General features: G+C 40.8%; 13 protein-coding genes across 17 annotated transcripts; 6 read left to right on the top strand and 7 right to left on the bottom strand.

Moving 5' to 3' along the window:
• Positions 1-34,770: 34,770 nt before the first annotated feature.
• On the top strand, positions 34,771-89,093 carry ntng2b (netrin g2b; the record flags this gene model as incomplete). Its single annotated transcript, XM_080047249.1, has 7 exons — positions 34,771-34,992; positions 46,355-46,998; positions 64,084-64,256; positions 65,832-65,861; positions 84,743-84,910; positions 86,833-86,967; positions 88,687-89,093. 7 exons carry the CDS (start codon positions 34,771-34,773, stop codon positions 88,908-88,910), a joined length of 1,596 nt encoding a protein of 531 aa, XP_079903375.1. The 3' UTR covers positions 88,911-89,093.
• Positions 89,094-121,978: 32,885 nt separating this feature from the next.
• On the bottom strand, positions 121,979-127,046 carry dolpp1 (dolichyldiphosphatase 1). The gene is made up of 8 exons (XM_080046810.1): positions 126,930-127,046; positions 126,107-126,207; positions 125,821-125,905; positions 124,873-124,972; positions 124,617-124,715; positions 124,361-124,489; positions 124,138-124,227; positions 121,979-123,371 (listed from the first exon to the last, which is right to left on the bottom strand). Exons 1-8 carry the CDS (start codon positions 127,003-127,005, stop codon positions 123,335-123,337), a joined length of 717 nt encoding a protein of 238 aa, XP_079902936.1. The 5' UTR covers positions 127,006-127,046; the 3' UTR covers positions 121,979-123,334.
• A 1,755-nt stretch (positions 127,047-128,801) lies between these two features.
• Positions 128,802-139,551, bottom strand: miga2 (mitoguardin 2). The gene is made up of 16 exons (XM_080047089.1): positions 139,494-139,551; positions 138,061-138,336; positions 137,748-137,958; positions 137,180-137,295; positions 136,950-137,070; positions 136,167-136,297; positions 135,838-135,955; positions 135,525-135,631; positions 135,030-135,142; positions 134,628-134,700; positions 134,299-134,385; positions 134,051-134,149; positions 133,176-133,310; positions 133,027-133,080; positions 132,793-132,909; positions 128,802-132,356 (listed from the first exon to the last, which is right to left on the bottom strand). Exons 2-16 carry the CDS (start codon positions 138,154-138,156, stop codon positions 132,153-132,155), a joined length of 1,782 nt encoding a protein of 593 aa, XP_079903215.1. The 5' UTR covers positions 138,157-138,336; positions 139,494-139,551; the 3' UTR covers positions 128,802-132,152.
• A 1,429-nt stretch (positions 139,552-140,980) lies between these two features.
• Positions 140,981-149,730, top strand: st6galnac4 (ST6 (alpha-N-acetyl-neuraminyl-2,3-beta-galactosyl-1,3)-N-acetylgalactosaminide alpha-2,6-sialyltransferase 4). 3 transcript variants are annotated; one of them, XM_080046808.1, is made up of 6 exons: positions 140,981-141,003; positions 141,103-141,315; positions 142,381-142,530; positions 144,004-144,416; positions 145,133-145,240; positions 148,111-149,730. In XM_080046808.1, exons 2-6 carry the CDS (start codon positions 141,304-141,306, stop codon positions 148,295-148,297), a joined length of 870 nt encoding a protein of 289 aa, XP_079902934.1. In that variant the 5' UTR covers positions 140,981-141,003; positions 141,103-141,303; the 3' UTR covers positions 148,298-149,730. The 3 variants fall into 3 exon arrangements, with proteins under 3 accessions (XP_079902934.1, XP_079902935.1, XP_079902933.1); XM_080046809.1 differs by having other exon boundaries at positions 140,983-141,315; positions 144,007-144,416; XM_080046807.1 differs by having other exon boundaries at positions 140,983-141,315.
• A 331-nt stretch (positions 149,731-150,061) lies between these two features.
• On the top strand, positions 150,062-155,874 carry st6galnac6 (ST6 (alpha-N-acetyl-neuraminyl-2,3-beta-galactosyl-1,3)-N-acetylgalactosaminide alpha-2,6-sialyltransferase 6). Of its 2 annotated transcripts, none has more exons than XM_080046360.1 (6): positions 150,062-150,123; positions 150,593-150,665; positions 152,641-152,835; positions 153,340-153,752; positions 153,844-153,951; positions 154,084-155,874. In XM_080046360.1, the coding sequence occupies exons 2-6, from the start codon at positions 150,648-150,650 to the stop codon at positions 154,268-154,270; spliced, it is 921 nt and encodes a 306-aa protein (XP_079902486.1). In that variant the 5' UTR covers positions 150,062-150,123; positions 150,593-150,647; the 3' UTR covers positions 154,271-155,874. The 2 variants fall into 2 exon arrangements, with proteins under 2 accessions (XP_079902486.1, XP_079902487.1); XM_080046361.1 differs by having other exon boundaries at positions 150,068-150,236.
• Positions 155,875-156,590: 716 nt separating this feature from the next.
• spout1 (SPOUT domain containing methyltransferase 1) lies at positions 156,591-160,606 on the bottom strand. Its single transcript, XM_080046202.1, has 12 exons — positions 160,545-160,606; positions 160,423-160,462; positions 159,569-159,685; positions 159,317-159,476; positions 159,128-159,217; positions 158,999-159,048; positions 158,347-158,477; positions 157,978-158,050; positions 157,743-157,841; positions 157,477-157,579; positions 157,058-157,205; positions 156,591-156,909 (listed from the first exon to the last, which is right to left on the bottom strand). The coding sequence occupies exons 1-12, from the start codon at positions 160,590-160,592 to the stop codon at positions 156,823-156,825; spliced, it is 1,146 nt and encodes a 381-aa protein (XP_079902328.1). The 5' UTR covers positions 160,593-160,606; the 3' UTR covers positions 156,591-156,822.
• Positions 160,607-161,291: 685 nt separating this feature from the next.
• On the bottom strand, positions 161,292-166,942 carry kyat1 (kynurenine aminotransferase 1). Its single transcript, XM_080046201.1, has 13 exons — positions 166,731-166,942; positions 166,596-166,654; positions 164,094-164,241; positions 163,837-163,986; positions 163,544-163,630; positions 163,314-163,439; positions 163,093-163,213; positions 162,931-163,007; positions 162,758-162,847; positions 162,186-162,372; positions 161,994-162,070; positions 161,731-161,817; positions 161,292-161,643 (listed from the first exon to the last, which is right to left on the bottom strand). The coding sequence occupies exons 1-13, from the start codon at positions 166,800-166,802 to the stop codon at positions 161,584-161,586; spliced, it is 1,341 nt and encodes a 446-aa protein (XP_079902327.1). The 5' UTR covers positions 166,803-166,942; the 3' UTR covers positions 161,292-161,583.
• A 725-nt stretch (positions 166,943-167,667) lies between these two features.
• On the bottom strand, positions 167,668-170,419 carry surf6 (surfeit 6). The gene is made up of 4 exons (XM_080046238.1): positions 170,229-170,419; positions 169,549-169,773; positions 169,337-169,419; positions 167,668-168,883 (listed from the first exon to the last, which is right to left on the bottom strand). Exons 1-4 carry the CDS (start codon positions 170,317-170,319, stop codon positions 168,203-168,205), a joined length of 1,080 nt encoding a protein of 359 aa, XP_079902364.1. The 5' UTR covers positions 170,320-170,419; the 3' UTR covers positions 167,668-168,202.
• A 68-nt stretch (positions 170,420-170,487) lies between these two features.
• On the top strand, positions 170,488-173,797 carry surf1 (SURF1 cytochrome c oxidase assembly factor). Its single transcript, XM_080047301.1, has 9 exons — positions 170,488-170,612; positions 170,740-170,806; positions 171,557-171,681; positions 171,770-171,852; positions 172,220-172,411; positions 172,509-172,581; positions 173,106-173,268; positions 173,403-173,484; positions 173,598-173,797. The coding sequence occupies exons 1-9, from the start codon at positions 170,553-170,555 to the stop codon at positions 173,662-173,664; spliced, it is 912 nt and encodes a 303-aa protein (XP_079903427.1). The 5' UTR covers positions 170,488-170,552; the 3' UTR covers positions 173,665-173,797.
• A 792-nt stretch (positions 173,798-174,589) lies between these two features.
• Positions 174,590-177,938, bottom strand: rpl7a (ribosomal protein L7a). Its single transcript, XM_080046177.1, has 8 exons — positions 177,915-177,938; positions 176,785-176,905; positions 176,445-176,594; positions 176,052-176,192; positions 175,628-175,707; positions 175,232-175,362; positions 174,825-174,894; positions 174,590-174,724 (listed from the first exon to the last, which is right to left on the bottom strand). Exons 1-8 carry the CDS (start codon positions 177,915-177,917, stop codon positions 174,620-174,622), a joined length of 801 nt encoding a protein of 266 aa, XP_079902303.1. The 5' UTR covers positions 177,918-177,938; the 3' UTR covers positions 174,590-174,619.
• A 1,502-nt stretch (positions 177,939-179,440) lies between these two features.
• usp20 (ubiquitin specific peptidase 20) lies at positions 179,441-194,004 on the top strand. Its single transcript, XM_080046154.1, has 25 exons — positions 179,441-179,529; positions 179,696-179,809; positions 180,291-180,344; positions 180,764-180,826; positions 180,966-181,106; positions 181,253-181,358; positions 181,698-181,767; positions 181,865-181,978; positions 182,069-182,168; positions 183,606-184,146; positions 184,579-184,728; positions 185,162-185,274; positions 185,715-185,887; positions 187,317-187,411; positions 187,518-187,551; positions 187,659-187,704; positions 187,835-188,015; positions 188,102-188,228; positions 188,325-188,494; positions 189,481-189,562; positions 189,707-189,815; positions 189,919-190,021; positions 190,110-190,178; positions 190,264-190,432; positions 190,780-194,004. Exons 2-24 carry the CDS (start codon positions 179,732-179,734, stop codon positions 190,419-190,421), a joined length of 2,877 nt encoding a protein of 958 aa, XP_079902280.1. The 5' UTR covers positions 179,441-179,529; positions 179,696-179,731; the 3' UTR covers positions 190,422-190,432; positions 190,780-194,004.
• Positions 194,005-202,911: 8,907 nt separating this feature from the next.
• ptges (prostaglandin E synthase) lies at positions 202,912-207,370 on the top strand. The gene is made up of 3 exons (XM_080046364.1): positions 202,912-203,098; positions 203,228-203,310; positions 204,866-207,370. The coding sequence occupies exons 1-3, from the start codon at positions 202,982-202,984 to the stop codon at positions 205,113-205,115; spliced, it is 450 nt and encodes a 149-aa protein (XP_079902490.1). The 5' UTR covers positions 202,912-202,981; the 3' UTR covers positions 205,116-207,370.
• Positions 207,371-213,959: 6,589 nt separating this feature from the next.
• On the bottom strand, positions 213,960-282,651 carry garnl3 (GTPase activating Rap/RanGAP domain like 3). Of its 2 annotated transcripts, XM_080046338.1 has the most exons (31): positions 282,528-282,651; positions 261,776-261,845; positions 247,122-247,196; positions 246,204-246,303; positions 244,456-244,574; positions 242,570-242,634; positions 241,396-241,459; positions 240,901-240,927; positions 240,349-240,424; positions 239,648-239,746; positions 239,426-239,529; positions 237,240-237,348; positions 237,020-237,065; positions 236,756-236,862; positions 236,545-236,660; positions 235,615-235,719; positions 232,288-232,362; positions 231,905-232,019; positions 231,717-231,743; positions 231,202-231,306; positions 230,031-230,147; positions 228,825-228,991; positions 227,839-227,997; positions 227,060-227,126; positions 226,087-226,194; positions 224,862-224,980; positions 224,453-224,588; positions 222,025-222,084; positions 218,985-219,203; positions 217,909-218,029; positions 213,960-217,806 (listed from the first exon to the last, which is right to left on the bottom strand). In XM_080046338.1, the coding sequence occupies exons 1-31, from the start codon at positions 282,626-282,628 to the stop codon at positions 217,641-217,643; spliced, it is 3,144 nt and encodes a 1,047-aa protein (XP_079902464.1). In that variant the 5' UTR covers positions 282,629-282,651; the 3' UTR covers positions 213,960-217,640. The 2 variants fall into 2 exon arrangements, with proteins under 2 accessions (XP_079902464.1, XP_079902465.1); XM_080046339.1 differs by lacking the exon at positions 222,025-222,084.
• Positions 282,652-288,358: the final 5,707 nt, after the last annotated feature.

Here is a 288,358-nt window from a genome sequence, read left to right as displayed (position 1 = left end):
CCCTCAATATGGGATGTGGGTTTGTAATACGCCACTCTGTATGGGCGTATGTGTTTGTGTGTGCATGTAAGTGTATGTGCCCGTGTTGTTGCTTATGTGAGAAAACTAAAGTGCGAATACGTTTTCCCCATGTGTCTGCCTGTGACGACTGACGAGTGTTCACCAACTGCAGTGCAAGTTTGATTTGGAACTGTATTAGTGGCCTCAGCACACGGTTGAAGTATTGCAAATATGCAACCTTTAATTTGTGGTAATAGATTAACAGGACCAATATAGTAGAGCCAATAACCTGATATAGCTGAACATTATTTTAACAGATGTACATGAATAATCAGCTGCAGCTAGCTAGCTAACTGATAACTTGGTTGAAAACATTATTCTCAGCTGAGTTGTAAATGTGTTGATGGCTAACACTTGATGAACCACATAGAATTTTGGCAAACAAAATGCTAATTATTGGCTTTGTAAATTACGGGTTTGCTACAGTAGGCTACTGTAGGCAGTGAGCTATTGTTCAGACATGCTGATGTTTGCAGTCTATTTTAAAGCAGACAAACACATATATTATGTAGGCCCACTATATTTTTAGTCATGGCAAAACTGCACACCTGAAATGTTGGCAATTATCCCTCATCGCACAACAAATATACACAACAGTTTAGGTCATTTTAGAGTGTACCTTAGTTTTTTTCATATAAATATTTTTTTGGCTAGCCTAAACGATGTCTGCTTCATTCTTGTTCCATTTTACTTGGTTGGCCAAGCCTATTCAAATCTGTCCCAAGTTGTAGGAAACCAGAACAATCTTTTAATAATAAATAATGGATTGGATTTATATAGCACTTTTCAAGGCACTCAAAGACGCTTTACAGGGTTCCAGGTTCCATTCATTCACACACAGTCATACTGGTGGTGGTAAACTACCATAGTAGCCACAGCTGCCCTGGGGCAGACTGACGGAAGCGTGGCAGCCATTCAGCGCCTACGGCCCCTCCGGCCACCACCTCAAACATACAGCAGTCATACACATTCTTTTCCTCTCACATATCTGGTCCAACACAATCACCTCCCAAATCCCTTCCTTGTCTCCTTTTCCCTTCCATCTCTTCATTCACCCTCATCCTCTTTGACAGGTGTCATGGCCCTCTCCCTCCTCCACCTCCCTTGCCGCACCCCTTTGCCCTCAGTCCCAAAGGCCTCCTGATAACAGGGTCAGTGTAGGCCTAATCCCGCCATACTTAATCTCCGGCTTAATCCTTTGCAATCACCCACGATTAAACAGAAAAAATATGTCCGAACAAGAGCTGGAAAAACGAAAGCCCCATTGCGCAATGGGCTCTGCGGTGGCTTTGGGAGCAGAGTATAGCGGTGAGGAAGAGGGGAGAAACGGTAACAAAACAAGGATTTTTATCTTGAGGGGTTCATTCAGAAACCTGTAAACAAGTGCATCTGCTTCAACCTGTGTGTAAACACCTTGTATCTGCATGTCCACATAATTGGGGATGGTATGAGTTGCGAGTATTGTCGAGGCAACAGAGGGACAGCCTAGGTAATGGGATTGAATGGGAAACAGCATGTCTGGGTATTCATGCAGAGGAGAACGAGGTACCGTGAGGTTAAAAATGCAGAGATCTTCCCCATCACTCACCCGTCTTTCATCTCTCTATCCCTTTAACCTCCCTCACTGCCTAAGGAGGCAGCGCAAAAAATATGTTCATCATGACATTCCCTGTTCAACATCCTCATTGTTATTTGTATAAAAGACCTCCATGTTGTAAAAAAGAACAACCAGAGGTGCGCAGACAGAATACAAATATTCATCTTCAAACTCCAAATATTGCCCATAGTAATGGCATTCCGTCTAATTAATATTCCAAAAATGTATACTATAAACGGGCTGTAGGCAGTAACTGATAATCTGATGCAAATGAAACAAGATGTAATCCGGTTAAAAAATGCATCTCTCATCCAAAATAAACTGCGCATGACATCATCATAGCGTATAATAATTAGCTCAATCAAAGGGAACGTCAGGCCTATAAATAGTCAGCATTACACAATTGTATTTTTACTTGTTGAACTATAGATAAATGTAATATATAAATAGCAAATTATGAATTTTACAAACACAAACATGAATAAATAAATTATTTATCCTATATTTATGCAGTGTGGCTCTCACACCCTCTCCACAACTTTTTTTTTGTTGCTGAAAGTATAGTGACAGAAAAGCTCCCTAATGCGAGGGCCTTCTGTCATCGCGCAATTATAAACAACAAGGTCATAAAATGCATCGGCGTGAATACACACAAACACACACACTGTCACACACAGTCAGACTCAGCCACAGTAGTCATGTGTGCTCCCGCTGCTGCTGCTGCTGTAGAGATGGCATTGGGCCGACCACATGTGTTCTGGAGCTGGGTGGATCTCTGGACCCCAAAGGGAAGCCGGGGCCATGTGACGTGCTCCTGTTAGGAACGCCTGGATTCCCTGCTGACAGGGGCACAGCCCAACCGACCCGAAAACGCCGGATCGATTCCCTCAAGGACAAAGCAGCTGCTTTTAGAGGCAGATGAAAACAACCTCCGTGATTGGCCCACCGGTGACTTCTCACCACGCTGCTGGGGAGAGAGGTGACCTTTTTTTAAGGCTGTGGATTCCAGCAGAGGCTCCGGTCTTTGTGATATTTTTTCCGCCTCCAACCCGATACAATAGATGTGAATGGATCTTTTTTTGTGTGTGCTTCAGGCCACATAAATAAATTAAATTTGACTTGTGGGACATCGTGACAAACCAGGAGTATCGTATACATATTACATTGGGGTTTTTAAAACAAATTTTAAAAACTATATATAGATACAATCCACTTGAAATAAACTGCAGATCATCCTTCTGAGCAAAGTTCCAAGGCTGAATTTGTGGTACTATGCATTACACATACAATTCTAAAAGAGGTTTTTATTAATTAAACATGGAGGTTTTAACCCCCTTCTCTACTAAGGACATGCGGTTTTGGTCTTTTCCTGGGTATCTTGTAAACAACAAGAAAATATTGTAGGAGAGGACGGGGGAATGTGAGACATCGGGTAATGTGAGACACCCCCTGTATCTAGGACACGGAACACATTTTTGGTCATGTGAGATATATGTTTTCAAGCCCCTCTCATTTCCCCTTGGCCATAAAAGAGAGGACCTCATGGTGATGTTGTAAGCATGTCTTTTTTTCACAAAAAATTATTTTTTGTATGTAAAAGTACATTTTCTTGCTGTCAACTTAAATCGATTGTTGTGCCTAATCAAATTGATTCAGGTAGAAAAACTTATATGATGAACTACCAACATATGAAGATTAGCCTGAATTGCTGAGAGAGGTAGTTTTTTCTGAACTTGTGGCAGTGGGGTAAAGTGAGACAGTGTCTGTGCCCTCTTTTAATGAATCCATTATATTTGAGGTAGCAAGGAGACTAGTTTAAAAATACAAAAGACAATGTGGGTTGGAGGTGGGGGTTGATGGTTGAAGGGGTGTCAGCAAGGGCATGGTTTGGCACGTATGTATGTGGGGACGGGAGAGTGACCTTTAACATCAATAGACTCTAAGAAATATGTCTTTATTCAATGAATGATCCCAATGAAACAAATGCAGAAAAAAATACTCAAAAGATGGAAAATGACAGCTGGGTCTAGTCCTGTTCTGAGTCCCAGACTGTTCTGGTTTGATTGTCCTTTGCTCTGACCCCCAGACATTAGCTGGCTCTAAGGGTCCTGTGTTCTGACCCCCAGACTGTGTTTTAATCTAACTGGTTGAATATGAATTATATGTTGTATTTGATCAGTTACTTTCAATTGTTTAGAAAATTGTTTTGCTTAATTGACTAAACTCCATTATTCTGTTACTAGTCCGACATTAGTTTTGTAATATTTGGTTTTCAAGCTAGCTGTCAGGATTCTAACTGTTACAATTTGTGTTGTTATGGTAGTTTCAGAGTGTAAAAAGTATGTGGTTCAGTTTACCCCCTTGATTTTTCTGGTCTGTCTCAGTTTACCCCACAGCTGGGGTAAAGTGAGACACATGACAACTTTTTTTAAAACAATCATATTTTCACTGCCCTTTGTCTTGAAAAAAATCTACTAATGCCCATTTCTAGGAAACATCCTGAATTAATGGGAAATGTGTAAATTTGAGTGATAAATAATTTTAGCTCGCTTAGAGCGGAGCAAATGTAAAAAGTGTCTCAGATTACCCCATTCACCCCTACATAGAATATAGCAGCATTAAACCTTCAATTCACCCAACTGAGTGAGAACTGCTTTCTCAGGGACTATTTTTCTTCAAAGTAAGATGTCCTCCTACTGTACATTATCCAGAATAAGAGGGACATTTGTTTATGGAAGGTGATACTTTTTTCGAATGCTGTGAGAAATTAAGCAACCATTTGACTTATCACACCGACAAACACATTGAACGCACATGTAGGAAAGTATACTGAAGCTGTTAATTAAGGTGTTAAAAGCGGTATAATTAAAAAAAAGACAATCTTTCACCCCATCCCTGTCACCACACTGTTTCAAATACAGCCCACATACCTTTCAGAAAATACCGAACAAACATCGCGCGATTTTAAGGTTACCGTTTCACTCTGTGGACATAGAGAAACTTAAGCCAGGCGGCAGATGACAAACTGTAAGGCTTCCGCTTCTCTTCTTACACACACTTATGAGAATCCGATACGACTGGAGCAACACTGGCCTTCTCCCCATCCTCTGCTCAGCACTCATGCATTGGGTTGAGAAGAAATACAGAGATGGTGAGGGCGAGAGAGAAGAAAAGTGTGGTTGCGTGTGTCCGTACTTGTAAAGGTATCTTTGTGAGGACCAGTTTAAACTTTTAACAATCGGAGTAAGGACATTTTTGGAAAGTGAGGACATTTTGTGAGCGGTCCTCACTTCTTCAAAGGCCTGTTTGAGGGTTAAGACCTGGTTTTAGGGTTCATGTTAGAATTAGGTTTAGGTTAGGGTTAGCGATTTCTGATGTTGATGGTAAGGGGCTATGCATTATGTCACCGGGTGTCCCCACAAAATATAGAAGTTCAAGAATGTGCGTGTGTGTGAGATGAGAAGATGAGTTTAAAAGAGTGAAAGAGAGGAGCGGAGGAAAGTCGGAGGAGAAAGAGAAAACAGCTGGCTTAAGAGGAATGCGGCGGAGAAGGAGAAAAACCCCCTCATGTGAAGACGAACCTGCATTATTCATGTTCTGCTCCTTTTAGAAACAGCAGCTTCATCAGGACAGGGCTGCTTGACTGTAGCAATGCAGTGTGTGTGTGTGTGTGTGTGTGTGTGTGTGTGGTGCGTTGAATTCTGCTTGTAGTGGCATGTTTGTTAGTTGTGCGCTTTCTCTGTGGTTGTACTTTTCACTGTGCTGGTGTAACAGTGTGTCCAGGCACACAGATGTTAACGTGCACGAGTGTGTGTGTATGTGTATGTGTGTTTAACTGGAAGTGGAGCTGTGCGCCTTCACCTTGCTCTGCTCTTCACCCTCACTCTCCCTGACTGCACTCTACAAGGCCATTAGAGCTCCCTCAGGCCCGCGGAGGCTTCTCGTCTCTGTGTCTGCTTTCATGTGTCAGTGAGTGGGCTCAAATGTGTGTGTGTGTGTGTGTGTGTGTGTGTGTGTGTGTGTGTCAACTTCACACACAGAGTGCACGGTAAAGTTGAAATGTAGTATTTTTTTCTTCTCTCAAGCCACTGTAAATGGACGTATTTGGGAGTGCAGGCCATGTGTGCCTTCATGTGTGCCTTTTGCTTTCATTATCAGAATGTGGACAAAGACATTTTTATGTTGCTGTTTGAGCAATGTTAATGCACAGGTGTGTGTGAACTGTGAAAGCATACAGTATGAAGCCCTGTGTGTAAAGGACTACTCCAGCATCAGCAGCAGCAGCAGCAGCTTGTGCATACAGTGGGTGCAGCTGCAAAACAAGCCCGGGTACGGTTGCAAAGGGACTCAGCAGGCAACGCTGGTCTGATCAAAAGATCCGCGGGTCTCTGAAATACACAACTCGGGCTTTACCACCGTTGACTGCTAGATTAGCATGCTGAGAACAAACATCGCCATACAAATAGACGGCTAAGAAAAAAAAAACATTTCTTAAGAAGTCGGCGCTCCCACCCACTCTCCTCACAACTAATATGTTAAAATGTGACAACGTTGTTACAGCTATGCACAGAGAGACAAAAGGGAGAAACAAATTGAAAAGGAAAAAAAAGAGGGAGAGAAAAAGATAAATATATTTTTTCCCCCGGGTAGAGCTATGTTTTAGTCACAGCAGTTATCTCAGACACACAACAAATATCAGAGGGGAATATTGGGCAATAGTTTTCAGTTTTATGAACTGATTGAAGCAGCATAACCTCCTCTAATCTGCACTTAATACACACCATAATACACACACAGATAATGTGTTTTTGTTATATATAATTGAAACTCCAACCAATTTACGCATTAAAAGTTGTTTACGAGTCGCCATTAGTCCTATTCGGGCCGCTAAAACTGTTGCATCATTTCTTCTCTGGCACTAAATGGGGCTTTACCAATGTGAGAAAAAAATAACTACTGTAATAATGGTGATATTATCAGAGGTATTTGGTTATAAATTTGCTATATTTTTTTATTTATTTTAACCATTCGTATTGGAAATGGTTCTCCAATGAGCCCACCAACTATTTAACGTTTTAAAACGTTTAGTAGGTAATTACAAACATCCTATTATCAAAGTATTGAAACATGGTTTTTAAAGAAAAGTGAATGACATATGTTAGAAGTCATAACCCAAAGTATTCCTCATTATTAATTTGTAGCATATTGGCTTTGAGGAGATCCTTTCTTAGTGCAATTCCAGTGTTCAAGTTCTGCTGAAGATCATTTGAATAAGTCAGATCAAGTGTTTATTTTCCATTCTTTAAATTCCCTCTTCTTTTTATGGCCAGTATGGAAAGAAAGAACAATAGAACAACTCTAAAATGACTGTTAAAGGAATTCTTTTATTAAACAACCCAAGTGTTTTCAATAAAGAGAATCTGAGTCAAGGCTTCTTCAAAAGCAGGTGGAGTTTTTACTTGCAACAGCAAATGCAAGGGAATCAACATGCATCACAAGTGTAGCTTACATGATTGAGACAACGAAATGAACAGTGTACAGAGATTATATGTAGTGAAGATGGTGTGTGTGCGCACACACCAAGTTCGTGTGTCCTAAATTAACCAAAGGCAGATGTTTACAGTTCGTACAATGTCCAGGAAAGAATGTGGAGGAGTGTATACTCCCCTTTCTCCCATGGTTGGAAAGTTGGGGAGCTCTCCCACAGCTGAACTTTTAACCATTGAAGACACATATATCTTCTTACGTGTAGGGAACCATAAATTCGTAGGCTCCTAAAGTTACTAGAACAAAGGTCACAAGCAGGAGAAGATGTAATGTAATGCATTAAATATTATAATACTATAATGAAACAAAGTTTCGTTGACAATGACCGTATTAGCATATGAGCGCAAGAAACCACAATCAAGTATTAGGTTAGATTTCCTTCAGCATAGCCATGTGCTAAAGCTTACCCCAGGGTTTTTGAAGACGTATTCTGAAGGTTGTTTGGGCTTTAATGTTATTCAACACAGACAGTGACTCTATGGGGGCGAGTGTTTGTGGGATCCCTTTTCCTATTAATCAGGATTATGGCTGGTCCAAATGCTTTCATTAGGCTGGACCTTTGAGTTTTGATCTGTACATGGATTATAGGATATTTACCAGTGTAGCCCTATGACCTCTGTAACATCCCTTTGTGCTTTCATGCTGGAATGAGTGCAGCAGAGGTCATGGGAGAACACAGCGGAAGGCACCCCTCCGAGTGCGTATGCAAAGATGAACTTACTGTAAGTCCCCCACTAAACAAGCAGCTTTTATTTTTTTTATTTTCACTAATTATGAAATGGTTAAACATTCCATTCGTGTTTCTCTCCTCCTGTGCTTCGAGTTGAGCCACCCGTACAAGCCGCACTGTCTTCCACCACCGGCCCCTCAGCTGAGGCTCGTCAATTAGAGCACGGGCCGAAGCGCGGCATGTTAATTTTGCGGTAAAATATTCCTCCTCAAGCGCTAATTAGGTGCTAGCTGTGGTCGAGGAGCGCCGTTCGCCGAGCGAGAGCAGTCTGTGCTGCATAGCAGTCCCCCGGTATCATTTGGCTGACCAAAGCAGCCGCGGTAACAGGGAATTATTTTAATTAACCGGTGCCGCCTTCTGCAGCTAACGAGCCTGGTTAAAACGAAGCCGACATCTTGCTGCAGCATGCATGTTCCCTGGCTCCACACCCGGGGAGCATATACTAAAAAATAACTAAATGTGGGGATAAATAAATTACAAGGTGAACAAATAGGAAGAGCGCATGCATGGATACACATGTACTTTAAATACGGTGTCGTGTTGTTGGTGCACAAGGCTTGAGAGTCTCGGGAATGTCAAACAGTACAAGTGTATTTGTGTGCAAGATAAAAGTGAGGATGGTTTGAGGGACGATGACCCAGACATGCCGAGAATGACACCGCTCTGAGCAGGGGAAACAATAGTCCTTCGCTCCTGGAATCTTTTCAGTCGACATACAGAGAACAGAATGATGAATTTCCTGTGTAAATGTGGGAGAAGGACACTTTTCTCTCTCCCTCCCTCTCTCTTCTCTTTCCTTCAGTCTGAGTCACAGTGAGAAAAGAGGAGGCTTTGAAACTCGGCCCAGTCTCCTGCACAGAGCAGCGGAAAAAGAAAAAGTTGGCCCTCGTCGCAGTTATTACTCTTCAGTTGTGTAACGGCGACATTTGCCCCAATCTGAAGCACATTCATCTCTTTCCTCCAAACCACCTGCATTCTCAGAACTGCTGGCTATATGGATATCGTGTCTTCACCTACCAAAATATCTCAGTCACACGCAGGTGACACCCGTTTTATTAGCCTGGACGTACAGTACGTACTGCATATGGATATGGGGTAGGCAAAGATGTGTAACAAAGCTGCCGAGCTGGCAGGAGCTGAGACCTGCAGTATCGCACTGTCACAGCATGTTTTTTTTTAGTGTCTATGCATGCATTCGGTGAGGTGACACGTGCAAATGCTGCTTTGTAATCCCATATGTCTAGGGGGATGAGGCCTATATGCTGCATACTGGGGGAGCTGACACAGAAGACCATGGCTGATGAGGTAATCACCACCAGAAGACCCAAGAAGCGGTGAACCACAGCATTAACTAACAGCTCGGAGACAACCTGCACCACCCTTCACGTTCTTGCGCACACACACAAACACACTACAGATGTCTGCGCTCAAATCAGCGTCCCTGGCCTGTGGTGAACGGCTGCTTTAAGCGGTGGCAGGCCCTCATTACCTTCACGTGGGAGCTGAACTTTAAATGAGTCTGCATGGCACATTCATTAGCCCGCTTAAAATGTACCTCTTGGAAAAGCCGCTAATGTGCAGCACGGCGCTTCATCTGCACATCACAGAACCAGCTATCATACTTAGCCTCTCATCTAAAACCAAGCAATGCCGGCGGCGGCAAGCAAAGCAGTCAAGGTCATTTGATGAGAGCTGGAGGTGTATATGTGATGTGAATTCACTCACCAGATTGATTCCTCCTGTACATTCCTAATGATCAAACCCTGGTGGATTTTGTAGAGGATAGTCAGGCCCTCTTCATGAGAGTGTGGAGGATGCTGGTGCACGGGGGAAATGAGATACTTTAGGTACACACTGTTACAGCAGAGAGAGGACCAAATGAGAGGCTGTTTCATGGTTTAGGCTGCAGATCATGTTCGCAGTGAGAGAGGAATAGCCCGGCTCATCTTATTAATATGAATCTGACAAGCTCGCAGCAGAATGTACAGTAACAGCTTTCTGTTTTTCAAGACACTGTAATTGTTGGATAAGCTTTTTTTCCCCCTACATATTTGAAAGGAGGTGGTGAGAAGAAGTGGTGGGAAAACAAAGTAGATAACCAGCAGTGATGCTGAACTACCTTAAAATTAAAGCTAAGATTTTTCTTTTGGTAACAGGTTTCAGGTTGTAACAGAAATGTAAGAATAACTAAATCCACAGTGAGCCGTTACTAAAATAACAGAAAAGTAATGGGAAATAATGAGAATGGCAAAGGAGAGGAAAACAAACCGAACAGTCTCCAAACATAAAAAATGGAGGGGACTGAGACCAAGGTCCGTGGTATTTCGTAGGTCGCACCCCCCATAAATCAGACTTTGTAGCCAGAAACTCATTTTGGATTTAAACAGGTCCTTGCTCGCTATGATTGAGCAAGTGGACCCGTGTGTGTGACAGTGCAACACGGCACTAATGAGTTCCCAAACCAGCACCAAGCGACGCTGGAATTAGTGCCTTTCACACCCTCCTCCTCTTCCCCCTCCCCCTCCCCCTCCTCCCACGTCCAACCAACAGCCCTCTAATTCTCCCAACCCTTCCACTGGCTTTATTAAAACCTGGACATGAGGCAGAATTGAAAAATGAGCTGAACTCAATCTCGGCTTCCGATGGATGCAGTCAGGGCACTGTTTTCTGGAGGAGCGAAGGGAAATTACCTATATAATACAGCCTTGTGTTTAAATACAACACAGTTACACACACACACACACACACACAAAGCGCGCGCACACACACACACACACACACACACACACACGCGCACACACACACACACACACACACAAATGCACATGCCAAGCATCACAGCAATTATGTGATCAGTGTTCAATGTAAGAAATGGAGGCGGACACTGTGCAATGTTTAATAACCAAGTCTTTGCCTGAGTCTTAGCGGTGCTGAGAAAATGCTCTGATTCACCGGATTACAACTGAGTAAACAGTCAACCACACACAATAATGAAAAGAGGTATGAAAATGATACAATTTTAAATAAGGTAAATCAACACAGTCTCTCGCCAACTCACACAGTGGGCATACCAGATGACAGGCTCAGAGAAGTAAAGCAAACACTGTGTTGCATCCTATCAAAGGGCTCCTGCCGACTCTGACTGGTTTTAATGAGGAATTAGCAGTAAAAGATAAACAAACAAAGTCTGATTTTACTATTCGCCCCGCTCCTCGTCCCCCCCACCCAACACCCCCTTTCCCCTGCCCATCAAAGCCCGGAGCAGATCTGAGTGATGGGAGCTTTCTTTGCGCAGCGCCAGAGCTGTGAAATCTTATTGGCTTGTCGCATTTCATGCTTTGCTGTTTTCCCGATGATTTATTCTTTTTTGTTTTTACAATACTTTCTGTGTTTGACTGACCAACTTATTAGCTGTGGCTCACAGAACAGCAGGGAGTATGTGTTCCTTGTCATTAAGGTGCTTTGCTGGGTCATTAGCAGTAGAGCCGGAACTGCAGCACAAGGGGGAACGATGCATAAAGACTCGCACACACACACACACACAGAATAAGCGTGGGTGGGTCACCACTGACTTCTGCCCATGGCCTCGCTCCACAGTCCACAGATGATTAAAGCCAGCAGTGACAGGGAGAGACATGCGTGTGTGTGTGTGTGTGTGTGTGTGTGTGTGTGTGTGTGTGTGTGTGTGTGTGTGTGTGTGTGTGTGTGTGTGCGCAAATGCAGAAACGAACATACAAGTGAACACACACACACACACACACACACACACACAGTTGAAATCTGCACACTGGTGGCGCAATACACACAGGGGAGTAAACATCTTTTGATCAGCCTTCAGGAGAAAGCTAGTCGCTGGTCCACAAAGAAGCCTCGCATAGCCTACAGCAACAGTGGGCAGAACATGTTGTGCTGCTTAGTAACACAGAACAATCATTGGTGCTTTGCCACAAACTGTACAACACCGAGGTCAACTTTGGACAACATGATTAACATTTTAAATCCAAATATGAAGCTAATCTGCCAGCTGCTTTTTGCCCTCTTACTGTCTTTCTCCCTCTCATTAGTCGGCCACATTAGCTTTCACGCAACTCTTACAGGCAAAGAAAGGAAGAGAGAGCCTGCGGCAAAGTGACCTTCTGGGGATGGGAGGGAGGCCAGGGGGAATTCTCTGACACCACTGATCTCAACCAAGTTCAGTCCCGGCTCAGACAAAACTCTGATCTGATGCAGCCATCGCTGATTGACGACGGAGATGGAGTGAATTTTAAACACTGCTTTCTGTGCGAGGGTTGATCATTTGACTAGCGACTGACATGTCGGGTGATGTGCTGTTGGCAAATTAACCCTTGAAGAAATGTCAAGACGAAGAGAGATCTGAGGTGAAGAAGGATCTTACGTTTGATTAAAGAGTGAAGATGTAAGCGGGAGATGGTAGATCAAAAAACTTCTGGCTTCTGGTTCCCCCCGTAGAATTAACCTGATAATTTAACAACTCGAAAGTCTTGTGTACAAAATGATGAGATTTAGCGACCCAGAGACTCTGAGAAAGGAGCCTGGGCCAGCATAATTAAAGGTTGCTGTTTGTGTTTTTTCTTCATCCTCACCACTGCAGCTATATCAAATTATGTGGCCATAGCTCTCGGCGACCCTCCAGAGACCTCTAGTGCCCCGGTATCACCGCTATACTAGACCCTGTCACTGTCAGCGCTTCTGCACAGAGCCCTGCTCAGCATGTCATATAACCTGCAGTTCACCAATTTTGTTTGGTGCCGTCTCACACATCTGCGCAAAACCAAAAGTAAAAACAAAAGGAGATGGATGAATAAATGGATAGATGTCTGAAGCCAAAATAATGACCGATTAAGCAATATTTTTTTTTACAGTAAGTGAATGTTGTAATCATTTTTTATTTATTTTTATTAGCCAATATCACCCCCCTGCAAGTATATTAAGGAAATTCTCATAGCACCTTTAACAGGGTAAAGTAAAGTGAAACTCTCCCCGGAACAGAGATTTAACACATTTGTTGTGTCCGTCTTTTACAACTTCTCTTAACAAGACTATCAGAATTAAAGGAACAGTTTACCATTTGGGGAATTATGCTTATTTGTTTACATACTGAGATAGATAGTAGATTGGTATCACTCTTATGTATGTGCTTTAACTAAGGCTACAGCCATCAAACCCTTGAAAACAAAAGGGAAACAGCTAGTCTGGCTCCGTCCAGAGATAAAAATAAATCTGCATTTCAGTTCACGTCTGATTACACCCAACCATGCCAATTAGTGATTCTGCATGATGGTGAAATAGACTTGAAATATTTAAACAGAGACATTAAAAACACTGCTTCTCAGCTTGATACTCATGTCACTTTTTTTTTTAAATTTTGAACTAGTCCTTAAGCACAATCAATAAAATGAGTAGCCCATATCTTAGACTTCAACACACTTCTTTGTCTATTCTCAGAAAGAGCTTATTGTCATCCAATATCCATATCTTTTAAATTGTAGAAAAACACCAATTGTAAAGTAGATATGATTTAATTTTGAACTTTATTCATGGTTATCTTTCAAATATCTTGTCAGGTAAAGCTACCAGCCTCCACATTCCATCAATTCTTTGCAGCCCAGACACCAGATGCTACCACAGACTCACTGGCCTTGCAAGACATTAAGACCTACACTGAGGGGTTGGAATGCTGATGATATGCTGGCTGAAAAGTGAAAAATCCTGTGATACATGGTGGTATTCAATTTAAAACAGGACTATGGACAAATAGATAGATGTAGATAAAAATCTGATGCAAAAAACAAACTGCAGTCAATAAGTGATTTATGTGTCAAAAATATAATGTGAGTGTTATTGTCGAAATAATGTAAAACCAGATCCAACAAACCAGGCAAACGGTTGTAGAGAAAAAAAATCCTGCGATACTTGGTGGTGAGTGCAGTGTGCATTTCTTAATGTGATTTTATGATCCAATACACTAGTCTGCTGTGCACTCACTGGTCACAGTCTGGCTAAACCAGATTGGGAGATAAACTGAATACTCTCAATTAAGGCTGAGTGATAAAGGAGAAACAATAATTGTCACAATATCATTTTCCACGTTAGAAATTTTAACAAATGTTCGATAAAAGTTCAATATAATCAATACACCTGGAGAGGGGGGCACCTCTACCGCTAGATGCTATAGGTCAACTTCAGCTGGATATAATTGGGCATTTTACCATCCAACACAAAAGAGCAGTGTGCACTACAAACTGTGCCGAAGACACGTGGCAGCTAAGAGGATGAGGAATATGAGATAAACACGTTACATGAATCTTTTCATGAACCTAACACATTGAGAATCTTGCATATGTACACAAATAGGTGATTGTGGGTGAATATGCAGGGTGGTTGTAAAGCCTTTTGTGGCTCCAGAGGTAGCTGAGTGAGTAGATTAGACCCCCTGAAGTGATGTCACTTGAGTCAGCATTGGTTGGGGCTGAAGACTTCAAATTTGAAATGAAAAATGGAAAAGGAAAGAATTGAACTTCAGGCCTCAGTAGTCTGCTCTTGATCTCTGATTGAGGCTACATTAGCAGTTGTTAGCAAAACACAACTAAATATCCATACAGATGAGTTGCATTGTGGGTCATGTAGGCACCAGTGTGGAATGAAAAATATTGTGTCTCTGCAACCCTGCACAGATTTTGAGTCTTACGGAGTGGAGTGCTATTTTTGGGAAAGGCATACTACAAGACTTAATTGCAATGGCCTCTTCAAACTCAAGTCATGGTTGATACTCTGTTGAGGCCAAACTCTTGTCATAGACTCCCTTATTTCATCACCTTTGAGTAAGTCACACATGGACCTGGAGTCTCCCTTATTGACTGGATATTTTCTTGTATACTGATTAGGCAACATACATTTTTTATTATTGGAACATAAAAAAGAGACACATAAGGCAACACAGTATGTTACCATTTTATCTAAGTTTGGCCATATGTATAAAATAAATAAACAGTAAAAAATGATGTCAAGAAAACAGGCTGAAAATATAATTATTACCAAATTATAGATCCTGCAGAGATTAAGACAAGCTGCTATAGTCCGCACCAACAACGGCACTGAATACATGCCAGTACTATTCCCTCTCTCCCACCCAACACTCCCTTTCTTTTGACTCCACCACTTCCCTAGTTTCCATTCCTTAAAACACACAGCCAGACTCCACAAGACAAAGACACTGTGATCTGAAGTCTGCTGGTCTCGTCAAAGGATCTGTGACGGAAAGAGGCAGAACAGAGCTGGCCATAGATCTGACTAATGGTGCATTTAGGGGTTTTAACAACACTTCGGTTCCGGCAAAACTCGGCCAGCAGTCGTGGTCATGTTTGGAAAGATGGTGCAGAGTAGACACAGGTGGGATATGGGCCTCTTGGTTGGCAGATTTTCAGCTTGATATACATTGTTCAGGCATAGAGGCTCTGCGTGCTGTGTGTGTGTGTGTGTGTGTGTGTGTGTGTGTGTGTGTGTGTGTGTGTGTGTGTGTATGCCAGTGTGTGAAGGAGAAGGGGAGAAGCGGGTGGGGTGTAGGGGTGTGCTTGATGTCTTTATTCTGCCGTCTCACGGGGGGGAGGGGTGGGGCGGGTAAAGCAGGTGCTTACACGGCTCAGTACTTCCCTATGACTGTGCCAGCGCCGGGAGCAACCACACATCTAGCGTTAATCACCGTGTTCCCTGCCATTTCACTCACAGGCGCGCACACTCACAGACACTTGGGGCACCCAAACTGCCTGCAGGGAAACAGGGGGCTAATCCGACAGTGATCTAGTGACTCTGGAGAGAAACCACATGCACAGAGGAATGTCACTGGCACAGTGAGGAAGGGAGTGTGTGTGTGTGTGTGTGTGTGTGTGTGTGTGTGTGTGTGTGTGTGTGTGTCTATCGCTGCAGTCGGGGAAAATGTTTTGGACTTGAAACCAGATGATTGAGAAAATTAAGCCTCACTGCAGGTAAAATAATATCATTGTTTGGGAATTGTTATGGTAGGGTTTGGAGTCAGGCATGTTTAATGGGTAGATTAAGATGAAAATAATTACAAAAGTATTTTAATTCATTTCAAAACCAGAGTTTAAGGTGCTTATCAAAATACCATACTAGGTACAGCTGAGGGTGATGGGAAATGTCATTAGTTTCTCAGGTGTACAAAAATGCAACCTGATTGATAACGCTATAGATTTAAAGTGAATGCCTTGACAAAATGTTGTGCCAATCCAGTAGATGTCAAGATTTTTTACTGAATAAGTTAAAACTTTGACCTTCAAGTTGCACTACAGGAAAAGTAATTACAATTTATCATTTTCAATGTCTGTAGCAAACTTTATGGCAATAGTTGTCAAAATATTTCACTCAAAACCCCAAATGTCAGAGGTGCTAAAGGAGAAGTCAGGGGATCACCAAAGTCATATAGGATGTATTTTTTGGGGACCATCAATGTCTGTACACAAATGAATGTAGTAGTAACATAGTAGATGTAAATAGTTGTAAATGTATTTTAATCTGGACCGAAGTGGTGGAGCAACACACTGACCTACCATAATAACTACCATCCCGGGAAATGACTCCACATCTCTGCTTCAGGTTTGAGCCTTTTCAGGTTCTTTAAACTTCATGCAAGTTAAGGGGGCGCCCTTAGCTCAGTTGGTAGGGCGTCCCCTCCATGGGCCTCGGCCAGCAGCGGACCCGGGTTCGATTCCAGCCCGCGGTCGTTCTCTGCATGTCACTCCCCTCTCAGCCCCATTTCAAGTCTGTCTCTACACTATCAATAAAGCATAAAAATGCAAAGAAAATATCTTTAAAAAAAAAAAACTTCATGCAAGTTATCTAGGAAGGCAGGCATGTAATAACACTTTTTTCAACACTCCATCCTAAAATCAGCCTTGTCTGATGTGCAAGTAAGTCAATGCTCATTATTTTGCTAGTGTGGGTGTGTTTCTGTACACACTCCACTCACCTAGTTACAGGCGAACTGCAATAACAGGAGGTGGAAGAAAGAAAAAGCTAAATCAAACAGAATAGAAATAGGAGAAGATTATAGAGATTAACCAGATTTAGAAAAATAAGAAGGTTGGCAAGAGAGAGGCAAGGATGGCAAGAAGGATGAAGCAGATAGACAGAGAGAGTTGAAGCAAACAAACAGTTTGGACTCTCCTGGGAGGGATCTGTTCATCCCACACATATCGAGGGATGAAGGAGAACAAATGTTCCTGGGCCCATACGTCACATAATAAAAGATCGGACCGTGCCACTGCTCTATCAGATCCCTCCGAGATTTCTATTGTTAGAGTGCAATCCCCACAAGACATCGTCACAAGGACGAGCACGGATAAGCAGCTCAACCTGTAGAAAAGTATGTCCCAGGCTGACTCAGAGGTTGGGGCAAGATGCTGTTTGACTGGAGTCCAGACCTACAGCAGATATTTTCACTTATTTGTTCAAGTAAGCCATGCTTTTTTAGCCAGAAGGGTTAATAGTCCTTGGAACTGTCAATTTCTAAATGGGCTGCAGCCTTATAAAGCTATTGGTTTCAGTTCATTTCAGATTCCTGGTAAAAGCAAATAGCAGAAACTCGAAACTTGCCTGAGAATAGTAATCCATCACAGAAAACCATTTAATCACTGATGTTATCTCCAACGGTGATGCTCGAGACGTATAATCATTCCCACACATTATGCATACACACAGATTCTTAGATAAACTATTATCATTATGTAAAAGCCAAGTTGAAGCTGTAAGACAAGAGCCTGTTTCCACATGGTGTTGCGATGCGTTTGGGCACTGGAGGAACGAGACAATGACTATACCAATTGTTATCTAAATTGGCCATGCTCCACTGGTAATGCTATTGTGTTTAAAGACCTGGCATAGCCACACAGTTATTTTTAACACTCAAACATCACTACCGGACACATAAAAATAAAACTCTGGCATTTTTTGTTTTATTTAAATTTCCGTGTATGTGTGGACATGGCCTCAATTTGTAGTATAGCAAATTGTGTACAGAGTCATGTCATGTAAAGAACACTACAGGTGTAACAAATTACATTAACAACAGCTCTGTTTCATTTAGGTGTGACAATGCAGTGCAGCATGAAAGGAAGCAAACAGGCACCGCACAGTATCAGGGACCTGGAGCTGCAGTGTTTATCATTTACACCTGTATTTGAGACGTTGAAATGTGTCATGAAGGTGTATTAGCACACATCCACAAGTGTTTTCACAAAATGGTTAACCTCTTCTAACCACAGTGTAGGCATGTATAAATGTGACATCTCTATAGCCTGGAGCTGCAAATAAGTTTTGACTTTTATATTTTGAACATGTGCCTTTTAATTATTCAAAACTGTTCCCAAATACTCCTCAAATTTTTAAAACGTTTAATCTTGGTTTATTGGTAGCTGTATCATGCCGAATCTGTGGTTGTGTTTCTATAGGTGTAGGTGTAGCCAAATCAGGCTTTCAAGCAGCAGATCACAGCTGATTAGGCCTGTGTCACAGGTGTGAAGGAGAGGGGAGCACGCAGAGGCCACCTGGTGGACAGGTGAAGATTGGCCATAATGTCAAAGTGCAGACAGCAAAATCAGAAGCCACAGGGAATAAGACGGGGGAGGAGGACGGACCAGCTGCGACCATGCCGATCACATAGCTGCAATTCATTCAGCCTACAGTATTGATTACATTTGTTTGACAGAACAAATAAAGCATACAAACACTACATTATTAATAAGGTTGGCAAGATGTTCCTTGCAATAGAACAAGAACAAGCAATAGATGCACTCAACCAATATATTCTTCAAAGAAACAATAACTGAGCTAACTAAGTAGCTTTTTTTTTGCCGACAGAATGGTAATACTGGCAGAATAAACAGGCACAAAACTGGCACACTGTATGAATAATATGGCAACCTGACCTTGCTGAGGATTTAAGGTTCAAAAGCGGGAATTTCTCTGGGTAGAAAGCCTGTGAACTTGAGCGCAGAGCTACTGAAGTGACACAACAATGAAAAATGCTTATCAAATATGAATTTCGGTCTCCCTTGACGACCAAAAACCATGCCATTAAAATGCTCCAAACTCATCGGGGTGAGGGGTTATCAGAGATGCGTGCAAGTCAGAGACGGCAGAGACGAATAGCAGAGCTGATGCAGACTGAGAGGAAATGAGAGAAAGAGGGACAGACAATAATTTATACAATAAAACGATGAACAACCAGATGTGTTAAGATGGGTTTTCACGGGACTAAACAGAAACCCATCAGAGGATTGGGTAATTGCAAAATGATCACACAGTAGAAAAAAAACCTTGGCACAGGATCGGTTGTAACTTCACTAAAAGCTTTCTGAGACTTTTCTAAAGCCAGGAGTTTGGTTTTCCACCTGCGACCACCTTGCTAGCTGTTTGGGCCCCGAAAAATCCAATTTGGTTTGGTAAAACCTTAAAAATAAAGAATGGCGAAGAACTAAAAAAGGTTAGGACATTTAACTTCTGAACAATCTAGCTCCCCCACAGATGCAAAAACCAATTCAACTAGCTAAAAAGACAGCTACTAGCTAAAAGACCACTGACCTCGCACTAACATCTTCATATAACATAAATTGACCCCTCCTTTTACGTGAAAACCCTTTAATAGCTCAAGCATAAACGCTAGAATAGATGGAATTAAGAGGCTACTGGCTATTTAGCAATTAGCACAATGTAAGGGTAAGCACTTCAGAGGTCACTAACGAGCTGGTGTGAAACCAAAACATATGTTCCAGAGGTAAGAAACCTCATTCAAAATCCCCCTGACAGTAAGTCCAGCATCGGATCAAAGCTTTACTGAACAGCATGTTGTGTGATTCACTCCATATGTTAATGGTCGGGTTATACAATGAAGCCAATATTTCTGTTTTAAGCTGCCCTTAGCGAACACCATTAATTATAAGCCCCAAAAGAGGTAAGAGTTGATGGGCCACGGATGGTTCAGACAGCTGGACAGAGAAACTGAACAGTCGTTTTGAGACAGCAGGGACAACAAAAAAGTTGGACTTCCCTAAAGTTTCCATTTCTATCAGTAGGTGCTGCAAAGGAAGCCGATTTGTTTTACTTGAAGTCATGACTTCGGATAGCTAGCTATATTTTCAAACATTTCTTTATAGATGATAATATTCAAATACATTAGAAAATGATTGTAAGATATTTAAGACAAATGTATTTATGTTAAGAACTTCATTGTTTCAAAGAAAAGGTTTTTCTCTTCACAGTCTTGCGTTTCTTCAAACTAGCATCTAGCTGCTATTAGGGGAACTGGACATTGTGTACCTCCGTAAGGCTTACAAATTCTGCTATAATGGTTGCTGCTTGGGAGCCAAGCAGTCGCTTAAAGACTTTCAAATATAATTTTTTCGACACCCAAAGTTTACAATAAAGTACAGTAAGTACACAAGAAGGGCATTGAGATGGGAAGGCTTATAGAAAAGGCAGTGAGAATGAGGCAAGATCCTGACCTCATGGTCCCGTGGCTTCAATCTCTCCTTTTAGTTGTGCAGGTCTCACAACAAACATATTGATCGTGTTTACATTACCGGCTACGTGAGGAGCTGCAGAGGCGAGGCTGGCCCTGCCTTTGCTGCAGTCCTGGGATCACTCACGCAGAGGAGGACTAATCTCGGGCCAGACCTCCACCCACCACCTGCTTCATTCCCACCCAGAGTAAACGAGAGAGGTACCACCCACCACCTCCGCCCCGTCACCCCAAGTCTGCAAGCTGTGGGAAAATACTCCAAATACCGAAAAAAATACATTCTCTGACCGAAAAGAGAAAAGTGAAGATAATCGCATATCATGCTATACGAAGGGAGGAAACGTGCACGTACACCTTAACGCACGGGGAAACACAGCACAGACTCTGACAAGCCGTGACCGCGGTAGACAGACCTAAAAGCATCAAGTATAGCGGTGGAGCGGAGAAAATAATTGCATGAGAATCAATGCTCTTTGTCTGGGTCTAATAAGGGAGATATCAGAGACTGGCAGGAGAAACACTTTTAAATCCTGCAAACCTTTTGGTCTGTGCTGAAGACATATCACTGAACCGTGGCCTTGTTCAGCTACTGTATGGGGGCGCTGGATGGGATGATAATTAGCAGAAGTTCCAGAGCAGACTGTCACTGCTGGCACTGGTTGATGTATGTTCACAGGGATGTTTAAAGGTGTTTGATGTAGGAAGAAAAGAGGTGACAAAACACTGCATGGTAGGGCCAGGATGCAGAAAACATCCAACAAAAGAACTGCATGTGTATCAAATCAAATAGAAAGATTGCATTGCCGATTGATGTATGATACTAAGGTTCAGGGTCCAAATCCTATTTATTTAATTATCATAATCCATTTATAAACTCTATTTTCTGCCTATGAGAACCTCCTTTCACGCAGTAATTTGACCCAAAAAAAATTATAAGTAGAGTCCCAAATCGAATACATTTGTGATTTTACAGTATATATTTTATTTTCAGTATGAAACTAAATCTTGAAAATGTTTAATATTTAGTGTTGCTCAAATGGCTGTATTCAGGTCAAACAGATCCAAGTAAAAAAAAATTAAAAAGGATGTACTGTACTTACACTCTCCATAAGCAATTAAACAAATAGATCAATTCGTGATTAATTGAGCTGTCCATCAAGAGCCCAAACAGCAGGGGAGGGCCATCATGTTGATTTAGCTGATGGAGTGCATTATGTGTTTTAATAATGGGAGATAAAAGTGTTCTTACTAATGTAAGTTGTATTATTTATATGTAATTAAGTGTATGACTATGTCAATCAGATGATCATCATGCTATGGAGGAGGAAAGGCCAATAAGAAAACAGCAGTGACATTGGCAGAAAGTGACACTTTTGGAGCCATAAGAGCTGATAAAGTCTGACTGTGGGCTTTAGCAGACCTGCTTGGAGGGAAGAACAGCAGTCAGACAAAGGGTTGTTTACTGTACATTTCATTTTTGCTCCTCTTATTTTTCTTAATTGACGCCACCATAAAGTCACAGATCTCAGGTTTGGAAATGGTTTGTTTTTTAAAATTGTTTCTTGAGTAAACCTTATACTGTCAATTAAAACATGACAACAAAGGGTTCTTATTATCCTGTATTCCCTGCGTAGTTTTTGTATACAGTATGAGCCTGAAACCTCATGAACAAAACCCACCATTAGTTTTACTATTGTGAAATTTAGTTGACTTGTTTCTGTGAAACGTTTATGTTTTGTGAAATGTTGTTTCATGCATTCATGGTGATAACGGGGATAATGGGCCTGGATCCTATTACAGAATATAAAACACACATGCACAGACCCATGCACATTGAAATATAATATAATATAAATAGATTCCGCGTAACTCATATCCATTTCCCCTGTATCTCTGAATTTGACCCATGACCTGTTGGATGTAGACCTTCCAAAGACACAAGCCTCATTACCCAGGCTCCTCTATGGCAGAGCGGGGTCTTATTTACCCCCGAGGAAGGACAAAAATAAACAAAGATCAGCGCTGGTCGAGAGATGGAAACAAAACACCGCTGCAGTGAAAAGGTCAGAGTAGCCGTCATCCTGTTCACTGGCTTTCAATCATAAAAAAAGTCACAGCTATAAGCTCACTTCTGGCATTGTCGCAATAATGATAGAAATGTCAAAGCAACACAGTATTTACACGTCAGTTATATGATATTTAACTGTTCAGTTTGAAATTAGTATTATCAACAGTCATTTTGGCAAAATTTGAACATTGGAAATACCTGTGTCAATAAAACAGAAGAAAAATAACAGCATTCGTTTTTTGAATAAAAGCCCAGAAACGACAAAAGTTGGAAGTAGAGCTTTTTTTTATTGACAAGAGGCAATTACTAAATAAAAATATAACTACCTAAACAAAAACGGAAAAATTAAGTGCCATTTCTATCGACAAATAGTGACAAAACAACTCGGGAGATTGTAAATTGGTTTTACGTTGTAAGCCCTGAATTTGAAATGGAATGGGCCCCACAAAAGATAGGAGTCGAACACGGCAACCCAGTCCTAAAGGATGATGGGCAATCAGCTACTTCCAATGATCAAATATTCAGATGTATTTCTCGCTTGAGAAAAGTTGTCAAAACACATTTCTGACATCTTTGTGTGACCATGGCAACTACTGACAACAACAATTTGCTCTGGGAAAAAAAACTTTCTCGGAATTGAAAAAGAACCATCTTATTGTTGAGTTATCAAGGCAACGTCCTTGTTATGTGTTTAAACTCTGAAACGCTGTTGGTTATATAGCATATGGTTTCATATTACTGCGTTCATCTTTCTCTTCAGTTAACTGGCGAGTTGGTTTTTGGAAAAACGATCGGAGTGAGCGCTCTTGTCAGTGGTATTTCTGTACCGAACATTTTGTAACAACTAACAGACTTCAGACATATCACATGAATTCACTGTATCAAGATTGTGAACATAAAGGACAAGGTTCTCTCTAGAAATTTTATAAAAACATTATCACACAACGATATATGCTCTTTTTAGCTCATAATTCCCACTAAAACAGGCATTCATGGCAGCCATTAAAAGCACAGAAGAGCTGCCGCTAATAGGCTCATCTCATGTCACGTGATACGGGCTCAATGTCCACTAGTTCATATGCACGTTCATATGTTACGTTTTCGGCCAATAAACTTTCAAATGCCTACGTATCCCTCGCTTGCAGAAGAGTTCCCTGGCAACGTTTTTCTCTGGCATCTGGGTATTTTTACATTATGTGTCATACAATACATACATTGGTTCACTGCTATGTGAAGTGCCAACATGTTACAAATCCTGCTAAGGGCCTCCAAAAAGATCTAAAGGACAGCCCTGGAGGAAAGTAGACGTTTCAATAAATCTACATAGTCCACACAGAGGTAGGGAGGTAAAGACCACTGCTTGTCTCCCTGTTACAGACAGCAAGTATTGGTTTCTTTTTAACCATGACCGTACACGTTCCCACACCTTACCCAGCCTTATTGTAACCATTATAATGGACTTACCTTCACCCAAATGAATTAGTTGACCCCAATGGTGTTTCCCTAAAAAATGTGTCTTGGTGCCTGTAGGCTACCTAACTTGGAGGACTCACTGGGTTTCCCATCCTGATCTCAGGTGCTTTGGTAAAGAGCTTTTGACTTTCAGAAATATCAACTGCATTGTCCGTACATACAAAACACACAAAGAAGATCAAACTTCAACAATCACTGGTTGACCTGTAACATCATCATCATGACATCATAGGACCTCTGAGAGCTGCTCCCTACTGCACAATGTCAGCGTCTCCCCCTCTGTGAAATGGATAGGTGCTATATGTAGATGGGCCGATGTAATGTATGGCGTCCACAGGTGACGGAGAGAGGGGTCAGCGTGGCGGAAGAACCTCTGGGTGGGACGAGGGCGAGGTTGCATGAGCAAATCGATGAGCCGAAAAGCTGCTATCGATCCCTGCTGGATTTATAACCCCCCACACAATGTCAACACAGAGCGTCAGTCTGAGGAGGAGACCGTACCCTGTTTGCCCCGAGAGCAGCCGGATAAATCTCATTCTCTCCTCTACAGCTCATTTAATGAAGGATATAATAGTGTGAGTAGGCCCGTACGACTGTTAGCAGACCATTCTGGTGAATAGACAGTAAATCTTTTATCCTCCTCTCTAGGTCTGGCTTTAATTTGCCGCTAAGCCCGAGTTATAAATCTGAAATGGCGTGTAAGTGGCCATGCTAGCGAAAGAGCAAATAATGTGTTACATGTGATTCAATATTTCCAATGCAATTACATTCAAGCTTAATAGGAAACCACTTAATTTTATGCCGATGTAATGACTGCTAAAATAAATCAATAAACACCAGCATTAAATAGGAAAGAGTCAATAAAAGCTGAAGGTGTTAAATCAAACCCTCTCTCGCCTGAAATCCCATTTTGAGCTCCTTCCAACTTCCATATTTTATCTTCAAGAACAAGGACAGAGGGAATAACACAATATAGTATGCCAAACCCAATGAATCCATTTCTAATTCAAAAATGCATCAAATAAACATCAGTTTATCAGCGGATTATGTTTTATTATGACCTGGTATGTATATCAAAAGTTGAGAAACCTGCATTAAAAAGGGGCGCTCCACTAATTTTACATGTAAAACTTCCTACTAATGAGAAATACAAAAAAAATCTTAAACCTCAATACTTTAAAAAAAAATTACTTTTACTTGATGTTGTGGCATCACGTAGAATGAATCATGGCCCCTACTATAGACTAAAGGTCATGATATTTCCGCTTCTACTATGTACATTTTTTGTCCATTCTTCTTTTCTTTCCTCAAACTTTATGGTATTTTAGTTCTAAATCGTTAAAATCGGGAGTTCTCTTGTGGATGAAGGTTGGAATATGCATTGTCTTAACTAAGCTTTCCATTTGAGTTAACTAAAAATAACTCTGTAAGTAATAGGTTACAATAGTTTGTTTTGTCAACGGAGAAAGGCCATTCACCTTTCTGGTGAAGTGTCAGAGAGCAAGAGAGTGAGCAGATGACAAACGACATAAAGTGATAGACAGTATTTCCCCATGATGCGCTGCACAAAGGAAATGGGGGAGCTCCTCACAGCTGGAAAAGAAAATCTAATGAGTTGTGGAGGATGGTGAAACAGCTCCAGGAAACCACCACGAGAGAAAAAAACAGCTAGAATATCTTCCTTGTTGAAAAATATGACAGTAAGAAGTCGCAGCCTGACTGACATGCACTGGTTTGCATACTTTCCTGTCAGTATAAGATGGTTAAAAAAGTATATGATTTACTTAGGGATTAGCAAATTAGTGATTGAAAGAGTGAAGCAGCATGAGAGGAAAGTGAATGAATGAGGGAGAGATGGTGGAAAGTGAGTGTGTGCATGGGCTGACATTGACACACACCTTCACAGTATCTGTACAACTGCAGTACAAATACAGCACATACATCACCAGACGCTATCAGGGACCCCTTGTAGACAGCAGCACAGCAGTACACAAACAGTAAAGACCACCTCAGTAAGACAACCAACCACATGTGTAAACCAGACCTGAAATCCCACAGCGATTGACTAATGAGAGAGTGAGTGTCACACTGAGTCAGTCAGTGAACAATGAGCTCACTCATTCACTCAACGCATGAATGGACAATGACGTTTACCGGTTGTAAACTGGTAGTCATTGAGTGCAACTTTACATGGCGATGTGATAGATGAGTGAGCAATTGAATGAGTGAAGAGGAGTGAGGAAGCGAATGAATAAAATATTGATCCATTGAGTAAGAGGGTGAGTAGGGGGTTGGGTTTGTTACCGTAACCTTCAGTGTGCGACAGACACTTTACAGTGTTGAAGTGTGTGTGTGTGTGTGTGTGCGTGTGTGTGTGCGCGTGTGTGAAAGGCACCTCCAGAGGTTTGCATCGATCACTGGATCACACGGGGACACCTAGGAGTTTCAGTCATGCCGCGGAAAAAAGGCCACTACTACAAAAATAGTGCACATGGATTCACCTTCCACACCCCTGCTGTATGGCATACACACACACACACACACACACACACACAAAATAAAACAGAAAATAAACAATGCCTCCTTTGTATGCTCATTCCCTCTCATACATACACACAAACACACACACACACACACACGCACTCCATGGCAGATTAGTGTTCCTGCTGCTGGCCCAGTGTGGGACAGGACACACACTGAGCCCTCTGCTGTAAAATCTCAGAGTCGACGGCTTGTCATTCGTTCCTTATAAAGTGAATGATATGTGATGCAGAATCCCCTCAGGTGTTACGTCTTCTGCTAATTACAGCTCACTCTTTTTTTTTGGGGGGGGGGGGTCCTTAACCACCTCATCCTCTTCCACCCACCAAAGCTCTAAGGACGGGACCAACCAGAGAGGTGAACACAAAACTCTATTAATGTCGGGTTAGGATCGGATGGGGAAAAAACAAGCCAAACTAACACAAACGACACAAACAGTCGGGGGAATACAAAGAAAGGAAGAGTGCTTTTGGTTTTCACATTTTACTTTTGGAGGGGGTAAAATAGGTAAAAGGGTTTAGATGTGTAATGTGTGAACGAGGTGAACTGCGTCTGCATTTCAGGGTCATTCCAAGGTTATTTCTGGTTTCCCTGGTGGGCAAACACCTGATGTAAGTGAAAAGAGCACCACTCCCAAGGTAGGACCACTAACTAGGAGTTGCTAGGAGACCACGATGAGAGAGAAAGAGAGAGAGTGAGTGTGTGTGTGTGTGTGTGCAGTATGTGTGAGTGTGTGTCTATTTTCTTTTCTGGAGGACCCATCTGGTTGTTTAAAGAACATCATATGATCATAGTGACAGGTGTTCTGTAGTCTGCAGGCACATAGAAGGCTTCTGTCCAAAACAAGTTGGAAATAAACCAATATAACTTTTAAAAAGTATTCCTCGGTGAAATCCTTCACACACACTTTCATTTGAGTGTTAACTACATATTTTAATTGCATCAAATAAAATCTGGGATCAAATTTGAGAAAAACCTTCAAATTGACTTTTCTAAGACGGATGTATCTATCTATGTGTGTCTGTGCGTGCACGTGCTCTAACAGCCTGGCCATCTGGTCATAGCTCTTCACTATAGATAGATATACATTATTTCTGATCATGCAACACTTCTTTTGGGGCGTTCCCACAGTTCCCGACTGATTTATGCGCGAGTGTGACTCCAGCACAAGTTGACTTTTGCGTCATCCTTTTTGTGCAAATAGAGAGGGAGAGAGAAAGAAATAGAGCGACAGAGAGAGACAGAGAGAGAGAGAAAGAGAGAGAGAGAGAGAGAGAGAGGTAGAGATGATGCCTGTCCTGAACCTTGTTCCAAACTCTGCAGGCTGCAATGATGAAGGGTATATTTTTTTTTATCAAGGTCTGCCAGCTACTCTGACAGTTCAATCCTCTGCCAAATGACAAACAGAGAGAGAGGGAGAGAGAGTATTAAGAAAGATGGAGAGTGACCAAACAAAAATATATAATAGAATGGCAGTAAGTCCTGTCATTTTTATTTTTGACACACACTGACACTCAGTGGTTTACACAACTTCTGCAAGCACGCTCCAGGGGGGTAGAATGATTCACAGAGCAGCTTTCTACAATAAACCATTGAACACATCTTTTTCATTCACATGCATTAAGTCTAATGTCTAATTTTTACTCAGCATGGTCAAGTCGCTAACATCATTGCAGGAAATGAATGCTGCAAAGCCCTGTTGTGCTGTGTATACAGGTCTATTAGCCAGGACAGGCTGTTCTATTGTTATTGATGCTCTTATTTAGTTGGACATAATTGAACTCCAAAATACAATATCACTCATTCATCATGCTGAGGGGCTGACATTTCTATCCGGTTATTGATGCACATTCAAGTGAATTCAGTAAAGTGTTAAAGCATATATAGACGTAGAAAATGTGTGCTCGGCTAAATATTTTTTTTGCTCGGAGCCCAGAGCAGTCAATCATAGGCCTGCATTTAGCTTCACTGCCTACACATGTAATCCTGATCCATTTGTGAAATAATATTTGGAGCTTAATCACTCTAAGTCATATTGCAAACCCAGCTGACTCTCTTTGAAAAGCGCAGAAAAAAAAATGTGTTTGTTGCACAAGGTCTCAAATTCCAACCAGCGGATTCAGAAAAGATTTCTTGAAAGTCTAATACTGAAGGTGGAATATTGGCTGCTGCTACAAGTTTTTTTTTTCTCAACCTTTAACACATGCCATGTAGTTTGTGTTTCATCTTTGACTCAGAAGCTCAACATAATATTTCTGATGCTCTATTGATCCCTGAGGTGGCACTGTTGAAAGAAGGGGAGGGGGGGGTCCACTCTCACAACAATGGTTACGTCTTATCTCAAAGATGCTGTATTAAAAAATAAATAAAAAAAGGAGGGAAGGCCCTGCAAGGACAAAGTATTGATCCTATCCTGCGAATAGTACCAGTGTTTCATACAGAGGTTAATCATTCTTTCTGAATCGTACATCTCTTTTTCTCACTACCCCCTTTGGCTTTTGGCCTCTCTCTCCTTCTAGTGCCCTAAAATGTGAGCAGAGGTGTGGTTTATGTAAACCCCAATCTGGGTTTCATTCACCTCTGAAGTGTGAACTATAGTATCACGCTGCACAATGAGCCGATCACACACACACACACACACACACACACACACACACACACACACACACACACACACACACACACACACACACACACACACACACACACACACACACACACACACACACACACACACACACACACACACACACACACACACACACACACACACACATCTGTTCCTATGTTGGCAGTACAATGGTGTTACTTACTTCACTGGTTTCCATAATAAGGTGCGGGGACCTTTGGGGTTCTTGAGGAAATTCACGTTTCTTTCACTTTAGCTGCCACAGAGAGAGAGCGTTTTGAGAACTGGCTATGTGTCCACCAATTGCCCGTGAGGCTTGTGACCCCTTGAAAGGCATACTTGTGATCTCTTGTCACCGGCTCCATCATTGTCAAATGGAAAGTGATTTGTTGATATAGCTTTATTTTAATATTTATACGAGGCCTAAATAAGACAAATTACGCAGCAATTAAAGAAGAAACCCAAAATTGAAAAGGTATTTCAGCGACTGATTATTGCACTTCCATATTGTTGGGGTACTCGCAACAAGCACTTTTAAAGGTGCGAACACACCAAACGCGTTGGGTGCGGTGGCCAAAGCGCCCAACGCACCTGATCTGGCGCTTGGTCATTTTGTGTCAAAAAATGGTTCAACGCGCCCAACGCTACGCAGCTAGTCTCCCCCGATATATTTATTCCCCTAATCAACCATGGCTGCGATCAGACCCGACCCGACACAACAGCGTTCATGTCCACACAAAAAGAACAACAACACGGCCAACAATTGTGCCAAAAGACAAATAAACAGCAACTGAACGGAACAAATAGCCTTAAAACAGCATTGCAGATTCACGCCACTCGGAAATGAACACAAACAGCAAGGCAGCACCATACCAAACACATTTACAGCAGCATTGTGCACAGGGCAGTAGGCAAGTAGCCTACATTACCCTAACTGGCTGTGACGGGACCGTGGCTGGCGTAGATATAGGCATAAACACCGGTGCTTCGCTGTACACATTGTGAAAGTTCCCCGGACTTAGCCGTTATGTTTGGGTTCATTATGGAGGTGGTGGCCGCACACAACCGGGTGAGTTAACTAACGCTATCCGACCGGTGCTAACTTGGTTTATCGGCTAAAGCACAGCCGCTATATTCACTGAATTAACCAGGAAGCCCATTCTCCTGGCTCACTTTCCCCACGTCTTCTAACCCAACCCCGAGCGGCTTCATATCACCAGCCAGCCACATTTCCTACTCGGTGTTTCTCAGCCTCTGTGCTTCGGCAATCTCCGCTCCCTCCGCCTGTGCATCGGCCATCTCCGCTACCCCCCCCCCCCCCCCTCCCCCCCCTCCTGCAAACCCCACTCCGTTGTGATTGGTTACCTTCCTTCCGGAACACTTTCAGTGGCGGGAAGCGCGAGCATGGACCTATAAGGGCGCGAGGCAGACGCGAGGCAGACGCGAACAGGGAAGTGTCAGCATTACCATACATGGAAACATCTGCGTGGTGACTTCACAAAGTTACATGCGACGTCACAAAGTTACAAAGGGTAGACCGCTTTGAAGACGTGACTTCTCGACTGGCTAGAATAGTGTTTAGTGCTCGGCACAGACACCCCAGACGGTCAGCAGGGAATACGTTGAAATGCATGTAAGTCATTATTTGATAATTTAGTATGGTTAAGCATGACTATGAATCATCATAACAACGTTTATAGGTCATAAAAGTCAAAAAGCATCATAGGTCCTCTTTAAGAGTAAAGCAGCCTTATGTGGAAAGCTTCTAGCCTGTTTTACCTATTTAGCCACAACCAACAGTGATGTCACAGTGCACTGACACATGCTGGTGTATATTTTAACAACATTACAACAAGGTGAGATGTTAAACCACAGGGGGGCAGCAAAAACAAGATGAATGTATGTGAAGTCGCTCTTGAAAAATAAAATAAATCGAACCAGCGCGATATTCTGACTTTTAAGTCGTAGTGTTGGTCCAGCTCCAACAATTCTTCTGTCGGCCGGCGACATAGGTGTGCAGGAGCTCAGGCGTACAGGAAGTGACACGTTGTTCGCAGGACAGGACTGAAAAGGACAACAACAGCGTTCTGCTTTGGAGATGGAGAAGACTGACGCAACAGGTGAAGGCTGAAAAAGGATGAAGTGTTGTTGTAATTACTCAGAATTCCTTGTGGAGGCGACAGATGTTACACACTATAGCTTTAAGGGACCATATATACAGTATAAACAAATATAAACATTACGTAGCGGAACATGAAGAATGGGTTGTTTTTCTGATAACAGTGAAGTATTCATATTGATGACAATGAAAATCAATAGTGCTCATACAAATAGAATAATATGTGTTAAAAAAGAACAACATATTTAAAGTCTAATTAGCTATGATGAATACATAAAATATTGCAACAGATACAATAGTGTGTGTGTGTGTGTGTGTGTGTGTGTGTGTGTGTGTGTGTGTGTGTGTGTGTGTGTGTGTGTGTGTGTGTGTGTGTGTGTGTGTGTCCTTTGCATGCAAGTCCACATCAGCACCACGGACAGCGCATTGCTCTGCTTCAGGAGGGAACAATTACACAGCACTAAAGCTACATACAGTGTGTGTATGAGTCATATAGGTAAGGCAAGATCCACTGATTACCCGTAGTAATAATCGTACAGATAATTAATATTGCATATAGCTTACTGCAGGCTATATTAATGTATTATTATTTGTTCATTAATAGTTTTACAAGCAGTGAAGATGCACGGAAAGTCCCATAAGAAGTGTTGGAAATAAAAGTATATGTTGACATGAGGACAACTGTCAGTATACCTTCCAAATAATCAGCGTGTGCATCATTTATTCATTTGACACATCTGGACAGATTAAGGGGCGAGAGTCCTATAAAGTAACAGCAAGGGGCTCACGTTTTCCCTCTGGTCCTTTAAGGCTAACTAGGGTGCAGACCGGACCCGATGCATGGGGAACAGTTTTGGGGCAGGAGCGGGGAAGTTGCACCGCCCCGTTCAGGCGGTAGCAGGAGCAGATGAAAGCTCAGATAGTGATTGAAAGTGATGGTAAAAGGATTTAGCCTGGGCATTAACTGAGAGAGGGAGAGCGAGAGAGAGAGAGGTGGAGAAGGAGGGAGGGTGATATTTTCCATAAAGCCTCTCTCTCTCTCTCTCTCTCTCTGCTCTCTCTCTCTCGCTCTGCTCTCTCTCTCTCGCTCTCTCTCTCTCTCTCTCTCTCTGCCCTTGAGCATCCCGGGTAAACCCGAGCTTGTAAAAGTGGGAAGAGGAGGAGGAGAGAGGGGGTGAAGAAGGGCGGGCACAAGTCTTTTCCTCAAAGTCAATATTTTATACTTTTGATACTCCTTTACGCTGGATTTGAGCCCTCTTTCCCCCGTCGTTCCTAGATGTAGGACACCGATGTTCCGGGCGCGATTTAGAAGAAAAAAAGTATCCGGCAGCAGGCGAAAACAAACGAGCGAGCCGGGCAGTCGGATAACGGGAGTACAGTGAGGACCGCGGAGGGAACGAGTACAGTGGATGATCTGGGGGGATCTTTCTTTCTTTTTTTGGGCCACAGAAGGGGGAACTCGTATACTCCAACCCAAGGAAAGGAGTGCGGAGCCTTCTCGCGGGACAGGTTAGAAGTAAGTGCTTAATTTGATGTAATCTCGCAAACAGGATGCTTTTTGATTTATTTTTAGCTCTTTGAAGTCTGCACCTAGAAAATGCTGCTTGGAGTTACAGATCACCTCACCACTCCAGGATATCCATGAGTGGCGAGGGAGACTTTTTTATTGCTTTATTTTGCACTATTTCAGACCAAACGAATTGAATGCATGATGCATCATTTGAGATCGTGCAGTAGCGTACATATAGTGTGAGCGATGCTGCATGGTTGGATGCACTATACTGTAGAAAAACTGACTGACACACCCCTGCACGACTGTTAGTGCCGGGGAATAGCTTTTAGCGACTTCACTTGACAACTGAACTAAAGTCACAGTCCACATACAGGGATGTGTGGGATAGGTGGTGCAAGCACCTGGCTCAGTGTGGGATGACGGACTATGTTTAATGAACACACTGCAAAATGTCCACCAATAATTATTCATGTACTCTCTTCCAAATCGAATTAAAATAAAATGAAGTTGATAAATCCGACAATAACTCTATCCACTACGTGAAGTTTGTCGTTACATGAATGCATGAAGTGAAATAGAAGAATGAAAAGGCTTATCTTTCATAAACTACAAAGAAATTGTCACGTGAGTCAAGAACAATCTAAAAATAAGTTGATTTGTGAGTTATTGTTCTGTCACATTTTTGCATATTAAATAAAATGGTGATATAAGCTATTACAGTGATTGCAGTGCAGTTATTAAAAACAAACATCTGTACCTACTCTCCTCCTCCAGCATTGGAGAACTACGGGAGCAATTACAACTCTTGCACGCACCAGGCGGCACCCGGCAGCAGCACGTGTCTCTGTTACGCACAAGGTTATCCACACAGTGCAGCGCTTTTTAAGTGCTTTTTTTAATGTGCAACTCTTCGTATTAAATATCTCTGAATACACTGCAGCAGCAGAGGAGGGGTTTTAAACAAACGTGCCACCGTTTTTACATACGTGCTGTGGCACACATTCACTTAAACGTTCTCCTGTACACAGGCTGGAGACGAATGGGATGGGACTTCTTTTTTCTTCACTTTCTAAAACTAAATTACCGCCAATTACTACAGAATAATTAAGTTAATTATTATACGGTAATAAGAACGTGCATATTTCAAAGACTAAAGCTTTTATTGATGCAAAAGAGACGCAGGGAGAATTCTAATCTAAAGTTGAGCTCCGAAAAAATATCCCTTATGTGTCTCCTTGTATTTGCAGTAAGATTAAGGATGAGATGAGTTGAATAGGATATATACTAACTCCCCACTTTCTCTGTCATTTGTCCTCATTTCGCACCCCTCCCCTTCCCCAGGACAATCAGAGGCGCTCCTTGTCCGGGGCAAAACGTCCAATGGATCTACCTGAAGACGCAGCGAGTTCTCCTCCTCCATACTCCACGACCAGCGCCACTGATTCCCCGCAGGACACCGCTCACTGACACATGCATAGGCGTTAACATCTCCCCAACCGCCCCTGAACTCAACATCCCAGCAACACTATGGTTAAAGTGTATGCCGAGATTAATCTCTGTAACATTATCCGCCTCTCCAACCACCACCGCCGCCCATCTCCGTCAGAAAGTCAGCCGTCAAAACAAGAAAGCGTCCCTCTCTCGGCTCTCTGGGGGCCGTCGATATTGTTCAAGAGACACTGAGCGAAAAGTTGCCAACACAGCGTTCTCCTGTCATTTAAAGGATTTTATAAGCCTGCAGGCAGAGTTGTGTCAATTTCAACTGCACCTCTTCATTCACACAGTATAGGCTTATACAGCAGTATGGTGGTAGGGGTGTCCACTATTTCCTTATGATCCCCGCTCCATGCGCGTCACCTCTCCACTGAGCTCCGTGGCCCCCTCACCCAGCTGTGCGCCGGACCCGGCTCCAAACACCACCCCCCACCCCCCAGCCTGCCATGCTCCTCCAGGCCGTGTTACTGCTGCTGCTGCTGCACTGCTTGGCCTCCACTCTGGGCCAGTACGACATGTGCAAGTCTCTGGTGAGCACGGATGAGGGCTCGGTGTGGGAGCATTACGCGTGCCAGCCCAAAGCCGCGTCCATGAAAGACCACATGCGCATCAAGGTGGATCCGTCCGGAATCACGTGTGGAAACCCGCCAGAGAGGTTCTGCACTCTGGTGAGTTCATATTAATTTTTTTTTTTTACACAATGCAAAAAAAGGTGTTCCACAATTGCAGCAAACCACTGGTTCGAGTTCATAAAGTCTAAAGTATTGTTATAGTTGTAAAAAAGTTTCAAACTAATTGTGTTGGAATTTAGCAAGATCAAATGGCCATGGCTTTAAGCTGAGTAGTGATAGCAGTGAAAAGTGTAAAAAAAAGAAAAAAGGTCTAATTACAGTCAGAGCAGGATTCACACTTAAAAATCTATAGGGATCTAAAAGGGATGACATAAGTGCAATGACTTGGCATGGCTGATGTCTCACCTCCCTCAGAGAGGTCCGGAGGTGTTGTTTACATTATTATGGCCTTGGCATCAGCCTCCTATCCGGTTTGGTTTGAACTCCTATAGAGAATACCTCTCATCATTTCCTCTGTTAAAATGCATATACGCGCGGATCTTTTTAGTTCCAAGGACACTGAAGGGTGAGCTGGAGGGAAAAACTCGTTAAAATGTCTGCTACAGCAATATTTAACACACTTTGGCCCGCAGGCTATACTTCCCTCCATGGCTTAATTTAAGTGTAACAATTTGAAATAAGGGTTATAAAATCGTTGTAATCACAAGAAGACTGCAATTAAGCTGTTTAGTGGAAAGTTTTATATTTAGAGGTTGAACTCATGAGATTTGACTCTCCATGTGTTTTGGTGTGTGTGTGTGTGTGTGTGTGTGTGTGTGTGTGTGTGTGTGTGTGTGTGTGTGTGTGTGTGTGTGTGTGTGTGTGTGTGTGTGTGTGTGTGTGTGTGTGTGTGTGTGTGTGTGTGTGTGCGTGTGTGTGTCTGAGTGTGTGAGAGAGAGAGAGAGAGAGAGAGAGAGAGAGAGAGAGAAAGAGAGAGACAACAAGTTGTTCTCAAAGATCGCCCCGTTGCCACAGAAAGTGTCCACTCATAGTTGGCCAGTATTGAAGTTGCTAAACCCGTCTCAATAGCAATGAGTCAAAATCTTTACTAAAACTCCAATTATGCCATAATGCTGTTACTCAGGTATTTGTATCCTGTTTGACTGGAGATTTGTCACTGTAAGACGGATTTTTGCTGGGAGTCTCCCTCCTTTTCCCTCACTGAGGTTAATGTAAAGACGGTTCAACAGGCACAGGAGAGGAGACTGTGCTGCTTGGATACCTAATGGTTAATGATTTGTTTAATGTAGAAGTAGCGGAAACCACTGTCGTCTTGAGAAAGGCCTAGTCTCCGATGACTTTTGCTGACACGGGAGACGGACAGAGAGGTGGGGTGGAGGGGTCAAAGAGAGATGCTCGCTGCCATAACGTATTGACGTCTGCCCCCTAATGGCCCCGGCCTGGAAACTTCTAGAACTCTGTTTCTGAGTGAGCAATGATGAAATATTGATGGGCTCCTTAATGGGCTTCTTTACAAGGGGTTGGCCACGCGTCACTCCATCCCAAAGATCCAGAGTGCGCCGTTAGGCCGACTATAGGGGTGGGGGGGGGGGGGGACAGGAAAGAGTCTGGTCGTATAGTCAGCACTTTTTGTAGGATGGGGTCTTTTACAGTTTAGAAGTTGTGGTTCTTCCCAGGTCATCTTTGTCTTCTGGGATTGAACCAGGCCCTCCTAGGCCCCTATAGTGCACCAGCTTTGGGGATTTGGAGAGTGTGGAAGCGGTGAGATGAAAGTTTACTTAACTTAACAAACTCCCACATAAGGGAGCACAGTAGATTTAACACTGTAACTAGATCATTATTTGACTAACGCTCTTGCTATTTAGAGAGAAAAAAGATTGCTGTTCTGGTGTGCAATAATCCACATTTTTGCATCTATCCAAAAGAAAATCCCTGCCTTTTGGGTTAAGAATCGCTGAACATCAGCATACATCTACTCCTAACAGAGGTTTAATCCATCTACGCACACTTCAGCAGGGAATCAAGGCCATTACATATTATTCATCTGTCGTTCTTTTGGACCCACCATCAGAGTATTAGTTGAGGGTTTGTTGGTATACAGAATAGATCATTTATTTTCAGACAAGCGGCATCCCCCACTACCCCCCCCCCCTTTCCTCCTCCCGGCCCCCCGGATTTGGCAGCTTTACAGAAAAGCCAGTTTTCTTTTCTAATTGGTGTAAATTTACATTCACTCATTCAGCAATCCCACAAGTCAAGGGAAAGTCAGGGCACTGCAAAAAAAAAAAAAAAGACTGCATCACCCAATGCGCAGAGCTGCTCATCCTTAATAAGACTTGAGACATACTGCGGAAGATGCAAAATAATTGTTTCTCCCCTTTCTCTTACTCAATGCGTGCTACATTGCAAAACTATTGGAAAAAATCTTTTTTTTATGGGGGTGGGGGGGGGAGAGGGGGGTTAGATGTTGAGGCGTACTGTAGCTTTGCAGTTAACTGTAGTTTTTTGTCCCTCTGTCTCCACAGGGATGCATTTTTTCCCACTATGTGTATCTCTCTTGTTTTCTGGGAATGCAGCATCCTTTCTCCTCAGCCAAACAGGCCAGCATGTTGGATTCTTTCAACATGACGGGCTTCCAGCACTTTGACAAAGATGCTACTGTCACTACTGCTGAGTTTGGGAGCTTCAGTAGTTTCTTTGTAGTTTCTCTGTATGATAGCAGCGACTAGTGCGTCCCAGCATGCAGTTGGGGATGATGGTGGAAAGAGGTTTGGGGTGGGGTGGGGGGGTTTAGAGGCAGTGTGTTGCAGAGGGGGGATAGCTAATGATGAGGGAGAGGTGAGGAAGATCCAAGCTTAGTTAAGATGAAAGATGAAATCAGACCACAGTTCCACAGTAGAACACACAGTTTCGATATATATACATATATATATATATATATATATATATATATATATACATATATATATATATATATATATATATATATATATATATATATACATATATATATATATATATATATATATATATATATTAAAAAAATGCGCCACTCAAAAAGGTCTCACTGTGCTGTTTGTTATTTTGTTATTTTTTTTGTTTCTGAACCGAAACCTTCAATCAACCGTCTCCCTCGGGGCGGAGAACAGAGAGCGAGGCGAATGCAAATGCGATGTGTGCATGTGTACAGGAATGTACAGTGTAGCCTGTGACGTTAATGGGCACCAGCAGGGGTGTGTGTGAAGCGTGTGCACGAGTTGGCCGACAGTGCACAATGGTAGTATGTCTAAGAAAGAACAAAAAAAAAGCCTTCCTGGTTCCACAACACGTTTGCCCGTTTTAGAAGGTAGAAATCAGCCAGCTCTAAAAATAGACATGAGAAGAGAGAGAGAGAGAAGCCGCGCAGCAGCGGAAGGGGAGCATGCAGGATGGCGAGGAAAGATGGCAGCTGGTATAGTGTGGATCAGTGCTTTCCCAGACTGGGCCTTTAGCCATATACTTCATGTTCCCAGCCCAGTGTAGCCCTCCCCAGCCCCGGCCCGGCTCTCCTGCCCTGCCTAGCAGTGGGTCACAAAGCCCATGGCAATAGGGTCACCCACACCTAGCAATAGGTCACCCCGGATGTAACCTCCTTAAGGGTAGAAGCTATAGGCCAGGTGGCCAGTTTTCTAATAATACACCTTTGGAGGTGAATTTGGGCGCAGCGTGAGCAGGTTCGACAGCGCAGGCCGTAATTAACGAAGGGAGCAGAGAGAAATAAAGGAGACAGCTGAGAAAGAAAGAGAGAGAGAGCGACGGAAAGAGTGACTATACAAACAAGGGAAGTGGGGGAGGGAGAAGTGATGTAATGCCATGGCTTGCTTCCCCATTAGGAGACAGTTGAAAGTGATAAGAGCGTGTTTAGATGTGTTGGCAGAACGGGAGGATAGTTATAAGTGAGATTTATCCCTCACTGAGGTGATACTAAGAGGGATTGTCCGCAGGGCTTGGACAGCCTGAGCTGAACTTAACAAACCCCCCCTCCCTTGTTTCATCAATCATAATCTCAGGACTGATGGTTGTTTGCAAAGGAGAGACCATATGTACGGGAACTACAGAGCCACTGTTTGTACATACGGGAAGATAAACTGGCCACAACATCTGAAGGGATAATTCAAAGGAAATATTGTCAACCTGTTTTCATATGTGTCTCTTTGACACAATATTTTTCGAGAGACAACATTTCCCTTACCACCTCCGCTGTATACATTTGGGTAATACAGACAGAGATGTTTTGATGTCCACCAAAACTTCAATGCAACAGAATCCATCTCAGAGAGAAAGAAAGTAGTCGCCAGGGAATGCCTCTCGTCAAGTATTAAAAGATGATTTCTGTTAAATAACCCTATTAATAACAAGCAGGTTGAAAAATATCCCTTTAAATTGCCACTCAAATGTCGACTCAAAGACAAGTGTTAGATTTATGTTGGTTATAAAAAACTTTCTTTAGAAGTGGTGAGCAAAAATGTTCTCATTACAGAGGGACACAAAGATGATAACTCCCAGAGCTGACAAATCCCAGAATTTTCTCTTTATCCAACACAGATCCTTGATTAAAGGAGAAGGATGCTGATTTTACACGTACTGTACTACTGCATGTGTGAAAAAAGTTGTATTCAACTTTTGTGGCTCCAGAGGTTGTTGTCTGAAAGATTTCCAGAAATGAAGTCTCATGAGTAAGTGTGACTAGAACTTAGAACGAGAAATAAAATTTGGAGGTGTGGAGTTAGAAAATAAACAACATTATTAGAACTCTGTGGCCTGCTACTCATCTCTGCTTGGGGTTAGCAGCTTGAGGCTACGCTACTAGCAATAACACACCACTCCGATTAAACTGTTGGTGGTCGAATTGCATTGTGGTTAATGAAGGTGTCAGGTATTGATAAGTAAAGAAAAAAGAATGGATTGAAAAAGTTGATATATCTGGTCCTGCTGCATCTTGATCTCGGAAGGATTAAAATGGCTTCAAGGAACTTTCTGTTTCTGTTGATTCTAGTGGCAAAGCATTAATGTTTTGATGATACCAGAGCCTCGGACCAGAGCAAAGGGATTAATAATAACCATATAAAAGTAGTGTTCTTTTTGGTGAAGGTCTCGTTTGCTGTTACAAGTCGTTTATGATCAATAGCGGAAAAAATTAGACAGTTTCATAAACATTTCAACGTTCCTTGTAGGGACTGTAAGAGTCAGCAGATCTTGATGAAGGATGAGCAATGCTAAATCTATGGAGCACTATCTCAAAAGCACCGGAGGTAAAATAAAAATAAATAATATGTAAAAAGATCTCTGTTGCAAAATCCACATCCGACTTTGTCTCAAAGCTTAAAATCTTCTTTCAGGCTCATCTGCCGCCTTTTATCTACATCTCTTCCTTTTTTTGATTGGTCTGGATTTAATAACAAACATCAATAAAGAAGATAATAACGTTTGCCTGAATTGACCTCATCAGTGCATGTCATGAAAAAAAACAGCAACCCTCCCTGATGTTTTGCTCTTTCAGTGCACTGTGTAGTTTCTGCTTCTAACTGCTACCTGAATCCTAAAATCAGATCCTAATATAAACCGGTATAAAGTCCTCGTCCGTGATCTGAGCATGGTGTCCCTGCTCTGTCCTTCTTCTCTCCTCCTCTAGCACAATAACACAGTCAACATTTACCTTTGCTCACCACACACACAGACAGACACACACACACACACACAGACACACACAAACACACACACACACACACACACACACACACACACACACACACACACACACACTTTAAGAACACTCTTCCATGAAAACACACACTTAAGACACATTTGCACTCACATCTCAGCAAGCGAATAATCACTGTGTCGGGTAATTAAAGAAATAGGCAGATATATAATAGAATATAATTTTGTAATTCTCCACTTCACTTCACCTCTACACATACACACTCATGTACAGTATATACACTTTTTTTTCAAGGCAACACAAACACACACACACACACGGACAGAAAGACACACACAAGCCGTCTTCACTCAGCGTAACCAGAATCTCCTGTATGATGGAAAAACCTTCCGACAAAATGAAAGATTAATGTTATAAGTGAAAAAGCAATATCCTTTTCTCTTCCCCTCCGTGGCCTTTTTAATGGGAGGGTCATTTCATTTGATGTTTTCTCCAAAACAAAATAAATTGTGTTTTCTGACTGTGTGTCCCTACCTTTATTCCCCTTGCTGGCAATATAAGTTAGAAACTTCTATAAGTGGAGGAAGAAATAAAGAGGAGAGAGGGGGAGCAGCAGTGACGGAGAACATTTTGAGGAGGGGCGTGGGGGGGGGGGGGGGGCAGAAAATGGTTTCTTCCACACTTTATTTACTGCTGCTTGCTATTTCTGCTGTAATTCAAACACTTAAATTACTCACTTCTAAACTGATGTTTGTGTAACATCTATTTTTATTTCAGGAAGTCAGAGAGCTCACTCACTTTTTTTTCCAGGCCTCGTAACAGTAGTGCGATGCAATCTTTAGCACTTTAAAGAGTTATTAACAAGGGTTTTTACGATCACATTGTCATCCGTGCAAAGTGAAAACAAGGAAGTCAGTCATAGTGGCGGCATCATGGCGACTTGTTGTCGTGGAGACAGGATCCCAGCGAGGATAATTGCTGGAGGGGCTTAGCAGTGCGGGCCACCTGCCGCAGCAGTTGGCCGGGATCTGTGTCTGTGTGTATGTACGTGTGTGTTTGTGTCTATGTGTGTGTGTGTGTGTGTGTGTGTGTGTGTGTGTGTGTGTGTGTGTGTGTGTGTGTGTGTGTGTGTGTGTGTGTGTGTGTGTGTGTGTGTGTGTGAGAGGGAGTTTGTGGGTGTGTGTGTGTCCTGGCATAGATACACTGGGCCGGGGCAGGAGGCAGAGTGGGATAAGGAGGACAGGGCACACAAAGGGCTTAAACATAACCTCCTGCGTAAGTCTCTCGCATGGGGGGATAAAAAAATAAATAAACCTTCCAGCCTATATCACAGTACACACCACCTCTATACTGTAGCTAATCCTAATGGTGCTTGGAGAGAGGTCAGAGCAGACCGGCGAACCGCTATGTGCTGCTTTTTGACCCCCCATGCTCAAATCCGATAGAAAGAGACAACAAGACGTAGGCAAATACTGTAATGATCATTGTGGCTGGTGTAGTTAGTGGATTGGCCCACAAACGCACACACCTCTTTCACTTTGTCGTCATCAACACACTTCAGGAGCTAACCTACATGGTGTGGTCGTATCTGGGACAGTGTGACAGTGAGATCATTTCCGATAGGATTTGTAGGTCGAGGGGTCATCCCCAGAACAAAAGCCTACTAATCCTGTCCCGTGTGTGTAAATGTGCGTCTGGACTGGAGTGAGACACTAATGGAGTGCTATACAAAGGCAGTGGGGCCGCTACAGCACTGAGTGGCTTTTTCCCCACAACAAAAAGTACAAAGAGTCTGACTTTCACTGCAACCCCCTTCATCTAATTCTAATTACCTTTTCCGGTTGCAGTTGTTTATGGAAGATTATCATCCTAAGTGTGTTTGCGCTGACAGTGATCTCTATCTGAGTCAGTGTGAGGGAGATAATTGGGTTATCAGATAGAGAACAATGCCACTGTGTTGTCCCAGCGCGGAGAGGGATAGATAATCTACAGTTTATTTATTTTTTTCTTTGTAAACAGATACTGTACTTTTACTGCTGTGTCTTCACATGCATTATGCTCCTATACAGTGTCTCCTGTGGCGTACAGCATCCCTCAGCACCGGGGCTCAGCAGCGTTTGCTTATGGTTGGAGTTTTCCCACTTTGCGTTGTCACCATAAATCAGATGATTTATAATCTCGGCCTCTCAGGATTGTAACTTTTGCTTTTGTTATTAGACCAGTAGAGTGGGTTTGACTGACTGCTCACTTTCCCCGCGGTAAAGTCCAATGACTTGATTCAAAAGGCAGAACCGACGACAGATGCTGCTTCTTGGCAATGGGCGTGAAAGAAAGTGAGCGCCTGAAAAAGAAGCGGTGACACACAATCCGTACATCGATATTATGCAGCATTGCTTTCACGTTAGAGCTGCCATCATAAAGAAGAAAGTGCTGTTTAAAGGGATACTACACCCAAAATCGTTTGAGTATTGAACAATCAGCCTTTGCGGGCTTGAGAGATGGCTGTGGAAAGTTTGCTCAACTTGAATTTGTCTTAGTTTCAATGGACTCTGATGTGAAGTGTTAAAAAAAGGCATGTTAAAGCGCCTCATGTTGACTACAGCTGCCATTTTCCATCAAGGGATGAAACTACACAATCTTTCCAGACAAATTTGAAAGTTTACTGGTTATGTGTGTTTGACACTTGATCTGGGGTTAATATTACTCAAAGTAATTATGCAAATTCAGTTCTGCTGTGTTTAACTTAAAACATGGCGTTATATTAGTGCTTCATCAGTTTGTCTTCTCAGTTTATTCACTTCAGTCATAGCTGTAATTTGATGAATAATCATTTTGTGAATTAATCTCTGCATCACTCTGATCAGAGTAAGCATGAATCATTCTGCCTACAGCATTTCATTTCTTTATTTCCCCGATTTTCACCCATTCAGACGTAGTTTTTTTTCCTGAAGTTTCCTGTTAGATATGGTTTAGGGAAGAAAAGCGGCACATCGCTCAAGTGTATCATCATCAGGGCCTGTATTTATCAAACTGTTAAATATGAAATTTGAGAATGAATTCAAAGATAAAAAAGCGACTTTATGAACTTTTTGAATAACAGCTATCAAACCTCTCAAGACTTTAAAATAGGAGGGATCCAGAGGTCTCTGAAATTGGTAAAGATAGATTCTGGAAGGCCACATTATAGGCAATGGCATACATCTTCTACGACCTGTTTTTAAACGCTTGTATGAAATATATCGGGTCAAGGTGAATAGAATGTTATCTGAGGTGCGGTGTGTAATTCACAATCGGGATATGTAAGCCAAATATTAGCGTTTTATTTGAACATTTGATATAATGTTACATGTACCTGCTCTTTTTTTCCATTTCAGCCAATTTACCATTATTCAATCCCTTATTATTACACAATAAAAAGCTAAGATTGTGCATAGAGTAAAATCTTAGGCTCAGGTGTAAGGTAAAATCCTTGTCTCTGATTGGCTGTTCCTGCTCTGAGCAGACATGTGATGCCCTGAAGGTCACAGAGTTGCATTATAAATGTGTCCTATTATTTACAACAACTTTCTAACTTCTGAATTGGCATTCTTGAGGTTAAACAAGTCAAAATTGTAAATGATTTGACTAATAGTAAAAGAGATGGCAATGAATAGTATGATTTGCAAATACGCTGTTGTTTATTCCTGTGTGTGTATTGCTCAGATAATGTTTAATGATGCTGAAGCTTAGATTTGAGTCTTACTGCCCTCTTACTTTTAATTTGTTCTTTACCACACTGTACATATTTACTGTAAATCCAAAATGAATTATTGAAGCACATCTGTCTTTTTCTGTATTTGTTAAGTTTTATTGCATCTCCAAACAACAGCTCAGAACAGAACACTATGATCAGAAGTAGCAATAACGAATATACAGTAACCACACATAAAAGGAGCAAAGAAGAAAGGGGAGGAAGAGGAGATGGAGGTGGAAGAAAAAAGGAGGATATTTTAAGAAGTTCTCTACACTCCCATCAAGACATTGTTAAGCAGATGCGATCAAATTCAAACGGACTGTTGGATTTCTAATAATTAAAAGATTGACAACATGGGCAATAATATTGAATAAGTTACTACAAGTGTAGGAAACAGGACAGGAGGTCAGAATCACAATCAAGAGTGAAACTTCACAGGCATCGGCAGCCAATTCATGACCTGTGTATTTTGTAGAAAATAAAATTAATCAACAGCACAACTTTGTAATGGCAAAAATGGAAATTACACTTTTGGCACAGTAATGTTTAATGAAATAAGCCTAAATTAAGTACTTGGAATGAATGACTACATATGAGCAAAAAAACTAACGGCCATGAACGTCAAACAATCCAAACAGCTACATTTAGCAAATTAAGCACCAGGAGAGATGCCTGTGAGGATCTATGGATTTATGGAGTAAATATTACACTTCTGCAGTCATGGGGATGTCGGACAAGTGGCTTAAAAACCGTAAGCTACATAAATTCTTTACTGAAATGTCTGCAAACGTGTCAATATGAAAAACAGCAACTGTGGAATTAGGGATTGTGGGAAGAGAAACTTTATAATGTTATCTGCAGTTTGGTGGAGGGTTATGAGAACTCTCCATATAGGTCACTGCAGGTACAGACCCTGACATTTTTTGAAACATTGAAATATAGGAATGCGAATGAGCAGAGAATTTATTTCTCCTCTCTGTTGAAAAGGCCAATGAGATCTCCGAACGGAATTTCTTAGTGCAGTTAGAAGGATGCGATAGTGGTCTGCGAGCAGGTGAATTATCCTGATGACGTCTCCGTGGCTTGAAAGTCTTGGCAATCGCTAGAAGGGATGGATCAATTCGCTGGAGTTTAAAGTGCAGCAGCACCCTGCTGTCTATGCAAACACAGTGATGGTGCTTGATCCTCTTGACCTTCACACTTCCTGTTTTGGTATTTTGCAAGTTTACTTTTAAGCTCTCTGTCCCTCTTTGCCTTGACGCGGGGTCGTAGGCGTGCCTCATTAAGATACACACTTTCCTTTGTGGGGAACAATATGGATGTTTTTTTATGGAGATTGCAGAGAAGGTACACACTTTTTAAATCAGGACTGATATATGATCACATAAATCCATACTTTATCGGGAAGGAGATTTTAGGGGAAAGACTGTCCGTATCTCAAGATACTTTTCACTCTCCTTAAAAGGTGCTCCAAGGAACTGACAAAGGCATTAAGAAAAACTGTATAAAAATAGGATTTGTTGCACTGATGGTCTCATTTACATGTTATTTATTATCATCAGAGGAAAAATTAGACCGTTTCAGAAATATTTAAAAGTTCCTCGTAGCACCTTTAAATAAGGCATTGAGCTTAAAAGATAAAATCAAATAAAACTGCCAGACGTTAGGGTTTCTAATTAATTGAGACATTCATAGCAATTAGATTCATTGTAAACTGAAATAAGTGAGGCTTTAAGACGGCTCCTGATTTCTAACCAATCTTCAGGCTCTGCGTCAAAATGTAGCTTTGCACCTTCATTATATCTGTTGACATTATGTTTATAGTGCTCATAATTAAAACTAACTAACCAACAACAAGCCAACCTGGGGTCAATTATTCTGGCATTGGTTAGAATACTTATTGGTTTCTGGGACTCTGGGCAAAGTATAATGAAACTTTTTCTTTAAAAAGGTATTATCATCTAAAAGATTTATTCCCAAACCCTGACTGATGTATTACTGCTCTGTCTTCATCTCTCTATTAGGAGAACCCATACATGTGCAGTGACGAGTGTGATGCTTCTAACCCAGACTTGGCCCACCCTCCTCAGCTGATGCAGGACCGTGAACGTACCGGCCTGATCACCTACTGGCAGACAGTCACATGGAGAAGCCACCCCGAGCCCCTGCTGGCCAACATCAGCTTGTCCTGGAACAAGAGCCTGGAGCTCTCAGACGACATCCTGATCACCTTTGAGTACGGCCGTCCTACTATCATGGTATTGGATAAGTCCATGGACCACGGACGCTCCTGGCAGCCCTACCAGTACTACGCTGACGACTGCTTAGATGCCTTCAACATGCCACCCAAACGCGTTCAAGACCTTTCGCCCGCCAACATCACAAAGATCATCTGCACCGAGCAGTACTCGCGCTGGGTCGGCTCCAAGAACGAGAAGAATGTGAAGTTTGAGGTGCGGGCGCGGTTCTCTGTGTTCGCAGGACCACGGCTACAGAACATGGACAGCCTGTACACTCGTATGGAAAGTATGAAGGGATTGAGGGACTTCTTCACCTTCACCAACCTTAGGTTGAGGCTTCTCAAGCCCGCCCTCGGAGGCACCTACGTCCAGAGAGACAACCTGCTCAAGTACTTCTATGCCATCTCCAACATCGAGGTACCTGCCAGGTGAGGGTCAATGCTGACATTAATAGGGATGCATGTTTTGACATGAATGCCTTGATGTTCATGCCTTTTAACTAGGGCTTCCAAAATTAACTCGTTAAAGCAGGGTGATTAATTTCTGGAATCAATGCGTTAATTTTTTTCACGAGTAGGAGCCGCCCCTTGAGTTGGAAATTACTATTGATCGTGGCCAGACCCTCTATCGTTCAAGATATCAGGGTCTGGATTTCCAGGCTACATACCTGTGTGATTTTCAAAAATATATTTATATACACATCTGAGTTTGCTACTCAGAGTTTGCTAATCACTTCCTACTTTTGTGATGATCATTAAATATTATCTACAGATGAATTACCTTCTCTAATATTGTATTAGAGAAAAAGCTTTTCTTGTCACAAATATGACTTTCTATGACCAGTGCAATAATCAATGCAGCCTGCATTTCAACACAATATGGAAGTATGTGAAAACTAAACCAATTCAGTGTAATTTTATTTCTACTCTTGTGAATCATGTTTCTATAGGATTTCTATTCTATTATTTTCTATGTAATTTGAACACGTTGTGCAAAAAGTATGGCTTGGAATTCAGGTCTCATACAAAAACGTAAACAGACACAAAGCCAGTGCAAGGCATATGGGTTTGCTGCTCTCAGCCCTTTTGTCGCACTTTTAACAACTTGCACTTGTGTGGTGTGCATGCGCAGTGGCGCAGGAAATACTAATATTAAATACTAGTAAAAAAAATATATATATTTTTTTAAATCGATTATTAACTTTTATGAATCGATTCGGAATCGTTCGAGAGAGAATCGCGAAGCATCGGAGAATCGATTATTTTTCCCACCCCTAATGTGTACCAACCGACCAATCCCAATACTATATGAATTGATGCAAAATACACTGGAAGGAGTCACACAGTCTCATTTAGTGAACACAAAAGATGAAATCTGCAGCGTGACAAATGAACATTGCATCTGGGGTTGAAACGTATTCCTATTCTTCACATTCATAGTCCTCGATTGCATACCAGAAAATAATGAAGTTGCCATCCATCACACTATCTGGCATGCCTCGAATTGATTTCCTACAGATTGCGACAAATAGTTTATTAGACCCGTGAGTATGACATGCAGTAAACCTACAAGATCATTGCTGTGTAAGTCCAAAGGCGCCTTAAAACCAACACAAGTCGAAAGTGTCAATAAAATAAAAGGTTCCCCACTTTAGGGCTTATGCTGGTGCAGAAGTTAAAGGCTTTTCACATTGCTTACTTCTTCAGCAGGGAGTTTTTTTAAGGGAAAACTAATGTTTCCAAGTGTCATTTTTCAGAGCTTTGAGGGACAAAAAATCTCATTCACTTCAGTTTTATTGTTGTAGAAGCAGAAATCAGTATAATCAGCAGATGGAGTGAAACTAGCTGCATGGCCAAAGTTGGTACCTACTAAGTTTAAGCCGAAAACTTTTTTTATTTTTTTTATTGGATGAACTGGCCCTCAACAAATCTCCCATAAAAAGATAACGATTTACATTTAAAAGACAAAGTACTACCAAATTGTTCAAATCGATGAGAAAATACATGTTTAGCCGATCATACTTGTACCAAGTATTCGCTCATGCTCAAACATGTCATATTTAAGGAAAACCACGCTGTCATGAACATACCCTCAGCGCTGACATTCAAGCGCTCAGACAGACACCTCACCACTTTGATCTGAGGGAGTTTAAAATGACCCCATCTCTCAGAACATGAATCCCAGTCTGCCTGTCACCGGCCCTCGAGGACAATGATTAATGATGAAAACACACGGCCTCGGTGGTCCAACGTAAACCGCCGTGTGCATTCTGCCCGGGGAGCCAGGAACCCTTACATGGCAACTTTTGTGACAGTGAAGGATGCTCTGGCCCACCACACGCCTGCTTAGCACCAACAAGCCATCTCTCCTACCTTTCAGAATTATCATTCCAATCAATACAGCAGGCTGACATTTGAATGGTATTTAACATCCTTGTTCGGATGCCGTGGAATCAGAGGAAAGAGGTATGTGTGTGTGTGCATGATATGGCTGGTGCGTGAGAAGGGGAAAGTAAAAATCAGCAACGGTTTGAAAGGGGCGTTGGCTGATGTGGGCGTCTTATGTGTATGTGCGTGTGGAGTCGAGGTATGGGGATGTTTGATGAAGTCCTGAGTGGATGCTGACACAGCACACACACAAACACACACACACACACACACACACACACACACACACACACACACACACACACACACACACACACACACACACACACACACACACACACACACACACACACACACACACACACACACACACACACACACACACACACACACACACACACACACACACACACACACACACACACACACACACACACACACAGCCCTCTGGCACTGTTGAAAGGGCCTGCAGATATTGATCACAGTCACTTTTCAGGCTCAGCACAGAATCAGAAAGAGAGAGGGAGAGATCAGCCCAGAACCCGGGGGCTTGAAACAGTCCATCATCACGGCAGAACCTCCAACATAACCAGCTAATTTAATAATCAACCATCCATGTTTTGAAATATTTGTGCTCATACCTTTATTTAGTAGTCCACAAGTGCATCACATCCAAGATTTTATCATGCGCATCCTATCGCCTGCTGTGCTGCATTGCATAAACCACTAAAAAATATTTATCTTGGTCATTTATACTTCCACAACACTTTCTAAAAGTCTGTCCTCGTTCAGAGAGCAAGGGCTGGTGGCAGGTGGCGATAGTGTCAGTATGTGCTGGATCTGGTATCGGAGGGACCCAAATTTAGCCCTGTGCAGATGACTGAGGCCAGTCCTTCTTCCGCCCGGGCCACCCACACCTCCCGTAACATAATCACTAATCAATAAGTTATTCTGGGCAGCCAGCAGGAGTATTTGGTGATAGTGGGTGGGGGGTCTTCAACAGTACAGTACAATCAGGAGTGTCTGATGCTTACGGCTGGGAAATTGATTTTGGGGAGCGAGACGATTAGTCAATGTTCCCTGGACAAAAGGCTAAGCTATTTCATCTCATCTCATCTGGCCTTAGTAACACATTGGGATTTCCAATGCTTAAAATTTGAATAATGAATATTCCACTCTGCTGGTGCTCCGGCAGGGACGGCAGACTGAAATGGGTTTTATATGATCAAGACTGAGTGGCAGTGTAACATAGGTCGCCACGGTAATGAGATATGCCTGTGTTATCGATGGAGAGAGGGTTGTAGGCACTTCCTGGCCGTATTGTATGTCCCCGGGCCTGAAGCTGCGGCTCCTCTGGCTGAACCCAGTTTAAAGTAATTATTATTACTTAACTCTTCTTCATGACCTGAGTTCAGGATGGACAGAGACAGAGCAAAACAAGCTTCCTTTCCCATCAACCAGTGTAAGACATTATACCTCTATGGGACATGTCTCTTTTATCTGACGCTGCACTGTCGGAGTGATTGGCCGGCCTCTAAAGAGCTTGCGCAGGTATGCGGGAAGCCAGGTACTCAGGGCTAAATAGTGCTGCTTTATCAATAAATGCGTAACTTGATAGGGCAGTAAGTGCAAACGCAGGGAAGCTAGCTTTGATGAGAGGGAGGTTGTAAATTTAGATTTGTGGACGCGATGAAAACACTCTGCCAGCTGGATCTGGAGCAAGATGTGAGACGGGGTTTAGGGTGGAGGGCAGCCAGAGGTGGGGCAAGGATTTAGAAGTGGGCAGATAGGGGGCAAGGTCAAACAGAGGGAGCATAGTTAAAGTCAAATTGGAGTCGATAGAATATTATTGTATGATTCAGCATCACTCACTTTTTGTTGCAAAGTTCTCCCAAGGTTAACTGTAATGAGCTGACAGTTACTGACTACAATACAGTATACACTCTAAGCCAAGGTGTTTTTGGATTGAGAAAGCCTCAGGCTCTATGCTCATTTTACAGGCTACATTCAACCCTTAGATGTGGCCATTTCCATATCACTGATGGGCCATGTGGAAGCCATCTCCAACCATCAAAGATAGAGTAGCAGAGCCTCAACTCTATCATCATTTACATCAGGGAAATCATATTCACCGGGAAGCTTCACTCATAAAGCGGAGCTCTCAAATTCCCCCCTCATTCATTGGATCTCCATCTCTCAGTGCCCCGTTCCCTCTATCCTATCTGTCAGCCGTCCTGCTGGATTGGCGTGGACTGTCGCGGGCCGTGGCTAGCTTGTAGTCTGCATTATGGATTAGTAGTGGGGTCATGGATTGCGTTTTCTTTTTATGAAATAAGCAGCAGGTCATACGGTGGGTCTTTATAATGGAATAAAGGAAAGGCTGTAAGCTCAGGAAGAGCCAACTAAGTGGATTAGGGCCAAGGCGGGGAGAAGGAGATGGAGCAGGATGAGGTGGAAGACGAGGTCTGCATAGTTTTTCTCTCCTCGCTGGCAATCGCTACAGTATCAGGTCCTCTTTTCTCCCCGACCTCTCAATATGATTGGATCAGCTGATGGAGTAAAGAATGACGTTTAAGAGAAGCCAAGTATGCCATCCGACTGTGTCTTACGTCAGTCAGATAGGGTGAGCTGATAGAAGGAAAAAGTTGAGCACAAAAAGAACATATCAGCATGTGTTAGTGTCACATTGGGGGAAAAGTGAACCATGCCAAAATGCATGTTTAGATTGGCTTATTAACACAGAGTACAGCCGAGGCTAACATGTAATTGGTTTTGCTGGTATTCTCTAGTAAACCAAAGCTCAAATGCTCAGATTGTGTAATTTAATATGATTATGACAGAACTGTTTCCCATAAGAAACGCAAATGTCAACCTCATGGTGGCGCTATAGGCAAGGTCAGGAGATTGCAAAAGCCATTAGGGTTGATCATCTGGAAAGTATAAATCTCTGCACCAATTTTCAAGTAGACTTTGAGATATTTTAACCAAGACCGACATTGCCGCCCCTACAGCTGCTAGCCTAGCTAAACACCTAGGATGAGTGTTAACAATAGTAACACCATCACCACTACCATTACAACTACTTGCAGTACGAAACAATGCTTTTGTTTGGTTTGGTGGGGTTTAACCCATAATTACACATTTGATAGGCCCAGTCTTGTCTGAAGGCCGTATCTCTTTCCAACAACTAATTATTTTCCAGGAGTGAAAATTAGTGAAGAGCAGACCTGCCAAAAAAAACAAGCCATATGAATGCTAATGATATTCAGAGTGTTTTTTCATGGTCATGTTGTTTCATGCCTGCTTGGCTCATTTATCCATCGTGTGTCTGTGTTTCTCTCTGTGCCATCCTGGCCCCCTGCTGACAGAGCTAATGTGCTGAGAGGTTTAAGCTCTCCATCTCCTCACAGACTGGAACACACTGGCACAGAAAACTTGACTGCTGTCTAAATAACGTGTTGCAGAGAGTAGAGAAAGTCAAAACAGTTTTCTATTTTTTTCGTTTTACATGTTCCTCCGTTGGTGTTCTTATTCATCCGTTTGTGTTATACCATGACGATTGGAGCAGCAGAAGTCTTTTGTATTACTACTACTACTTAACAGTAGTCATGAATATTATCTAAAATTATATCTATTTTCACATTTAGACAATAAAAACTTTGTAGTAGTAAAAGTAAATGTATACAATTATTCATAAAAGATGAGCAGCATGTCTCTTGAATCTTTCTGTTAAGTTAAAGTTGCATATTTCATTGTTATGTGTCTGATTTACATCTGGTATTAACATGATCATATCTGAATATATTATCAGGGTAATGACATTTGATCTAAGGGCTTATGCATTTACACTCGGTATTCAGAAGCGTTCCTCGTTATCTAAATTTTGCCAGCATTGTGATCAGATCTCAGTATGCAAATGATATAGGTGGGAACTTGCGACAAACACGGTGCATCTCAGGTCGAGGGTAGAAATGTCATGGACCGGTGTCTTTCATTTTTCCCTTTTTCAATTAAAGACTTGGCTAGCTGCTGCTGCTGCTACTTGCAGCTTCTGTTGGCCCTGACCAACCGAGCAGGAAGAGTCAGAGTTAAGTTATCTTTCATCCTAGTGGTTGGAGGTTTATTATTGAGATTGTGGTCATTTGTTTTATGCGAGTATATCAGTGCATTCATCTATCAGATACTAATCCAACTGCTTGTTTGCGTTGTATGTGTCTTTGAGAATGTATTGATGAATCGACGGCCAATTCTGGATAAGAAGATGCCACTGAAAAATTAAAAAATTACATGTGATCTGGATCCATTATCTGGATAATGATTTGCAGGCGTTTGCGTTCACACTTAAAGTTCCAGTTATCACAACGATACCTGTATTTTGATCGAACATCAGTATGCTAATTCATGTTAATGTTAAACCAATCTCATCACATTCCAATGAAAATGCATGTACACTCTTCATTGCATGCATTATTCCTTATCCAGATTATAATGTAAATGGGTTAAAAGAGTCAGAAGTTATCAGAATATTTTAAGCTCTACAAGTTGAATGAAAACATTTGAGGAGTCTAAGAATTGAAACTGTTATCCTGTGTGTGAGCCTACAAACTGTTGTGCAGTATTTCGGCGTCTGATAAGCCGTTAAATGCATTAATCTGTTACTCCAGCTTGACCTCCTGGATCTAATTTCATTGTCTCACCGGAACCTTTAACAACATGCTCCGGCCAACGCAGCTGTTTTCAGTCTGAGTCCCCACTTAAGTGGTGCATTGTGGGTAATGTAGGTGACAGCAGGTTTTTTAAAAAGGAAAGAAGAATGTGCAGAATATTAAGGAAAATATCTCTGGTTCTGCTGCATCGATTTTGATCCTTTTTTAACTTTCCATCGTGAATCTGAGTCAAGTAGAGTACAATGTCCGTATACGTACATTATATCATTTAAAGTGTCACTGCAATGTGCTGATTTGAACTTGGAAAATCAAAAACCTTCAGTAACCCTGATCATTTCATTTGCAGTCACTCTGCCTCCTGAGGGATGGACTAATTAGAGAATTTCTTACGGTGTCTGTTACAAAGGTTTATCGTTGAATGAATGAGGATGACAGGAGCAGATAGTGAGGAATCTTTGTGGCCTCCAGGCTTGTCCGTCTTCTCAACGCGAGAACATGGAAGAGCACACGCTTCTCCTCTACTCCTTTTTTTCCCCCAAGCCTCAAGTCATTCCGTGTCTTTTATCATTCGCGTATAGGGTGACTTTGACGTTCGGAAACTGTCACCACTATTTTTGAAATACACCAAAGTTTTCCGTTGTGTCCTTTTGTAGAGTGAAGGTGAGTGGATGGGAGGTATAAGCCTGGATCAGGGGGGAGAGGGAGAAAAGGAAAGAGGGAGGCAGATGATGGATTAACTCCTAGTTTCATGGGACTAGCTGGGGTGTGTGATTTTGTGATGAATGATGTGAGGTGTGATGCTCTCTAAATATTATTCTCCAGTTCACACGGCCACCACAGAGCAGAGAAACAAAGTACCCACACACACACTCTCCATATTTTACACACTCGGGCCCAAACTTCCCCATGTCAATTCCGTTTCATGAGGAAACCGCATCACAATTGAAACACTGCCACCCTTTTCACTCATGAATGAAATATACGATCCATGCTTGATGTGTGATGAGGATAACATAGCAGCAGCCTCGTGTGTTACCAAACCAAAGACAGGATACCTCCATGCGTGGACCGTCCCACCCCGTTAGGACTCCGCCCCTCTGAGCCATCTCCCTTTCGAGGCAGCCGAGGCTCGGAAACAGATCACTTTTTAAATCATTCATGAGCACTCCCCAGAAAAGAAAGGCATGCAGAAAGCTGAGGGGCCACAATGAGGAATGTGTCATTGTTCCTCTCATATGCGATGATTTATGACACAATGGTTGTAACTGATTTGATAATCACAGTTTATTCCCCCCCTCCCCCCTCAGAAGGGAAGAAAGTTAAAGTCAGCAATTTAGCCTGTTTTCCTTTCATTCCCCATCTTTTGTTTCACTTTCCTCCACCTCCGATAGATTTATTTTCTTCCTCCAACTCCCCCCTTCCCCCTTCCTTTACTCATCACATAAATATCCTTTTAAATTATCAAATACAATAAAGAATTCTCCCCACTAGCGCCTGCACAGCGCCTCTCCCAGCATCTGGTGAGAGGGGAATCTCTTGATACCACAAGCGTGCTTTAAAGCTGAAAAGCATGCTGGGAATTGTAAGTGGGAGAACATGAGGTAGAGGGAGGGTGTCCTTGGAAAGATGGTTTGTTCTCAGTCAGCCACATTAATTAGCATAGCATTATTACAGGCATGGTGTGTTCAAATAACACATCAGCGTCTTTGCTGCGGGACTGTCGCTGTCATTACCGGCATGTAGATGTGCACGGATAAACAACTCATCAATTGGAGTCTGAAAGTGAGGGACAAAAGAAAGAGCCATGCATCTGTCGATGAAACCCACCGGCTCATGCTGTGATCAGTCACAAGACTTTCACTTTTAAACACAGTGTCGTCCCGACGCAGAGCGCAGAAGGTCGAGAGGGTACAACTTTTCAATCCAGTTAAAAAAGACAGCAGGTGGTGATTTCAGGGTGAACAATGTTTAGTTCAGAAAGACTTTCCAATAAGACAGGAAGCAAAGCAGGAACTACTAATTAATGAATAGCTCAAGAGTAGAGAAAAATCCTCAAAGGAATAAATAGTATTGATTTGTGACTTGAGGACTCACCAATATACAACAGTGCTGTAAATGACGAAAATCATTTAGCTCAAGGTCCAATAACTTGCTTGTTTGAATCACAAGGTCATCATCATTGGTGTACTTGGAGCTGCAGATGTTCAGCTTCTAAAACAGAATGTAGTTGGCAGGAGATTTGCTCAAGATGTGTTAAATAATATATTGAACTACAATCGAGGAAAGAATGGGTGAGACCGCCACTGCTTTGTGTTTAAGAGTTGAAGTTTGATTTTCAGTCATGTGTTTCATGTCATTACTTTATCACCAGTCAACATTTGCCAGACTTGAAAAATCTGATATAATGCTGTTATTATAGTTTCATTTCTGCCATCCTCATGCATTTGGACTGGTTAGATCAGTAAATCCGCCTATTATAGTCTTAGAATGAGTCCAGCTCTTGGGACACATTTGAATACCTTTTCTTTTATTATCAGTGGTTTTGCTTGCCACCGCAGTCATCACATTCATTTTAGTTTATTAGAGATACTGTGCTCAGTAACTACAGCTCTCTATTAAATCTGCACAGACCGGGGATCATTTAATTAATTGCTAAATAACACTGGGCCTTTGCAATACAATGGTATAATTATGTGGTCTGATACAAATACGATTTCACTGAAAGTACTTTTTTTTTATGAATTATTTAGCAAAATGTCATAATTACTAATACAGCTCAGAGCACCGGTAAACACTGTCCTTTCTGTTGTTTTTTAGGTTTTCATTATTTATTTTTTTAGCAAAGACCCCCAAGTTTTAGTCCATGTACTAATTGTCTTGCTAAGTGCAGTAGTGTGTTTTGAAGCTCTCCTTCCCTCCGTTCCTACTCTCCTCACCTCCTCTCCCTGTCTGGCCCCGCGGCTCGGAGCGGCTCTCTTCTCGCTATGACTAATGATGTTCTTTCAGTCTCAAGGTTTTAGTGGGATAATTATATTAACCCCTGTCCTCTGGCTGATCTCAGCTCAGCTTCTCTTCCCCCGGCTTCCTCCTCTTCCAGGTCTGACCGGAATTAGATACATAGTTACACACACACACACACACACACTAGAGTTCGTATGTGGTTTTGTATGTGCGAGTGTAGGTGCTTTTGTGTTAGTTAAGCTGACTTTCTGTGAATGAAAATTTGAGAAAATATGTAAAGTAGTTGTGTGTTGTGCAAAAAGAATTAGGTTGCACGGGTGAAGATGGGTGCGAGTGCAGGTTTTGCAAATTTGTCAGTGTGCCCATTGCAAATAACATGCCTATACACATGAGAAGTTCAAAAGTGTTTATCGTAAAGTTCATGTGGCGGGCATTTGTCTAAGAGGGGAGTGTATTCTTTACTCCACTCTAAAGAGAGAGACACACACGCACATACAAACACACACACACACACACACACACACACACGACCCACAAAGATCCTATAGATCTATATCGCCCCTAGGGGTCCAAAGACTCTGCACAACAGGAAGAACCTCCCACCAAAACCCTCATGTTCTCACAGAGTTTCTGTCTTGTCATCACTTTTCCAGTCCTCCGAACTCCCTTTACTTCTCCTTCCTAGTTCATATATTAAATAAGAAGAGGATGTATTAGTATAATAACCCCCCCACATCCTCCTCCTCCACCCACTCAAGCCCAATTTCACCTCTCCCCAGGTTTTACTCTTCGCTGTAGTGTTCATTAAAACATATTCAGCCGCAGTATAAAGGACTCTGCAGGGAGACGACATTCTAATATCCAGCACAGTATCACGGTGATCTCAGGAACAGAGGGGCAAAAAGGCCTTAAGATACAGTGACATGACTGCTTCACAAAGTTATAAAAAAATTAAATAAAAAATGTCAGCCATTCTGCATCATTCATGGTGCAGCTCATGCTGCATGATTATTACAATGCTCGGCGTGCAGTGTCTTAAAATTGCACCCGCCAAATGCCAGTAATATATGTCTTGTGTGGACGAATTAATAAGGGTCACCCATCACAGTGGCCAGTGACTTTCTATTCATGGGTGATAACATTCGGCATATGTTATGCATGGGAGAATAACGTTCCATTAGTATCATGTGTACAGGCAGAGAGAACAAGGTGAAATTGCTGATCATAGGCTTTCATACACTATCTCTACACAGATATGCACATCAATGCATAGTAGTAGGCATGTCCTACTGGGATTTGATTTTATACTCAATGCGATTTTGTTTAACAAAATCTAAAGAATATCTTTTAAATTCCTCCATATAAATACGTAATCCTGATGAACTGACATGGACTCTCCATAACAAAAACAGTCAACTTAACACAGCTGGTATGTAACCCACACCTGAACCGTTCTATTATATAGCTCACTCTCTCACACACACACACACACACACACTGCTGTGCACATGAGAACGGTCCTCTGAGGTCTGGCCCTGAGAACAGGATGTGCCGAGGCTCCATTATTTAGTTATTTGGTCCTGTGAATACAGTACATATTTCAGTGGAGCAGGTAGCTCAAAGTGGGCCTGACACCGCCTGCTGGTCCTGAAGCGACCCAAAACAGACCAATCAGAGACAAGCTCTCAGGTCTGTGCGCCGGCTATGCACGCACGCAAAAGCCATTTACTGTATCCCGTTTAAATAATTCACTCATACGCTTAGTCACACACAATATCTCTCTCTCTCTCTCTCGGTATGTCCCTCCATATCTGCATTCATCCCTCTATCTACGGCAAAATCCCAAACTAAAATACTTTTTAACTCGGAGCAAATTGTGCTAATATAATGAATCATCCCACATACACACCAGGGAGGTCATCCCCGCACACTGTATAGTACACACACACACAAACACAAGGCAAACACACACAGGGTGTGGATTGCAAAGGCAAGCAAGGTCATTGCTGTGCTCTGAATAATTTAAGGTTTCTTTTTGCTGGACATTTCACTCATCGTTCTTTTTTAAGAGGCCAAAAACAAACTATGACCTCTGAACATTGCCCTTATTTAGCAGTGCATACACTGTATGCAAGTACAGTAAGTGTGTGTGTGTGTGTGTGTGTGTGTGTGTGTGTGTGTGTGTGTGTGTGTGTGTGTATCCCATAAACTGGGAGTTTGAGATATGCACCTCCCCCCAGAACATTTTTAATCTGAGAAACTAGAAAGAGATGGAGGAAGTGTGAATGACAGAAGGAGATGATCGGGATGATGGCAGGAAATGTATCAACAACAGTCGAGGTCTTTGGCCGTCAACAACTTTTATTAGAAAATGACAAATATTGAGCTTGGCTGGGATGATTTGTTAAGGGAAAATGTCACCAGCTCTGTTATTACAGAGAGGAGAGTGACAGGGGTTGATTGAAATGTGTGAAAGAACTATTGTGGTTAGGAAAAAGAGGGGCGGCGTAATTCCTGTTCACCACACAATCGCAGGGGAGGTCAGTTATGGATTACCTGTTTAGTCTAGTGGGAGGGAGGGAGAAGGAGCACTCACACATGTGAGAGAAAAAAGGATGGATGGTCGAGAGGAGAGAGAACCTTTGAAGAGACTCACGCTGCTGCCCCTGCTACGGGAGGCTACACTCGGAGGAAAATCGATCCTCTCCCTTCAGAGAAAGAAATTTATGAAGCTGGAACATAAATGCAGTCATGTCCAATTAGCTGCTCTGAATTTACGAGGCGAGGCTAAGGGGAGGGGAGGAAGTGGGAGGGGGGACGCGGTGATAAAGACTTCAGAGAGAAGCCAATAAGGCGTGCTGCTGATCAATGATCCAGGCTTCACGCAAACTCCCACTCCTCGCTCAGTCGCCTCCCCGCTATGCTTGGGATTCACCGCAATGGAGGGCTGCGCTTGTCCACCATCTGCAAATTTATAGACAGATATATATATATATATATATATATATATATATATATATATATAAATCTATATGCACTATTAAATAATAATTCATGTCTAAAAAGCAGTTCAATGGCCTTGTTAAAGTGAGATCTACGGCTTCTCGCCCATTGAAAAATCCTAAATCTATGAATATGTATATGTTGTTCACTTCAAAAGTGCTCGACACAAGTTGTCTTCCACTTCACAACAAAGTCCATTTTCAGTGTTCAAGCGGTTTCAAGTTTCCTGGTCACACTTTTGGCTCCACACTTAAAATATTTTGTGACAGAAACTCAGATTTAAAGTGACACAGACATCATAGTGAAATAACAAAAAGTAAAACATTTTTGACTGGAGGGGTTGGGATCGGGTTAGACCTCACATTTCTTTTTAAGAAATGCATCTACTTAACGGTTGCAAGAACATTTAAGCCGTTTTAAATGGAATCTGTCCAATACAAAGTAAAACCTCAGAAGTTGAATCAATCCTCTGTCTAACACAAATCAGATATAATACACTTTACAAAGGTGTGGCTGACTGTAGGGCTGTATTAGATTGTATCATAGTGTAATTTCCTGTCCATTTTCCTGATTTTCTTTTATCCATTCCCTTGCGTATCCACACATGCCATCAGTCGGCCCTGGTTTGGGTGTTAAGCATTCCTCTCTCAGACACTCATCGCCCGTTAGGCTCTACTATTTCCCTAGCAAGTTGTGTAGCTGGTTGTGTATTTTGCGGCATGGAGAAAGTCAGCTGAGTGGGGCCTTCTTGGTGACAGCTGATCGAACACAGAGTCGAAGTAGGAGGGAGATCTCCTGCTGGGTTAGAGCCGCATCGATGCGGTCTGTCATCGCAGGTTAGAGCACGTCAATGCGGACCCTCGCCCCCTGCTCCTCCTAAAGAGTCTCAGCGCTGTAGTTCGGGGAAGCAGATGGACTGTCAGGGCTTTGACACAACTGCCCTACTCACTGCCGTATACGTCAGACTGCAGAATGCATCGTCTATACACTCATATTTTCTCCTCCGTCCAACTCCTCTCACACACACGTCTGCCACCCAATTTACCCGATGCGCTCCTCAGTGAGCACTGGAGCTAAAAGGGGGAAGGCTGCGTAAGACAGGACAGAAGGGGGGAAAAGAATGAAAGAGAAAGAGAGGGAGGAGAAAATGGGGAAATCAGAGGACAAGCGCAAAGAAAGACTTCAGGACTGGAACGGTTACGGTGGATGGAATTCGGGAGCAAAAGTTTAAAAGAAAAAATACATTGGGAGGAGTGTGCAAAACTGTACAATAAAAGAGAGGCAGTGATAGCTGTGTCCCTGGAGGAAAATAGAGGAATAGGCGTTGACTACAGTAAAGAGACAGAGAAAGCCCCATTAACTGCCGCTTCCAGCTGCTCTCCCTGGTTCCGCCACCACATGACTCCCCCCTTGATGTTTGTTTATCTTTCTTATTATTTATTCCCCTAATTGCTGCGTCTCCGCCATCTAAAAACAGGCACTCCTCATATCATTAAATACTCAGGGGCCGACGTGACTTCACAGAGACAGACTGTAAAGAGGAATGGACGGGAGATAACGCACAGATAACAGAGAGGCCGACAATTATTTTATCAATCACATAATTGGATACAAAACATGGCGTAAGCGTGCAGATACGTAGATAACACACGTCTCTAACTGGCAGAGATCTTTCTTGATGTTTATATATCCTAATAAATGGTTTTGACTTATATGTTTGGATGTATGAATTCTTGAATGGATTACAGTCACTGGCAAAAAAAAGAATTCCGTCTGCAAAGTGCAACTTCTTGTACCACAGAGAGGTTGCAGGGTGGTGGGCGGGGTGGGCGCAGAACCTTGACAGCACATGGTGCGGTTAAGGTTACAAAAATACTTTGACAGGGATAGATCATGGTTACCAGAGGGCTTTGTCTCTGTAGCTTGACCGTGAACATAAGTTGTTTTTGCCCATGTGTTAAAACGACCAATACTCTCGTTTTTCTTGGGCGGATAGTCTCCAACAGAAGTATCGACTCTTAATTATACCCGCTACCATCTTCTGTGTGTGTGGTTTCTGATGTAGACTGGAATACATTTGAATACTTATTTCCTTCTGATCATAGAATCTATTTCTTACCTGGCTTTCTCTCGCCTATCTTTGTCTTTTCCTCCACTCACGTTTTCTCATTTCATCTCCCATCTCTCTCTCAAAGTAAATAGACAGGGGGATGTGATGGATCCAGCTGTCCCGTCTTAACTTCCTCAGAGCAGCAACTCCCACTTTGATGACTTTGCACTGAAGGCAGACATCTTGCACATTAACATACGATTGCGCCCATGTATTATTCGTGTGCGGAGGGACTTGAAGAAAGGGATCGGGATAAAGCCCAGTGCAAGCTGTCATCCAAGAGAGAGAGAAAGCTTGAGAGCTTGAGATGTCGGGCGTGTCACATCATTCATGCGGAAGGAGAGAAAAGCTTAGGAGGTACTCCTAGTCTTCCTGGGCTTCGCTGCATGGCGGGAGTCAAGGTTGTCCACAGAGATTTTGACCTACAGGTCCTTGAGACTCAAAATGTTGCTTTGGTTATTAGATTAGAAGTGGATATCGGTAATACCAGGAAACCAGTGACATTCCATCCGGGCGCATAAACTCATTCAGACTTTGACCTCAAGGTCTGTCTACTGTCCAGATAATTGAAAAGAGGGAGGCCATTTCCTGTAGCAAGCCGCAGCCATTAGGCCTGCAAGACTCATCACTGCGCAAGAGCTTATACCTAGAAAATCACTGTCCTTGAGTATTGATTTTAAAACTACAACTTTTAGATCCTGCACTCAGTGGCGCTTCCACTTTTAACATGAGGCAGATGAGATTTATCACAGAAGAAGCAGGAGATGAGAAGCAGTGATATGTCTGGCGCTGTCAGTCACTCAATGCAGGCATTAGTCACTGCGGCTTTGCTTCTCTGATCTGTTGTCTGTCATCGTCAGACGAATGCATCACAATCACACACACAAAGCGGAAACACACACAAAGCGGAAACACACACCTGTCTCATTTCACACACGCTCACTCTCTCTCTCTATTATCTCCATGAAAAAGAGATGTTCAATTTTCCTCTCCGCTAAGTGGACAGCTTGTGTCCTTCGGAGAGGAAACAAGGCCTTGTCGGTGGATGGATTCTCCCTGGCATGTCCTGTCAGCTCGTCCAGGTGATCAGAGAAAAATGTTGGTAATTTATAGGACTGAAGGCAACAGTGTGATATGAGACACAACTTACCATGATCGACCGTCTCCCCTCTTGTCCCCTGAAGCTTACTTTGTTTATTAGTATCAGTCAGTCAGTCAGTCATCATTTGGCTATATGTAAAATAATGTGAACAAGGGGGTTGAGTTTTGGTAGGCAGCCAGGAAAAACAAAATAAAAAAATAAAACTGATGAGAAAGTGCAGATCAGTGTGAGAAAAGGAAGATTGAAATAGTCATCTCTCCAGAATACACGAGCCATTCTTTGAATATTTGATGCAGACGGATAGCTGCTCACTCCAGTGGAACAAACTGGATTGGAGTCCAGTCGCTCATCTGGAAAAGGCTGTAATTTGAAGTCGTGGCTGCAGAGTGTCCTTAAGAACCTCATTTCCTTCCCCAGAAGAACTTCAACCCCACCTGGGCCCTGCCCTCTGCTGAGGTCGAGCCGTGCTCACCGCGTACACACACACACACACATTATGTAGATGCACACACAAACTTGGACACACAAGTACACGCACACACACACTTTGATTTCACAGGCAGTAATGGCAAACAACAATTTGTTCCCAAATTGATGTCTTGGATAGAGTGGGTAAATAGATCCCCCACAATCTTCGGCCTATAGTATTTCACCGTCAACTTTAGAGGGTATATTCATTTTTTCAGTTTTATATCCTGCTGTTTGTTTTGCTTTGCCGCAGAAGTATTGAGAAAGAGTGAAAGCAAGACGTGATATTCATGCCATTTAATAATTATTTCCATATGAAAATTTAATGACTTTCATGGCAAAAATACTTATATACAAGTTATATTAAACACAACAAAGCTGGGGGCACCCTTAGCTTAGTTGGTAGGGCGTCTCCCCCCCCCATGGGCCTCGGCCAGCAGCGGACCCGGGTTCGATTCCAGCCCGCTGTCCTTCTCTGCATGTCACTCCCCTCTCTGCCCCATTTCAACTCTGTTTCTACACTGTCAATAAAGCATAAAAATGCCAAAAAAAATAATAATAATCATAACAAACCTTAGAATCTTGAAAATATAAAAATTCAGTTAGATTTTCAGGTAAAATCCTCAAATTACATTTGTTTAATTCTACTCACTGTACCTTTAAGGCTTTCCCCCCATCAGATATTTTTTTTCTTGGTGTAAAAATGCTTACCTAGCTTCATTAACGCCACACTTACAACTTGTGATTACAACTTTCACTTGTTGCCTTGTGTCAGCACCTTCATCCTCTGTGTGTTCTCCTTTCCTTTTTTAAAGGTGTAAGTGTAACCTCCATGCCTCCCAGTGCCTGCTGCAGGATGGGAACCTCCAGTGCCAGTGTGAACACAACACCACGGGCCAAGACTGCCAGCGCTGCAAGAAGGGCTTCAAAGCCAAGTCCTGGAAGGCTGGTTCCTACCTGCCAACACCCAATGGATCCCCCAACACCTGTACGTACCTCAACATGTTTACCTGTTTCCTAATGTGTTCATCATCTCATCAATCACAAACACAGTTAGGTAAAACCTGCCGACTCCTTCAATATTCTTTAGCTGTGGATCTTTGCCAGCTTGCTTGACCTTACAATGTTCTTCTAACTAATCTAAAAATAGAGAGTGAAGAATGGAAATAAAAGGGGCGCCCTTAGCTCAGTTGGTAGGGCGTCCCCCCCATGGGCCTCGGCCAGCAGCAGACCCGGGTTCGATTCCAGCCCGCGGTCGTTCTCTGCATGTCACTCCCCTCTCTGCCCCATTTCAACTATGGCTCTACTCTATCAATAAAAGCATAAAAAAATGCCAAAAAATATCTTAAAAAAATAAATAAAATGGAAATGGAAATAAATCCTACTTTAACCACTGCACATGGCCAGTAAACTGGACCAATAAACTGGTCTGAGGGAAACATGAAAGATGTTTCTACCCCCAATGGGAAATCTGATTTTCACAGTGAAAATGCTATTTCTTAGATGTTTGCTTTTTTATTCCCTTCTCATTTTTGCTGCTCTAATGATACAAGATTTTCCCGTGGCAGATCATTTTTTAAATCAAGAGTTCAAGAATCATGACATTATTTTTCTTCTTTAAATTTTTTTTTTTTTTTAAATGCATGTAGTTACTTTTAATTCATTCTCCAGCATTCTAAATATCTGAATATATAGGGTTTCACTGAATGAAAAGTAGGATCCAGGGAGCAAGGTGAAAAGAAAGGACAAGTGAAGAGAAAGTGATGGGAGAATGAGATCTCCGAGTTGTGTCACATCGGTGCAGAGAGAACGTGGGAGTGCGTGGGGGGAAATCCTCTTGGAGAATGTAGCCGGCTACAGTAGCTAGCTGTGATAAAATAATAATCTAGGGCAGCCCCCCCCGGTTTTCTCCTTTCGACCAAACAGGCACACTTGCATGCAGCAAAAGAGAAACTCAGGCAGATCCACACTCACCTGTACCTGCACACACTCTGCAGAGAATGAAAGCTTTTGTTTTCAAGCCATCTCTAATGTTACTGTCACACACCTTGAGAGAACATTAACCGTCCTTTTAAAAACATGAATCCCATTAGTGGAATTTAAAAATGTATTTGTTTGCAACTTGCTTTGGCTGAAATGCCAGTTAGAATGGCCGTGGCCCATGAAACAGTTTGGTCTCGACAGATTGCATTATGCATGCCAAGCTAACTATAAACACTATTTTAGAAAATATGCAAGAAAGGCAAAAAGTTGTCATTCAAGCGCAGCAATCTAGCAGCACTCTCTTAAAACATACATATATGACGAGGACCTCCGAATGCGAGGGGCTTGTGGAAGAGTAACAGGTTGAATTAGTGAGGATGCGGGAGGCGGCACAGGCCCAGTAAATACTCCAGGACGTTGAGATGTGGTCTCCAACAAGCCCTGTTTTTTTGCAGAAAGGCTCTTAAGATTTCTCCGCCACCTGAGTCTGATAAATGAGGCACAGTCGAGTCTTTAGGCAAATTGAATGCATAAATAAACAAGTTCTCATTTTCTCTTCCTTGTTCTTATTCTCTTTCAGGTACAATTGCTGGTTCACCCTCCGGTTCTAGTAAGTAATAATGCGAAGAAAGAGAGGTGGTATTCCACTCTCTACTCTTGCATCGTCTCCACCCCGTTTGTTTCATTGTTTTGTTGACATTTAAAGCCCCTGTAAACCCAAATCCACGAAATTCTTCTAACTGTAATTTTGGGCGTTAGTTGCAAGATAGTAGGCATCTGAAAAGAGTTAGGCATATTCATCAATGATAATGAGTGGGCTATGCTCTGGTTATTATGACACAGTAAGTATTTTGAACCAATCAAGGCAATTCACTGCCCGAACATTCTATAGAAACAATGACTGTTGCCATCAAGACCATTCGATAAGGCCACACCCACACAGTCCTGTGAAACTGTCTAGACAGCCAACTTAACTGCATTTTATAATATTTATGAACATTTATTTTCATATACATATATACACGTGATTTTTGCTATTTTAGACCAGGTTTCCAGAGGCTTTAAGTTTTCAACCGCCTTCTGTACATCTCCTTAAAACTCTGCCTCTGTCCTGTGATGTTCAGCATGGCTCTCTGTTCAGTCATTTCTCTGCAGCTCTGTGCCCTGTGTTCTTCATTATTAATAGGCCTCTCTGTCGCCATGTCCTTTCATCACAGCACATCACACTAACCTGCACAGGAGGAATTCTTCCACAGTTCTGCTTTTCCTATTTAGACTAAAGACGGTGCTGTTGATGTATTCTAGATAAGGTTGGGGGCTGGGAGTGTCGGGTGAGAACGGGTGATCTGATAGAGAAAAAGAGACGGAAAGATGGAGAAAGAATGTTGGCATATGTTATTGTGTTGTAATGCAGTGTGATTCTGGGTGAGGAGCTCGGGGATGCAGGAATAAAAGGGAATTTGATTAGGGATTCTCTCTGTGGAGAGGCTCTCAGCCTCCGAGCTGTTAGACAAAAACGATCGGCAAAGTGGCTACATCAACCCTGACAGCACTGGGCTTTTCTCCACATGGCCGGACAGTAAAAGGCTGATGCATGGATGGACTGAACAATCGGACTGCACTGCAGAGGTCTGCTTTTAAAAAATGGTCCCCCTCTCGCAATTACATACAATTGTGCGGTTATTTGGGAAAAAAGTGGGTTTAATGTAGACAAGCAAAGAATGACAATTGCTAATGAACTGATAATGAGTTCAGATTCATGTCCCCACATAGCCAGTCTACTAAATAACAGTCTATTTGTTAATTAAGATTTGGAACCTGTGTTCGCTTAATAGCCTCAATATGAACCTCAGCTATGACATTTACAGATTGGAATAAAGTAGGAGGCGAGAGAGAAAGTGAAGGTGAGGGTGAGGTCGGACCCAAGGGGCGAAGCAGAGAGCACTACAAACATCCCAGAAGCTGATGGGTCCCTGGCATGTACCCATGAGGCCTTCGGAGCCTCTGGGGAAGTTATGGACAAGTACATTAGACATAGCCATAAATTGAATAGCAACATAGTAGATTAACTCAGTAGCAGACTAGCAGTGTGACAATTCAGATGTTTTACTCTGACATATTTTGTATTCATTTAATAAGCCGTAGTTACTTTGTCGATGCATTTGTTACAAACTGAACACACACTGCAGAAATCGTCATCTTACCATGTCAGTTTTGCCCTTTACCGAGTCCTTAAAGTGTTATTTTCTTAAAATAATAATTATTATTACTGTGGCAATCATTCAAATATATATTTTTTAAATGTTTGGTAAGAAACAAATAAAAAAAAAATGTCATTGCATCACAGATAGTACACATCTATATTCAGAGACAATTAAACAAAAAGTAACTACTTTTTTTTGTGGGGGGGGGGGGTACAGTGAAAAAGCCAAGCCTTCAGCCATGGTGAAAGGTTTAGGATTCAGGAATGACTGGAAACATGCAGCGCCCCGTTGAGGCAATTCAAAATAAATCAGGAAATTAATACATTGGGGAGCCCGACAGTTTTTGCAAATTACTCGTAGGGAGATTCAGGTAATGGATATTCCATTGATTAGCATTGTTTTTTTGATCAAGATTCATGATAAAATATTTTATCCTTCCATCAAATAATTTTGACTTGCATAAAGGATTTAAATAAATGTCCCACCAACGGCCACAGTTGATCAAATGATCCAGTAGCAGCTAAGCGAAGTGGAGACTGTCAGTGCCTATGGATGTACTTAGATGTGACAAGCAGTGTTGTTTGTGTCTTTGTGTATACATTTCATAAATAATTAATCCCACAATTTACTGGAGGGCTTAAGATGTTCATTGGCTGTTTCCCCGGCTCTATGTCTCGCTGACGTTTATGTCAGACGTGGGTTGTCCCAGTCTTGAGTGCAGGGTCGTCAAACTATATGGACGTTTAGATTTTATTTGTTCTGACTGGCTGGCTTTAAGCAGACCCTGGACGGATGTGAACAAATTCTGTCAGCTGGTTGAATGTACAGTAAAGTGGTCCTCAAACTCCAGGCTATATTTAAACCTGCCATCTTGGTGGGCAGCAGGCCTCTCATGTTCCACCAGAAAAGCACTTAGGATGTGGGAGGAGTAGGGATTTCGGCAACACTGCGATGTCGTCAGACCTTTCTTCTTTCTTTTTTTTTTGTCAGAAGGAAATCCATTAAGTGCGTTGGTTGAACAGCACAGCACTTTTGTTGTTCTGCTGACTTCAGAAGGGAACTCAATGAATTCAATGATTAGCTGTGGTTTAAGAGAGGTTGACAGGAGCTTTAACGTTGCATAAAAAAAGACTTACGGTAACTTTGTTAAGTTTTTTAAAAGCGCACATGAGGACACAAACATCGGAGGACATGTAGTAATGTTTAGGGAAATTCAAATCCATAATGTGGGCTGCAATTCACACTTTTTTTATAAATTAATCTAAAGATCATTACTTTGGTGTGAAAAATGGAAAAACATACCCATTATAGCTTTTTATTTTGTGTCATCCAACAAAGATATTCAATGCCGCTTTAATCCATAATGGAAAATTAAAGGTGGTATGCGGATATTGGGTGTACTCTTTTTGCAGGACAACTATCAACTTCATTTAATTGATGGTATCACTTACTTTGATTATATTATATGAATGCACCAAATATATGATTAGGTCATGTAATTTGCCTAACCCTAAACCTTACAGATTTATCAACTGCACATCCGGGACACCAGAGATGAAGAGATTATACAATCTTAGAGTCTGCCTGTCTTTTTTTTATCTCAGGTCTAGAGAAGTGTATTTAGCTTGAACGTGACCCTGATATATGCAAACACTTCTTTTTTTTATCTCTGTGTCTGTGTGAGTGTGTGCGTGCGTGCGTGCGTGCGTGCGTGCGTGTGTGCGTGTGTAGATTTATGGCGGGCATATGGTGCAGTTCAGTGAAAGACATAAATCATCTTCATCCCTTCCTTTTCCTCCCGGGGATCTGAGGTCTTAGGTTCGATTTTCACAGAGCAGCCGCTACTACTATTTATACACGCACACATACACACACATGCACACTCACACACAGGTTTTATCGTAATATGTGGCTGAAGGTCCTGTGACATGTATAACTAGGTCACACTACAATATAAGTTGTATTGAATAATATAATCTGTTATCTGACTCACTCACTACTCTATTCAAAGATACATTCAAACTTTGATCTTTATATAAGTAAAAGCAACAGACATAGTTGGCCTTATCTGTGAACGTTGTGGAGAAGTTTTGAAGCAGCCTGGGATTTTATTTAGGAATATTTCATCCACATAAAAGTTGTATGAATCATATTTTCAGTATTATTACTTTTTCCAGGAATTTAGAAATACAAATCCCCTTTTATTTATGTCTTTGACAGTAAGATCAATGATACATTTTTGACTGCAGTCTGTGCTGCAGGAGCAAATATATCCTTATAAACCTTACAACGGATTTTAAGGTTGGACAATGCGTTATAGTAGTTGAACCCTTTGTCATCATACCCCTGCCCCAGTTATGTCACGGAGCATGCTCAGATGAGGATTAGCAATCTATTGGCAAGAGAGTCTGATCCACAGAGGCTGCAGCCCATTGGTCAGTTGGACAGATGGGCGTTAAGCGAAGGGGGAGGGGGAATAAAAACCAAATCCTAAAAGCCATATACAAACATCTACCAGCCACCATGACCCCACATGACCCTAATTCACTTTAATATTCAAAATCAGAACCCTGAATCTGAACACAATACAAGCAGATACACTCTATCTACTTCCCCCCCAACCACAATCCTCTCTGCCCACCGTCCCCATCTATTGAAAGACTTGCATTTTTTATGAAAGACTGAACTTGCCCTTGAACTGAGAGCGACTAGATCATGTCTGGACAATCATGTGACTTATTAATAACATCCATGCTGTCACTCAGTCCGCTGCCATTAGGTGTTCCCGTGAAACGTTAACTGGTCCTGAATCCCGATGGCTTCATTAGTGTTGGAGCTAAATCAACGTCTAGCACTGTGGTAATAAATGATGAGAATGCTGAGACTGACAGGTGGCATTAAACATTATTTTTACCATTTCTCAGGCTTCATTAATGCAAGTGACAAATGATCTCATTATATGCAAACGCATTTGTGTGGAAGACACTTAAAAATGTGTCCGATTGGGGCCGAGTAGGGGCAACACACGAGCCAACACTGTTTGACGAGCCGAAGTTTGTGTTTGTGTGTGTGTGTGTGTGTTTGTGTGTGTGTGTGTGTGTCTGTATACACCAAAGAACGTGCCATGGGACATCTGTACAGACAGATAGATAGGCACGTGTCACAGGATTATATAATGAATAAGCTTAGACAGTAGATTCATTGCGTGAGAGAGTGATGACGCTGTTGCAGGGCTGAAAATGACTGAAGTTGTGTTTTTTTACCTTTTGCTTTCACATGCAGAGCCCATTGCCTCCAGTGCTTCTGTATTTGGGGTCAGAAACTCACATTTCATCTCTCTAACCCCTCATCATTTTGATCTAAGTGAAGGTAGGAACTTGCAAACTAGGTAGTGTGAGACTAGTTTTAACGTAATTAAGTCATGATTGCTGTGTGAATAGAGTGGAATGAATTAGTACAATGGTTAAAGGTGATGTCAAACTCCTGCTTTTATTAATGATGTAGAGCTTACTCAAACCCTGGACCTCAAACCACCACCCCCCCCCCCCCCCACTAGACTGTGATTATAGCCAGCCTAGTGTGGCTGGACGGGTTTCGTCAGCGTCTATCGTGCTCCTGTCGGTTACCAACGTAAACTCCTCCCCTTCCTGTTGCTGGCTTTCCCATATTGTGCTCCCCCTTCCCGTCTGTGAGGGCAGCGCTCTGACACACACACACACACACACACACACACACAACTGTAGACAGAATTAAAGTGTGGAGATACGCTCAGACTTCAAAATAATAATATCGGCCGCGATCCGGACGCAGCCTAGCTTAGCCTAGCCTTTCCACTTTATTTAATAACTTCCCCCAGGCAGAAATACACTCATAAATTCTGGAAAATGAAGCGTGGGGGTTTAGATTGAGCAGCGGACCTTATAACCAATCGCGTTACTTTTCTTTGGTGATTTCTACGAGACATCCAGCCGCCGTGGTTAATGTTACCAGAGTAAACACTGCGTGACTAGTTCATTCCTCCTGTGAGCTCCCCGAGGGCTAAAGTGTATGGTGTTTTGACATCCTGGTGAGAAACAACAAACTATGTTTGTTCCTTTTGCCTATGAAAGTTACCTCATCTTTAATATTTTTTTATGGCGTTTGCGGATGGGTTAGGCATTTCTCTGACAGCCTCTGAACCTGCAGACGTTCCATCAAAACAATTTTCCCCCCGGCACTTTTTTTTCACGGACACCGCTGCTGCTTCCCGGGCTTAGCCCTGCATTAGACGATTGTGATTGGTTTAAATAAATAATTACAGGCGAGCCCAGTTTCCGCCCCGGATAAACGGCTCTAAATAGCGTGGTTCCAGACCATACTACTTGCTGTAGTTTGGTCTTGCTTTGCGAGACTATAGCCAGCCAGATCCCTCTTTTTCCCATCCCTTTTTGACGCTTGCTCTATCTTTGCTTTCCCACTGTCAAATTTAATAAAGAATATATATATTACCATGAAAGTAGACAACCCACTATCCTATAGGGAACAGAATGATTTCTGCTCAATTTCTACATAGTGGTTTGGATATGGAGGGAGTTTTATGACAACACCAGTATGTTACAAGGCGGCTTGGTTGCATCGTATTTTTTAAGTAACAATAGTGGGTCAGTGACCAGAAAAAAATAGAGAACTAAATGTCAAAAATAGTGCTGTCAGTTCAACGCGTTATTAACGGCGTTAACGCAAACCCATTTTAACAGCGATAATTTTTTTATCGCGCGATTAAATGCTCGTCATGGCCTAGCAAACGTTGTGGTTTTTTCACAAGCTGTTGAATCAACTAGTAATGTTTGAACAACTGAAACACCACAAACTATACATATGGCTCACAGTTAAGTTACTGTTAATTCAAAATGTAATCATTTAAAGAGGACCTATGATGCTTTTTGACTTTTATGACCTATAAACGTTGTTATGATGATTCATAGTCATGCTTAACCATACTAAATTATCAAATAATGACTTACATGCATTTCGAAGAATTCCCTGCTGACCGTCTGGGGTGTCTGTGCCGAGCACTAAACACTATTCTAGCCAGTCGAGAAGTCACGTCTTCAAAGCGGTCTACCCTTTGTAACTTTGTGACGTCGCATTTAACTTTGTGAAGTCACCACGCGGATGTTTCCATGTATGGTAATGCTGTCACTTCCCTGTTCGCGTCTGCCTCGCGTCTGCCTCGCGTCTGCCTCGCGTCTGCCTCGCGTCTGCCTCGCGTCTGCCTCGCGTCTGCCTCGCGTCTGCCTCGCGTCCTTATAGGTCCATGCTCGCGCTTCCCGCCACTGAAAGTGTTCCGGAAGGAAGGTAACCAATCACAACGGAGTGGGGTTTGCAGGAGGGGGGGAGGGTAGCGGAGATGGCCGATGCACAGGCGGAGGGAGCGGAGATTGCCGAAGCACACACACTCAAGTGTTGACAGGACGTGCTGGATCGCCAAAATAAGAGAAAGAGCTTCCCGAAAATTTACATAGTTTTTTGTGATGTGATTCGTGTCAGGTTGCTCTATAGCAGTGTAAAACAAGAAATTAAGACCAGAAAAGTAGTATAATAGGTCCTCTTTAACTGGCAAAACTGCTAAACATCTACATTGTGGGCTATTTGCACTGAATTGCAAATTATAATATTTTAGAAGAAATACACTGAATTACAAGGGTGTAGAGAATGGGTGTGATTAGAGCATTAAAATTAGAAAAAATAATGGGACAAAAAGAAATCAAGGGACATTTATGCTAGAATAGATTAAAATGCGATTAATCGCAAGTTACCTATGACATTAATGCGATTAATCGCGATTAAATATTTTAATCGTTTGACAGCACTAGTCAAAAACAAATCTGACAGTCTGATACTTGTAGTAACTGACTGAAAATCTTAAGCAATTACTACCACATCAGTGGATGAAATAATACTGCAAAAAAATGTTTTTAAAATTTAAATAAATTTCATGATTCTTCCTACTTAATACTGTCCAAAACACTTGTGTTCAGTGCATGAATAACCTCATAAAAAACAGTCTGAATGTCTAGAAATTACGTTATTTCCACTCATGAACCAACTTAAAGAGACTGCGAGGAACTCTTAGTTCAGCAAACAGTCTCACTTTTACACTGATGCATCATGTCGTGTCTCTTTAACTCGCTTCCTAAACAAACTAGTGCAGTGCCCGTAGGAAGCAGGTAAACAAAGAAACATATTAAACAGTACATTTGGCTGCTATCATTGATGGCAAATTTTACACTGTTAAAGGTTATTATCAGTAAGTTACTTTGTAGAAGTTGGCTATAGAGTAGGGCAAGATTCCTTAGTGTATTGTGTAAAGATAACCACAAGCTAATTCCATGTGTTTTGTAAAGTGAAATGAAACAGAAAATGTGTTAATTAATTAAGCGTTGAAGCCTAAAGAAGAATGGAGCTGTACAGGTGTTACCTATACAATCATCGAGCTGTACAGGTGTTACCTATACAATCTGATATTATGGTACCCTGCAAACTGCCATCCATACTGCACAATGCACTCAAACTTACAATCAGTTGCCTATGTAGTAAATGGCTGCACTGTGTATAAGGAGTATATGCTGCACGCCATGACAACATTGTCAACCCCATTACCATTACTGTTAGGTATTTGAAAGATAAGACAGAGTTTGGATGACTGTCAATTAACGTTAGCCTACTGTGTCAGTAGCAGTCAGCTGTGTGTGTGTGGGGGGGGAGGGGGGAGGGGGACTTGCGTGCGCGCACGCGCGCTCGGTGTGTGGGAGCGGACTTGTGTGCGCGCGGTCGCGCTCGGGCTTTCAGTTCAGATTTTAAACGGATATAAAACATTTTGTGGAAGCATCCGAGACCGTGCTGTATTATTACAGTGAAAATAGCGTGAAGTGCAGTCTTTACCACTAAAGCGGACAGGTGGAGCAGGTGAGGAGTTGTTGAGGAAGTAAGGCTGTGTCGGTCTGCTGTGTGTGTGTGTCCCGCTCGTCAGAGGGAGGCGGGGTTTAGTCGGCTCTGTGCGCACGTAAGCTACTATTCGCCAGCATGATATAAATATGATAACTTCAAAATGAAGGATGAAGGATGCACACCTTCGTGCTGTGCGCAAGCAATATCCGGAAGCTCATGCCGATCTGACCAAAACTCAGAGAGATATGCGAGCCACAGACACACAGACAGACGTTTCTTGCTTTATAGATAGATAGATGTACAAGCCGCCAGCATGCGCTAGCAAAAACCTTAAGCACAGCAGGCGCTGGCATTGTAAAACCACTACTGCTTTCGGACAAAAAGGGTACTAGTATCAAAAAAATAAAAAAGTTCCTCTTAGTCACTTTAAATAAATTGTGGCCACTAAATCCTTTTGAGAATCACATTAGTGGAAACTAGCGTCATAATAAGCCAGAAGATCAGTTTAAACAAGGAACACACACAAGTAGTTTTATATATTCAGATTATGTTGCAGTCAGTATATTCTACCAATACTATATTTACTGATCAGTCATTGATACATTTTCTGTTCAGTTTCAGGGAAGACAAAATTGAGTGTGTGCAAACATCCATACGTCACCTTCTTACTTGTAAAACAGAGGGATACTCATCCACAAACAGTGGATGATTTATTTTTACAAGCATATTAACCATAATCACACATTTAACAATGTCTGTGCTCTGCAAAAAACGAGAAAACACAAACGCAATTCTTCAGCACTGAAAGGGTTGTGGAGCAGCTTTCGAGTTTAGCCTATCTCAGCAGTGTGAAATCACACTTCCATTGTGTTTTTTCTCACTTCTGTGGGTACGAGCGCGCACGCCTGGGTTTGTATACGTGAGCGAGGCTTTCTTTGGAGAAACAATCTGAGGCAGCATCTCCTATGCTAATGTCTTAGCCCGCTCATTCCTCATCACATTAACATTCTCCCTTGTCCTCATGCCACTGATGCAACAGACGCCCAAGCTCCACCAGCGGGAACCAGAGTTGCAGAGAGCTCAACTTGGAGAACAGACAATGTGTTAACCACCAACCCTTTGTCGGAACCTCCGCTGGCACCCATGGGAGAATCTGACACACTTCCCGTCACAGCAGAGGTGCTCCTTCTTTCAGCATCCGTTCTGTCAGAGGGGCACATAGTTTCCCTGACACCACAGGAGTTCACACCTTCAGAAACAATCCCACAACTCTCACATCTGTCTCAGCCAGTCCCAAAGGAGCCCACAAATCATGCCCTTGTTGAGAATCATCACCGTTCAATGACAACAGAGTCAATCGTCCGCATTCACCGCCATACAAACCCGTTAGAAACGGAAGAAAAACCACCAGAGCCAAGGCTCACTGAGAAAGGAGGTAAGGGCACACCCATAGCTTCACATGACTGTAGATTTAGAGTAGAGTAGAACCTGCCAGAAAATAGAGTCATCTAATTTAGAATCAGGAGATAATTTTCATTTCCAGGCGGTGAGACAGTTTTTTTTAACGGTGTGGAATGCCTCAAGAATGGGCATTTATCAGGAGGTGAAAGTCACTAAACGCTTATATATGCAGGAAAAAATTATCTTAAGTTGTTCAGCATCATATGGCAAATCAGAGAAGCGTTCTCAATTGATTCAATGGCAGTGAAATCTATTTAATGCGTGTAAGTGACCGGCAGAGAAAGACAAAAATAAGAGGTTGTATGAGGACACACACTGGAAGGTTTGTGAAAGTCTGGGTTCATTTGACTTTGTCTTTGCATCATTCAGAGTAATCAGGGATCAGAGTGACGTAATGATGAGAAGAGGTAACAGGACTAAGCCTAAAACGTCCCTCAACGCTGACCTCAATTTACTGCAGCAGATTACAACAAAAAAGTCATAAAGGGTCAAGATAGGATCACGTGGTCTCATTCCAGTCAGTCTTCAGTAAAGTGGTAACCCCGAATGCTCTGGACACTGGTGTCTGATGTCGGTATAGCTTCAGGCTGAGCTGATTGAGATTAATGCTCCTGCCCCTAAGGCAGCATGGGTTACCCAGATTAAATGCATTTATGCTCACTGCTGTGCTACACCAGCCTTTGAAACAACCGCGATTTAGAATCCTGCGCTCCCACAAGAGTATTTTTCCCCCTTTTTTTCCAGTGTGCATGTTTAGCCATGACAGATGTGATAGAGAGTAGGTCTATTGGGGCCAGAGATGGACATGGGTAGAGGTAGGCAGGGGTTACTTTGATGAGATGCAATGATGGCATGATGCCAGTTGTGTGAAATGGTCCAGGGTGCTGTGAGAACAGCTGCTGGCGTCCAATCCCACTGGAGCCCCAGGGAGGGGGAGGGATGAAGGGGGGAGTGAGTGAGTATGTGGGCGGGAGATAGCCTGGAGGGGGAGGCTCGGCAGGGGAGCAGGATGCTTGCGGGATGCCCCCTTTGTGAAGAAGAAGAACAACTGGAGACGTACATATCGCCTGCACAAAACACCTCAGGGGGAAATACAGATGGAAGTGTGCGGCCTTGTATTCTCAAGCGGTCCAGTGATCATTAGTCCCACAATGATGTGCACCATGTGGTCGCGCTATGTGATTGGTTATCAGTATTTTAAGACCTTATCGTCTCTGTGAGAAGGACTGTGGTGTTTTGGGTTTACTGAATTGTGTGTGTGTCACAGAATGGGAAAAAAGGTAAAAGACAGAGGAGGCTTGATCCACAAAGTGAACTAGTTACACTTTTCACTTCTTCAGTTTGAGCTCACTGTAGCCCCTAACAACTCGAAGCAAAGGATCCTGGGAATGGCAGAAAGCCCTCTGGGAAAGTGAAACATACAGAGAAAAGGGGAAAGAAATGGAAAACTTGAGCTGGAGACAATTAAAAATGCAGTGAAAGTGGGATGTGTATGTGTCTCTAGAACCTATATTGAATCGAGATGTTTTGCAAGAAAGTTGCAACAGAGAGAACATTAAATCTCAACATAAGGAATAACACCCATGAGAAAATGTTTCTGTGATGCAAAACAGTGTATAGTTTCCTAATTATATTCATACTTTGGGTAAATACAGGAACAAAAATAATAGCAGTCTATATTCTATTACAGACCGGTCTACTTTACATTACGTCGTGGGACAAAGAAATGAGCACATACACGAGTTAGAACAAGTACCAGTCAAAAGATATCATGACATTCAGATAAAAGGAGGTGCGTGGCATTTCTTCACACGGAGTGAAAGTGTAGTGATGAAGGGGTTTCTCAAGCCTCACAGACTCTCACAGCTTTTTCCCAAGCCCAGGGCGGAGGCCCCTGATGGGGAAAATCCACTATCTGACAGACAATCAGGAAGAGAAGAGGAAAACAAGGTCTCAGAGGAAGACAGAGAGGGAGGCAGATGATATCAGTAATCTTTACCGTTGCAGTAGCAGCCCAATTATAAAGTTCTGACTATTCAGGTTGCTGAATAAGATCACATGATGTTGTTTGTTGTTGTTATGTTCCTAACAATTACGGTGTGTCAGTCTCCCACAAGTCTGAGGAACAAGGACGAGAGAGTCACAAAACAATATCATTCAAACACGGAGAGACAAGGCAGGTGGAAATACAAAAAATTACTCAAAAGACAGGTATTCGTTTAAGCATAGTGTTGACAATGCAAGATTCATATACTGTAGCTTGCTTTTCGTGCAGTAGATAAACAATCATTATGAGCTCGAATTGAAAAGTGGACCCCCAAAAAAGGTAAAACAGCAGAAACGTATATTAATTTTATTTCCTCACCGATATGATATCCTGTCAGTTAACGTAAGCAACACAGCTAAATCTTAATATTGGCACTGATGTGATGTCATTTTATCTGCAACTATGGTTGCGTTCCGAATCGCATACTTTCTACTATATAGTATGTAGAAAAAAGATTTAGGATGTCCCGATTCTTGTGGCCAGATTTAGGATGGTTAGAAGTACCCGGATGTCCTACTTCATGCGGCCAAGATTGTTAGTGTTGAAAAGTGCATCCTATTTGGGCGATTCTGACCCACAATCCAGTGCGCACGTGAAGTGACGTAACATCGACGAAGCCTCCATATGAAAACAAACGGGGATGCGACGGATATAAAAGCAAGAGGCAAGATCAAGGCGCAATGTTATGATGAAATAAGAGAGAATATGTCCCAATAGTATGCCTACTGCATCCTAACTAGATTCTTTTTATCGTCGGATGTAGTATGTAGAATAGAAAAAAGAAAGAGTATGCGATTCGGAACGCAACCATTGACTGAAACTAAAGAGCTAAATGGGTAGGGTCAAGTAAAAAGGATAGCCAATTTATTTGCTGTTCTGGGTATGGAGCTGAGACAAAAAACATCAAATCGATACCAGTAGATGCTCATCACTAACAGTTGGTCAGTAGGGGAGAACGGGGTAATTTGTCACACGGGTAGGTTGTCACAATCGTTATATCTCGGAACCAGAAGGCGCTGTCTGTTCAATTTTGGTATGTAAATATCCACAACTGGGATCAGAGGTCACCTACATAGTCTTCCTTGGAGTTAGACTGCTGCATTTGGGGTGAGAGGACTGTTAGTGTTTTTCATGTCAAATTGAAAATATTTAGCTCCTCAGTATTTTTCTTCTAGGCTTTTACACAATGGGTTTATAACAAAACACTTGTTACCCTAAAAAAGTGTGAAGGGTAAGCTATAGTTTAGATTGTTTTTAGCAAGCTAATTAGTTGTCAGATGGTTGTTGGCCTTGATGCTAGCAATAAATTCCAGTTGGGATTGGTCGTCACATTTTTTGGGGGGTTGGTTGTCACATGTTATCCAAAGGGTGCAGCCAGGAAAGGAACCCAATAACAAAAGAAAATGTCAAGCTGTATCCTCACTGAGAAGGAGAGAATTGAGCAGGAAAGGCAGCTAGCATGCAAAAGACAAAAAGGGCAACAAAATCAAAACGACCCAGTGCATCCCAAACTAGACCAGTTGCCAAGGCTACTGCACCCCAGTGCACTCCACCCCAGCTGGGGAAGAATAAACAGAAGAGAAAGAGAGGAGGAGGAATCTTCATCAGATGAAGAGGATAGTTTGTGTTTGGTTTGTATGGAAACGCTCTCCAGCACCCATTCAGGGGAGGTAAGGGAGAAGTGTTGTATGTGCAACCAGTGGGCACACACTCTCTGCTTAGTTAGAGTGAGCAGACCCTACATTTGCCATCACTGTAACTCAGATAGTGAATGTGTGTATCCTAGTTGAGTAGGCAATTATTGTTAGACCTATTTGTTTTGTTCTTTATGTTGTTACATACAGTAGGTTGGTCTTAATATGGATTTCCTTTTTGTTAATTCCTTGCTCATTTTGTGTTAAGATGCATAAAGTTATGTAGGCCTATTTTTCAACTTGGACAATGAAATTAAACTTTCAAATGTAGTTCTGCTTTCTTGCCTTCTTTTTAAGATTTTTCCCATAAAGATAACATTGTGAAAAACAACCCCATAGTGTGTGACAACCATCCCCCACAATGTGTTTTTGATGGTAAATTTCTTCTTTATTACAATAAGTTAGAAAAAGTGAGGCGTTCACATTTCAAGCCAACACCTTAAGCTTCAATTTAATGTAGGAATGACTATTGAAAGATGTTTAGGTGATGAGCAATTCCCACTAGAGTAAAAAGTGTGCCTACTTACCCCGGTCTCCCCTATCCCACAAGTTCAAGGTTCCTGGCCACAAAACAACAACGTCATCTGAGCACTGGGAACAAAGGGTGGAGGGGGGAAATGCTGAAAGGACAGGTATCAAGGTTCTAGATTTACATTCTGTAGGTTACTTGTGGTGCAGTAGATACACTGTCTTTACAGCCTAAACTTAACAACTTCCAGTGAAAAATTGGCAAGTTAATAAAGCTTGTGGTGTATCAATTCTCCACATGATTGATGGACACGTACATGAAAGTTATGGCCACTAAACTACTACCTCATCTAAAAACAGGGAAGGAACTTTAATCGTGTCTTGAACTTAGCAAATCTGCCTCTGAAAACTGTAATACAGCAGAATTGTATGTAAATCTTTCTCTTTGGTAAATCGGTTTCCATCCAGCTGTTTTAAACACATTTTTATTTGGTTTTGACTGGCACTCTTAATTACATCATCCCCACGCACTTACTCCTTCTGCAATGGTTTAACGGTACCTGACTTGAGAATTAGCACCAGCTGTTTAAATCAATTCCCAACTGTAAATATTCACATAAAAGTAGTGGACGGAAATGCTCACTGCTTTTACTTCTACCAATGATGATTGTGTTGTTTCAGTCTAGGGTATTATCTACAAGAGAGTATATAAATCTACTAACAAATATGTGGATTTATATACTGTAGTTTACATGTACAGTAGAGCAGAATTTAGCTTGACCACTCATTGCAAAACATGGTCCCTAAAACACTGGTAAACAGAAAAAATATGAGCTAGATTTAGCTTGTTATTGAAACGACATTTGTGTTGTTGCAGTCTCCACACGCATAGAGATACTTTTTCTAGATTTATAAGAAAAAGAGCATATCAAATGTTATGTCAACGATACTTGTGGTGTTTCAGTCTCCCACAAGACTGAGGAACACGTACACGAGAGTAATGGCCACAAAACAACGACCTCATCTGAGTACAGGGAAGAGGAGAACATAGAAAGAACATCTGAGAGGAGAGGTTTATCTTTTATGCGAAGTGGTTTTCTTGTAGATTTACGGCAGCTATATACGATAGATTACTTGTGCTGGTGCAGTAAATATGGAGTAGATAAACTCTCACTCTGCAGCTCGCAGTGAAAAATGTTAAGTGGAAACAACATGTGCATCTAAATTTATCTCTTACCTACATGATAGCCTGTCAGTCAACATGCGCTATGGGGCTAAATCCTCATTTGGTGTCAACTGTAGCGCTGTATGAGACGATTGGCGTATAATTTTTTTTTTTTAAACAGACAGACAGACAGAAGAAGTTAGTGTAAAAAATGTGTAGACTAGGAAAAGATTAATTGTACATTGTGAATGCTCATGAAATAGGAACACCATTTTTTTTGTCTTCACAATAATGTGAAAATTTTTTAATTACCCTTATGCCAATTTGGATCAACTGTTCACAGATAGTTAAAGCATTTAGTTTTATGGCATTTGGATGCCTCTAACAAAATCTTTCACGTTCTAAATACCAATAAGCATCCAGCTGTATTGTTTTCATCAACAATAGATGTTTACAGGATCTATGTTAGCAAAGATTGTCTTGTCAGTAGTCATTTGGGAAAACACTCTGAGATCATCTGTGCTGTGTCAATACAGATTGATTTTTCGAGTTATTGCTCCTTTGTAGTGCACCAAGTCATTGAAAATCCCGAGAGGGAAAGAGGCGGTGACGAGACTCCAGAGCTCACTTCGGGAGAGGAGGATGAAGAAAGAGAAGAGAACAGAAGAATGAAAAGGAAAGGTAGAATTCGAAAGTGTGGTATAAGAGCGCAGTGATTCATAACTGGTTGCCAATGGGACCCCAAACATTTATCATGATGAGGTTAATAGGTGACAGTCTTGCATTTATAGCTCCATTAAATGTGGTGATTTTAATCATTTGCGCCCATTGTTGGGTCATAATTTTCTTGGTTTTCTTATTCACTTTGGCTACAAAGTTTAATAGGGTCTTAAAAAGTAGTATCCAATCGAAGTATCAGTAACAGTTTTAAATTTAGTTTTTCATATCTCCCTTTTCTGGATTTGGCATAATAATTGCACCACAGGTTAGATTATTAGTTATCGGGAGCTTTCAATTAAATCACGTGATGTTCTTAAAGAAAAGAAGTTTGCATTTTGTCGTGGTAAAGACTGGTTTGAGCACTTCAAAGGGTTTCTCGATATCGGCCTGAAAAATTGAGGTTGAGATTAAATTCTTGACATTCGATTTTGGCATACTTTTTTTTTTAAATCTCCAACACCATCATGACTTCTCGTTGGAAGATCATATGAGATGATCAAAAACTCAATCTAATCTCTACTAATCTCACCAGAATAGAGTTTGTGGTGGGATTGTTTGCCAACAGCAGTTTCCAAGGTCAATAACTCATTTTCTATTTCACCTTTATGCTACAAAGACACGCCCCGTCAGTTTGCCAGTCCACCCCAGGTATTACAAACTGTCAAATATAAAAAAAATCAGATTTGAATTGAATACCTTTGAGTTGGGCGCAGCATAACAGTAGGTCTTCTCAAAGAGACCGTCCTAAAATCTTGAAGATGCCTTTTTGGGTTCTGTCCAACCAGTTAAGAAACATTGCACTAGGTGAGGATAATGTCAGCTTTATAGAACATAGTCTTTATAGTAGAATCTAGTGGGATTCCTCTACCTAATCTATACGACCCCTCTGTAGCAGTAGCACCGATAGTAACCGATAGGCTACACCTGCTATGGTGTTGTGCTCTAGATTGACTGTAGCACAGCGGATGATATGGTAGACGAATCTTAAACAAAGATTCCTTCATCCCTCAAGGGCTCCTGCAACTCTTGATCTCAGGAAAGCCCCAGGCCAGACAGTTGTTTGGGATCATATACGATGATTTCAAAGGTAAGAGATAGAGACAGGAGACTGTTTGGTCGGTTCAGATCAGTGGACTGGAATCTCTTTCTGTTATTTGGATTCTGTTTTTCAAGTAGAAAACTCTGTGGAAAAATGTCTTTCATTGCATGTTTCAGGTTTTTCATTTTACTCATTATTTTCCTATGCATCTCCCTTGTGCTCGTGTTTACATGTGCATGATCAAGGTAAGTATTTTAAATTCATATTAAAACATCAAACAATTGACTACATTGACCTTTTTATTGATTTGGATGGATTGTGAGCTAAATATAGTATTATTCTTCCAACCTCACACTCTTTATACAAGCCCCTGTTTCTTTCTCTCAATGTAACTGTCTTTCACCGTGAACAATTCACAATTGATAAACACCAATAAAGCAGCATCTTGACTCGTAATGTTAATTTGTGGAACAATGTCCCATTGCCTCTCTAGTCTATGGAGTAATTGGCCATTTATATTTAATTAGGCAGTTCTTCCCCCACCGCTAGCGTGGCTCCCTCAGTGCTGAGAGAGGCACTTTATGGCGCTCCTCGAGCTGGCTTCCTTTAAACCAGCTCATTAATATTTCAGCTGGCATCATCAACCAAACAATAATAAAATAATAATGTGACGGCTGATTAAACAGCTAAACTCAGACTTTTTAATGTGCATTTAAATGTGTATTTGCATAAACATGCCTGGTAAACGCCTCTTTAGAGGACAGAGGATGCCTTGCAGCACACTATTGCAGCCAACTTCTGAAGCTTAATAAAACCTTAATTAGGTACCAGCCTCAGCCAAGATAATCGTACCGAGAATGTAGAGCAACAGCCCTACACCTCTCGCTGCTCCCATCTGAAAAATGCAGATTCCTGTGGTAAATTATAGCAGGTTTTCATTTCTCTCTCTGTGGAAATTGATAAAAAACGGTGTAACTAACACCATTATTCACAGCATATTTTTTATTTGTTTTTTTTAGCTTTGGTTTTAGGGTATACAATTTGGAAGACGTCTTAATGTATCAAGCATGTAGCGTAAAACCTGCCACATCATCCTGTTAGATTATTCATCGGTTTACAAAGAGAAATTTTAATCAAGAGCTCTTTATGAAAGAGAATCGAAGACGCTGGAAAATACAGAGCGAACAGAAAAGAGCTGAGAGGCAAGGGATGTGTTCAGGTTAACCAGGGTCAGAATGATTACATAGTGTCAGGTGCAGAAAACACCTATGCTGTATCACTCACTTCAAACCCCCTTGGTTATGATTCTTTATCTTATAATCTACTCATCCAGTCATGCAATAAAATTCCCAGACACAATTAACATGCATTTAACTCACATGCCTGCACACAGATACACAAACAGGCATGTACACACACACACACGAGTGGAATTCCCATCAGTAATCAGTGCAGCCCAGTGAAGCAGACTCAGCAAACCTGTGAGTGTAGAAATGGAGAGGGAGTGGTTTGTCTTCATTGAACCAGTATAGTCAGAAAGGAGTCATAAACCCCACTCGGAGTCATTTGTTACCTCACTGACATTTGAGAGTAAAACCGTCACACACCTCTTTCAGTGAAAGTCATTTATCAATTCCTACTGTCACTGAAGAATCTTATGAGAAAACTTAAAGCCGATGCGATCCAAAGTTTGAAGTATTGACTTCAACGCTAACTATCCTCCTCTAGTAAAACAGACTTAAATCTGTCTCTTTTTCTTTCAGACTGTGAGTGCTACGGCCACTCCAACCGCTGCAGCTACATCGACTACCTGAACATCGTGACATGCGTCAGCTGTAAGCACAACACCAGGGGCCAGAACTGCCAACACTGCAGACTGGGATACTTCCGCAACGCCTCAGCCGAACTGGACGACGAGGGCGTCTGCATCGGTAAGTGTGTGAGAGGGGGCAGAGAGAGTGCACTGAGGGGGACAGGGTGTGTGTGAGGATAATAGAGGAATCCAAGAAGGAGATGCTATTGTTACCATTTAGAAACAAATTAAGTGACTACACTTTTTTAAAGTGAGTATTACCACATTAAGACATTCTAGGGGGGTCATTTTAAAATATATGTATTTAAGTTGTTTTTGCTTTGTACTTTGCAATTAGGATTTGGTTTGCACATAAAAACCCTTTAAGTGTTTAGGCTTACTATCTTGCTGCATTGTCCCTAAACAAGATCATTTAGAAGTCCAACATTGTTCACTTAATACTGATGCAAACAGCACCAAGCCCCTTAAAGCTGAAAGTCAACACTTAAACCTTGTTCAAAATCAAATGTGCAGAACTATAGAGCCTAAACAATGAAAACACACAAGACTGTTCTACTATTTCCAACTGCACTGCAGATACCCTTGAGTCTCCATGGACAGTGATTTATACTGTTTATATTTACTCTTCTTTAATTAAGGGCATGTCCTAATAATAAGAGGTCACTCTGCTTGCATAGCTGTGGAGCGAAAATCTGGTGTTGATTTGGATCCATCTGTAGGTGGACTGCAGGGGGTTGGAGGGTAAGCTCGGCGCTGTAGGTGCACACACAGGGCCAGGACTTGGAGTCAGCACAAATAAGGCCCCATTAGCTCATCTGCCAGCACGCTGGCACACCAAGCAAGGCAACAGAAATCAGTTCACACCAGCGTCTCTAGAGCGAGGACAGTGCGTTCCCAAACACTAATGCGTTTGCACAAACATTTTACACAGCTGCGCATTCTCCACACACATTGACTCTTAGTGGCTCACATGCAGTCCCAGCGTGAGCACACATGACCCACAAACACGCAATACCAACCGCATTGTTTAATCTGGTCCTAATGGCTTGTTTTGCTTTGATTAATATTTTAATGTTTTTAGAGTGAATTATTTTTATTTTGAGTTTAGGCAAAAAGTAATCTATGGGCTTAGATCAATCATGAAAGAAAAGTTGTCTCATCATCAACTGACTGTCAAACGAGATAGAAAAATGCAGCTCTGCAGTTCTGTACCATCTCTGATCTGCTACCAACTATCACTAATCTGGATATCATTCAGCTTCTATACATTTATGTATTTGTAATGATAATGACTTGCAGAAATGAACTTTGTTTATGTAAAACAAAACAAAAAATCTTGTGTTAAAAAGGTCAACGCTTGAGAGGTAAATCTGTCTGGTATGACATGAAGCTTACAGAGTTAGTATTTCAATACAAGAATAATAAAAAGATGTGTTTCTCTGAGAGTAAATATGAGTTTGCAGTGTTTGATAGACATTCAAATTGTAAGATTATCAACCATCAACAATTTGTTTAATTATACTTTTTGACACAGGGCATCTGTTATTTTCTTTATCTCCTTGGATAAGAGAGTAGCCACAAAGTAATCTTTTCTCAGTCTGATAGGCTCTATAATATGTGTTGTTTTTAGGAAATTGATGTCAAGGACTACGTTAAACTCTTGGAGACCTTAGGACAGTTTATGTTCTTTTGAGATGAGATCACAACATGATATATTATCTGAGTTGAAGGTATTAAAAACACTTTTCGCCAAGAATGTAAAAGATGGGTAAAACATAAAAATAATTCAACATACTGTACGAAAGGGTTGAATGTTCAGGTCTGAATCTCTGCAGCACCTTGGGACGTGTCTTTCCTCTGGAGAAACTATATGTACAGAACTGGAGCTCTGAAGGGCTTCAGTACCAAGGATAGTTGTCAAATTCACACATTTCTGGCTGAACTTAATTCAATTCTAGATCAAATCCAAAAAAATTACAATCGGGAATTTGTAAATGACTCCATCTCGACTCTTTTTCCTCCACCACTATTCTCTTTCAGAGTGTAACTGCAACCAGATGGGTTCTGTTCATGACCGGTGTAACGGCACGGGCTATTGCCAGTGTAAAGACGGTGCCACGGGGGCCAAGTGTGATGACTGTCTGCCCGGATATTACTGGAAACAAGGCTGCTACTGTGAGTATAAGGGTTCATGTCTAATGCCTCGTTTCCACCGAGTAGAGCAGGTCGGAGCGGCTCAGAGCGGGACAGCTCACTTTTAAGAATCTCGGTGGTGTTTCCACCGCCGACCCTACCCTTACTGGTAGGGCAGGGTTTAGGCTGGACTGCGATAGCCGCCGCCAGAATATGGGTCAAACTATCGGGCTGTGGAACAACTGTGGTCAAGCCAGCGGTCTCTCGTTTTGGCTTGGTCAAACCAGCGGCTTCTTTATTTATTCCCCCCGTGTTGTTGTGAGCACAGAGACGGCTCCGTGCAACTGATAGAGACAGTGAGCGAACAGCGCTGGCTGCGGCAGCTACGTGACATAGCAGTGGGACACAGTGTAGCCAACTGATTCATTTAATGACGAGGAAAAACACCACACAATAAACAGTGCTGCGCTCACATGTTCGCCAAAACATTACACTCTTCACTCTAGCCGAGGTGACTACACACGGCGGAAATGATTCTTTCGACCAATAAACGGACGTCATGTGTAGCTCCGCCTTTTCGGCACCGTTTCAGGCGGCTGGTACCCCAACGGAGGAGTACCGAAATTAGGAGCGGCTTAGAGCGGTTAGGTGCGCTTAAACCGTACCGTACCCAACCTTTGGCAAATGAAAAGCCAAACTACCCGGACCGAACCGCTCCGATCCGACTCGCTCTACTTGGTGGAAACGAGGCATAAAACAATGCAGGGGTGAACAATTGCCTTACAGGACCTTTGCGATTGCACTGTGCCACTTAGTTTATGCATCTCCCAATGTTTTCTTTACTACCATGGGAATAGATCATGTAGCTCATTAGCAGCATCAGCCGATCCTTTAATTGATGACCCCGTCACTCCTTAACCCCATTACAGGGAATGGCCTTCCTCTACCATCTACCATCTAGTTAGGGGCCCCTGTCTCACATAGACGACCCCCCACCCCCACACACGTGAAATCTCCATAGGGATGCATCCATTTTGACTGTGGGTTTATTATTACTATATTGGACATATTGAGGTAAATATTAGCTCAGTATGTTTCAGATCTAACATCTTACTCCAAATACTACAAAGACAATTATCTTTGGTGTGACAGAATAAGGTTAACTCATGTAATTATGTCTTGTCATAGAAATCTAATACTCTCTAGTTTTCTCTCAGTACATTTTAGGTCAAGTATCTTGTGCAGTACAACTACCTCTGTGCTTTTCCTAATGTCTTTTATAGCATTTTAATTATGCAATTATTTCCTCCAGTCATTACTTGACAAATACACACTATGCAGTGTATTTTCCTGCTGGAATTGAGACAGTGATTTTAACATGACCCTGATAAAGTGCAGGCTCAATAAAAACAGACAAGAGAAAAGGGCTGCAAAAACAAAAAAGGCAGGTGTTACCTGTAGGTGTCCCTTAGGCAAAGACTGGAGAATTTATCTTGCCTCTCTCCTTCCTCCCGTATTCTTTTTTACTTTGTTATTTCTGCCCTGGATTCTCCTCCTCCCCCGTATCTCTGTTTTCTATCGTGCTTTTTCAAACATTACCCCTCCTCATCTACCCCCATCTGTCTCTCTTTGCCATTCATCTTTCATTCGTCTTTCTTCACTCGCCCACTATCCTGTAACTGTCACTGTGCTGTGCCCTCTTAATTCCTGACTCCTCTCTCTTGCTTCTCTGTGTTTCCTCCTCCGTCACTCTGCTCACAGCTAACGTTTGCGACGAGGAAATGCTCCTGTGCCAGAACGGAGGAACGTGCTACGGGAACCAGAAGTGCATCTGTCCTCAAGAGTTCAAGGGGCTTCTGTGCCAACAGTCCCGCTGCGAGGCGGGCCAGGACTGCAGCGCCGCCTCTTCCCTGCACCTCTCCATGGTTACCCTGCTGCTCTGCACTCTGCTAGCCCACACGCTGGCTATGTTAACTCCCCACTGAGCCACCAAAACCCCCTCGGACTAAGGAATGTGTGTGTATGTGTGTGTGTACGTGAGGTGGGTGGTGACCCACAATGGGTCGAGGCCTGCCTGAGTCGTGGACCCGACGAACACACACCGCCGCACTCTCATTAGAGCACACACTCACAACACTGACTAGCCCCAATCTCGTTTCAAACACACACACACACACACAAACACACACCTCACAGTTAAGATACTGAGCGCGTGCTCAGGTGTGAGAAGGACAAACAAAGATGCAGACAAAAAAAGGGGGGGGGATCATACCAACCACTGTTCCCTTTATTCCTGAGCTGGAGCAATGTGCATCAAACCAAAAAGCATTAGAGAAAACACTTAAATCACCACTGTTTCACTACAAAGGGAATGGCTGTTGTAACCACAAGGACCTTTGCTTTTTTTTTTTTCTTGAGTTACGGATCTCGCCTCCGCTGGACTGATGGCCAACATGTGTGTGGACAGACGGGAGACATGATGTCGGCACGACGGACAGGGTCGGGAGGCGAGATGCACGTTTGAATCCTGCTGCTGAGGCCTACATAGTATATTAACCAGGTTTCATTTCTTCTCAAAAGATGAGACTTGTTTTGACTTTTATTCTATTTCTGCTGCGTTTTTTTATCATTATATCTTCAGTCATTGAATCTTACGTGCCCACTAACAGTCGCTGAGATTATACATATTATATAATATCCAAGGGGGTTACAAAATATAAAAAAACTAGTCACTATTATGGTTGTTATAGGAATGAGTGATTGTTGCCACACTTAGCGAGATTTATTCTTCACAGAGTATTCAGGAAGCAGAATTTAACTTATCAAAAGTATAAAAGAGAGAGAAAAGATATCAACCACGTATCAATATTATATGACATTATTTGAATATTTTTTGTAGAAATTATTTTTGTTTGGAGTTACAATAAATTATAAAAAAAATGACATTTACAAGTATTCAAAATGAGCATTTTATTACACTGAGTGTAAACCTTGCAGTAAATATGACTGTTATTTGCCTTCTTGCTTGTACTTTTTTTCATTCAATCAAGTGTCCACAGTTACATGATGTTAAAATGTTCTTCTTTTCAGTGGGGTATAGAAAAACAAAAAAGCTAAGTAAGTCTAGACGAAAAAAACAAAAAAAACATCACTTCACCTTTTATCATTCACTTTGGACATGGTGTGGAATGCTTTTTATTACAAACAAATGATTCAAGTTTGAAATCCAACAGTCTGTCTGACAATCACAAAGAACTGCTTTACTGTCAATAGAATATAAATTATTTTATTCTGATAAAAGTTGCAAAGAGCTTTTCTATCTGAAAATGTCACTTGAAGAGTGTCTGGGCTAATACAAAATAGTTTCCATTATACACAAAGTGGAGATACAGTATACTGATTTTCGACAGACCTGAGTGATATAGCGACTTACTTCAGGGTCAGTTTTTCTCATCTTTAACTTCCGGCAATCGCTTATTACAGTACAAGGCTGTTTCAGCAACATGTTCTGTTTTGCCAAAAATTTCCTTCAAGGTTTTCTTTACCCTGTAGCAAAGCCACAACATAATTTCACTAATAAATGTTGGACTGCTGAGTCAGACCAGGTACACAGTGGATAAAGAGCCATGGATTCTGCATTATAACAGGATATAGAGTACCTCAAAGATATAAGCAAGACTTTGAGGAATGACAAGCAAAGGACTATGGTATAACTCCTCTGTTTCTGAGCTGGTGGTAGTTGTATTAGCTATTCTGTGTATAGGGCTCATCCCCTCGGAGCCTGAATGGTGTCAAGAACTCAGACTAGGGAGAGAATAATTTATGAATGTAGAACATTGAAAAATTGTGTTAAGGTACAGAAGAAAATGTGTTGCAGGACATTGATTGCAAATTACTATTTGGATAGAGTGCAAACATATCACTTCTGACCAAAGAGAATTAAATTAAGTTTGGATGATTATATATTATCCAATACATGAAATATTACAGAAGTAGATGGACTCAACATTCATCCATGGTTCCCCCTTTAAAAATATTTAGTGGCTTTGTGTACAAATTTATCATTGAACAAATTAGGCATATTCATTTAAAAGTTTTTTTTTTCTTAAGACAAAAGGCATGCTGCTATTTAATTCCACCATACAAGACTTGAACTGCCACACAATGCCTTTATTCAAGACAAAACATTTATCATTAGGGTTTACTACACCAATACATTAATAATCAGTTCAACCCACCTAATATAATTATACATGGAGCAACACTGAGATATATACAAATGAATGAGAGTGAAGTCTCTGACCAAGCCTCTTCTCTTATTTCACTTCTGAATAGCTGAACAATGAGTGCAAAAGAAGCTTAATGGTCATTACATTTTATCTTTTGGATCCGTTTACAGCGACAGAGTGGGTGTCATAAATACATCTCAAAGCGGTCCGTGAGACGAGCCAACCACATTTATTAGCATTAAGCGATGAGAGATGGAGACCAGGACAAAGTACATACTGTCACAGCCATACATTGAATGTTACACAAACACTCATCTATGATCTCGTAAACGGACCAATACAAATTTAGACGGTATAGCACCTGCCAATGCTGGAGTGTGTGTGTGTGTATGTATGTGTGTGTGCGTTTCCTGAACGTGACTCACAGTTTAGTGAAAGATGTCTCTATCTCTGTACTGTTTTCCCAGCTGTACCACTGCCTCCTGTTTGGATTATTTTCGACTGTAGATTTCACATGGACCCTTGAGGCTTCCTCGTCTTGATTGCCCTAAATTTTCCTTTTGCAGACATCCTGTGTTTCCATAATACGCATGGCAGTACATACATGCAGTCATACATTCTACAGCCCGCCGTTTAAGTATGGTCAAATAACGTATTTTGGCCTTTAATTTGGAGGACTTGTTGGTTCAACTGGTCTAGTATATGTTGCCGATTACCTGTGTTTTATACAGATGTTTTTTTAAATCATGCACATTCCAATTAACATTTTGCACTGTTTCAATCACTTACAACTTACACTTTTGCACCCTTCATCTGTTCCCTTGTCTTGACAGACACAGGATTTAATGATAATGTCCTTTTTGCCCTGGACCTCAGCTATGGTTCACTCCTCTATTCTGGAGGCAAAATCACAACTGCCAGCCAGAATTATACATCAATAACGGATTAGAAATGTGTATTACAGGCATCTTTGTACAAATAAATGAGAGGCGACCGTACATGGAACTAGTCTGTGCCATATAATTCTGTGGTTATACCTCTAAAATCTGATCTCCTGTGGCTGCTGTACTTCAACGTCACTGAAAACAAACCAAGGAGCTAAATAAATAAATACAAATGCTTCCAAAATATAAATTATATATTTATTTTAAATAAATTATATATTTATTTTAAAACAATATTCAAGGACACCATTACAGACATTCTACTACCTAAACAATATGGGAAAGATTTATAGGCCAAATGTACTGTATTTACACACAAGTATTTTCCCACCATATTGCCATTTAACATGTGAAAATGTAGGTTTGGGCTGGTTTCATGTCATGTTCATATGTATTTAATAATAATCAGTATGCTGGCACACGGGTTGTTAGACACATATGGTTATATCACATAGCATATATAACATACATCGTGCAAACCTAGAAAAGCTGATAAAAACTAGTAAGCTGATTAAAACTAATGACAGGAAATAAATATTTTCATCTAAATGAAATAGTCTTGTGCCAACATGTATTAGCCTATCCGGTCAGCTGTCAATGTGGAGAAAATCCTTTCCACAAATTCAAATTTTGAAAAGCAATTACCTGTGTGCTCTTTTCCATTACAGGGAATAATAAAGCACTACAGCTAATAAAACCACTAAATAACTTCACATCCAGCATTCAAATTAGTGAATTTAGTATGACTGGAATAACTGCAACTACATTTTAAAATAACTTTGATAAAAAAAAACTCCAACTGTTTCCACCAGTAAAGCTGGTGAGGTATCACGGAATAAAACTGCATTAATATGCATGAATAATTTATGTTTCGGCAGGCCATCACCTAGTATGTGAATGCAACAGTTGGCATTGAGGTCTGACATCAACTTGTGTATAGTGGAGACATTGCAAATGAGCACACACTGATCAGATGAAGGTGCTCCTAGGACTTACATTAACAATAATGCGATTTACAAATGGAAATTGAACGCATATTATCATTAAATTAAATACACATTGTGCATCTTTGAGTCAGCAGAGTGTAATCCCACTCTGGTGAAGTTGCTGTCACTCATCCTGATGAGGTGTCTACCTGAGGCATCTAGCCTGAGGCTGAGCTAAAGAAATTTGTAAAGACACCCAGAGGCGTTGCCAAACATAAAAAAATGCTGGGGCACAAGGCCCTAGCACGCACTTCCCTAAAGAGCAAGTTTAAATCCATGGAAAGGATGGGTTAGGCATCTTTGCGGTGAATACAAATAACTGCAGGTGAAGAATTGAACTTAACAATTGCATATTCAGTACTCTGCAGCTTTGTGGAGAAGGTTAATTAAATAATGGACACAATATTGCTAGAAATAAGCTATCTACCAAGAGAAATAGAGTAAAGCAGACTACAGAGTGCAGTTTGGCTGCAAAGATGACATTGCCGTAGTAGTTTGGTTTGTCATCTGTGGATAAAGGCACGACAAACACCTGGGGCTATGACTGAGTGAGTGAATGAATATGAAAGCAAGTTACCCTCTAAATGTAGAGTCCAAAAGGTTTAGCATTTTATTAACAAAGAATAAGAAAAATCCTTGTGCTTTTAGTCGGTGAGTGGAGGAAGTTAGAAATGGGTTGGGCTTCTTTTTTTTTAAGACAAAACTCTGCCCTCTGGCTGTTTTGCCTGTTCAACTAATGCCATCAGAATATGCCGTTAATGAGCACTCTGCCTCACTCACATTATTGCTGAATAATTGCATGCTTTATAGTGCGTGTCAGCAAGGGCCGGGAGACTCCAGTCTGCAGTGTAGTTCAATACTGATAAACAACAGGATTTCATCGAATAAGTTTCAGTTTCAGCCGTCTGCCGGCTCCCTGTCCCTTTATCGCCCACTCATGATTTCTCTCTTTCCATCTTTACTGTTGTTTTTTCTCTGTAGTTTTTTTTCTCTGACTCGACATTATCTGACCGATGTCCAACGCTGATTGAGAGGACAGTCAGCTGATGCATGATGATACATTTAGTTAGACACCCAACCCACAATCTGAATGGAGTATTACAGAAGATAAGGGTGTATGTCTATTCTCTTCAATCCTTTGTCCTTATATTCTATCAATCACCACAACGTCTCCATCACTATAGCGGAGTGGCTAAGTGCTTATTTGTGTCAGAATCTTTCAGTTGATGATACAAGCGTGAAAATTGGAATGAGCAGTCTCCATGGGTCACTTGTCAAGGAAATTCTCAGAGACATTTAAATTTTAAAATTTCTCATATAGGGGAGAACGGGGTACTTTTTACATTTGCTCCCCTCTAAGCGAGCTAAAATGATTTATCACTCAAATTTACACATTTCCCATTAATTCAGGATGTTTCCTAGAAATGGGCATTAGCAGAATTTTTTCAAGACAAAGGGCAGTGAAAATATGATTGTTTTAAAAAAAGTTGTGATGTGGCTCACTTTACCCCAGCTGTGGGGTAAACTGATCCACTTTCTTTTTCCACTCTGAAACTACCATAACAACACATATTGTAACAGTAAGAATCCTGAAAGCTAGCCACACATTCCAGAACTAATGTTCTAGTAAAAGAATGATGGGTAAAAGAATGATGGGGTTTGGTCAATTAAGCAAAGCAAATTTTCTAAACACTTGAAAGTAATTCTGAACAAAATACAAAATCAAATACAACATATTATAATTCAAAAGGTTTTAATAAGATTCAAATTAAAGATAGAACCAGTTAGATTAGAACACAGTCTGGGGGTCAGAACACAGGACCCTTAGAGCCAGCTAGTGTCTGGGGGTCAAAGCATAGGAAAATCAGAACCAGCGAGAACAGCCTGGGACTCAGAACACGGGAGAAGACCCAACTGGATTATAACATCAGCCTGTCATACTCTACAACTAGGCCTACTCTACATTCCAGCCCTGAAGGTTACAGGGAAAGATGAGATGGTGCTCTTTCTGTGTTGTTGCCCCAAGTCGTCTTCCTGGTGTATTTCCTTGGCATGATGGCTTTTCTACAATGTGTATGACATTAAAATAAAACATATGACATGTAATATTACATTAAAATATGTTTAAGACTAAACTTAACTTGTGCCTTACGGTGGGGGAAAGTGAGACAGTAGCCCCTTTTACACAGAGATTGCGGCATATTTACGGAACAACATCACTCCAAAATGCCGGCTTTGCTTGCTTCTGTGTTATTTACACAGAACCAAGCAACGCCGGCCTGCTGGCGCATCAGTAGCTCCTTTTACACAGCGCTCCGGAATGAAAGAGGTGCTTGTAAACAGCGTCAGGTGTGACGTAAACATTTAGCGCCGCGCCGGTCAGCTGCTTTACAACAACAATACTGGCCGGTGAATTGAGAGCAGAAGTGCTGGAGCTTGCAGTAAGAGGGCCGTATTTTACTGTCCCCACGATGTGCCAGTTGATCTCGCTACGCGCTGAGTCCAACATCTCTGGGACTGTTAACCAAACTGACAAAAATCACTCCGCTGCTCACTGCTTCACCTCTGTGTGTGTGTGTGTGTGTGTGTGTGTGTGTGTGTGTGTGTGTGTGTGTGTGTGTGTGTGTGTGTGTGTGTGTGTGTGTTTGTGTTTGTGTGACAGGTTGGTTGTGAGACAGACATAAACATACACACAGTGGCCCTCATTTATCAAACTTGCGTGGAAACTGGTGCAGATTCTGGCGCAAATACCTCCCTACGCCAGGTATCGCGTGGGATTTATCAAACAGTCGTATCTCGCCAATCTCGGCGTACGCCACGCAATTATTGATAAATGCAGCGGCTGAAAACAATCGTACCACGCCCCTATATTTTCTCAGTTTAGAGGCCTCGCCCAAAGGTTTTGCGACATGGATATGCGCAATACGGCACTTCCCTGAAGTAGAAATTGACAGAATAACAGCGAAAGTAGAAAAAAAAGAGTTTCATTTCGGAGCATTAGCCTACAAGCAGCATCAAATAACGACAGAAGGCAGCAGTTAGGAAGGAAATAACTGCTGCGGTCAACAGCGTTGGTGTTGACTCAAAATCGCCACTAAAAAAAGCGTGTTGCTGTTCTGAAATGCAACCAACTGGGGGTGCGGGGCTGCGGGCATAATATAAGTGGTGGAGGAGAAAAAGACGCACCAACTGTCCGATAATGGTCCCCATAAAATAAATAGAGGTCTGCAGAGATTTGAATGATTAGAATGTATTGGCCCTTTTAGATAGCACTACTCAAAAGGGTTTTAAAAACTAAAAATAACACATTTAGCGTTTTACTGTATGACAGCATGCGCTTGGCACGAGTGGTCAGCCCGGCCGTCAGCTGCACAAGCCGACCCGGCAGCGATCAGCTGTGAGAGCGCCCCCTGTCCTGCTGAGCTGCTCCACCAGCAGATCGGAAAAACGTGCCGGTTAAGGTGGAAATAAATCGCTCGCTTTAGCATCAATGACACATTAAAAGAGGAACTAACATCTACAAAGTGCGTCAAATAAATAAAATGTTAAGCTGATTGTTGTGCCGTGTATTTTTTTGTATCATAAAGAGCAGTGTAGGCCTACTACATATTTAATACTTAGGCTAACATTTTGAATGAATGCAGCCCCCGTGCCTCAGTGTCCCCCCAGCTGCTCCAAAACGGAGACAACTGCCCTTACGTGTGCGCACTATTGAATCAGCTCTCCTACTCAGTTGCACACCATAAGCTGCTCATTTTTAAGTGATTAATATCTTTATTTCGGTCTTATTTGCACTGCATTTGTATTATCTTCTAATAATTGTCCAACAAAGTCATCGGCTACCCGGCACAGCCTGCACTGCGAGTCTAAGCTGTTTTCAAATTTGCGTACACGAGCTGAGAGCTGGCGTGGGATTTGAGCGTACCCTACGCTCACGTCCATATTGATAAATGCCGAGATTTGCGTGGAGATGTACGTACACCCATTTTTCTGGTCTACGCAAGATTGATAAATGAGGGCCAGTGTGTGAAGTCACGTTACTGTAGGCAGAAATAAAGTGTGGATATACGCTCAGACTTAGGATAATAATAGCGGCGGCGGAATCCAGTCAAGACGATGTGAGTACGTTTGGACGCATATTGACAGTTAGACAGTAACTTCAGGCTGCAGCCCGCAATGTAAACGTTCCGCAGTAATTTTCTCCATGAATTGTGTTATTTATGTTGGGGGATAATGCTTTGTTAGCTAGATGGAACTCTTGTTAAACATATTGGCCGATTAGAATTATTATTTGTAGAGTGTGCGAGTCTTGAGTTGTGTTAGCAAAACAGTAGCTCTGTGGCTAACTGCTGAGCCCGAGCCTTCAGTCAGCTGAAGCAGACAGTCTAGCGGGGCGAGCAGACTATTCCACCGTTCCTTGGTCGTTCCTATTTACTGGCGTACTGAACTACGTTTTAGTTACATAAGAACCTAGAGCAAGAGCCCTACGCTGCGCGTCGGGCTCCTGCTTCAGCTTGTCGGTCTTTATTTCTAGCAAGTGACCCGTTCGCTATACTTTATCCCTTACTTAGCCTAGCCTAGCTTTCCCATTGTACAACTTCTCCTGGGCAGAAATAGACTCATACACTCTGCAAAATGAAGCGCGGGGGTTTGGATTGAGCAACGGACCTTATGATCAGCTAGATTATACGCGCCGTTCCTTTTATTTGGTGATTTTTACGGGACATCAGGCCGCCGTGGTTAATGTTAAACACACGTCCTTCAACTGCTAACATGGTCGCATGTTTAGAACGTAGACTATGGAACGTCAAACGCCCCCCAGTTCCACATCAACAAGCTGGAGCATTTAAACAGAGGCGGAACTGATCGTGTCGGGAATCTTACTACCCCCCGAGGTAGTAAAATTCCCGGAACGATCACTCGCACCTTTCTTCCCTCGTTCCGCAACTGTCGCATTTATACAGCTGGGGGGAGGGCCGAAAGGCCGGCATATTCCCGGCTTTCACTGGCTGTGTAAAAGGGGCTAGTGGCTCACTTTCCCCCCACAGCATTTGGCTCACTTTCCCCCACCACCACAATTTGAGAAAAAAACTACCTCTCTTAGCATTTCAGGCTAATCTTCAGTTATCAGCATCACATGGTTTCATGTTGGTAGTTCATCAACACGTATGATATAAGTTTTTCTACGTGAATACATTTGATTTGGCACAACAGTTGATTAAGTTGACAGCAAGAAAATTTACTTTTACATGCAAAATACCTATTTTGGTGAAAAAAAACATGCTTACCACAGCACCATGAGGTCCTCTCTTTCAGGGCCAAGGGGAAATGAGAGGGGCTTGAAAACATATATCTCACATGACCACAAATGTTTTCCGTTGCCTAGATACAGGGGGTGGCTCACATTACCCGAAGCCTCAGATTCCCCCGTTCTCCCCTATGTATTGGCTTTTTTCATATATATATATATTATTTTTTTTGTCTCTGACAATTTTCTTGTCAAGTGACCCATGGAGACTCCTCATGCCAATTTTCACGCTTGTATCACAAATTTAAAGATTGTAGCACTTAGCCGCTCCTCTACTAGGGAGCATTAACATTTCCGAAGTCAGATCAGACCCAAATTGCACGGTCTAATCGGGTCTGATAGGGTCTGGTATGTCCAATATAAAAGTGGATCTAAATTGATCGGGGCGTAATGTATCAGCTCTGATCGAGTGTCCCTGCCACCAGCCTATGTAATAGATTAATTATTTGGGAATTTGATTGACAAATTGGTAAAAAAAAAAATAATTAACATCCGTCTACCTGTCACCCAGCTGGCTACATATTGTGTTATTGTTGATGCAGGACGTTCATATGACTTTCAATTATATATAATCTAGTGTCTGAAGCATGTAATAATTATCTTTGGACTGACTTACCATTTGTATTAGGACAATTATTATATTATGTCGCTCTTCTGGACCGTGGTTGTTTGTCATGCTGCTGCTGGTGTTGGTATTCTCTCTCCATTAGGGGTTTGTCCTACATTTTGGATCAAGTCCAATTACTCTTAGGTCTGTGCAGGTCGGGTCTGGCTTCACTATGGTCCCCTAAAGATCAGGTCTCTGTTTTTGAAAAATTAATTGTGGTGTTCCTGTAGATCTTGTGGTGTTCAGTACAACTGCTGTACACAACAAGCAAACTCAAGTCTACTTGAGTAAAATGGGCCTCTTTGGGCAGAGAAAACAAATTGTGTGAAAGAGAACCGAACCTGTAAAAAAAAATAACCAATGTATCATTCTCCAATCTGGTGCGAACCCGAGGAAGCAAACTATCAGGTGTGAAACTCCCCTGGGAAGGAGCTTTTGGTTGCAGTCACTCTTTGGTGTAGGTTACAATTTGCCACATTTATATATTTGCTCTAAAGGGTTTTTCATATAATGTGTACTGTTCTGCCTGGTTGTTAAATCCTGCTGGAGGCGTCAAGGTGACAGTTATGCGCTTCCAAAGTTTGGAGGTTGCTTGTGTGTTGAATAATCAAGTGTAGACTGCTCACAATAGGCCTTAGTTTTGCTGTCTTCCATTGCCTTTGCGATGTAACATGTCCATCTTAAGTATCAGTGTGTCATATTTTAAACATGTTGGTACATGTTTTAGAAATGGCTGCCTCTGTTCAGAATGTACCTCTCAAAAAGCTTGTGCTTCAGGCAAAAAATTTAAATCTTTGTCATTTCAGTAAGCTGTCAGGCTAAGGGTACCAGGGGGGCTGACAACAGAAGTTTGAAAGCTGTAAAACAGGGATGGGATGGGATGTCTGCCCTCTCCGATGCTCTTGCAGACATACAGCAGATAGTGTGGAGATGCCTGTGGCTTCAAGCTCACAAATCTGACTTGTAACAATGTTTGGTAGAAGCGATTTTCATGTTGTTGTTTTTTCCCCCCTTATACACTTTGATAGTTTCTCAGTCAAATTTCTTTGAATTTTTAACAACTATTGTGACAGATGGTGTGTGCATGCCGTGAGAAGGATGTTTTGGTCAAATTCTGCAATGCTTTTTGAGATGTCGCAGACTTTCAAGTGGTAATTTAAGTCTGTTTTGGAGTAGTACCCCCGTCATCTATTCTGTCTCAGAGGGGTCTTGAGTAAATTCACAGCAGCACTTATTTCCACAGTCTTTTGACAGGACTCATGTATGGAACCACTGTAGCTACTTCTACTTTCAGTGGTGGTTCCAACTTTTGATCACAGGCCCGACCTTTATGAAAAAAAGTTTTGCCTTAAAATAACTGAAGTTATTAGTGTGGTCAGGTGTGTTACTTTAGGTTCAGGTTAAGACATGAAACATAATCTTTGGAAATGTATCACGGTTGCAATTATTTTATGTTTTCTAGCAACAATCGTGAGGATATTAGGAGAATTCACGTCACATAATAATTACCAAAAATGTGCGTAATGAATTGCCCACTGCAACGCCTTGCTAGATGAAGTTGCAGTCTGCCAAAAGTTGAGCTAGATTCAAGTTTTCACCTACACCTTTTATCGTGGGCCATACCGACCTCCTTCAAGTAAAAGTGGGGGCTTTGTGTTTCACACAGGGCTCAAGCGCTCTAAATGCTGCCTTACAAAAGCAGAGCAGCACCAAAGCAACCGGGTGGCCTGACATGGTGTTGGAAGGACTGGGAGACCACCAACTGCCACAAAATATTAAGCAGCCAAGAGCAGCTAATCTGTACACTAGCAAAGGGAATGGCCCTTCAGTAGTTAAGCTTGTCATTTTCGGATAATAGAGGTCAGACTGGGGGTAAATGTTATTTTAGCGGGGTCATTTAAATGAACTGAAACCAAAAGCTCATTTTAGCAGATACATGTTTCAGAAGCCAAGTCAAACATGTTATCTAAAGGGGTGTTAAATAGGATAGGATGTGTAATTTAACCAAAGTTAACAAGTTCCAATTTGTTGAACTGGACCATTGTGGCAAACTTAAATAAGTAAAATTTCCAAATCGCTTATACACCACAGACCCAGTAGCAGTAATCATAGATAGCCTACATAACAGCCCTCAGGACACATATGCTATGTGTTTTATTAGTGTAAAAAAATAAAAAATCCTGGCACAGATCTGGGTTGTCGTAGATGCAGCGAGCCCAGTTCACTGCATTTTACATGTCTTCACCCTGTCAAGAGATAAAAGACACACAATTCCTGCATTACAAATCATTCATATAGACATGAATAATGCTGGTGAGGAATGAACAGTGCTAGTTTTTTCAATCATATTTTACAATATGTAAGCAGTAGATTAGCTGCCCCACAAAGCCAGCTACAGCTCCTTCCTGATTGAGTCTGAACCAGGTGAATTTTTCCAGCCATTGTGGGTCAAAAACTCTCACGCTGTGTTCATTAGATCTGGGAAGATGAATAAAATGGTGATGTTAAAATCATGTAAAATTCGGCTTTGCTTTAATACACAACTAACAAACAATAACAAATAAAAAAAATTTGATCTGAACTAATAGCACTGCAGCTGTATCTATTCTTCGACATGACTCCTCCTCGTATTGCTAGCTGCACTCAGCTCCTCTCTACCAACGGCCCGTCCGTTACTTGAGGCTGAGCAGCAACACTTTCAAACGGGATACTTAAAACCAAATTACCGAATGTTGTCTGTAACATGAGTGATAACTTTTGTCGGGCATCGCATCGGGCCATAAAATGCCGGTTACTGTGATAAGCGTATATCGCAGCATACATGTCGCGAGCAATATGTTTAATTAACTGCCCAGAATGATCAACACGACTGTCCTCTTAGGGAACTCTTTTTAAGCAATAACTGATTTTACGAGCCATACCTGCCAAACTGTATACAATTACACTGATAGGATGCAATGTTCATTTAAGCAACCCCCTTAAGAAATGCAAAAGAAACAATAATCACCTGCTCAGGTATCAGGGCATCGCCTGACGCCGACGACTTCTTGGAGGAGGAAATGTCATCATAGAAAAAAGTGAAGTTTATATTTCCCTCCACTGTTTCCATTTCGGGGATGCAGACATAATGTCAGGCACCACAACAGTGCCTCGATGGACAACTATGGTCATTGCATCTTAATAAGAAAATGTGCTGGAGTATTAAACGATTATAGAATGTTAGTTTTCGCAGACATTTAATTAATTTTAAGTGGTTGCGGCCTCGAAATCGGTGTTGGCGGCCGCCCTCCAAAATCAATATGCAGGAAAAACCCTAAAAACACACTTCAATACTAAACTGTGATCCAGGTCAGAATCAGAATGAGAAAATATCAACACAAAGCATGTAAAGATGAATTAAATGTTTGTTCACACATTGATGCATGTATCAAATACACACTCTTATTCACATCTTCAGCTACTGTACAAAAAAATTGAGCCATATATAAAAAATAGAGCCATATAAATAAGCCATATATTCCAAAGCTTATCATTATGCATCTTAAAAACACAAAAAACAAGTAGAAATTGTCTCACACAATCACACAACCAACAGACCTTCTGCACAGACACAAACTATCTGATGAATGATCAAAAAAGATCTTATTAATTCAAGCAAGTAGGCTACAGTAAGCCTGGTTAAAGACACACAACTGCCATGGTGACATTTAACCATCAGGAAATCAAGCAGAAACACAGAGACAGAGACAGACAGAGGCTAATTTGAATCGGACTTACCTTATTAATCGTTGTAAAGGTCCGTTCACCAGGGGCCTATTGCATAAAACTAGGATAAGAGATTAACCTAGGATTTTTCGGTTATCCTGGCTTGCGTTAGCCATGATCCGGTTGCATAAAAGCGGAGGGATATAAGTTACCCTGGAGATTTATCCATTACGTTTAGCCTGGTCCCGACCAGGCTAAACGTAAAGGATAAACTTATTCTGTTGCCTGACTGGCTCAGTCAGCTGTCACTCCGATCTGAAGGTGTTTAACAGTTATTCCATGATCTTCTGTGTAATGCTTAAGTTTCAATAACCTGTTTTAAAGTGCCATATAAAAGACTGCATTGTCATTTAGTTAAATAGTTATTTTTTTATTATTTAACCTGAACCATTTATAATTAACTTAATTATAATTACATTAAGATGAAATTATATAAATTATAATAATTTATGTGATAGTCTGTTCATATTGCGGGCTATATTTATACAATTGATTATCGATGGTAGATGACGTTGCAAATGTGGGTCAAATAAATTCACTTTGTACTTATAACTATATCGAGGTGCATCTAAAACAAAATTAAATATCAATGAAAGTTTCCTTTTTTCTGTAATTTAATTCAAAAAGTGAAACTTAAATATGTTCCAGATTCATTACACATTAAGTGAAATTAATCTAGAATAAACATACTTTTCAGAAGGTCGACATTTCTGATTGGTTGTATGCAATATTCTAATATTTTGAGATACTTATTCTATGATCAATCAATCATCCAAAAAGAAGGCCTGACATATTTCACTTTGTGTAATGAAAGTTTAATTTTTTGAATGGACTTTCCATGATATTCTATTTTTTAAATGCACCTGCAGACTGCTCACTGTCAACTATTTTATCATAAAACAATGCAGGGACATCAAGATTAGTCGGCAGAGATGACATCCCCTGTATAAAATGAACTGCCCCCTGATTTACGGTTTAAACTAGCAAGGCATTGTGGGAAAATGGGCCGTCTTTTACATTTTTACATCAGTAAATCTGTGTTCGATCTCTGGGTCTACTTCTGAAAGCTGTGGGCTGGCTCTTAACAGATTAGGCTCGTTCGACCTGTCGCCGTCTTGCTAAGACCTGCGCAATTATGACGCTCGTCTTGCTGAGCGCACTGCATTATGGTTAGACTTTTTGTCCCACTTGCACCCGTGGCTGGCTGCGGCCGGCTGCGGCTCGGCTGCTTGAGACTTTGAAGTCCCGCGGTATCAAGACGGACACAGACACTGGAGCAAGTCGCTGCAGTTGCTCCCCACGGGCTGCGGGAGCGAAATGTCTGATGGGAAACGTCTTGCTGACAGGCGGAGCTGAGCGCTAATTGGGAGTTTAAACCTCGTGCCTTTGATGCGTTTCCCCAATTGGTTAGGCAAAAGTCTGACATCACCGCTCAAAATTAAATTACGATCCATTCTTTTTGATTTTAATTTATGTTTAATCATTAGGCCGCCACAATATGCATTTAAGCAGAAATGTACTTAATCAGAGTTAAACCTCTGAACCCTTGACATAGAAATAATTTGGATGTGTAACTCTCCTGTATAGATATATTTAAAAGTGAACACAAACTTGAGTCACATAAGATCTTGGTGAAGTGATTTTTATACCATTAAGATTAAATCATAGGCTTATTTCAAGTGATCTAAATGGTCTGGGAATTGTATTTTACATGTAGTGTCGCAAAGCCAGACCAAAACTACAACAAGTAGTTTGTTTGTTACACATCATAATACAGTTCATCATATCCATCCCTACAATAATAATAAGGGATCTTTTCTTAGACCTTCTTTATTTAGGCCGATCATATTCGTTATGTGAAGGGAGAAATACTAAACCTCCTTTATTTGGATTTGTAAATTATTCTTGTAAATTATTATTTATCACTTAAAAGTAGGTGTTCTAGTAAAGTAACAAGAAAGATAAAGATGTGTGGGGAATGGGGATATTAGCTTATATCTCGTTTCTTGTTTTGAAAATGCCCCTCGCTTTTAAAGTGTTTACTCGTCTTTGTGTTGTGTTCTGCTTCTAATCGGTTGTAGCATGTGTGACTCTCCTGCGAATATGTTTCTAATAGGCCTTCAAAATAAAACTAGAAAACGAACTGCATCCGCAACAAGGACGCTACTTCCGACTCGGAGCTGTCCGGCTTCAGTCAGGCATTTTCGTCACTCCCCCGACTGCACTCGGCTACTCTCGTCTACTTTCCAGACGAGCTGAAAGTTAGGTCGAACGAGCCTAATGACTTACACTTGGCTTGACAAAGCGGCCCCTTTACATCCTGGATTGGCGTTTATGCAACTGACTAATCCAAAGTGCCCAGGCTAGACTTTGTCAAGGCTGGCTTTATCAATCATCCTGGATATCTTAATACTACTTTTATGCAATAGGCCCCTGGAAGCTAATTCACGACTCGTCTTGTAAACAAGCTATAACTCGCGGTTGTTTTATCAAAATGAAAACTTTCTGTTGGAGCATATGCTTTGAGGCCAAAGTAGGGCCTACTGGCTTCATAATTCACCCCAGGGTTTATCTCCAGAGAGCCTGGCCTCACGTGTTTGTTTCATATTTAACGGCTTCTTCCTCTTTCTTTAATTCATCAAAATTTGGCACCTGCTGCACCTGTGAGCGTCTTCCAGTAGTCTGCACTGCACGCAACGGCCTATAATATAAAGCGTGCAGTACCATCTTTCACCACAGTAAACGGGAGACGTTAACCAGCCGTTACCACCCAGAGGGGCGCTGTTGAACTCATTTGATAAAACTGAATGCAGACCGGTGAAGAAAAGTTTACCAGATGAAACGAGAGATACTGTGAATAAAGATGTTACCAATGGCTACTGTATAGTTCTACTTAAGTATATTTTTATAGTAAGCGTCTTGTATGTTACTTTAAGTTTGATGCTACGTTATAGGCTACTTCTGCTCCACTAGCCTACATTTCAGAAGCAAATGTTGTATTTTTTAAAATGTACTCCTACTAATATATTAATTGAATATTTTTTCAATATAAAACACTTCTTAAATTGAATGCATCTATAATAATGATACAACTGTTCATTTCTAATGACAGCTATTCTGAATTAAAATAGTTTTTTATAATTGAAATATATTTCAAAATTGCAACAAAAAGAAATTGCTTTGACTTAGGTAATAGTTTTGAGTGAAGTATACTTCAAATGGAGTATTCTTGTGGTGTAGTACTGCTAAATGTGCGCGTGTGCATGTCCTTGTGTGAGTGTGTGCACAGACTGATCCTTGTTCTGCCACTTTCAACTGCATCTTGCCAGAGGGGCCTCAGTGACTGCAGACTCATGGCTCATGGTTGAGACGATGTCAAAGCTTGTCTTGATTAGCCTCAAGGGCTCACACATCAAACGGTTCACCTCTCAGTAACAAGTGGTTGGCAAAACACCAGAGAGAGAGAGAGAGAGAGAGAGAGAGAGAGAGAGGCTACGATACAGATAATCCTCTCCCATAGATTCCAGTTCTCCTTATCAAGCCTCTAATGTAGCCACCGAGTTGTTATTTTGCTCCTTCAGATTTAACCGCTAATACAAATCAAAGGTTCATTAAAGAAGTGTCAAATTGCTTCATGTTGTTATTTTGGCAAATGCAAATGAACAATGCATGCAAAAATAAGTCGTTAGTAAAACGTGGAACAAACGTAAAACGCTGAATAACAAAAACAATTGGTTTAATAGCTTAACATTTACTATTATTGATCTGTAATAATGGAGGAGAAGACTTCTAATTCTTTAAATTCACCAGAGCAGCCTATTGTTTGGCAAATTTATTATACACATTGTACATATTATTAGTGTAAAGTATTGCATTTACAGTACGTGGTTGTATGCCAAAATAGAACAATAGATAAGACAATATATACCAATATAATATATAAATATATTGCTCCAGCATTCAAACTAATAAGTAGCTGTTTAGAACTCGGCAGTGTGATGACAAGACACATCTTCCAAATCACAAGAGTAAATGTCAGTTTTTTTGTATGGAAAGTTGGGCATGCATATTTTTGCATACTCATCATTGATACATCTGGTGTGTGTTTTTGGCAATGATATGCCAAAACCACAGGTGACACAGAAGCGTTCATCTGAAGGTTGGACACTTTTTATTCATATGAAAAAAACTTAAGCCACTAAGGACACTGGGGACCTGACCGTCATTCTTCAGTCATAAGGGAAAATCAAGGTCCATGTACCTCCAGATGGCTTTGTCTGAAAAAACAAACTTGGGCGTAAAGTAGTAACTGTCAAAAAAGACAGACTGAAAGACGAGACATTGCTTTTTAAAAACGGGGGAGAAGCTTTAAGTTTTGAGGTAAATATACTGTCCTTTGTATGAAATTTGTTCAAATACATTTTGGGACTAATCTAGAATGTTGGTCAACACAGTGACAGCTGTTCAATTCGAGCAGCAGGAGAGAATTCACAGATAATTCAAGCCTGTCTGACTGTGCTAATTAAAAACCAGATCTGAGAGAAACACATACACTCTGCGATATGGAGGTCAAGAGAAACTAGAGCAAAAAATAAAATGAAATCAGATACAAAAGAAACATTTGGTAACTATAGTGACACAGGGGAAGGAATGGGTTCACCAACAAAGAAGAAAATATGGCTCTATGGTGTAAACAGCATCTCCAGCAGTGACATATCTGTAAGTTTAAGTCACCTAGAGACGGATATGTTTCACTCAGATGGTAGCACAGCTCAGTCTCAGAGAGAATGAACTGAGAAACAGACTTCTTATCGGGCTATCGCATACAAAAAGGTAGTAAAAGTAATTTGCACACTTATTGTATACTGAACAGTGTACACACTTAAACAATATGAGCAATCATTACATTAATATTCCTGCTCACCATTTTATAAGTATGATGTAAAGCGACTAAATCATGATGAAGCGTAGCCAGCAATTATTATGCGAATTTTCGGCTTTTGTTCCAGTCTGACTAATATCTCTTTTTGTCAGGGTATGAGGTACCTTTATTTAGCAACTCTACAGCACCTGCTTCCATTTCTCACACAAAAGATAACATTTTCCTCCTTGTGATATCCATCCTCCCCAAGTTGCTTTGTTTATATTTCCACCTCTGTTCTTGAGTGTCCTTTTCAAACAATCTCACTCTCACAGCGATCCCATTCCTGCAGTTTCTTCATGGATGGCAGAGCACTGTGTCAGTTACTGTCAGACGTCTCCACGTTCAAGTGAAGGCTTTGGTTATGTATTTACTGTAAACTGAAGGAGAAAAAAACAACATTTGGGTATTTTTCCCAAAAGGTTTTACAAAAACCCACCTCACAACGTGACCCAGACTGTGGTTGTCCCGGGCAACATCCAGGTGTGAAACTTCCCTGGATAAATAACGGTGTATCTCATGATGGATTGGGAGGAACAGTGGCATCACCAGGGAACCAATAAAATCTGTAATAAAAATGTGTGCAAATCCCATCTGGTAAATGTTGAGACAGGATTCACAGGATAAGTAAACACATTGGGCTGCTAGTGGTTATAGAGAAACAGTCAAAGGATAGCCATGAAGGTCATTGCATATTTATGGCAATCTATACTTAAACTGTTGAGGTATTTAATTGTGGCAAAAACTAACAGGCCATTTACCGTCCATATAGCCTGCCGTGGTTTCAAAAATATAAAAAAGATAAACAGGCAACACTTTTTAAATGTGTACAGTCCACTGATGAGTTTACACAGGGCTAGATTGTATTTACTTTTTCTGTCAAATTGGGCTTAGGGGGTCATATCATGCTCTCAAACCCTGTCAAGACTAAAGAAACTGTCGGGGCACAGAACAGCGGGTAATCTTCAAATTTCTGATTGATTGGTGAGCTTTGCGATGTTGCTAAAGAGATGCGAGGCCTTGGGGAGATCTGCCATAAGCCTTCTTTTTTAGATGTAACGTCTAGCTTTAATGAGATCTGCCAAGAGCACTTCATCACAAGAAAGAGATAGAGATGGAGTCAATAGGGTCAATTTGGAAAGGACAAGAAAAGTGAAGCTGTTCAGAATCTCACTGCTGACCGCGGGACACGAAGTAACACCATGGAGTGCAATGATCTGTTTCACGAATGGGCATCAGCATAGTTTACACTAACAATTACCCTAAAACAATAATTTACTTCATCTTGAAGAAGGAAAACAATGCTCTATCAATATCCCATTGGGTCATTTCCAAAATCTGAAGAAAAAACTATTTAATTTGACTAGTTTTTGGGAAGTATGCCATGAGAGTTTAGTTTGACTTTTTTCAGTACACTATCACTATTTATCAGGACACTCAAAACAAGTCTTCTTTACTGCAGTCACACCCCCTTTGCTGTAAACAGACATCCACAAGCAAAATACAAATTGTTAAAAAATCATCTGTCTAACTAAGCATATGAAGAAGTCTGCCAGATATCAGTGATGTTACAAATATCAAATCACCTGGTGGAGGTGTTTTATCAGAGTTTCTAAGGTGGAAGCGGAGGAAAACAGTGTTTCTTGTGTAAGGTGTGTGTCCTGTCAGCGGGCAGCCTCTGGGGCGCCTAAGTGTGCCATCTGTGACCAGGTCTGCCATGCCATCATAGCCTGTACCATTGCCATGATGACGAGGAAACATGCAAGAGCACATAACTTCTGCTGTCGCTGCCAGAGAGCAGCAGAGAGGGAGCCAACAGGAAGCACGGTCCCTGTGTTTGCTTTACGGTGACACAGTTCTGTTTGATGTAAACAATAAACCACGATCATAATGAACATGTGTTATTGAGCACAAAGGAGACAGCTCTCAACAGAGCTACTCTAACATATCCTCATATCCTGCTCACTAACACCTTGTGTGCAAAGTGAAGCCGGATACACAACATATCTTTGTACTGAATGTGCAGCGATGAAATTGTTATTGATCTTCTTGTGTAAATCTGTTTAAGACAGCGGAGTAGTGTGTTCACGTGATCTAATCGTGTAGTGTGAGTGCAGATAATCTATATATTTTCCATGTACGTAATGCAGAGCACATTAACAGTAATATTGGTTGGGATTTTTGCCTAACACCCAGGCAGTTTTTTTCTTTCTCAGCATGTTTTTGCCACACAGGACCATGCAGATTGCAGACCTGCCAAGCCTCTGGCATCCATTTGCTTAATTCCTCAGTCCAACAAAGGTAATTAATACTGAAGTCATCTGTGGCACTGCAAGAAGATATGCTGCAAAAAGCTCAACCTAGAATCAAACATGTACGTATCGGTTACAGATAAGATTTGTTTGACTTACCTCAGAGCTACTATTGTATTCTACTTTTGTATGATGTATTGCTTTATTCTATTATTTAAAATAGTTAACCCATTTATGCATTTTCTGTTTGCAAGCTGGACAGGGGCAACAACTGCATTTTATTATGCAATTCTATATTGTATACTGCGAACTGACAACACGTGTAAAACTTGAACCAGTAAGATCGTAAAAGCCATATCAGATAGTAAAGAAAAAGTTTGGTTAATTTTCAAAGTTGAATTATATAAAGTCTACCATTTACATATCTTTTTTTCCCCTTTTTTTTAGACTGCCACTGGGCCATGGTATTGATGAAGCAGTGCCAAGAGCTTCCCTAAGGGCAGATGAGCTAAAGCTCTGCCAAATGTTATTAGATCTGCAATGCAGTGTGCAAACTGCAAGACATATATTAATAATCCAAATACCATTTCCAACAATAATTTACATTGTTAATGGGTAAATAAAATTGATTAAACTTCCCTGTTGAATACCAATGTGGCAAACATTATGAAACGCCCTCCAAGTCGGCCCAATTTGTTGTAAAACGTGCCCTCCAGAGCTCCCTCCCAGTAAAGGAAATTAAATGCAATGGCATTGGTACCCCAATGCATGCAGCTGGTGCTCCTTTTTCAAACAGCCTAAGCCCACCCCTGGGTGTAACGTAACCAATAACACACGGACCAAAATGTATTCACCATAAATACTGCAATGTGGAGCAACCCATGGGTGTCTTGTGTTCCACTTTTCTTTAATTTCCCAGATCATGTGTTGTGATTGGCAGGTTCCTCAGGTGGGATTTAACACTTCTTGGTTTTCAGCATTTTCTACACAGTCTTTGTTTCACTGCTTTTGGATAATTGACATGTGGCACAACTTCGTAGACAGGAACTCTGTTTTTAAGGGGCTTTCCAAAAGCTTTCCAAACACACCTGAAGCACCAAAATGTTTTCAAGTGTTGTGAATCCCAAACTGGTTGGAGATGAGGGCAGACAGCTGGACAAGCAGCTGTTATTTAGTTGATCATGTCAAATCTTATTGCATTCATACAGTTTTTCCAGTGGAGACGGTGACAGTGAGTGCATCTTTTGTCTATCTGTGTCCACTTTCCTTACTTGCTGTCAAACATGTTTTCCTCTCTTTGCTTAAGAAAAACCTTCAAAATACTGCTAAATTATTTGTTATATACCATTTTTTACAGCAAACATTGACTTTGCAAAAACTAGCTTTAAAGCCATAGTGCAAAACTTTTTTCATATAAATGAATGTTGGTTGACACATCGCCAAACGAGTTGAGAGAACATAAGCATAAGAAGCGCCCAAGAAATGTTTTAGTTGTTAAAGCTGGGGTGGAGGATTTGGGGAGAAAATGGCAGTTGGGATAGAGATTCGAATCCAAATACCTCAACCGCTCCACTTGTTCTCTTTGGTCCCTCCCCTATGGTCCCTCCCTGACACCAACAAAGTCGTGCCAAAGTGAATGGACAGTCCCAACAGTCAATAAGAACAGAGAATCGGAGCCTCGCTCTGATTGGTCAAAGTGTACAGCTCATGTTAACTTTGACAAATCAGAAATCATATACCCCAGCTTTAATTCTACTGCTAAGAAAGTACCTGGAAGTACAACAGAAGGTATAAAATCCTTGCATGATCAACAAAAGGCTTACTTCATGTAGATGCGCCGACAGCGTTGTTGTGATTACTCAGAATTCCTAATAGGGACAAAAGAAGTGAAGCACAATAGCTTTGGCTAATCACCAATGATACTTTACATTTCATTGAGCTGTGCCACTTCTTCGATTATAATCTGTAATACTGTTGTCATACTGTTGGGGTTACAGCATTTTAATGAGAGTCAGGAAACATTCAAAATGGAAACAAAAAAATGTCAACTCAGTGAGGGGTGTCAGTTTGGGCAAAATATTCATGACGCTGTCAGGAAGCTCAGAAAATCAGAAAGCATGTGGACTAAGCTCCCTGCAGCTCTGAGATGGATCAGTGCTGTCCATCACTGCACACTTGATGACACGTTCCATCAGCTAAACACAAAGTATGACAAAGAACTCCTCGGGAACAACATACTGTCCATGTAGTGTTCAGAAGTGCTGAACAAAAGGAAAGGAAACAGTGTCCCGCAGCAAATACATCATCTCTATCTACAGCACAGCACAGGTCATAAACTGTGTTTTGCATTAACTGTGTTCTGATTCAATTTTTCTGAATTCAAAATCCATTTTACATTTCCTGGAAAAAGACCTGAAAGCTTCTGGATAATATCAAAGTGGGCCAGAGGTAAAGCTTCCTTCCCAGGGTCAGATGTCCGAACACAAATCAAGCGACAGGCAACAATGGACCCCCAGTCGCGAAGGTGACTGAGATCCAAGGACCTGTCCGACTAAACCACAGTGTTCCTTGGCTGCTACAAGAGGATTTTCTGGAAAGACAACACTCAGTGCAGCACTTCACAAATCTGGACTGTGTGGGAGAGTGGCCAGATGGCAGGAGACAGCAGCATGGAGTTTGCAAAGAGCCAGTGAAAGATTTGAAGTGCATAACGCAAAAAAATAATAATGTGGACAGATCAAATGTACACTGTGTGTGTGTGTGTGTGTGTGTGTGTGTGTGTGTGTGTGTGTGTGTGTGTGTGTGTGTGTGTGTGTGTGTGTGTGTGTGTGTGTGTGTGTGTGTGTGTGTGTGTGTGTGTGTGTGTGTGTGTGTGTGTGTGTGTGTGTGTGTGTGTGTGTGTGTGTAAAGTAAGGCATCAGCATCACACAGGTGAAGTCTTATATAGTTGCAGCACACTGTTCAGCAGTGCGCACAGGTGAACTTGCAAGGAAGCTCCCACAGAGAACCACAAGTGGAGTCTTGTTCTGACATGGAAATCGTGCATGAAGACAAATTAATAAAAAGAATATTAACATGGAGATTAAACCGTCCCGAAAGACACCAGAGTCAAATACTTTATGACTAAAATATCAACAACCACCTTGAAACCAAATGATTTTTGGGGTAGCAAGAACCAGCTGTATATAAAACATTGACATAGTATCTATCACCTTATGAATGTAAAATATCCGACAAGGTCACAATCGTTCATTTTGAGCGGTGTTTCCAGCAACCTGGTAAATGTATTTAGAGTTCAGGGTACTTCGAGGATCAATTGCTTTGGATACTTTTAATTCTTCAGAACTTTTGAAATCATTCAAACAGAGCAGGGAAAAACACAGGCAGCAGAAAGATGCAACTAATGACAAAGACGTCCAAAGTATTTCTGTATTCCAATGGAGTCAAAAGACAAAAAAGATTGGGAGCCACTGCACTGACTGACATTGTTTAATTTAACCTGACTTGCATATTGCCATGGCGTAAGTTAATTGCCTCTGCTTGTCCATTCAGTTCTGTAACAAAAATTACACGAATTGTGTCTCTGATCAAATTTTATATTATGCTCGCACTGCAGCGGTTCATTTGCTTAGACCTTTAGACATGAATTCACAATTTCAGGCATTTAAACAAAAACCCAATTTATATTATAATCACTTTTGCATCAACGGGACCCGGGACTTAATCAGTGGAATAATATCAAGTTATAGGCCTATAGGAGGTAACGTCAACATCCCTGTTAAGACAGAGCAGACTTAAAAGCAGGTGACAATAGACAGAGACATGAGGGAGGATCACACGTGACGCTATCCATTCACACCGTGAGGATAATGAAGATGAGGGAGTCCCAGGAACACCAGCAGCTCTAGACTGGGATCCATGAACTGAATCTGTTCTATAGTTTAGTTTATTTGAGTCGAGTTGAGGTGAGTTCAGTCAGACAAACAAACAAAAACCTGCTAAATTGATATTACAAGCACATACCTCCAAAGCAGGAAAAGGAAGAAAACATATTTAAACCATTATAAAAAAGAAAAGAAAAATAGGTATAATGTTTGCAATATCCACCGTCTTAATTTAGCATCCTTACATTTGCTTGTTATCGAGATAAACGCTAATGTCAGCATGCTAACATGCTCACAATTACAATGCAAACATAATTTTGATGTCTTGCTGGTATAGTGTTCAAACATTCACACATACTCACTTTGAGTTAATTATTCATGTGGGATATGCATGTACAAATATGGCAATACATCTAGTTGTTGTGGAGACATTTCACTAAAAATATAAAATGTTTAGTTGCTGCCGGCGTTGGAGAATGTAGGATATCACCACAGTCAATGGGATTCATCCTGTGGTGATTATACATGTTTGTACAAACTTTAATGGCAATCCATCGTAAAATGTGGACATAATTTAGTTGATTGACCAAAGTGGTGGACGATCCAACCGGCTGACTTACACACAGTGTCACACAGTGTCTGTCCTGGCTTAAGCACTGTGTGCATGCATGTGTTTGTGTGGGCAGGTTTGTTCATCAAGAAGGTATTAAGTCTGTATTTATATTCATAGGGGGATTTACATCTGTTGCAATATGAATGTAATCATTTATCACATGGGATCCTCCACCTGAGAGAAAATTGATATGGCTTGTATGGTGGTTGGGTGTTATTATCACTTGCATTATATATACGTATATTTCGCAAATAGGATCAGAAGCAAAAGCTAAAGACATTATTTGTTATGTGGCTATTTATATAACACCTTATTTCTGCCCTGTGGCAAAACGCAAAAGGGGTTCTTTAAAAGAAAGTATACATAACCTGAAACAGTTACTGGCTGCTGTGGAAACCAGGAGAGAGTGCAGAGCAGCAGACAAAAGGCCTGGTTGTGAAATGGAGAGAGAGAGAAAGCTGAGGGAAATAAAAGGTTAGGTGGTAGGGGAAAGTGACGGCCTCGGGCTGCAGCCAGGGATGTGTGTGGTTGAAGAAAAACAGCTGCAAATAATTGGTAAAAGGGCTTGACAGAGCGAGAATAAGAAGGCTAAAAATCTATAATAAAAAATTATAATACATGAGATAAGAATGAGTAATAAAAAATAAATGTTGGCAGGACAGTAAGCACAACAGCCACACTCAAATTTCCCAATTATTTTTATTTTCTTCATTTTTTTATAAAGGGATTTGCAACAGTTATCAACATTTGACAACCAATTGTAATGCACAATAATATCTGCTGGTTTGCTCACAATGCAGATTTCGCCCACATCTGCAGCGTAAAGAGTCCAACTGATCTTTCTTTTGGTTGACATATTTAAATTTAAATAAACTAAAATATTAAAATGACAACTTGTGGATATAAATCCACTCTGAAGCTAAATGAGACACCAAGGCAGGGTTTCAGATGTTGTGGTTCATTGCTACAGTATTTGGTATGAATAGTACCAGGTCACAGCCGTTTAAACCTCTGCAATGTTAAAGTTAGTGCAATATAAGCTCCATATTGTTTCAAAATAGGAACACCGATTCAACAGCTGGTCGATATGAAGTATAATCCTTTCTGTATCAGTACTACAACAACATGTTCTTACTGTAGTCAAGACTTAAATCAGCCTTCAAACATGTCAGTTGTAAGGACAGGACATCTTTTTAGTAACTCTATTTAATACTAATACTAGACTAATACTGCACAATAGATACATACAAACAGAACTGTTATCACAGATTGAATCGCAGTAATGTTTGTCCTCTAAATCACTGTTTTGTCCTTGAACCATCTCATGTTACAGGGGAACTTCTATCTTCAATAACAGACTCCAGCTCAGTGTGTGTTGCCCCCTAGTGGAGAGACTGAGGAAAAACAAAGAGGCACAACAGTGAAGTTCAGGCAATAAAGGGTTTTGACATTTTCATGAAAATAATTTGACAGTTTAAGTGAATATTATTTATATATTTACATCAAAGATTGATCAAACTTGATACAGTAGTGGGGCGGGGGGGAGGGGAGGAGGTAAACTTTAAGTTTACTCAAGTACTTAAGGGAATGTTTGAGGTACTTACTTTACTTTACAGCTCATTGTACTTTATATTTCTACTCACCAATATTTGAGAAGGAAATATTTTTCCTTTCACACTGAAACATTTATCTCAGGAGATTTACTATTGGTAAGACTTATACAAATAAAAAAATTATGTTTGATAACTGCAAAATAGTCCTGAAGACTTGTTCTTCTCAATACATGTAAAAAATTTATACTAAAATATCCCCCAGACCAATTAAAAAGTTCGGCCTGTTTTGTATTGTTTTTCCTAGAACTAGTTTTGTTTTACCTAATTTTGGTGCAGCAGTGCTTCTCTGTTACTATCAGGTTGAAACTGAAAAAAAAAAAAAAAAAAAAAGCAGTGGTAAAGTCTCTGAAATTCAATTTTCATTATGAATGTGTAAGGATAATGACAGGGTTAACTGAAGCGAATCACTGAGTTTGAATCTGATGTTTTTAATTGGTCCGTTCTGAAAAGCAAGACTTTGTGAATTCATATGGAGTTCTGTTTTGCAGAGCAGGGCTATGCATCTCTAAAAAGGAAATTGTGTAGCACCTTGAACCATGAACAGTAATTTGTGAAAATAATAGTGAAAGTAAATATTCAGATTTGTACCTTATTCAAGTACTGCTCGTGATTACAGCTCAGCTTATAAAGACTGCTGTTCACATTTACTATCAGAGCCTTGTTTCCCTTTATGAGTCCCTTCCACACATAGAAAGGGAGCGTGGTTCAGGCTGGGTAGGCCCTGCTGCTTACTCGGGTGAGAAGGACAGAAATCGATAGTGACATTTCTCATGAGCCTTGATAATGAACAGGAATACAGTTGACACCTGAAAGATGTGCATGTTACAGAGGATGTAATGCAATACAAAGAATGGCTTCGTCTCAACTGATTTGAATTGGACACATAACTGAAGGGAAATGAAGGAAAGTGAATTTTTCCTCTTTTTTTCTCGTAAAATTCAGTTAGTCAAAATGCTCAGTGAGCTGGATAAGGATTTTGCATCAGATAAAGACAACCATTTACTCCCCAAAGATTAAAAATATGTCCCCCACCTAAAAAAGTACTCTCTAAAGGATGAGAACACCAGCGGGGACTTGAATTAATGTGTTGCCGTTGCTCAAACATTTGTTTAAACACAGTTGTAGTTCAATGAGGCAGGTTGTTTGTGCTATTTTGTGTCCTATCCAAGTGACAGAAAAAGAAATGTGAGGGCGGCAGTCTCTGAACGCGCCTTATGCCACTGTTCGTACATTTGTTACCAAAAAAAAGGAGATCTCAGCGGAGGACATAGTGGGCTCTTCATCCATTAATTATCACACACGCTTCTCTGTTTCAAGATAAGTTGGCAGAGTAGATATAAAACCATCTTTTCCATGAATTATTTTTCTTAATTTTTTTCCTAACCTATTTCTCTGACATTTATATATTTTTTTATTATCGTTTCTTTTAGTCAAATTGCCAGTTTTCTAGTATAGATTTACCAGTCAGCTTGAAAACGTTAGAATAATACAGTACATCGGTAATCTGTAATGTGATGATAATGTGTGAAAAGTTTGAAATGAAATGAGAATATTATAGTTTTTTTCTTTTCCTTTTTGCCTAATTTATTTGGGATCTTTTTAATGTTTGTAACATACTTGAAATACTGTATATGTTTTGAATCTTATAAGACACTGTCTTTTGGCTAAGTTCACTTTCAACAATTCCTTATAATTTAAGGGTCATTCTCACAAAAATACTTTGTACAAAGTTTAGCTGGCTTATTAGAAATAAACATATTACATTAGATAACAATAAGTTGAATATATATCATCAAAATCTGACAAAATTGTGTAATAATCACATTTTTATGTGCACTTTTAAAAATCTGCTTGATTCCCCACCTATTATATTAAAAAAAGTTATGGGAAAGATTAACATTACCCTTATCATATTGACAATAGTATACAATTAGAGAAAAAACATTGCATCGTGTGGTGGTTGTTGTTGGTTTGAGTTACATTAAGCATGCACTACTGTATATTGAGGTGTGATGGGTGCTGAACTACTATGTGCTAATGTTGGTCCAGTTCTTACTGTACAGTAAATGTCAGCTGGGTGCCATCTAGTGGTGCTGGTTCAACGGTAGAGGCACTGGCTGTAAAACATGCAAACGTATAGGCTACAGTGGAGTAATTGGTCAATGAGTTGACATATTTGTGAGAAGATCTGAGCTGATTTTATGTGATTTATTCTTGTTTATCCTTATTTTAGAACAGTTGTTTTACCCCAAATGATACATTTTCGATAAATAATTTCAGCTGTAATTAATGTTATGATTTTCATATCCTACATTCTCAATAAAACTGTCTGGCAATTTTCTTATTTCTCTTACAAACAGTGTATGCACTTTCAACAGTATAACTCTGCTTGCACATACAGAAAAACTGAGATTTTCTATCGTCTCACAGTAAATTTACTGACATTATATTCAAGCAAAGACGTTTTTAAAAACGAACACGCTCAAAGATGCTGCTGAAATCCTGTGAGATTTCACTCTGAAATTCTTGCCAATGTTTGCTGGCAGGAATGGGACTTTTAAGGCATAAAAATCTGACAGAAATTCCAAATGAGAAAGACAGTAGTTTTCAGTACATTTCAAGGACATGAAAACAGTATTGTTCCGGCAGGTTTTGCTGCACCAAACCAAGGGACCCAACAAATACAAAAAAACAAGTTGTTTACTTCATTAACATAAAAATGTAAAAAAGAATGAATACAACACAATTTAATATGCCATTATTTTTGCACTGTTGTTGCTGTAACAAAGCTCACTTTGTTTGCACTAGCATCATTTTGGTAACAACAAGCACAAACCGTAACTGAAACGCACATATGTCGTTATATTTTATTACAAAACAAAGTTAAATTGCAAAGCTTTAAGTTGGTCTGTTACATTTGTACAGTATATATTTGCTGAACATTAACTGATAAACATGGTACACAAGATTCAAATAAACAGGTCTAATATGGAAGCATTGCAGACAGCAGCTTGTTCAATCAAACTTGGGCTGCGGTTTGATAAGCAATTTAATTGCTTCCCCAGGGATCATTATTAGGTAGGTTAAAATGTGCATCTAAAATAGAAAATGTCCCCCAGGGATAAGGCTGATGCAATTCTATACTTTCATTTTTTTTGTCAAGAAATCTCATGAAAAGAAGAATATTTTAGTCCCTTGTCTGTTTGAGACAGTCAAACCAATAACCCACTGTCCCTAATGAAAACGTAAATCTTTAAAAACGTAGTATCTCTTTTTTTCAGTTTTTAGCATACAGGAAAAGGGGTCTATTTTTCAGCATTGGATTAATAATACATATTTTGCATGTACGCATTCACAGTAGCAGGATTGGGGTACGTGGAATGGACCTAAAAAAAACTATATTGCCCAAATTCATGGTAATGAAGGACCATGACAGCCAGGTTTATGAAAGTTATCCACCTTTTGTCTAGTTCCCTTGATGCCTTTATTGTTATTATTTCACCCCCCACTTAAAGCTATAACGCGTAACTTCTGTTTCCCCCATGACAAATTCTGAGGTATTACAACAGAGCATCTACATGAGGTAAGCCTTCTGTGATTGCGCATGGATTTGATATTTTCTGCTGTAGTATGTCTAGGTTTTTTTCTTAGCAGTAGAATCAAAAACTGAAACATTTCTTGGGCGCTTCTTGGGATTTTTCTGAGCTCCTGCATCAGGTTAAAGGGGTGATTTGTAAACGCTGTCATACTTGGAACTACAGAGAGAGTTTTGTGGAGCTGATTGGCTTAAATGTAACCAACATTCATTTATTCTAAAACATTATACCAAGCTAGGCCTTTACATACAGAATATCTTACAATACACTGAACTATCTCATACTCTCCTTCCCACATCACAAAGCCTCCACCACCATCTGCTCTTCACTACTTTTGCATTTCAAACAGTTTTTGTACCATTTACTTTTACAAATAAAATGTTTATGATCTTTTACTATTTCTTATTTAACTATAATAGAAGCACATTCAAAGTGGTACAAGCTGTTGACTAATATTATGACCGCTTTAGCTGGCTGCCTTGCATTTAGCTTTGTGACGTGAGCACAACATTGTAATAACAGGCTCCATCCAGTGGATGTCAGTCCTCCTATGTTTTAAATGTCAGTGGGGCTTGCTGATATGGGACAGCTCGGTATTAAAGTGTGTAATATATCCACATGTATAATGACCAAGCTGACAATGGCCTTTAACTTTTTATAAGACAGACCATATTAGAGACAAGAATTAAACATATGCTCAGTGGAGTACTGTCAGACTCAATTCAGAAAAGATATATCTTAAAAAAAATTGTATGCAGTAAAAGGCCTCACTGCTCAACCAAACTGTGCAGGTCAGAGAAAATAGCTTGGCGAAAACAGAAATAGGTCGAGGTCTTCATCATTTTTTATCTAGGCTATGCACCGTTCCCGACGGGTGTTTGGGGATAGCCTGAGGTTGGGCCTGAAAAGTGAATCCAAAATGGAATGGGTCGTTTAAATAGGGCAGATGTTGCTTTTGCGCTCTGCAAGTCACATTAAGGATGGATGTATTTTTCACCAGCAGTGTTCAGCTGTCATCACATTGGGGAATAGAGCGGAGCAGGGAGAGGAAAAGTGCATGATGCTACCTCCACAATACAAAGAGCGTGTTCATTGTTTGAACAGAACAGAGGGCTATTTTTCATTTGTCACCTACACTAGCCCATTTGGGCTCCAAATACACATGCTCCCGTCTGACTTAAAGAAAAAGAAAATATTTTTAATTCATTGCAACACATTTTCCTCAACAATTTGTCTCTTTGGGAAGAAAGGAGTTGTGCAATGTCACTGCAAGCCTTACAATGATTGGTGGCTGCCTCGGTTCACATTACATACTGTATTTACTGCACACATTATCATTATGTAGCCTAAAGTTAGATTCTAGCCATTCTAGCAGCATAGCTCTATGGATGGCAATGTCCATCTGTCACTCAGTCTGTCAGTCCATGACTCTGGTCTAGAAATACCACAACTATTGTTTGATGGATGGCCAGGAAATTATGTGCAGACAATCATGGTGCTAATAGAAAAATAATCTTAATGATTTGAGTGATCCTCTGACTTTTTAGCCTTTAGTGACAATTTTAGTTGTGTGACATTGGATGATTTTACATGAAATTTGGTGAACACACTTACGCCCCTTTCAGGATGCATGCTAATATGGATTATTTTTAGCAGCAGTATAAGGTCATAATACAGTTTGATTGCTTTAGTGTTGGTGCTTTTATCAAACAACATGCTAGCAAACAAATATAAGATAGTACACATGGTAAACATTATAGATGCTTGCCTACTTAGCATTTGTTTGTTAGAATGATGAAATTAGCATTTACCTCAAAATTCCACTATTCCAAAGAAAGCCTTAGAGTGCTGTAATCATATTTTTCATTGTATGTTGAAAACTGTGCTCTACAATTTAATTGAAACCATGAGAATGAGTAAGTTTGCCTTCTCAGGTATACAATAAGGCATAAAATGAATTATGTACAATGGTCAGCAGTTTATCGTTTAAACTATATTCTACTTGCACTGCAATATTCCTAAGAATTTGTGGTGTCCACACAATATCCAATGCATAATCATCCCAGGTGCCTAATGCAAATCTTTTTCATCAATACTTCTATATTTGATATCCCTTCTCAGTTTAACAGTTGTCAATGGATCAGGACAAATAATCTGAGGAAAGAGCTATTAAAAGCTATTCACCACCATCAGACAGACATTACACTGACTGATGCAGTAAAGCAGACTCAGATCAAGTGCCACATTTGCTCAGCAGCAAACACAATACAAAGTAAAGCGGCATTTTGAATGCAAAAGACGCCGGTCTTTCAAAGCATGACACTTTGACGATCTCTTGTACATAAAGACATTTTTATTCAGCCTGATATAGGTTACACATGGAAAAAAACAACTCATAGTCTAAGAGAACTACTTCCCTTTGTGGAGCTAACGATATGACAGTTTTAAACCGGCTTCAGAATTCCTCCCACCTGATGGCTTTCAACAAGAGCTGCCGTAGGCTGTGAGGAATTAAGCATAATCACATGCTACGACTGACCTGAGGCTTTTTTTACTTCCTTTCTTCAAATATAATACAAAAAAGAAAACATATCCCCCTCAGCAGTCTTTATGTATGTTTTCGCACTAAATGATATGGAATGTTTTCTTGGAAATGCAGGTAAAAAGGAAAAATTGTTCTCTGCAACAGCAGAAGTCTAGATAACAAGTGAATAAAATTAAAAAACTGATCCCAGAATTTGGTTCCCAGGCTGCTACCGTGTGTGAGGCATTAAGGAAGAACACAAACCTCAGTCCACAGTGTTTTTCAACGACAAAAAAAACTGAAACCTAATGCAGTAATTCAGTCTCAAAATCCTCTAAAGTGGATATGAACAGTAACCATAACCTTGACGCTCAATAGTACAGAAGATACGTTAAATTTACACTGCTCGCAGATCAGCTTTGGAGTCTAATATATTAGGACTGACAGTCATAGATACAAAGCAAAGACTGATAAGGGAAAAAATAAGGAGAGGGTCCTAACATTTTAACTAGTGTTAGTCGTTTTTTTTTCTCTTGTAAATTTCACAAAGTGCAAATTCTTGTTTATATTACATCATAACCAATTTTTTTTTTCTTTTTTAGAAATTGTTCATTTTATATTATATAACAATGAAAAAATGAAAAACCTAGCCATAACCAACCCCCCTCCCCACCAGCTATCCATCAGAATATTGTTGTTAAAAAAAAAGGAATCACTAAATACATGCTGCAATGACACCCACCAATTTGTTTTAAACTTGACCAAAGCCTCCTTTTTTGAGGCTCCGTGAATCTCTTACAGTACACTGTTTACTGTCAGCGTGCGTTTATAGTTAAAATATATATATTAATCTATCATTAAATAGTATGCCTCTTGCACAGTCTTGCATGCGTTGAAGAGCATTTTTGGGGCAAGCTGTACAAGAAGGAGAGGCGTGTGGACGGACTTGCTCAGGGCTGTAGGCTCCGGGCCAGGTCCAGGCACTCAGTCGCCACCTGTAAACGGTTTTCTGCCCTTTACTCCTTTCAACCACATCAGTCCAAAGGATGGTTCTCCAGTGTGTTTTTGTCGAGTGAGCATTTGTCTGAATGTTTGTGTTCATGAGTGTGCGCGTGTGTGAGGTGTGTGTGTGGTCTTAAACTCAGTTTCACAAAGAAAATGTGCAGATCACTGAAGTTTTGTTCCAAGCTTTCGCTGTCTGTTCCTAGAAGAAAAAAACAAAACAAAAAGACACATTTTTCAAGAAAGTATCTCAGACGAACTAAAGGCCTGGTCACACCCAATTTTAAACACTTCAGCATTCAAAACGGGGAAGAACTAAGTCCACAAAAATCTTTTGAGTTTAACTTTGACCTACAATTGTACCATTGAACAACAACAAGCCATCCTCATAGTGCTGACATTTGAGGATGAATCAAGAATGGATAAAGCTACTGCAGCTTGGTATTTCACTACAACTTCTATTTAACATCCCTTGTCAAAGTATCAATTTATCCTATAAGTATTGGCAAGGCAAGTTTATTTCTAAAGCACATTTCGGACACAAGGCCATTCAAGGTGCTTTACAGATGCAAGAACAAAATACATCAAGTATAGAGTACACATTTAAAAAAAAGCGAATGAGAAACATGAATATAAATAAAACATAAAATAATTAAAACATTTAAAAAGAACAAAAATAAATAAAAATGTAAAATTACAGGTTAAAACGGAAGCAGTTAAGTCTTCAGACCTGATTTAAAAGAGCCGAGTGTCGAAGCGGACCTCAAGTCCCCTGGAAGTTTATTCCAGAGCTTGGGTGCATTAAAACTGAAGGCTGCCTCTCCCTGTCTAGTCCTTACTCTGGGGACTGTCAATAGCCCACATACTTTAAAAAGACATCAGGATGTGTAGGTAAAACTTCAGTGTGCTTCTTTTCAATGTGACTAAGTGGTGGGTGTCATGTAGTTGCATCCCAGACAGCAGCTTACCTGGCCTCTGATCTGGTCACTGTGTACTCAAACCATAAGATGTTCGGGATCAGGCTTGTGTCTCGCACAAGGAAGTACTCTGATATCGGCCTATCAAAAGTGAAAGAACAAAAAAAAAATGTATAAGAGCGGCCATTACAGACCGGTTTATTCAGGCTGAGAATGAATCGTCTTCCCCTGTGACACAGGAGGAAGGAAGCAGAGAAATGAGAGCGCTACTTACCACGCGGCTATTTTGGGGAATAATGGTGTCAGCACCTCCTGTGTGAAAAAGAACCAGACAATGCCAATGGTACAACCGGCCACTCCGCCATAGAAAACCTGGCTCCAGGTATGATACAACAGGTAGACCCTGAGAATTAGGAGAGTGAAAGAAAATGCTAATTGAGGCTAGAGTCAATACACAGAATGGAAATAAGATAATTTTATGGATGTTAAGTACGTCCTCCTCTTCTACATTCACTTTTGTCTAGCCCTACCTGCTGTATGAGACCGATAAGGCCACGCCCAACAGGATTATGGACAGTATGTGTCTCCACAGCAGGTCCACACATCGGGCATTGTTCGTTTGATGCATTCTGAAAAGAGAGATGGGCATTCATTCACAACAGGACATCTACGTCATGTAAAAGCATCAAACCAAAGATTAACAAAAACATTTGTAGAATAACAAAAAACGTGCCCTGTAATAAACCATGTACATAAGGTTTTCTCTTCTCAAAAACAAGCTCTCACCTTAAATAAAGGAAAAGAAAGAAGTAAACAACAAAGAACCAGGTGAGCTGGGAATGGCTGGAGGGCATCCCATACTCATTGTGAAGGGTTGTGTGAGCCCCTGCAAAGAACGACAGAGAAACCGGATATAAATATACATTAACATTATAGAGGACATCGTTACGTAAATACAGAGCCACTTCTTTCATAAGGATAATAAAAATTTTGAAAACTAAAATGAGCATATCTCATAGAATATATATAAATAACACAATATAATCTATTTTAAGTTTTTTTTTTTCTATAGTTTTTTTATGCAAATCAGTGAAAAATATTTATTTAACCAGGGACATCCTCAAATTAATCGTTTCTCTGAAAACCCAAAGATATTCAATTCTCATGATTCATCAAAGAGAAACATATTATATCCCTACTTTTCAGATGCTGTATTAAGCAAATATTTGGTAAAAAATTACTTGAATCTTTAATTTTCAAAATATGTTATAACAAGTGGTTGCAGCTCCAATATATACCCAACAATATAGTGCTAAAGAAGTGCAAGTGAGGATTTTACTCATAACACCCACCATAATATTTTGCTACTATATCTTTAAATCATACATTGTATTTAGAGTTTGTTGCAGGTTCTGCTTTAGCCTCAGTAACCCTTTCTATTCAAAATGTATCCCATGCATGCTGTATAAATGTTTAATTACAGGTGAATTACCACCCAAGTTATTTTTATGTTTTTAACTTGGTTATTATTTCAGGCTCAGCTTTTACTTGAGTATTTATAGTACATAGAAATCCCAGCTCGTGATCATTACATAATCTGATTTGATGAAAATAAACTAGACAACTGAAATACCAGAGCAAATAATGTGATTGATATCAGAAAGAAAAAATTGTATTGTGATGTTATTGCAATGTTGCCCAATCCTGCTGACAGCTTGTTGTTGCCTCACTCACCTGCACATGGGCGCGGCTCTCTGAGAATGTGCTTCAGCACCCAGTTCACCCCTTCATTCAGGATGAGCCCACCAAAGAAGGAAATCTGGAAAGACAACACAAGAAACAGGTCAACACACGATGAGCCCAGTAAAAGAATGTGTGTGTGTGTGTGGGGGGGGGGGGGTATGGGTCCTGTCGCCACTGTTCAGGCTCCTGTGAGAGTTAACAGCTTAAACCAGAGCTTACTTTTAAAGTGCTTGTGATTCTGTAAAGAAGTGCATTTGCAGTGTGCACTTGTACTCACCGTGTGCAGCTCACGTTTAAACACTATGAGTGTGACAAAGCCCACGAGAATTGCTATGGGGAGGAGGCTGGTGTAGGCCAGCACCTGTCCCGTCAGATCACCTGGAACATAAGTGACACATTGCACAAGTTAAGGAATTTCACAAACCCCCATATGAGGTCACCTAGCAGCAGTGGTGGGAGAGACACTGCGAGGCACTCAGTGAACCCGGATGGTTGAAATGTTTAACTGTTAGTACAGGAAAGATGCTGCTGTGGTGCAAAGTAGAGAAGACATACTTCATTGTAACTAACAGACAGCGATATTTGGTTTAGTTAAGTGGGTCACCTCGGTGCAATGTGGTTTATGCTAGTTGTACGAATCAGTGTCAGGCAAATGAGCTAGCTGCTACGTTAGCTATAGCCCTAGCTACCACCTATGAGGTGAAATATCTAGATATTTCCACCAGTCATGCATTATATTTTTCCGTAAAAAAAAGCTTAAATTTTTTCGATTAACTCCTGCGGGGTACGGCCCATTAGTTTATTCCCAAGAGAGCATATCAAAGCCGATATTAAGACAGCTAACAGGCTAGCTAACTAGCCTTCATTGTGAACATTGTCGCCTACTGCGCATGCGGCGCCGTCTCACAATTTGGCAGTGCAGGTTACAGTCCCTGCTGCGCTCGGTTTTCAGAGAATCTCACAATTTGGCAGCATCGCCAACCGCGTCCGCTTCCATTCAGAATGCAAGCAAACGCACGCAACGTCTCTGAAAATAACGAAGCGGCTGGTTGTTTAACATAGCTTCAGTAGTTCAATAGACATATGTTGACTTTACGTACCTTCAGCGAACTCTACATGTGTGAGAGATATGGACCGCCACCGAGGTGGTGCCGAGCACTGCTCTTCCAACGCCATCTTACCCGGACACAGCCGGGCCGTCCCAGTGCAACGCCCCAGACACGTGTCTAACCAATGGTGAACGGTGCGCCGTGAAGAAGTGGGGCCCCGGCAGCGGTGCAGCCGTCCAATCCCCGCCGAACACCCGAGAGCAGATATTTAGCCCATAGAGAAAAATTATTGAATGAACAAAAAAAAAACACACGCATACAAAGAAAGTGTAGCACTCTACATTAAACCAGCGAAATTTATTAATTTCTTCATTCAAAAAATGTTAGCCTTTACTTTTTCATACTAAAACAATCTTGATTTTTGATTATTATGATCACTTACTGAAACAATAACATTACCATTTGTGGATTAATCGTGTAATTAGGCTACTTATTACTTTCACATTTCTACTAAGTCACTGTTATAACTATAATTAACAATGCTTCATAGATCACTTACAAGCCCTTATCATAAACACAAGTAGAGCTGCAAATATAGCCTACCGTCTATTTTTATCATCAATAATTTTTCTAGATTAAGTGAAAAAATAATTAACTATTTAAAATGTATAAAAATAGTGGACGAATGTTCCTTTAAATTTCCCCGAGGCCAAAGTGACATCTTCAATTTGCCTGTATGTTAGTTGTTGTTTCTGGGAAAAGCCACCCCAAAACCAATATTGTGTAGCCTAAGTGTCAATATCTCAAAACAAGCAAACCGCCTCTTCTCACAAGGATTTTAGGAATAGGACTTTTTTCGGAGTTGAACTTATTGACACTGAATTCAGGTTAGACATACAGCCCTCTTCCATCCTTGTGTAAACTTAGACATCCACATAAATGTGTTGACATTACTGAGCTTCCAAAAGAATAATATAGAATAGAACATAAACGTGCAGACACCAACATCATCAGACAGGTCCGAACACCAGAGAAGTGGACCAAAGATGGAATGAGTTATGCAAACTGCCTGACGGATAAAAGTGCATGTAGCAATATGAAGAATGGGTAGTTGAATTAGAAACTGTGACACAATATTAATAAGTGCATAGGAAGTATCCTGAAAGTTTCTTAGACATAAGTTAAGAACATACATGTAGCAGACAGACTCAACTGCTTTTCCCACCTCACATAAAGTCAGTCATCAAAGACCGGCACAACAGGAAATGCAAAGTAAACAAGGGTAAACTAACTCTCATTTCTCCATAAATTAAATACTCCATAAAGAGGCTGAGTACCTCCAACTGTGAAGCAAAATAATAGAGTAAGCCCATTGACGAATTGTACAGAGATGTGTGACCTTTATACTCTCAAAACATTTATTTCAATGTCACCGCAAACCATAGTTTCAATGCCTTCAAATCTCTTCCATACAACTCAGTTTGAAAACCTAATGTGTGCATTGCACTAGAAGACAAAGGTTTCTGTACTTGTTCCAAAATTACAATTAAAAGTGTCTTGCACCCTCCACTGGCCTTACATTGAATCACTGCCTGTGTCTCTCCAACGGACTCTACTTACTTTATCTAAGGCAAATAGCTATCAAATTCATACTAAATGTTAAGAACACAACACCTGCAGTGTTACAAAGACAGATTTATGGAAACAGATTTAACATGGCTTTTGTCAACAATGGAATTACTTCATGAATTGTGCTTTTACTATTGGAAACACTAAGAGTAGTTGTTTTTGTTAAAAGTCCCCCTTTTCATCAATTATAAAAAATTTTTTTTTTATCTCTCTAGCACAGCAACACAAATATTTTGTGTTTTATGAAAGTTTGATTCCTGGTGGAGAATGAAAGACAATGAGCCGTCATTGATTGGGAAAAGGCGTAATAAACATATTGTTTAATAACAAAAAAACAACATTTAATATGGAGAATCCAAAAAAATCAATGTAAAGTTTGTGCTGGCATTGTCATTTAACAATAGAAAAAGACAAAAAGGCATGAATAGGACACTTGAAATGTACAGCAGTGACTTTCAAAAGAAAAAACTACTAATTCTTTCAACATGTTGGCCATCTGATATCCTTAAAAAACTCTATAATCTATTCAATATATGACTGGATTTGACTTTAAAAACAATTATAGGTTCCTAAACATTTCCTATTATGTTATTATTTCTAATTGGAATTCTTTCAAAACGAACAACTAGAGCTGAGTCTGGGTCTAAATGTTGCGGGGGATCGATGCAGTTCAGGCAATCTACACTGTTAACATGCAAAGGCTGTTTGGAGGAATTCATCTTGGAAAAAGCAGAGCAGCATGTGAACACAACACCTCACATTTTTTTCCATTAGTGCATTGGCCTGCATGATGTTGCAAATATACTTTATACTCTAGTCTACTATAACATTATTAAAACATGGGAGACATTTTTCTTCTTATTTTGGAGAATTTCAAAAGACGGGACACTAAAACCAAGACCTTTGATGGTACCCAAAAACAAAACATTTCCATCGTATAGTTTTTTAGGAAAGATAATTTCTCTACTCTACATCACATTTCTCTCTCTTATCAATATGTCAGTTTTATGATGTAATAAATAATTCAAAATGTTTGTACAGTTAATCTCTCAAAATGATTATTCAGAAAAGGATTATTGGACATTCCTGCATCTTTCTGCTTTACCGATAAAGTGCAAAACACGCTTAAACACACAAAGCTGCACAATTAAAACTATTTTCCATAAAAGCTCCATTTACAGTGGGAAGTTTCTGGCCGATGGAACAGAAATAATCCTATTGCATTGAACCATGTGAGAGCCCAAAGACACATTTCTGAGCTCCAAATTTCAGAGGCATGCTGCAACACGAGCAGGGTTCGAAGTTATTGAGACCATGAAAAACGCACATTTATACCACCAAGAGCTGACCTCTGCTTATTTGTGTGATAAACTTATTTAAATCAAAATACAACTATGCCATTCCAAAATTATTCGACAAAAATATAATAATTTTTTTTTTCATTCACGCACTTGCAGGCAACTATGAGCATACATTTAGTGCTTCTTCTGCCGTTATAATGAATAACTTTTTCATCATGTTTGATTAACACAATTCAGTATTTGACTGTTTTTTCCCCCTAAAAATAAAATACAGTCTGCATAACACTTATCTGCTTCTACAGTAGAGGAGTTATTATCCATGTTAGCATCGCAGAAGAACAAACTCAGTTTTACTTGGCATCTTAGCGCCCCATTAGTGTCTCTGTGCTGCAACATTATATATATAATATATATATATATTTTTTTTACAGTATTGGGGAAAACAAAGTGATAGTCAGGGGATATCTTCAGTGCACGTGTTATGTACTCTCTGGCTGTACAATGCCTTGAAGTTCTTCATGGAATCAGACACAAAGCATCTATATCCTTGCTATAACTGAAGGATGGCACCATTTCATTTAAAGCCTGTATCAAATTCAATTATGAATATTGATGGAAAATATGTTTGTATGGGGTTTCGAATGAATTTTAACACAATGGTGCTTTCTGTTTTTAACCACGTCTCTGAAGGTGTTTTAGTTTTTCTTTTCTCATGTCACAACAGGAAAAGCACAGGTGTATATAATAAAAAGTAAAGTTGGCTGAAATCAGTTTATTTTGCATGCTGACTGACTCTCTGTCATACCATAATGGAGCCATTGTTGCTGTTATACATTAACACCTGTGGTTCTCCTTGGATGAAGAAAAAAAAAAAGTGTAGCGTACCTAGTGAGCGCATGGAACCTTTCAGATTACAAGGACCACCACGTTCAGGAAGTACCTTTGTACCAAGTTTGTTTTACATTGAAAACACTGATTTGTCACTGTACATAACTCGTATTTGGATACTTTTCCCCCCCAAAAAACGGTCAGTATTTTTTATAATATTTTTTCTGGGAAGTAAAGCTAAGCAAGTTTTAGGCTCATTTTTTGGAAGCAATTCAAGTGTCATGCCCAATTATTAAATACATTAATGATTGGGAAAAAAAAATAGAGCTCGTTAATAAATAAGAAACTGATTCTATTTCTAATTATTGATTTCAAGTTTAAATGTTACTTTCTTCCTCCTCGACGACACTGAGGTTTTATGGGGATTGTTTTTTTCTGTTACACCTTCAAAACTGGCAAATAACTGTCTGTGTGTTGGGATTCAGACACTTGGTACTGTGTCATTTGTTGTGTGAAATTTCTTCTTCATTACAGGATACAATTCGAGCTGTTACTGTGATTGGAAAGGAAAATGTAATCGTTTTTATATCGTACTGTAGCTTGATCACTCCTATGTCCACTTTGTTGCTCTCTCTATCTCTATCTCTCTCTCTCTCTCTGCAAAGAAACTCTGAAAAACTGGCCTGGAGTCAAAATATAGTGCACTAATGCCCTACAGTAAACAGTGGGTTGGTTATGTGGCATGATAGCCTGCTCGATAAAACCTAATGGGAATAGATGCTTCTTCAGATATTAGAGGATTGAAGAACAGTCAGTGAAGAGACAAATCCATTACATCCTTCATCAGGAATTATCAAGTTTTTTTTTAAAACATGTCTTTCCCCCCTTTAATGTAAAATGTACAAAATGCACAATATCCACTCTCACACTGTTTTTTTTTCTCTCACGCATAAATACAGACTATGATATATCCCACCAGCCAGATGAATGGAAGGTTTTACAATGCAACAGCCCAATCTCCCCCAGAGACTCCATCTGTGTATAGCAATGACGACGTGAAAGGCCCAGTCTTTGAGCTATTCTGTCAGGTGTCTGTCTGTTTCTAAGAAGTTTCCATGTCACCCAACAATGCAATAGACAAGTCCTCACACGTCTGAGATTACATGACTACAGTAGGCATTTGTCTTCATACACAACACAGCAGCTGATTAAACAAGGGAGAGGTGGAATCAAGATGATCCAATTGGCTCTGCCTCATTGGTACAAGGACCGGTGACACTGTCGATCTGGTGGAAGAAATACATCCTCTTACAGTGGTTGTGTTGGATGAAAACACAGATGAAATGAACCAATAATGTTGGTTCTAAGTGTGTCACAGACAGGAGCACGCTTGGATCCAGTCTTGATGGAGAAACAGAATAACCGTTGAGTACGTTGCATTTCTCTACTGGTCCGCCCGCTGAAGTCGGCCCCCGTAGGAACCCAAGGTAAAAACCCCTCCATGACTGCTAGTTGTCTAAATTTGGGGCCCCTGAGTGCACTCTGTGTCTCTGGGCAGGGCACCGTTCAGCTCCACAGGGCTGTTTATTCCCAGGTAACCCAGTAAAATCTCACTCCGGCGGTGGGAGAGGTTCAGGATGTCCTCTGCCAAACACTGGGCGGAGGTGAAGCGGACCTTGTCGTGATCAAACATATCCTTAAGGTACTGCACGATTTGTTGCTGCGGATGAAAATAGGAGAGAAATGAATGACAGAAACTACATTTTTGTATATGTTCAATGACGTTTGTCGCCCTTGGTGAGCTGAAAAAACATCAGCTTGACTTAAGAGTACAAATATAAAGCAAAAAGCCTCTGTTACCGAATCTGGTCTAACAAAAGATTCTAGCGAGTTGCATTGTGGGAAATGTACGATCCAGCATTTTTAGAGCTAGACCCATAACAGCGATTACAAAATTTGAGGTCTCGAGCAAGGTGACATAATCTTGATGACATTTCCTTCTTCTCCACAAGCCACAGAAGATTTCTCATCACTGTTTCGCAGACTGCACAGTCCCCCCTCATGTATAATTGTTGTAATGCCACTTTAAATGACACCACAAACAGTCACTTGCTTTCCAAAATGATGACGAGCCTCTTAACTGTGTAAGCTCTCACCTTGAAGATGGTGCACACTTCACTTAGGTGCTGCCTGGGTCCCAAAAACCCAAAAGCTAAAACTGGGCTCACGTGTTCTGATATGGCATAGAAGTGGGAGATAAAACCATCGGGAACCTACAGACAATATGAAGAGAATGAGTTAGTAAGATAATCAAAGACATATAATGATACTTAGGGTTAAAACAAAGATGAAATGAAAGGCACTGTGTTTTCAAATTGACTGAGACTAACCATCAGGAGACGCCTTTTCGCTTTAAGGACCGACCAACAAGCTGTCGCCAAAGCCTAACAGAAAAAATGCAATTCAGTTATTAGAGTTACTTGTGAGAGAACCTGTCGGAGGCATAACTCAGGTGTGAGTGCGCGTGTAGAAAGCTCACCGTCTCCTTAAAGCTGTCGGAGAGCCAGCGGTTCCTCAGCACAGCCACCACAGAGGAGGGCGGGCTCTCCAGGTCTTCAAACGCGTCCATCAAGATGAAGTCCAACACGACGTCAAAGAAGTTCATACAAACCACCTACAAAAGATCATGACAGGAGAACCCAGAACCTGATTAATTAAGAGTGACTTTACTTTTTAAACAGAAATACAATTTTCACCAGTAATAACATATAAATGCCATACATTTGAAAAGATTCCCTATTAGGTACAAAGTAGAAGCACTACTGTATGTAACAATGTTTGGTTTTTTTAAACATCAAAATTACAATTAATTACGAATGAAATTACTAAGTAGATAATGATTAAACTGAAAATGATCTGTATTACAGATCTTTCAGGAGATCGGATGTGCATCACACCAAATGTATTATTTATACAAACAAGGATTGTTTGCAAGTCATACAACCAACCAGAGCATGACCCCATGAAAGGAAGCTTCTCACTTTCTCACACACACACACACACACACACACACACACACACACACACACACACACACACACACACACACACACACACACACACACACACACACACACACACACACACACACACACACACACACACACACACACACACACACACACACACACACACACCTGACTGTTGGACATAGTTAAAGTTTAATTTGGGTTAGTCACATAACAGGATATCAGGTTCATTGTAGACTGATGCCCATTTCAAGTTGTGTCAAACGTTAAAAACGTATAACAGCCTGAACACATTCACAACAGCACACACAGGGTCTAACCTACATGTGGTTAAATTAAAAGGCTGACCAAAAAGAAGAGAGGAAGATTTGTTCATATTCCTCACCCCTCTGCCCTCCAGCTCCATCTTAGTGACGGACCATGTTTCCTCCCTCTGAGTGTAAAGCAGCATGTCCTCATAGCTCTCCAGGAAACCTTTGGGACTCTGCGATAAACCAATAACCACAAGGCAGGAACTGATTAGCTACAGCGCGCAGCAGGGTAAATATGTCCAACAGGAGAAGAAGCTTGTGCTGTTTTAATCCAAAAAAGGACCAAGTTAAAAAGTGAGGATATAAATGAGTGTTGGTTTACCTTGTTCGCCTTCACCATTAACCCCGTAATCATTTGCTTCCCGGTCTCCATGAAAAATGTGCGGTGAGTTTCATCCAACAACAGGACCTGGAAAAGGAAAAAAGAAGAGAAAAGAATAATTGGCTTATTTTTATAATATTTTGGTCCATTTCTATGTTCTGACTTATTTCCAAGTCTTGGCAACAAAGTGTTAAGTCGCAGTGCTCCAAATGATTGCTTTATAAACACTAACAAATGGTGTGAAAGAAAAGCAAGCAAACTAAATAATTGGCCATCATCCAATCAAATGTAATATGGTTCAAGTCATGCGAGTTTGAGACAAAACAGACCTGGAATGCTTGTCTCACACAGTGAAGCTTGGCGAGGAAGTCTTGGTCACCGAAACATTCAAGTAATTCAGTCCTGGTAGGGGTAGGGGGAGGGGGAGGGGGAGAGAGAGAGAGAGAGAGAGAGAGAATAGGTATGTGAAGCTCAATCAGACCGTATTCTTATGTTAACCACTGGACATATAAAGTATAAAACATTTTTGGGGGCGGGGGGGGGTGGCAGCTTGGGAGAAGCCGAACAAGCTATAAAAAAAGATAACTGATGTATTAAAAATCAAATAAAAAGGTGATACAGTGATGGTGAAAGCCAATTATTGTACTCATGTCATTGAATCGACCCTTACATATTAGAAATAATGATTAGTGCAGCTTTAAGTATTTATGACCACATACTTTGACACTTACCTCACAGACCTATAGGCCACTTTGCTCTCCCGGACCAGACACAGGGCTTCGTCATAGAGAGCTGCCGGCTTAAGTGTTGGGTAGACCTCGTCTAGAGACAAGGCATCAAACAGCTGCACAGAACAAAACACACACACACACACACACACACACACACACACACACACACACACACACACACACACACACACACACACACACACACACACACACACACACACACACACACACACACACACACACACACACACACACACACACACACACACACACACACACACACACACACACACACACACACACACACACACACACACACACACGCACGCACACACGCACACCTCAGTCCAGTATAGTCCATGTCTGTTTAAAGTAGCAGACGTGAATGCATCTGCAACATGTTGGCAACGTGATTTTGATACAAATATTATGATACTAAATCATCGATTGCCATAATGTGTCTAGTTTGAGAGCAGAAGAAGTAGAGGAACAGACCTCTGCAGCAGAGAAGAAGGAGTCGTCTGAGGTGACAGTGTTGGCGTCTTCATCTTGCAGTCGGTGGTAACTCTCCACTTGAGGCAAGATAAGAGTTCCTTCACTCTCTGCCAAAGTAACAACACATCAAAACAGGGATGTTCTTATGAAATATTCACAATGTGTGTCCCCACAGGAATTCTACTAATACTGAATAGTCTAGCAGTAGTAAGAAAGTTTCAAACGTGAGCCTGTGATCCAAATGGGTTCTCCTTGATGAACAACATTTCTAACTTTCTTTTCTATTATTTAAGAAAAACAACATGATTCATACCAAAGTCTGCCAGCACGCTGTCTGGTGGGATGCTGCTGCCAAAATCCTCTTGTAGGTGGTACGCCCTGTGCAACAGTGTCTCCAACTTGTCAGCAAACCCTTTGTTACGGGATTCAACCTATAACGAAGAAGAGGAAAAAAACATAAATCAGGTCCAATGTTAATTTAATAGGAATTAATAAAAACATAAACACAACAACTTTGCAAGTATAGTAGGTGAAATCACAACTGCACCATTAAAAACAACACTGTGCTTGGATTGGAAACTAATTCAACCACATTCAAGAGTTTCTAGCAGCCTGAGAGGTTAATGATTGCATGGCGGTTACCAGTGAAAAGTCTGCACACGCTGCGCCCTGCAGAGCTAGGCTGTTGTTGCTAGACGAGGTCGAGTGCGGGTGGTGGCGAATATTCAAGGCCTGTTCCCACTTTTGGAGGGCTTCCTCAAACAGCTCCATCCCTGGCAAGGAAAAAGGACGATCAAAACATTGAGCTAAAGGTGTCACAGAAGCGAAGAGTTCTGTGTGGTTTTTGTTATTTTTATAACTGGTTTCAGCACTGGGACAATTCTTACTTTATTGGAAATATTACTTAATGTTTTTATAGTTTCAAAATTGGGGTCAGACAAAAAGACAATGTTCACAATTCAAATAGTTGCACAATAATCCAAATGCCAAACCGCAGCAGGCTAAATCCAAGAGTTCAACGTTCACCTGATTATATCCTAGAATTTCTCCACTTGGTCTACAGCAGAGGATTAATGCTGCTTTCCAACAATGAGAGGAATGCTGGATTATGTTACGACTACCATACCATGGTAAAAACTTCCATGATACTACAAATGCAAATATTCAAAACTAAATGCCAAACCAAATCCATGTGTGAATATTTTCCCTCCTCATTCTGCCAATGCGGCATTTGTTTTTTACAGTAGTCACCAAAACTGATGCTTTTTATTTCACTGTATTTTCTGACTTAAAAGTATTAAACAAATCCTAAGAAGCAAAGTAGAGCTTATCACTCTCTACATCACACTATAATGCAGGTAAAAAAAAAGTGCTACTGTTTTAGTCACATTGTTAATAAAACCAGAGGTAACCGTAAACACCTACCCAATAGATAGAGATTCTCTGCATTCGCATCTTCTACTGCCCCCGACTCTTCGGCCACAGGCTCTGCTTCCCAGGGGGTGGATGGGTTGGCGGACTGATTGGGAGAACTTGGGACGCGCATCTATACCAGAAACATACGCACATATCAGACTCATGAGGAAAATGTGGAATAAGAGGACATGGTAAGCAAAAACATAACATAAAATTTGCTGTAACATTGTCATACTAACAGATGCCAGGCTGTGTGAGGAACTTGAGTGTTTACTGGGGGCCAGGGAAGAGATGCCACTCATGGTGTCATTGCTGCGAGTGCTGGGACTCATCATCTGTCGGCCAGTAAACTGACCTGTGTGGAGGAAAGAAATCATTCTTTAGTATGTGTATTTCTCTGTAGCCGTTCATTCATACAAGGCAACATTATAATTTCAAACTCTCCAGAGTAGACTTTCTAAAAGAAAAATTAACCTCCAAGCATTAGATTATTTTTTTTCTTTTAAAAAGGGACAGTGCACATTAAATCAACATGAGCACCAGAGTCTTTCATGTAAATGTGTCAGATTTAGCCATTTAGGCTAATAAGTCCCTGGCAGGTTGATAGCTTGAAAGAAAACATTAAAAAACTACAAAAATACAACACGTAATCACAAAACAAAAACACTTGAGCATGGACAAATAAAATGACACAAGCACTATTCCAGACCATAACAGCTGACAGGTTGTTGGCGTGTGAAAACCCAAAACAAGTAGCATAAAAGACACAAATAAAAGTGCATAAACAAATAGCACAGCCATGCCCACCTCTCTTTAACGACGAGGGTCTCCCTGTCTTCAGCAGCGCATCAGGTATTCCCACAGTCTTCTGTCCATCCTTCCCTTGTGTCACCTGCTTCCTTTTCCTCCCGCGACGCTTCAGCTGATGTGCGGTGAGAGCCAGGGCCACGCTGCCCAGCGCCGTGGCAAACAGCACCTTCTTCAAGCTCGGGGTGAGCTTCAGCTGAGAAAATACAGACTGGAAGCAGGGGAGGCAAACATATTTTCACTTAACTGAAACGCCACACAGGAAAAGCTGTTTGAGATGCAAAACTTAACTGCACATGCAAAGGTGGTTTACCTGCCCAAATGTGGAGTAGAGAAACACAGGTATCTCTGCTACAGTCATGGCCAAAGCCTGGGCGATGGACATCCCGTCTGTTTGTCTGAGTGACATCTCAGAAAACGGGCAAAAAAAATGCCTCCAGGCCACCGCTCTCCGAAGCTCCCTCACATTCACCCTGAACGAGGTGTCCTCTCTGGTCTGAGATCAGCCAGCTCCGGGCTTACCGAGGAACCGCCTGTCGTCATCCACTACACACTGGTCCGGTGTCTGTTTGACAGTCGATTTATTACCCTGCAACAGATAAGACATGCCTTTTGCAAATGATCTGAATGTAACCAGCTTCTTCCTTAAAAGCTGCATTGCATATCACAGGCCTTAACAATGGTTCAATCATGGCATCAGTTAAAACAGGGCTGTTGATTCCAGGCCAAAATACACTTGAGAGGCTCAGACAGAGCAGGAACCCAAGACTGATCAAGTTGAGATAGTCCGTTAGGCAACAGAGCAGTTTGACTTCCTGCCAGGGACTTACCTAGTATACCACACTGTCTGGTGTGTGTATACGCCAGTGGAGTAGCCTACAATACACTGACTGTACGTGACTAACAGCAGGTGTAGCTCCAACATGAGCATGTTTGTTTCTCTTTCAGAGAGCCTACAGCTTAAGGCAAGTTAGATTTAAGACATTTAAATGCCACTTGGAAAGAAATTAAAGACTTTCAAAAGATTGATTCAAGACATTTTAACAAGAATCAAGGCCTTACTCTTAGATTAATTAAATTAATTGCATTTTTAAATCTAATTTTTGAAATGGAAGCTGTATACTGGTTGTTGTACGATATGTTGGATCTTGTATGACATGAATGAATTCAATGCCTATTAAGACTTTTGACAGATTGATTTCAAGCATATTAATGCCAAATAAGGCCTCATTTTTAGAATAATTAATTCAATGCTTTTTAGACTTTTGAAAGACATGTAGGAACCAACAGGCTCTTTGGTGCAAAACTGACAAATACGATAAAACATTCACTGATATGCAACATAAACAATCTGTTTCCAGTCAGTATTGGTAAAAGAGAGACTGTTAGCTGAAAGGCACTTGGCTGTAAGGTGAAAACTGAATAGCCAGCTAGGCAGCTGACAACAAGAATCTAATCTGAAGTATTTACGTGAAATAACGTTCCTAGAAAGTGTGAGTTGTGTCTGAAATATGTTTCAATGACACTAGCGAGCAGGCAACAGCACCGACCAAGAGGCAAGCATGCTAATGTTAGCCTAGCCTAGCTCATCCTTATCTGTCAAGTCCACACCACAGCATCACCCTGACACTTTCATTCACCGGGCTTTAAACTGACACCTCGGAGGCTTCAGCGGCTCCTTGAACATCTCACCAGCCAGACAACTAATAACATAATCCGCCTCACACACACAGGTACTGTACATACCGTGGGCATCCGAAGCGGCGGCGGTAGGGAAGGACATTCCTGTGTCACAGTCCACAGTCAGTGAAAGCCGCACACTAGCTTTTTTTCTCGGCCTTGGAAAACTGACGTTAGCTCTAGCCAATGGAAAGACAAGTACGGAAGGAGGATTTTTTTCTCGACCAATCGGATGGAAGGTTAGTCGGGCAAGAGATTTCAACATCCAATCAGCTTGTAGATCAAAAAGCGTCACTCCTGCGTGGGGCAAAAACTGAAAGCTATCAGAAAAAAAAGTTTCCTTAGGCGAATATTTTTGTGTCACTGAAATAACATAAAACACATACAAATGAGTTGTGTTTGGTGTAATCTGATAAACTAATAATTAGCACATGCATACAACCTTTCAATTAAACCAGGCTCTTTCGCTCATTGACATACAATTAAATTATAGCAATGATTTTTTTCTAACAATTAATTAACATCCTGTTCGTAAAAGCCTTTTTGAACTATCGCAAAAAAATATAATTATTTCATCATTAATTTAAATTCTGCTGCATGCCTTGCTTTTTTGAGTAGTCTGTAGTAATATCTGCGACCTCGTATGGTGGAAAGGTAAGTTTCCGAGTGGCATTTGAAGGCGCCACAGGTGCGTTAAGCTCTGTTTCCGGTTTCGCTTTTACATTTCAGAATAAAAGCGCAAAAGGAAAAGGCACAGAGATTGACTGAGAGGGAAGGCATTGATCTTTATCTATTCTCAAAACCAATTGTACACTAGTTTTTTTATTATAATTTACAATTTAATATATGTATATTTTTCTTTCGTCCAGACTTTCTACAGTTCAAGGAAAGTTAGATTCACTTTTTAAGATTGTTCTAATGCCACTACCAATTTTACAAAAAAAAAAAAAAAAAGAGAAAAACTAGGGCCTACATCAATTACTTTTTGCTGGGGAGAACTTTTAATACAACACGACTTATTTGATCCAGTGAGAAAGTAAGATGATCTAGGCTACTTCGAATTATGGAAAATATGTTTTTTTTTTCATTTGGTAGCCTATTTATTGTTTAAGCTAAAATAAACAACTATTAAGCCCAAAATAATGTCTCACTTAGATATTGCATCATCCCTGACCTAATTGGATCATCATGTCATGCTGATCTGTTGATCATTCATGTTAGAAGCCTTTGTAAATGTTTTTTATAAATAGATGCTACAAATTATTTTGAGATTTTAAATTGCAACATCAGAAAAAAAACCGATTGATAAAATCCTACTCCTACTGATTAAGACATTTTAATAGGCCTAATATTTTTAGATGAATTAATTCAATGCCTTTTTTAAAGATCTGTAGCGACCCTGTTTTTCCTGCCTGAGTATTTTTGTGTTAACATGTTCAGATCGTAGACTCGATGGTTCAGGTGAGACTTTTGTTGAGGGGAAAAAATCAGACCCGGAAGTCTTGTTCTGAAAATCGGAACAAAGTGTGGTAACAGAAATCATTAAAGCTAATCTATCAACAACACACCGGGCACGGTAAGATAACAGTAGGCAACTGAGCATATTTTAGAAGATAATTCATTCAAACAATCTGCTGATTAGACTAGTACAGTTGAATTATCTTTCATCATGCAGTGAAAGTAAAGTTACACCGTCAAGAAGCGGATCCACGGTGTGGGAACAATCAACAGAGTTGACCGAGGGGCAGCCATTAAAATGAATCCTGTTGATAGTGCTTCGTCCATGCCTGGGCTTGTCTGTCTCGCCGCTCCTGCCTCGCGGTAAGAAGCTGGGGAAAATGACTCGTGCCCGTTGGCCTTTCCCAAACACCTTGATATGAAATGTCTGGTAAGTAGAATAAAGAGCCGGCTATTTAATGCAATGTGTAGGCCTACTGGTCTATTGAATGCCTGGATGTATGGCGCTTTTCCACTGCATGGTATCAGCTCAACTCGACTTGACTCAACTCGCATATTTGGCGTTTCCACCGCGAAAACATGGTCCCTGCAGCGGCTGCTTTTTTTGTTAACGCCTCGCTCTAGGTTCCAAGCCTCCAAGCCATGGACCCGATGCTAAAAAGTGACGTCGGCAGACAGCCGGCCGCTGATTGGCCAGACGGTAGTCTCTGGCCAATCAGTGGCCGGCCGTCTGCCGACGCTTCTGATTGGCCAGAGACTACCGGCTTGTTTATGTATTTAAGCCGCGTGTAGCCTTCTCTGGCTCTCATTCATTTGATTTGCATCACAGATCCGAATTTTTTTCCATATTCGCTAAGCTCACCCAGTTGTGTTGGTTGTTGGGGAAGTTACTTTAAACATACGAGAGGAGACATGTAGGGCAGCTAGCAGCTATAGGCTATAGCCTATATAGCCAGCTGGGACAGACATGATAGCGAGCGAATACAATAAGCCTCGGACTGAACTGATTACCTCAATAAAATATTCAGGCTGAGACACGGCTTGCATTTGAAAACATGTATCCTGAAACAAGCACTAAACAGTCAACTTTTATCATGCCCGTGTTTACGTGCATAGGGGATGTACGTGACGCATCCCTACAGCTGATTGTGTGGCAGAGTTACACATCGGGACACCAACCCTCCCTTTTAATGGCCCGTCACAATATTCTTCTACTACTTTTAGCAAACAGATACAAGGGGGGTATTTCTTAAACATTTTTCATCTGTGTTTTTGGCGGTTGGTTCAGTTAATAGTGTAACAACTGCTCGTAATTTCTGCTTTGCTACTTTGCTCCGGAGTTGGCTTTCAGCCCCTTTAAACTATTTGCAGTGGAAAACGACCCGTGCTGCTACCAAACCAAGTTGAACTGAGTTGAGTTGACTCGAGTCGAGCTACATGTGCGATGGAAAAGCGCCATAAAGGTCAATGTCTGGGTGTCTTTGCCCCACTGCAGCTTCACCACTGGCTCTGCCTGATCAGCCTGAGCCTGCCTCTGTTGTTTTGGTTTGGGTATGTGATCAGACGGGACGATCCCACGCCCGCTGCCCTGCTAAGCTCCGAACTCAGAGGCTACATGAGGATCAAGCCCGGCAGGAGGGACCAGGTGAGAAGCACCTTCAGCTGTCAGAGGGTTGGGAGAAAGAAAGAAAGAAAGAAAGAAAGAAAGAAAGAAAGAAAGAAAGAAAGAAAGAAAGAAAGAAAGAAAGAAAGAATGTATCAGTCCTAGATAGATAGATAGATAGATAGATAGATAGATAGATAGATAGATAGATAGATAGATAGATAGATAGATAGATAGATATAATGTATCAGTCGTGGTTGAATAGTAGTCTGTGGGATCAGGCCTGCCCAGACAAATGACTGGGCCCCTGAAAAGGTCCAGTCATTGGGCCCCCTTTACTCATACGGAACTTGTATCAGTGCATGATGCGCTTATTCCTACATAACACATCTGTACACAGGGCCGGTTCTAGCCAGTTAGATTAGGGTGGGCTACTGGAAATAATATTGGGCAAAGATACCAACGATGCGAGCGCGCGCAGTGCAGTATAACAACCATCTGCCACCTTCGTTTAAAGGCTAAATATTTAATTTTCTAATGTTCTTAGAAAATAATAGATAAAATATACAGAATAATTTGAAGAACACCCTCACATAGACACCTCAAAACTTCTGCTGGCAGAAATACTGATATTAAGGAATTTTCTGGGGGTCTAAAGCCCTTGAAAGTTCCGTCTTTTTTTTCCTTTCCTTTCTGGTACCCTGATTTATGTCCAGGTCCTGGCATCACTGAACTTGCTAGGTTAGCTTGCTCATCATCAATACATAGCTAACACTTGTTTTGGTTGAAAAACGACCAATGATATTTTTAGTTTTTCAATATAGAATGTGATATATTTTACCCAAGCAACAATGAATAAAATGTTTTCTTTCATTATAGAAAGTTATCTTGCGAATATAGCGTTCATAATAAAGGTTGGCTAAGTTAGGTCATCTGCAAAAAAAAAAGAAAAAAAGGGATTTTTTTTTTTTTTTCTCTGGGTCCCCCCTGGTGGCTGGGCCCTAGAAAGCTTTCCCACTTTCTACCCCTTATGGGCGGCCCTGTGTGGGATAGTGCAATTCTGATTATGAAGTGATACAATGCCTACAAGAGTGCAGACAAGCAGATGAGAAAAATTCAAGCAATTAAAAATCTCAATGTGACCTTTTGCTTTGCGCAAAAAACATAGCATGGAAATGTCCCATCAGGGCCCCCTTCATATGGAAAAAAGTAGGGGTTCAAACAAATGCTTAATTTTTGCCCTGAGGTCACATCATAGGGGAACCTAAACCGCTCAATTGCGCCTGGTACGACCTCACGACAGGTTAAATATACTGGTTTGAATGAGGAATCAAAATTGGGCACACAGAACAAAAGGGGAAAATGCAGTTTATTTTCTTTATAGGTCCACAAGTTTCCCCCTACACATCTTTCTTTGCATACCACTGGATTAAACAATACATTTCCTGTATGTGCACAAGGCGAAACATATTACAGCCTTTTCTTATCCTGCCCTCTCTTTTCTCTCTCTCTCAGCAGTTCCTGGACAAGCGCTGCAGCCAGTGTGCCTTGGTCTCCAGCTCGGGTCAGATGCTGGGAGCCGGTGTGGGAGAAGAGATAGACAAGATTGGTTGTGTGATCCGCATGAACAACGCCCCCACCCAGGGCTTTGAGAGAGACGTAGGGGGCCGCACCAGTGTACGTGTGGTGTCTCACACCAGCGTCCCCCTGCTGGTGAAAAACGAGCACTACTACTTCCAGCAGTCTGCAAACACCACATACGTGTTCTGGGGCCCGGACAGGAATATGAGGCAAGACGGGCAGGGACGCGTGTTCAACATTCTCCTGAAAATAGCAAAGAAGTATCCGGACGTACGAATCTACGCCGTGACCAGAGAGAAGATTCAGTACTGCGATAGTGTGTTCCAGAATGAAACAGGAAAAAACAGGTACAATATAGGAGAGGTTGACAAGAAAGTAAACATACAAGTAACTACTAACTCTGTTGGACCATTTATCTGTTACATTAATAAATAATAACTAGATGCATGAAACCTCAAATAACACTTTTTTTTTTTTGTATGTCAATTACAAAATTGTCACTGAGCTCCCTCCCAAATATGATACTTACATGGGTGCATTAAAAATATAAATGAAAGCCATGACACAAAACACGCCCACACGCAAATAGTTAGTTACAAACCACAGTATGTATTTAGCAGCAGTGGTGGTAGAAGTATTCAAATCTTGAAGTAAAAGTTCTGCACGCATAAGCATAAAAATGCACTTAGAGTATCACAAAAAAAGTGTCTCATTATGTCAAAAGGTCCATTTCAGAATCATAAATATTTTATTACTGGATGGTAATTATTGATGTATTAATGTCTACATCACTTAAATGTTGCTTCTGTTAACTGTGGAGCAACATTAAATCAATTTGTATACTGTATCAATAATAATGCATAATTTATTTGCTGGTAACATTATTAATTATTAATATGCTCTTGTTTTATTTTCCAATAAAGACCCCTTGCATTAAATTTAGTTTAATAGAATTGAATGGTCCCAGTTTTAGTTTATTTTAATAATTATGGTCATGAACGAATATTTAATACCTTTTTTTTATGACATACGCTTGGTGTCTCTCTCTCTCTCTCTCTCTCAGAATGAAGACAGGGGCGTATCTCAGCACGGGATTCTTCACCATGATCCTGGCTATAGAAATGTGTGACAACATCCATGTTTACGGAATGATCGAAGATAACTACTGCAGGTGAGACCCTCTACACAACCACCCACACTTTGTGATAAATTATTTCTTCTTACATAGTGACAAAGGGCCGGTTTCACAGACAAGGCACTCAAATACCTGTTTGAGCTGGATTAATTCAAAGCTACTTGCACAGACTCAGTTTAAAATAGTCCTAGATTAAAGCTATTCTGGATCAAACAAAGCCAATTGCAAGACGGACGACTAGAGCTACTCTAGGTCTACATTTGAGTTTAAATTAATCCTCCAAAGAGGCAGGTTTAACTTCAGTTTAGTGGTGTTTGTGAGAGAGCATGGACTATTTGGAATATCTAAATGAAGACCAACTCCCACTGCAGAGGCCAGCCAGAAGAGTTCTTGTGGATAGGTCTTATCCAAAACATTTATTTGATGAACTTACATTTCGAGACCGCTTTCAATATGGAAAATGCACTGAATATAACAACTTTGCTTGAGCTTATTAGATGGATGCATTTAAATTGAAGATGTATTCAGCATAATAAAATGAGTGTCTAAAACAATTCTGTTTTCAAATGTGGTTGTTGTGATTTAAAATACTGACACACATGAATAACAAAATGACAAAACACAACATGAACACCTTTTATTTTCTCCTTATATCTTCAGTGTGATTAGTAATCACAATTGTCTCAGTACTGTATCTTGTTTGAATCATAGCTCTCTCTTCCAACTTCATGTCCAATTCCACATGTAGAATTTTCATTTTCATGTCATACTTCCTTCAGATATTGCATTTTCTCAGGCTAACTTTCATGCAACGTCATCTTTTTTGTCCTTTGTTGAAAGGTTGTGGCAAGCTCTTCTTTAAAGCGAGATTCGGGTTCTTCCACAGAGTCTATCAGTGCAGATATCATTAAATATAATGTCAAAATTATAAATGAGAAAGTTGTGAAATACCGATAATGAAGATAACCTGAAGATAAATAAAAGTTAAATGAAAAAAAAAAAATGAAAAATTTGCTCAGTCCCAGCAGTATGGCTTTTAGATTCAATAACCGGATGGTTTCAAACTATTTATTTTAAGAGATTTTTTTCAAATTCATTAAAGTTTATTGATGGGATTTTTTTAGCCTCTGCCATTGTTTTTTCTCACAAGCAATGGTGTTTCTGCTCCACTCCGGGTTTTTATGATCAGCGTTGGACCAGCAGCATGTGCTCATGGCCAGGTGTTAACAATCAGGCTTACTTACCTTACTCCAGGGGCCTATCCGAAAAGTCCAATCTCCTAACCTATAAGCCTCCTTTCCTATACCTTAACCCCTAAACGTCATCGGGGTTAAGGAGAGATGAAAGGTGCTTCCTATCGAACATAGGAAAGGACAGCGCTGTTTCAAATGAATTCGACTCCACTTTTCCTAACCGACGTCATTGCGCGACGGCGAGTATTGCTGACGTGAGTCACTAGCGTGAAACTACACTATTCTCCGAAAATGGACCACAACAAGCGCTCGTTTGATCCATGCGTTCTTTTCATATTGATTTTAATCAGGTTGTCGCCAACAGAGTGAGAATCACTCCCATATATCCCAATTCACATGTGGAATAAAAAGAGGCTACACTTGTGTTGATGTTGAAATTAACTGCCCCCAGTAACTTCATTAAATGTGAAGTTGGTATTTTATTTTCTTATGGTGTAAATTATGTGCTACGAAAATAACTATTATGATGTTGGTCTTTTATGAGTTCTTTATTATCTTTAGCCTGTGTGTGTGTGTGTGTGTGTGTGGGGGGGGGGGGGTATTTTGTTTTAGCCGAGTTAAATCTTCCTCTCTTCTCCTCTCCTCTCTTCTGTTTTACCTCTCGTTCGTATTCGTGTAGAGTCGGTAAACTCCGGCGGTGGCCTGTTGCTTTAAATCTTGCCGCCGTAAAGGATTATGGGATACCACTAGGGTTGCAAAGGGGTGGAAAGTTTCCGGTAAATTACCGGAAACTTTCCGGAAACTTTCCATGGGAACTTTCGCTCAGGAATTTTGGGAATATTCGATTTTTGGGAATTGACTTGAAATTGGGGGAAATTTAATGGACTATCATATTCAAACTTAAATGTAGTTCAAATGTTCAAATGTGTATCTTCAAAAGTTTTGTGCTCTGGGCTTAATGTAGCCTCAATGCTCCAGGGTTCTAGAAATCATCTGTGCATGTGATGGAGGAATGCACAGTGCATGTAGGGGGCGTGGCCTCAATACCCCTGCAGTAAGCAGTGTGCTGTGTGCATGTGATTGAGGAAAAGCACATATTCTCAAGTGTGAAAGCATGAAAGCTGGTTTATTTAGTCAAGAATATGCTAAATATACATTTCCCCCGACTATATTTAAAATCACTGTTAAGGTCAAACCTTAAATTTGTTAAATTTTTGGTTTATTCCCGTTAATTCCCATTAATTCCCAAAATTCCCGTTAATTCCCGTTAATTCCCTTGGAAAGTTTCCAACTTTGAAAATTCCCGGAATTTTGCAACCCTAGATACCACTATCTCCTTTCCTTTAGCATAGGTTGGTCAGGAGTAACCTATGCTAAAGGAGGGTTAAAGGATGAATCGAGGCTCCTTTCCTATGCCTTTCCTAAGCATTTGGAGAATTCGGATCACCTATCCGCCGAGTACTTCCGGTTCATCTCGATAGGAAAGGAAATTTCCTATGCAAAAAAAAGTTTTCGGATAGGCCCCTGGACTTCATAGTCTCAGACTAACTAAGCCAAACTTAAGCCATATCCATGAAAGTGACTTAAACGTCCCAGTTTAACTAGTCCACATTGAGGCCTAGTCCTGGCTTAATCTAGGCCCTGTCTGTGAAACCGGCCCATAGTATGTTAAGTCACCTCTACTCTCCTCTTGCTCTTTACTCTGCCCGACAGCCGAGCTAATCACAGCGTGGTTTCGTACCACTACTATGAGAAGAACCACGTTGACGAGTGCAGGATGTACAGGGTCCACGAGCACACGCAGCGTGGCGGCCATCGCTTCATCACAGAGAAGGCCATCTATGCCAAGTGGGCAACACGGCACAAGATGGAGTTCAAACACCCCTCCTGGAGCCTCTGAAGAAGGAGATGTTCCATTGAACATACAGTGGGATTCACTTTGCTGACGATTTAAATGTTGCCGGGGGTTTGATCATGTTACTAGCTCTGACTGTTATTCTCAGTTTTCTCAGGGTAGAAAATAGCCTCATTTCACACCAGCTCATAGTGTATACAATTATCTGCCACCATAGATATTAAAAACACATTTTGTATTAAAACATTTTTATAGACATACCAGCATTTATCGGGTAAAAGGTGGTCAAGCACTAGCCTCAGTGTTACTGAATACACCCATTATGTATAGCCAGCCATTTTGGTTTCTTTATAAGTGTGCCTTGACTTTCGGTTTTATTTTGCACCATGTTATAGTTTATGTGGTAGTCTGGGCTGCGGCTACACACAACGCACTTTTGTCCTTAAAAAAATGAATTACATTGGTTAAGGCTGCAACTTGAAATTATTATTTTACAGAGATTATTCTTGCATTTATTTCAAAACATTTGTCTAGAAATTGCTAGGAAAAAAATGTGAATCACAGTTTCCAAGTGAACGTATTTAGATAATTGTTTTTGTTTTTGTTGTTTGGACCTATACTAAAATGTGTAATCATACTAGACTTAATAAAACAGCAAGCCATTACATATGAGAAGCTGTAACCAGAATATTTGGGGCATTTTTGCACAAAGAATGATTTTAAAAAAAAGACGAATGGATTACCAAAGAAAAGTTGCTGAATAACCAGCACGCGTGGACAAACTGCTATATTAATAGAATTGTTTGTGGCACATTTTATTTGATCATCATTTATACTGTTGGGCCTCAAGTCTACAGCCAATGATCCGTGCTCATACTCCAGACCTACAACAAATAATAATAAAGCACACTTATTTTATTAATTCTTTATATAGTTTCTGATAATGATGTATGTGGTATTTATTCGGTTATGTACCGGCCACAGAGCAGACAGTATTAAAATGCAAATTCAGAGAGATCAATTAACACATTCAGTATTTGATACGATAAGAAAACAAAAAGAGCCTGCATTTCTTAGAAGGCGGATGGATGAGACATTTGCAAATGTCCCCCACCGTCTAGATATCTGCAGAAAGTTGTGATGGACGGCTAAGAATAGGACCCTTGTCTTTAAATATAACAGGCCCGATACCATACACACTAAATAATGTACTTCTCTTTCTTTAAAATCGTTTAGCCTTGCATATGTTGTTGCCTGTGTAAAATGAAAACCCTAGTGCTGCCTTTTTTTGAGTTGCAGTTCACATTTTTGGTGACTGAATTCCAAAGACTGTTATAGTATTTGCACTACTGAGCAAACTAGTGTGTCAGAGTATTTTACTGTACATTTCAGACACAAATTGCTTGAATTAAGATGTATTATTAAAGATGTTTTGGTATAAGTAGGCCTAGTAGTGAACTGCGTAAATTAAATGTCAAAACCTGAATGTTAACTTTGATCACTGGTCACAGCAGATCAGTCTCATCATGAATAAATCTGCTGTCGAAAAAAGTCTGCTTGTGTGTGAGTTTGACTACAGACAAATTGTCTCCACATGTTTGGTTATGAGAAAGTGCTCCTACGCGTCTCACAAGCTACTTTTAAGCCTACACTTACTGTTTACATTATGTTAATATTTAAACTAGAGCAACTGTATGGGGAAATCCATTTGTTTTGTTCTGATGTCGAGTCTGGACTGCCCACCAACCACCAACACAACTCCTCCGTGCTGCAGTGAGAGACCTGCTGATGACGTCACGGACTGGTGCATGAAGATGGGGTGCGAGAGAAGGGAGCGAGACACCAAGGAGGACCGCAAAGGCCATGTAACGGTAAACCGGAGCAACATCTGGCTGTAGATTTACACACCTTCAACTCGTCGTGTTTGGTTTATACCTTAATCCTGTCGGCGCGGTATGGGTTTTTTATAACGGTCTCAGTTAAGGTACGTCAACAATGGAGGGTGAACAGCTGCGTAGAGTGGTCTTTTTTATGTCAAAAAATCTACATATCTATTGCCTCATTTGTTTCGGCGTTAGGTTGCCTAAATATGAGCTGGAATAGCAAGCGAGACTAACACAACAGTTAGCGTGTCGCTATTTATATAAATAAATATAATATAAACTGTCAATAGCCTACTTCATACGCTGATATTTCAGACGCTGTGCTATTGGCATGTGAAATGATCAATTCGTGCAGATAGGCTACAATCATATTATGAGCTGGACAGACGGGCCATGACAATAGGCAGGAGAGATGGATTTCAGTGTTAACAGTTTGTTGGTCTTCTCTTCCTGTCAGGTATGATGACAGACAGCCACAGTCAGTGTGTTGGTACACAGCCTGACCAGAAAGCATGGGGATGGAGCTCAAGGTAAGATACGGGGTGTGGCAACCAGACCAGGACTTCATCATCATCATCCTTAGTTGTATTCGTTTTAAGAGTGGCATATGAAATCCGTTGAGGTATTATCAACATCAATTTGTTGTTTAAAAGCGGTGGAGGAATTCGCCCCACTATATCAGTATCAGGAAAATGATCCTCTGGTATCATCAGTAAAACCACTCCCACTGTAACTCAGTAAGAGTAACATAATGACTCTGCATTAGGATGAGACATCATTTGATTCATCCAGAGGGAAAGTGCTGTGCCGCAGTTGCAGGAAAAAGTAGGAATGAGTGTGAATATAAGCGACAATATCAATAAAGGCAACAACTATTTCAAATATATCACAAATAAAAAGTAAAAAGTCTTACCTCTCACCCGATGTCAATTACTAGATCTTGTCGATATCATTGTTGTTTACAAGTGGCAGAGAGAGCTTTCTCATTTAAAAGTACTATTGCTCACTGTACAAATATTAGTCATGGATTTAAAATGTGCAGTGTCAGAATTAAAACCACTCCCTCTGTAACTCTGTTATGGCAATATCATTAGGCCTATATCTGCAGCCGCAGTCTGTTAAGATTGGCACCCACAGCTCCTCCACCCTCATGCTCAGTACGGGTTCTCCACAAGGCTGTGTGCTGAGCCCACTCCTGTATGCCATCTACACACATGACTGTACTCCCACCCACCCCACCAACACAATAGTCAAATTTGCGGATGATACGACTGTGGTGGGGCTCATAACCGGAGGAGACGAGTCGGCCTACAGGGATGAGGTGCAGCGGCTGGTGGAGTGGTGTGCTGCAAACAACCTGTCCCTTAACACCACAAAAACAAAGGAGGTCATAATGGATTTCAGGAGACACAGAGCTGACCCCGCTCCTCTCCACATAAACGGTGACTGCGTGGAGAGAGTTTCCACCTTTAAGTTCCTGGGAACTCACATCTCAGAGGACACATCCTGGTCAGCTAACACCAAAGCGGTGGTGAAGAAGGCCCAACAACGACTCCACTTTCTGAGGGTACTCAAGAGGAACAGACTGGAGGAGAAGCTGCTGGTGACCTTTTACCGCTCAACCATCGAAAGTGTGCTGGCCTTCTCCATCACTGTGTGGTATGCTGGCTGCACAGTGGCTGACAGGAAAAGGCTGCAGAGGGTGATAAGGTCAGCTGAAAAGACCATTGGCTCTCCTTTGCCCTCCTTAGATGACATCGCCAGCTCTCGATGCCTCTCGAGAGCAAAGAAAATAATCCGTGACCACCTCCATCCCAGCCACCACCTGCTTAGCCTACTGCCCTCTGGTAGGAGGTACAGGAGCCTGCAGAGCAGAACCAACAGACTGGCAAACAGCTTCTTCCCTTGGGCAATCAGGACACTGAACACTCAAAAAACATAAACACATTAAACAGACATACACATAGGCTACCTCACTTACACAAGTGCAATATGCTTTCTGCCTTTTAGATTTATTTATTATGACATGCCTGTCCTTGTCTTGTTTCTTGTGTTATTTATGTGTCTTGTTGTTTTTATACTGTTTTTATCTTAAATTGCTTGTCTGTTTTTTCTGTGTGTAATAATGCACCTTCAGTTGGCAATCCCAATTTCGTTGTACGGGTGACTGTACAGTGACAATAAAGACTATCTATCTATCTATCTATCTATATGACTTTGTGCATTAAGCTAAGATAGAACTACAGTATAATTCATCCTGAAGCAGTTTCAGTTTGTTGTTGATTGTTGTCTCAGGGTTTCCGCTTTAATTTCATATACTCTTTACGATGCATCGTTTTATAGGTTCTAAAAATCTAAATTTTGTAAAGTAAACAGTAAAAACAGCTGTTAAATACAACTGTTGAATGAAAAAAAAGTACAATATCTCCATCTGTAATGTAATGAGTATCTGTGCTCAAGTACACTTAAGGTGTTACCGTATTTTCTCTGTTGTTTACAACGCAGGGACAACAGAGCCACAGGATGGTAATCTTGGCAGCCATCTTTATCCTGATGACACTCCTTATCCTGTACGGCTCAAACAATGCCATGGATGACGTCTACGCTCCCTTCCATGTGGCTACAAATCATGCTCTCATGTACACGGACCTGAAGAAGTGGGCAGGGAGAGAAGGATATGTGCCATTCAATGGGAACAAGGTACTTAAGAGGTTGTGCACAGACACAGCTGTACAAATGTTACAACTCGAACTTCAGTAAACATCTACTTTGTCAATGCAAGTAAGACACTTCTATTCTGTGGCTGATTTTTATGGTTTTCTATGGTTTGCATGCACAGACATTTTAAGACAGATAACTTCCTGTTCATTTTGGCTGAGATTGATCTGTTTTTTTCCTTTCTGCCCGTTCTCATTGTCTACTTGTTTTTATCATATCAATTACTATACATGGGCTTACAGAATTCTTTTTGTGCAACTACGTCTATTCCAAATTTCATGGTAATGCAGAAAATAGTTGACTAAAAATGTTAACCTTACAATGGCACCATTGATGGAAAAGTCAGTATTACCCTCTTTGTCCTTTCAAAATGTCATGGCTCCGCTTAGTACATAACTGTGGATTTTTTTTCCCACCCCACTGTTAATGATGTTTTTTTCTTAAAACATTCACTTGTAAAATGTCATGTTGTCTTTTCTTTTTCAGGAGATGACCCTGCGCTGTAATAACTGCGCGCTTGTGACGAGCTCCAGCCACGTCTTGGGCAGCAGAGCCGGAGAAGAGATAGACAGTAGCCAGTGTGTGATTCGCATGAACGACGCACCCACGTTGGGTTACGAGAGAGATGTGGGGAACCAGACCTCTCTGAGGGTGGTAGCCCACTCCAGTGTGTTCAGGGTGATCCGGAAGCCCAGCGAGTTCCTGCACCAGAAAGACAGCAACCCCGTGCTCATCTTCTGGGGACCCCCGAATAAATTTGGGAAGGACTCTAAAGGAACCTTGTACAGGCTGATACAGAGGGTCAGCCAGACCTACAGCAACTTGTCTTGTTTCAGTGTCACGAACAGCAAGATGCGCAGATTCGACAATCTGTTTCACACAGAGACAGGACGAGACAGGTGAGTACTTAGGAAGCTAGTGTAACGTCAATCACATGGTATTGTGTATTGGCAAAATGTCACTTTCACAAACTCTTGTTTTTTTTCTTAGACAAAAATCTCACTCATGGTTGAGCACAGGTTGGTTCACCATGGTCATAGCTATTGAGATATGTGATAACATCAAAGTATATGGGATGGTTCCACCCAATCACTGTCTGTGAGTATCATGATAGCAATCAATCTAACCCAAGTATCGAATCATGCACTATCAACCAATTAGTTTCTACATTAAATCACAGATAGACTACAATTTAAAATAACAGTAAGACTCTTTTTACTTTCTATTTAGAAAAAAACCTGGTTCCAAGAAGATGCCCTACCACTACTACAAGCCCAGGGGGCCGGATGAATGTTTAACATACCTACAGAATGAGAGCGGCCGGAGAGGCAACCACCATCGCTTTATAACAGAGAAACAAGTGTTTTCACGCTGGGCAAAGCAGTACAACATCACATTCACTCATCCCAACTGGTGAATGGACTTTTTTGTGGAAACTAGACAGATATCTCTCAGTCAGGCTGGATTTTATTGTAAATTCCTGACAGCTTTTTATTTTTCAAGAGAATCGACCAAGAGGAGGAAAAAAAGATGCTTTTTGGGAAAAACTATTAATAGACCAAAATACTTGGGGAGATTTTCCGTAACAGAAGAATTCAGAATCTCAGTTCTGCGAGGTTTCTGAAAATACTCTCTGTATATTCCACATCGCCACCTGACACGCTTTTTTTGGAAAAAGAAAAGAAAGCGAATTTAAAAGATACATTTTTACATGTTTATAATACTTTTGTTATTATGTGTTGAAAATGCACTTCTATTTCCCACATAGGGGTGAGTGGGATAAAATCAACAACCGTTCTCATAGGATATGACTTAAGTGGCCTATAAAACGCTATATTATATACAAAGATTGTACTCTACAGTATGATTGCAGTAACAGATTCAACATATATCAGAATATATCAGCAATGTGGCTTTGTACCATTTTAAATTTCATTGTAAGAGTTCCTGAGCAGAAACCATAATCATCTGTTTTTCAGTATTTTAGGTTGAATAATATAAACAATCCTTTTTACTTCAAAAAAGAGACAAGCATTGGTGTTTAATATCTTAACCAGAAGCATCCATTCAACTCCTATTATAAAATGCGATTTAAATCAGAAAATATCTGATTAATAGGTAAACAGTCTAACAATTAGACCAAGGATTTTTATTTTGGTACTATAGAAACATTTTGATCTGTATTCAGAACTGAGCCCTAATTAACAGATATCAATGTAAGAGATCAATTTGTGGATGAAGCACAGGTGCCTTCACTTTGAGGGAAAGCTATAGTGCGTAACTTTTTCATATAAATGAATGTCTGTTTAATTCAAACCACCACCAAACGTCATGTAGATGCACCGACAGTGTTGTTGTAGTTCCTTCCGAATTTCTCATGGAGGCAACAGAAGTTACGCACTATAGCTTTAGCGGTGTTGATTCACTTTTTTGCATTAACTATTCTTGTTAGTAATAATTGGACACATTTAGAAATGATGCAACACATACATGTCATATTGAATCAGTTCAACTCAAACAAGTTCACATCAATTCAACAGAAGTATATTATTGTAACATTGTTGCTGCATTAATGTAGATTTTAACATTTTCATGAAAATGACACTATGGACATGAAACTGCCGCCTAGTGAAAATAAACCTTTTTACCTCAGTGGCATTCCAGCGCATGCAGCTTTAGTTCAAGTAGTCCACAGAATGCATCATGGTTGTGCTATGTATCAGTGTGTCACTAAGACTGCACGATTCAATTAAAAAGTGAAATTGTGTTTCTTTCAATTGTGGAAGTGTGAAGCAGAGAGCAGTGCCATTTCTTCAGCTATGTTGCCTTTTGTTAGAATTTTCATATTCATCCTTCAGGAGAGGCCCTTCATCACCGTGCGGCGTTATGTGCTCGATTTGTTGTCATTGATCATAAGGCATTGTTAGTTATGAATACGGAGAAAAGACATGAACTGCATTGACTGTTGTATTTTTTTTTACAGTATAAAGATTAAATTGCCTGCTAGAAGGATTGAGATACTTTCCTGAAATTGTGACATTACTGCATTTCATAGGAAGCAAAATTTTAGAGGAAACATAAAGAACACAGTCCGTATCTTCAACACAGAAGCTCGAATTGTACACATATTACACTAACAGTTTCTAAAACTGTGTCCAACCAATTCCTATCAATGTGGGTGGACTAATTATTAGAAACACTTGAATTAAACTCCAAAATGGCCAAAAAGTTCAAATGACAAATATCTAAAAACAACTTTAACAAAACGACTAAAAATGCTAGACTTTAAGGCGGCTGGATTTATTGTGGACTCATATCCAACTGCATTAGTTTTCATTAGGTGTACCTAATAATCTGGAAACAGGATATCAAGTACTTCCACAAATAACTCTAAAGAATCCTGCAGACTGCATTTAAACCTGCCATTACAATAAAATCTCAGCCTGACCTTGTGTGGATAGGGGAGGATGAAATGCTAATATAACACAGAGCAATGCATGCAGCATGCATTGGAAATTGATTTTAATCAACAACAGTCTGAAAGCTGTAAAGGGGAATCCTTCTCTTAACACAAGCATGTGATTTTACCTACTCGCTCAGCAACCTTTATTCATGAAAATGGAACTCAGAAGCTCAGTGCCATTTGTGTTTTCATGTTGTGCTGGTCTCAACACCTTTGTTTTCTGTGAAATAGCATGTAAGAAGAATATGGTGCTTTGAAAATAATACAGCAGAAGTCAGTTCAAGCCTGTGGATAGCATCTGTATTTAAACATATACACTTTGTTGAGCCATTTAGAAACAAAATAATTAACACAAACAGACACGTATCTAGCACTAACTGAACTCAATTAAACTGATGTGATGTTCTAACAGTATGTTCAAAGGTATTTATTCATTACAAATGAACATCTTCATGGTAAACTGATACAATGTCTGACAGCATGTCTGTGTTTACTTTCCTCCATCACTAACTATTTAATAAATCACTGGAAACATCTGTAAAGGCAGCTGTGATCTTCTGTCTTAGCGCCGCCATGGAAACCAAGATGGCCTCCTGTTGAGAAGAAATTAACTAAATGAACAATTTGAGAATAAAAGGCTACTTTAATCCAAACAGTTTACTAATTTAAAAGGCATTTACTCATACAGAATGTGTAAATGTAGATAGTCACACAGTGCCCATGGTATAATATGCCCCTCACCTCTGTGCGAATGGTCCTGCTGCCCTGACTGGGGCATGTGTTGAGGTAAAGGTCAAACAAAACACTGGGGTCATTCACTTCCAGTTCTTGGTCCGCATCTACACTGGCCTCCAATCCCTGAAGACCTCCGAAAACTACCAAAAGATGCCTAATAAAAAAGTGTGTGGAAAAAGTTTAATTTATTAAGACAAGATTATACATGAACCATAAACAGCTCGTCATCTAAATGTTAACACTGCATCGACAATGCTAACATGCTGATGTCTGGTACACAATTCAATGCCAATCCATACAATAGTTGTAAAATTATGCCCCAATGACCGACCTAAAGACCAACACTGCCACTAGCAGGCCTAATATAAAAGAAAAAACTAAATCTTCTAAGACCTCCTCTCCCACCTGATTGGCTCTGAACCTACTTGAATGGTGACAGTTTCGTCTGGTCCACATTACTGCCTCTCTCTGATGTGCCAATAGTCAGGTCGTATCCTTCTTGATGTGGACTTTCTGTGAAAACTGCACCTGCATCATCAAAAAATAAAGCAGTCACATCAGGGTCGAGCTTCACACTGGGTTTTTTTAAGACAACATGTGCAGATGAAAAGGTTTATTTAGCTCTTAATCATCAGAAATGTTGTAAATTAATTTCAAGCATATGTTTGTATAATAGGAATTGTAAACATACTGAGGGAAGACGCCAGGCGGACACTGTAACCCCAGTAGAGACCTCCTTCAGACCTGGGAACGTGAGGAGCCACCACCACAGCTTCATATACTTTGCTCTCTGATGACGGACATATAGATTGACAAACACACACACACACACAATCAACTGATGCACAAAATCTGCAATGAAAACGTTTATGAGAAAAAAAAAATATATATAAAAAACATTATAAAAGCTGATGGGACAAAATTACCTTGATTTTGTATCTTATTGAGCTGCACTGTGACTCGTAGTCCAGCCTGCAGCTGTTTATTGATCCGTACGTCCTGTGGAAACACATGGATATAGCTTAGTTTATGAGAGCTGAAACTATTTTTTTTTGTCTGCAACAATTTACATAAATAATTAATTGTTTTGGGTTCTTTTTTAAGCACAAATTACAAACTGGTTCAAGTCTCTTAATTTAGAATATTTTCTGTGTTTTTTTTTGTATTTCATGATAGAAAATTATTATTAAATATTTGGGTTTTGGACACCACCTTGAGCTCTGGGACATTTTAATGGGCATTTAAAAGAAATCTGACATTTTATAATTTCGTGTCCTCTATTAAGACATGCTGACCTTTCTCATCCCGCAGTTGACTAAAGAGCCTTTTCCTTGTTTAGTCGGCCGGTCCAGGACGATCCCTTCCCGGTATTCTGATTCATCGTCTATCCTCATGTGATGAGGAGAGTCTAAAGGGTTGAGCAAACCTGGAAAAAAAGCAAATTGTAAATATGTGTCTATTTGCTTCATTTAAGGGCATGTTTATACCTGGTACTACAATGTAATCTCTATCTAGGTAGCTAAGCTATTATGGTATGTATGGTATTCAGATACCAGGGAGTAACTTCCTGGTGTTGTCTAATACAAACCCGCAAAGTAACTCCTATAGCAGTGACAATGGCTAAGTTGTTATGTTATTTTATAAAAAGAAATATAGATCTGATTTTATTCCAAAGTGAATGTTGTTTTTATAAATCTGAGGTTTTCAAACTGTGAGCAGACTTCGAGGGAGGTGGGCTGAGAGAGACAGGAAGTTGTTTTTGTGGTTTGACCCATTTAAGTCAGCAGGTGCTGCTGCTGCTTGCCTCATGCATTCTTCTCCGAGTCATCACTTAGTAAAATCTGAACACACAGTCATGATACAAATATTTTTAGATTCCATGTGAACTGATTTTTTTAAAGCCCCTGCTATACATGAATGTAGAAAATGGGTAATCTAGACTATTACCTGCATACTGTAAATCTTGATGCTTGGGGAAAAACCACTTGCGTAGATACCTGATGGAGAGGAAAAGCTGTTTTTAAAATGTGAAGAAATGGTCTGATCATGGTGATCTGATTTTATATTCCTACTTACTGGGGACACTCCAGGTACTGCAGGATTCTGGCAAGCTGAATACAAGCTTGTCCTTTCTTCCCAACGCCTTTAAATTCTCCTTCAACGCTCCTGTGGGACAAAAGGCAAAAAGAAAAGAAAAGTACTCTTAGTTTTCTGGTGGTTAGGGGAGTGTTTACCAATTAATTGCACCTCTTATAGTGAACTTACTTGACATCTTCCCCATACTCATCAAACACAACTATCTCATCAACAGAGAAAACGACACAGGCCCGTGCGATCTGTCCGGCAAGGTATGTACGGAGTTCAGTAGACTGAGCGTTATCCAGGACCGACCCTGGCAGGGCAACGCTCACTGTGTAAGCCCGACCTGAGGGACACAATGTACACATCAAAGTCCCTCCATTCACAGGTATATTATGAGATAACAGCAAACCATGTAATGATAATGAAGTAATTTACCTTTATTGTTTTCTGTCTGCTGCTGTAGTTTTGCTTGCTCTTCTGCCTCGTGCTTTTTCTGCTTGTCCAACTGTTTGATGAGTTTGGCCTCTTTCCTTTGCTTCTGAGAATCTTTTACTGTTATCAAATACATTGGTGAGAAAAAAAATAGGTGAAGACGGACTGGGGATATATTAGCCTGAAGGTTCTGAAGCTATTTGGCCTGTGGCCCATCTGACTTAATAAGCAGTTTAACCAAAGTGTGTTTATAAAGTTGTGGCTATTCGCTGCATAATTTTCAACTTTCTTTGACATTTTATATATCAAACCATTACTCGACGAGTCAAGAAATTAAATGGCAGATATATGATTACTGTTGATGAGGATTATTATAAGTTGCAGCCATAAAATACATTTGAGTGTCCTGTGTAGGTAAAGCTATCCCGTAGACCCATGAAAAACACAAAAATTGATAAAAAGGTGTAAAAATTAAACAAGATTTTTTTGTTACAGATGCTATTAGACAGATGCAACTTATAAACAATATTTTATCCCAAATTGTAATTTAAATAAAAACCTTCACAGTGCTGCATGTGCTACATTTCCATTATAAGGCTAACAAATAATGAATTGAGATTATCCTAAATATCCTCACGACGAGTGACTGACACACAGACTCCGAAACCCTGACATAATATAGTATCAGTCGGTATATAAAAGTAACAATATCCGATCATTCAGTCGCGAAGAAATACATTTTGAGACACTTAACTTGGCGTTATAGAGAATAAAAAGAGCACACAGTAACATTTGTATCAAACCAAACTGACGGCATGGAGCTAAGAGATGTTAGCCACATGTAGCTGTTTACTTACATTCTGATTTCCGTTTCTTCCAGTCCACCCTCTCTGTAGGCTGTAAACATCAACAAACACATTACAGATGATATAAACAAGAGAAAAGTGTATATTGTATAATAACATTGCCGTAATAGTACCTCAGGGGACACAACTTTAGGTCTCTTCGCTGCAACGTCGGTAGACATTTTTACACCCACCAAACACGTGAAGTTTATTTACTTCCGGGTTGCTAAATGTTTCAAAGTAAAAGTCTGTTGATATTGATTGAATTGCTGCTTAACATACAACTGGGACTACATATAAGTTAAGGCTTTTATTTAAATTAATAATCGATAACATATCACAAGCTTCGACTGAAAAAGTTTGAATGTGTGACTTCTGCCTATTTTTTTAAATTATCTTATAAAATAAAAAGCTTGACTGCCTAAAGTGCAATTATTTGACAAATATTCATATATTCTCTATAGCTAATATTCTGAAAATACTGTAGTAAAATATACATTTGTATTTACTTACTATTGTTATATTTATTTGTAATTGTGAAGTATAAGGTTTTCTTTTAACATACCAACCTAAGTTAATTTGATTTCTCACTTTCAGCCACTGCTGGCCACAAACTAGCATATTAAAAAATTTAAATATAAGTATTTGCAGTCAAAGTAAACATAGCTGTAGTCAAACGCCTTTGCTAGGGAATCGTTTATCCAATGTCAAATTTAACGTTTGAAACGGCTGTTTATATGGGTGTTCTTCCTGTATCATACTTTTCACATGAATTGTAGAGATGAGTTGTGTAACACTGAAAAAGAGAGCACATGGATTTATCAAAAACTTTATTAGTTTGATTCAAGACAAATATCTCTAAAAGAGAATTGTGACAGACACATACATACATCCTTTAGAATTAGAGGAATAGTTATAGTATTGAACAATACTGATCACAGTTGCCTGTTTAGAGTTATTGCACAGGAACACTCAAAAACGATTTATTTGAGTTTCTTCACAGTTGCAGTGCAAAGGACATACCCAAAGTGGACGTTTTGTTTGTATGCTTTAAAGCACCCTACAGTACACATTGAATATGGCTCATTTTAGCTGAGGAGGGAACCCAAGCCAGTTTAAGAAGTCTGGAGAAACCTGGGTGAACAGGTAACGCTTCTCATTGTGGACAGGCTTTTATTGTCCTTGACTCCACTTTTTCAAGATTTCTCCTGCCGCGTCCAGGGTGGAGTCCTCCTGTTGTAGGAGAGTGAGAGAGTGAGTAAGACAGCAAAACGCTTGGATCAAATACATTTTACTTCATCACCATAAGTTGAATTTTACCTTAACAAAACAGAATCGGATGTATTTGTCAAACTCCTTGCTGTGCTCGGGACTGTAGAACGCAGAGACAGGGATTGTCGCTAAACCCTGCAGGCAAAAAAAGCAAACATAGGCCATGTAGAAAAAAGTAAGAAAAACATCCTATCACTAAAATTAATTGTTGCACAAAAACACTAACAGAAAAAAACAAGAATTGCTTTAGAAAATAATTATTTGTCTTGAATTAAATTCAACAAAGTATTAACTAAATGCTTCATATTTACCTTCTCTTTGACTAGCCATTTCACAAATCTGAAATCATAGGATTCATCCTTGGAGCTCTCATCACCAAAGTCCACCTCTGTCAGAAAAGGAAAAAAAAACAGAGGTAAACATTACAAATACAGCACTAATCAAATAATAAACAGAAGAAAAAAAAATATATTTGTGAATGTTATTGTTTGTCCTTTACGCACTGATAGAGGAGATGTCTGCGATCATGAAGTAGCCTCCCTCTGGCATGATGGGCTGCAGACCCACGCTCTCCAGACACGAGGCCAGTTTCATCCTCCTGTGGTGCAGCATGGCAGGCAGCTGCTGGAAGTAGCTCTCTGGAGCCCCAAACAGCTCGTACTCCCTCTCAAAGCCCTGAGCTACCGCCTCCTGTTCAAGGCAGGAGTGGAGGAAAAGAGCTCATTTTTCAGAGTGGTGTAAGTGAAGATTGAGTTGATTTGACACAGCAAATTATTTGAAAACTCCTCTTCATTTTCTACTATTTCAATATGGCAGAGATGTTGTTGGTCAAATGCTCGCAGATCAAAATCACTTAGATTAAAAAGTAGATAAAAAAATGCCAAAAAATAATCCTAAAAACATAAGAAAATATGAATTTGAGTGTTTTTCAGTGACACTGGCTGCACCATCATTAAACAATGGAAATGTTGTAGCGTGTGTAAAACACGCAGACCACAAAGATTCTTAGAGAAGCTGATGAAACCGTATGTATGATACAAATGTATTTAACAGGCTCAATGAGTTATGTCATTACCTGAGCAGCTGTAGCACAGTGGAACACAGAGTTCTGATGGATGGTTTTCATGTGTTTCAGGATTTTCCCAGCGCTGATGGCCCAGCCAACCTGAAAAAGAAAAGGCAGGTCATCCTAACAAAGTCTATAAAGTATAATGAATTACTTGAATACTGAGACGAGCTTTGCATTACCTTCCAGCCAGTAGCACTGAAGCTCTTTCCACCACTGCCAATAGTGATGGTTCGTTCCCACATCCCAGGAAGGCTGGCTGTCCATACATTAACATAATGAATATAATAACACCATGTTATACTCTAGTGTGAATTCTCTTAAACTCTGGCTGTATATCTCACCTATCTTTACGTGCTTAGTTCCATCATAAGTCAGCCACTCGTAAACCTCATCACTGATGCACAGCGCATTGTGTTTGATGCACAGGTCAGCGATCACTTGGAGCTCCTCTGTCTTGTAAACCTGTGATGGGCAAAGATGTGTGACATGTGTTTTGCTACACTAACACATTTAAAGCAACCATCTGGCTTTAACAGAGGCCCTAAACTGGTTAATGTCTTACCTTGCCTAAAGGGTTGTTGGGAGTGTTGATAACGATGGCTTTTGTGCGTGGAGTGAATTTACTGGCCAGCTCCTCAGGGCAAAGACCCCAGTCTCCACTTGACAGGACGGCGCTTCCTTCAACTTTCTTAAATTGACCAAAAAAAAGTAAAAAATGTATATATGTTAGTGCAAGTACATGTCGGCAAAGACATAGATGAAATTGATTAACATTTTGACTAAACCACTCACCGGCCTAAGAGGTACATACACTGCCTTTCCTCCAACCATCTTCACCATTGGCTGGTAGCAGTCGAAGAACGGCTCAACAATTATGACCTGAACGAAAAACTTATGTCAGCACCTTTTTTTCTTTTCAAAAGGTTTAAACATCAACATTGAGTAACTGAAACTACATCATGCAGCACTTTAAAAACACATTACTGAACTGTAGCTAAACAAATACTAATCTGGCTTACGGCATTTTTTTTGTTATTTCTTAAAGTTTTATCTTAGAGTAAACCACGTTTTTGACATGACCTGACCTCATCTCCTTCATTAACCACAGCCTGAAAGGCACAGAAGAGCGCCTGATAGGCTCCAACGGTGACCAGGATGTCTTCCATAGGATCAATCTCATGTCCCACAATCCTGCTGAACAATTTTGCCAGACTCTTGACAAGACGGGGGTGACCCTGAGGGAAACAAACACATTCAAATATCTATTTGATCTTTAAATATCTGATAATAATGACTGAAATCCTTCTTACTTTCGTCCCAAATGTGTATTATTCCCACTTACAAAAGCTCTGGTATACTGGTGCATTAGGGGTCCTCCGCTCACTGCTTTAACGAAAGCCTCCTGGACAAACTTGGGAGGGGAGAAGTCAGGGAATCCCTGTCCCAGGTTCACTGCTTTGTAGTCTGCTGCCAGCTGTGCGAATTCAACCCTGTTGGTGTAACACAGGTAAGACACAGCAGGTTCTCTCACCAAATGATTTGAATTAAAAGAGTTATATGACCAAAAATCATGTCCTGTGATAGTTGTGTTAAGTTTTGAGATATCCAGCTCAAATTTCTGCAATGGCCCCAGCAGGTGCGTTGCTAAGACACCTTTGATAATGGGGCAGGTGCCCCACTGTTGATCTGCTGTGCCCCAGTAAAAATAACCTACACCCTTAATTCCCCACAATATCTGCACATTTCATACAGTGGCTTGAAAAAGTATTCATACCCCTTGAACTTTTCCACATTTTGTCACGTCACAACCACACACGTACATTTATTTTATTGGGATTTCATGTGATAGACCAACACAAAGTGGCGCATAATTGTGAAGTGGAATGAAAATTAAATATGATTTACAATTTTTTTTATAAATAAAAACCTGAAAAGTGTGGCGTGGAAAAGTATTCAGCCCCCTGAGTAAATACTTTGTGTAACCACCTATCGCTGCAATTACAGCTCCAAGTCTATTTGGGTATGTCTCTACCACCTTTGTACATCTACAGACTGACATTTTTGCCCGTTCATCTTTGCAAAATAGCTTGAGCTTTAGATTCAGCGTCAGGTTGGATGTAGAGTGTCTGTGAACAGCAATTTTCAAGTCTTTCCAGATATTCTCAATTGGATTTAGGTCTGGACTTTGACTGGGCCATTCTAACACATGACTATGCTTTGATCTAAACCATTCCATTGTAGATATGGCTGTATGTTTAGGGTAGTTGTCCTCATTGAAGGTGAACCTCCACCCCAGTCCCATTAACTCTGACCAGCTTCCCTGTCCCTGCTGAAGAACAGGACCCCCACCGCATGATGCTGCCACCACCATGTTTCACGGTAGGGATGGTGTTTTAGGGATGTGCAGTGTGAGTTTTCCACCACACATTGCATTTTGCATTGCCAAAAACTTCAATTTTGGTCTTATCTGACCTGAGCACATTCCTCCAACCCTTGCCACAAACCATTCGGTGGAAGCAGCATATGCAGATAAGACCAAACTTGAAGTTTCTGGCCTAAATGCAAAATGCAATGTGTGGCGGAAAACTCACACTGCACATCACCCTATACACACCATCCCCACCATGAAACATGGTGGTGGCAGCATCACGCTGTGGGGGTCCTGTTTTTCAGCAGGGAAGGGGAAGCTGGTTAGAGTTGATGGGAAGATGGATGGAGCCAAATACAGGGCAGAAAACATGTCAGAGTCTGCAACTGACTTGAGACTGGGGTGAAAGTTCACCTTACAACAGGACAACTACCCTAAACATACTGCCATATCTACAATGGAATGATTTAGATCAAAGCATAGACATGTGTTGGAAAGGCCCAGTCAAAGTCCAGACCTAAATACAATTGAGAATATCTGGAAAGACTTGACAATTGCTGTTCACTTTCTATCCAATCTGATGCTGAATCTGAAGCTCGAGCTATTTTGCAAAGAAGAATGGGCAACAATGTTAGTCTGTAGATGTACAAAGCTGGTAGAGACATTCCCAAATAGACTTGGAGCTGATATTGCAGCGAGAGGTGGTTCTACAACGTATTGACTCAGGGGGGCTGAATACTTTTAAATGTTTTTATTTATAAAAAAAATTGAAAACCATGTTTCATTTTCATTCCACTTCACAATTATGCACCACTTTGTGTTGTTCTATCACATGAAATCCCAATAAAATAAATGTACGTGTGTGGTTGCTACGTGACAAAATGTGGAAAAGTTCAAGGGGTATGAATACTTTTTCAAGCCACTGTACACACAGCAGGCATTCTGAATATTTTGGGCCCCTGTGCCCCAGTCAGTAGAATTTTTTTTTATCATGCTCATATATTAAAAGCATCATAGGAAAATCAATGGTATTTAATTTGAGAGATTTGATTATTGATGATTCTGATTTAAATCTACGACATGATACAATGATATGATATACAGTATATACACTTTATATTGTTTTTTTCTCACAGTCTGTAGTGGCATTGATTCTGCATTGAACTTTACATTTGATACTGTGATCATTTACAATTTTATCTTAAAAGTACTCAGTCCCAGGATGTGTGCCATCCCCCATGTTCCACCAATCAGATGGTTATATAAAGGTTATAAACCGAGAACTCGTCGAGTCGTCGGCTGGCTTTTGCCAATCCAAGAAGAAACCTGTATGAAAAGCAAGAGCACTGCACGTGTGTCCCTCTACAAAACCAAAGCTCTTCTTGATTAAGTGGTTATTCCTTTGGGGAAGTGTGTTTTCTGACTTATTGCATTCATACAGCATTTGATAGCTGTATTGTAAAGATAATCACTTACCAAACGTTGTTATCGACACCCTCCGTTCTCCTTGCGTGAAGTTGTCTTGACATGATTATCTGAAATAAAAATATAAAAATGATAGGCACGCCAATATAAAAAGCGTCTCTTCTGTTGAGTGACAGCTGTACCCACCTTATTATGGTTTCTTGTTAAACTCTGACGAATTACAGTCAAATGGTTGGCGAGATTCCTGATAATTCCCATTAATGCATGGTCATATCTTCGGGAAGGAGCGCCTGGGCTTTATAATATGTTGTTTGTACCGTTCTACAAACCCTGTCGCGTTTATTTCTTTGAAATCAAATATAAGTGAAACGGTGAAGTCAGGTGTCCCATACCTCCCCTTCGACCTCCTTGTGTTTTCATTTGCTTCCTGACTGGGCGGAGCGAGAAGCGGTGGGGTTACCAGGATGTAACTCCAGCCCTACTACTAGCTGCACCATGCGTTCCTAATCACATACTTTTTCTTTTTACTTCACTATACTAATATAAAGTTCAGCAGAGTTTTAGGGCCACACAGGATAGAATAAAAACATCAGATAAGGAAGTTTTTTTTTTCATTATAGAGAAATGTCACGAATAAAGACGATGCAATTGGAGTTAGTGAGGCATTTATGTATTTTCAGCATACTACAATTGACGTGCATGTATTGGGACATCCTAAATCTTTTTCTGGCATACTAAATAGTATGGAAGTATGGGGATTGGAACACAGGGGTAGTTTGGTCTGGCTGTGCGCACTAGACTACTAGCTCAAAAAGTTGTTTTTCTGAATAACATAATTATTATCTCAGAATTACGAAATAGGCCTACATTTTCATGAAAACATGACCAAAACTTCAACGTACTTCAAAATACTATGAGAAGCCCAGTCTCTCCTCCATTGGATACGATCCACACTTGCAGAGACAGACTCAGAAATTAATGTTATCCTTTTGGTGCTTGATTTAGGCCAAATGCATTTGTATGGTGTAAAAAGTTGATTGAAGTTTTATACTCAGCATGTGGGGTTGGAGACATTTTTTTTGTAAATGTTTATTAACTAAGGATATTGAGAAACCCTGATGAAGGCCACATAAAAAAGTTGATGAATATAACAAGGTCTACTACAGTTATGCAACAAGCTGGTGTCACTTAGAGAGTGGAACCTCATCTCATCATACTAATAGCAAATAGGCATATTGTCCCAAAAGACTCATACCAACAGGTTTGATATTTAACAAGAACACAAGTAAATAAATTATTTAACAGAGATTGGCATTTCATGTTCATCATTATGACGAAGTCGGGCTTCATTTTATTGAACACAATACACATCATCATATTACTCCTTCATAGGAGCAAAGGTACAATACTTTCAGTATCGGCGGCAGTATCATTACGTGAATAAATCCTACTGCCATAAAAAGGACTCTGATTTACTAATTTAGACGTTGCCTTTTTTATAAAACACATAGGCACAGTTTTGCAGACATGGATTAAGCCTAGTCCTGGACTAAACAACGGACCATTTCCATTCAATATTCCATTTAGAGAAGGACTAATCTAAATCCATGTCTAAGAAACCGGCCCATAAACACACACTCCTTCCTCTAGTCTGTGGCTTATTTCAAGTCCTCGGGCAGAATTCTGCCTCTCTTGCGCGCTTGGGTCTTCTTCTTCTCCGTTTTGGCTACTTTGCGTCTCTGGAGGTTCTTGCGTCTCTTGTCTTGACGATGCTCCATCTTCTTGACGATGTTCTCGCTGCGTTCGCCCCAGTTCTTCTTGCGCGTGTCCCGGTTCTTCTCCTTCTTCCTCAGCGAGGTTCTCAACATGTCCTCGTCGTCTTTGATCTTCAGTCCCTCTGCCTTGTACAGGATGTTGGTCCACTTCATCTTCTCCTCGTACTCGCGGGCTTTCCCCTCGTCCGTCTCCCTCAGCTGCTCCAGCTTTCCCTTTCGAGCCTCCACGCGGCCCAGCAGCTGCTTGTAGTTCCTGCCCACCAGCGGCGTTAACTGGCCCTTCACGCTCTTCTTCTTGTCCTTCTTCTTCTGGATTTTGTCCACGTATCTCTCCTCCACCGTCTCCACCTTGTTGAAGAGGATGGCGGCTTCGTTTCGTTTGTTTGCGGCGGGTGTCGGGGCGGGTTCTACTTCCTGTTTGATCTCCGGCTGCTCCTCTGCATTCTTTTCAGCCAGTTTCTTCAAACGGAACTCTTTCCTCTTCCTCTTCTTGCGCTCGCGTTCCAGCTTTCGCTTGGCTCGCTTTGCCTGGACCTCTTCTGATAAGGCATCCTTTGGGTTTCCCTGATCAAAGATAGATGGAACATGTTAGTCAGACAGACACTAAAAAGTTGCAATATGCAGTTTCAAGGGAGGGAGGTTTGTTTACATTTGACAAGCCTGCAGTTTGTTTACAAAACATATTTACTCTACGTGCAATTTCGTGGTATTGAATAATTCTAACATCATAAATCAAAACTTCTCGGACACAAGCAAAGTTACATATTGCACCTTTAACTAAGTGTTTTGCCCCGATTTGCTCAGTGTGCACTGGTTTCTAATCATGATCAGAGCTAAGGGACTCTGCTTGAACAACATGTAGAAATAAACAATTTCAACAAAGCCTTTTTTTTTTGCAGGTTTCAAAAGAAATGTCAGTGTTTACTTTCTCAGTACAATCAGATAAAGTTAAATACATTGTCACTAAAACAGACAGAGTATAGATCTGATATATATAAACCTCCATGCGTTTCCTACCTGCCCTCTGGATTCTTCGATCTTTTCATGTAGTCTTTTGCGAAGGACATCTACCGTGGAGAAGCTGGACTTTACAATTCCTCCTTTAGGAAAAAATCAATACAATTAAAAAAAGTGTCTGTATGGAACAAACCATTTTTAAGAATGACAGAGGGACAAGCTGATACGACAGCATTTCTAAACTTGTAATGCTCTAAAGAGTCTAATAGTACCTTTAGGAGTGGCTGTTGTTGATCCATTTGTGCTCGGAGGTTTTGACCCGTTCAGTTTTGCAGCGGTGGCGGAGACTTTCTGTACTGCAGCCGACGGTGGAGGCTTTTGTTTTCTGTTGTCTCTTGTTGATTTGGGAGGAGGAACCCCCTTCTCTTTAAAATTCTTCTTTTTGCACTTTTTCTTCTTCTGTGGAGGGCCGCTGTCAGTTTTACCCTTGAAGTGAGCTGCACACAGACAAACACAAGTATTATGAGTAAATAATGATATATTCAACGATATTATATCAGTTGGACTGCCAAGTTTCAAAGCACAGTCAAATTATTTACTAACTTTTTAAGAGACAAAATATTTTTTCTGTATTGTGGGCAACACTTCCCCTCAGAAAGTGACCATGTTAGTTAGAATGTAGTGAGTTTCAAGCTTATACATTTGTAGTTTAATTTATTTTATACAGTCTAAGGGTAAAATAAGATGATTTTCAAACAGTGTAGCGCCTCCTTTGGTGAACTGCACTAATAGCCAGAGGCCTAATAACATATTGGGTTTTAAAAGCTTTTCTACAACCACTAACACATCGACTATGTTAACTACTAAACAGTAACGTTTGTAGCTACCGCACAGAAAACAGTACATGTCAAGAAAAATGTGTAAATGCATACAATTAGTTAGACAACATTACCAAAAGGCCGCTTCTTTGGCTCCTGCTCATGTTGAGAAATCACTTTGCTCGCGAGTTTCTGAATGTACGAGTCCTTTGAGGCGAGGTCCATATTGACAAAATTAGCTTTTAATCCAACTCAAACACACGAATACAGACAGAATTGTACACCCAGCAAAAACACCATCAACACAATTCTGTACACACGTGGGTAAAACATGGGGCGGAGCGTGACAGACCCGGAAGGAGTAACACCATAACCAGTCCCCCTTTCTGAACGGTTATGTATCTGTCATTAAGTCGATCGGCTCACCTCTTTCTTTATTGAGGATATACCAATTCACCATGGCTTCTCTGAAATCAGCCCTGGCTTATTCCAACAGGCTTCTCACGACACTCAAACAGGTGAGTTGCTTGTCATTATTTCCACGTGTGGTTGTTTGACACTAAACAAATCTACTGAGTCTGGTGAATGTCATGGTCCAGTGGTTTGCAGGTTTTAAACTGTGTTTTCTTTATTATTTCATTGCAGACGCATGTTGTTTACATCAAGAGGACTCTGCTTCTCTACAGACTGCCACTCTTCAAACGGGCAGACGGTAAAAAACTAAAACTAAAAACTAAATGATTCTCATTGTAATCGACATAATGGCCTCATGAAATAGTCCATGGCAATTGAGTGGTGCAGAGAAAACGAAGAAAAAAATTAAATTAGATCCCATTGTATTATCTGTATGAGTTACATGGCCTACAGATTAAACTTTTAATCTCATTATGGTGAAAGAAAATTCAATTTCCCCTTTAATATTTTTCATTTAAGTATTATCATTAAGTATTTGGTAAACAATATAAGTAAATCTACAAGGTAAAATTGTGTAATTATGGGAAAAAATGCAAATAACTTTAATAAAATATGTATGTAATATTAATGTATATGTGTTTCAGACTGAGCTGTGCAAAATGAAAAGTTCAGTATATCAGTATATTATTTTATCCTTTTGTACGTAGAAACTTAATTTTGATTCCTCTGTATGTGTGGCACAAATTGACAAAGTTGACTTTGACTTGACTTGTATAAGGTTTAAATTTAATTTCACATCTCTTATCATATCTCTGATCAGAAATGTCTGAAATAAGTCGGTAAGGCGTCCCCCTCCCGGGCCGGGCCCAGCAGCAGACCCGGGTTCGATTCCCACCCGCGGTCGTTCTCTGCATGTCACTCCCCTCTCTGCCCCATTTCACCTCTGTCTCTCTGCACTGTCAAATAAAGCATAAAAATGCCCAAAAAAATATCTTAAAAAAAAAAAAAAAGAAATGTCTGAAATATTATCTGTATTGTGGACCTGCAGGCCGGTTGATTCCTCTGGGTCGGCCGTCCAGTACCACAGCAGCCGGAGCGGAGAAAGGAGAAGACTTCCTCAAATGGTTGCTGCTGCTCATCCCCGCCACCACCTTTGGCCTGGGAACGTGGCAGGTACAGCCTGGTGACCGTGACTTTGACTTATCACATTAGTTTAATTGTGGTTATTGGATTGGTTCTGACATTTTTGTTTCTGTGGCAGGTGAAACGGCGTCAGTGGAAACTGCAGCTGATTGATGATCTGAGGAGACTCACCACTGCAGAACCCATTCCCCTTCCTATTGAGTGAGTTTACTTTTGTGGTCTTTCACACGTTAACAGCAGGTAACACACATACTCCATTGTGGTAAACAAGATAGTCCAAAGTATTTGCCAATACAAATTGTCAAAATAATGTTTTATGTGAAAAGAAGTATTGTAAGAAATATTCAGATATTTTTCTGACATAAAGTAGCAATACTCTAGTGTAAAAATCCTGAAAAGAATGTAATAGTCTTGTGTTGTCAAACGGAAAACAGCATTTGTTTGTGCCCTTTCCTTTATAAAATGCACTTAAATAAGTTCCCAATCAAAGAAGCTACAACCCTGTTCAAACTATAGCTATTTCTATCCGTGCCACCTATCAATGTGCAGATGTGCTTGTCATTCCCAGTCCTCTTGAGCTGAACAGCCTGGAGTACAGACGGGTGAAGGTGCGTGGACGGTATGACCACTCCCAGGAGCTGTACATTCTGCCTCGCTCGCCGGTCGACCCCGAGAAAGAGGCCAGAGAGGCGGGCAGCTTGTCCTCTAGTGGAGAGACCGGAGCCAATGTCATCACCCCCTTCCACTGCACTGACCTCAAGTAAGACAACACAGAAAAATACTTCCTATTATAATACTGACTTGCATATAAGTATCTTTTACACTGGCTGATTGTTGCCTTTGACCGTCACCTGTAGCATCACAATCCTGGTGAACAGAGGATACGTCCCACGGAAAAAGATCCAACCACAGACCAGGATGAAGGGACAGGTTAGTATTATTTTTGATGAAGACTTCTCTTGATTTTTTTTTTATCGCTCTCATTGTTTTGTTGGATGGTGATGGAGAACAAAAATCAATGAGAAGAATCGGAGATATTGTCCATTGTATTCCACCTATTCTTCATCCTTTGTCAAAACCCGGTGCCTACATTACCCACAATGCAACTTGACCACAGAAAGTTGAAGTGTTTTGCCAGTAGCAGCTAATTACAGAGGCCAGGCAATATCACTTCTTACAGAATCCACATCTCATGTGACATCACTCTGATGTGTGAAGTCTTTGGAGTATCCCTTTTCAGAGATCATTCCAGTGAACAAGCTTTTTGTATTGCAGTCTAATTATTTAAGTGGTGCTGGGATTTCTTATTTGTAAAATGTCTCACTCAACTACAACCAACCTCACACAAGCAGCAAACTGGTCCATAATTCCCCCTTCATCAAAACATCCATTTTAAGTCCTCTGTCTGCAGCCACCAGACATATTTAACTAAATGTTACAATGCTTATTTGCAGGTGGAAGACGAGGTTGAGGTGGTCGGGGTTGTCAGGTTGACGGAGCTTCGTAAACCCTTTGTCCCGAACAATGACTTGGAGAGAAACCGCTGGCATTTCCGCGACCTGGAGGCCATGTCCAGCTTGACTGAAGCTCAGCCCATCTTCATTGACGCAGACTTTGGTAAGGTGCCATGAACTACAAGGTCCATGATGCTCTCTGATTCAACTGCATCATAGTAAATATCTGATTTAATATATAATGTGCACGTATACTTTGTGTTGATTAGTAAAAGTATTTTGTCTTGTGTCACACAGATAGCACCATTCCTGGTGGACCAATAGGTGGACAGACCAGAGTCACGCTGAGGAATGAACACATGCAGTACATAGCAACATGGTAGGTGGCAGCTTTGTTTGTGAAGTTATACTGAAAATAATACATACTGTTCTGTAATTTAAGTAACTGGTAATCTATGACTGACATTTTGACAATACTCTTTATCCTTTTAGGTATGGCTTGTGTGCGGCTACTTCCTACATGTGGTTTGCAAAGTTCATTAAGAAGATTCCATTGTGATGTGACGTTGTACTTATCATGAATACTTGGTCAGAAATGCTGTAATGCAAACCTGTGATACACATATACTGTATTAACTCCAGCCTGTTGCTGACATTCACTGACACATATGTAAATAGTTGTGGATTTGTTTCTTGGGACATGTACAAGAATAAATATATATAAATTAATTGTTATTCCGTCTTGTTTTCCAAACGAGCATCATAATTGTGCAATTTAAATTTATGTGGACAGGTTCGTCTTCAACTAGTCAGTCAAGCTGCAGTGAAGTATTGCACTTGTATGTGTTCACCAACTGAAGTTGAATAAGGACATTTGTTCACAGCAATACCCCAGTTCATGAAACATCCGATTGTCACAATCAACTCAGACTAATGTGTCATCTAGATACCAGGGACAGTTGTCTTGTCCCCTTGTTGAACATTTAAAGTATACTTTGGTATAACATTGGAAACAAGTCAACTATTGCATCATGCCATGATCTGCATTACAAGTAAATGTAATATTTGTTTTAAATGAAACTAAAAATGTTGTCCTACTTCCCATGTCTTTGCATTTGAGACAAGACTAGTCATTCAAGTTTTTATTTTGCATCTACTTTTTAACTATAGGATGTGAACCCAAAGTGAAAAGTTAATTCCCTTTCAAAATGAACCCATTCCTCATGTTGCCGCCTAGTCAAATCATGCATACTACCCTCTCAGATAAACCAATCCCTAGATGAACACATGTCACTTCACTTTGATCAACTATCACATGAACTGCAATACAATTATTGTTTTTCATCCCTTCTTGCAATTAGTTAGTCAGAGCTGCAGTTGAAGTCAAACAATATTTTCTTGATATTACCATGTTGGAAAGGAATTTACAGTTGCAACTTAGTTTCAAAATACACATTTAATAATAAAAACAAAACACTTTCCAATTAGGACATAGATTTTTTATTCCAAACAAGTTAACCAAGCTTAGTAGCAAGCTCCTTGGCCTTTGCCTTCTCCAGCTTGGAGATGCGGGCTGTTGACTTGGGGCCCATGATACCACCTCCCCAGTGACGACGGATCTGGAAAACAAGTTAGAAAATTAATATCATGATTTTTTTGTATACCAATATGCAATGCAACTCGTGTAGATATCTTTAGTTGATTTAAATTAATCCTCACCTCTTCATATCTGTCGTTGTAGTTGGTCTTGATAGCTTCCACAAGCTTGGCAAGTGCACCTTTATCCTCACTAGAAGAGAACAAAGCTAGTTATAGTGTGAACAGATTACATGATCACGTACATTTCATACCAGTTGTATATAATAATTAATGCAATCATATGCCTTAGAGGCATCTATTCAACAGGAAATTGTGGAATTAAAGCTATTATCTTAATTTCCTTTAAGTAATTTGGGCCAATGCTCAGGGTTAAAAAGCTTTAAAACCATCACGGTGTGATTCAGGTGAAGAAATTCTGTCATCATTGCATTAAGGCCATTGTAAGATAAGACTATTAACTTTGAAGAGGAAATAATTTTAAGATGAGAACTACTGTATCACAATTGGGCCCACAGCCTAATACTTACGGGTTTGTCTGTGTGATGGCGACTGAAGTGCATGTCTTTCTGTGCACCAGTCTGCCCAGTCTAGCCTTGCCCTTAACGATGCAGTATGGGACGCCCATTTTGCGGCACAGAGCTGGCAGGAAGACGACAAGCTAGGGGAACCAAAGGAGAAATTGTTTAAGTTGAGGTGATCCATGAAAAAACAAGCTCGCTGAAAACCAAAAACTGTGTCCACATAAAGTGTTAAAATACATGTTCAGGGTTTGTGGTCTCTGCTCAGGGTTAAAAAGCTTAAAAACCATCACGGTATGATTCAGGTGAAGAAATTCAAACATCATTGCTAGCGACCACTTCAGACTAAACTGTACACATTATGGGATTTTCCACTGCTACCAAGTCAGTGTGTGACAAACTTACCTCAATAGGATCAACATCGTGGGCGATGATGACCAGCTGGGCTTTCTTGCTCTCCACCAGAGAGGTGACAGTGTTCACACCTGTAGAGAAGGGAATTCAATTAACTTCTCATAGACAAACACCCTGCTCTAAAATTATTTTAAGTTATTTTGGCCAATGCTCAGGGTTAAAAAGCTCAATAACCATCACGGTGTGATTCAGGTGAAGAAATTCAAACATCATTGCATCATGGCCAAGTTCGTTAAGACTACAACAAGACTGTACATCGTCAACAAACAAACTTCAACACATGTCTGTAAACATTAAGGATGTTCAACACAGCCTGATTAAGACTGCTTCCACAGGCTGAATGTACAGACTCCTTCGACTTTCTACTAAATTGTTACCAGCTAAGCGCTACAGCATTTAGTTAACTATTGCTCACCTGCACGGAGGACAGGGGGCCTCTTGGTTGGGGTATCTCCCTTTCCAGCTGCCTTCTGCTCAGCGCGGGCCAGCAGCCTCTGCTTCTTCTCCTGCTTGGTCTCTGGCCTGTACTTGTGGGCCAGTTTGAACAGCTGTGTGGCTGAGGAGGAAAAGTACGTTATAAAATACCTGCAAGCACTAGCCAATTTGTTCTGGAGCATTACAAATAATCAGTATTTCAGGTAAATGCATCAGCGATCTTGGTGGGTGTCATCATAGGTTCTCAGTTAGCAAATATTCTTTCACATCATCTGCAAAGCCACAATATAAGGATTGTGGATCTTGGAAATACTGCTGCTATCTTATGCAGGGCCATGCCGAAAGAAACAGCAATGGCTAAAGTGAAACTTACCAGTCTGGCGGTCCAGAGCCTGAGTGAACTGGTTGATTGAAGGAGGGACCTTCAGACGCTTGTAGAGGATGGAGCGCTGCCTCTGCAGGCGGATATAACGAGGCCATTTCACAAAGCGTGTCAAATCACGCTTGGGCTGAATATCCTGGCCTATGGGAACAGACGAAACAAAAGTTTAGCATTTGATATCAAACAGAGAAAGAGCCTTTAGTATTTTTAACCTCAAGTGCATCAGCGATCTTGGTGATTATAATTGTCATCAGTGTTCTTAAGATAGCAAATATTCTTTACATCATCTGCACCATTACACAACCCCACTTATAAACACATGGCTACATACCGATACTGAAGTTCTTGGGCCTCTTCTCGAACAGGGGGTTGACCACCTTCTTGGCCTCATGTTTTTTGGCCACTGAAGGGGCAGGTGCCACCTTCTTCCCCTTAGCCTTCTTTCCCTTAGGCTGAAGAGAGAAATAAAAAACAAACAAGTGTTAGGATGCATTAATGAAGAAAGCATTTAAGTTTACACTGATGATGGAATACAAAGTTGTCCATTAAATCAACAAAGACCAAATGCATCCATAAAGACATGCCCAACTCAAGACTCTTAAGTTATTGTTAATCTAAACACAAACTTACTAACATGCCTAAGCTTTAGCATCAGTTGCTTATATTGTGCACTAGTTAGCCTCATCCAGAAGTACTTTCAGCATTACATTCTGCTATCAAGTAAGTCGCCATTGTCATGTAGGCAAAGCCTTAAAAGCAAGGCAAGTCAAGTGTATTTATATAGCACAAGTCAGACACAAGGCCATTCAAAGCGCTTTAAGTAAAAGCTCTGAAACATTGCAGTGAATGAAGCCATGTCCGGCAGTCTACAATGCTGTTAGCAAGCGATACAAACAGAGTTTAAGACAATGAATACATCAACACACTCACACTAGATAATTTCTACAAACAAATGTACAAAGCTCGCAGAACACTAAACGTGACTACGGCTGCTAAGTACATTAGCATTTCAATATTAGAAACGGAAGCATTGGCCGGGCCCATTAGCTTCAAACACACACACGTATACTATTAGTTAACGTTACAAGTCCCGTTCTCGTACTCACTTTAGTTCCAACCTGCAACAATTACAAATTACAAAAACTGGAAATTAACACTCAAGTGGAAACGCAGAATAATAAAGTGAACGTTCTTCTGAAATGAAGCGTGTTCCTCCACATTAGCTTTAGCTCCTGACAGGCAGCCATAGTGCTCCACGTACCGGCTACAACAGGGTAACTTTGACCAAGTTTAACCCAAAAACCACAAAACATCAACACGCAATATCGACATGATATTGACGGTCAGGCTTTAGAGTATCCATAGAAATATTTTACAGGGTAAAAATAAGCAAGCATAAAGGGATGCATATAGATTCAACCGAAAGTGTAATTCCTCAGAAGTGGAAGGATGTGTACCCACCATGTCGGTTGAGGCAGAAAGGAAGACCTAGGGATTCTGGGTAGCGTAAATACCGCGAGGCTTGGACAGCGTGACAACGTGGCCTCTCATTCGCTGATCTGGAATCAGAGAATACAGCGACTCGCCCGCTTCAGATCTGTAGTTTAAAGAAGTACCACACCGACTTAGAATCAGTTTCAAAATATGAAGTCTTTATATGCTTCGTACGTCACACCGTACGCTCCCAATGTCTGTGAATTTATCACATATTAAAACAAATTGCATTAACATTTAATAAGCTTACATTACTTAAATGATATACGTAATTAAAATGTAGGCCTACTGTAGAGAATGAGTCGCCAATCAGTGGAAATAGAATATTTTTGTTATATTAGTAGTTGATGTAAAATCACAACGCAGTTTCTATACCCTTACCTGGAGGACCAATTGTTGATCTCTCCCTGCTCCAACGCAGCTGTTTCAAAGTATCGGGTCGTTATCAAGCAGCTTCAGGAGTTTATAATGAGTTGATGATTTGAATCAGCTGTGTTGGGGGGCCATGGTTGGGACAGGCCGGGACATCTACAAACGTGCAGGACACGTAGCCCTCCAGAAGAGGATTGGGAAACACTGATATGAAGGCAGGCATAGGCCTACCATAAATAATATTTGACAAATTATACCCTCATTTCAATATAATTGTTAACATGTATTTTAATAGGAGTATTTTATTTACAAGTAATTAAAAATAGGTCTGTACTTTATTTTAATTGTATGACTTTATTCTCATCAAATTATTTCTTTCTTTTTGTGAATTATGACTCATTAAACCACTTTATACTCGTAATATCACGACTGAATCAATGACTTACGACTTTCCTCTCGAAATCTAATTTATTTTTATTTAGTGTGTACTTAATACTCCGTCGTACTTTAGTGTTCAATAAAGTAATGACAGTTTTTTTTAAACAGCTGTCTTGTTTCGTTTACCTGTCCCATACTCAGAAAGATGTGCACAAAGGTCCTAGAAAGCACACAAGGCGGGTTCGGGGACCCATTTAACCCACGGACACTGCGGCGTCATTTCCGTAAACAGGGATATTTTACCGTTACTACCGTTATACATCAATTTTAATAATGTTTTATATTAAATTACAAATACAACGAACGCGATACAGATAATTAAAAAAATTAGTTTTCAAAAGTAGGATTAATTTGTTGTTCTGACGTCTCCGTGTTGTCTCCTCCCTGCGTCGTGCCGTGCCGTGGATGGGAGGGAGGAGGTGGGTAGTTGTTTGGGGATGGTGGGCTGTGGGTATCGCGTCTCTCTTGGTGTCTTTCCCAAGCTCACGGTGTGTCTCCAGCTCGCATCCAGTATGGATTATTCACGGGACTAGTGATACATACAAACAGCTTTTTTCTCTTCGCGGCAGCTGCTCCTGTCGGTAAATACCGAGTAATTCATAATAAACACTCAGTCATCGCTGCAGTCAGGACATGATTTGACAGCTTTTGGTTGGTAAACACAAGGCCTTTCACTTGGCTGGGCTGCTAGATTATGTGTGTCAATGTAGGAAGGTTATATGAAATGATGGCCTAAACAATGCGATATGTGTCAGCTGTCAGTGAAGAAGAGGTGCGTTTGATTTCCATCGCTGCACGTCGTGTTTATTGTCTTGTGTTGAGGAGATGCAGATAGCTTTAGCCACAACAGCATGTCTTCTGATTCACCATTATATTTATAATACTACTACTTATTATTACTAATAATACTTATTATTATTACTTAATTTTCTAAATAGCAGACGTACACCTGAAGAGAGAGAGAGTGAGTAGCTATGGCCGAGCAAGAAATGTGTCCTCACCTGGACTCCATAGGAGAGGTCACCAAGGAGGACCTCCTCCAGAAATCCAAGGTGGGTTTGTCTTTCATTCATTCACTGAAATGACCTGTGCAAAATAGTAGTAGTAGCCTTGTCTCCCATTTGCCCACAGCTAAAGACTGAACTCTGTATAAAAATCAAATACATATTTAACACTCTAAAACGTGACACACAAACATACTAACTGACTGTTTCACAGATGTTAACAGATTTGTTGTTTCACTTGAATGCACCTGCTGTATATACTCAATTTACTGCAACCCTACCCTGAAAATAACAATGCTGCAAAAGTGTACTTATTTTCCTACTGTTACTGCATTGTGTTGTGCCATGCCAATAGTAATAGGATTCTGCTCTATTCTGTAAGCTTGAACCTTATCTTTTCTGTCTTGCTTTTCCTGAATGATCACAACATCGTTGTGCATATGTCATATGTTTTATTGTCTTCTTTTATTCTGCCCACTCTATCTCTTCTAGCTTAAAGCTTATTTGTGTTGTCTTGCTCTTGCTGCAGGGGACTTGTCAGTCTTGTGGAGCTGGGGGCCCGAATCTGTGGGCCTGTCTGCAGGTGAGGATTGGAATGGAATGCTTCTTCTTTTTTGTTTGAATTTTTTTAGTTTTTTCAAGGATAGTTGCTTGTACACCATATCAATTAAACCATGAATACTGCCACTGCAGTTGCATCTGAGATAAGAGGGGCAGATGAATGCTAAATAATTTATGATGATGAGGGGCATAAATTATATTATTAATGCAGCCGTTCTCAAACTCAAGCACAATACAGTATGTGAAATTACAGATTTTATGATGTAGGTGACTTTGAACCCAGTAGCATGACATTTATCTACAGATTATTTAGATTCATCAAGATCATCATAGATTCACATAAATATGCAGGTATTGTGATGTAATGTCTTGCAATGCAAAATAGAAGAGAGAATTCAGTAACTGTAAGTTCATGTCTAATACAATGTTTCTGCTCCGTAGAATGACTGCTCATATGTTGGTTGCGGAGAGTCCTTCTCTGATCACAGCACCCTGCATGCACAGGTAAAAAACAATCAAAAAACTCACATGAAATACAAATGGCAGATTTTCTTCTTCTTCTTTGTCATCATTTTACCTCTTCTGTGGAGAAAGAAAATGCCAAATTAGTCCCTTGAATGATTGCGATTGTGTATCCCTTTAGTCTAAGAAGCACCACCTGACAGTGAACCTGACGACGTTCAGGATTTGGTGTTATGTGTGTGAACGGGAGGTGTTTTTGGAGCACAGGCCGGCCCTGGTACCTGCGGCCGTCGCTCCTCACCACTGTAAAGCAACAGAGCAGGTATGACTTCACTTGGTCTCAGCCTCCTCCCGCTTGATGGGTTTTAAAATGGAAAACATACAAGTGCCAGCGATGCTTTTTTACTTTCACAACACCTACTCCTTAATCAAACTTCCATTTAAAGGACCTTTTAACTGTTTTTCCAGGAAGCATCTCCTCCTAAGCAGGCAGCCCGTCCAGTAAAAGGCGTACCAATCGCTGTGGCAGAAGAAGACGGTTCAGAGTCGGATGAGGACGAGCTTAAACCTAGAGGTACACTGAGTCACTTTTCTCTTAAAAAAAACTCAAATCAGACTAATTTGTGATGTTTAAGTTTAAAAAAAAAATGTCTCCAATTATCTCTGTTCTTGTAATATTAGGTCATAGCTGCCATGTTTGATAGATGTAATTGCCTTGGCTTCTAAGAATAGCTTCAAGGCCTGTTTCTTTTAATCCTGGCAAGCCCTTCTGATTAACCCTTAGTGGTTTCCTCTCAATTCCTCTCAATAACAATCTGAGCTTGTATCTAAAAGCCTATTGTTTTGGCACCTCTGGTAACACACACCCACACAAAAAAAACATTTAACTGACTTTTGTTTCATCTTTTGTTAGGCTTGACAGGTATGAAAAATATCGGTAACTCCTGCTACATGAACGCAGCTCTTCAAGCCCTGTCCAATTGGTGAGGTCACTCCCTCTCATATGTTGTATTCAATAAGTTTTGCTTTTAGTTGAACAGCTGTGTCGATGTAATTTCTCCCTCTCTCTTTCCTCTCCAGTCCCCCTCTCACTCAGTACTTCATTGACTGCAGTGGATTGGTCCGGACCGACAAGAAGCCCGCTCTCTGTAAGACTTATCAGAAACTCATCTCGGAGCTCTGGCATAAAAAACGGTAATAAACACTTACAATCAGACTATTGTACTCTAATGAATCCTGCACAGTACATGAAACTAACCGTCATGGCGCCTACTCCCCATCCAGGCCCAGCTATGTTGTCCCTACCAGTCTGTCCCACGGCATCAAACTAGTAAACCCCATGTTTCGTGGTTACGCTCAGCAGGTAGGGGCAAGCACCCAGCAGGTAACTACACCTGGCATCACTCAACAGCTTCACACGGTGTAGTCTGTTTTTGTTTTTAAACCGTGAAAACCCCCTGTGTATTTTCTCACACATTCCCTAAAAATGACTTGATGTCTGCTACTAACAACTACATGTGTTGATGAATACTCAAATGTTTGACTTTAGTTGTTTACTTGTTTTGTGTCTATAGTTTAGGATGGTTGATATTTGGGGGAATATTTGTATTTTCTTTTATTGCCAAGAACAGAAAAAGTCATAGATGTTAATGTCTCTCTGGAGTAAACAGTGGAGATGGACTGAAGGAGAGAATGCATATAATATAATACTGTAATTATTTTGTAATCATGAAATCAACAGCCTAGATGTTAGTCCAGTAAACCTTTCTTAGAGAGTGTAATAGACTAGAGAATTTCGTCAAATAATCGTTTGACATTTTGGGAAATGCGCCTCAAGAAACAAAAGCTCAAAGCATGGCTTAGCATTGAGACTGGAACCAGTGGGAAAACAGTTAGGCATGACTTGCAATTTTCACACTTCAGTTTTTGTACAAACAAGAAAAAAGATATATGTTTTTTTAAATCTTAAGAACTTCTTCTACATCTTTTAAGCAATGTTTTGATTATTTTTTGAGTTAGAGGTCTCAAGTCTCATGTCTGTAAGCAAAATATGAAGCTACAGCCAGTGGTCAGTTAGCTTAGCTTAGACTAGAAGCAGAGGGAAAAAGCTAGCCACAATTTTACATTTTCATACTTCAGTTTTTGTACAAATTAAACAAACAATACATCATATATTAGTTAGTGAGCTTGAGAGACATTGGTAGGTGGATATTGTTACCTGGCTTTGGACAGAGCCAGGCTAGCTGTTTAGAGCCTTTATGCTAAGCTAGCTATCCTTGCTTTATACTTTGCATACAGAAACACCTTCAAAATACATGCTGAAACATTATAAAATGCTTTTTTGACTTCATCTTACTCTGTGAAAGTAAGAAACTCAGAATTATCTCTTGAAATACACAAAGCAAATAAACAACTCAGTTCAAATCTTTGAGTTTGTTTGATTCCCTGTAAGATAATTGTCTTTGGAATGCAGTTAAAACATGTTTTCAAATTTGATCCAAGCTCAGTGCATGTTTGATTTGAAGTGTCTGGTTTGATTTGAATGTGTGGCCATAGAAAACGTGTTTATAAATCCTTTGGAGATTTCTCTGTCTATAGTTAATTAGTATATAGGCTCTCCTTGTACCAATTCTTACCAATGCACGAAATGCTTTCTTGTTGCAGACAAAAAATGACACTATTACACACACTTCTTTAATAGTCATGTTTACAGAAATTTGTAACCATCTTCTCTGCAAAGCTCCTTTCCTTCTGTGTATGTACCTACCCTCATGCAGCCCCCCTTTCAGTGAGTGTGATGTGCTTCTTTTTCTTGCTCCAGGACACTCAGGAGTTCCTGCGTTGTCTTATGGACCAGTTGCACGAGGAGCTGAAGGAGCCTCTGACAGAGTGCGGCGGTGCGGGCGGAGAGGGCAGCGACTGTGAGGAGATCAGAGACGGAGAGCGCTCCCCGTCAGAGGACGAGTTCCTGTCCTGCGACTCTGGCTCCAGCAGCGACCGGGGGGAGGGAGGGGCGGCGTGTGAAGGTGAGCGGCTCCTACAGGACGAGCGTGACGGGCTGAGGGCGGCGGTGGTGGGGGGCGTGGGCATAGGTGGGCCTATCTCGGAGAAGGAGAGGCTGAAGGAACGGAGGGTGTCCGGCTCACCCCTCCGCGGGGGCTCGCAAGAGATGGACGAGGACGCCGACGTGGACACGGCCGCCGCTGAGGAGGACAGGGCTCCGGAGAGGAGGGGGGAAGAGGAAGAAGAGGAGGAGGAGGAGGAGGAGGTAACGCCAACCGAAAACACCATGCTCCAAGACCAAGAGGACAACCAGTTATCGGATGCCGTGCAAGGCCAAGCCCAGAGCAACAACACCTCAGGTAAATAAGGCTGTGAGGGTTGTTAAAGAGGATTGTTCAAATTTAAAGCTATAGAGCGTAACCTTTTCAGACGAAGCAATGTCGGTTGCATTTCAGCCATCGCCAAACGAGTTGAAACAAAAAGTTGATCAAGCCCATCAGCTCCACAAAACTCGGTATTTCTAAGTATGGCAGCGTTTTCGATTTTATTTTATTCTTTCTTCGAAGGAGCTCAGAAAAATCCCAAGAAGCGCCCAAGAAATGTTTCAGTTGTTGATTCTACCGCTAAGAAAAAACTTGGATGTACAGCAGAAGGTATAAAATCGACAGTGTTGTTGTAATTATTCAGTATTCCTCATGTGGGCAACAGAAGTTACATACTATAGCTTTAAAGTCGTAGCATGTGGATCTTTCGACTCTAAACTCTTATATGTTTGTCCTTCCAACATCTAGAGCCAAACAACGAAGTGCCGATGTCCCAGCCACAGTCCACCCCCTGCAGTCCTGTGCGAACCATTCAGGAGATGCATCCCAAACTGTCCTCCAGTCCGCCTCGCTCCAGCCCCCTCCGCTCTGCAGGACCAGCGTATTCCTTCAAAAAAGGTAAAGATAGATAAGATGCTTCTATGCACCGGCAAGACGCTTCAGTATTTCAACCGACTCCTCCGGAGGTATATAAACCCGATGCCTATGTATATTTGCACCACACCGTTGTACGAGAGTTGCTAATAAGAGCCAATGCACAGCATGGAAGGAACCTTTTGAACAGTATGTGAATTTAATTAATTCAGTGAGGATTCCTAAATTTTTACATTAGCAGCAGGTTTCTTTTTTTACATTTAGGTTTGCTGTCTTGCAGGTTAACAATGCATTGCTGGCTTTAGTGTTGAAACACACATCCATTTATACAATGGTGTGCATCTTCTCCCCCTGCCCCAACCACACACAGTATTGCAGGTTTACAGTGATGATCAAGCTGCTTTTCTAACACATCAACAATATTGAGTTTTTTTGTTGTTGTAATCAAATCTTCCAGCTCAGATGCTGCTCAGTGCCAGGAAAAAGAAACAGCCCCACTACCGCAGCGTGATCTCGGACATCTTCGACGGCTCGATCCTCAGCCTGGTCCAGTGTTTAACGTGTGACAGAGTGAGCTGTGCCTTCTCTATTTGAACACCAGAGGGGGCTAGATATTAAGCCAGAAACACCCACTGTATTTACTTTAAAGTGTTATGTTTGTTTTAAGTGAAATTTAGTTGAAAGTATGGCCTGAGTGAATGCCTCATTTCAATACTATAAATAGTATTTTGCTTGATTATAATAAGATGCATGTGTGATAATAATAACTGAATAGTTTACATTTTTAAGTATGCAATAGCTCTGTTTATTTGGGTTGTGTTTTATTTGTGTCCTTCATATCTGCTTATAGTTATTTATTTGAAACCGTAAAAAAATGAAAGAATCATAAATTACTCAATTTAACACACACTGATTTGTTAAGATTAGTATTTATTTCACATCGCTCGTAGGAAAAACATACTGTACTCTCATTGAATGTTTTTTAAACCAATTGTCTGCCTGTGTGGCAGGTCTCTACCACAGTGGAAACCTTCCAAGACTTGTCTCTCCCTATTCCTGGGAAAGAGGACTTGGCCAAGCTCCACTCATCCATTCATCAGAACCTTCCGGTGAAGACGGGCGTGTGTCCAGACTCCTATGGCTCGCAGGGCTGGATCACCTTCATCATGGACTCCATACGCCGGTCAGTGGGCCGCGGTTTAAATGTGTAGTCTGCAATTCTGGAGAATATTTGTTGACAAAATCACTTTTTGTCAAAATCAGTGAATATCTCTTCAAAGATCTGTTACCTTTCTGTACTGTGTGCGCGCTGAAAAAAATCCAGTATTGATACACAGCCTATAGGCTCTGTAAGCGGGGCATGTTGCGAGCTATGGTGTGCCCCCCTTTACATTTACATTCCCTTTGTTTACATTCCCAGGCTGTGTATTAAAACTAGATTTTTTTCAGTACACATACAGTATGCACAGGTAGCAGATTGGAGGAGATATCCTATGTATCATATTCAACAAGCTTTCTCTAGAATCACTGACTCCGCTTTCTCTAGAATCACTGACTCCACATTTAACTTGGAGTCAGTTTGAACTAAAAGGAAGTAGTTGGCGTGTATGACGTAATTTCAGTAGAATCTAGATTTCATGTCACTAATGATGCGTAGAGGATTATTGATGATTTTGTGTGTGGTTGCTGTAAATCAAGATTGTCTTTACATGGTATGACTTACAGAGAAAGGAGGCAAGTTCAATCAAGATTTTATTGGTGTTTTTTAAGAGTCATGCTCACTTAGACACACATTATCTCTTTGAAAAATCAAACACAAGGAGGCTTCCAAGTAAAGTGTTTTACCAGGAATTTGACTTTTACTGAGCGTGTTTTACAGTAGATGCCACTGTACGCGACTGTGGAAGATCCAAATTATGACATGTGGTTATCAAAGAGCTGTATGTTTTATTTTTAAAGAACAATTTTTTTTGGTGAAAAAAAAACAATACAACAATAAACAAACTCCCAGGTTTTACAGGTCACCACTTCTCACTGAGACCTGCATGTGTCATTGTTTGGCAAATGGAAAATATCAAGTCAGATTGGAAAAAGAAGTAGAGAGATGCATGATATTTTCAATACAGTATTGTAACTTGATTATGGCCAACTGTCATAAAAAAGTTATGTGCCATTCATTCTTTAAAGTCTTTTATCTCCTTGTTTTGTTTTACAACCTTTCTGTTTTGGTTCACTGTGAACGCTCTCACCCGTGTGGGTTTCAACAACAGCAGGCAGCTTCTTAGATTTAAATAGCTTTGAGAAAACCTCTGTAAAACACATCCCCAAGACAGCAGACGGACGAAGTTAGCAAATCTGTGTTGATAATAGTGGAGCATTTAGCAGTTTAACAGACAGCTATTTCCCTCAGAAGTATGTGTAGATTAACACTGGGCCAGAAGGAGAGTAGATATTGGACTTACATTCAACATCAGGTTACCAGAAACACAAATCAAAATGAATGTTAATGGCAGCTTCAGTGCTTTTTGGCGCTGTTTTAACCACTACAATTTGCTGAAGGTGGTGCATGCTTGGTAATGCTTGTGTCTCTTTGTATTATGGCCCCTGAACAGGTTCGTAGTCTCATGTATCCCCACTTGGTTCTGGGGGCCCATGGTGACCCTAGAGGACTGCCTAGCTGCCTTCTTTGCCGCAGATGAACTCAAAGGTAAACGATTCTACACCGCGCTTCTCCTCTTATTATTACTGTAGTTTCTTATTGGTCAATTCTAGATGGGTTGATTTTTTACATTTACATAAATCTTTTCCCACAGGGGACAACATGTACAGCTGCGAGAGATGTAAAAAGTAAGTATGTAATGGTGGAGATGTTCTCCTTCAAATCATCAATTTAATTTAAACAAGGATTTTTTTTCTGGGATTTTTTAACTCAGTATTTATTTCTTTTTTGACAGGTTGAGAAATGGTGTCAAATATTGCAAAGTGCTTAGACTTCCAGAGGTACACACTTTTTTGTTTTGTTTTACTATCTTATCTCTTTCGCTGCTGATAACAAGTCTAGCTTTCATACAAGTCTATTCCTGTTCCTTGACTATTTTATTTTAATTATTTTGAATTTTTGCCTGTGCAGATTCTGTGCATCCACCTGAAACGCTTCCGGCACGAGGTCATGTATTCGTTCAAGATTGGCAGCCACGTGTCCTTCCCTTTGGACGGCTTGGACATGCGACCGTTCCTCGCCAAAGACAGTCCGTCCCAAGTCACCACTTACGATCTGCTGTCAGTCATCTGTCACCATGGCACGGCAGGAAGTACGAGATAACTTCAGTCCCTATAGACTTCTTATCAACTTTATATTTCTGTATTCTCTTCTCTTACCCCTTTTCTTCTGCTGCAGGTGGACACTACATAGCATACTGTCAGAACGTGATCAATGGCCAGTGGTATGAGTTTGATGACCAGTATGTCACAGAAGTCCATGAGACGGTGGTGCAGAGCGCAGAGGCCTACGTGTTGTTCTACAGGTGTTCTACATACATTTGACAACCCCCGTACTAGTAGTGTTTATTCAAAATGTCGTTACTGAATGTATTTTAATTTCATTTCCCGGTCTCACGCAGGAAAAGTAGTGAGGAGTCTATAAGAGAGAGGCAGAAGGTGGTGGCTCTGGCTAATATGAAGGAGCCCAGTCTATTGCAGTTCTACATCTCCAGGGAATGGCTGAACAAGTTCAACACCTTCGCCGAACCGGGCCCCATCAGCAACCACACGTTCCTCTGTCAGCACGGAGGTGTGTGGTAAAACATTACTGAGAAAACACATACATGGCTTACTCATAAAAGTCATCTTAAATGTATAACAGGCGAATGTGGCTAAGCAGGTAGAGTAGTCATCCACTGATTGCAAGGTTGGCAGTTCGATCCCCCGTCTCCTGCCACATATCGAAGTGTCCCTGGGCAAGACACTGAACCCCAAATTTCTCCAAATTGTATGTGTAAATGGGTGAATGAGATGCAAACTATGTAAAGCGATTTGAGTCTGAAAGAAATTGTGAAATGTGCCATGTAAGTTACCATTTACTTACTAGTCATGGGATGCATGATGTCTATCTGCATCTTTGGACAAGCTTTGTCAAGTTTGATTGTGTCATCAGTGATATTTTGGCTTGGGCCTGGGTTTACTATGATTTATTACAGAAAGCCTGCGTTACTAATAAGGAGTGCTCGGCAATGTTATCAGTTACTCATTAGATATTACTCATTTAGACTACGGTCTAGTGTGATTTACTAGACAGTACATTACAAAAAAATGACTAGACGTCTTTTCAACATTACCTCAGCCCAGAATGCCTTGCCATGACCAATGACTAGGTGTCAGCGAAGAAGTAGCAACATGTAAAAAGACAACTTAATACCTGCCGACCCCACAACAAACTAACACGTTCCATGGCAGTCAAATAGATCATTCAAGTACAAACTAATAATCTTAAAACAAAGAACAAAGCTGTATCCTTACCAACATCTTTCGCATTGGGATATATTGAATTTTTGTTGAGACTTGGCTAGTTAAATTTGTCTCCAATTTCAAAAAGCATGGCTTTCTTACTTTAGTGAGTTACAGGACAGCATTGTTTAAAAGGACAGAAGGAATGAATATGGGGATTTTTGTGTAAAAAGAGAAGAAAACTTTTGTTGTTGTAATTATTTCCTGCTCCCCATTACAGGCCAGAAAGGTCATCTTTCTTCCTTCAACTTTAGTGTTTTTTTTTCCTTCCAGGGATCCCTCCCAATAAATACCAATACATAGATGACCTGGTTGTGATTGTTCCCCAGAATGTGTGGGAGTATCTTTACAACAGGTAAATATCAATTAATGAATTCATTCCATGCCACTTGAATGGAATTGAATTGGATGCACATGTTGTCATTAATTTCTGTCAATCTGTCAGTATACGTTTTAAGTGACTTTCTGTTCAATATCGGTGTTTTTATTTGTCCCTCAGCTTCGGAGGCGGCCCTGCAGTGAACCACCTATATATGTGTGCCATCTGCCAGGTGGAGATTGAAGCTCTGGCTAAACGCAGGAAAACAGAAATAGACACTTTCATCAGGGTAAAAGCCTGTAGTCAGGGCAAAGGGTTTACTTGATGTGTCTTTTATGCCTTTGTGTTGGATGTTCAGGCAGCGTTTTTTCCTTTTTTCTTCTTGTCTGTAGCTGAACAAAGAGTTCCAGGCTGAGGAGGCTCCGACGGTGATCCTGTGCATCAGCATGCAGTGGTTCAGAGAGTGGGAAGGCTTTGTGAAGGGCAAAGACAATGGTACCACACTGCAGTCTGACAAATACAACGGTGCAGTAAAGTTCTTCAGCTCTCTGTCCAAAAATAAACTAAATATTTGCTTTCTCAGAGCCGCCCGGCCCCATCGACAACAGCAAAATTGGTGTTATGAAAGGAGGACACATACAACTCAAGCAGGGTAAACTTCAGCACTGGTTGCATACGACATAAACAGATGGTCAACTTTTATTAAATAATTTTTTAATGTGTGTTTCTCCATTCAGGTGCAGACTACGGTCAGATCTCAGAGGAGACCTGGCAGTACTTGTTAGGTATTTACGGCGGAGGTCCTGAGATTGCGGTGAGGCAGACTGTGGCACCGGCAGACCCGGACAGCCTCCACGGAGAGAGGAAGATCGAGGCAGAGACCAGAGCACTTTGAGATAACAACAGGTTGGCATGTTTACCTACCCCTGCACATACATGGGACTTTCAATTCTTGCATTCAATCACATCCAGGAACTTACTCTTAGTAATGTTTAACAAGTTACTGGAAGCAGCAGAGGTCTTGGAGCTTGTAGATTTTCTTGGAACATCCATCTTTTCCATCCTGCTTTGCTTACGTCAACCACCATGAGCTCATAAATTCCTCCTGGCCAGCAGGGAGCAAGCCAGCTACACATGTGGTTAAGAATAATGGCGCGATCACATCCAGCTGCTTCCAATCTATACTGTTTGAGTTGAGGGCCATTGAGGCCCATTTGTTCTAATTTAGTTTTTTCAACTTTCGTCATCCCCAGGTCTTCTGATTCCCCTATCCACTCCTACTGCTGAAGAATTTGCACCTTTGGTAAAGAGGAGGCCTCGTCGTGAGCACTTTGTAAATGTAGCAATGCTCTGCTCAGAAGCCGTGCCATTAGAGGTGTGAAACGGTACTTAACTATCACATAGATTATTTATTGGATAACTCTCATCCTCAATGTTAAGGTGTGTAAAAAAAAAAAAAAAGCTTAAAAGAAGCCGTCATGTCACATCCATGGAGCTGTTTTTGGTAGCTATGGTGATTCAGTGGCTACTGTAGTGTATTGACACTAGGTGTCATATACTGCTGAAGTGGCTGCAGCACACTGGAGGACAGAGCTACAGTGTCACGTTTGGTTTGAGGACTGAGCTTTTGTCCTTCGGTGGAAGCAACAACCACAAGTTGTTAAGAAGCTTTCTGTTGTTCGCCTGTTTACTAGTTACATAGCAACCAGTTCAGACATCAAATGAGAGATATTGCATAAACCTTACTCTTGCACCTCCAACCTTAAACACACAGTATAACTGAGCCCTCAGGAATGGAAGTCTTTTGTTAATTTGAGCCAGCAAAATGAACTATAGGAAAATACCACAGCAAGGTTTGTTTCGAACCAAAAAAAACATGCATGTGTTCCAAAAGAACTAGTTTCAGGGCCATTTGTAGTAATTAAATAAAAAATATAAAAAATGCATGTAACTTTATCTTCTTGATTTTGGACATTTTACTGGTGGGATGAGGTGTCAAGTTAGTATGATCAAACTCACAACAGGAGCAACCCAAACATCTGTACGTGCTCAAAATCGTGTAAGTAACGACAGGTTATAACAACATAATTATCTTCTGCTGATAGCTTTCATAGTTTGTTTGTAATTCGTCATCACACGATGTAATTTTATGAAACAAATTATTATTTTCTTTGCACCCTGTAACAGGGAAATTTAGCATGGATTAATTGACAAAACATGCGCAAATTCAAGTCATTTGTGATTGCTACCTGACTGATTAAGTCTATCTTTATTATTTCCTCATAATATCTTAATTGCGCATGTTTCACCATCAGGTCAGAAAAACGGCGCTGTACCCTGTGGTAGGGGTGTTACACTATGAAAATATTTCTGCATCTGCAAAATTGCATTTTTGTACAAGATGCATTTCAAAAAGCTATTAGAAAAATACTTCCTGTCTTCATTCAGTTATGGAACACAACTTGCTTACTCAAATCATATTCTATTGTATGGTTTGGGTACCGCTTCCCACCTTTTTCTTCCTTTCTTTTTTAATAATGAATGGCTGTTTTAAGAAGTTTTAATTTGATATCAATGGTAACGTTAGTTATTGTTGTGTTTGGATATTATTTTACAACATAATCAATGCAAGACTGAAGTTTCAGGGTAAAATCTACGTGAAATGGCAGCGAGTTAGTCTGAGATTAGCTAAATATAAACCAAGTCCTCCTCTGTTTCATCGTAGATAGATCACATACTTGCCTTTTTTTACTGTACAGATTTGCATATGTTTGCCACACATTTTTAAGCAGGTAAAGTTAGCATTGTTGTAGAGTTAAAAGAATGTGGGACACACAAGATAATGATAATGTAGAGTGTAACTGTGCTTCTCTGTGCCCCCTTTCAATAGAATAAACTAGGGAAACTTTAATTATAACACTAAATATTATATACACAATATAAATAACACAATTAATTCAAACTGGAATGACAAGATAGTACATGAAAAACTCTAAGTTAATTGGTGAAATCCCAATATCTGAAGTTCTGAAGAGAAAATTATAATCTGATATTTGATGATAATAATAATAATGATAAAATAATAATAATGATAATAATAAATTTATCTTACCTTGGAATACAGTGCCCTTTAAGCCCCTACACACCGACAGTGCACCTGCCCAGGTGTTTGAAAACATTTTATTTTTCTTATTTTGGCAGTTAGCCATTGTGTAGGCATGTACAGGCGGTAGTTGATGACAGCTCCCTCGCTCTATTATTAGTTCTGTGAGGATAGGAAGAACTTACATCATTGAGGTTTAGTTCTTGATGTTTGTTGACCTTTTGTAAATTCCCAAGCTTAAACAGGATGAATGAAAACACCTGTGTGGGTGTGCGGTGGCTTCCGTAAAATTTCCATCAACCTTGGCTCTAGAAATGTCTCTCTATTAAATCAGCTGTATTTCATTGTAAGATAAATCAGAAAAAGGTGACATTCATCACAAAAAATTTAATAACATTAGGCTATATGAAGACATACGTACAAACTAACAATAAAAAAGTGGGCAGTGAATTGTTTTAGTTCCACAGCCCTTTAAGAATAGGACATTGAATACATGGAGTTTACCGAACAAGATTCCCCCCCCCCCCCCCCCCCCCCCGAATAGCAGTGAAGTTTAAATTAAAGGCAGCCATTAATAATGTTACTTGAAATATTCCCACTGTGACATGTCAAATAACAGCTATGTCCATGAAGGTTATTCCCGACCGTGGTTGTTATCCAGTTTTCCCTGTAAAATATGTTGATGTGTTCCAAAGAGCAATTTTCCTCTCAGTTTTAATATGAGAGGACACTGATTTGTCAATTTGTCTTTGAAAACTGTTTTGTAGTGTTTCTTGTTTCACACATGTCCAGTCTGTTCTGTTCTGAATCTACAAGAGATAATACTAATATTACTATGGAGATGTATGTGCTATGTTTAGATACTTTGTGGGGGAGTAAGTGCAATGGAAAAAATAAAAAAATCTTTGTGCAATCTTAGCTTTATCATCCAAGAGACACTTGCGATGTGTCAGTCTGAGCACTTGACAGACAGCGAAGTCTTGGGAAGTGCTGCGTTATTATATTGAAGTGTTAAAGAAATGCGGAGTGGTAATTATTAAATTATCCCCTCGGGTGAGTTTGTTTGCTTGTGTTTCAGCACGTAGCTATGCGTGTGAGATTTCCATTTCACATTCTACTGGAAATTGAAAGCACATGCTGTGGTCTGACAAAGTTCATCTGTAATATCACGACAGCGTGCAGACGGTACAACTTGGCTGACTCATGTTTTCCCCACATTCAACACTGTTGTGTTCGTGTTAATAGGGGGGACACTTTGATAACATGGGACTGTAGTCGTCGACCTGAATTCAATGGGACGGCTTAATTGTCTGTATAAATGATGTAATTATTCATGACTGGTGAAAGGATTAAAATTGCCCGGTCTTTAATTTGATCTGTGTGTTGCTGTTGTTTTTTGCTTTGGTTTTCCCACAAAAGAAAAAATGTCTAATTGGAACCAGCCCGCCCTGAAAACAGTGGAAGAAAACAGAAACTGATGATTATTTTAGATGAATATTTCTTTAAACCACATCGAGGGAAAACAATGGTCAGTTTACATGCCATTGTGGTTATTACTCAGCCTGTGACGGAAGCTTCATCAAGTCTAAGGAAATAACTAGTGATGTCATCAAATCTCGACTAAGAGACTACACGTTTATAACTGAAAGCTGGCATTACAACCCCATGCGTGTGGATTTTAAAGGAATAGTTTGACTTTTTGGGAAATGTACATCATCACTTTCTTTCTGAGAATCTGAATATCTCCTGCTGATCCGTTACCCGTCCATACTGTGTGTGCTCTGAAAAAAACTAAAACAATCTAGTGTTAATAGACAGCCTAACCTCCGTAAACGGAGATTCTAGAGATTAGGTAAACACACTGCCTCTTTTAACCTTTTTTGTCTGATGAAAAAAAAGATGGTTACATAATAACATAAAGGGTGTTTGGGGTTTACCTTTTTTAAATTTGAGAAAGAGGTAGCTATACTCTCAAGTGAGCAGCTGTGATGTCATCTTGCCTCCTCTACGTCTGCTGAGCCGTTCGACCCAGACAGAGGCTGACCGAGGGGATGTGTGAGACGATGTGATTCACACACCGATTCTCAAAGACGGGAGGAACCAACGCACTCTACAATTCAGGTAAGAGACATAAACAAATCCCTCTAAAAACATGCTTAGGGAATAATTTTTATATATATACACACGTACACAGAAATGCAGCTGCACCGTTAGTCAACATCACATTACCAAAACATTGGCACGTTCATGTTTGTCATTGATGCTGCTGGGACACTTACACACACACTTGTACGCTGTAAGCAAATGCATTTTGTGAGACACTACCAGACAGATGAATAATTTAACATGCCATAGATAGCAGTAGTGGTAGAGAGCCATGGAGCTGATCACAATGCAGAGAGAATCAATCCAGGGCAGCAGAGGGGGGAGGGGGGCTGTCTCGGACAAGGTGGTCCCTGCTGTGTGTCCATGGGACGGGACGGGAAGGGTGTGGCGAGCAGCAGCAGCAGCAGACCACTTGTCATGTTTCCATTCTCATCATTTACAGTATGTCATTGTCACCCTTGTTAATGGCTTGCTCTGGGCACTAGCAAGCTTTGCAGGGTGAAGATCAAATAGATGATGGACTCAGGAGAATACATCATCAATTAACTGGAATAATTATCAGTCATGCATGGGAATATCTGTGCCACTGTGGAAAGAAAAAAAAAAATGTATTGCATGGATGCCCTTGCAGCTCTGTCATTGTTTTAAATGTGTTTTTTGTTCTTCACGAGGAAGTATCCGTGTAATGTTAGCCTATTAGATCCACTTTTCTGAAGGGATCTTTGTCTGTTGTAACAGCTGTCAAAACAAACTGGATTCTGCCAGGGTCATGTATTCATTTTTAATATCCGATATTATGAACACTGGAGTGGTTCCCCTATTTGTTACCTTAGAGTTTGCATTTTTCACCCACTTCCTACTGTGCTGTCCTGTTTATGCATATTTTGTCAGAAAGTAAAAATAGGTGATTGCTAATTCAGTAACAATTGATTTAGAACACTGCATTGCACCTATTTTAAATATTTTCCCTGTCTTTAAAGGACTTTATAGTCCCACTCCACACCAGCCTATACCTATCTGACATGAATGCAACCTTTGAATCAAGACAGTACCCCATTATTTATTTTAGGGTTAGGGTTCATAATTTTTTTTAATTTAAAGCTAAAGTGCGTAACTTTTTTATATTAATGATTGTCGCATACATTAGAGCCATTGCCAAACGAGTTGACACAAAGTTAATTTATCAAGTTTTTATTAACATTCTGCCCTTTATCTAGTTTACTATAACAATGATGTGACAATAATCTATATTAATCTTCCGCTAACTAACCACCATCCATTTCTTTCGTCAGGCATCTTCTATGACATTGTATCTGAGAAATGGTGATCCTGCCCCCGACTGAAATCAAAAAATCTAAACGTGGTGCAGTCTCGTCACCAGCTGGGCCCACGTTCCTGAACAAGAAAGAAGACTGTTGCACACTGGCTGAGCTCCTCTCCCTGTTTGAAAATCGTCAGTGTTTTTTTTTGCAAAGGCAGGGGCTGTAAATATTTACATGCCGTGTCTGGCAGCTCTTGGAGACGGAGAACACTTTGAAGCAGACTGGTTTTGACTCTGTGACCCTTTTAACTCGTGCTAACCCTGTGGGCCCCTGAAGGCAGGGCTGGATGGGAGACTGTTGTGTTTTTTTTTTTTTTTTTTAGTTGCTGAAAACAGGAGGGAACTCAATCAGTAGCTGCACTCCTTGATTTGTGGTGCTTGCGTGCTGTGCCTCCCACTGCTCGTCTATTTTGTTTTTCAACTGCAAAAATATTGTAGGGGCAACCATAAAAGCCAAAGCTGCACTCCAAAATACACAACTAATATATAACTATATTATTTATTAAATTGTTCCACATATATTTGGTATACATGCCAATACGTTGCCATTTACTTGAAGGTTTGCCAAATATGTCTCCATGATTTTACGTCTCCTTTACTTACATTAAGCTGCAACATTTGCAGAGTGTATAATATAATCACATAGGCTACGATTCGATATACTCTAAAAGGCCTACATCACAAATGTATTTAAATGTAGGTCAAAATAATAGGGTTGTGTAAATATGGTAATATAAATATGTATATCTTTCTTATAGGTGTGTTAGTGAAAATGTTTAATGTTTCTGTTTAAACTTGCATAATCCCTCTCCTCCTGTCCTGCTTGCACACACACACACACACACACACACACACACACACACACACACACACACACACACACACACACCATGGGCTGTGCCTGGTGCTCGCAGCTGGTGGACACTTGGACCCTGAAGGTGAGCAGGACAGGGCGCAGGGCCATGGAGCTTGGCGCCTACCCACAGACACTCCGGGCGGCGGGTTACCACCAAGTGACCGGCCTCCACTACATGTCCTCCTTCTCTGACGCAGAGGACTGCTGCTGTGACGACACCAGCTCGGGCAGCTCCCTCACTTTGGACTGGCAGACGCAGGAGTCTGACGGCTGACGCTCTGCCCAATAGGTGTCGTAAATGATAGGCCTACCAACATGTAAACAAACACCATGACATACACAGGAAATGGCGTGGTGATAAAGCAATAAATGTGGAGTTGTTGAAGAGAAGGATTTGAGTTTTTCTATCCTATCAACCGGCGGTCTTAGAAATAACCGGAACTTTAAACAATTTAGAAATACAGAAAAAAATGAAGGTCATACTGCTGCTAGCTTAACCTTTCAATAATGTATCATAAATGATTCATATGTAAAGCCGGAGAAGCCATTTACTTATTGATTGAAGCTATAGTTCATTACTTCTCGCCCCCATGAGGACTTCTGAGTAATTACAACAACACTGCTGGCGCGTCTACTTCAGTTAAGTCTTTGGTGATCACGTATTGACTTCATACCTCCTGATGTACGTCAAGATTTTTTGCTTAGCAGTAGAATCCATCTGAAACATTGAAAATTACACATACTTCATAGTTGAACTGAAATGCACTTGGTTATTTCCCCCAATGCTGACATCATCAAAAAATAAATGAATTCTGTACAGTGCACGATGATGACAAATTACGGTGTTGAGCAACCAAGGACCGGGGTCATGCACCATTACAATCTTAACAGTTGTGGGAAGTTCATTTTTCTGCAACCAGCCCCAGAACCCATACGCCTGCATTCATAAACAGCACAGCGTGACCACTTCACTACGCAGAAGAAGTATCCTCCCTCTGAGTCAGATCCTGTGAGCACTGAAGGGAAAGTAAATTATTGACCAACTACAGTTTGTCATATATACAAATATGACTTGTATTGTATTGAAACAAGAGGAAGTAACTTTAAACGTGACACATGAAAGACACCAAGTTCACCTTGGATGTAAGTAACAAACTACATTTACTCGAGTAGGCTATGTATTTTAGTTCAATTTGTAAGTATTTGAAGTTATGCCTACTCCAGTATTTTCGATGTGTCATTTTAAGCTGATATTAATTAAACGGCCAAATGTAAGAATAATCTTGTACTTTTTACCTACATTTATCTGACATCTGAGATGTAGCTTCCTAAAAGCATTGGACAATATGAAAATTGGGGGAAATTACAGTAACTCAGGAAATCAATATAGGATCGTACTGAAGCCTAGAACGGCCATGATCGAATATAGTTTTTTAATTTCATTAAACACAGCTCATGTCCACTCAATACTTTTGATATTGATCAAACCTGAGTTTAGACTCAAAAAGATTGCTGTGTATTAAGTCTGTTAAAGCAAACAACCATATTGAATATGACATTTCACGGTTAGATCATAGGCCTATTATACAGTTCTGTGTGAAAGTTTGTGAAACCCTTGAGCCTTTTGGAATTTTATTTATTTTAACCATTATTAATTCATTTTTTTCAATACCAGTATTTTTTATATGAAATAACAGATGTTTGTTCCAGAAATCAACTGTTAAAACAGATAAAACAAATTATTTGACAAATGTTGTATCTGCAAAAGTTTGTGAACCCTGAGCTGCATTACTTAAATGGAGCAGGTAAACACAATCAGATGGGCCAAATTGAGTGATGAAATGGACCAATGTAGTGAGAGATCTTTAGGGAAGAAATTGGGCGGCACTAGATAAAACAGAGATCAAACCAGGTCAGTTTAGGCTCACCAAACTGAACCCATACAGGTCAGACATGCTAAAAGCGAAAAAAATCTCAGAGGATCTCAGGAATAGAGTTGTGATGCTGCACATTTGTCTGGGGACAGCTATAAATTAATTTAATTTTTTTTTTAGCTCCATCGGTCCACCGTGAGGCAAATCATCTACAAATGGAAAGCTTTAAGAGTGACTGAATATCTGCCTAGAAGTAGACTTCCTTCAAAAATATCCATAAGCACCACAAGAAAAGTTATTTTTCAGTTAAAAGTAGAGCTGTCAAATTAACGCGTTAATTTCGATTAATTAATCACAGAAAAATTAACGCAATTAAAAAAATTAACGCAGATTAATCGCACTTCTATAATGCCCTTTGACCCAGTGCAAAAGTGGTGCGCAGCTGCACCTGTAGCTTGCATACACAGCCCGCACGGGTGAAAGGGAGAAAAGTAAAGAGAAAAGCAGGGGAACGGGCAGGGCCGAGGGCTCTATGGACGGTTTATGGGATGCTTCTGGCAAATAAGCATGAAGGTAGGAAGACATGTTACTTTATTCTCCGCAGTGTCTGTGCATTATTGATTTAGTGGGTGCAACAATGTAGGTTCAAAAGTATCTCTCAATTTTCCTCCGTGTCACAATTTTGTTTGCTAGCTGTCTCGCCTCCCGCGTAAACGGACACCCGCCCCGTGTGTGTGTGTATGTGTGTGCAGGGCCGCCCATAAGGGGTAGAAAGTGGGAAAGCTTTCTAGGGCCCAGCGACTTTGGGGGCCCATGGTCTTTGGAAGCCAAGAACCTACCTAGATAACCTTTATTTTTAGATTTTTAGATATTTATGTCAATATCTATTCAAAGTTGGATGTTTACACAGAGCCGCGGCTCCGCTTACGGCCATTTAAAAAGCAGTAGAAAAGCAGAAATGTTCAAAATGTTTCAGACTGAGCACAGCAGAGTGTAACTGTTTCAAACATAATCCATCCTATAAACCCTTTGTGTGCCAAATGGTGACAAGATTGGGTTTTGATATTAAACAGTTTTGTCTGGATTCATGTACCAGACATACAGGTACATGTGGTCGTTTCACATGTACCTGCTACTTGTGTCTGGGTGTGGTTGTGAAAAGTATTTGGACCCCATGAAAAAACAGGTTGGGTACCTTTTGTAGTTCTTCTACATTCTTATAAAGAGGACAGGCTAGTTACTCCGTAATTTTCTACAAACAGGTTTAAAGTATCTCTCCCCATAAAGTAAATTTTTGTGATAAAGAATTTCCCTTTGGGGACAATAACTTCTAAAGGCTTTGACATAAGTCTTCGGGTTGACATGGCCAGCCAGGTCTGACCAGTTGTTCACAAACCTGGCCAATCGACCAATGATTTCAATAATGTTTTCAGTACTTTTGCAGTGATGAGAGCAGAATGAACTAAGCCTAAATGTTGCAACCAAACATAGGCCAACTTTACAGTTTTTAAGTGTTATTTATTTCAACAATACCACCAAAAGATTTCCAATGATTTATTGTCATGTGCAGAAAAACAAAAATGTGTTTGCTTTAGTGAATACTAAAGAAGATCAATGTCTCTGTGTGAACTGATTATTTTGTAGAGATCTGTTGATCTGTAAAAAAAATGGTGTGATTGTAAGATAATCAAAATAAATTGGTATGTATGCTGGGCTAAGTCAGAAATGTGCTACTATTCTAAAATAATAATGAGCCCTTGCTCCCCCAACTGTCCCTGCAAGTCCCTTGTTGATAAGATAGTTATTCTCTTTACAAATACATGTATGTGTTTGTTGCGGGATGAGCGCACTCACACACATTGATAGGAGTAAAGCATGGGTAAGGGGGCGGGGGGAGGAGGGGGCATTGACTGGAGGTTTTCAGGGGCCCAGCCAATTGTGTGGGCAGGCCTGTGTGTGTGTGTGTGTGTGTCAATATTTTTGCCTATGAGTAGGCTACGACGATGGTGAATGAATCGGCATAGGCCTCTGTGGCAGTGCAGCGCTGTCTGTTGTGGAGACAGAAGTTATGAGAGAGAGAGAGAGAGAGAGAGAGAGAGAGAGAGAGAGAGAGAGAGAGAGAGAGAGAGAGAGAGAGAGAGAGAGAGAGAGAAACAAACTGTAGCAGGCTATACAGCTGTTTATAAACTGGTATAAAAATGTCATAGAAATATGCGATTAATTTAGATGAATTAATCACAGAGCCTGTAATTAATTAGATACATTTTTTTAATCGCTTGACAGCCCTAGTTAAAAGCCAACCCAAACATTACATCTAGTGATTTGCAGACCTCTCTTGCAGCATCTGGGACAGATGTGCATGGTTCCACAATAAGAATAAGTCAACATGGCTTTCAAGGGAGGGTTGCTGAAGAAGCCTCTGCTCTCAAAAAAGAACAAAAGTGCTTGTCACAACTTTGCCAGAGAGCACCTGGAGATACCTGAAGTCTTTTCTGTGCACAGATTTGTCCAAAATGTAACTGTTTGGTCACAACCAAAACCACCATGTTTGGGCAAAAACGCAACTCTGCCTACCACCAAGAGAACCTTCTCCCAAGTAAAGAATGGTGGTGGCAAATGGTCTGCAAATCTCCAGATGTAACCTGAAAAATCCCTTTTCTTGTGGCGCTTGAGGATATTGTTGAACGAAGTCCACTTCTAGGCAGATGTTAAGTCACTCTCAAAGCTCTCCATTTGTAGATGATTTGCCTCACGGTGGACAGATGGAGCTCAATTTTTTTTATTATTAATTTATAGCTGTCCCCAGACAAATGTGCAGCATCACAACTCTATTCCTGAGATCCTCTGAGATTTTTTTCGCTTTTAGCATGTCTGACCTGTATGGATTCACTTTGGTGAGCCTAAACTGACCTGGTTTGATCTCTGTTTTATCTCGTGCCGCCCAATTTCTTCCCTAAAGATCTCCATTTCATCACTCAATTTGGCCCATCTGATTGTGTTTACCTGCTCCATTTAAGCAATGCAGCTCAGGGTTCACAAACTTTTGCAGATACAACATTTGTCAAATAATTTGTTTTATCTGTTTTAACAGTTGATTTTTGGAAAAGAAAAATGTTGAATTGATAAACAAACATATGTTATTTCATATAAAAAATACTGGTATTGATAACAATGAATTAATAATGGTTAAAATAAATACAATTCCAAAAGGCTCAAGGGGTTCACAAACTTTCACACAGCACTGTATATATCTACAGTTTTCAGATGTATGTGCAAGCTGGCAGTCCTGATCTCCGAAGAACACAATAGGAAATACCTTTTTATTACTTGTTATCACAAGTTTAGAAAAAAGAAAATGATAAGTATGAGTGGAAAACTTTTGACAATCATGGATGCTTTTGGCTTCCGTAGGACTGGACATTAGAGTGCTAGACAGCTTTTTCAAGTCACTCGTGAATAAATTCACTCTTATCCAGATAATGGAAATTCACCACGATCAACATGTTAGTGGTAATTATTGTGATTCACAAAAAAATCATCCTCCCATCCCAACACACCAGCTGCTTTTCATATTAAGATTGTAAACAGAAAAACATTCACTTTTCTAAAATAACATACTGTTAAGGACCTTACATAGTATTCATCCTGATATACAGTCATTGCTCCACCTCTTAAAGCTATAGTAAAATGTGCTTACAAAACCTACATCAGGAATTATAATTTGAAAATGTAAAACAATATATAGTAGCTGATACTCTTTGCTGCTAATACTAAAAAGTATAACTTTGATAATGGTGTGTTTATTGTATGACGAGGTGGAATAGTACAGATTTTTTTTTAATGTGTGTGTGCCTTTAACTTGTTAGACAACTTATTAGTACAGTGTGCTATATTGCTCACTGTACTTTTAAGTAATTGGTCTGAATACTTCTTCCACCACGTGGCTTGTTATGTGTCCCCTCAGGCGGCTCATTTTGGCGTGCCAGGTATTTCACTTGTGTTTGTCAGATTCCGGGGAGTCGTGAATGAAAGATAGTTTAGTGGGTGGTTCCCCGACCCTTACCGACACTACAAAACCAGCCTCCTCGGACTCACTCTCCCAGTTTTTTAAAAAGTGCAGTTTACCCGCATACACCAATCTCATAGTTCAAATTTTTTCTCCAGTTTTTGTGCAATTGAAAGAAAAAACAAAGCCATGGCTGTCATGATAAGAAATGATGTCTTCAACTGTTTCGTGTTCTACGGCGTGCTTCTGGTGATTAAAATGTATATGATCGCGATATTAACGGGACAAGTGAGGCTGCGCAAAAAGGTGAGTGGCATCTATGGTGGCAACGGATTAGAGAGGGATGATCAAACCTGTGAGAAAAGCAATTTAATCTCAGCACCACACCGGGAACTTTCACTCATGCAAAAACTTTTTTTTCTTTCTCTTTGAAAGGCTTTTGCCAACCCCGAGGACGCGCTGAGACACGGGGGTTTAGAGTTTCACAGAGAGGATCCTTACGTGGAGAGATGCCGCAGGTAAGAAAATAAAAAAGCGTTTACACTGGCACGACATGCTTTGACTTTAATAATGTAGCCTACTTATTATTGGCTTCGGATACTCCAATAATTTTTGACTCAATTATCCACTGTTAGTAGCCTAACAAAATTCAATGGTGTAAGTAATCAGATCCTTTAGCCTAGGCCTACTTAGTAAAGAGTAAGAAGAAAAACGCTATAATACCACACACTGAGAGAATCAAAGTAGGCTAAACTAGAATAATGGTCCTGCCCTGGAAGATACAAATACAGTACAATACACAACTCATGGATGGCTGAGAATGTTATAGCCTATAGGCCTATTGGATTTTTAATACTGATGCATTCATATTTAAATTTAGCATTTCACCTTTGCTAGTTATTACCTCTGTATGTTCTGTTGATTAAGTGGATCAATGACAGTGCGTCACACTTTATAAATTCATCATGTAAACAATTTGAATTTGTCAGCAAAATGTACAATGTACTGAACAAATTAGATACAACCATAGGGGACTAGAAGAACAAACAGTCATGGAACATACCAAAGTTTGTCAAATTTGCACTTGAGTGCTAGATAACTTTCCTAAAGTTCTTGCTCTACATTAGGATAATGCTGATTACTATTTTTTTTATTTAGTCATTGTGTTATTGATTATGTTCAAAAGAGTTTACACAGGTTTGCAATTCATACAACTGCATGTGCTGAATAAATGGATGTAACGAAAAGACAAATATTAAAAAATATATATATATTTATTTGTGCAGTTTTTTCCCAGCTAAATCTTTCCCATTTCATTGCATCTCTGCAGTCAGATTGTTTGATTTTCTCCATCGATTTTCATCTTTAGTTTGGCAGCCTGTAAGGCTTCGCTGCTTTGTTATAACTTGTTAGAAAATGGTCCGTGACAGCTGCAGAGGAAAGCAGATGTTTTTTCTGCTAGTAATAAAACTTTACCTTCTGTTCTCCTCGTCATGTCTAACTCGAACCATCCGTGAACTCTTGCTGGGAAACCGATGTGCACTGAGTGCAAAAAATATGATACTTTTTTTAAAATGCCATGTCTGTGAGTTACTTCAACACAATGTGTTCCAAATAGGCTGCTAGAATAAATTGTCTTTTGAATGTGATGTCTTTAGGGCAGGTTTTCTTGGAATAATATTATTTAAGCGTTGAAACCATTGGGTGGAGAGGAAGCAGGAAAGTAGTGGTTTTGATAAGCAGTCTGACTGAGCTGCCAAAAGCAGCAGAAAGAAATGGATGTTCTGTACCCACTCTGAATTACACTGGTGTGTTACCTTAGATAGAAATGACAGAATCCACAACATTAGCTAAACAAGGATTTCTCCACATTTTCATCATAGCCTACCATAATCCAGATTTTTGAATGAGTCACTGAATACAAATGAGAGTGGCTTCAATCTGTCGTCATCATCACTGGAAGCTGAGTCACAACGTCACTGGTCATTGAATTGAACCAGCTGCTGCTCATGACCAATTGCCCCTATTGGGATCAATTTGAATTTAATTGTATGGATACTCTCTCCTATACAGAGCTCACATTAACGACATGGAGAACATCTTCCCCTTCCTGTTCCTGGGTGCTGTGTACTCTCTGATTGGACCATCACTGTCTGTGGCCCGCCTTCACTTCCTGGTCTTTTTCCTTGGTCGCTTGATGCACAGCGCGGCCTACCTGTTTGCCCTGAAGGCCCCCACCCGGTCCCTGGCCTACACTGTCGCACAGATACCTTGCATTTCCATGGCTTTTCAGATTCTAATGGCATTTGCAGCGTATGCCTAAAGAAATGCCAGAAACAAGGGATGTGAACTGGAGGTATTTTTCCTGGCTTGAAGGATGGCGGTTACGATGTGTGGCCTGTGTCTGAAGAAAAGCAGGTGGGTGGTGTAGGAGGAGTAGGAGGAGGTGGACACCTGAGAGGCCTCCCGGGAGCAAGAACATAAAACACATAAGAACGTCAGTGAATGTCAGTGCAATATAAGGTGTGTGATTACACCACAGCCAGGTTTTGTTTCATGAAATCTTGTCAGTATTCTTTTATTGTGTTATTTACAACGTTGAAATGTGAGCTTGTCTTAAGAGTTATTTCATGTCGACACCTCTTGTATTTAGAAAAAAACTAAAACAAATGAAGGCTGTTGCTCGTTTTTGTCTTTAAAAAAAAATGTTGAGGTTTTTTGTTGAAATGAAATGGTGGAATTGAAAAAGTCGCTGACGGACAGTTGTAGACATTTTGTTTAAAGATCACCTTTAATGCTAAATGCACTTTTCATGTTTTTGTTTTAAACATTAAAGCCACTACGAGTAACATGGCACGTTGGCGTCCCCTTTGGACAAAAGCGGTAGTATTTTTACGACGCCCGCTGTCGCAAAGCTGTTTTCTAGCTCGTGCCAGGCGTGCGAGTGTGAACTGAGAAGGGCGCAATATAGTGCATGTCCGTGTGTTGAAAGTGTGAGGACTCTTTTCGGCTCCGTGAGAGTGGTTTTGACACTGCATCAACTAATGCCAGTCAGTGCTACACACACCTCATTGCAATGAGTTGATGCAGCAGTGTCACCTAACTACTCTCTCTCACGGAGCTGAAAGATTATGTGTCCTCACAGAAAGCGAATGAACGAGAGACGGCAGTTAGTATGGATCACGATGAGGTAATGTGTTTGTGGTGTTGATGTAAATAATGACTATTTTAAAAAATGGTTATCTGATGATGGTGAAGCAAAGCAAACTTTGTGTTAGTACCAACCACTCATTCATTTAGGAGTAAACACTGCAGTCTAGTTTCGCTCTGTGAAATTGTATACACGTTGCTTGGCAACGCCCTCGTCCCGCCCGTAGCCTATATCACTCTTCCTTTTAGCTGTTCTTCATTGCATTCTCTTTTTTTTCTTTGATGGTTCAGCCCCGTTATCAGTCATTATGACGACAAATAACTGTCTCAAACAAGGCTCCCGTTCCCCTTCCCTCACCTGGAGGGATAGGCTTCTCAAATCGCGTTGCTGCGCCACACTGAAATCTGCGACCAATACAGATATGTGACCATAGAGCCTGCACGAGCGAACCGAAAATCGGACTTGTTGTGCGACCAGACCAAAAGCAGTAATAAAAACTATTTAAAAACGTCTTTCTTTGCACTGATGGTCTCGTTTGCTGTTAAAGGTAATTTATGATTATCAGAGGAAACATGAGGCTGTTTAAAAGATATGTAAATGTTACTCGTAGCCGCTTTAATATGAGTCCCTGGTGTGAGTAGAGACTCCCAAAGTATGAGAAAAAACACCCTCTCTCTTTTTCTACATCTCCACCTTTCTGAAAACCTGTGTTCAAAAACCCCAGTCAGATACACCATAAAAACAGTGTCTAGTAGAAACCCCACTTACAATGTTGAACCTGAAAATGAGCATAATATGTGACCTTTAAGCCAAGATCTTTCCGGCACTGCAAGGTATGTTCATCCCTGCACCCCCCCCCCCCCCCCCTCCTCCCCGCACTTACTGGTGTTTACACACAAACACAGCCCACCATTCATGTGGCGTTGGCTTCATCTGTTTCCTGTGGGGATATTACATCTGTTTTTGTTAGCACTTGTTTGCATACTACGGTCAGGCAAAAAAAAAGAGCCTAAAAACATAATGGATCCTGGCACCATGACTGAATATGTGTTGAGAGACCTGAAACCGCTCAGTGAAACACAACTTGACGCTGTTACTGTAAAAGTTCCTTTTATGGAAGCCGAAAGGGAATGAGATGGGACTGAAATCTCACAATAACGTGCAGAGACTGAAAGAGGGGGTTTTCTCATACGTTATGTTTTAGTTTGATCTGTGAAAACATATGTCAAGTCTGTTTTTTTAACGTATTTCAATAATAATTTATTATTCAATTTAATGTATTCAGTGATGTTTTTGTTTTTTAATCCTTGGATACAGTTGTGTAGGCAATAAAACAATTCACAAATGTAAACCTATATGACTCGAATGTGTGATTTATTCACTGGTTTTATTGGTCTTTTAGTAGAGAAGACATTGTGTTGACTTAGCCCGGGGCCGTGCAGAGACACTGCTCTGGTGTTAAGGGGAACGGGGCCCCACCTTGTGTGTGTGTGTGTACGTGTGTGTTTGTGCGTGTGTGAGATGATCCAGAAGTCCACGGCATAGCTCCAGCATTCCTCCACCTATTATGTAAGACCTTTTTTGGCTGCGTTGAGTTCACTGTCGTGTCCAGAAAAGGGGCCGGGAGGGTGCTGGGAAGCCACGTAGGCTAATATAGATTTACTGACTGGCATTCATACTGAATAAACTTGTAATTACCATATGTCTTGTCTGCGTGTCATCTTGTCAAATTACGTGTTGCATTATGAGTGTATTGTCTGTTTTGCCATCTTTTACAACATCGTCTCTGGCTTTGTTATTTCACGCTCCTGTGTGACTTGTATCTGGCCCCTAATTTAAAGTAGCACCAGTAAAATCCCAGTGCCAAGGCCTGCCAGTGATGACTCGCTCTAAAAATTACAGAGCTGGAATGTTTCTTGATCAAAGAGATTTTTTGTTCCAAACAAAAGAAATAAAACAAACCCCAGAGAAGGTGGGAGGACTTGGGACAGCCTAAGCCTTTTCCATTTAGAGTGAATGAGCGTTTACAATACATCTGGTATCTGGGCTGAAATATAAAGCAAAATGACATACCAGGGACGCAGGGGTGTGTCTATATCCTGTGTATGAGTCAGCGTTGTGGTCGTCTCAACCTGTCTGTACCCTCGGGGGGGAAAAAAATTAAACTAGGCACATGTAGGCTATTCTTTATTCTATATTCCTCACTTTCCCTCTCTTGGGCACTCTCTCTTCTCAGCCGACATACTCACTGGATGAATGAGCACTGAGCAGTGAGGCTTGACTCACACAAACACAACAAAAAAATCTCAGACCACATGTTAGTCAAATGTGTTGAGTAACCGGAAATGTATGGCTGCAGAAGATAGTCATTGTCTGTTTTTTCATCTTCTGTTTTACGACGCAGGATCAGACGTTGACTCTTATAAAAGCTGTGTTTTTGTTGCTCCTGGCTGGCTAACCCATGTTGGATAAGATGGATGGTCTATTGTCCAAACAAAGAGAGGGATCAAAGAGTGGCAGAACTCACTTCCACAAGAAACTTTTATCAAAAGTCAAGTTGTTATGTATCCCCCTATGGTGGATGAAGCAGATCCTTTACTTGAAAATCTACTTCACTGGTGGAAATATGAAGTTGTAGGCCTATTGAACTCTGAGATCCTAAGTAGTATAAATGTGCAAACCCGTAACTTATTGTTATCCACCATACTTCTTCTTCTTATTTCTTCCGCCACATTTTCTAGCTCTATTTCCTCCCACACCGTTGCACTTAGACATTCCAAATAGTCACCGAACGTGCGTCCCTACCCCACGGGGAGTGCTATTATACAGTTTTTAGATTTTCCACAAGGTGGCGCTGTTATGATGTCCCGACTGAAAAAACTTTGAGACCACGGCCCGCACACCGTAAGTCTGATTCACTTGAAATTTCTCACACAGGTGTACGTTAGGGTGCTCAACAAAAAAGCCTCCGGGACCATATAAGTCCGCCTGGGAATATTCTCTACTAATTAGCATAAACAAACAAAGATTAGTAGGATAGCTTTAAAAACATGCCGCCATTGACCAAAATGTTTACGCAGGGGCGGGGCTTAGCAGCTAATTGGCCATAACTCATTGACCATAGATCCTATCATCATAAAACTTGCTTGATATGTGCAGTCGACATGTGGTCGCGATTAACCCATAGGGGGCGCCACAAATGCGAAAACCATTATTCATAAATGCAATGTTTGACAGGCCACGCCCCTTTCCCCCTGAACGGGTGTGGCGCCGGCGACGATGCGGGGCTGGGGGTCGGAGCCGGGGGGCCCGTACTTTCAAAATCTCCGCGGGATTTTGTAGTCTGTTTATTATATTATATAATATAATAGCGATTTTATAATGATAGAACACCTTTGCTCTGGACCAAATCTCCGCAAAACCAGCCCGGGACATCCTGTGTTTCCTGAATGGTACTAAATCAAAGTTAACTTTGCTTCACCATCGTCATATTACCATTATTAATCTTACATACTGTAAATACATTACATTACCTCATCGTGATGCATCCTTCGGTCTCTCTTTCATTTTGCTTACTAAAGAAATGCACCTGCCAACGACACACACTTGGAAACAAGTGTCGTCAAAACACTAACCCCTTTTGGCCAAAGGGGCCAGTAGATTCTACAAGTACTGAAATTTCCTCGTGTTCACTTAAAATCAGCTATCATTTATGTTTTCATAACTACGTGTCAAATGGCAAAGTTATCTCATAGATATGAACTTGCAGAGATCGATCACCTGAATCTGTAGCTTCCCTCGGCTTAAACACATTATTCTGTAACATTATTACATGCTGTCTCTGTTCGAAGCTGCTTTGAATTTATTGCTTTGGAATTGTCTTTATCGTCAAATGATTGTGTTATTGTAATTGGTGTGTACAGGCCCCCTTCAGCGGTAACTAGCTCCTTGAGTGAGCTAGCACATTTAATCTCTCCATATGTAAATAGAGAGGTCATTATGATGGGTGATTTTAACATTGACTGGCTTTCTGGTGCCTCTGAACCTTTTAAAGAAATCTGTAGCAACCTAAATCTTACACAAATAATAACTGAGCCCACAAGACCTAATCTAAAAAACCCAGCAAAATCAACTTTGATTGATTTAATATTATCAAATCAAAGCAATAAAATAGTTTCTGCTGGTGTCTTTGAGCTTGGAATCAGTGATCACTGTCCGGTGGCCTGTATCAGAAGTATTCATCTTAAAAAATCTCAACCCAAAATCATTATTAAGCGTAATTTTTAACGAGCAAGCATTTTTAAATGAACTCTATCAAAGTGACATTCATCTCACAAGTGAAATATCTGATGTGGAATTGGCCTTAGAATTTTTCACCAATGCTTTCTCCTCCATTTTGAACAAGCATGCACCCCTTAAAAAGCACAGAGTAAAAAATAGATCAAACCCCTGGTTCACAAATGAATTGTCCGATGTATTTGCAGAGAGAAATAAAGCATGGTCCCTAGCTAGACGCTCTGGTGAAAACTCTAAGTGGACTGCTTTCAGACAAATCAGAAATAGGTGCATATCCATGGTTAGGAAAGCTAAATCAGATTACTACCTCAAGCTAATTTCCAACTGCTTCTCCAACCCTGCACTATTTTGGAAGGCTGTGAATTATAACAAAAATAATTCTAGCACTGTTAACCTAGTCAGTTAAAAATAAATGATCAGACTTTAAATGATCAGAAAGAAATTGGTTTAGCTTTCAATAAACACTTTATAGCTGCTGCTGGTAAACTCTTTCACAATGGAGTATCTACGCCTTCCACCACCAGAAATAAAAATAGCATTCCACCTGTCTCTAAAACTCCTCTTTTCAGCCTTGTTCAAGTTCCAACAAGTATTGTTGTAGATGCGCTTCTTGCCATCAACCCCAGGAAGTACATGGGAGAGGACAATTTGGACCCATTTTCAATAAATCTCTCTGCACTTATCATATCAAAACAAACAACCCATATTTTTAATCTTTCCATCTCCTCTGGTATTGTTCCTAAAGTCTGGAAAAAAGCTCACGTCATTCCATTACATAAAGGGGGTGACAAAAGTGATCTCAATAATTACAGGCCAATTTCCAAACTCCCATGCCTGGCAAAAATTCTAGAATCAGTCATTAATACTCAGTTGAAAACCTTTTTATCCAGTGCTTCCATTTTGAGTCCATTTCAATCTGGTTTTAGGGCAGGCCACAGTACCGTATCTGCTGTCACTTTGGTCTTAGACAACATTGTTACAGCTATCGATAAAAAAATGCACTGTGCAGCACTTTTTGTTGATCTGTCAAAAGCTTTTGATACTTTAGATCACCATTTGCTTTTAGAGAGGCTGCATGAAATTGGTTTTGATTATTCTACATGTAGCTGGTTTAGGGACTATCTCTCTGATAGACAGCAGTCAGTAAAACTGGGAAGCTACCAAACTGAGTTTTTAACAGTTACAAATGGTGTTCCGCAGGGCTCAATTTTAGGTCCAGTCCTATTCACAATTTACATCAATAACATTGTTTCATCACTACAAAACTGCCATGCCCATTTGTATGCGGACGACACTGTACTGTATTGCATTTCTGATTCAGTGCAACAATCTGTTCAGAACCTACAGAGCTCTTTTAACACCCTGCAGAACTGTCTAGTGGATCTCAGGCTTGTCCTTAATACAGAAAAAAATAAATATATGTGTTTTTCCAGAGCAAGAATTACACATTTTAATGATCTTATTATTCACACAAATAATGGATCTCATATTGAAAGAGTCACTGAATATAAATATCTTGGCATCTGGATAGATGAAAAACTCTCTTTTACATTTCACATAAAAAATCTTGTCTGTCGTCTACGAGAAAAGATTGGATATTTTTATAGGAATAAAGCCACCTTCCCATTGTTCAGTAGGAAAAGGATTATTGAGGCAGTTTTTATGTCTGTCCTTGATTACGGTGATGTGGTTTATCGGCATGCATCTCGTTCATGCCTTAAATTCCTAGACTCTGTATTTCACTCTGCTTTGAGATTCATTACAGGAGATGCTTATGATACACACCATTGTGTTTTATATGAAAAGGTTGGGTGGTCCTCCCTTAAGGAGAGACGTGATGCACATTGGCATATTTTTATATATAAAGCTCTGACTGGAAAGCTACCACTCTATTTGACAGAAATGCTGCTTATTTCAGATGGGCTTTATCAAACCCGCTCAACTGACATGCTCATGTTATATGTCCCCTATGCCAGGTCTGAGCTTGGTAAAACCGCTTTTAGCCATAGTGCCCCTGACTCCTGGAACAGCCTACAACATACAATTAAAATAAATACACTCATAACTGTTAACCAATTTAAAATTATTATTTTGAATCAGCCCCTCTACACTTGTAACTGTTTTAATTAGGCTATTGTCTCTTTCATTCAATTGATCTGAATGTTTTAAATAGTTGTTGTCTGTGTGTGTGTGTGTGTGTAAACTTGTTATGTATTCTCATTGTATATTGTGTATCTGTACAAACTCGACGTCATTGTAAAAGAGGGTCACCACTCAATTGATCTTTCGAGGTTAAATAAAGGAAAATGAAAAAAAAAATGAAAGGAGCTTTATAGTAAGTTTGAGCTCATTGTTTTGGAATCAGGCCCATAACTTTACTGTTTATGTTCACTCTCATGGCTCACATTTATACAGTTGCATCATTTCCCACCCCAGTGTGCAGCAGTTTTCAGTGAAAAAGCTCCATGGGTAAGGCATTTAATTATTTAAAATAAAAGCAAAAAACAACAATAAATAGCCAGACAGTTGAAATTTCATAAATATTTATTACATATCAATGAACAGAATCGACTACTTTCACAGCAGTGGTCTACAGCACTTGTTTAAAATAATTGCTCAAATAATAATAACTATATTATTAATAATAATAATAATAATAATAATAACTAGAACTGCAAGCAGTTTTTACCGGGGGCCAAGCCTCCGACGCAACTCGTCGTCAAGCGCCGTGCCTGCCGCTCACTCCACAGAACCTGTGGATGTAAAGTTTTTGACCGTGGGATGTTCGGTGCGGGAGTTGTATAGGTATCGCTGTTTATGGATGAATTTTGCGAAACTGCCACGGTGGAACGATGCAGCTCAATTCACAGAACAAGTGCATGTCAAGTTTTTTAATGTGCGATGTGTGGTTGGCGAGTTATGAGCAAAAGTAGATTGTCAGCCTTGACAAAATGGCCGCCGGAGCTAATTGCACAATGTAATGTCAATGGACATGCTAACATTCCCGCCTTTTTTCTTTGACGGAAAAAAAAAATATCTAATTTTATTAAAAAGTCCCTTAAACATTACTATTTCTTGGCCATATTTTTCATATAGACTTGGGTATGCCCCTTGATGGTTTCCCGTGAGTTTTAAGAAATTTCCTCTGGCCAATTAGGAGATATGAAATTTCATAATTTATGGCGCCCCCTTATGGCGAAATTCTCCAAATTTTTTATTGAACGCAATTAAGGGTAGCCCCAACATATGTCTAAAATTTGGACTTGATCCGATTAATGATTTTGGATTTATGAATTTCTACGTAAAACGTAGCTAATCAACAAATATTTAAAACGCTACCGTTTCGTTATCCATGGTCAAATCAAAATTCTTTTACACAAGTTTTTACCGTGTGGGTCGGTAGATGTTCTGTGCAAACTTTGGTGTCAATTGTCCAAAAATTGTGGGAGGAGTAGCGAAAAATATGTTTTTCAGTTTTCGCGATTTTGCGAAAAATTTATAATATCGCAAATGGGCGTGGCCTATGCCAAATGATGCAGCTGACTCCAGTGCATCTGTGGAAATAAAGTTTTTGACTGTGGGACGTTCGGTGTGGGAGTTATGACCCCAAACGCGTTTTCCTTCGTTGTAGCGCCACCTAGTGGCCGGCATGTCTGAATTTTGTTGTATGCTGAGATTTCACGGACCTGGATCTAGTCATGCAATTGGCATGTCTGCACCCTTTACGGTTTGGGCTGTGGACGCAGTTCTAGCGGCGACAAATAATAAGAATAACAATCGCCACTAAAACAATAGGGTTCCCTGCCCCGCAGGGCTTGGGAACCGCGTTGCTGTGCAAAACGCGGTCCCAGCTCCTGCTCGGGCTTGGCCCCCTAATAATAATAATAATAATAATAATAATAATAATAATAATAATAATAATAATAATAATATAGTTCAGTTTCATTTGAGGCCACATTTGATACACAAACATTTACAAGTAGTACTTGGCATTAAAAACGATGGCGATACAATATTTTTAAGACACTTGGTGTTTTTTTTGTGAATTTTTCTATAGTTTTGATATCACAGAGAGGTTCAGCAACAGTCTAAACAGTAAATATAGATTCAAATACAAAAAAAATTGTGAAAATGCCAAGGGGAGGTAGGAAACAGAGGGTATACTCGACAGAGAAATAGGAACAAAATCTGTTGGGAGAAGCAGTGTTTACAAACTGTAATTGCCAGGTCACTCGCACTCATTCAGAGTAATAAACACTAAAGTAGAGTACCTTTGTAAAAATCTTCCCCATCTCCTTCTTCCCTTTTTAGTTTTTCTGTGTTGTAATAGTGTAGGAGGGCTTCACAGAGACAGGCAGGAGGAGAACAGAATAAAGGGGGCGGCAGCTCATGCAAAGATCTGAAGGCTGCTGTGTTGGGCAACCACCACATAGAGGCGCTCTTATACCTATACATATAGTCGGAAGCAAAGCTTTCTCCTTTTGGTTTTTACTGACTAGTCTAGTGTTCATTTCTCACAATATTTTCCCTGTTTCAGCGTCTCCACTGACCCATGGGACTGACTTAACTTCCTCTGTGCTCAGTCAATACAAAGGAAAAACACTTTTTTTCGAGATAATGTAATTTTCTGGAGATGCAGTGATTGGATTGCTGGCTGTTGAAATGCTGACACTGAGCTGTTTTGTTTTATGTGTGTAGCTGGGAGATAGATTGCAATGCTGGAATAGCTTTATATTAAGGAGTAAGAAGAGTTTGAATAGTAAGGAAAGGAGTGTGTAAAATATAGTGGAAGCAATGAAAGTTGTTGAAGTCTTAATTAGGGATGGGAAGATATAAGAATTATGAATCATAATATGTTGAGCTTGGTGAACCAAAATCAGCGAATATCTACCGTCCACTACCTATCCATACCGTGTGTGCACTGAAAAAAAGCCTTTAGTTTATACACAACTCAAGCTCCACAGATGGCTTTCTAAACAAAGGGAGTCGGAGCAAGCCCGGCAGCACCTCTCCAACCAATCAGCTACAGGTAGTTACTGACGCCTGCTGTTGCCAAGGTGAGTCGCATCTGAGGGCGGAGCTTCTGAAGGAGCAGGAAGGGAGGGCTGTGTTTGTTTTGGTGGTCAGTTCAAATATCAACAAGCTATCTCTGGTATGGCTTATTACACCTTTAAGATTGGAGTGACTGCTGTCACTTTAAGGTTCATAGCCCGAAATGTGTCTGTTTTCTTAAGATAGTTACATTGGTTTAAGTATGACAACTTTTTTCTACGTTGTGTTATACATCTTAACAATATCAATTTGTTTTAATGGGGGAAAAAGTCCTGAAAAAAGTTAAATATTTCAGAAAAGTATGAAAGATTTACACTAAAAAGTAATTTAGAGAGATGTTGGGTTTAATTATGTTGAACAATAAGCTTGGGTTTGATTTAAAGTTCAACCTATTCCAACAGTCACAATAGCTCATCCTCTTTTCTAAATCTGTCTCTTTTACTTCCTCAAACTTTACGGAAGTGGGATACTTAATCACTGATGTATCCTGTTGCGTGCACACTCTATTTGAGATTGAAACATGATTGTGTTCAAATTGACAAAGTAATAAAAAAAAGTCAGGAAGTATGAGAAAACTGACAAATGCAGGAATAAAATGTTTGATATCCAGACTTAAAGTTGTCCTTCCTAAACAAATTTTGTTCAAAACAAATGAAAAAAAACCTGCTGTCAGGGTCGGACCAAAAACCTGTAAATTCAGTTTAGGACGTGTTGGATTATAGTTCAGTAAATTTTAGTTTTGTGCAGTGTGTTGGCTTTCTAGATGTGTATGGCTTTTATTCAATGGATACATGGTGGTATGAGAATAAAAGAAAATTGGAGTGTCACCGGTGTCCCGTGAATTGGCCCATAATTCATTGCTGCAACCCTTGCACCAGGTGTTTTAGCTGCATGTATATCAAGTATTTTACTGGACATCTGGAACTTAAACCAGCAGGGCTAGTTGGTTTCTTGTGGATTTATTTGATATTGTTTCCCTTTATTTATGCTTCTAAATTTAATTACATTTTTTATGGTATGGATGGTTATTGTAGTTTTTTAGCTGAGTATTAGTGTTGTTTTTAGTTGGGTAACCTTTTTTTCTAAAAGTTAAAAATAGATTTGGTGTTTCCTGTATGAATATAAAATTGGTTACTTTGTGTTCAAAATTACAATATTTCACACTTAATTTTAGTTTGGTGTCATTAGTGCTAAAGATGATTTTACCTCCATTTTTATCATTTAAGTTTAGGACAGGTTTCTTGTATATAATTCCAATGCTTTACTATCAAACTATTTATTCTAAAATTCCCAGTCTTTTTTGTGGTTTGCTTTCTACTGCTATGTTTGGTATGATGTCCCAGAACTCATGATTGCCAAAGAAACTGATTTAAAGAGCAGAACATGATTTTAGCAAAGGTCATGCAGATTTAAGGTCAGCTCATTCTTATGGGGTAAAATGTTGAGTGGCTTTGAAGAGAGTACCTCAAGTAAGTGAATGTATCCAAACTGAATGGAGTTGTGTGGGTCACCATGGTAATCAAACATGGACTACAATCACGGCTGCTACTGTCAGACACCAGGGATACGGTGGCTGTTAAGAGGTGTTTGTTCAGTGGCGGAAGCTGGGAAATGGCACTTGTGGGAGACTTTGCCTCCAGCCCTGTCTACCTATATACTGTGAATAAGGAGAGGAATAAGGAGGACTAATATGTGCAGAGAGCATAAAACATCATACTTTTGACTAAATATGGGAATAAAATTGATTTTTATAATATATCTATAAATATGCACCACATGCATGACAGGCAAACACACCTGTCACCGTGTATGCATTTTCATGTATAAACAGATGTACACTTACATAATGCATATAATACAACATTTGAAAGTGGAAATAATCACATAATGTACAACACATATTAAGCTTGAGTGACTTCAGAGGGCGTTGTGAACGAAAGTTTCTGTCGTGCCTCGGTGCGCAGATTTACATTCAGTTGGTGTTTTGGGGGAGTGAAACCATAAACGTTAGCTCAAGGCGGTTTGCTGTACTTAATGAATAAACCACGGCCTCTTACTCAACCTCTTCGCCTCTTTGGGTTATTCGCTGCAGGGGGGAAACACAAACACCCAACACACGGTAGCTGAAGGACTGCTCGCGAGAACAAACACGCACACATAGACATCCTCTTACTCCCAATGCACCCATCATGTCCGACGAATGGGGAGACCCAAGATACAGAACAAAAAATATATATATATTTTTTTAAATTGAATCAAATCAATAGCAAACCAACACAAACGATAAACTAATTCTGACAGTACAGGGATTGGATGGTACAGGAGAAGAAGTGCATGATGGGATTGTCTTCACTTTAGGTCCAGGACGTCTTCCTCGAAGGATGTGGAGAGAGCGAAGGCGCTGGCGAGGGGCGGGCTCTCCTCTCGCAGCACTGCCTTCTCTGGCTCCGCCTCTGAACCCGACGAACACTGCAGCTGGATGTCCAAGTCCGATTCCACAGAGTCTGAGGCTAACCTGTTTGTGCACAGAGACATGTGATTCCAGCTCATATGTATACCACACCATGCAGATGTTAAAACGTACAATGTCGCCTGGCCTGCTGTTTGAATGCGTCACCTGTCACTGTTTGTAGACGTCAGGGCTCGCGCTTTGGGCTCTTCCTCCGTGTTCTTCTTGCTCATCTTCCTCTGTTTGACCGTCCCACTGTCCGGCTTCCCACCCGGTTCCTCTGTCAAGCCTTCATTGGTAAGAGGAAACAGACAATGTACATGGGTTCAAAGGAATAGTTTAACATTTTTGGGAGATATACGCATTGCTTTCATTTCTCTCTCTGCAGTATACGGCTGCAGCTAGCAATGGGTTATTTTAGCTTAGCATAAAGTCCGGAAGCAGATAAAAACAGCTAGCCTGGCTCTGCCCAAATGTCACAATCACCTACTAACACAGAGAATTAAAACATTATATGTTTTGGGTCACATTTTATTCACAGTTTGTATTAACAATTTGTGTTGCAATGTTACGAAGACAAAATTAAATTTTTATGCGGATGACACCACAATGTATATTTCTGCTTCATCCTTAGCAAGTGCAATTTAGGACCTTCATGGATTAACACTTGTACTAAATATTGACAAAACCAAAATGATCTGCTTTTCAAGAAGTAAGAAAACAACTGATATGATGACTACCAGATTGTTACTCTAAATAATAAAGTGATTGAGAGTCGCAAAATACCTGGGCTTTTTCCTAGAAGTAAATCTCTCTTTCAAACATCACATTAAGTGTCTTACAAAAAAACTAATGATGAAACTAGGTTTATTGTATAGAAATAAATGCTGTTATTCTTTTGGTGCCAGGAAGAAAATTGTCCAAGCCGTTCTTTTATCCGTTATTGACTTCTGTATATGCATGCACATTTTCGATTTCGATTGGTCTATGATTCTGGCTCCTAAATTTTTTTTAGTAACAACTACATAGCTATGCATTACCTGTTACATAAATATATATATATATTTTAGTAACTACTACATAGTTATGCGTTACCTACTATACTTTCATAGTAACTACCACATTTACTACATACATTTTAAATGCATTTTTTTTTGTGACTACTACAAAGGTTTTTTTAGATAGTTTTTTTAATGCATGAGCTACTACATAGGTTTTTTTAATTAAAAAAATAAATGTTTTACCGAGCAGCTGGTTCCTCGTGCGGCTGGCTATCTCTTTGATCTCCATGCGGGACAGGGAAAGCGAGTGTGTGGCGGAGATGAGGGGACTCGATGGCACCATGGTGGGGGCCGGCGTCGTCAGCACCTTGTTGACCAGAGGCGACTTGAGGGGTCTTTCAATGCTGCGGCCCACCAAGTTACACAGCGGGATCTTGAACATGTGCTTACCTGTCGCTTCACCTGGGGAGAAAAGAAATGGAAGGTATGATGGAAAGAACAGCAAGGTAAAGTCAGACAGACGGAAGGCCATAGGTGACAAGAGGAAATGTCATCATGAGAGCAATGTGTGGCAGTTAATGAGAAATGTATGAAACTGGTTTTGACTCATTAGCTATAAAAAAGAATATGTACGACAAATCTTATCAATCTTTCTGGTCCAAGCAGCCGCTGAACATTTTGTCATCGTCACTGTATTTTATTTATTGTCAAAATTACATTACTCTTTTACATTAATACCATTGGTAGAAGTGACTATTTCATTTAATATAGAAATAATTTACATTTGAACAAATAGGATAACTAAATATATGTAGAAGGATATATAAATAAAGTTAACAAAAATGAAGATAAGGCCTGGTTAGCTAAGTTTAGCATAACGACAGTACCAGCTAGCTTTTTTTCTTCTTTTTTTTACTATGCAGAGGATAGAATGTTTTTTTTAATCACATGTATTGTTAAACTACCTTCTGGGTCAAACATCATTAGGGGTTTATCTTTCATGGAAACAGTTGTTTAACTCTGTGACTTTTTCATAGCTTACATGTGTGGCACAAACTATGGTTTTCACCTTACTTCTTTATGTTACGCTAAGCTACCAAGTGAACAATATCAATCTTCTCATGTAATCCCTGTCAAGAACGTGAATGCGAATATTTTCCAAAATGTCAGACTATTCCTATGGTGCATCCAGGGACCCTCTTACATTTTTCTGATTTCACTATTATACGAAAAAAATCATTTCATGGAGGCTATTCAAAAGGAGCCTTTGAATGCATCAATAGAGAAAGTATTCCAAACAGATGCAGACTGCAACATCATTTCCTTTCAGATGTTAAAAAAAAAGAAGGGAGCTAAAGTGCTTATTGATATGGATCTTAAGCATTTTTCAAAACACAATTTAGGTCGAATAATTGCAGCTTAAAGTGTTAGAAATAAATCTAAAAATGGTAAATTACTATTTAATACTACAATATGCAAAACTTATTTTTTTTCGTGACTATGCAAATCTCTATCTCAAACAATCTCATATTCTAATTCATAAGACAGTTGACACGCTCTTACAACAGAGGCTAACCTCCGTATTCAAATGAAGACACTCATAAATGATTAATAGTCCTATTTACTGAAACAGGGTGTGATCCTAAAATTAATCATCCATACTACAGAGAGGTGATGTAAAGTAACTGTCCACTTGTAGCCATTTATAGCAGGCCATCTATTATTCAGTAGACACTGTAAGTGCTTTTAGGTCTGTTTGGGACACATTAAAGTTTTTTTGTCTTATAAAATGGCCCAATCTGCTCGCAGAGCTGCCGTGTGCCAACCTACAGTACTCCTACTGTGCCATCGGGGGGCAGTATTGCAGTTTAAGCATCCACACTCTGCCCCACTACTAAAGGCAGGCTGGTAGTGACATGGATGGGGACTGATTTAATGCGGAAGCTACGGCTTGTGCACACACAAAAAGAGGACCGGCTCATCTGAAAATGTCAGCGGGTGAGAGGTGAGTAAAAGAGCCGAGGAGAAAAATAAGAGGGTCACGGCTGATAGGTAGGGATAGTCTGACAGGAACACTGTGTTAGTGTTGTTAAGAGATCCTCTCTCCTGTACCTGTGCGATGTCATACAGCAAAATAAATGGCAATAAACCAAAATGCAGGAAAAAGGCTAGGGCATGCAGTTACTTTAGAATATATAGTCACCGAGATCAATATATTCCACATGCGTTTCTGGACCAGGGGGAAAGGGTCACACTCCATCACACCGGCAAAATGAATTAAAATATTAGTATTACGGATATTTTTTCAGCACTATTTGAAGTTGAAAAATCTCCAGGAGCAGAGAACTGTGTTTTAAAACCAAGTGGATGGAAGTATAGGCAGTGGCAGGCAGCTCACATCCACATCAGTAACAGCATCTTGTTCACATTACTGATGCGATTACATCAGATGAAAACCCCCTCCCCGAGGAGCAGATACGGCAGGCGCACAGGCGGTTAAGAGAATGGGATTTTTTGTCAGCGCCCCTTCCACCTTTTCCCACTCTTCCCCCTCCCCTACCCATCTTTCTTCAGCTTCCTCCCTCCATAATCCCCCCTCCCTCCACTACCACTACCACCTTCACCCTCACAGATTGTGGTTGTGGAGGAAAGCGCTTGTTTGGACTACCACTTTGGATCGAAGAAGAGGGGCTGACAAAAGTCTCCATGGCGGCAGTGCAATCTGTAAATCATGCTGCGGCAGACGTGTCTTCTCCTTCCCTCTTTCCCTTTTTTTCTCCCCCTCTCCATCTCTCTCTTCAACCTCATACACTCGTATACACAACCCCTCCCTTTTTTCTTTTTCTCTTGCAGTCACACATACCTTTTCTGCATCTACTCCTTCCACCCCCTCCCCCCCCACCTGTCCTGTAATATTAAAACCTTCCACCTTGATTGACGATATCTATACTTTTTTAATTGACCCTCTTTCAACCTGTTCCCCTACTCACTCACTCTCTCTCTCTCTCTCTTTCTCTCTCTCTCTCTCTCTCTCTCTCTAACTCTCTCCTTTGCACTTATGCTTTAATTAGTTAAGACAAGAAAGGGGGGATGGGGAAGACATAATGTTCACTTAACATTCAACCAACGTTCAAGTCAACATGCCGCTGTGGGAGCAGACAGGGTGATACACTCTGGGAGCATGTGCATGTTAGTGGGGCAGCAGCATTATGAGCATTTATTTTTTATTTTATTTATTTTTTCAAATGAACTGAGGACGAGTTGTGGGAGAATCCTGCAGTACCTTCGGCATCCTTAGACATGTACAGGGAAAGCTTGGTACCATAGGGGATCCGTATAGAATCTGAACCAGGGATGAAGAAGAGGGTTACACAAAACGGATCGCACACACTGTAAATATATACAGTATTTAAACACACACCCACACAACCCACACACACTCACATAAACACACACAGTAGGTGCTCTGTTAGGCGTACCATTCCCCCGCAACGCAGAATCATATGCATAACAAGCTAAAACAGACAAGAAATGTGAATCCCTTTGAGAGAAATGATTACCCGAACCAGCCTAAAAGCATAAAGCCCATCCCCGGCTAATTGCGGCAGCGTAAGCCATACCTTCCTACCCAGTTAGCCTTAATGTCACCTGTAAATACCCATCAGGACAACAGAGAAAGTCCACCTTGATGGCACAGCGGTTTAGCCAAACAACCATTTTTTGTTACATTTTATTAATTTTTGCTCAAGCCCTTGTCCTTTACTGCAGCCATCAGAATAACATGGATGCGTCAGTGGGTGACTGTGTGTGGAGCTATAACTATAGTCAAATGAACCACCAGGAAGTTAGACATTGCCGTGATCCATCAGTTGGTTGTCTCGCTTTGAATGGCGATCCTGTACGTCTCTAACAACAGCTGTGCATGACAAATGTGCCCCATTTTCAGACAGTTGCAGCAATCTGGAAGAGGTCAGCTGTGTAGGGGGGAGGCGGGACAGTACAAATGGTCAGGTCCACAATGAAAGATGGGCAGTGAAAGCCTGTGGGAGGGAAGGGCTCGTATTGATCCTCAATCATCCTTAAAAGCATTCTCTGCCTCTGAGGACACTTGGTGTCCTTTGAATGGTGGTGCTGCTGGTGGTGATGGGGGGTATGTAGGAAGCGATTAGTCTATTCCCCTTTCTGTAATTTGTGGTTTTGTAAGAATTTAAATGATCATAACGATGCTTTTTGAAAGTTTTAGCCATTAAACGATCAATACATTTACATAACTGACAAGAATTTTTAGATTGAATGTCTTACCTATGTCGCAAACCTACGTCTCCATTCATTTAACTACTGCAAGTAATTCAATTTGCAAGAGACACGTAATACATCACAGTAGACATTTTGTTGCCTGGATTTTTGTCAAAGACATGATTTCATTACATTAAAGTATTATGGATGACTGTTTTGAAAAACGGGTGTGTTCAAGGACGCTCCAAAATCTGAGAGTTGATTGCTCAACAGCAATATTCTAAATGATTGGTCTAGAGATATACAATATTTTTACGAACAAAGTATTGTCTGTCAGATCAAAGCCTGATGTAGATAATCAACTGTTGTCCAAAATCTATCAGTAACACATCCAGTGAACCAACCTGTTGCTTTAGCTGACACATTACTTCATTACCTGCAACACAGCTGCTGTTGGTTATTTTTTGTCAATCCCGCTTACTCATCCTTCTGCTGTAAATTCTCACTAAAGTACTAAATATCTACGCCTCAACTTCCACAAATACACACCTGTTTGAATTAAAAACTGCAGTCCCCAGCTGTTTCAGGAAATTAACAGAATATAAATTATATCATTTTTTTAAACAACTTTTTTGTCGGACAACGGACATTTAATTTTTAAAGGTTTGGCCTGAGTTTCGCAGACAGAGCATATATAGATTCACATTCTTAGTTCTTGGTTCTTTTGACTGGATTGCTGACATGAACAACACAAAGGTTCCTGTTGGAAGTTTTAACATGAGATGAGATGAGATGATATAAAGAAAAAATATAATAATAAGAAATATACCTATAAGTCCTCGAGATTTGAAACAAAGATTTTGTGGGTTTGAAGCTGCAAGATGATTTTCATGTTGCACTTAAATAATTGGAAGCAAATGGCTAGAGATTAATTTGACATCTATATTCATGCTATAAACTTAGGTTAACAAGATTTGTAGTTAATATATTTAAAACTATCATTGCAGTTATATAAGTATAGTAGATACAACTTTCTGAAATGTTGGATCTTTCCCAGTCACTTTTAGTAACTCCAAAAATGAGGATATATTCACATTTGTCATAAGGCTAAATCAAGTCACTGTTATAAAATGAGAATGAATGAGGTAATAATGATGGGAGAGATGAATGCAATTAAATATCTTGCCCTAGAAAACGATCCAACTGAGAGAGAGAGAAAGAACTCAAAGAAAGAGCTTCAATGAATCATTCCGTTGAGACTAGTTTATGTAAATGCCTCTGGAGCTCCAGGCTAAGCACACACACACGCGCGCACACACACACACACGCACACACACACACACGCGCACGCACACGCACACACACATCCAAAGTCAAACAGGTCTGCAGGCAACATTGACATATGGAAACATTTAATAGCGACGCACTAATATCAACATCCTGGGGTGCCTTATGCTGTGTGTGTGGGTGCTTACCATCGCCGAGCGGTGAGGGAAACACGGGCATCTCGTAGCCGGTGGGCGTCTGTGGGGAACTCTGGGAACTGGTGTCTCTAGAACTACAGTTGGAGGCTGAGCTCACCGGAGCAGAGGAGACAAAGTAGATATCCGACTGTGGGTATGAAAAACAAGGAGGACATATAGAGAGGAAATTAGATCAATACAAAGTCACTGGAACCACTGGAACAATGCCAAGAAAATACAGTATTAGGTAAAACATAAATAAAAGAGAAAGAAAGGCAAGAAAAAAGTGGAGCGTAAAAAGACAAAAAAATTAAAAACACTCAACAAGCTACAAGAGATCTTGCTATGGTGAAACCAAGTGTGTTGAAGGTGATTTTCTTAAACCTGATCTGATATTGTGTTAGCTGTTGATCATACTGACCCGTGAAGCAGCCAACTGCAGCTCCGGGACCACTGCTGTGTACACTAGGTTGCCATTGACGACCAGTCTGATCTCGATGGAGTCTGTTGTGAAGGCCAGGATGTAGGGAAACGCACAAACTGAAAAGACAACACATGATCAACAGGATTCACCAGGGAAAATGCCGTCCACCAAAATATAACTATTTGACTATTTAGAAACTAAAAATTACAAAACTTTTTGAATTGACTCAAATAAAAAAATATCCCTAAATCCCACAATGCGACGCAATGCAATACAGTTAATAGTTTCAGCCAGAACGGCATTAAAAAAAAAATGCGATCATTAGACGATAATATATGCTGTAAAAATGGGAATCAGGTTGAGCATCAATTCTAGAGGCTCTAGGCGCCTCCTCTGTCCTCCCATATGTTTGATGTGATATGGGTGAGAGGTGAGAGCAAATTGCAGCACAAAGTGAGGGGGATTCTATCCAAATGATTTTATGCCATTTTTACATTTGCACATAAAAAAAAGACCTGAGTGGATATGCCAGAAAAAAAGGAAAAGTATAATGCAAAAAAGGTTTTATGTGTTAAAAGTTGAAAAAGTTGGCGTAAAAAGAAAAGGAAAAAGTCATGTATTGTTTTTCATTATTAAAGACTTACTAGATTTATTTTAATCAAGTCATCTTTTGGAGCCCCTTTCTTCAGTGATATTGCCTTAATGGCATCTGGCTGCTGCCACTAGCAGTTCATCTCAACACAACCAACTCCTAATAATTGCACATTGGTGGAAATGTGCATTCATTAAAATTTTCTCTAGCTGATTTCGTTGAAGTTAAAATCTGCACCAGATTTGGATGGAAACCTAGCTAGTGTTGATAAGTAAAATACAATTCTGTAAAACCCTCAAACAAGTGTGTGTTTGTGTGTGTATGTGTGTGAGTGTTAAAGTAGGACACATTGTAGGGCAGCAGTATGTTAGCCAAAGAGTCGGTTTACAGGTTGAGTGTCAATTTTGTGTGTGTGTGCTTTTTGTGTGTGTTTCATCACCTTACATATTTATGTGTGCGTGCGAATACAAACACACAGAAAAAAATAACAAACACACACAAATAATCACATTGGCCAATTGGATGCTTATGGCTACACATGGTGTTTCCATGGCGACGGGAAGCTCTGGCCGGGGCCAGCAGCAACTCGGGCCTGGGTGGATCCAAAGCATGGTTGCCGTGGTAACCTACCAATAGCATTGGGCATCTGGTTCCAGCTGAAGTGGAAGTCGGAGGTGTTGGATTGGATCATGGGCGTGGAGCCATTAAACGGACAAACCTTCTTGTAGTAACAACTATCTGTAAAAGACACAACACGACAGGGGTTCAAAACGCTCAAATGAAATGATTTACTTACTTGTTTATGAAAGAAGGACCACGATAGGATTTTAGTATAAGTCAAATAAATTGGAGAGCCATTTTTCCTATTACCAAGACATCATAAAAGTGGACACAGTGATGAAGTAGGTGGCAGCATCTTCATAATTCATCCCTGACTGTTAATATTCTGAGGCGGTCTGTGGCGTGATTTTTATTCCAGAAAGGTGCAGTACTGGCAGAGTAAAACCGTTAAAGGTCCCATATTATGCTAAATGCACTTTTTAAATGTGTTCTAACATATCCATGGGTCCACGGTGTGCCTAGAGACTGCCAAAGTATTTAAAAAAATAACACTCTCCTTTTCTCACTCTCCCCCTTTCTGAAACCACCACCCCTCCCCCACCCAATATACTCCAGTCAGAATTCTCCCCTTTTCTGACCTCACAAACTGGAAAGCCAGAAGCTTCCACTGTGCAGCCCACACCCCTATTTCTTATTGGTCCACGGCCCTGACAGACAGAGGGCGAGGCGTATCTGGCTTCGCTTCCGGACAGGGGGCGGGGGGAGCTCAAAGATTGTCTATTTACGAGGGGAGCTGCAGCTCTTTTTTAAAAAATAGGCCATTGTGAGATTAGCTGAACATCAGCATAGTACAATAAATTATCTGAAAGTTTTTTTCAGCAAACAATTAAAGAAAAACGTATTAGGGACCACTAAGACCATATAATATGGTGTATAATAGAACCGAAAAGTGTATAATATGGGAGCTTTAAGGCTCAGCTCTGACAGCAGAGACCTGAATCAAAATAACATCTGAAGCTTTCAGAGTTAAAAGAGGACTCACAGTTGAAGCACAACAGCAGACCAGCCTCCCCGTCTTCATACACATCGATGGCTGCTACAAAGTTTACCTGCAGGCAGAGACGAGGCAGTTTAGTGGAATCTTTTTAACAATAACAGTGATGAGAGACTTTTTTTTTAACAAATAATGCCATCACACATACCCTCTAGTACTGAGTAACTACCAACCCAGGTAATATAAAAGATGTATTTCTACAACAGTGTGTTACGTATTTACAAATTTTCAAAGGAGAAACGGTTAACGCCGACTAATATGGTTAAATTAGAGCAGCTGTTTGTCCTCCAGCCTACTCTTTCACTGCAGCCTATTCAGTTCTCCTCCTTCTGCTCACCAGCTGGCGGCCACAAAACGACAACGTGTTGATTCGCCCAAGCCTGGTAATCAGCAGGTAAATAAAGAGACTGTATGGAACAACTGAAGGTCTCAGTTCTGCAGAACTTCCGCAAACATCACGTGAATGCAGAAAGAAGAAAAAAAACGAAAAGGGTTTTTCCATGTATTTGTGAGTGTGTGTGTACTCGTAAAGGTATCTTTTGTGGGGACCAGTTTTAGCCTTTAACCATCGGATTGAGGAAATGTTTAACCTTTTTGAAGGTTAATACTTGGTTTTAAGGTTCAAGTATGATTATGACTTTGGTTAGGGTCAGTGTAGGTTGGGGTTAGGAATTTAGTGTTGATGGCTAAGGTTAGGGTAATGGATTGGGGATGCATTATGTCAATAAGTGTCTGTGTGTGTGTGTGTGTGTGTGTGCCTGCCTCACCCTGTTGGCCTCTACATGGTGTAGTCTGTAGGCGTCTCCGGTGCTCTCATTGATCAGGTCAAACTGGTGTTTGTAGGCCACGCAGATCATATTGTCGTTCTCCCCCGTCGGCCCATCCACTAGCGCCATCACCACCGGCGGGTCACACAGACAGATCTCCTGATGGGCGGAGCGGGAAGGGGACACCATGACCTCAATAAGCTTAATTACTTTAATAGACCTATCTGTCTGTCAGTGTTATATCCTGGTCATTTTAGGACAGAGGTTCTCAAAGTCACCTCAACCCCATTTTTCATTCCTTATTACACTATTACTTTTGGATTTCTTATTTCTATTGGATAGATATATTCATGCTTTAAAGTACTGTTCCCATAATGCTTTTGGGGGACAATGTGAATAAGGTTTTTTATATGTATATGTTTGTATAGAGACTATGCTATAGGTTAAGTGAGTAATGCAATTTACAGCCTGTAATCAAAAAAGAAAGAAATTGATTAAAAGATTGCCGAATTAGCTAATAGCAGTTCCTTTTTGCAGGGTACCCATGGATGGTAAGATAACTATCACTGGATGACTTTGCTGCTGAATAAAACGTTGAAAGAAATATCAATATTCTCAGGCAAATTCTGAAATCATGAGGCATTATAAGGTGTCTTTTTTTTCTAGGTTTATTTGCCATGGATATTGGGAGATTTGACCTACATAATCCTGGCTCAAAAGTACTGCAATTTTTTATCACACATTTTGAGAAATTAATATATGTTTAATGCCACCTTCATTGCCTCATTGCTCCAGCTGTTGACCATGTTGGTAAGAGGGTCAAATCATTGGGCCAAATAACTTACTGTCTTTTAAATATGTGTAGGGAGAAAACATTGAGAACTCTGATATCTTGTTTTAAGGGGTTAGAGTTAAAAAGGGATTTGAAACTATATCATCTGTATTCATTCATTTATTTTTGTTAATTATTCAAGAGCTGGTTGTACCCGTATGTACTGAAACTCCTCCACCGGTGAGTCTGCTCCCATTGCGACCGCGTTGACGCCTTCGAAGCGCGGATGTTTCCTGGTGATGAGGAGGAGTTTGTTCCTGATGGCTGCTACTATCCTCAGCTCCGAGCCATGGTGGGTGTTGATGGAGTACAGATGACAGCCTGGACAAAGGGGTGAGGAGTGTGTGTGTGTGTGTGTGTGTGTGGTGGGGTGGGGGGGTGGGGATTGGACAAACAGTAGATGGGACATGTGTTACGCTGTAGGTGTTGTTCCCTGGCACCATTCCCGTGGATCAATGCATCCAGCTGGCATGACACCAGCAGTGGGTCAAAAAGTCACCGTATCGTGCTTTAGGCTGATTGAACTTTCTGTCAGCAACATCAATCCATCATATCAAATAGAATTAATTGTGTTTAGTGTCAAACTTAAAAGGCTAGCTGTATAGGTAATCTTTCTACCAAAGCTGCCATTATTTAACTTTATCTGCTCCTTTTTCCAGTTAGCCTTACATTTTGAATCAAAGCTCAAAATGTCCTTCTGTTTTCTCTTTATTGTTTCCTTTTGGTTTCACTAGACGATGTTTCTAACTCAGACTGCTGACGCCGCATGTTAGCGTCAGATACACTTCAATGAGGAGGATTTTGTTTCCCATCAATAAGACTGCAAGCGCAACATGAAAGGATCTTTACATTAAGAGGAGGAATGATGAAACTAAGCCACATTTGAAGGTTTTGAATGAACATGTGGGCCCGACAGTTGCTTTTGTGAAGCTTTCCTTTAAAGCTATAGTTCGCAACTTTTTAATAGAAAAACATTCACGCCATGGACAACTGAGTTGACATGAAGTTGATCAGCTCCACAAAACTCTCTGTATTTCTCAGTATGGCAACGTTTAAAAACTGGTGATGAACCCTGTCACTGGCGCAGGAGCTCAGGAAAATCCCAAGAAGCGCCCAATAAATGTTTCAGTTGTTGATTCTGCTGCTAAGACAAAACCTGGACGTACAGCTGAAGGTATAAAATCCATGCCATTCAGTGTTGTTGTAATTACTCAGAAATCCTCATGGGGGAGACAGAAGTTATGCACTATTAGCTTTACATTCTTAATTGAGCTGAATCAAAGCTAATTCATCCAGATGACAATGCATGTTTTTTTTGTTCATGGTGGGGATTCATATACCATATGCTGTAGATTCCTACCTTTAGTTTTCTCCAGTTTATTCTCCCGGCAGTCGCACTTGCCCCTGACAAGCTGCTTCTCTTCCAGGCCCTTCTTCAGCGCGCCCAGCCTGAACACATAGAGCCGAGCGTCCTTCCCTAGAAACACAAAAAGACAAAAAGGGCATTTCTGTTTCTGCATGAAGGTTAAATGTATTTGTCGGCCAGACAATGGTCATGGCACAGCGGGAGGATTACTAGAAAGCTTTTTTTTCTACGACTCATGCTCTCTCAGAAGCTTTATCAAAGCCCACACACAGACTGGTTAGTGACAAATGTTTGCCCTGCCATCCGTAATCACTATTAAAACCCAGTCAACCCAGTTTGTCAATATTAGGGTTAGCTAATCATCCGCAGGGTAATTAATTACACGCTGTGCTAGTTGAATCCAACACCAGATGAGTTTTACATCTGTTTGTTTGTACACATTGACTTCTTCTATATATGTTATTTGAGGTTTTATGCCTGTAGGTCTGTGTGTTTCTTTTCATCTATGTTTGTCTGCATGTCTGTCAGACCTTTTTTTTTTTTACAGCCCACTCCACTCTACGGTCAATCTAGCCCTGCAGCATAAACAGACACACGCTGTCTCTCACACACACTCACGTAACCAAGGACGCATGATAACACACACACACACGCACACACACACACACGCACACACACACGCACACACACACACACGCACACACACACACACACACACACATGCGCACACTCACACACGCACACACACATGCGCACACACACACACACACACACACACACGCACACACACACACACACACACACACACACACACACACACACACACACACACACACACACACACACACACACACACACGCACACAATCAGGGATCGGTTCTCTATAGGTCAGCTTCCTTAGAACACAGCCAGAGATCAATGTGTTCGCCGGGGCCAGTGGAGGTGGAAAGGGTAAGTATGCACTCAGCGGCGCGGAGAGAGGGTTGACACAAGGTGAAATAAGAGGGAGGGATGGGAATAATGAGAAAGAATAATGTACTGTAAATACTGTTCTGCTACAAAAAGGGAATGAATGAGAGGACGACAGAAGGTGTTTTCTAGGGGAAGCTGTGTCAGATGTGCGGGAGTGTGAAGCAAGTATCCTGGTCTTCCCGTGGGGGTCTACCTTTGTCAGCCCTGGTGATGAGCAGGTCCTGAGGCTCGAGAACGTGCATCTGCTTCACCACCATGGTCTTGTCAAACACGTGCACCGGGGGCAGGGCCTGCGTCTCTGAAAACACAGCACACATGTCGCCATAAAAACTCTGAAAAAGATGCACCACAACTGAGGTTGAAAGTTGAAGGATTTGATCCATATTTTTTCTTTCTTTTGTTTAAAGTGGAGTCAGCAATTCCGGAGAATGTGAAGAAAAATCCAGTGTTAATACACAGCCTGGGCTCTGTAAACAGGCATGTTGCTAGCTACGGTGGGCCCCCTTTGTTTACATACCCTTTCTTTCCATACCAGTTGACAGAGCCTAGCCTGTGTGTTCATCATGAAGACTCTCTGATTTTGACAAAAAAAAAATGATTCTGAACTCAAGAATCCCTGACTCCACCTTTTTTTCCCCAGGAGAGACCACTGCCAGCCTCATCCACTCCAAAAAAATCACACACACAACAAACAGATGGTTCACTCACCAGCGTTTGGCACAGCCGGATCAGGGCCTGAAACAGTGGACAACATCATTAGCATCATTACGTTAGCGTTACGAATTACATTAGCTGTTAGGCTTGGCCGTAGTGCCGAGCCTGTTATTGAATGGCTATGGATGAGTGGCTTTAGTTTGATAGGACATGGGGAGGTATGGATTAGGGATGACCCTCACCATCCAGCAGCATGACCCCCGCTGCGTCGGTGGCCAGCAACAGGGACTGACCCCAGGAGTCAGCACACACAATCTCGTAAGGGAATGTACTGCAGAACGACTGGGACTCCCATGGCTGCAGCACACATGCAAAATACAAACACACACACACACACACACACACACACACACACGGATATAGGAATTAACATCCACTTGCTTTGGCAGAGATAAAAATAAAAGGAGAGAAACGGTGTTATACTCAAGTTATTCATACAGGATAATTATCAAGAATGTTTGTTGGATGAATACTCCGTTGGGCTACACATTTTTGAGTTCCGTAAAACATGAAATTAAATGGATTGGAGATGCAGATGACGGCTGTCTCAAAGTGGTGCTCTCACCTCTTTTCTGCACAGTCCCGTAGTAACAAGGCTGGTCGGGGCATCACCTCTTACAATGGTCTTCAGCTTCAGAGCCTAAGAATAAGACAATGTATAGTGAATTAAACATTTGAATATTTCCCTCTGAAATGTAGTGGATTTGAAGTACAAAGTGGCATAACTTGGGAACAAAAAATACTTGTAACTCAAGCATGTAGCCACTGAAGTACATTTTTTTAATGAGAATGCAGTTTTAGCTACTTTGCATCACTGCCACCAAATGAACTTGATTGATATTTAAACAATGTCTAGACAACGTATGTATAGCACGAACCCTGCATGTGATAAAGGAGTAAAATAAAAGCATCATAATACATGAAATAAAAGGTGTGATTGCAATGATATGCAAATAGAATACAGTTTGTACTACTGTTCAAGCAGCGACCACCTGTTTAGATTGACAATTTCCAAAACCAAGCTGCACTGTCGGACATTTCTATTTACATATCTGCATAAACAGGCAATCTGGAGATAATGAAATCAATACCAACCGACAGCGTGGCAGGGCAGTGCACTCTACCATCCGTGAAAAAAATAAAAAATAAAAATAGGCATAGTCTGACATCTCAGGCATCCATGACAACATGAAATCCTTTGTTTATAAGGTGCATCGCACAACAAGCAAAAGTACAGAGAGTCGGTTTAGTTGAGGACAAACGGCTTGTCTTTACAAAACCGGATAATCAATGGCTCGACACGTCTCCGTTCCTTTGTTTTCACGCTTTACAGCACAATGAGTTGACGCCTCGGCTTTGTGTTTATGAGTAGAGAGCGACAGAAACAAGAGAAATACAAAGAGGAACACGTAGAATAACAAAGGCTTAGTGAAGGAAACGAGAGATGATTGTGCTTTTACGTTCTACCTATAGCAGCCTGTTATATAAATCTTACAAGACATCACAGTCGTCTGAGTGTTTATTTTCATTGTTGACTGAATAATGAATACAGTAGCCTTGCTCACAGTCCGTATTCTGGCCTCTATGATTTAAAACAATATGGAAACAGAGCCATGAGGTGGATCATAAGTTTTATAACGAATAAGTAAAATGCCGGAATCCTATTTTAAGATGACAGGTAACACAGTCTGTAGATGTGGCACCTGTTTAGGGCCCTGAGAGTTACTTAGAGTGATAGCACAAGTCAAATAGTTTCAGTAACTTAGAGAAGTGATGATGGAGGCATGGATGACGCAAATGTTGACATTGGTGAAGCAGTCTCAGCTTGTACTGATCAGTAGTGTAATACAAACCAAGATTAGAAAAAGTATTATACAAGCTACTTCATGCAAACAAAACCTATTTTTTTGTAGCCATATTGAAGTGGTGTACAAAGTAAATGTTTTTAAACGTTCTTATTTTTTCTTCTTCTCTTATTTGGTTTGTGAGGGTGAAAGGACTATTAAGAACACTTTCTGATTCATTGTATTCATTTTGAATTTGTCTGCCTCATTCACATACACTTTGGCCTATGGGTGATTATCGACACAATCAAAACACATCTACTTCAGTTAAAGGTACATTACGTCACATTAGGCCGCGCATGTGTCCTAATGACATAATGTGTTATGTCACAACCCAAACTAATTATTCCCACAATGCAACAGGTCGTCTAGGTTTCGGCACCACAGACACTTCTATACACACACTTTTCTTTTCTTCTTTGTTCCTGTCTAATATCAGTTACGTCAGCAGCACCCAGAGCAGAGGTGTAATGATGATTGCATCAGCCCCAGTAATGGCTACTGGACTGCGGCTCGCAGACCGCTATTCTATATCATTAATCCATCCTGACCCTGACTGAAAAGAGGTGTCCAGTTCACTCGACTGTCTGTCAGGACTTACAAGACAAATATATATACATATTTGGCTCATAATTTTATTGTTTTAACACTGAACAATCCGTGCAGGTAGAAACGTGTTTATAAATCTCACAACACAGGAGCTGATCAAAACCAGTATCATATATAATGCACTTTAACATCTAGAAAATACATTCTCTGCCATTTTAGCAGGAATTACCTGTACATATTGGACATTTAACACCAGACCCAGAAGGCCTACAGTACTATTAATAAATTATGAAATGTATGTGCATGATGGCTTATTCACCTTATACGCCTGTAATATGTAACTGATGCCTGTTTTTACACCTACCTGCATGTTATCTGAGTCGGCGTCAATTATTACCATGCGCTCAAAGCAACAATTCCCTTCCTTTAGGTCTCAGGCTACAAACAAGCTGCCCTGCCCTACTGCTGTTGTTGAGGCAGTATGCAGTATGAAATGAAAACCTGGACCTACTTCTAAAGGCTATTAAAAAAAGGGCGCTGCATTCGGCATTTATAAGGTTTAAAAACCTAATGAATCAGTACTTCAACTTGAACTGATGCACATGTAGATACAACCATTATTACAGAAAAAAAACACGGTAAAAATGTTCAACATTGTCTGTGTTTTATTCCCACCCTCCATGCAACTGGAATTTTGTGAAGAGAGAAGAGAAGCGCACCCTTCTCCTTTTTCTAAAATTTGAAATACTTCTGCGTGGAACTCCGACAGTCTGCTTGAACTTGAACATAATTTATTCATCTATACTTCTAACAGTGACCTCAGATCTGTCACAGAACTCTCCGAGCTGAAGTTAATGAGTCTTGAGTAGTTTGAGGGAGACAAATGAAGTGGGCATCTTTCAAAGTTACAGTCTTTTACAGCATACTGTAAGTTTCTCTCTGTATTTCAGCGATTTCTTGTTGAACTGCAGTAGTGAAATTCTTGGGAATATACCCATAAATCAGACTAATAAAAATGGCTCAAGCCTTGCATGAGCTTCAGTTAAACTTTTTAAAAAACTGCATTTGTGCACAAAACAATTACACAAAACCCTACAATTTGAAATTGCAGGGTTTAAGCACATAGATGTATACGTTTATATTCCCGACTGTTGCGAAATTAGCGTAATGGTAGGTGCTATATTATATTCAAATATACCAATAAAGATGGCCTGTGTTTATATGTGCATATGACTGGGTTTCTTAGGTGATAAGGTGTGTTTGTCCAGGCCCGTAGTAAGTGTGAACGCCGCTTTTGTCTGGGTTTTAACCTGGTTTCTGTGTGTGTGTGTGTGTGCGTGCGTGTGTGCGTGTGTGTGTGTGTTTCTGCCTTCTTACTGCAGAGCTCTGGTTGGCTGGTAACACAGAATTTGAGGCTGTGTGTGTGTGTGTGTGTGTGTGTGTGTGTGTGTGTGTGTGTGTGTGTTGTGTGTGTGCGTGCGTGTTCTTCACTTGGTTACCTGCCCTATTCTGACAAATTCTGCCTGCCGTGCCTCCTCCTTCTTGCGTGCCGACTTGGGAGACTCCGGCAGCACGTCGCTGAAGGACCGCCGGTTTAACATGTTCTGGGGAGAAAAAGGAACCTAAACATGGAACACCGACAACCACGGAATGGTGACACACACACACACACACACACACACACACACAGGGAAAAAGAAAGCAGAAAGGGGTCTTAGAGAATGACCCTGGCAGGGGGGGCGAAAGAGCAGCAGTGAAAGACAGCGCAGACTAAGCCGTGTTAGGAGCAAACAGTGAAAGGAGGGAGGGAATAAAAAACTAAAGAAATAAGAAGTAAAGTGATGTGTGCAGAGAGAGAGCCCCGCTGAGAAAGTCAGCATTGCAGTAGTATCCAGTGTGTGTGGTGCAGTATGCAGAGGGAGAGAGACCGAGGGGCTGCAGTGGAATATAGCAGAACAAAGCTCAGCAGTGGCTACAGTCACTGCCAGTGGCTCAGGCGACTTGGATGGCCAAAAAGTAGATCCATCCAAGAATACACATAACCCAGTCTCTTAAAGGTGCAGTCAGTGATTCTGGAGAATGCGCTTGTTGTCAAAATCAGTGAATATCCCCTCACAATCCGCTACCTGTCAGTACTGTGTGTGAACTGAAAAGAAACCTGGTGTCAATACACAGCCTATGCTCTGTCAACTGGTATGTAAACAGAGTAGTCCACCATTGCTAGCAACGTACTGGTTTACAGAGCCTAGGTAGTGTTTTTATACAAGATTATTTTTCAGCACACACACAGTAGGGACAGCCAGGTAGCTGTGAGGATCCTGAGGAGATATTCACAGACTTTGACAAAAAATCATTTTGACAAGCAATCTCCGGAAATGGCTGACTCCACCTTTAACACTAGACTGGTGGGTCAGAACGGGGGCTTTTACCTTGTGCAGGTCAGGCATGAGGTCTTGGTAGAGCGAGCGGATCAACATGTCAAGGGTCCGCTGACGCTTCTGGGCAAACGTTGGCGTCTCCAGTGTGGCTTTCTCTCCATTGATTACTGCAGGAGATTAAAGCAAGGCCGGATAAGACATATATGGACAGTGTGAACTCATTTGTTGTTCTCTATTCTAAGGCATTTTTTTCTGTTCTTACATTTGACTAATAAAAAGTCCCTGAATTCTTGGTGATCAGTAAATACAGGCGGAGATGGGAGAGGGGGTCCGAACAGTGGAACACTCTCCTCTGAGAATATCTTCAACCTGTGACAAAGAGCCAGATATTTAGCATCCCTTTTACACTTACAATGGATGCAAAGCACATCAAACAGTATGGTCAATTCAAATAAACTGCTCTTTTAAAAAAACAATATCAAAACACATCACAGCAAAGTCAAAGGTAACACAGTCAAGCACTCACCTGTAACTGTCATTCTGGCTATTATACCTAACTAATGCAAAAATATCTGGGTGGTGAAGTAAAGGAAGAGAACTGATTATACAGGAGACACAACAACACAACAGCAATCCATGTTATCCCTCAGTTTGCCGAATAGCCCGAAGCTCCTCTGAACGTGGCTCAGTTCGCTGATTGCCACTTCATTTTTTTCTCTGACAGTCATTGTCCATGTGAAGGATACGGGTGAAGTGCGATCGGATCATAGACGGTTTGAAGGACGACGATGCGTCATCCCCTTCCTGGAATACTATGGTAACAATGTCGTTTCCGATGTGTCGCTTTCTCTCCACCTGTTTAAAAGGACGGAACCAAAAAGACACAAAATGTGAAAAAAAAACACCTGCAACCTAACCTCAGTAGCCTATGATTCATGTATTGTTGACATCGATTTAGTGACTATAGCAACTGCAGCCCTGTTTTTAGACTTTATTGGTTTCATTTAGGCTAAGTCGTATTATTAAAAGTGTGCCGAGTACATTTTTACAAAGTGCTTTACAGTCCGCTATCACTGGATTCCTTTGATGCTGAAAAAATTAATAAAATTGACAATTATCAGGTAAGTCTTGTTGTCTGGATCTTCATCATTATTTCACCATTTCAACCCCTGTGTACATACAATTATAAATAATAGCAGCTTTAGAGTTGATAAGTCTGCATCACACTGTTAATGAGGTACTGAATAAGGCTGCATTGTACTGTAGAATAGGGTGTGATTCTAACAGCAAACCTTTTCCGAGCTCTCGACAACATAAACACTGTGAGAAGCGCTGATCAATTAAACACTTTGATCACCAAACTTCACAGGCAGAAACATCAAGCACATCGACTGAACCAAAACAACTTCTCACCTGCTCATTGCTTCATCTCTAGTTTTTGCTTTCTTTTCTTAATTAATTGTCTTTGCCAGCCGTCTTCACCTCGTCAATGGAGATTTAATATTTCTTGCTCGTTTGAGTTGAGAGAAAAATACCTTAAGTCAAGTCAACATTTACCACATCTACCCAACACAAAGTTAATGAAAAAGGCTTTCACATGAAATTTGCTGAAGAAAATCATTGTCCTCAGTGGAGTCAGCAATCCTCAAACGGCCCACGCACAAATCCATTAAGTTAATATGTGTATTACAGTAAATAACAATACACTGCACAAAAATGTAAAACTGGTCAAGCCAATTTCAGACATACTGCTATGTCGTTACCCTTGCACAATCACGTTACAAAGACGATACACCCTTTTGATTTTAATCCGCAGTTCTTCTAGCATTACCACTTGTTGAAAACTTTATTAACCACACCACAAGTAAGACTATACACATTGTCAATACGGAATTGCAAGGATGCTTTTTCACCTTTGGGGGAAAATAACTCCACAACTTCACCAATTACGCCCAACTGACTTTAAATTGCAAGACTGTTGCTCAGGTGTATGATATAACCATATTTGTTCATATAACTGCTTTTCTTGTCACCCAGATGGATGGGAAACGAGCGACAGCCAATCTCATAAGGTACAAGCACATACTGTTCCCTATTATTGACGACCAGAATATATATTTTTTATTTTTTATCTTAAGAAGAAATCCAATTATGTTTCAGATCTGCCAAGGAACAGCTTTTAAATCATTGTCACCAGTATTGGCATTACAATATGGAGATCTTGAGAAAGGCAATAACCTCCTTTCATCCTAAAGTGAGCACACTTTCCTGGTCGGTTGCCATTGTAATGAGTTCTTATCAAAGAACTGTAAACTGTTGGCATATTTTAATATTTTCTCTGCTAAATGACAGAGATGAAGACCTGTAACTAATGTACAATTAAAGTTAAGTGTATGGTAACACCGGAGGATTTACATCTTCAGGTAGAGTTGGTGGTAAGAGTTGAAGGTTAGGATTACTTTTATCCTCAGAAAAATGATTAAGTATGCAAACAATAACTAAGGGGAAAAATATTAGTTTTGCAAGTCCGACACAACGTGAGGCCACTGGCTATGTGTATCACGTTTAAATCATATGGCGACTTTTATCATGTTTCCGTGTCTGTTACATGATTCATCATGGGGGCCATGAAGGATCTGTACAAAAGATTGTGTCAATACAATAGATATCAATTTCACTGAATGTATGAAACATTTGAGCTGCTGGTGGTGCAAGAGGAATCAGTATCCAGTAAGATTTATCCTCTGGAGGTCATGAATGTTTGAACCAAATTTAATTTCAATCTATCTATTAGTAGAAGATACTGGGCCATAGTGGTATTGCCATCCGTCTAACGTGGCCAAAAACACAACAAAACAAAAAACAAAACAAAAAAAAATAGATACAATTTCAAAGAAGACGAAAATGCACAGCCACACATAAAGACACCCACCTGCTGTTTGTTCTCTTTAGAGTAGGGTAACATGGTGGACACGTGGAACATGAGCTCATGGCCCTGATACACTGTGTAGATGGACTTCATTCCTGTAGTGTCATCTGCAGGTTAAAGCAGACAGGGGGAAGACAGAAGAGAAACATTTGGCTCATATTCAAAAGGCCTTTACTTTAAGATGAAGTTAAAGTAATGGGATTCAGCAGACGTGAGTGCTCTTACTCTTGGTGTCTAGCCCTCCGCGGTAACCGGCCCATCCCTGCAGCGTAATGGAATCACCCAGCAGAGTGAGAAACTTATCGAAGCTCTCACTCCCCGTCTCTGAAACAAACACACACACACACACCTTTGACTTAGAAGACATATTGTATTGTTCTACCAGCTGTTTTATAGGGAGGACCATAACTGACATTATTCAAATTAATTAATAAATAAATAAATGATTCAACAAAAACTATTAATATGCCATTAAATACAAAAAAACAAAAAAAAAACATTGGAATAAATGTAGACATTAATGAATGACAAAAGCGACATCATTTGACATTTAGGCAATTATAAAAGGCAAAGTTTTATTTTATTTTGACATATTTAATGACGTATTAATTGATCTATTCATTGTATCATTTATGAACTTATTTATCTATTTTTAATTATGTCAGTTACAGTCCTTAAAGCTTTTGATGCAAAGATTGTTTGACATTTTGGAAAATACAATTATTCGCTTTTATGCTTTGAGTTATATGAAAAGGCGCCTCAGACTTGTACACCAATTCTGGTGCCAATACCAGCAGCCTGTTAGCTTTTCCATAGAGGTGCTGGTAGGTGGATTTAGTCATATTCAACTAATGCTAAACTAACTGGCTGCTGCTTGCTTGATATTGAACAAACAGACAATGGTATTTGAGAACAGAGGTGTTTACCGTTGCTAAACATCTCGTCATCTGTCAGCTGTCCGTCTTTGGCAAACAGGACGCCAAATTTGAAGTTGACAGAACCCTGCAAAAAAGAGAGAAAAAAAGTTGGATACAATTATGAAACAATTTACAATTCATGCTTTTAATATTTTTTTATATTTATATAATGTCTGCTATTGAAGACAGGATGATTAGCATGCATGTAAAATGACATAAAAAGTACATCAAAATGAACAAACGTGGCACACAATTACTTCAAGATAGATTTAATAACCTTTTGCATGTAATATGTAAGACAATATCAAATATTGCTTTCTTTTAATACAGCATATATAGAAGATCATTTCTCAGATAGAGTTTTAATAAAGAATCAAACAAGTTGATATCTGTTCTAATATGTGGGTGTTGGTGAGATGTGTGAGAAAAAAAATAATCGAAAAAAATATAGGAAAACCAAAAATGATGAAAAGAGTAGTCTCTAAACTTGAAAAAATTAAAAAAATCTCTTTTAAAAACCGAATCAATGAATAAGCTCGACTGTAACAGTGTCATCCGTACCTCTTGTTCCTCCAACACCAGCAGATCCTGAGGAAAAAGGGACATAACAATTATCATTCTCACTGACCAGCACTGCAGAGACAGACAGACAGGCATACAGACAGACAGGCATACAGACAGACAGACAGACAGACAGACAGACAGACAGACAGACAGACAGACAGACAGACAGACAGACAGATAGATAGATAGATAGATAGATAGATAGATAGATAGATAGATAGATAGATAGATAGATAGATAGATAGATAGATAGATAGATAGATAGATAGATAGATAGATAGATAGATAGATAGATAGATAGATAGATAGATAGATAGATAGATAGATAGATAGATAGATAGATAGACGGACAGACGGACGGACGGACAGACAGGCAGACAGACAGACAGGCACAGTCTGAGGATATGTTACAGTTTAGGTTCTACTGATCACGGCCTGGCCCTGAAATGGAGCGCTGCTACATTTCATTAAGAGCTAGCAGGCTGCTCTCACCTTCTGAATCTCCGGGTTGAGGATCTCCCTGGGGCCTTTCTCAAACCTGTCCATGTTCATCGCACTGAGAGAACACAGATAAAGGAAGGGGGGAAAGGGGGGGAGTGGAGGAAGTAAAAATGAAAAAAAAAATGAGAAAGGCCGATCAATGGAAGACAAATAGCCCAAAGGGATATCACAGAGAAAAATGAGTGAGATCCGATACAGGGGAATTCTCTTCCTGCTTGTACTACTTGTACTCTGCTGCTCAGCCCGAGGATTTTACAATCTATTCTCTCATGCATCTCGATATATACAGTTACTAAGTCAATTCACAAAATATGCTACTGGAAACACAATGTTGAAGATATGAATGACTATGTGATATCACTCCTTTAAAATAACAAGCACTATAAATATGAAAACATAGAAAACTACAATGGGAATATTCCACTATTTTGAAAACATTTCTGGACAAAATAATTCAACCATTAATGAGGAAAATAGGATGTATATACTATATTGATCAACAATGATAACAATTGCTTACAGCAGCCCAGACAAACCTTAATTATATTTCAGTTCCTCACAGTTACGCAGAAATAGTTTTTTTTCTTCAATCTAAAGTACAGAGGCCTTATAATTGCTGTTACATCTGTTCATATATATTGAAGACTTTTTACGTTTAAGTAACATCATCCTAAAGACTGCAGTGGAGATGTGTATTCATTATTTTTTTAACCGATGAAGCAGTAAGCCACAAAAGCACGACCAATTCTTTTTTCTAGCACTTGTACTCGACAAAGTGTTGTGTGGGCGAACACGATATTGGCCTCATAAGAATATTTACTGTTGGATAAATGTAAGCATATTTTGAGACCATAGCTAACAAAATAGTATATTCAACACTTTATAATAAAGTATAACTTGATTTCCATATTCGGTACAATGATATATCTTTTTTGTGTGTGTGTTTGCGTGTGTGTGTGTGTGTGTGTGTGTGTGTGTGTGTGTGTGTGTGTGTGTGTTAGATGGACATAAAATATAGATTTTGAAGCTCTGAATGGTCTTTTTGTTCAGACACAGTATGCACTGTATTTATGCCTCTGCAGCAGCAACAATATTAATTCTCACACGTGTGTCCTAAAGAGTGAATGAACTGCGTCTGCTCTGAGCTCCAGGCTGCACTTCTCACCTTAGGATGGACTTGACCGATAGTGTTTTGGTGGGGCTGTAGGGGAGGCTGATCTTTAGAGTGCCCTGCAACCAAAACAAGAATGACACAGAACAGGGATTACAAACTCTTCAATCGCTTTTTTCCCCTGAGGAGTGGCTTGCTCAAAAATCTGTTGCACTGTTCTTCATTTTGTAACAGAACACGCTGCTAACTCAGTATTGCCCCCAAAAAGAAATTCACAGCACACAGCAACAGACATTTTTGTTTTTTTACAATCAGTCAAAGTATAATCCCATGGGACCAAATTAACGCACGGAAAAAAGTCGTCCTATTCGACAACAACAACATCCTGTACCAGTTATAGTCTCACAGAAACAAGATAAATCAATGTGATCAGGCAACGGAGGTGCATCGCCCTAATCAGGTTCCAGATGAGGCTGGCGGCCCCGAAATTAGATCCACGTTATCTTAGTCATGAAGCTGAGTCACCACACACACACACACACACACACACACACACACACACACACACACACACACACACACACACACACACACACACACACACACACACACACACACACACACAGTGACTCAAAGGTTGTGCAGCCTTGTCGTCTATCAAGATACCATTTTGTGTCTTCGCTTCTTATATTTAGATCACAGAAAAAGGAACCACCTACTACTACCTAATACATGTTTCAGATGAATCCAAATAGTTCGGTCTATTTTTTGGTGAAGAACATTGAGTACGAATGTAGAGGTATTTTTACTTTGATTATTTCCATTTTATGCTAATTGATACTTCTACTCCACCACATGAAACAGCATTTAATTGGAGCTATTTGTCATGTTTCAGATGTCCAAATGAGTTGTTAGCAAGTCCGCTAGAGACAGAATTAAAGATTTGTGATGTGTCCTTGAACATACGATAATAATAATATAACATTGTGTCACAGAACTTAGATTTTTCCTTTTTCATATCCCATTAATCATACCAAGACTCCCACCAGATTTTTAGAGGGGGCAATTAAGACTGATAAGTTGCAGCTTGCACGCTGATGCATCAGAATTAAAAGTCGAATAACACAATAACTAATTAAATATCAGTCACAGCAGCAATTTTTTCTGCAGAACAACTACTTTTAGTCTTGATGCTTGATGATAATACTGGTGTTCTAAGGCGCCCTGTGGAGTTTTCTTGTAAACAAACTAAAGTAATGTTTAATTCATAAAGTTCCCCGTGTGTATCCGTGAAGTCTAACAAATGTGTTTTGTGTCCTTCCTCATAACACATTAGCAAACCCCATAATAAATGCTGCAGTTTTTGTATATGTATATTCACAGTCGTTTACTACCATGCATGATTGCATTTCTTGGCGGGTTACCTGCATGCACACATGTCCTCATTCATTTCACACAAGATAAACTAAACAGGGAGACACGCGTGAAACTAAAAAACGGGCTAAACTTCGAGAAGCTTTTTGAATGCAGGGCTTTTACTTGTAACAGAATATTTTCACATTGTTGTATGGCTTTTTCTACTCGAGTAAAGCATAATTGATAGGTTTTATATAGCGCTTTATTGCCTAGGCACTCAAAGACGCTTTACAGGGTTCCTGGTTCAATTCGTTCACACACCGTCATACTGGTGGTGGTAAACTACGAGAGTAGCCACAGCTGCCCTGTGGCAGACTGACGGAAGCGTGGCTGCCATTCAGCGCCAACGGCCCCTCCGACCACCACCTCGAACATACAGCAATCATACACATTCACACAAGGCAAGGTGGGTGAAGTGTCTTGCCCAAGGACACAACAACCATGACAAAGGTGGCCGGGCGGGGATTGAACCGCCAACTCTTGGATCGTTGGCCAACCCGCTTAACCACCTAAGCATCACTCACCGACTTTCTCCAGAGGACGGCTCTGTATTGAGGAACCCGCTGGTTGTTCTGGTCTGAGAGGACGACTGACAGGTAGAATGGATTCTTCTCTGCGTCTGTACCCACATAGTTCTGGTGGACTGATGATGTTGGGGACAGAGATAATATACAGATACAATTACACATCTGTACACTCTGGTTCAAATCAAGATATCAAGGAGAGATTGGAGACCTTGGCCTGCATTATATCTATCCTCCTTCCTTCCATTTCTTTGATTATCTTCAACACACACACACACACGCACGCATCCACGCATGCGCACACACACACACACACACACACACACACACACACACACACACACACACACACACCTCCAGTTTTCTATGTGTGACATGGCCACAGACAAAGATCTCCACAGCAGACTGAGTCACACATTCATGCCTCCGCTTCCTCGGTTGACAGGGTAACGTCTTTGGAAAACAATGGCCAAACAGACCTCCAAACCCAATTAGACGCAAGATCTCAGCCTGCAGTGCCGTCCCTGTCTTTGTCCTCCCCATCTGCTGCTTCCTCTTCCTCTAATGTTTTCTATACACCACAATTTCAAGTCCTTTCTCTGTTAGATTTTTTGCTCCGTATTATCCCCTATCAGCTATCTTTTTTAGGCTTCGGGTAAGCAAAGGCTTTGCAATGTTTACTTCGTTCAGACACCTTGTACTTCTCACCGTCTGAGAAGAAAACACATTGTTATCAGTCGGTAATCACCTTAATACCTGATCCGAGGCAACAGGGAAACAAACGAGGACTAACTACTTTACTATTCTTCACCTGGCCATTGAGAAATTGAAAATTCAGGCATTGCATTGGATAATTCATCAGGAAGGATTTGTTGTGTTAGAATAATCGGCCCCGGAGTTCATAATGTGCTGTGTTTGTGCGATAAAGTGGGCTCTGTTCAGGCTGTGAGACACAGATGGCTCTGCTGCAGTCCAAACGGGTCGTGCCAACTTTCTGGATACATGGCTCTCTTTAGACCAGCCATGCCTTAGCATGTTTAAAGCAGAAAAGGCATATATTTCCTTCTCCTTACTTGCTTTTTGCGCTGTGTAACTTTCCTTCATGTCCATCCAATCTGGGGCTCTGTTCTCTATCTCATCCTTACAGCTGAAGGCATTCAAGTCACGGTAAAAGAAACCGCCTGTTGGACAATTATCTTTTGTTGCACAACCTGCAGTGGCTGCCTACACTGCACATTGAGTTAAGAAGGCATTAATGAGGATGGCCAGATGATGGGGGGAGCGGAAAGGTCAAGGAACAGGTGACCAATTCTAATGTATTTTCTAACTATATCCCCGGGGGTGCGGTGGGCTCCTGCTGGCCTGCTGCACAGCTCATTTCAGAGGCCAAACAGGCCGATCTTAATTAAGTTATCTCTTGGAGGCAAAGCCTTCGCTCTGTCTGGTGAGGCTACATCATGTCCTCTATGGGCGTCCTCTCTGGGTGGTGCATAGGATCAGAGTGTAGTTGAGACTCTCAGTGGGGATATGGCAAGATGCTAACAAGTTTCTGGCCTTAAATAAAGAGTGGTGCAATGTAAGGACGTGGCTGACATCCATAAGATAAGAAGTGTCCCTAGGAACCGGGGAAGATTTTCAGAGGATGTTATATGCCTGATAGGAAGCTTATAGGCTCTCCCTCTTCCACCTGTATCTACAGTCATTCCTTTCTCATATCTCACACCACCAACAAGCAGAGAAGCACTGACCTTTTCCCAGGAAGTATTTAAAGAACCATCTGGTGTGGTATTCGGGATTCTCCAGATGGACATCGGTTCTCCTCCAGGTTCCTGGAGTGTAGTCCGAGGTCTGTTTGTTGAACACACACACACACACACACACACACACACACACACACACACACACACACACACACACACACACACACACACACAAACAGACACACACACACACACACACACACACACACACAAACTTGTCATTGGGATGGTCACAGCTTGAGTCACAGCAGTGCTCTCCATGGAAAACTGTTATACTACAGTATGCAGCAGTGCAGATACCAACACAGGACAGAAAATCAGTTACAGCCAATGCCAATTCTTTTTAGCTGGTCTTCTTATATCATAATGTTAATCAACCTTTTTTTAACAGTTTCTTCTGTACATTGCATGCGTGTGATAGTTTTGAGATACGTATATGCAGCACAGCCTCAAAAATCATGATTGTTTTCATGATTTTGAGACTCTCTCCCAATTAAAAAACAAAAATGAGCAAGTGTTTTCCTGACCTTTTCAATTGGCAAACCTTTAAAGTGAAGCAGCGTGTACCTGCAGCTCCTCATCGCAGGTGGCGCATGTTAATGAGTTTCGAGCACTACACTCAATTGCTTGATTTTAATATTTTTTCTAAACCTAAAAGATATTGATTAACCCGTATTTAATAGCCCTAAGTACAAAAAAAAGTCAGAAAATATATGACTATTTTTCTTTCCCCATCCCATTTACCATTATCTTCTGATGCCACAGACCTATCAAATGGATCGTGACCCCTAGCTTGAGGCCAACTTCAATGGGCAGCTATGGTGACATAACATCATAATGGCATATTGGCACAATGGCGGTGAGTGGATGGCTGGGACGCATGATGTGTATTTTGTGTATATGTACCTCATCTGAAGAGCCGTTCTCCACCCTGAAGCGCCCTGCCCTCTGAATGGCCCCATCTGCGTCACTGGAAATTAACTGAGAGGCGAGACAGAGAGACGGACAGAGAGAAAAGAGAGGGAGACATGTTTTAAAATTAGACACCTGACAAACCATGACTTTGTGGCATACAGTAATAAGCAGGTCATAAATACATTAGCGGCGGCTATCATCTCGGGCAAAAGAGGAACAATGGCAGACACATCACCCCCCCATGTGACAGCAGACAGCAACATATCTGTTCTCAGCGGTCTCTGTAGATACTTCAGACTTCTTTAATCACCGATGATTAGTCAAGTCTTTTTGCAATGATTCCTCCAACTCACGAGCTGTTTTTTGTACACTATTTTTCATTCAAGCGTCTGCCACGATCCACTTATCGGCCCAATCACCTCCCTCTTGCTGACTCACCTCCCTCTACTATACAGCATTGAAGACGAGACATAAAGGAAGCGAATTGGGATACTTAATGATAGTGAAATAGTGAGAGAGAAACTAGAGAGGTCACAGGAGGAGAACAGGATATATCCTAGTGCAAGTTCATACAACTTAAAGAAACTGGTTGACATTTTGAAGAAAAACGCCATGCAGCTACTGGTTTGTCTTTGCAGAGAGTGCAATGGTATTAAGGTGAAGGCTTAACTACATTTGTAACCTCAGCACTCCATATGTTTGTCCCTGATTTGATCACATTGCTTTTCCAGTGTAAAGTCAGTCCACCATTTTGGCTTAGACTAAAAAATATCTCCTCACCTATCGGATGGAAAGCCTTGACATTTGGTTTCTGAAATTCACGTAAATGCCAGGATGATTTTGACAAACTTTGGTGATGTAAATAATCATCACGCTCCATTGAACTTTCAATTTCTCGAATCCTAGCCTTAGTTGTCACTTGTTTCTAGTGTTAGTTAACTAATTTAAGCAAGCTAACAAACATCATGATATAAGCTGTGTAGGTGAAAATATAGCTAGTTTTTAGCCATATTTGGCTGGTACATGCAATCTGTTGTGAGTAATTCCTTGGGTGTGTGGCTGCAGTACTTAAAGGATTATTCCTTTCTTAGACCTGTAAAAGCTGAGCTAATGCAGGATTATTTTAATTTTAACTTGGTTTGATGAATAAAACTGACAAATTAGACTTAAAAACAGAACATAATCATATCAGGAAGATGGTGTGTGTGTATGAATACAGTAAATCATGTTACGTGTGAAACTGGTATCTTAAAACTAGTCAAGTGTGTATTCAGTTAGTGAGTTAGGGTCAACATGATTAACCAGCTTCTCAGCCACACAAAACCCGCATCAATCTATTCTTCTTCACGAGCCCTTTTACTTTCTGCCCCCCCCCAACCCCTTTGCACTGACTGATGCTTTGTTGCCAGGCAACAGACAGCAGAGTGTCTCCTCCCTTTCTTCCTCCAGCTTCTCTTCTCTGCGTCTTTGCCCATCTTGACTATAGTGCTCCATGTTGCTCCCCTCGCCGATAGAGGTCTCTGCTCTGCCAACATGTCCGCTATTAAAAAGACCTCTGGCATGAATGTGTGTGTTCCTGCACTCACACTGTGATAGGTCCAGATGGCCTGAATGGTCTGGATGAGCCAAGTTAGAATAGGATGAAAGGGGAAGTTCCCAGAAGACCATGGGCCTTAACAAGGAAAACCATGTAATATATCTCCTCGTGTAACCCACCTCAAGGAAGTGAAAACAGACACAATGAAACTAAGGCTGCAACTAACAATTCTTTGTTCATAATCGTTTGTTTTCTCGCATAATAGTTTCAAATGTTTGACCCAGTTTCTCAGAGTCTGAGACGTCTTGTTTTGTCGTAGCCATTGTCCATACACCCCAATGATATACAATTACATTGATATAAAATAGAGATTTTTTTTTTTGGAAAACTCTATATATTTGAGAGGCTGAAAGCAGCAAATTTATTTGGCATTTGATCTCTTTGTCGATTTTCAAAATGTCTGTTTTTCTGTCAATTGACTAACTGATTAATCGACTAATTGTTTCAGATCTAAAGGAAACCGAGGACAAAGGAGAACAACCCACTTTTTTTTCCCTCACTGTCAAAACGGCATAACATATTTTAGACTTCACTAATGAGTGTCCGCCTGCTTAAGGTCTGGGTTTAGAAGTATCCCGTTTGTGTGTAGCACCATATTCTGGTTGTGAGAAAACCGGATTAGCTACCTGGACTACCATAATACCCTTTTCAATTTACGCAAACCTGACTGCAGTTCTGGGCTAGTGAGTGCTGGTGTGCACTGCAGTTGGTTCAACTTACTGTACAAACATTCTAAGACCTTCTAAGTTTGCTTTTCCATGGGCTAGAGAGCCACTTCATTACAACTTTGCTTACATACCGCTCTCACAGAAAATGTGATAGAAAGTAATGATAACGATCAAACTGTATTACATCTTGAGACGATGAAAAACATGCTTGAATTAAGTTAAAGTCTGACTCCGGTAGCGTAGATTCAACAGTGAACAGTATTGTCGTTCGCATTTTTTACGAGACGGAGAAGCTAAATCCAGCACAGCGGCGAATGCAGCAGGGTTCCCACAGCCAGAAACCAAGCTGTGTTCATTATAAACAGCCGTCGCAGCACAGAGTGGCTGGGATGTACCAGAATCAAAGGCCCACCTGCAGGCAATATGATCAGAAAACAGCACACTCCTATGATGGTGTATACGGGGGACGTGAACAACCAGGGTTTCTCATCTTCCATGTATACACTGTATTCCTGAATACATGATCAAAACCAGGATGGGATATTATTGTGCAGGTAAATGCCTCAGATAGAACTTGCTCTATGGGTCTATGCCTAATGCCCAGATATCTAAAAAGCATATTTATGAATAGCTTGTGCAGGGCTGTGTGTTTATCTGTTTGGAGAGTGGGTGGCGTGCCCTACTTCAGGGGCTCATTAGATCATGTCAGACGGTGCATTGACGAGGGAAGAGTACTGAAAGAGCGCTTATCATTGAAAAGAGAGAGAGAGTGAGAGAGAGAGAGAGAGAGAGAGAGAGAGAGAGAGAGAAAGAGAGATGGTTAAAGTCCATTCAAAAAACATTCCTTTGGGCGAGTGAGTCTGAAAGGCGATAGCTTTACATTCTGAATAAAATCATTAATAACTGTCACACTGACTTTATTGTTCATGCTAAATTAAATCTGATATGCAGCACTGTGTAGCCGGGGGATTGGAAAGCTCTTAATTGCGATTCTGCCACTTTTAGCTTTTTTATTGGAGCTGCGACCGAAAGACTTGAGGAAGATGGATTGAAACACATAAATAAAGGGTTTGTTTTTATGTCTGGCCAAAACCTTTGGGCCATCCCCCATGGAATTTCTAGACGCCACGCTGACACTGCTATCAGCTTAAAAATGGTCTGAACTTCTATGTACATTCAAATAATTTATAAACAAACTTCTTTTATAATTGTACGCCCCATAGCAGAGCTACAAACTGTTAAGTTGTGGCAAATGTCTCACTAAGGATTTTTCTTCGATTTGTTGAGTAATTGCAGATTCTCCAATTAGGAACTTGAACCAGTGAAAATGTGGCTTTTTGGCTTGAAAAAATCATTTCAGTTCAATATGATTATTAGGTGACTTTCATTGGAATCTTGTGATTTATATGGTATCGTCATTCTACACAATTCTGTATATGTAAAGGATGTAACTGTAACACAGGCCATGCAATGGAAAAACACGATAAAAAAAAGACATTGATAAAATATTCCTATTAATTTGTCATGGATTTCACCCAGACTTAATGCGCACACAATCAAAGCGCTGGCTGCCTCTTCCCCCTCATGGTATACTGTATATAATGAGATAATGCATCTAGTGGTTGGGAGCCCGGCATGTTTTACTGCAGGTGTGAAGCTCTGATAAACGATAGAGAGGTTGCTGTGCAATAATTGGCCGTGTTTTAGGTGAGGCTGTGGAGAATACTACCTCCGCTCCTTTCATATGCATATTAATAGACCTGGAAACAAATACTGTATATTTCCTGCATATTTCCTGGTGTGGTGGTGGTATGAGCCTTACGTGTTGTGAATGAGCACCGCTGTGCCGCTGTGTGCGAAAAAAATGGAAAGTAAATGTCGAAGCTGAAGGCCTCTAACTCCCTCCGTTTCTCTCGGCTCCTGCAACATTAACCGTCCAATAGCAGGATAATGGAGGGCAAACCAATGCAGTGTTAAGACGGAGCATTGCACCGCCTCCCTAGAGTGTGTCTGTGTGTGTGTGTCTGCATGTGAGAAATAAATGTGTGTGACACTCTGTATTAAATGTACATTTGGGTAAGTGTTTGCTCCTCTTTGTGTGAATAGGCTTTCTGCTGCTTTTGGGGGTGAAAGAATGAAAAATAGCAGGAGAAAGGAGCGATTAAGCGCTCTGGGGAGTCTAAGAGAGAAAGAGAGTGTGTGTGTTTGTGTGTGTGTTTCTAGGCACCACAGACACACACACACACACGCACACACACACGGACACATCAAGCAGCCACTGCTTGTAAATCATGCAACAGAAGAGTGGCAAAGGAGGAAAAAGCTGCACTCCAACGATTCCCTCGTGAGCCGGTGGAGGCAGAGAGGAGGAAACAGGGGAGAGAAGGGGGGGGGGGGGGGGGGGGCTAGTTCTGCTTCTACGCTTTAACAAACAACCTATAAAACACCAGACCACTGGCAGGGAGCAACAGTGGAGAGATAGGCCATAGAGAGAGAGAGAAAGAGAAGGTATAGAAATGTATATAGAGAGAGAGGGACAGAATGAAGGATGAGGCCACTGGGGAAAAGAGGCAAAGAGCGATGTGTAATGACAACACAAAGCCCAATGATAAAAGAATAATAGCCGTCTCCACCGTGCGTAACCCCCACAGCTAAGGGCTGAGGCTTTCCAGTTTTATAGACGGACATATGCACACGCGCACACACGCACACGCACACACACACACACACACACACACACACACACACACACACACACACACACACACACACACACTTAAACAGTCACCCATTTTAGGGCATAAGTTGGACGTTTCGCAAACGCTCTCCCGAGCTCACAGCATATATACTCAGAGATCCTCTGATTTCCCCAAGGCCCAGGGTTACAAAGGAGTGCTGCAATGCAGGCTGGGGATGTACGTGTGTCTATGTGTGCCGTGCGTGGGTGTCAGGGCTATTAAATCAATACTTTTTGTGACTGCTGATAGATAATTGATCTCATCAGTGGCGCTGTTCATGCAAACTCACAATCCTTCCAGGAAGAACGCAGAGAACAAAGAGGCGTAGGAGGAAGTGGCAAAGGGTGATGGGGGGAAGTAGTGAGTGGGGGGGTCGAGAGCGGCAGGTGCATAGTCAGACAGGAGAGATACAGTATGAGTGACTAATGAGGAAATACAAAGAGGGAAACAATTAGGGAGATAAATAGAGCCAGAAAAACAAGAAGAAGAAAGAAGGAAGTAAATGAGTTATTAAAAAAACTATCTGATAAGAGACGGTCAGTGTATCTTCATTTATTTCTCTCTGTTGCGTTTCACAAATTAAAGTGCACCTGACAATTATGTGAGCTTTCAAATTGTAAAAAACAAAATTGACGTTCGCGGCTCGCCTACCCCCCCCCCCAAAGAACAACGAATGTCTAATCAAACTGTAGCCCAGCAACCGTAACTATGCCTCACAGGGGGAAACAAAACAAGGGTTATGTTAGAACCAAAAAAAAACATTTTAATTACACTGTAATTGATAATAAGACTGTATTGAATCATATGGATACCTAGCTATACAGTGCAGCAAAAAAGCAATACTGGTTCTTTATTTCCATGTAATCTAGGATGGATCAGCAACTGTTTTTGGGATGCTAACTATTTGGCCTGGGGGATGTGGCTTTAGCCTCTTTCTTTGAGCTTTCTATCAAAGCTAGCATAGCTTCATTAAAGCTTGCTCTGACAGAAGAAAAAATATGAAAGATTTATAGACATGTAATGTCTCAAGTCACAAAGGTCATCCAATGCCTATAACAGTTCAAAACAAAATCAAATCAGCTGCTGTATAGAGGAGGAAGTGAAACCTGGCGATTGAAATCACTTTGTGTATCTATATTGACTGTGTAGTCAAAGCCTGATTCATCTGCGCCACAGACACCCATTGTGTTTTTAATGGTGTTTTTTTGAGGAACGAGCTATATCAGGCTTTTGGGTAATCGGCAATGCTTGTTAGTAGGATCATTTCAATGTTGGTTTGGGTCTTTTTGTAGAATAGGACCAGATATATGTTTAAACTAAGAATGAATTTAGTCTACTGGATTATCATCTAACCAATTTGGATAAAAATAAAAGACTTGCGCATTGCTGATAATGATGTATAATTCATGATGTCGACATGAAATAACATCCGATGACCTGTGAAGGGGAAAATTAGGGGTGAAAATGTAAATCACCACACAAACGAGGTCTATAATTTGGCTACTTGCCGTGGTGTAGCCATTGACTGCACCTGATTAGCATTTACGCTGCCTTTGGCTAGGTCAAATCTAGCCAACACCACATCAAAACCTGCCCATTTATACTAGAGCTATACACTGGCCATGACGACTAAAATAATGACTAGGACTGAAGGTACCGTTTCCCCGGGAGTCACACTGTTAGGGTGCAGCAGTTTTAAGGGCCCTCAAGAGTGGGCAGATGCTGCAGTGAAAGCCTGGGATCACAGAGCGTTGCAGCACAGCGCCATGCATCAGCTGCTTTAATAGACGATTAGTTATGTATCAGATGGAGAGAGAGAAAGATAGAGAGAGCGAGCGAGAGAGAGAGATAGGGGGCGGGGGGGGGGTAATTTTTGGATGTTTGGAAAAGTTTCCACTTTGACATAGACTTAAAGGTATTTTAAATCACTTTTAAACAAAGTGTTTGATGCTTCAAACTGGCATTCTTTTGGGTTAAAAGTTAAACATTGTATAATGACAAACACCACTGTTTAATTTTTCTGTATATTACAAAGGATTTTTCTTCTAGTTAGACGTCATGCCAGAGACAGACACCAGCAGAGATAATGAATACTGATGAAGTTGCATGCTTGTAAAAAATGTATTACTTTCAAGGATGCAAATTGCCTTTTGAAGAATGTGTACATGCATCACTTAAGGGGACAAAACAGCATGACTACATCTAAAAGAGGCAGAAAAGACATAGAAATAAGTAATGGAAGAAATAAAACCAAGAGATGCAGTTTAGAAAAAAATAAAAGTCTGGTCTCTAACCTAAGTTGCAACTGGCTCCTGCAGCTTGATTCAAGGCTCAAAAAGGCAATTTAGCTCCAACAGAAAGTATTAAAGGTGGAGTCAGTGATGATGATCTAGAGCAGTGGTTTTCAAACTGTGGGGCTTATGGGGTTATGGCAGGGGGGGGGGCGCGGATGGATATGTGAAAAAATAAATAAAAAAATAAAAAAAATAATTGAGTTTGTGTTTTTTATATTAAGATCACTGCATAGCTGGACAAGAGTTCTTCTGCTTCGTTCCTCTCACTGCATTTAAATGCATTCATTATATTACAGAGAAATAGGTCTCGTTAAAGAAAAAGAGCACCAAGCCTAACCCAGAGGACCCTGCATACATTTTTCTATTTTAAATTAATATTTTTATGGAAAATCCATGTGTCTTTCTTCAATAGCTTCTACTTCATCAGACCCAGTGTCTCCAAATTATTTGTTCACACAAAATTCCTCATATTTTGCCTCTTAATTTTCCTCTCAAGGTGCACCAGATTCATGCATTTCACTTTAAAAAGGTGAAAACAAATCTCTCGGGGGGGCATACCCCCGGACTCTCCTAGGAGGGTCTGGTTCTCCGCTGGCTACTATTTTCACCCAGCAGGACATTGGAGGCACTAGCGAAAAAACACTGGGTGTGTGAATGACATTTAACTAGGGATGGGACGATCCACTTTTTTTAGTTCCGATCCGATTCCGATACCTGGGGTTTGGATATCGGCCGATACCGATACTGACCGATACGATATCATAATTGTTATAAATTTTTTCGTTGGTGGTGATGTTATGTATTAGGCTAGGAAGGCTTAAGCAATTCTAATTTAAAAGAGCAATAAATATACACAAATGCATATAGGTTTATCTTAAAGGCAGAAATCCTTCTCAATGATCACTTCTGCCCCACTAGAATATGTGGTGGTCTGTTTGTCTAAACAGTCTTTCTCTCTCTGGCTGTATTTTACATAGTAGAATTTGTCACAAGCCTCTCCACTTCCTTGACTTGGATTAGCTTTGGTTAGCTCACTGGCTAACAAACTGATATGTACTGTATGTCAAATTATAAAGTGATGTCCTCTCTCCCTCCACCGAACGTCGGCGCATGTTCGCTCTTACATAGTAAAAAAAAAAAAAAAAATTATAAAAAAAATAAAAAAAAATATCGGATTTTAATATCGGAGCTGTCAGTCCGATATCCGATACGCAGATTTCGGCCATATCGGACCCGATACCGATACTGGATCGGATCAGCCCAATCCCTACATTTAACTAGTCAATACTTTGGGCAAGTCTGTCTGCCTATCTTTCTCACTCCGCTGCACACTCAGTCACTACTATCCATGCTTAAAGGAAGCAGGATTAAAACACTGGATTAAGACACACAACAATGTTTACAATGTTTCAAAAATATGTTTAAATTTGTAAAATAATTAAAAGATCTTTCAAAACACAGGGATTTAGAAAAAAAAAATTGGGGGGGGGCTCCGCTGAAATTTGTTCTCTGAGGAGGGGGGGGGGGCTCACTCTCTCACACTTTGAAAACCCCTGACCTAGAGAATGCTTCTTGTCAAAATCACTTTTTGTCAAAATTTGTCAAAATAAGTGAATTGTTCCTCACAATCCCGACCTCTCCGTACTTTGTGTGCGCTGATAATAAAATTCCGGTAAAAATAGATAGTCTAGGCTCTGTAAACCAGAATGTTGCGGTGGGCCCCCTTTGTTAACTTATCATTTGTTTACATACCAGTTCACAGAGCCTAGGCTGTGGATAAACACCAGATTATTTTTAAGCGCACAAACACAGTACAGACTGTTAGCGGATAGTAAGGAGATATTCACTGATTTTGACAACAAGCATTCTCCGGAATAGCAGACTTCACCTTTGTAGTATGGATAAAGATAAGCATAAACAGCTTCTCCAAAAACACTGATATCATTAGCTTCAAAATATAATATTCAACGGAGCAATACATCTGCAGGTCCAATTTAACAGAAGCAGCCCTTATGAGGTCATTTCCTCTGTTTCTGGGAGGGTTTGTCACATTCTCAAGTCTGTTCCTGTGTGCATCAGGGTGACAGATAACACCCCGTGTAGCTACAACTATAGTCTCACTATCCTGCAGCTCTCCACTAGTACACCTCAGAGTCTGCAGTTATGAGTCATGGGTGTGTATTCTTGCCCAAGCCTAAATTCTTAAATTCTTCATTGACATGTGTGTTTGTGTGTTTGTGTTTGTGTGTGTGTGTGTGTGTGTGTGTGTGTGTGTGTGTGTGTGTGTGTGTGTGTGTGTGTGTGTGTGTGTGTGTGTGTGTGTACACAACAGAACAATGACGTGAGCCAAGGAGCTACATTAGTGAATGTTGATAAGACCCACAAGTCTTAATCAATGGAGATCACAGGTGCTGTTTTATTTTGAAGTTCACACTGTAGCATAGATGCCTGTCTAATGATTTTTTATGTGCAATAATGCTTTGTCCAAACCTCAGGTTGACATACTCCAACCTGTTTAGTCCAAAACCAAGACATCTTCTCATATTCTCATCTGTGAGGATATTTTCAATCTGGCAAATTAATTATTTTTCATCTTAAATACTTTGAACGAGTAACTCTGTTTGCCTGGCGTAAGCCATTTTTTACTTGTATGATTGCCATATCTTTGCCAGTATAAAAGGGTTTATGCAGATGGTTCAGGATTCAAGATTCAAGATTCAAGATTACTTTATTTTGTCCCGAAGGAGATTTGTCTTAGACGTACAGACTGCTGCATAACACATAACACAACAAGACAGTAGAAAAATAGAATACTATATAGAAAAATACAGTGCCTAGCACACAAGTGCTGACAGTGCAATGATAAAGTGCATACATACATACAGACATACATACATACATACAGATCTACAAATGGCATTCTACTAACGGCCTGAGTTCAACAGAGTAATGGATAGTGGAATGAATGAAAATTTATACCTGTTCAAATATCTTTTCTTGCATTTAACTGGGACTCTGTACCGTCTGCCTGAGGGTAGCAGGTCGTACTCAGAATGTAAGACATGAGAGGGGTCTGCAATTATTTTCCTAGCATGTCTAAGTACTGTTTCCTCAAATATTGCTTGGAGAGTGGGGTGCTCCCTCACTCCCATTGATTGATATGAAGGTATACACCATATAAACATACATGCCAATGTAGGGAGGGGCATACATCGTCAGGGGCGACACATGCCGTGGCTACAGGATCTTGGCGCTTGGACTTAAAGGCTTTGTGTACTGGTAAACAAAAATGTTGCATGTTGCATACTGTATACACATATTAATGGCTGTATGACAAAAATAAAACTTGAATTAAACACAATGGGCCTCACGAAGAAAAATTAAATCTGCCATCATCTTGTAATATTCACGTGTGGCAACAGTGGCCGCTGTTGAGTAAAGGTTAGGGTAACATAGTTGCGCTTTAATTTCAGTAAACAAACACCCAGCTGCAGCCACACATGCAGTGAGATGCACTCACACTGAGAGGGAAAATAAATTCAATGTGACAGTGCAGTCAAAAGCCTCCGAGGCAGTGACAGTAACACTGGTCGGCAGGTGGGAGTGGAGCCGTCTGCACACCAGTCGCTTTGCAAGACTGACAGTAGGCTCAGTCAGATTCATTGATGTGAACTGAGGCACACCAACCAGCAAAGAGCCAAGCCAAATGCACAGGCCCGCACACACAGAAGCAAAATCAATTTGCGAGTGTCTGCATCTGAAGGGTTTTTATCCTCAATACCCCCGGCATTTTGTTTTGTTTTCCAGCTTCAGAGATGGCCAGCGCCCACCTCGCACTTATGCGTCACCACTTTCATCTCCGGGGCCTCCGATAAAGACGATTCAATTAACTGGAAAAACACCAGTGCGCTCTTCAAACGGTTGTGTCAGGATGAAACAGGTTCGATTGTTCCCAGCTTCAGCTTTTAGTGAGCGACACACAATTGAGCTTTTGAAAATTGGGCCTTGGAGTTGTCACTGAATGAAAAGAAAGGACATGGTGGGTGTTGCCTTTGTGATTGTAGTTTGTGTTTGTCTCTATCTGTGAATGAACAATTCAATATTTGAGTTTTGTTAACTCATTTGCGTGTGTGTGTTTGTGCAGAGGTTAATAGGTACCTCACAAGCCTTGGCTAAAGTTACTCAGGGAAAATGGCGTGTGTGTTTGTGTATAGCAGCAGCAGGATATTGATTTTCACTATTTCTTGGCGTATTTAGTGGATTAAACTTGCTACTTTGTGTCTTACTTTTTTCCACGCAATAATAGGGCACTATGGTGCTTTATAAGGCGACAAACACACACACACACACACAGACACACACACAGACACACACACAGAGGAACTGACATGCCATTGATTATCCAGGATCTCTCCTTTATTCAGGAGAACCTAGCCAACAAAATCCCTCAGTATTTTCCAGTGCAGTGCATTGGCGAGTTCATGAATATTCCACTATGCTGCGAGATCCTGACAAGTTCACAGTGAATGTAGGTAAAGCCGCACCTCTACGTCTCTGGATTACAATGTATTTTACCCATGCTAGGGTTAGGGTTTTGAAGGCAATCTTTAGGTTTCAAGTCTCTTAACTTTAAGTTTACTTATAGAATGCACTAAGAACAGAGTTTCTACTTCAGACTCTCCATGAGTAGGCTAAAATGAATCAGGATCCTTACAGTTCTAAAAATGTCAAAAGTAGTGTGTGTGTGTGTGTGTGTGTGTGTGTGTGTGTGTGTGTGTGTGTGTGTGTGTGTGTGTGTGTGTGTGAGGTCTAGAGTGATTCATATCCCCGCGCTGGTGCCTGCGGAGCTACCTGCTCTTATTGGCGACTGATACCGCAGTTTCACTGGTGCCAAAAATAAAACAAACAGACAGGATGAGTCACAGCTCTGCCTATGCTGGTTTCTCTTGTTAGGGAGACCCTTCTTTGAAAATCTGCATCCCCCATCTTTTTTTTTGCAACAAGGCTCAGTCTCAGGCAGTGACAACAAAGACGACGCCAGCTAGCTGTTTCCCCCTGTTTCCAGTCTATATGGTTATAGCTTCATATTTAGAGGACTGAGATGAGTACCGATCACCTTATCTAAATCTCTACAAAGGAAGAAAATAAGCGTGATTCCCAAAATGTTAAAGTATAAACCTTTAGGATTCTATTCGGCAACAATAACTATTCCTAAAAATGGCAACCACACAGGTTCCATGGTGTTTTGACAAAGAAGGTAAGCTGTAAAAAATGAGAATGCACGGCTCAATTAATGGATTTTGAATGGGACATCAAATTATTGAAGAGTGGTTATGTCAACTGGATATTCACTGTTTAAATGGACCCAAACAGAGCCACTAACAACTCTTCTATAAGCTCCTTTTTGGCTTAATTCATTAGTAGTTTATGGTAACCAGCAGCAGTACAGCCTCCTTGGTGGTAGGTAGTAATAAAACAGATTAAAAGTGCTAAGGAATGATTGCTAGTTCAGAACTGCCTTCTCAGTCTTGTTGGAATTAGCAAGAATATAAAAACACAAACCTTAAAAAATAATCCTTTCCAGTATGACTTTTGATTCTAAGATATGCCAATGCCTTAAGGGATAAGAGGCTGTGTGGTTTGCTTGATAGAAAAGTATAAGTGGATAATGTAAAACTAATGGCAGGGCTTGATAAACCCAGGTTGATCTTCAGAAATAACCTCCGGGAGGATAAGCACATGGTGCCAGGGCTACATTTTAGAAAGAGTATTTGGTCCTCGACTCCGCAGTGGAATTAAGCCTTTTGTTTTTCAGCTGGAAGAAAAATATAATTACTTTGACCGCACATGGGAAAGTGCTTTTGTCGACTCTGGCGCTCACGCTGTTCAAGGCAGTGTGTCTCCAGGGGAGGCTTGTGCAAAGGTCGGGCAAGAGTCTGTGGAAATTCAGGTCCTGTTGCCTCTTAGCCAAACAGCTCTTTGTGTTTGCCAGGATTGAATCTGTGTATCCAATGTGAAGTTGGTGAGTTATTAGCACCTGACAATTTAATAAAAAATCAGAGCGGATCACGGAATGTACCTTTACAAAATACATTTCTATTGGCTGATACTTGTTTGTCAAAGATTTGCTCGGATATAAATTGCACTGGTCTAAAATTCTTTAAAAAGACCTAAAATGTTTCTAGATTTTGAAGTTTTTTGAGTTTTTGAGTTTTTGAAGTATTTATGTATTGTGTTGAATTTTAAAGGATCTTTCATTTCATGATTGTTAATTGATAGAAAACAGAGAGTTAGGGGCTGGGCGACTGGCTAGATTTATCTATCTGTTCACAATTAATCCATTTTTACTAATCTACTAATGCATATTGTCTTAATATCTGGTAGTAAAACCATGACGATCGCTCACAGAAGACCCTAAAGTTTATTGTTTGTAGTTTGCAATGCAAAAACATCCAATTTCAAGTGTAGCCAAGCTGAGGTGACAAAGATGAGAAGACCCCGCTTACATTGAATATTAAAGCTATCGGTGACCTCATCCTGGCTCGCACTCACCACAGTGTTTGGATATCGCGCTTCCTCTCCTTTTTCTCACATACACACCCCCACACACAGCAGCATTGTGCCTAGCATAAGTCTGCTAGCGCTGATAGACAGCATGTGGTTTCTCCTCAACGCTAATCTGTTGCACACGTGGAGCGCGGCACTCGTGTACAAAACCCACAACATGTCTCTGGTGGGAAGTACGATTGCAGTGAGTAACCCTAGGACTTACTGTCCCTCTGTGCTATCTGGATGTACAGACTCCGCTCCACGGCTGATGGATGGATGTACAACACACGCACGCACACACGCAAACACACACACACACACTCGCAAACACTCGCAAACACACACACACACACACACACACACACACACACACACACACACACACACACACACACTCCCCCCACAGCAACAATGACTCAACAGCTTAGTAATCAACCACTAAGACACACACTGCGCTGCAGCAGCTGTACAACAGCAGCGCCAAAACAAATGAAGTTTGGGAGGCTGAGCAGGAAGCACAGTCCTGCATCACTGTGACTGGAGCTACCCATTGTGATCCACACACTGGCAAAGCACATCGCTGGACCACACCCAGTACTTCATGACTCATCAGTCCCCCTCTGTTGTCCATCCATGCCAACAGAAGAGAGAGGGGAAGCCAATAGCACAGAGCGATAGAAAGGAAGGGGGGGGAATCAACTAGTAGGATGAGAAGAAAGAGGATGAAGAGACGGTCACGCCAAGACACAAAAGACAGCAAACGGACAGATGGGTGCGTGTGTTCGTGGGTGGGACTCACCAGCTCAACTGAACCATAGTGCTTCCTGCTGAAGTCTCCACGCCTGCAGCCCAAGTCCTCCGAGGCAGAGCTGCAACACAAACGCATGGTCAGACACAAGTCCTCCATCATCACAACAACACACACGTACAGTACATACACTCAACTATGACATCACTCATTCACTGAGGGCAGCTGCAGCATCTGACTCTTCTCTTCCCTCTCACTTATCTCACTTTGTCTCCTCGTTCATGGCGGCCACTATTCTTCACCCTACGTTCTGTCTCTTGCTCTCTTGCTTTCTATCTTTCTTTCCCTTCCTCCTCTCTGTGTATATGTGGTGTGGCCGGGGCTGCTGGTGGCATGGCGACTGGCCGGGAGCGCCGGCCAACCCAGTTCTTGATTGGGACGCGGGTCCTGATTGAATTAAGCCAGAGTGATAGATGGAGACTGGCTGGGAGAGCTGACTGCTGGTCAAATAGTCAAATGCACAGTATACAAACGCTAATACATAGAAAGGAACTAACGCACACACACACACACACACACACACACACACACACACACACACACACACACACACACACACTCTCACACACACACACACACACACACACACACACACACACACACACACACACTCTCACACACACACACACACAAACACACACACACACACACACACACACACACACACACACACACACACACACACTGTCTGTCAAAACAAAGAACAGCTGGATGCTGGATTTCAAGTTTCAAAGTGCATGAGGCCATCATGCAGGACACACTGTAGCATGATGTATAAGGAGCACAGATATCATGGGTGCATTCCAATACCCATACTTCCCTGCTATTTAGTATACATATACATACATTATAAAATAATATTGCATGTATCACTATGAGGGCCAGTTTTCCTATGCAAATAATTGATTTTGCTGCCTCCCAAAAAGACATTTACCCCCATCAAAAAATTTAATTGTTTTAGATGTTTTGCATTTAGCATACCTATGCCCTACCCGAGTTCACCCCAATGCCCAAAAACTGAATCTTATGGCTCGAGGAATCTACTAAATATGGCAGCGAGCGGTAGACATTGTGTTTGCATGTATTTAAGTGGTGACATGACCTGCATGATTTTTTGCTTCCTCAGTCTCCCTGGACCACATCCCCCACTCCCTCCCTGTATCTCCCCTCTAACTCTCTCTCTCTCTCTGCGGAGAGAGATGGAGGCAGAGTGGGGCCGTTAATACATAATGTACACTCAAGCCTAAAGGACGCATTTTAAAGTGCGTCCGTGCTACAGGATGTACCCGCCACTGTTTCCCTTACCCGACTCTCTTCCTGCAAACACTTGCTTCGTTTACATATTGGGGTGGGGTCCGCGGGAGAAACTACATCACTACATGTACTCCATCACAGCTTTTCCCTTCTAATCGCCTTGGTTGCTATCGTTGCTACCCTTCACCTTTTCCTCTTAGTGGGGGTCATGAAAAGGATTGCAGGGGAATGATTAAGTAATGGCACCCCACCCACCTTCACAATGAAAACCACTCTGTCTCCTAGTGAGACTAGTCGTCTCCTTCTCGTGAGTCTATAGGCTTCTTGGGCTGTTTAAAGGTACATATGGATTGATGCACTATGTAACCTTTGAACTGAGAGGCAATAACGACATTTACTTCATTCATTTCTTTCATTCAACATAATTGTTTTCATTTCCTAACCTTGGTAAGTTGGCTTAGGCTTTTTTTGGCATGAGTAAACACCACATCTCAGTGGTGACTTGCTGCAATAATTTTTTATTTTTTAAATACAATACCAGACGGTCTAAAATACCCAAGACGACGAAAAGTGTTGTTGCCATATTGAGAATGCTGTGAATTTTCGTTTTCTAATTTAGGCCCTTTCACTTTAAACGTGAGACATATTTTAACACATGTAGGTGGTGTAGCCTGTGGTGAGTTAAGTGCCGCTTGTGCAGAAGGTGGTTTCTGTCAGACCCAAGGAGCTGCACTGACACCTATTAAAGAAGTGGAACGAGTTCAGAAAGTGAAGTGACTGGGGCCAGATGAGGAAGATGATGTAGCTGTTTACGCATCTCTGGGAATCACAGTGGAGGTGACATGTTCAGATTTTAACTTCAGTATGTAAGAGGAATCAAAGAGAAGAAAAAGAAAATCCTCTACAGTGACTGTGAGCTTGTTGGCCCTGTTAGGAAGTCATGTTCTTTTCACTGTAACAGAACTAGGGACGGAAAGTTGCCCCAATCATGTTCTTGCAGAGTTTAACCCAAGATTTATTCCGATTCATTTTTTGCATACATTTCTTTTCAAAATAACACAGATTACAGACCCCTGGTATTACAAAGTTTGATGTCCATCTTATATTCTTTCAGTTTTTTCGTTAGCCACATTAGCTATTTGGTAACCTGGTGAGAACAGCCTGATCTAGCAAACGTCACAGGTTTCTCTCCCGCAGAGTCTGGCCAATCAGGGCCTTTGTTCTGACTGATTTTCTATCTCTTTGTGGAAGGAAAGCCCCTGATTGTTTAATTTAGTTGTCAATCTAGCATCCGTTAGTGGAAGGTAGTGCCTGATTGGTTTGTGCAGTAGTATCCAGTCATTTTTTAACCAGGCTCCTCCCCACAGAGATTGGAGAAAGTCACATTTTATATTTAACCTAGTCGAAACCATTTTCCTTGAGACTGCATCTTTGTACATCATAACTTGAATAGGTGCACCACAACAGTTCAGAGTAGGCAGCACAGTGGCTGTTAGCGTAAGAAAAAATACTGAAAGCTTGGACCAAAGAGCAATGGCTGTGAAACAGAAAGAGGTAAAATGGATATTCATTACTCAACTGCTGCCCTCAGTAAAGGGAGTACGGGAAAGGTTACAAATTGTGTTTTCTGCCACTAGACAATGGACAGTGGCTACTGAAAGGCTGCGTACAGTAAAGTAAGACGTGAGGTATAACTCACACTGCCACCCATCAAACTAAACCCCTCTTAGTGCCATTTAAGAAAAAAGACAATCCTTTTGTCGTTTTCTTTTTTTAAATACTTTATGACTATTTCAAATCATCGTACATCCCTCCATAAAGTGACTCTTTCTGAGACTTGTGTAAGAACGTAAAGGCAAATACACCAAAGAATCTTGATGCAAGCAGGCGCAGAAAAACAAACAAACAAACATAAGATGAAGTGCATAACACGGCCCATCAGCTCGAGCAAAAACTTTTTTTTTTCAAACAATTAACCAGCTGTTTCATCAACATCAACATCGATGTGATATTCTAAAAAAAATTTAGAAAACTCTGTGAGTTCCTTGGAATTACTGCAGGCAATGATGGGTTAAAATAAGACAGTAAATCACGCAGAAGAAACAGTTTCTGCTCTTATTTGACCAATTTTGGACGTCATCTTGGAATCAAATCATTTTTTATGCAATATGAATTGATCTGGTGCATGCACCAAGACAGGATTATCGATGATTTTGTCATAAAGTTACAGTGACAGGTGTTGCTGACTGCACAATATGCTAAAGGAAAATAAACAGTGGCTGTCATATACCTTATCAGAGCCTCTAGATTACTCTTTAAAAGTAATTTTGCTTCATGCAATGTATAGAGACTACAATTGGAAAGCCAAAGCAAGCCGTGATCATCAAGAAGATGAGCTGGACCAGGACGCAGAAGATTTTTTACAACAACATGGAAACAAAGAAAGGCAGTTAGTGCCATAATAACTAACCAGAACAGCAATCTAATAAGCTATTAGAACATTTTGTTTCAATCATTTCCGGACATCTTTGGGCTCTTCTCCCCTCCCTCTCCGCACAACTGGTGCAGCATTGAGAGAGCAGCCTCTCCGCTATTGGCAGCATAGTGCCATAAGAGCTGTATGTTCACTATATGAAGTCTCTCTCTCTTTCTTTGTATAGTGTCACTGCAGCCCCAATCTCATGTTGCCACTACAAGAGCTGCAGTGGCGGCATTTCCAGATCCATCTATCCAAAAGGCTGGAAATGAGCAGCTATAGTGAGTAACCTTGGACTACATGAGAACTCAGCTGCACAGTTTAAGCCAGATACCTGCCTTCAGTGTGGCTGCATATACCTTCTTCTATTCGCTGCCTTACAGACAAAGCTGCATGCACCACCACTCTACCTTGAACTAAAAAATAAATGTCCATGAATTATTCAGATTTGTTCCATGTACATACTGATGCGTCTCTTCGTTGGGGAGAGATGGAGCAGTGGGCACAGCTCAATAAATAAGCAACAGAATGTCAGTTTGCATTTAATTATTTTTTAAACTGGTGACAAAGCTGCACATAAGCCTGAGCTTTGGTTCAATTAAAAGCTGCTGTGGCTGTGAGAGTCTTTTTCAGAAGCGTTAATAGCCTTCCACTTCCAGTGTGGAGACTTGTGGATTCAGTGGCGTTCAGTTTGTCAGCAATCGCAGAGTAAATGGGGGGAAAAAAACATGCACTTGATACATAACTAGACAAGAATAAAAACTAGACCCAAAGTAGATTTCTTTGCATAACAATAATCAGCAGAGCCAAGAGGCGCAATGGGCCACTTTCGCACGGACGAATGGTTTGCACACCTCAGCAGGTGTCTTCTGCTGCTGCTTTGTCCAATGTGGGGCTGTACTAAATATGGCAGTGCTGCAGGGATTATGACAGAGCGACGGCAAAGCAGCTCAAGCATTCAACAGATGAGAGGTGGCATGCATAACACACAGGTTATAAAAGTAGGGTTTGGGGTTTGGGGAATTTTTCTTTACCGCTGATTGAAAGTCAACAGTTTGTTAGACGCTGGATCCACACTGTGCATGTCCCCATTCGATGTAAGTCCAGCGGACGGGCGACAACAACAGAAACAAACCGGTCTTATTCCCCTCTCTCTCCCTCTCTCCGTCTGTATCTTCTCTCGTTAGGAGCGCAGGAACATTGCAAACTCCGAAAACAGCTGATCAAAAGCCTGTGGTCGGACTCCTGTTTTTTTTTTTTTGTTTTTTTTTGGCTCTCCTCTCTGCGCGCAACTGGTCACAGCGTGATGATGAGGCGGAACCGCTGTGCCATAGAAGCCGCTGGTTTTACTGTGTGGTCTGTCTCTCTCTCTCGCCCCCCTTTCTCCCCCCTTTCTCTCTCTCTCTCTCTCTCTCTCTCTCTCTCTCTCTCTTTCTCTCTCATACACTCACATCAATGGTGCATTTCAATCCACCACCATGTGATGTGTGTGGCTGGAGGCTCTGCAGTGCAAAGGGGAAGGGTGGACCACTCGCAGCAGATTATTCCTATAGGTCTATTCTTTTTTTCTTCTTCCTTGTGTTAATATTACGTCACCGTCAATTACGCGCAGCTTCCTCTACAGTTTCAGAACAATCCTTGGACGCAAAGTGATGTCAGGAGGACGCGGGTCTGAGAGGCTGCACGAGGCTCACATCACACCACATCGTAATACAACTTGTATCGTTTTGTAAATTGTATTAATGAATAGTTATCAAATAATCTCCTAGTGCTAAATGAATAAATTGTAAATTAATAGATTTTGGTCCTGTTAGCAGACCAACCAGTCAAGGGATTTCTTCACAACCTGGCAACCCAAAAACTAAATGGCTGAATAATAACTTATCTATGAAGCATTGGTGATGTGTGCTAACCAACTATAAAACTTATAAACTCTGTATAAAGGATATAAAGGATATACATATAAAGAGACTGTTTTACCTGCTCTCTGGGGATTACCCACACTTCAACAGCAGGTTCGAGCAATGATGCAGAAATTTGCTGACCCACAATTTTACTTTCTCTCAGTTTATTTAACACTTGGTCGGTGCTGGAAACACAGCATGTAAAGCTAGCTTCCACAGATCCTAAACCAGCGTTAAGTAAACATTAATTAGATGGATAGATATATTTGAATTAGTGTACATGTTTAGAAAATTATGTTCAGGTATACCAAAATCTAGTTTGTGAGATACTTTGGATCCCCTGATATGGATCCCCAACAGACCGTTAGGTGAAATATCTTTAATGCTACAGCTGTGGAAAATGACCAAATTTAAAAACTCTGCATTTGATAAAGGTGGAATAAAAGGATGGCGCACAAAAGGAAAGAAAATATCAAGCATGCGGGGAGGGGAGAGACACATAAAGAGAACAGAAAAGTGTGTCAACAACATGTGAGAACCTTAGCGAAATGTGCCATTCACCGCTCACACAAACACAGAACAGCAGGTGAAACGTGAACTTATAGGTCAATCTGATACCTTCACAATAGACCGGCCAAAGCCTGTGTCTCCAGCTCAGCTCAACACACACACACACACATACAAAACATGAAAGAGTGCAGGAATGTTCAGCGGCTCAGGCTTCATGGCACTCAGCTGCTCATCAATTTTTAATCAGCAGAAACCCCCCACCCCTCCTCTGTGGCACGCCACACCACAGGAAAACACCTAAAGCTACAACACACATGGCATTTACTCCCACTCTCTCCCTGTCTCTCTCTGTGACTGTGACTCCCTTTAAAAATAGCTCATTTTGATATGCAGCTGAAAATTCGCAAAAAGCCGGAAGAAAAATGAAAGACAGCGATGAAAATAAAGCCTTTGTTTTCTCACATAGGGATCAAGTGACAGACTTGTGACACCTGAACACCCCCGCCTCTAATTAGTGCCCTGATCACTCACACACAAACACACGCACACATCATGCAAACACACACACGCACGCACGCACGCACGCACACACACACACACACACACACACACAGCCTATCATTGTCATACTTTGACATGCACTGCTCACATGGCCTTTGCATGTTTTTTTTGTTTTTTGTACGGTCCAGGCTGCAAACAAGGGAAGTCAAAAAGGGGAAGACATCCTGTTCAAAGATCAGACTGCTGATGTGCCATCCTGAATGCAACACAAAGACGCCATGAGAGGAGTAAGTGGTGTAATGTGACAGCACTCTGCTCCAGGCGGTGAATACAATCTGCTGATTCCTCACGATAAAAAAATTGACCTTAATCCATGAGAATAGAAGAGGTGTTTCGGTTAAAGCCCTTCTTTCCTGATGCCTCCCTTCATCTCCACTATTGTGAGACATACTGGCTGATAAATTGTCTTATGAATGCGTCAACAACTAACACATGCTTTTTATTATTGATTCATCTGGCAATTGTTTTTCTTTTTGGTCTTTACCATTTGATTTATTCATTGTTTACAGGTAACATCTTTGAATAACTTTTTTTCCCCAAAAAGAAATTCCCTTTCCCACGGAAAGGCGATCAAATATGGCCAAATCTGTTCCAAAAGTTAAAGACATCATTTTGTTTTATTGGCCACTAGTAGCGCTGTGAAGCAATGTTTCTAAGAACGGTTCCAGGTTAAGTTGAAACACATGATGCAGCTATTACACTGATTGACAGGCGGTAGCGGTAATGCGCTAAAAAAATAGCAATGTTAGGCAAGTATAAGAAGAAGACTGCAAGCACTAGAGAAAAAGGATGTGAATGATGTATTCTAAAAACAATCCCCTAAAAAGCGTTGTACATTTTTTATGAGAAAGCAAATGGATTCAGCACTGTCTTTCAATTCATTATGACCAAAAAGCTGAACGTTTTTCGCTTTAGAGATGTGACAACTTGTGAGTGAAAACCTTTCATGGACTATTGTGTGGATAAAACTTGTGTTCTTCTGTTTGAGCAGTATTGATGATGAATTGACCCGACCATTGAGCTGCAGGCTGGACGTCCTCTTTCATTTGTCCTGAATGTGCAAAAATGTGCTCTTGGATTAACTCACTTCAAAGTATAGGATGTGTCACCATAACTGCTGTTAAAACAAACTGAAAGTCTTCACACACCCTCAAAGGCATTATTAGATTATGCTGAATAACCAGTGAGCCTTGTCCTTTGGATCTATCGAGGGCTTTAGCATTAGCGTGTATGTGTGTGTGTGTGTGTGTGTGTGTGGGACCCAGCAGTGATTGACTATCCCAGGCTTTCTTTGCGTTCCCCAGACGGATGCAACTTCAAAGATTCAGGATGTAAACGTAGGTGTAAGCATTATATTGTGTGGGTTGACTCCACGTGTCCATTGCCAGGGATGGTTTAGGTGCACACGTATAAACGGTGAGTGTGTATGCGCTGGCACGTCGGTCCTCGGCACTTGAAGACCGTGAAGCTGTGTGATGCGGATCAGCAGCTCTTGACTCAATAGTTTGCTAATCCCCTCAGAGCTATGCTGCCTTGTCTCTGGACAGCTGCCACTCCGTACCCCTTTATTCTCAGCCAGTAAGCCATGTCTGACCACAGCACCTTTCCCACGCGTAGGATAAACAAGACCTATGTTACAGTGTGTGTGTGCGTGTGTGTTAGTGTGTGTGTGTTAGTGTGCGTGTGTGTTAGTGTGTGTGTGTGTGTAAGCGTACAATTTGATTAGACTTGCATTCACCAACACCAAAACACACTGGATCCAATGGGAGTCGCTTCTATAAATAGAGATGTATGCAAATGAGTTCTAAAAAAACAACACACAAACTATTTTGCACACAATGTAATGCAACGTGCACCATGCTCAGCAGCACAGTGGGGGACGTATCTGTCACACACATCTAGATACAAGATGCAAATCAATTGCCCTGCCGTGGTTTTGATGAGGCTTTGTCCCTGTATATTATGTAACTTGTAGGAGGAAGCAGCGATGATATACAGTATCATTTGTATTCTACCAGTGTATTGCACCTGCACCACTCCCTGGAAAATGGTGAGTTCAAAACAACATTTAGCTTGGACTGGGATGATAAGTACATTTACATAAGTATACTTTTTGAGGTTCTTGTAGGCCTACTTTACTGGAATATTAACTTTTTTTGCGAATATATACGACTACTGCACCACATTTCAGTGTGAAAAAACATTATTTTTACTCTGTTGCTGTTCTAAAATATTTGCACATTTATACTACATAGGATCTCAGAGTTCAATACACCTTCATATTCCCCACAGGTGAAGTAGGTCTTTAACTTTAAGTAAGGGATTCTGAATACTCTTTCCACTACTGTTTTTTGGTGAAAATGAGTTTAAAGCTCTGGATGTATTTACATTAAGCAGCCACTACTGCGATATTTTAAGATAACATATTTTCAAATGAAGACATAAACACGTACACACACGGATGATTTGGATTCAGAGCTTGGCCTCTTTTGTTCCTAGTACGTCCCAAATGCCAGCAGGTCACCATGTGGCCTCTGCGAAATGTCACAGTGTCAGGCAGCGGCGATTGATGGTGGCACTCTCATTAAACGTGATCAGGTGAATTAACCTTTTGTCTGTAACGACCAGAGCAGCCCTGGACACCACTCTGCCCTCGGCCTTTTGGCTATGAGTTTTGTGTGTGCGTGTGCTTTTGTACGGATTATTTTGTGGGTGGGACATTGACAATTCACTTTGGTCCTGATGATTGGTGAATATGAGTATAGTCAAAAGGGATATTGCAATAATTCATGTGAACGAGAATGTCAATGTCAACAAAGAGACACAGTGAACTTGTTGTCAGTGTCTGAATGAAAGCCTTAGCGGCTCTCTCAACTTCTTACAAATCACTCACAGTTAGAATTTTCCCTGCCACCCATCAGCTTGATTTTCTCAGAGTTGTGCCACTCACACTGCATGATAAACCCTCAAAAGTGTGAATGTTTTTTTCTTAACATTTTCCCAACCACTGGCCTTCCACCATATGGTAACATCTCTGTTTTTATAGGGAGAGTCTGCCCTCTTGTGGTTTCATCTTTCATCACAATTAAATGAGGAGGAACTCAAAACAGTGTATGTATTGTATCTGACTTGTGGATATCAAGTATCATGTACAGGTAACATTTACCCTCTAAAAAACACTTTTCCTCTATTTTATGAAAGATTTGGGTCACACCAAAAAAAAGCAAAAACTAACTATATTCTCTTTTCCTTATTCCAGCAGACATTTAATACAATGCTGTTCATACTATCATTAATGACACATGTGGATTATTCTTGGCTTAAGGTTTAATTTTTTAAGGAACATGCCCTTGTGGTTTATGTGTGTTGCCTCTAGACTGGTAAAACCCACATTACTGCCCCTTAAAAGCAGATTGTGGGATCTGTTCTTTCTCACTGCCACTGTCTTCACTATGAGTGGGGAACGACCTAAACCATTCAATCTGGTTCCATTTCCCTCTTTAGAGCGAATACTGTCCACATTTTTCTATCATATTACATCTCCATCATTGAATTGTATTGTGTTACAAGCAACTACCTTTAACCTTGAAGCAACACATGAATTGTTGGAATGTAGTATCTAAAATAAGATACATGTATTTAAACCATCAACTATGCTTAAAGGTGAAGTAAGCGTCAGCGATTTATTTATGTTAATATAAGTGCTAAATCGCTCTTTATTCATACAGTGATCACTTACATAATGTGCACGTTCATAAAGCCGATCTCTCAGTCAGCTGCTCGTAATCGGCAAATAAACTTTTCGGGGATCCCGAAATTAATATCCAAGAGAGAACGCTACAAACCGACACCCGTCTCACTCATGGTCTCACTGCCGGTGCACGCCAGAGCGACAGATGGGTGAATGTTTATGTTCCTACAATGGCGGAACAGGTAAAAATCATTCCCAATGTCTGTTTTGATGGTTTTTATCATGTTTTATCACACTTGTGGATCTGAGATGATGCTAGAGAACTCGCTGCTTGAAGACCGCAGTGCATTAATGTGGTGACGTAGGGACGAGCGAGGGGACTGCTAACTGCAGTAACAGACAGGAAGTTAGCTAAAAGAACCATTCCGCTTACAGCACCTTTAAATATGCTCTCAATAGTGTTTTAGCCCTGCTATGCTAGCAACCTAGCACCTCACAAGGATGGCAATTTCAGTTGGTCCACCCCGTCTAGACTCAAATATCTCAACAGCTATCAGATGGATTCACATGACATTTCCTATGGACATTTATAGTCCTCAGAGGATGAAATCAGTTTCAAATCGAATCAGTTTGTATCAAATAGCTTTTCGTGATAATTAACTTCTACAAGATGGATTGCCATTATGATACACACATTACTTTGCCGCAGATGATGAATTATAATACCTTTGTCGATACTTTTCGTCTAGCACCGACATCAGGTCAAAAAAATATGTGATATGTGAAGATATTTGAACACATGTGTATATGCTAATTATATATTGTCATTGAGTGCCTTGGTGGCTGAGTGATTATGCACATACCATATTACCACAATGTGACAGGTTCAATTCCAGCTGGCTTTGCTGCATGTCATACCATCCACTCTTTCCCCATTTCAACTGTCCGCCCCTTAGCTTTCATTCTGTCAAATGAAAGTGAAAATGTGACTGGAAAAACAAGGAAACTTTAGCATAATAATATGATAAACTGAAGATGGTAAACAATTGTGTAACATTATAGCATGTAATGCATGTCCTTATGGTCATGTTTCTCAATAAGTTATCTTGATATAAGGGTCTGGAAAAAGTCATATGTATCTTTTTTGGCCCTGTGCCACATGTTGCTCTGCTTCTTGTTTGATTACAGATTAGAAAATGTAAGATCTATACATGGGAGGGAGTGCGGATCCTAAAGACTTTGCTCTTTATCAAAGAAAAGCATTACAAAAAAGATGCATTTATTTTTCCATTTGAAAACATTTGAATGAAGCTGTGTCTTCTACATGGCATGGGTTTTAAAAAATCTCAGACGGAAAAAAAATCAAATAGTTTAGCTTATTTGGTATTTGCAATATAATCCATGTACCATAAAGGAGGCCTACAGTTGGGGAAAACTCCCTTTGAGCAGTTTTGTAAACAAAGTCCACACTTTAACAACTTCATATGAGCCACATCTTTACAACCTCTGCTGAAAATAAACCCTCCCTTCCTACATGTTTCTACACATACATTCAAAGTGCACTTCTTCCATCCCTAATTCGTTCTCCCCTGTCTTTCTGTTGCTCACTCTCTAGCCGAGAAGAGGTTTTGGCTGGCCTCCCTTTGAAACCACAGGGTAAAAATGTACAACAGTAACCCCTTCACGGGCTCCATTTCCTCCTCCGTCTCTCCTGGATCGGGTTATGACGGGGGCAGTGGGCTGGTGTGAAGCTTACACACAGACTGTGCCTATATGCGGTGCAGAATTCCTTTGATATTTTCATACTTTCATATTCTGCTCAGTTATTTGACACATCAATGTACACACACTTTCACTTTGCATCATGACAAGGAAAGTGGTAAAAAAGGGGAAGTTTATACAACTTTGTGATGATAAAAAAGAAGAAGAAAACACTCCCTTAGAATATGACTCTTGTGTGCCAGTGGCTTGTGGCTTGTGCTTGAGAGATGGCCACATCTCAACCGATACCCTGCGTTAAGTACAACTTTGGCTTATTCCAAGCCAACTATAATGGGAAATGTTTTTCCAGCCTCCGAGCCTTCCCGGAGCAGTGCACAGTGCATTTTAATGTGTAGGTATGTGTCTCTTAAAGCCCTAAATGGAAGCAGATGTTCCAGTGGAAGAGAAGAAGAGTTTACATAGGGCTGTAATCAAGCGAAGGATTTTTTCTTTCTCTTTTTTCTTTTCTAGTAATTTGAATCTATTTTTTGTCTAAATGAGCCTGGTGCGCTGCATTGTGCGCATGGCTGAACTGTGCCGGGTTGTGCTGAGCTATGTTGCCACATATGGGAGTGATTAGAGTCCAGTGTTTATCAGTCCTCACTGAGGGAATGACTGTATGTCTGAGCAGAGCAGAACTGGCTTTACACACTTTTTCAATTTCCCAGCAACAATCTTTTATGGAAATCAGAAATGTCAGAAAATGTCACCACCACAGTGCATGTATAACCCCTGGCAGCAACATCTTAAGAGATGAAACGATGAGATGATTAGTCTGCAAATCTGCATCAAAGTCTGTTTACAGGTCTGAGAGAGTGCTACATGTGAAAATAGTTGCATGAAGCCTTTTGCGGCTCTACAAATAGCTGCGCAAAGCCTGACAAATTGTCTCAAGTGATGTCATTGGGGGCAGCTTTGGTTGGGGCTGAAGGCTACAAGTTTGAAAACCAACACAAATCTGTTGGCATGAAGTTAGAAAAAGAAGTGAGTTTATCAGACCTCCTTATCACTGCGTTAGGCTAGCGGCTTGAGACTACATGAGCCGCTACTAGCATAATACACCTGAATCTGCAACACACCCTATCTCAAATGGGAATATTTCCTGGTTTTCTTTCTCTTCTACGATTGGAAACTTAATATCTTCAGGTTGTTTGGACAAATTAAGCAATTTGAAGACGTCCCCATGAAATCTGAGGTTACCAAACAGTGACGGAATAAATCAAAACATTTATTGGCCAATGCCTCCAAAACGACATGTGTGTGTGATGATGAATGTGCAAGTGATGCAGCACTACCGACTGTAGCTATTATAAATTGTAAGTCCACAGATGGAGGTTGTAGCGTAGGAATGGGTAAAAAAATATGCCAGGCATTAACCTTTGGGGCTGTAGTTCATTTCCCATTTCAAACAGTAAACATTCGCTTTCTTTTGATGTTGAAGTTCCCCTTACCTTGATGTAGTAAGTTCAACCTAAACCAACATTTAGTAGTTTTTGTGCCTTAACCTGTGTCATTCAAAAGCATGACACAGGTGTGTGTGTGTGTGTGAGAGAGAGAGAGCTCCATATCATTCAGTGAGCAAGGCGGAGGAGTGCCTGAAGTCAGCAAAAATGTCAAGTAAGTCCATCAATTCAACTCCCCGCTGGGTGTTTTATGACAGACGGTAACGCAGACGGAGATTACAACCACTTTCACTCTGTGCGGTGGAGAACTCATCAATATGGTCCTGTCCACGTCTGGCCTGTTAGCGTAATCTCACATTTATATAAAAAACATTCAAATAGAAAACATGTCTGACATTCAAAACACATGTTCTTCATTCGCACACTGCTTTGAAGCCTTAACTGTAAAAGCTTCACCAGGAAACCACAAGAGCAAAACCCTAATACATATTTCCTTCTCCTTTTTTTCCACTCTCTCTTAAATAAAAAGAAAAAAAGGCACACATACTCTACTCAAAAATGTCCCTGGAACATTTCTTTCCAAAGCACGTGAACGCAGCACGATGCACCTCTGCTGCATCTGGCTCAAGCAAGCCTTGTGCCAATCCGACAAGCACCGAGCTGCTGCGAAACCCCCTGGCAACAGCAGGGCACAGAATACTGTGGTACCGGTGCTCTGCATGCCTGCCGAAAAATTGCATGCACTTTAGAAGGGGAAACAGACATTCTAGTGATTGTTAAGGCTAAATTCTTAGTTAATGCATTAAATGGCAAAGGAGTGTATATAAAAAGCTGCATGTCATTTTGGCAGTCATGCAAAACCGGGCATAAAACTGGCAGCGGGAGAGGTTAACGAAGAAACTGATAGCATTTCAACAATGCACTCAAATGAACTATGTAGTGATGGAGACAGGAAGATGAGAGGGCGAGCGAGTCAAAGAGTGTGTCACAGTTGCTGTGGCTCTAGCCCTCCGAGGACCTATTTTTTGCCCTGTTAATGAAGCAGCCGCAGTGGCAGGTTAAAGTTATCGCTGCCTCACGAGAAGCTTTTTGTTCGGTGAGTGAAAGGAGGCACGCATGGGAGGTGAAAGCAAAGAGAGGGGGGGCTGGATTGATTAATGAACAGCAAACATTTCAAAGCGAACTAATTTAGGCTGTCCCACCTAATCTTTTCCTTCCGACAGTCAATGTGAAAAGGCTCCCTATCTCATCGTATTTGTTAGGCTATCCAGTGTTACAAAATTAAACCACAAGGTAACACGTTCTAATCACACGTTGCCCTGCGTTAGGAGCCTGATGATAAATGGGCTTCTCTTCCCCTCGCGGTCCGCTAATGCAGTGGAACCGCTCCCTGCCAGCGCATGCCTTTCCTTAAATGAACTGCAAATGCTCTGTTCGGGATTAAATAGCGAACGCAGAGATTCCAAACAGTGAGGTTAGTTTCCACCGCATCAGAATCTGCTGATGCTGCCATTGAATTCATAGAAAGCACTTTGCTGACCTTTCCTGATTTCTGATACAGGCTTCATCAGAGAGAGAGAAACACTCCTTCTAACAGTGGTCGGTGTTTGTATGATTGCAGGTTCGTGGTACAGGCTATGTTTTTTTCAAGGCTTGGGAGCGATGCCCATTCAGATAATTTCCCTTTGTCTCTCTGGCACTGTCTCTTTGGAGTGTGTTCTGCCAGTTTGGTGGTCAGAGCTGAGCCAGTGATTTCTTGGAACCCTTCAGGAGTCACCATGTAGCTTAATCCCATTCACACACAACAGGCCAACTAGCTGACTGGAAGTGGTTGGAGACGGAAAGACAAAGCCAAGAGTTCAGTGACAGGCGGAGTCGATGGTCTCAAGGAGACACACCACAATTGTTATGAAAATGAATGGAAAATTACACTAAAGAGGATGGGATTAGATGTTCCTGGATGACGTCCAGACTCTAGCGCAAACCTCAAGGGCAAAAGACTTGCCCAAAGTTGTGTGTGCTTGTTTCTGCACCGGCATAATGAGCTCACATTTCTAAAAAGAGCACTCCACTGATTTTGTGCTACTATAAAAATGATTGAATTGATGGATGAGTTAACTTTTATTTATGGCTCATTCCACTAAGTGGCCCATCCCCCACGGAATTACATGACATCAACACAAAAGACGTTCCCTCACAGATTCTGGTCCAATATATCCCCACACACAACATACTCTACTCTGCACAAAAATAAAGAAAACATATTGCAGCAGCAGCAACAAAACGATGGTAAATATATTGTACATAAAACAAAACTATTGCCAGATATTGCGAACCATAGATATAAAATAAAAAAATAAAAAAAACAGGAAATGTCACTTCCAGACAGATATCTTATCGATCCAATGCAGTCTTTCTTTTCATCCATGCTCTACCTCATAACTTGGTTAGGCTCACAACAGATAGGAAAAAAAAAACGATGCAGCAGGATGAGAGATATCATCCAAACCTGGCGCCCACAACACCCACAGTACAACTTGACCGCCGGCAATCCAGTATGGCAAATGTAGCCTCAAACTGAGATGAGGAGAGTGCTACAGACTTCACACATTTTTTTCAGAGTGCACAAAAGGCTTTATACAACTTATTTCACATAGTATTACTTCACCCAAAGCTATAAACAGTCACATTGATGCGAACAATTGGTGGAGTTTCCCATTTAGGACGTGACAAATGCGGACACACACACACACACACACTCAAATGTTACACACACAGATACAAACACATGCATTTGCTACAAACACACTTGCAACAAACTACAACCACAGCAACAGAAGGAAAAAAGGCCACACCAACGGCCGCAAGTCCATTAAACTTTTCAGCTTTCACCTGCAACTTTCTGCTGTCAGTGAGAATATCTGCCAACTGGCACTCTGCTGACTCTGTTAGATAAGGCTTAGTCACCATGAAGCAGTGCCCAAAACACAGTCGACGATAATAATGTGATGTGATGTGTTTATCCCAAAGCAGATTAGCATCACAACATTAGCCCAGAGATAACGACAATTTTACACTGTATACTTCTAATTTATAACATCAGTGAAACAGTAACTTTTTAGGTAGTTTTCATCAAACAGTGTTCTAGGGATCCAATTTTCCTGCAAAGAAGTTTTTTTTAATTGAGAGAATACCTTAGAAAATTCTCACTTCTCTAACCTAAAGTAACATATATGCACCTTTAAATACAAATTTGAGACGCTTTTACATCACCCATAACACTACACTTCAGAAGGAAATATTGCACTTTTTACCTTACCACGTTTATTTTACAGCTGTACTTTTTCCGATTACACAGTACTATACATGGTTCATTATATTAAAATCAGTGGTTCCCACTTCCCAGCCTTTCTTGTCCGGTGACCTCCTCCAACATGTCAAGCTGTGAGGCCTCCTTGTAACATTTGAATATGTCTGTGAGGTTGTTAGCAGTTCCACCAAAGGGACATTTCCCCTCTAACCTTCTCTAATCGTCTCATTAATATTGAGGCCCACAGAGGTCAAATATCTAAAACTTCACATTAAAAAAAGCAAAACTATAGAGAAATGAATAGAACATCTTGTAGCAGAACTTGTCTTTTCTTCTTTTCTGCCTCATTTATCATCTCACATAACATCTAAATGATCGTGTGACCCTTCAGAGACAGAAGACCATTAGGTTGGGAATCACTTTACTTAACTACCTAACTGTATGAAGTACTTCAAATCAGCTCAACTGCGACCAGCAACAACAGCCAAAAGTAAGGCTAGTACTTATGAATAGATGTCATATACCGTACATAACAATATGTCATTTTTTCACAACACATGCCCAAATTTGAATGCAGGACTTTTACTTGTAACAGAGGACTTTTCACATTATTGTATTGGTACTTTTTGTCAAAGTGGCTACGACGAACTTTAAAAAAAAAATTTTTTTAGTTTCATTCTAGCAGCACCTTTGGACAAAAGCGGTACTGTTTTTATGACACTAGCGCCAAAGGCTGTGCCAGCGGCATTTGTTAAGGAAACGAATGAAAGAGAGACTGCAGGATGAATTGCAATGAGGTCATGTTTTTATGTGTGTGAACGTAAGATTAATAATCGTAATATGACAGTGGTTAAACAAAGTAAACTTTGATTTAGTACTGTTCAGAAAACACAGGATGTTCCATTATGTCAGTCGTTAATCGTTTTGTCTGAGTTCCCGGGATATCGGACCAATGCAAAGGCATAAATAATAACTACAGTGTATAAATATAGTTTTCTGTTCCCTGATGGTCCCATTTTGTGTCAGGTCATTAATGATCATCAAAGGAAAAATTTGACTGTTTCATAAACATTAAAACGTTCTTCACAGGAGGTCTAACTATATATATAAGTAAGTATGTATAAAGGATCTGAGTACTTCTTCCATCACTGTCTCTCACTGAGACTGTGTCTACAGCCTGGAGGAGAAAAATAGTGCAGATCAATGTCTAGATGAAACCACCTCATGACATATGTCCACAGGCCAAAATATGGAAACACTTCCAGCCATTGTGTGTGTGAGAGCACGTTATGCATGTGAAAGCAGCTTTCTAACATGTTGTGTGTGTTCATGTGTGTCTGTCCTTATAAAGCTGTCCAAATGAGTTGGAGTCTGTTTGGTCATGCATCTCTGCAGCACACTGAATTATACACAGACTCCTCAGCCGCAGCCCTTTACTGGAGTGTCTCTCACATCCCCCCAAAGCACTTCAGTCCCGGCTCTGATTGATTGTCTGTTAAACTTGTGTGTGTGTATGTGTGTGTGTGTGTGTGTGTGTGTGTGTGTGCGTGCGTGCGTGCGTGCGTGTGTTGTGTGCGTCTGACAGACAGTCTGCCAGCCTGGAGCCCCTGCTGTGCGACTCCCGGTCCCCGGCATACTGAGGGAGGCAACAAGCCCCTTTACTACATGGTATGAATCAAGGTAATTAGAAGGGATGTTTAATTTGAAGGTAAGTGCTTGGCACAAATCTGGCCAAATTTCACCCCCGCCGCATGCACCCGGAATGCAGTACATGCCTCTATTTAGAAAAGTGGGACCAGGTAGACCGGATCGAGACATCTCAAACACGCACTGAGACAAAGTAATCAGCCATAAGATCGATGAATACATTCATTCATAAGGGAATTTGCACTTCTGCACACCTCCGCAGATAGGTCTGGATAAGCAGGAAATTACAGCGGAGCTGGGAGTGTAGCGGTGTGGTGTGATCAGAACAATAGTCTAAAGACAATATAACCGTGATAATGAAAAGTAGAGCAGCAATGATTAGTCAATGGAAAGAAAATTCATCTTAATTAAACTTTGTTGGTAATTGATGAATCGTTTGAATCATTTTCTTGAGCACATTTTCATGTGAGAATGTCTTTTAATTTAGCAAATGTAATATGTTTGGGGTTTGGACTGTAGGCCTGGGATAACAACACATTTGTTGATGTCACAATGGGCTATAGGAAACTGGATTGGACGTTTTTCACACACACAAACACAACATAGTTCAACACAATATTGGATTACCATCTTTATCCAATGTCAATCACCAATTTTGACCCTGTGTAAGGCACGACAAGCCAAAGTCATCCATGGTGTGTGCATACGGCATTCAAAAATGAACAGGATACGCCTATAATGGTGTGTGTGTGTTTAGAGTGTTTGTTTTGTGGATCAAAGGATTGAGAGAAAAGTCAGCAGCTTAATTGATAATGAAAACGATCCCAGCCCTAATGACAACCCTTCTAAGCTTATTAAATGCGTCATGTGCTATTAGCTTTATGACCGGTTCTTGACAAAACAATTCCCAGCTATAGGATGTGAGTGATTATGCAATGAGGCATCAGTGAAAGTAAGAGCCTTCAAATAATACCAGCTACTTACTTATACACCGTGTACATTGACAGGCTTCTGACGGATGACTTAAAGGTGAAGTCAGCCATTCTGGAGAAGACTTGACGTCAAATTCAGTGAATATCTCCTCACAATCCGCTATCTGTCCATACTGTGTGTGCGCTGCTAAAAAATCCAGTGTTTATACACAGCCTAGGCTCTGTAGACTGCCATGTTGCAAGCTACAGTGGGCCACTTTGTTTACATACCCTTCGTTTACATACCCGTTTACAGAGCCTAGGCTGTGTATTACCACCAGGTTTTTTTTTCCCAGCACACACAGGTGATATTGACGGATTTTGACAGAAAAGGGATTTTGACAACAAGCGTTCTCCAGAATGGCTGACTCTACACCTTTAAGAGAGACCACACAGGTTAGCATCACATCCACACAGTCAGGTGTCATCCTGCAGGACACACATCTCAGGAGCCTCCAGGGAGGTTTGCCGAATAAAAAAAGAAACAGTTGTATCATGCTATGAAGTCATATCAGCTGCACATCATGTGGTCTATATGCCACCAGGACCCCCTGCCTCCATGTATCTGTCGCCTCAGGATGTGTGTGAACTCATAAGTGTCCAGCTGTGCCTTGATGACATAAAACTATGATCCCTCACATCATCTCCTGTGGTGTTTCATTTTTTTTCTTTTCCTTTTTTTTTTAAGGGTGAACTAAACCCCTGCGTATCCTCAGCCCTATGCTCTATGGCGCATGACAGAATTGGGGCTCCTTGTTTGCTGGACTGCCCAATCAACACCTGATTTAGTAGCTAAATGAAATGACCATTTTAAGCAGCTTTGTCAACCCTGAAGAGAGTCAGGTGCAGACGAGATGTACCCGTGCGTAACGCTCCCCCCTCCCCATCCAACCACTCCAATAGGAATTGAGATCCCAAAAAAGATAAGATGAACAAAAGGCATCACTAGGGTGGGATTTGAACCATGGAGGTGGAAAATCAGAGGCGTTGATAGGACCGCACTCTCTATGGGATAGCCTGCATTATATGTTTTGGATAACATTCTCTCCTTATCAATGCGCGCACACACGGCAGATTTTGGCTAAAGCACCGGGTTATACACAAGGTGAAAGGCATTCATTGTGTGGCCACTTGTGTGGAGTGGATTGATGTTTCTGTGGGATAGTCTCGCCGGTTCGATCGTCTAATTGTATGTACCAAAAGAAAAACGCCCCCCACTCCATCTTCCCCTCCCAAAAAGATAAGGAGTACCTACCTCGTTATCTCGAAGCTGCAACCTTTCCGAAGGAGCAAAGCTCTCTTCCGCATGATGCCTGTGTCTCTGCCGAGGTAGGACACATTTTTATCTGAATTCATGGGTGCTGGACGAGCAGGTAGACTCGGGACAAACCGCAGCAGCGCGTTCTTTCCAAGGGTAAAAAAAAAAAAAAGTAAAAAAAAAAATCGAGTAGCGTGAGGCGGAAGGAGAAAGAAACGGGCTGCCCAAAAAAAGAAGTGAAGGAAAAAAAATCCCTTTGACGCTCGGCTCGGTCCACCTCAGCGGGGCAAGGAAAGTGATTTTGCAGACTTTCTTTTTTCTCTCTCTCTCTCTCTCACTCCCCTAAGGCTAGCTAGACAATGAAAGGACGGTGTGTGGAAGCTCTCAGAGGTGCATGGTGTCCGGGTCTAGCGGTACAGTATCTCCAGGCTCCTTCTTCGCTGTAGCGCGGCTGCTGCAGTCAGTTGTCAAACCTGAGCGGGCTGTGTGTGCTGAGGCTGAGGAGTCTCCGCTGCTCCTGAGATCCTGTGTGTGTGTTCCTCAGTGTGTGTGTGGAGCCCACAGCGCTCCTTCAGCTTGAGCCCGGCACTGAGTGGCTGAGAGGGCAGTGGCGATGAGGGGACTGATGGAGAGAGAGAGAGGGAGAGAGAGAGAGAGAGAGAGAGAGAGAGAGACAGAGATGGTGGGACTATCCACAGTAAGAGAGTGAGTGTGTGAGTATAGGGATTAATGGAAGCCATTTAGAGAGTGTGTTCTGTGTTAAAGCCTGCAGTATAACACAGTGCTGGTATTTATAATCATAAAGTCTGAATTTTAAAAGAACAATAGGCCTATCCATCACATTAAAGGTTATGATCTTGTGCCCTCTGTCTGCTGATGTACACCTTTAAAGTGTTTGGAAATGGAAATGTTTCATTCATATATTGTTTTCTTTTCTTTTAATGTAATTTGATAGATAGATAGATAGATAGATAGATAGATAGATAGATAGATAGATAGATAGATAGATAGATAGATAGATAGATAGATAGATAGATAGATAGATAGATAGATAGATAGATAGATAGATAGATAGATAGATAGATAGATAGATAGATAGAGAAATTGCAGACCACATTTTTCTTCTGTTGGCAACAGAACACATGATTGCACCAATAATCGTAAATGCACAATCACCTTTGCTTCATTAGGGTGGGATCTGTGTGTGTGTATGTGTTTGTGTGTGTGTGTGTGTGTGTGTGCGTGCGTGCGTGCGTGTGTGTGTGTGTGTGTGTGTGGTGATTCACAGAGAGAGACTGGGAAGCACGGTTCACATGAAGTCTACTCAGTCTTCGCAGAGAGAATTCATCCCTGTTTTCTCTCAGGTCGTCTCCTACAACACAACACAACACAACACAACACAACACTTAGCTTGTCATTATTACCAGTGTTGGACAGATCAGTATGAAATAAAACGTATAAAACATTTGTGAATAGACAAAATGTAGGTCTATGCCCCTATAACGGTGGAAGGCTAAGGACACTTCAGTATGTATAAAGAAGTGTCCTCCTGGGTAGCATCAGTCTCTATTCCGCTTGAATGAGGGCTGAAACCCCATCATTATTCATCATTAACGGAGGACCTTTTATATGAAGAAGCCACATGAAACGAAATGCATTTGTAAGTGCTGTTAGCTCAGTCTGTTATCCTTCTATTACTGGATCTGAATGCAGCATTTGACCCCAATGATCATGGTAAACTCCTAGACTTAACTTAAAAAAACTATTTAGTGTCTCGGGCCTGGCTTTCTGCATGGTTAAAATAACTACGTATCTGAAAAAACACTGTGTTTCTCTTATAACATTGTATCAATATTTTCTGATGGGAGTACCTCAGGGCTAGCCTGGCTCCGCCCGCCTACCTACTTCCGCTCAATTTTCATTTCACTTTAATAGTCAGTCTGGGGCTGAAGTGTAGTTACCGTTGCCAGGTAACGGTAGATCCATAGACTACAATATGTAGTGAAGTCGGAAATGTCCAAGTTTCCTGTACAACTGGAACGCACCGTCAGAAGCCGGCTCATGACATACAGTACATCACGACCAAACGTTATGCGTTTGGTTGGCTAATCCAGAGTGGCACTGAGCAGATCCAATAGTTTTAAACTTCAACAAACACCCGCCTCCAAGTGAGTGAACGTTTGCCAATTACAGCAGTTCCAGACCTTCTGTACAAATTAAATGAAGTACGATGGTCTGGTAGCACCAGGCTACCTCAGGGCTCCATTCTTGGCCCTCTCCCACTTTTTTTCTTTATATATTTAAAATATCTAAGATAATGCTAGATAACAGTAACTCAACAACTGCATTACCTCTCAAAGATTAACAGCCAATAATTTAATATGGAAACGTCAAAACACACATTAAATAATTCCCCAGATAATTTTTTTCCACTTTCGCAACAGAGATAAAATAGAGCCATTTCTGCCTGTAGCTGGTGCCTGGTGCAGAGATGTTATTGACCTTTATCATGTGTTTATTGTCTTAACTGTGCTAACTTGAAAAGTGCTCATGAATAAGAATGACTATTTCATGCCTTTATTCATCCAGATTTAAATATTTTAAGTTTTTGAAGTCTGGTCTGCCATGGACTAGTATTAAAGGTTTTCAAATGGTTCAGCCAGGATCCTTTATCAAGAATTAAAACTCATCTTTTTGCATTCATTTTCAATTAATTGTAGTTATTTGATTCCCCAGGACTTGCACCAGTTATCATTATCCTTCCAGAGGATCGGTCTCAGTCTCAACGTGTCTCTTAACCCAAATATGTTATAGTCTGTTCCATGTTCGTCCTGACAACAAAAAAAACAAGACCTCTCTTCTCTCTCAGTCTGTCTGTGCTGGACCATCAGTCATCTCGGGTCTCTCTCTCTCTCCCTTGTGCCTCGTCAAGACGACTGGATATGGATCATCTTTCCCCAGGGGATTTACCCTCTGCTCTCTTGTCCTCTCTTTGCATGCTATCCTGTCTGTCTCTCTATCAGTGTGAATTCTGTGCTCGCTTCTTATGTCATTTTGTGGCCTTGCCTCTTACCAGGCCTCCCTGGTGGAGAGAAGGTCTTGTTTCTACCTATATATCTGGTGACACTTTAAGTTGTTCAACAAAGTCCTGTCTTGTTTTACAATCTACATGGAATCCTTTTGTCATGAAAACCTGAGTGTTTTCCTTATTTGAATTGAAGGTCAAAATGTGTCATGTATGAGCTCCCTCTGGCAAGTTATTATTTGTGATACTGGGCTTTATAAATAAAATTGATTTGACTCGCCTTGGCTTCTTCGCAAATGCATCTTCAAAAAAAAGCCTAAATTCTTGCATTTCTTTGACAGCAGTTCATTTTGAAATGAGGGTAATGTCACACCAAGGAGATGATATGTCAATGTTTTGTTCGCAACTTGTTCTGCTGTCCCCAAGTGGCCAAAAAAATCAGTCAATGCAGGTGACATGTCTCAGTGTGTTTCTTGTTCTACTTGAATCATAAAAAAAACAGTGAGACACATTGAGAGAGTTTTCTAAAATAGCTAAAATTAGCCACCATGATGTACTGATCATATGGGACCAAGTTACTGTGAGGAAGTGGAAGATTGTGTTACTTCCATTTCTGTCACTTTAAATCTGAATGTTACTGTGAAAGGATATAATGAATCTAAAAATAATGTGGCAATACAACTGGGTGCAATCTCTTCAACTATCTCCTCCATTCTTCAGCTTCTTTTCCAGACCCCTGCCTGGGCTCAAATCATCCCTCGTGGACTGTGGAAGGAATAAGAGTCTCTGCTGCCACATTCAATAATCAACTCACAAGGAAAATGAAAAATACAGTGGTGGATCATCTCTGTAATTTCAGAAAAATATTTACAGTATATAGGTTGTTGGATGCAATTTTTCTCCTTTTTCGAAAAGACAAGCAAGATGATTTTTCCCACAACAGCATGCACACTCTGTCCACTACGTCAGCGCACTGTTTAGAGGAGGAATTCTCTCAACATGACTCACGGCTGCGCGCAAAGAAAGACCCGGCCATGTTTACGTGATTGGTAAAAGACTTCGGTTTTGTTTGCGGAGAACTCCTGACTCACTGTGATTCAACAGCACTGCCTCTTACCACATCTCCCCGTGGCTAGAGACGCCTTCAAATAGCTGCCCTCTCGCTAACACCACTTATCAATCTGATTGTGTAGCAGCTGTGTTAACATGGATGGAGGGCAGTTGACCCTATCTGACAAAATACTTTTTTACTTGAAGGGCTTCTACTTGTGGCGATGATTGCAGTGTGATTTTGAGCAACACGGTATTTACGGTAATTGGACACTTTCAAAAGGCAACCTGCCTTCCATTAACAAGTGCGTCTCTGTTTAAAATGTTTTCCAAATGAATGCCATATGCCACAGCGTCGAGTTTCCTCCTGTGTGGCTCATGAAGCGGTGAGGTTATGCAAGGTGTGTGCAGTTTTTTCCCCCCTGTATTAACTGAACAAGGATGGAGGGCACTGGGAGGCCTTGCGGGAATGACCTTGTGCGACCTCCAGGCAAGGCTCAATGGAAATGAGTTGAAAAAGACAACAAAATAATATTTGAGTTGTGCATGGATTTTTTTTTTTTAGTATTAAAGTCTCGCAAACCAATTAAGGATGAAATTGACAAAATATTTTTGAGCCACTTGCCAGCAGATGAAACAAGCTGCAAAAAAACCAACACTGACTCACAACACTTATTCACCTAAAATAATTGGATTTTGCAAACTTGTTTGTGGCATTTAGATCCATGGGGAGACTTGGGGAATGTAGGTTCCTGTTAGAAAAATATCTGGCAGTTTAGCTGCTAATGCTCAACCATGTAAAAAAGCTTGTGTGCTTAGCTAACAGCAGTTTTTTTAATTGAATTTTATATTAGCCTTTTCTGCCTGCAGGATGCTGATGAGAGCTGTGAGAGTCAACACACTACATTATAAAATCAAAACAATAAGTTGAAAGATGCTAAAATGCACATTTAAGCTGAGAGGAAGTTCTCTGTGTTTGACACTATGTGCGATCCCTTTTTACGTACAATAGTTATTACAACAGCTTTAAGTAATTCAATTGGATGGAAAAAGATTGCGCTAAAGCTTTTACTGTTACTTTATTTGACAGTATCTACTACAATGACATGTGCGTCAGCTTTTCATTGTTTAAATGTATGTGTCAGTTTCACAATATCAGTTCATGCATCATTACTGCGTCTGTGTGTTGATAATCGTTGCTTTAATTAGTTCCACGACACTGATTTGACGTGAGGTCTACAGTTTTTGAGTGACATTCGAGCTGAAGTTGTGCATCAGCAGTTTGAAATTCCAGCAGTCATGTATTCAGCTTTTCTTCGTCAACTTGATCAGTACAGCAATGACTAGCTGCTGTTTTTTTCTAACGTGCATGTGTAGTGGGGAGTGTGGCTTATGATCTGTAGCCAGCCCTCCAGCTCTGATTTTGGCTCAGTCTCTACAACCAGACTCACCAATGGCCTCGAGATGTGCATTTTAAGGTCAGCTCATCCAAACAGAAACAGAGTGTAAATTCTGTGTGCAGTCGCCATTAATCAGTACACACGCGTACGAAAGAAGTGACCCATGTGCTCTGAATGAGGGATACTTGGGGGAATGACGGAGAAAAAGAATGGGGAAGGCGAGTGTAAATTTAGGAGGTTTGTGTTGATCAGTGCCTGGTTCACCCACGTTACTTAAAGTGAACACAAAATACCTGTTTTACCTCATATCTGGTTTAAGTTATGTTACTTTGGATATGTACGAAGGTAACAAA

The sequence above is a fragment of the Ammodytes marinus genome, assembly GCF_949987685.1.
Source record: "Ammodytes marinus genome assembly, chromosome: 18".
NCBI lineage: Eukaryota > Metazoa > Chordata > Actinopteri > Uranoscopiformes > Ammodytidae > Ammodytes > Ammodytes marinus.
The sequence above is the reverse complement of the archived record's forward strand: the minus strand, read 5'-3'. Positions and strand labels throughout refer to the sequence as shown.

Coding starts and splice junctions, on each gene's coding strand:
- spout1 (XM_080046202.1), bottom strand. CDS start 160,592: ATGTCTACCGACGTTGCAGCGAAGAGACCTAAAGTTGTGTCCCCTGAG. Junction 159,477..159,568: donor GCAGACAGAAAACAATAAAG/GTAAATTACTTC, acceptor TGTGTCCCTCAG/GTCGGGCTTACACAGTGAGC. Junction 158,478..158,998: donor TCAAGATTTACAGTATGCAG/GTAATAGTCTAG, acceptor CTTTTTTTCCAG/GTTTGCTCAACCCTTTAGAC.
- st6galnac6 (XM_080046360.1), top strand. Junction 152,836..153,339: donor TGCCATTCAATGGGAACAAG/GTACTTAAGAGG, acceptor TTTCTTTTTCAG/GAGATGACCCTGCGCTGTAA. Junction 153,753..153,843: donor ACAGAGACAGGACGAGACAG/GTGAGTACTTAG, acceptor TTTTTTTCTTAG/ACAAAAATCTCACTCATGGT.
- st6galnac4 (XM_080046808.1), top strand. Junction 144,417..145,132: donor AATGAAACAGGAAAAAACAG/GTACAATATAGG, acceptor TCTCTCTCTCAG/AATGAAGACAGGGGCGTATC. Junction 145,241..148,110: donor ATCGAAGATAACTACTGCAG/GTGAGACCCTCT, acceptor TCTGCCCGACAG/CCGAGCTAATCACAGCGTGG.
- rpl7a (XM_080046177.1), bottom strand. Junction 176,595..176,784: donor GCCCAAGAACTTCAGTATCG/GTATGTAGCCAT, acceptor CTGTTCCCATAG/GCCAGGATATTCAGCCCAAG. Junction 175,708..176,051: donor GCCCCCTGTCCTCCGTGCAG/GTGAGCAATAGT, acceptor CCTTCTCTACAG/GTGTGAACACTGTCACCTCT.
- miga2 (XM_080047089.1), bottom strand. CDS start 138,156: ATGTCACTCAGACAAACAGACGGGATGTCCATCGCCCAGGCTTTGGCC. Junction 137,071..137,179: donor CCTCACACAGCCTGGCATCT/GTTAGTATGACA, acceptor TTTCTGGTATAG/ATGCGCGTCCCAAGTTCTCC. Junction 134,701..135,029: donor GTGGCCTATAGGTCTGTGAG/GTAAGTGTCAAA, acceptor TACCCCTACCAG/GACTGAATTACTTGAATGTT.
- garnl3 (XM_080046338.1), bottom strand. CDS start 282,628: ATGAATTCAGATAAAAATGTGTCCTACCTCGGCAGAGACACAGGCATC. Junction 247,197..261,775: donor ACTATGGTTCAGTTGAGCTG/GTGAGTCCCACC, acceptor CTCGCCTCTCAG/TTAATTTCCAGTGACGCAGA. Junction 240,928..241,395: donor TCAACCCGGAGATTCAGAAG/GTGAGAGCAGCC, acceptor CTTTTTCCTCAG/GATCTGCTGGTGTTGGAGGA.
- dolpp1 (XM_080046810.1), bottom strand. CDS start 127,005: ATGGCGTTGGAAGAGCAGTGCTCGGCACCACCTCGGTGGCGGTCCATA. Junction 124,716..124,872: donor TTTCTTTTCCTTTATTTAAG/GTGAGAGCTTGT, acceptor CTCTCTTTTCAG/AATGCATCAAACGAACAATG. Junction 124,490..124,616: donor TTATCGGTCTCATACAGCAG/GTAGGGCTAGAC, acceptor CCTAATTCTCAG/GGTCTACCTGTTGTATCATA.
- surf1 (XM_080047301.1), top strand. CDS start 170,553: ATGGCTTCTCTGAAATCAGCCCTGGCTTATTCCAACAGGCTTCTCACG. Junction 171,682..171,769: donor TTGGCCTGGGAACGTGGCAG/GTACAGCCTGGT, acceptor TTTCTGTGGCAG/GTGAAACGGCGTCAGTGGAA. Junction 172,412..172,508: donor TTCCACTGCACTGACCTCAA/GTAAGACAACAC, acceptor CGTCACCTGTAG/CATCACAATCCTGGTGAACA.
- usp20 (XM_080046154.1), top strand. CDS start 179,732: ATGGCCGAGCAAGAAATGTGTCCTCACCTGGACTCCATAGGAGAGGTC. Junction 179,810..180,290: donor ACCTCCTCCAGAAATCCAAG/GTGGGTTTGTCT, acceptor CTCTTGCTGCAG/GGGACTTGTCAGTCTTGTGG. Junction 188,229..188,324: donor GCCTACGTGTTGTTCTACAG/GTGTTCTACATA, acceptor GGTCTCACGCAG/GAAAAGTAGTGAGGAGTCTA.
- surf6 (XM_080046238.1), bottom strand. CDS start 170,319: ATGGACCTCGCCTCAAAGGACTCGTACATTCAGAAACTCGCGAGCAAA. Junction 169,420..169,548: donor AACAACAGCCACTCCTAAAG/GTACTATTAGAC, acceptor TTTTTCCTAAAG/GAGGAATTGTAAAGTCCAGC. Junction 168,884..169,336: donor TCGAAGAATCCAGAGGGCAG/GTAGGAAACGCA, acceptor ATCTTTGATCAG/GGAAACCCAAAGGATGCCTT.
- kyat1 (XM_080046201.1), bottom strand. CDS start 166,802: ATGGGAATTATCAGGAATCTCGCCAACCATTTGACTGTAATTCGTCAG. Junction 162,071..162,185: donor CGCAGACATCTCCTCTATCA/GTGCGTAAAGGA, acceptor CTTTTCTGACAG/AGGTGGACTTTGGTGATGAG. Junction 161,644..161,730: donor TCCGATTCTGTTTTGTTAAG/GTAAAATTCAAC, acceptor CTCCTACAACAG/GAGGACTCCACCCTGGACGC.
- ptges (XM_080046364.1), top strand. CDS start 202,982: ATGGCTGTCATGATAAGAAATGATGTCTTCAACTGTTTCGTGTTCTAC. Junction 203,099..203,227: donor AAGTGAGGCTGCGCAAAAAG/GTGAGTGGCATC, acceptor TCTCTTTGAAAG/GCTTTTGCCAACCCCGAGGA. Junction 203,311..204,865: donor TACGTGGAGAGATGCCGCAG/GTAAGAAAATAA, acceptor TCTCCTATACAG/AGCTCACATTAACGACATGG.